Source organism: Mustela erminea, chromosome 5, assembly GCF_009829155.1.
Source record: "Mustela erminea isolate mMusErm1 chromosome 5, mMusErm1.Pri, whole genome shotgun sequence".
Lineage (NCBI taxonomy): Eukaryota > Metazoa > Chordata > Mammalia > Carnivora > Mustelidae > Mustela > Mustela erminea.
The window spans coordinates 24839608-25127965 of record NC_045618.1 but is presented as its reverse complement, the minus strand read 5'-3'; the positions used below and the strand labels follow the sequence as shown (position 1 = coordinate 25127965).

The 288358-nt window shown below is 41.5% G+C and overlaps 1 protein-coding gene and 1 non-coding gene across 6 annotated transcripts; one reads left to right on the top strand and one right to left on the bottom strand.

Annotated features, from left to right (window-relative positions):
• Positions 1–75382: 75382 nt before the first annotated feature.
• On the top strand, positions 75383–269400 carry ATP10A (ATPase phospholipid transporting 10A (putative)). Of its 5 annotated transcripts, none has more exons than XM_032342292.1 (21): positions 75384–76072; positions 161665–161917; positions 211638–211723; positions 221206–221312; positions 221715–221846; positions 222332–222462; positions 224037–224289; positions 227450–227667; positions 231594–231788; positions 234282–234870; positions 242439–242542; positions 242638–242764; positions 248348–248532; positions 254313–254640; positions 257215–257291; positions 260641–260766; positions 265123–265209; positions 267039–267119; positions 267198–267302; positions 267772–267959; positions 268099–269400. In XM_032342292.1, exons 1-21 carry the CDS (start codon positions 75612–75614, stop codon positions 268715–268717), a joined length of 4452 nt encoding a protein of 1483 aa, XP_032198183.1. In that variant the 5' UTR covers positions 75384–75611; the 3' UTR covers positions 268718–269400. The 5 variants fall into 5 exon arrangements, with proteins under 5 accessions (XP_032198185.1, XP_032198183.1, XP_032198184.1 ...); XM_032342290.1 differs by having other exon boundaries at positions 75385–76072; positions 265009–265209; XM_032342291.1 differs by having other exon boundaries at positions 75387–76072; positions 161665–161869; positions 265009–265209.
• On the bottom strand, positions 188431–188552 carry LOC116592254. Its single transcript, XR_004286417.1, has one exon. It is a non-coding gene; the product is annotated as a small nucleolar RNA SNORA28 (small nucleolar RNA).
• Positions 269401–288358: the final 18958 nt, after the last annotated feature.

Here is a 288358-nt window from a genome sequence, read left to right as displayed (position 1 = left end):
AGAAAGAGTAGTACATCTAGAACTTAGAGAACGCACTTCCCTACCAAACAGACAACAAATAATACCAAAACAGAGCCAGAGTTTATAGCATTTCCAAGAGTAGGGCGGTACCCAAAACCACAAAGTATTGCTCTTCAGAGAGCTGAAAAATTTAAAGTTTGAAGTAAATATCACCACCACCACCACCATCATCATCACCATCACCACCACCACCACCATCATGATCAACATCGCCATTGTGACCATCATCACACCATCATCACCATCACCACCATCACCACCATCATCACCACCATCACCATTATGACCATCATCACATCATCATCATCACCATCACCGTTACCACCACCACCACCACCACCACCATTATCACCATCACCATTATGACCATCATCACACCATCATTATCATCACCATCACCATTATGACCATCATCACAACATCATCATCACCATAACCATTATGACCATCATCACCATCATCACCATCACCATTATGACCATCATCACACCATCATCATCATCACCATCACCATTGTGACCATCATGACATCATCATCACCATCACCACCACCACCACCATCATCATCATCACCATCACCATTATGACCATCATCATACCATCATCATCACCACCATCATCTTTATTATTATCATTATTATATACTGGCAAGAACTACAATGGTAAAAGTCCATGTATAAGTCATCACACCAGTCCTTAAAATGCTATTTATAGGAATTGTTTAGCTTAGTAAACTAAACAAATTCTAAACTAAACAATTCCTATAAATAAACAGCTTACTATACTAAACAATTTTTATAAATAGCATTTTAAGGACTATCGAATCTTTCATGAATCAGGTGTTGATGCACAAAGGGTCCAGGTCAGAGTATGGGATGAAGGTCCATGCTCTAGAGGCAGGTGGGAGTGCAGCCAGGCCATATGGTATTCCTCATGTGTCCCTGCTTCTCAAGATTTCATTTATTCCCCATCCGGATATAGTGAGGAGTAAGCATGTTGATCCCACAAAGCCCTTAGAGTAGTGCTTGCTGTACTACCTCTGCTCCAGAGATGTTGGTCCTTAATTGAACACAAAACACTTGGAGGTTTTCTGAAAATGCAGATTCTGACTCAAAGCCTGGGGCAGGGCCTGAGGTTCTATTTTCTTACAAGTTCCCAGGTTATACTGATGATGCTGTCCGCTGGCCCCCTTTTGTGTAGAAAGGATCAAAAACATGCAAAGAAATGGCTTATCAGAGATGAGAAGAGGTTGATATGGTTAATCTTTTTTAAATATCTCTGTATGTATATATTATATATATAATTAGTAGTATGTAATTATTTTAAAATTAATAACCAAAACCTAATCAATACATAATTATTTTAAAAATATATAAATAAATGTGTGTGTGTGTGTGTGTGTGTGTGTGTGTGTGTACATATAAAACTCAAGCTATAATGCCACAGTCAGTAACAGGAAGGACAAACCAAGGACTGGGTCACACTCTCTGGCCAGGCAGCTGGAAGAAATGCAATGCAAAGCATCTGGTGTTTAAAGCAACTATTCAACACTGTAATTAAAGGGGAATCACCAAATCTGTAAACACCAGGGCCTGCCAGCCCACACAATGGCCCAATCACAGCTTCTGCCCAGCTGGAGAAGCTCAGAGATCCTTCGAAAGTTAATTAAATGGTTTCTGCTCCATTGGTGGACCCTGGTGAACCCTGCTTAGGCCATCCCATGGCCACTGCACCTGGACCCTCCATCCATGTCTTTCCCAAAAAAAGCAGCTGAGATTTCAGAAAGTTTCACAACTATTCACCTCTAGTTCTGTTATCCTCACTAGCCAGAATGTCTTCCTCCCCAGCTCCTTGACCTTACCCCACCCCCAGAACTTAGGGTGGGATATTCTTCAAGGAGTGTAAAACTCTCCAATGGCACCATTTTTCCACATTATACTACTGGTGCTCTCACTCTGGGAGCCAGAAAAGGGATGTCAAAACAGGATTTGGGTTCCTGTCCTCTACCTAATACACAGCGTGTGGCTTTAGATGCCTCACAGCTCTTCCGGATTCCTTATCTCTAAGATGACCAGAGAAACAATTCTTGCTCATCTGAACTCACTGATCCAGCCTTCTCATCATGTCACTGGGAGCGGGTTCCCTAAGCATCCAGCCCCTTGCCCCTTCTGTTCTTCCCTCCAGCCCTCTTAGCCCAGCCCTCAGGAGCCTCTCCCAGGAGACTGCAGTACAACTGGGCTCCTAGGGAAAATGAAAAACAGAGAAAGCTGCCGGATCTCACTCATTAACTGAGAACTGGGAGTTCAGCAAGAGAACTCAGAAGTGTCATAAACAGAGAAGGATGTGGTCATAACATTTTCTAAATGGGTGGACCTCTGTTCAGTGTAAAATTCTAATGGGGTTTGTAAACATAAAATGTTTCAGCGTCAATGGAAAAGGCAGTTTTACACCAACAAAAATAGCTTAAGTATTTTAAAGTAGCACACCCCTATCCCCCCTCCCCAAAATTGGCCCAACTGAAATAACTTGATACTCAAATGAAAGTGGACAGAAAGTTGGTCAGGGTGTCTGCAGAAGACTGCTTCTCTGGTGGAAAGCTGTGGAGGGCCAGGCAGGAGGTGGAGGAAAGGGCCCCACACTCCCCTAACCCCTCCCACCTAGCCAGGACACCCACAGGAAGCCTCCCTACTGACTTTCCTTTCTTGCATTCTTTCTTTGATACATTGGTTGCAGCTTGGATTCAGGTTTCTTCAGACAGGGACATCCCTGTTTCCAACACCCTCCTGGTGTTTTATGGAGATTTCATCTATATTAGTGTTTTCTGGAGAAACAGAGCTAATAGGATTTATATACATACAGAAAGAGATGTAGTATGAGGAGATGACTCATATGATTATGGAGGCAAAGAAGTCCCACAGTGCTGTCTGCAAGCTGGACACCAGTAAATCTGGTGGTGTGGTTCTGAGTGAAAATGAAGACCAAGAATCAGGAGCACTAATCCCTGAGAGCGGGAGAAAACCACATCCCAGCTTTAGGCAGGCAGAATACATTCTTCCTTCCTCTGCCTTTTCGTTCCATCCAGATCCCCAAAGGATTGAGTTATACCTACTCTGCATTCGTGAGGGAAATCTCCTTTACTCAGTAAATTCAATGCCAATTCAAATGTTAATCTCTTCAGGAGATACCCTCACAAACAAACCCAGAAATAACATTTTGCCAGCTATCTGGACACACCTTAACCCAGTCAAATTGTGTAAAATTAACCATTATACCAGGCAAGTCACATCTCAGGGAGGAACTCCCATTCTGAGAAGGTTCTCCTACTAAAACAAGTCAGGCCTTTGGAAAAGTAATTTGTTGTAAAAGTACCCCAAATTTTAAGAGTGATATTAAAAAAGAAGAAGAAGGGGCGCCTGGGTGGCTCAGTGGGTTAAGCCGCTGCCTTCGGCTCAGGTCATGATCTCAGGGTCCTGGGATCGAGTTCCGCATCGGGCTCTCTGCTCAGCAGGGAGCCTGCTTCCTTCTCTCTCTCTCTGCCTGCCTCTCAGTGTACTTGTAATTTCTCTCTGCCAAATAAATAAATAAAATCTTAAAAAAAAATAATAACAAAAATAATAAAAAAATAAAAAATAAAAAATAAAATAAATAAATAAAAAATAATAATAAGAAGAAAAACATGTCAGACTTGATGGTGTAACCATTACTGTCAACCAGGGATTGTAAAATTCTAAAACTCTAATAAAACCAAATTTCTAGCCAAATATTTCAGATATTAGAGCAAGTATCAACATTGTGTTTTAGTGACTTGAATTTGAAAGATTGCATATTAAAAAAATACCATAACTCAGTGAAATTTTAAAATTATTTTATATTTTATTAGTCTTGATCAAATCGGTAGTGACCTAATGAAATGGTACATGTCAATGGAAGACAGACGTTTATGTTGTCTATGAGCCTTGCTGAGGCAGCCCCGGGACCTCTGCCCAAGACTGGAAAGGTGATGCAGGACTGATAGAAGCACTGGGGTGAATCTGTCTGATCTCTCTGGATCCAAGCCACTTCAAATAGGATTTTATTTCCAAAATAAAAATGGAAGATGAGATACTGAGTCTCCTGAGGGAATTAAAACTCTAAAAGACAAACTATGGACATTTATATTGTTGAGTTGCTAAACTATATTAATCTCCAGGCCAATGTGACATATTAGTCTCAATTGCTATTAAAGTCTGCATTTATCATTAAACACATTTCCCAACAAATTCTCTGGACTAAATACACATATCTGGGTATCATGATGCTATCATACCTCAAATATAAACAAAACTGGGGAAAACTAGGAGATGTTCTTTTTCTTTTTGCATGAGTGATCAAGACTCAACCTTGTATAACATTACATTTCATTCATAAATGTCCAAATGACAAGTCTTCCTTGTTTTCATGACAGCTCCTCAAACTGGCACAGAGCATGGTGTTGTTCTCATTCGGAGGATGTCAAGTTAAATTAATTTTTATGAAGAGAAATGTTCATGGGACAGTCACAGGTTTTCAGGGAAATGGTATCATGACTCACACGAGTTGCTCATTTAGAACATCAGTGAACATTCTTCAGGATCTTTAACAAATGGTCAAGTCGTCAGGATATCAGACCCTCCAGCTGTTTTCCTGGACTCTTACAGAATTCCCAGAGCCAGAATAGATTTCGTCCTCACTTTAGAAATCCTTCCATTATAAATGCTGGCTTTGGATAAGAATATTTCTTTGACTGAGGGTGTAATGTTATTAGAAATAAATTTAATTAGAATATCTTTGTGTCTAACCTACCAAATACACTGTGTGAAATTTAATTCATTTCCACATCGATGTTAGAATTTTCTTTACCACTTAAGAAGCTGAAGAATGTAGGGGTAAAGGTGAGCTCATGGTGGACTGGCTGTACATTTTGCTTCCTAAATAAAATTCAAAGAAGAACACCCATGTTTTAAATGTCTAGGCTTTGTTCTCTGCCTTGCTTGCTGCTGGCCCCATCTCTCCCTCCCTATGTGACACCTGGATTTTGAGGGCCTTTTCATCCTCAGGCCTTTCCATATCCACAGTGCTCCTTCATTTGTGGGGAGCCCATCTCCTTCTATGACAGCCAATCAGCCTAAACTTCAGCCTTCCTCTTCCTAAATGCCTCAAGTGTTTGATGATTGACTGTTAGGTTTGGACAGAGAGCATGCTCGCCTTCCTATCAAAAACAAATCTGGAAGAAGAGATTTTTCATTATGAGATTTTCCAATAAAAGCAGAAAGATGGATTTGGTAAAGGCTACCATCCAAGCCATCAGTGAGTGGAGGGTGATTTTATTTTAGCAACATTAACTGCTGTGGAAAATACCTAAAGTAGGGCCAGAAATATGATAAAAATCACACGTTCCTTTCCTTCCAGGAAAGGAAGACAAGTGGAAAGCAAAGGAATGTTTGGGGGTTAAACCAAATGCTTTTTAGTGAGCGTTTGCCCCAGAAGAGTTCCAGGTCTAGCTGAAGTCAAGATGTGGCGGCAGTCTGTCAGTTTGAAGTTTCCAAAAACCTTCCAGTCAGGTTAATTGTCGCTGCAGGCTGTGTATTACACCACTAGATGGCACTGTTGTCTATGGCACACTCCCTACGTCTGCTTGTTTTGCCTTCCTGGGGAGGAAGACAAAGAAAAATCCCAGTTTACACACACACACACACACACACGCGCGCGCGCGCGCGCGCGCGCGCGCGCGCTGTCCCGCACTCAACACTGAAGACAGCACAATGCCTCTTCGCCTTCAAATCATGCCCCACCTGTTAGATGCCTTCAGCAGAGCTCAGTACCCTCTGCAGCCCTTCCCAGGGCTGGATAGACAGCAGACACCAGTTCAGGCTGATGAGCACAATGTCCAAAAAGCATTGAGTGTGCAAGCTGGATCAACCAGAATATCAAAGAGAGGATCCAGTTCAAAAGAGGGACATTGCAAGTTGCTCCAGAGAGAAGCAGGGCAAGCGACAATGCCAAGTCTGTGAGCGGTAGGTGGCTCGTGAGGGGTGCATTTAGTTGAAGGGGAAAAGGTCTAGGGGAGCACAGTCTCAGAGTCTAGGGCCCGAGACAGGGTGAACAGAGGTGACAGCATGCAGGGATGCTAGCTGGCTGCGTGGGCAGTGAGGGCGTGGAACAGTTACGTTACACTCTTGTGCGGCCACAGGTAAAACACGGTACATGAACACAGAGTTGAGGCCAGATTCTCTTCCTAATTATGACCCCAGCTGTGAACACTGTGCCTCACCCTCTGTGGCATTTGTTCTTTGCAAAGTGGAGAGGAGATGCAGGGGAGACAGGGTCATGCGCCCTGAGGTGCTGTGAGTGGGGAGTGAACGAGGAGACAGACACCAAATGGATAAGATGTGTAGACAGGGTGTGCAATCACCTCAGCTGCTTTCTTGAGTGGATATATTGCCATGAAATATGAATCACTTTTCCAGGAATTTTAACATCAGTAGCTTATAATGGCACCACAGGAGCTGCCCAAACATCTGAACCACAGTCCTGGCTCCTAAATCAGGTGGGATTTAATTATTCCTGAAAGGTGTGCCAAAGGGTGAGAGTTGAAGGCGAAAGCAGGAGGATGATGTTACCCTCCGAGAGACCTCCCCCTAGGTCAGTTCTGGGGTTTATTACCTGCAGTGACAGTCCACCACAGGGGCCAGGGAGCCTGTCTGCTACATTGCTGTGTGGCCCACATGGATCCTATAGTTCTGGGCTCGGCTGCTGTTTGGGAACAGGACAGCTAGTACATCACGCCTGTGACAACCTGCCGAGCACCAGGACAATCCCCCTTTCAGACAGGGAAACAAGAGTGTTCTGTGAAGGACTTCCAACACATTCCTCTGGAGTGGAGCAAAGCACGTTTCCGTTTTGGCAGCCTGTCTACCACAAAGCACAACCCTAGCCTTCAGCGGAGTTCAGTGCGGACATGGTGACTTCAGGCATTCACTCTCCACCCTGCCAGTCTCTACAAACATGCAGGTACTGAAGGCCAAGTGAGCAACTGCAGTATTATTTTAAGAACTAAAATTTCCCAAAGCCCCAAACACTCTGAGAACTTTCAAAGAAAGCTATTTTTGTCCTTTAAAGTTTTGGCCAATATTTCACCTTCTCCATGAATCGCCCATTCTTACACAGGGTAGTACCTCACAGGTAACCAAGAGAAAGCCACATTCATAGTGCAAAGGACGTGGGCTGACTGTGCTGGGGGTGAATAGAGCCCCTGAGAGACTCTCGGGGATCACATGCTTCCACAGGAGCCCTAAAGAGATGCAGGTGTGGGACCAGACCTCATTTCATGGTGTTTTCCCTCTACTCCCACATTCAGAGCCTCTTGTTGAAAACTGAACTCTGTGCTTCAGAACCAAATGGTAACTGAAAGACAATTTGGGAGTTTTACTGCTCTGCAAGTAAAGGAAGCTGCAGCAGGGCCACAGACCTCGAAAAACTACAAGCCTGCCTGGAGGAAGAGACTGGGAGTGGGGAGTAGTTATAGATAAATACAGGATCTAGCTGGTTTTGACAGGAATTGTATACTTGCTGCCAGCCTCCTTTGTCCTGTCTTTAGCGTGGTCCCTGGTCCCTGAAACAAAAGGCTGAGAAGAAGGGAGGGGAGGTTTGCAGAAGAGAAGGAAAAGCGTTATTTAAAAATGAAGCTTCACTGAAGTGTTAGTGCAACCATTTTGAATTTGTTCAGCTATACACTTTTTTTTTTTTTTGATAGATAGAGATCACAGAGAAGCAGGCAGAGAGAGAGAGAGGAAGGGAAACAGGCTCCCCGCTGAGCAGAGAGCCCGATGCGGGGCTCGATCCCAGGACCCTGAGACCATTACCTGAGCCGAAGGCAGAGGCTTAACCCACTGAGCCACCCAGGCGCCCCCAACTATACACTTTTCAGTAGTCTTAAGCTCACTGAGAAGGTCTGCAGTTGGTGTGGAAATGGTATGTCTTTACCTCTGTAGATTACAGCCAACTTTATACATGAAAAAGACAATGTGGGGCACCTGGTGGCTCAGTCAATTAAGGTCTGCTTTCAGCTCAAGTCTGATCCTGGGGGTCCTGAGCCCCACCTCGGGCTCCCTGCTAAGGAGAGACACTGCTTCTGCCTCTCCCTCTGTCCCTCCTTCCCTCCCCATTCCTGCTCTCTCTCTCACTCTCTCAAATAAATAAAATCTTAAAATAAAAAAAAGACAATCTGTGCTTCCTTTATAGAATAAGGTAATTGCCTTCTTTTTCTATTGCCTAATTCAAATTCATGTCTACAGAAAATTTAAATTTGTGAGATTAATCATAAGTACTCTCTAACAACCTCTTTTGTTCCAGCTTAGCCTTAGAATTCAAGAACTGAGGGGTGTTAGTCCCCCAGTGAAAGGTCATCACTGTGTTCTTTCCACTGCTCCATCCTCACATGTGAGTGCTTCCTGGGCACAAGGGAGGACCATGCCCACATTGGGTTTGCATGCTCCGCGGTGTGTGTTAGATGTGAAATTGAATATCTAGAGCAATTTGGAATAATGGAATGAGTACTCTGAGAAGGACCCCATTATTCAGACCATACCCATAATTGCTAGAAGTTACTGAGGGTTCGTTGATAACTCAGAGATGTCTTGAGCTATTATTATTTTTTTTCTATTACATTTATTGATTTTTTTACTTCTCATTCCCTTAGGGCAAGTTTTTTTAGTTCCAACAGAATCAACACTTTATTCTGGGTAATCCATTTGTTTGTGTGTGTGTGTGTGTTTGTTTGTTTGTTTGTTTGTTTGTTTGTTTGTTTTGGGGGGTTGAAGAGGAGCAGAGGGACAGGGAAAGAAAAAATCTTAAGCCAGCTTAAGTTTCACGGCTTGATCTCAAGACCCTGAGATCATGACCTGAACTGAAATCAAGAGTAGAATGCTTAACCAACTGAGCCACCCAGGCACCCCTAGCCTGGATAATTCTTTGTTGCAGGATATTTAACTGCATCTGACAACTCACTAGTTGTCAAAAGTCATGACAACTGTGGCTTCCTCCGTACATCGCCAAATGTCATCTGGGGGTAAAACTACTACCAACCCACCTGCACTGAGAACTGCTGCCCTATGGCTGTGCCATGAAGCAGGAAATAGTGGGCAAGAAAGTGAGGCAGGGAGGTCTGTTGGGGCTAAGCCATGAACTAGGAAGAATGTCCCCAGTGGCAAAGTCTCCAAAGAACACAACAGTCAAAGCTGGGAGACCCTTGGAGAGCACAGGGGAGAAACTTTGGAGGTGTTTGAGAAAAAGAATTCTGATAACCACCCCTGAATGTGTGAAAGGGGAAGACTGGAGGTAGAGGGAAAGACTGAAGTGTTTTCTGTCTGCAGATGACCAGCTCAGATCTCATCTGTGGGCTGAGCACATCCCTCAGCAAACTCATTCTAAGTAGCATTCTGCACAGATAGAGTTCACAACAGAGTCATGGCAGCCGTGTCAACTATAGGGATGAAATAGGGTCCCCAATCCCTTTGAACTCTGCATGGTAAGGCTACTTCCATGTCCATTTTGCTCATCACATGTCAAAGGGCATCAACAAATCACAACATAGAGACGAAAGAATGCCCAAGATCTTGACAGCACCCAGCACTAAATCGTAAAGGGAATGACTGAAGGAAGAGTCTGCATCCTGAAAAAGAAAAAAAAAATGTATATATATATTTTTTTCTTTTTTATTATTTATATATAAATATATATAAATAATATATATATAAGTATATATTAGATAGATAGATAGCTATCTCATTAAATAATGTGAAAGAGCCTCCTGTACATCAGAATGGCTGGTGCATTATAAGTATCAGTAAATTTTAAGAAAAAATAAAGATGGGAGGCAGGATAGCTGTCTTCATACAACTGAAGCTCTCTCAGAGCAGAGGAGCTGTCAGTCTAGATGATTCTGAAATTCTCTGATTCCATCCAATCTCATCATATCCTCCAGGGGATCAGTCACACCAGGAGTTACGTTAGGCTCCAAAGGCCACATTTCAGAAGGAATTTTGACAAGCTGGGACAGCCTCAGAAAAGAGCAGCCTTAGTGTATTAAGTCATATGTACGAAGTTAACAGGGTGAGTTTTCTTCTTTCCCCCTTAAGAATAACACCAATAGTATTCATATTCTTCAAAGGACATTTAGAAAATACAGCTGAGCATAGCCCCACCATCTAGAAATAACCATTTTTAATATTTTAATATTCAGCCATATTGTTTTCCAAGATTTTGTTTTCTATGCATACAGATTCCTACTTTCAAACACAATACAGGAACATTACAAATTCCTAATCAAAAATTTTCATCCAGGCACAATCATCAAAGTCTATTTTTGGCATTATGAACACCATTATTAATTTTGAATTTTTTCTAATGAATTGGCCATAAACTCTAAGTCAAAGCAGGTATGATTATGCTGATGGCTCCTTCAGATTTCCAACTTCATGTTGATTTCATTATGTTTGTGAGAACATCTCTTGCCACAGTTCTTTGACAGAGAGAGATCACAAGCAAGCAGAGAGGCAGGCAGAGAGAGAGGAGGAAGCAGGCTCCCTGCTGAGCAGAGAGCCTGACAAGGGGCTCGATCCCAGGACCCTGAGACCATGACCTGAGCCAAAGGCAGCAGCTTAACCCACTGAGCCACCCAGGCGCCCCTCTTGCCACAGTTCTTTATTGGTTCCATTTCCCTCTCTATTTTATAAAATAATAAGGACAAAATGTATACAATATATTCAAATAATTATCCAAACATTGCCAGAATTAACTGTTTGGTGTGTAAGCAGTGTCCCCACGAGATAGCTCAAAATGCTGGTCTGTTGGTATGCAAAGTGCTCTATCACCATGTAGTAAGAGGATTGGGGGAAAGCACAAGTCAAACAAACAAACAAACAAACAAAACCTCAAGGTCTTGATTCTTCTCTTCATGAAGTATATGTTGTATATAAGGTTTTTGCACATAACATATTATCAGCATTTCTGCCATGTTATTAGATTTTCTTTCAAAGTGAACCCTCATGCACTGTTGGTGGGAATGTATATTGGTACAGCCATCATGGAAAATAATATGGAGGTTCCCCAGAAAATTAAAAATAGAAATACTATGCAATCTGATAATTCCACTACTGGGCATTTACCCAAAGAATAAAAAAACACTAATTCATAAAGATATATGGCACCCCTATATTTTTTACAGCATTATTTACAATAGCCAAAATATGGAAGGAATTTAAGTGTCCATTGATAGAGGAATGGATAAAGGAGATGTGGTATATACACGTATACATACAATGGAATATTATTCAACCATAAAAAAGAATGAGATCTTAAAACAACTAGGATGGATCTAGAGGGAATTACATTATGTGAAATAAACCAGACAGAGAAAGACGAATATAATATGATTTCACTTAAATGTGGAATCAAAAAAATTAAACAAACAAATAGAAAACCAGAAACAAACTCATAAATACACAGAAAAAACTGATGGTTGCCAGAAGGGAGAGGGGTGGTGAGGGTATGGACAGAATATATAGAGAGGATCAATTTCAAACTTCTAGTTACAAATTAGGTAACAGGGATATAAAGTACAGCTTAGAGTATAGTCAATGATATTGCAATAACTTTGTATAGTGACAGATGGCAACTACTTAATCATGGTGAGCATTGCATAATGTATAGAATTGTCAAATCATCATGTCATACATCTGAAACTAATGTAACACATCAACTACACTTAAATTTAAAAGAATTTTCTTTGAGAGGGAGGAGTCAAGATGGCGGAGAAGTAGCAGGCTGAGACTGCTTCAGCTAGCCGGAGATCAGCTAGATAGCTTATCTAAAGATTGCAAACACCTGAAAATCCATCGGCAGATCGAAGAGAAGAAGAACAGCAATTCTGGAAACAGAAAAACAACCACTTTCTGAAAGGTAGGACCGGCGGAGAAGTGAATCCAAAGCGACGGGAAGATAGACCCCGGGGGGAGGGGCCGGCTCCCGGCAAGCGGCGGAGCAACGGTGCACAAAATCAGGACTTTTAAAAGTCTGTTCCGCTGAGGGACATCGCTCCAGAGGCTAAACCGGGGCGAAGCCCACGCGGGTTCAGCGTGGCCTCAGGTCCCGCAGGGTCACAGAAGTATCGGGGGTGTCTGAGTGTCGCAGAGCTTGCGGGTATTGGAACGGGAAAGCCGGCTACAGAGACAGAGCCAACAGTAAGCTCACAGCTCGGTGTTACCTTGAACCGGTCGCAGGCTGGGTGAGCTTGGAGCATGGCCGGAGGTCAGGCAGACGGGAGTAACTGGGCGCTGTTCTCGGAGGGCGCACTGAGGAGTGCGGCCCTGGGCTCTCGGCTCCTCCGGGCCGGAGACCAGGAGGCTGCCATTTGTATTCCCGTCCTCCGGAACTCTACGGAAAGCGCTCAGGGAACAAAAGCTCCTGAAAGCAAACCCGAGCGGATTACTCACCCCGGCCCCGGGTAAGGGCGGTGTAATTCCGCCTGGGGCAAAGACACTTGAGAATCACTACAACAGGCCCCTCCCCCAGAAGATCAACAAGAAATCAAGCCGAGACCAAGTTCACCTACCAAGGAGTGCGGTTTCAATACCAAGGAGAGCAGCAGAATTCGGAGGAGGAGAAAGCCAAGCACGGAACTCATGGCTTTTTCCCTGTGATTTTTTTTTAGTCTTGCAGTTAATTTAATTTTTTTCTTTTTCATTTTTTTTTTTTTTCTCGCCTTCGGGTAAAATTTTTTTTTTTTAACTGTTACCTTTTTCTTTTTTAACGATTTTTTACTAGTTTATCTAATATATATATTTTTTCTTTTTTACATTTTTCTTAGGTGTTTTCCTTTTATTTTATTTTTTAATTCTTTTCTTTTCATTTTCTTTTTTTTTTTTTTCTTTCTTCCTTTTTGAACCTCTTTTTATCCCCTTTCTCCCCCCTCACGATTTTGGATCTCTTCTAATTTGGTTAAAGCATTTTTTCCTGGGGTTGTTGCCACCTTTTAGTATTTTACTTGCCCCTTCATATACTCTTATCTGGACAAAATGACAAGACGGAAAAATTCAACACAAAAAAAAGAACAAGAGGCAGTACCGAAGGCTAGGGACCTAATCAATACAGACATTGGTAATATGTCAGATCTAGAGTTCAGAATGACAATTCTCAAGGTTCTAGCCGGGCTCGAAAAAGGCATGGAAGATATTAGAGAAACCCTCTCGAGAGATATAAAAGCCCTTTCTGGAGAAATAAAAGAACTAAAATCTAACCAAGTTGAAATAAAAAAAGCTATTAATGAAGTGCAATCAAAAATGGAGGCTCTCACTGCTAGGATAAATGAGGCAGAAGAAAGAATTAGTGATATAGAAGACCAAATGACAGAGAATAAAGAAGCTGAGCAAAAGAGGGACAAACAGCTACTGGACCACGAGGGGAGAATTCGAGAGATAAGTGACACCATAAAACGAAACAACATTAGAATAATTGGGATTCCAGAAGAAGAAGAAAGAGAGAGGGGAGCAGTAGGTATACTGGAGAGAATTATTGGGGAGAATTTCCCCAATATGGCAAAGGGAACGAGCATCAAAATTCAGGAGGTTCAGAGAACGCCCCTCAAAATCAATAGGAATAGGCCCACACCCCATCACCTAATAGTAAAATTTACAAGTCTCAGTGACAAAGAGAAAATCCTGAAAGCAGCCCGGGAAAAGAAGTCTGTAACATACAATGGTAAAAATATTAGATTGGCAGCTGACTTATCCACAGAGACCTGGCAGGCCAGAAAGAGCTGGCATGATATTTTCAGAGCACTAAACGAGAAAAACATGCAGCCAAGAATACTATATCCAGCTAGGCTATCATTGAAAATAGAAGGAGAGATTAAAAGCTTCCAGGACAAACAAAAACTGAAAGAATTTGCAAATACCAAACCAGCTCTACAGGAAATATTGAAAGGGGTCCTCTAAGCAAAGAGAGAGCCTACAAGTGGTAGATCAGAAAGGAACAGAGACCATATACAGTAACAGTCAACTTACAGGCAATACAATGGCACTAAATTCATATCTCTCAATAGTTACCCTGAATGTTAATGGGCTAAATGCCCCTGTCAAAAGACACAGGGTATCAGAATGGATAAAAAAACAAAACCCATCTATATGTTGCCTCCAAGAAACTCATTTTAAGCCCGAAGACACCTCCAGATTTAAAGTGAGGGGGTGGAAAAGAATTTACCATGCTAATGGACATCAGAAGAAAGCAGGAGTGGCAATCCTTATATCAGATCAATTAGATTTTAAGCCAAAGACTATAATAAGAGATGAGGATGGACACTATATCATACTCAAAGGGTCTGTCCAACAAGAAGATCTAACAATTTTAAATATCTATGCCCCCAACGTGGGAGCAGCCAACTATATAAACCAATTAATAACAAAATCAAAGAAACACATCAACAATAATACAATAATAGTAGGGGACTTTAACACTCCCCTCACTGAAATGGACAGATCATCCAAGCAAAAGATCAGCAAGGAAATAAAGGCCTTAAACGACACACTGGACCAGATGGACATCACAGATATATTCAGAATATTTCATCCCAAAGCAACAGAATACACATTCTTCTCTAGTGCACATGGAACATTCTCCAGAATAGATCACATCCTCGGTCCTAAATCAGGACTCAACCGGTATCAAAAGATTGGGATCATTCCCTGCATATTTTCAGACCACAATGCTCTAAAGCTAGAACTCAACCACAAAAGGAAGTTTGGAAAGAACCCAAATACATGGAGACTAAACAGCATCCTTCTAAAGAATGAATGGGTCAACCGGGAAATTAAAGAAGAATTGAAAAAAATCATGGAAACAAATGATAATGAAAATACAACGGTTCAAAATCTGTGGGACACAACAAAGGCAGTCCTGAGAGGAAAATATATAGCGGTACAAGCCTTTCTCAAGAAACAAGAAAGGTCTCAGGTACACAACCTAACCCTACACCTAAAGGAGCTGGAGAAAGAACAAGAAAGAAACCCTAAGCCCAGCAGGAGAAGAGAAATCATAAAGATCAGAGCAGAAATCAATGAAATAGAAACCAAAAAAACAATAGAACAAATCAACGAAACTAGGAGCTGGTTCTTTGAAAGAATTAATAAAATTGATAAACCCCTGGCCCGACTTATCAAAAAGAAAAGAGAAAGGACCCAAATAAATAAAATCATGAATGAAAGAGGAGAGATCACAACTAACACCAAAGAAATACAAACTATCATAAGAACATACTATGAGCAACTCTACGCCAATAAATTTGACAATCTGGAAGAAATGGATGCATTCCTAGAAACATATAAACTACCACAACTGAACCAGGAAGAAATAGAAAGCCTGAACAGACCCATAACCAGTAAGGAGATTGAAACAGTCATTAAAAATCTCCAAACAAACAAAAGCCCAGGGCCAGACGGCTTCCCGGGGGAATTCTACCAAACATTTAAAGAAGAACTAATTCCTATTCTCCTGAAACTGTTCCAAAAAATAGAAATGGAAGGAAAACTTCCAAACTCATTTTATGAGGCCAGCATCACCTTGATCCCAAAACCAGACAAGGATCCCACCAAAAAAGAGAGCTATAGACCGATATCCTTGATGAACACAGATGCGAAAATACTCAACAAAATACTAGCCAATAGGATTCAACAGTACATTAAAAAGATTATTCACCACGACCAAGTGGGATTTATTCCAGGGCTGCAAGGTTGGTTCAACATCCGCAAATCAGTCAATGTGATACAACACATCAATAAAAGAAAGAACAAGAACCATATGATACTCTCAATAGATGCTGAAAAAGCATTTGACAAAGTACAGCATCCCTTCCTGATCAAAACTCTTCAAAGTGTAGGGATAGAGGGCACATACCTCAATATCATCAAAGCCATCTATGAAAAACCCACCGCAAATATCATTCTCAATGGAGAAAAACTGAAAGCTTTTCCGCTAAGGTCAGGAACACGGCAGGGATGTCCATTATCACCACTACTATTCAACATAGTACTAGAAGTCCTAGCCTCAGCAATCAGACAACAAAAGGAAATTAAAGGCATCCAAATCGGCAAAGAAGAAGTCAAATTATCACTCTTCGCAGATGATATGATACTATATGTGGAAAACCCAAAAGACTCCACTCCAAAACTGCTAGAACTTATACAGGAATTCAGTAAAGTGTCAGGATATAAAATCAATGCACAGAAATCAGTTGCATTTCTCTACACCAACAGCAAGACAGAAGGAAGAGAAATTAAGGAGTCAATCCCATTTACAATTGCACCCCAAACCATAAGATACCTAGGAATAAACCTAACCAAAGAGACACAGAATCTATACTCAGAAAACTATAAAGTACTCATGAAAGAAATTGAGGAAGACACAAAGAAATGGAAAAATGTTCCATGCTCCTGGATTGGAAGAATAAATATTGTGAAAATGTCTATGCTACCTAAAGCAATCTACACATTTAATGCAATTCCTATCAAAGTACCATCCATCTTTTTCAAAGAAATGGAACAAATAATGCTAAAATTTATATGGAACCAGAAAAGACCTCGAATAGCCAAAGGGATATTGAAAAAGAAAGCCAACGTTGGTGGCATCACAATTCCGGACTTCAAGCTCTATTACAAAGCTGTCGTCATCAAGACAGCATGGTACTGGCACAAAAACAGACACATAGATCAATGGAACAGAATAGAGAGCCCAGAAATAGACCCTCAACGCTATGGTCAACTAATCTTTGACAAAGCAGGAAAGAATGTCCAATGGCAAAAAGACAGCCTCTTCAATAAATGGTGCTGGGAAAATTGGACAGCCACATGCAGAAAAATGAAATTGGACCATTTCCTTACACCACACACAAAAATAGACTCAAAATGGATGAAGGACCTCAATGTGCGAAAGGAATCCATCAAAATCCTTGAGGAGAACACAGGCAGCAACCTCTTTGACCTCAACCGCAGCAACATCTTCCTAGGAACAATGCAAAAGGCAAGGGAAGCAAGGGCAAAAATGAACTATTGGGATTTCATCAAGATCAAAAGCTTTTGCACAGCAAAGGAAACAGTTAACAAAATCAAAAGACAACTGACAGAATGGGAGAAGATATTTGCAAATGACATATCAGATAAAGGACTAGTGTCCAGAATCTATAAAGAACTTAGCAAACTCAACACCCAAAGAACAAATAATCCAATCAAGAAATAGGCAGAGGACATGAACAGACATTTCTGCAAAGAAGACATCCAGATGGCCAACAGACACATGAAAAAGTGCTCCATATCACTCGGCATCAGGGAAATACAAATCAAAACCACAATGAGATATCACCTCACACCAGTCAGAATGGCTAAAATAAACAAGTCAGGAAATGACAGATGCTGGCGAGGATGCGGAGAAAGGGGAACCCTCCTACACTGTTGGTGGGAATGCAAGCTGGTGCAGCCACTCTGGAAAACAGCATGGAGGTTCCTCAAAATGTTGAAAATAGAACTGCCCTATGACCCAGCAATTGCACTATTGGGTATTTACCCTAAGGATACAAACGTAGTGATCCGAAGGGGCACGTGCACCCGAATGTTTATAGCAGCAATGTCCACAATAGCCAAACTATGGAAAGAACCTAGATGTCCATCAACAGATGAATGGATCAAGAAGATGTGGTATATATACACAATGGAATACTATGCAGCCATCAAAAGAAATGAAATCTTGCCATTTGCGACAACATGGATGGAACTAGAGCGTATCATGCTTAGCGAAATAAGTCAAGCAGAGAAAGACAACTATCATATGATCTCCTTGATATGAGGAAGTGGTGATGCAACATGGGGGCTTAAGTGGGTAGGAGAAGAATAAAGGAAACAAGATGGGATTGGGAGGGAGACAAACCATAAGTGACTTTTAATCTCACAAAACAAACTGAGGGTTGCTGGGGGGAGGGGGTTTGGGAGAAGGGGGTGGGATTATGGACATTGGGGAGGGTATGTGCTTTGGTGAGTGCTATGAAGTGTGTAAACCTGGTGATTCACAGACCTGTACCCCTGGGGATAGAGTATTATGCCTCCATCAGAAAGGATGAATACCCAACTTTTGTAGCAACATGGACGGGACTGGAAGAGATTATGCTGAGTGAAATAAGTCAAGCAGAGAGAGTCAATTATCATATGGTTTCACTTATTTGTGGAGCATAACAAATAGCATGGAGGACATGGGGACTTAGAGTGGAGAAGGGAGTTGGGGGAAATTGGAAGGGGAGGTGAACCATGAGAGACTATGGACTCTGAAAAACAATCTGAGGGTTTTGAAGGGACGGGGGGTGGGAGGTTGGGGTACCAGGTGGTGGGTATTATAGAGGGCACGGATTGCATGGAGCACGGGGTGTGGTGCAAAAATTAATGAATACTGTTATGCTGGAAATAAAAAAAAAATAAAAAATAAATTAAATATTAAAAAAAAAAAAAAGAATTTTCTTTGAAAATAGATGGAAAATTGATACATAGTATCCATCTGGTGAATTCCTTAGGAAATTAAAGTATTTCCCTTTAATTAATAGTTATGGTATGAGCAATTTTAGCATAAATAATCCTAAAATTAATATCCTTACAGAGAAAACTTAGATGTGCATACTTTTGTAGGAGAAATGTTTAGAAATAAAATATGACTTGAAAGGGTAAGCATTTGAATAACTCTGGATCCATTTTTCAAAATTGCTCTCCAGAAATACAATCCTTTAATGACATAGAGTCAAAAAATTGGTGGGATATAAAGCTACTGTTTCATCTTTCCTACAACCTTTACTAATAATGGCAATTATCTCATTGTTTTCTTTCAATCTTTGACAATAGGCAAATGCCATTTTTCTCCTTTGCACTTTTATATTTGAAAAGGAGAAATTTCTTCATATTTATTAGGAGACTGTATTTCATTTTTTGTGTGTGTGTTTTGCTCAATTTCTATTCCATACTAAGTATATTCAGTATTTACCTTGTTTTTTGTTAAATTTTCCTGGATGAAACTTAACACTCACCCCACAACCCCTAAAATTCTCCACCAGTTGAGAAATCTGCTCATCAGCCAGCAAAGGACCTGACTCCTCACTGACTCCTACTGAACCAGTAGGTTTAGGGTGGGTTCTAAGAATTTCAAATGAGGGCCTAGGTGATCCTGATGTACAAGGTCTAGGAGGCTGTGGCCACATGGGTTATAACCACATGTCTATGCTGCTAGAAGTCTTTGCTCCCTCTTCTCAGAGGCCTTTAAACTAATCTTGGGTTAAGCATTGCTTTCTCAGGGAGGACATGGGTGCAGAAAGTTATAAGGTAACAATTCTGTAAATTCAATAAATTTAGTAAGTTCTTTCTCAAGTCTCAGAGCCAGAGCCTCTGGCTCTGGTTCATACAGGATCTCTGTGGCTGGTTCATACAGAATCTCCTACAATACCTCCCGCAATAACAAACGCAGGGTCTCTACCTCACCCAGTGGCATAAGAGTGTAAAATACCGCCAAACCAAGAGACCCATCTAAATATCATCCTTCAGTAGCTGATAAAACACCATAAGCCTACCTAAGGCTCTGCTTTCCTGCTCTTATGCAGAGCTGTCCCTGGTGACACTGTCGCTACAAGCTGAGACTGTGGTCTTTGTTGGGAGGTTCTGAATTTTCTGTAGTGCAGTAGTGGAAGTGCCCCCCCATTATTGTGAAAGGATGCATAGCCCCTGAGCAAGGGCCCTGTGAGAGCAAAGAGAATGACAGATTCTAAAAATAGCTTTTGTTCTTTCTTCCAGATGCATTAGTAGGAATATCATCAACAAGAAATGAAAGTCTCTCCAAACGGTAGGATCAATGCATGTTAATGATGCTGATTTGTTTTGCTGTAAATAGAATTTTTTTTTGAGACTATCAAATTTTTCAAGATATCCAAGATAGGCAAATAAATATTTTATATGCTTTCTTTCAGAGTTGATGCATCATTCAATAAAGAAATCAAAACTATGTGGTCAAACAAGATCATGAATTATGTATTCCAATCATAACATCTCACTTGCATATGATTAGATAGAATGTTCAATATGTTCTGCCTTTTATCAACAAAGAAACAAAAATTATATGCTAGCGGTAAGACTGAGTAAAAGCTTGTCACATTGTCCAAAAAATTTAATAAATTTATTGTCTAACATTTTAAATAGTAATCCTTGTTTAGTTAAAAAAAAAAACTTGTTTAATTACTATTTAAGCTGAACACTGGAGTTCAATGCATGCTTGCCTACATTTATGGGAGGGATATCAAGGCTTCTCTTACGCTCATCATATATATATGTAAGTCTAACCACGTATAACATTTCACTATTACAAATTAAATGATACTAAACAACATTGTTACTTCTCTTTATAACCTAATAGAATGGATAATTGATTAATATTTAATCAGCATTGTTTTAAACTTGACTGCTATTGGTAATCTATCTTTAAAAACAGGTTCCATATTTATTTCTCAAGGGTTTTGGTAATATTCTTCAACATGCATTTTTTTAAAAGATTTTATTTTATTTATTTGTCAGAGAGAGCATGCACAAGTAGGGGGAGCAGCAGGCAGAGGTGGAAGTAGGCTCCCTTCCCACTGAGCAATGAGCCCCATATGGGACTTGATCCTAGGACTCTGGGATCATGATCTGAGCCAAACACAGACACTGAACTGACAGACTGAGCCACCCAGATGCCCTCAACATGCATGTTAACTCGTTTATTTGCATATAAAAACAAATTTTCTAACAAATTGACTATTACGTGACAGGTGGGTTAATGTGGCAGTCATTTCCACAGATTGAGTAATTGACAACTACAGCTTCAAAGTTTTGTCAAAAATATATGTAGGAGCACCTGGGGGGGTTCAGCTGGTTAAGCATCTGACTCTTAATTCAGTCCAGGCCTTGATCTCAGGGTCATGAGTTCAAGCCTTGCATTGGGCTCCAAGCTAGGCATGTAGCCTACTTTAAAAAAAATATGTATATGGATACATATAAAAGTGTTTCATCAAAAAATATTGTATTAGCAAGGGTGTTTTAGGACACCCTTGAAGATTAATGCTTCAACTTTCCCAACCCTTTATTAGGAGCTTAAAAGTGAAAAAGAGATAAGGTTAGTCATCACAGAAAATTTCTGCTTCAGTGGAGAAGTATGCATTGTCTAGATTCTAGGGCACACATTTTCAGTGTGCCAAATTCTTGGTTTTCTCTGCCATGGGTTATCTTACATCCCAGCTGGTTGAAGATAAGTGATTGCAAGGCAAAATCCTTCGTGTCTATAATGCTGTAAACTCCACCTTCCTGTGGAAATGCAACTTTCTCCTCCAAATGGAAGAGGCCAAACTCTTTGCCTTCATTTGCACTTTCCTGTCAACATTCTTGATCTATAAAAGTGTCTGTTCTTGTAGTTTCCTTTGAATTTGTTATAACATCTTACTAGTTTTCTCACTGATAAGGATAAATAAAAATATATATATATTCATTTTATAAATGTATGAGAATCATGATTTCATTTTTTTAAACTACCTTTTCACATTGTTAATCCTAATAAGGCCTTTTTTCTTATATATCTCCCAGAAATTCAGAGAGTAAATGACTTGACTGACTTGGTAACAAATACCATGGCAAGGATGTTTCCAATTTTTGCTTTTAACAAAATTGAATCAAGCAGTCAGCAAATAGATCCTTGAAAATAATTTGTAATTATGGATTATTATGTGATTTGAAGCATAAAACTCAAGATACCCAAAAAACTTAGTATCATTGCTTTAACAAAAATCAACCCATATGCACAAGCCTTTTCAGTGTTACAGCTATAAAAAGCCAAAATAGGAATTCAATGCTAAACATTCTAACACAAAGCAATGTTCATTTGTGGATGCATAGACTAATTGGAAAAGAATCCTCATCCATGTATAAGGACGCATTTCCAATACAATTATCATAATTATTTAATAACAGTTTTGATGCATTTGTTGTTTTGATCGATTTGCCTGCATATTTTATGACAGAGAAGTATGAAAGAATAATCAGTAAAAGACATTTAACCAAAAAATAAATTATGTTAAATTTTATGTATGGGGAAGTGAAAAAGATATAAAAACAGAAGAAAAGAAAAACTTATAATGTCCAGCTGTCAGTAGTTTTGTTTATGTATTTTTTAAAAGATTTTATTTATTTGAGAGAGAAAGAGCACAACTGGCAGGGGGGCAGGAGGTGGGAAGCAGGGGCACAGGGAGAGGGAGAAGCAGATTCTCTGCTGAGCAGAGAGTCTGACTGGGAGCTCAATCCCAGGACCCCGAGATCATGACCTGAGCCAAAGGCAGATGCTTGACCAACTGAGCCACCCAGGGGCCCCACTTGTGTACTTTTTTAAGGATGATAGTGTATTTCATATTACTAGAGGATTTAGATTTCATTGTGTACACTTGAAAAAATGACATAATATGCATATATTTAAATGTCAATATTTTCATACCAGAAATTACATTCTTTCTAAATATTTGAACTTAAGATGAAACATATCAAAAGCCATTTTACAATGTGTAAAAGCTATAAAGTTTTTCAGGGTACTTTTAGGAATTTGTAAGAAAAAGTTTGAAAACCATTCCTTTAACTACTAATGTTTCAATTTAGTTGAGAGGCTTTTTTTAACACACAGAAGTTTAAATTTGCTATACAGTCAAATCCTGTGATTTCCTCCAGACGATTACCTTTACTGTCTTGATGCTTAGAGACTCTTCCCTTGTTCATTTATATCTTCCAGGCTTTTTAGTAGCTCCCCAGGAGTGGATTTCAGCAGAACACCCTAATGCCTTGGTAATCACTATTTTTAGTAACACTAGCACTGCTTTTTTTTTTTTTTTTTAAGATTTTATTTATTTGACAGAGAGAGCAGGACCAAGGGGAGACGGGCAGAGGGAGAAGCAGATTTTCCATGGAGCAGGAAACCCTACCAGGGGCTCAATCCCAGGACCCTGAGGTCATGACCTGAGCGGTCATGTTTGAGCCACCCAGGTGCCCCTAGCACTGCCTCTTCATTGACCTTGGGGATGCACACTCCAATCGTGGTTCTCTCCACCAGGATCTGCAAACCATTGGACTCTCACTCCCTAAAAGAACCTGGAGTTATAACATACCTCCTTGCATATTTTTGAGTTGGCATTTAACACTTTAATCACACATTTAAAATTTAAAAGATTTAACTTTCAGCATATGGCATAGAATAACATTACAAAAAGTACATACTTCTTAAATGTGTTCCATGGAATCTAAACAGCCTAAAAATTTGATACCTGCAATCATCCATTTTAAAAATGCAAGAAAAAGCCCTTTCTTGAATAAAAAAAAATGCTTAATTTTATATTATTCATTTTTCTCCTCTTTTTTTCTCCATTCATTTTTTTTTTCCAATTATTTTTCTCCCTTTTTATTCCCCTTCCCTCACAGGGGAATAGAAATTAAATTGAAATGAAATTATTTTTTATGATTTTAAAGTAATTTTTAGCGTTCCTGGGTGGCTCAGTCAGTTAAGCATCTGCCTTCAGCGGAGGCCTGCTTCTTCCTCCCTCCACCTACCACTCCCCCTGCTCTAGTAAATAATACTCTCCCCCTCTCTCTAATAAATAAATAAAATCTGCAAAAGGATTTGTTATGCAACCAGTAGTCATTTACTTTCTCAACATTTTCCCAACAGTGTGAACACCCTCCTGTCTGTTGGGGCCAAAAGGCCTTTACCCTCCCTGAGCCTGTGCTTCCTTGCCCCATCCTTGCGTTAGGAAGGGGGATGGGGACTCCTGAGGGAGCAGAGATGCTGCAAGTCCACAAAGGGATGCTCTGGCAGGCAGTTTCAGGAAGCAAAGATCTAAAACACTGTTCCCTCAAAATGGCCTGTACCCTGGGAAGTCTCTGTCTTGCTGGGATTTATAGATCCTAGTTTGGCAAGGGTTGCACTGCATGAATCTCAAGTGAGAACAGAGTACATTGCCCCCAGACTTCCTTTTTTTTTCTTTTCTTTTTTTTTTTTTTTTTTTTGGTCATTTCTGCTGAAGACTTATTATTTCACCATTTACATAGTTAGCACACTGCTAGGGAGAACTCTCTACCACATAATCAGTTCTTTTGTTGAGGACCCCTCCCCACGCAGGGCTCTGGGGATACCATGTCCTGGCCTCAAAGCTTGGTGGCTGAGCAGTGCAGGGCAGGAAAAGGAGAACTGTGAGAGTAAGGGGGTCTGGAAGGTCAAACAAGGGCATGGGATGAGCCGAATGCTGCTGGGGAGAAACAGCCCACTGTCCTTGGAGCCCACATCTCACGGAGTTTCCATTCAAACACAGCCCACGAGAATTGGAAGACCCTGGGAGGCCCCACCTACACACCAATAAATGTTGTGGTCTTTGTAAATCTGATTCTCTTAACAATTAAAACCAGGTTATTATGAAGGGCACATATTGCATGGAGCACTGGGTGTGGTGCATAAACGATGAATGCTGGAACACTGAAAAGAAATAAAATAAAATAACAGGTTACATTAGGGGCTTCTGGGTGGCTCAGTCAAGCTCTTGATTTTGGCTCAGGTGTAAATCTGATTCTCTTAACAATTAAAACCAGGTTATTATGAAGGGCACATATTGCATGGAGCACTGGGTGTGGTGCATAAACGATGAATGCTGGAACACTGAAAAGAAATAAAATAAAATAACAGGTTACATTAGGGGCTTCTGGGTGGCTCAGTCAAGCTCTTGATTTTGGCTCAGGTCATGATCTCATGCTCCCGGCTCAGTGGGGAATCTGCTTTTCTCCCTCTCTCCCCCCGCCACCCCTACTCACCCACCCTGTCTCCCTCTCTCTCAAATAAATAAATGTTAAAAAAAAAAACAGATTATATTACAACCAGATTGTGTTTTAGCAACGCTATACAATGTCTGATTTTAAATACAACATACTCTTAGTAGTCATGCTGGAGTTATTGAGAGATGTTTTAAAAATTATATATACATAGATGGTTTGTATGTATATGTCAGGCATACACATAAACATAATCACCTAATTTTTTTCTTTTTTTTAAAGATTTCATTTTTAGGGTGCTTGACTAGCTCAGTCAGTGGAGCATGAAACTCTTGATCTTGGGGTTGTGATTTTGAGCCCCACATTGAGTGTAGAGATAATTTAAAAATAAAGTCTTTTTTAAAAAGTTGTAAGGATTTTATTTTTAGCCATCTCTATACCCAGTGTGGGCTCAAACCTACAACCCTGAGACCAAGAGTTGTAAGCTCTACTGACCTAAGCCAGCCAGGCATCCCGTGCCCACCTTTTTCTTTAAAAGGGTTGATTTTTGAAATGTTTTTGGCCTAGGGGTGCCTGAGTGGCTCAGTTAAATGTCCGACTCCTGATTTCAGCTCAGGTCAGGATGTCGGGTTGGAAGATACAGCTCCGTGTTGTGCTCCATGCATGGAGCCTGTTTAAGATTCTCTTTCTGCCCATCCCCACCCTCTCCTCTAAAAAAGAAAACATGAAAGAAAAAAAAGAAAAAAAGAAATGTTTTTGGCCTAAGGAGCTATTGATTTTTCTGCCAGGAATATCTCAGTGTTATAACGGAGTGAATGAATGAATAAAATACACTTGGGTAAAGTCACTTTATATCCACACTAGCATGCCAGCATGTCAGTCTTGGTCCCTGGGGAGAGCTGTGGCCTGCAGCCCAGAGGGTGAGGGCAAGGCTGAGCACAGCAGAGCCCTGCATGAATACTTCCAGTGGGACAGCATTGCACTGAAGAACAGTCAGTGGGGTGAGATTCTTTGTGGTTATAAGGAAGACAGTTGAGGCCAAAAGCTCGAATGGCTTAAAGAAGGGCTTGATGCCATGCCGACATTAAAGAGCCGGTCTAATCATTGTGGTGTCACAAAGCTGTTCCTCAGGACAAGCAATATGACACCCTCACTCTTAGAGGCTGGCAGCTTGGGCACTTTGCTGGGAAGCAGAGGCCCACTGGATCAAGTCAGTGCAGGGAGTCCATGGCCTATGGGGGCAGGCCCAGGCTGTGTAGGTGGTCTGGACAGAGGCTGTCTTCTTCACCAAATTCTAGCTAGGTTTGCCCCTCTGAGTCCTCTTCTCAACAAGGCCCTCAACCTTGGCCTATAAACGACCTGAACAAACATAGTTTCTAACAGCCTAAGCCCGTATCCCTAGGTTGATCCTGGCTCCTCTAAAGTGTCTACCTGAGAAAGTTCAAGCAAAATAATTTTTTATTTGTTACAGTCAACATCTAAGGATAGGGCTCTCTTTCCCCGTCTCTGTGGGAAGGTAGGAGCCTAATTTTCATAAGTGCTAGTTAACAAACCCAGATGGGTTCCATACAGATCAATTTTCCTTCCCACTTCTTGTCATTTTTTCATTTCCCTGACTCTGCTGAGGCCCTGCTTACCCCCTCCCTCCCTACTCCCTCATTCTCCTTTAAAAAGACCAGTCACCTCTGAGCAAATAGAAGTTGAGTTCAAATCACACTGGACCCTTTTCCCTGTTGCGGTACAATATTTGTGATTAAAATCTGTCCTTGCATGTTAACCTGTGTTGGGCTTTGTTTACCTCTAACACTCTGGATTCAGGGATGACTGTGTGTGCCCTCCGTAGCCCCACCTGGCGACCCTGGGCCTGCTCCTTTCTACCTCTGAGGTCTTAGAGTAATAATTTGTTCCACTTTGTTTTCATGAATTTCTGTCCCTCCTAACACACCGTAGTCACCATAGTCAGTATAGACCAGCAACTGACCCTGTCTTGTCATTGTGGTGTCAAGCCCCACCTCATGTGTATACTTGAGTCCCTGGCCCACCACCGATGGCCAAAGTGTCCTAACCTTTTATTTGGGTCCCACCTTTAACCAACTTAGCTAACCCTCATCATAAACCCCTGTTATTTGTTCCTATTTTCTCTAGTCATATAGAAATGTCCTCAAGTGGGTCTTTACCCTTTCCTTAGCAACTGGGCTTAATGTTATAATCAAGTGTTATTTTGTTTTCCATAGTGACTGTCAGTCCCCATAGGCCCTTCATCAACCCCATGCTAGCTCTGGTATCAGACACCCCTAGGTTTATCACTGTTAAGAACCCAGGTCCCCATGAGACCGATAGTAGGCACATTTAGAGACACCCCCAACCCAGGGTGCTCTAGTGACCCTTTGAGATAAAATAATAATGCACTGGAGTTTACCAAGCCCTTTCTAGGCACCAGCTCTGTGACTAGAACTTTGCAAGAATCATCTCACTCAATCCCTTAACATCCCAGGGTGTGGAGTTATGCTTAATCCCACTTTACAGATAGTGAAAGGATTACAGAGATGAAATATTTCCTCAAGATCCCGGAACTCAGAATCAAGGGAACTCAGAATCAAGGTGGGACACTAGCAGATCTCTGGCTCCAGATCCAGCCACTACCCTATAGTGCATTCCCAAGAAATTCCTCACTGAGGGCCTTCCCTCTTAAACTCACCCCCTGCATATATAACCACTGTAATGAACCAATCTTAGTGCCCAATTCCTCCCACTCTTGAACCTAGCTTGGCATGCTGGAGTATCTCCCCTAAGTTGCTTTCTATTGGAGTGTAACAAATTACAGCCCCTTAAAACAGCACCTATTTATTATCCCATGGTTTTGTTAAGTCAGGATTCTGAACATGAGTTAGCTGGGTTCTCTGTTCAGGGCCTTACCGGCCTGAGATGAAGACGGCAGCATGGACTATTGTCTCATCTGGGGCTGAGGCTTCTTTTCCAAACTCACTAGTTCTTGGCAGAATTCAGCTCCTTGTGGTTGTGAGACAGATCTGCATGTGCTTTCTGCTATCAGCCACAGGTCACTCTCAAGCTATGAGAGGCACCTCTCTGGTCTGGGCCACATAGCCCTCCAGTCAAAACATAGCAGCCTACTTTTTTATGGCCAGCAGAAAGAGGATGTCTACTGGTGCTTCCTGTTTCTTTTATGGACTCCCCTGATTAGGTCATTCTCAAACCCAGTAATCTCCCTTTTGATTAATTCAAAGTGAACTCACTAGGCATTTTGATTGCATTCAAAAATCCCCTTTTTGCAATGTCAGCATAACCTATCTCATTCACAGGTGCAGGGTGAAATCTTATCTCTTTTCCAGGTATGACTACACTCAAAAGGAGGGGATTATGCAGAGCTCCTACAGCAGGAGGAGGGATCCTGGGAACCATTTTAGAACCCTGCCCACCATATACCCCATTATTGGATTCTGCCAGCCTCTTGCTAGGCCAGTGTTGACTCTGCAATCCTTCATCCCCTCTAAGGCCACTGAGAACAGTGAATTCACTCCCATTTGAAAACAGGAATAACCAATTGTGTTGTAGGAACACAGGAGGCTGTGTGGTCATCAAAGACCCACTGGTGATAGAGGAATGAGCAAGGCTTCAAGTCAAAGGGGTACACTCCACTAAGATCATAGAGGACAGATGCCCCTCCTTGTCCTACTTTTCCTCTCCCACCTTTGGTGTATTGAAGGAAACCAGTCGCTGAGGCAGCCACAAGCCTTACCTCCCTCCCATTTAAAGATATATACAGGTTGGGCATAAATCACTTGCCTATGAGGGTTGATGTTTGTCCAGACAGAGGAAGGTTTTGCTCAATATCTTGGCACCAACACATGGGTTCTCCTCCACATTCAACATTAAATATTGGATGAATTCCAAATGCCTATCAAGCCACACACTAATTAGGGCAAAGTAAAGGCAGATTTTCTAAGATAAAAGGGAGAGGAGGCTTACAAGCAACTCATGTCTTAGGTACGGAAATGCTGACCCTAGATGTCAAAAGTAACTATTAAATGAGATTTTACTCCTATCTCTTGTTGTTCAACAAAAATCCAAAAGAACTTGTGCCAAGTTTGATTCATATTCCTAGTCAGAGCCTCCCCGGCTGCCACCAGGACAGCAGGCAAGTTTAATTCATCATTTCTATTGGTGGCTGATATGGTAAAGAAAGATGTTCCTGTGGTTTAGATGGGCCACCAGTGAAAAGTCGGTCTTTTTCTCTCAGGCCACACTCCACCTTGGCAACCTCTGGTCATGGTTTCTGGCTTCAGGTCTTCTGAGGGACTTCCATGTCTTTTTGCTCTAATCCTGGGAAATTTCCTCAATTTCAGCTTCCAGATGTGCAACTTGGTCTTCAGCCATTCCCAACTGATTATCCTACTTTCCCTTTTTACTTAGAGTTCTTTATAATGTTTCAAAACCCCAAGAACACATTCAGGTTGTCCAAGGTTCCTTTTTCATAGCAGTCCATTGTCCTGTTAAAGCTGAGTCTTCCTATAGCACATATGTACACATCCCACATGTGTGTATATGTAACATGTATGTAATGTAATGTAATGCATGTATATGTAATAATGTGTGGTTTGTGTGTTAATGTATATGTTAACATATGCTACCTATGAATCAATATATAACATTTGTGTAATTATGTTATATATATTCACATTATATATACATAATATGTGTACACATAATATTTATACAAGTCCATAAATACAATTAATATTTATATCCAATTAAGTATCCTCCTGCTCTCTGGATTCTCTCTCCCCTGACATCAGTTTGTTCATATTGCTCTTCTGCTATTGGAAGTTTTCCTCACATCTCGAGTTTCCCTTTGAAAGGAGGGCTGCTGCAAGGATTAGTACAGGTGGTGGGAAGAGGGTGGAAATTATGGGCAGTCAGTTTACCGAAATGTCCTGGGGGTACACAGGCTGTTAGAGACTTGCTCCTTCAGGGCAAGCTATGCCCTTCCAGAGAGCTCCCACCCCATCCAATCCAAGGCTTCAGCTGAGGGCGGCTTCAGCAAGGGCTTTGTATATTGTTGTTTTTGGGCAAAGGGTAGAAAGTAGGGACCCACTGCAGCCAGAGTCCCTGTGCAGCCATTACTGGATCTCACCACCACTCCTGTCTAGGTATGGACAGATGCAAGCTTGTTTCTCCAGTCTTCCAGGGAGAACTTCTGCTGACCTTCAGATATTCAGATCACAATCTACCCAAATAATCAGACCTCACATGAATTATATCTCTTAAGATCTCCTCAAATTTCATAGCCCATTGATGGCCCCTTTCTTCTTTTCCTATATCCATGTATTTTCTTGATTTTCAAAAGTATCTTTCCTGCCATTTCACTGGGACATCTAGAGGAAGCAATAGAGCTGCTTGGTCCATATCCACCATCACTATCATCATTGTGTCCATCCTGCCTTGGCCAAAATTATCTCCTGCCATCCACCACCATCTTGTGCCCACTTTACACATGAGATCTGGAGCTTAGGGGTTGGCTGTGGGCTGGACAGCCTCTTGTACTCAGTGTATGGGAAGGCCATTCTTTCCCCAGAAAAGCAGAACCCAGGCCCCACTTTCAGGTATTCTGATATAGTAGGTTAAGAAGGAGCTCAGGACTTTAACAAGGGGACCTGGTAACTCAGTCACAAGACTCTGACCACTCTCTGGGAACAGAGGCATTCTGGAGATAGGAACTGAGCCGTGACCCTCCTGCACCATCTATGGGCTGCATGTCCTTGGGAAATTTAGTCCCACTCTCCCACCTACAACAAGGAGAGGATACTGGTCCCTTCCTCATGGATTTTATGGGATGAATGAATGGTAAGATGCAGCAGAGGGCAGAGGACGGCTTGTAGGAAACACTTGAGGTTCTGGTGGGTGTACCCTAGCTCCTGTTCTATGTATGTATGGTGGGTTTCAGCTGGTTACCCTGAGTTGGGGTCTCTCAAGCCTTGGAATTCAAATTGTATCATTCATGCGTTACCTTCATGAGCCAGTGATATGTGGAGGACAGTCAATGTCATGATAAAGAGACTCCAGCTCAATGCTACTTGAATCTTTCTGAAGGCTTTTTCTGGTTGGTCTGACCCCTTCTTGGACATCAGACTTGTGACCATCAATCTTTTCAGGAGACAGATTATCTGCCTCTAACTCCCTTGGATAATTTGCAATTGCAAATGTACTGTTCTGAGGAAAACCAACCTAGCATGTTAGAACTATGCCCAATTTAAAGTAAAGAGTAGAGTGGCTGTACAGTATTTTACCTCATTGGCTTGAGTGGATGCTACATTTGGTGTGCCTCACCCCTCATTCACATCCATGTATTTCTAAATGTCTCAGCAGGATGGTGTGCTCTGGAGGACACCTAACTTCTACTCAGCATCACATAATTTCTGTTAAATACTTTTCTTGGTAATGAATACCTTCATCTTTTTTAAAGAAAAAATGAAAATCTACAGTTTTCTTAACACTCATCTATAGCTAGAGACATATTATGTATAACATCTTCATCTTGAGGTAGAGTTGGATAATAATTCCAAAGGTTTTGAAGAAATCCCTGAGCTGGATACAAAATTGAGTCCATATCCAGAACAGAAATCTGAGACCAGAGCTGCTGCCAAAATAAATGAGGGGATTTTATTCTACTTTGAAAAGATGAGGAGACATCAACTAGTGATAAATAAAATGATTAAGATGAAATAAAAAAAAAAACCTCCCTCTATGATCTAACTCAAATGTCAGAAGTTGGAAAAGAAAGCTGATTCGGATATCAGAGTAGGTGGGTCAAAGTTCATCTTGATAAATTTCAAAGAAAAAGAATGACCTTGCTTAAATTGTTGATGCCTAGCTCTTCAAAAGAGAATGGAGGCTGTTTCAAAATACACACTTCTTTCTTTGATGTTGCCATGAGCTGAAAGATGAAAACACATCATTACAAAATGGATGTCAATTCAAAGAATATCTACTCTGGAAAACATGATCTTATCAGAGAAAGAAAAGGAGGGAGAGAGGAAGGGAAAAGGAAGCTCATATTAAGGTGATTCTGAAAACCAAGGAAATTTTTCCTTCTGGCACAAAATGCAAAAACATGGGATTATGGGGAGGGGGAAAAAAAAAAACTAGAGTAGTATGGAGTTCTTTGTTTCCACTTTATGTTTCCCTTTTGCATATTTCATACTTCATTGAAATTTCAGGGAAAGTCAAGCTTTGCTTTTTCTCTTTTTCAAATCCTGTGACCTCCCTATGCCCCTGCCGTGAGCAAGTCCATACTGTGAGTGAAGCAATGGTTCCACAGGGAGCAGAAGGGCACCCTCCTCACACCAAAGAGCCCAGGGCAGCCAGCACACCTCAGTCCCCTATGCTATACATGATGGCCACCAGGGGCTGGCTCTAGGTTCCCTGCCAGCTTCTTCAACCTCTGAGCACTCTTGCCCCATCACCCTTAAGGTTGGGAGTGAGACTGGAAGTAGCCTCCATGGGAGAGTTTTGGAATAACTTGAGTTTAGATAACGAAGGTTTTCCAAAACTTTTCCAATAGAAACTATTTTTTTCTGTATTTCTCTTTATCATTCTTACATACACACTTCTTGTTGTCGATTTAGAGTGAAGCTTCCATACTCTGTTATATTTTTTTCTATTCCTTTCTTTTTCCTTTAAGATTTTATTTATTTATTGCAGACAGAGAGAAGGCACAGGTGTGCAAGAGCAGGGGAGGAGGAGCAAAGGGAGAGGCAGGCTCCTCAATGAGCAGGGAGGCCAGTGTGGGACTCCGTCCTAAGATCCTGGGATCATGACTTCACCTGACAGCAGGCATTCAACCGACTGAGACACCCAGGTGCCTCTGTTTTCTACTCTTCACCACAACACATTGGATTCAGTCTCCCAGAGCTACTGGATCTCCTCTCTCACTTGAGCTACTGGTGCAATGTTTATTACATACAATAACAATTACAATAGAGGTGCTTCTGTGGCTCAGTCGATTAAACATCTGACTCTTGATTTTGGCTCAGGTCATGATCTCAGATCATGAGATTGAGCCCTATGTGTTGGACATGGAGCCTGTTTAGGATTCCCTATTTCCCTCTCCCTTTGTCCCTCACTTGCTGCTCACCCTCTCACCCTCAAAATTTTTTAATTAAAAAAATAACAGCTACAATAATAATAATACTCCTTAAAATTCAACAATATAAAAATTAACTAATGTAACACACCACATCAATAGGTAAAAGAAAAATCACATGATCGTTATAATAGTTGCAGAAAAAGCACTAGACAAAGTCTAATATCAATTTATGATTAGTCTCTGTAAACTAGGTATACAGAGAAACTTCCTCAACTGGATAAAGAACATCTATAAGAAACCTACAGAAGATGGCAGAGAAGTAGCAGGCTGAGACTACTTCAGCTAGCAGGAGATCAGCTAGATAGCTTATCTAAAGATTGCAAACACCTACAAATCCATCGGCAGATGGAAGAGAAGAAGAACAGCAATTCTAGAGACAGAAAATCAACCACTTTCTGAAAGGTAGGACTGGTGGAGAAGTGAATCCAAAGTGACGGGAAGACAGACCCCGGGGTGGTGGGGGTGCGGCTCCAGGCAACGGAGAACAAAATCAGGACTTTTAAAAGTCTGTTCCACTAAGGGACATCACTCCAGAGGCTAAACCAGGGTGAAGCCCATGGGGGATCAGCGTGACCTCAGGTCCTGCAGGGTCACAGAAGGATCGGGGGTGTCTGAGTGTCGGAGAGCTTACAGTATTAGAACGGGGAAGCCGGCTACAGAGACAGAGCCAACAGTAAGCTCGCAGCTCGGTGTTACCTTGAACCGGTCACAGGCTCAGTGAGCTCGGAGCTCGGAGCTCGGCCGGAGGTCAGGCAGACGGGAGTAACTGGGCGCTGTTCTCTGAGGGCGCACTGAGGAGTGGGGCCCCGGGCTCTCGGCTCCTCCGGGCTGGAGACCAGGAGGCCGCCATTTGTATTCCCGTCCTCTGGAACTCTACGGAAAGCGCTCAGGGAACAAAAGCTCCTGAAAGCAAACCTGAGCAGATTACTCAGTCGGGGCCCTGGTAAGGGCAGTGCAATTCCACCTGGGGCAAAGACACTTGAGAATCACTACACCAGGTCCCTCCCCCAGAAGATCAACAAGCAATCCAGCCAAGACCAAGTTCACCTACCAAGGAGTGCAGTTTCAATACCAAGGAGAGAAGCAGAATTCCAGAGGAGGAGAAAGCAAAGCACGTAACTCATGGCTTTCTCCCCATGATTCTTTACTCTTGCAATTAATTTAATTTTTTTTCTTTTTAAATTTTTTTTCTCTTCTTTTGCTAAAATTTTTTTAACTTTTACCCTTTTCTTTTTTAATGATTTTTAATTAGTTTATCTAATATATTTTTTTATTTTTTATACTTTTTCTTTATTTGTTTTTTTTAATTGTTTCTTTTCTTTTCTTTTTCTTTCTGAACCTCTTTTTATCCCCTTTCTCCCCTCTCATGATTTGGGATCTCTTCTGATTTGGTTAAAGCATATTTTCCTGGGGTTGTTGCCACCCTTTTAGTATTTTACTTGCTCCTTCATATACTCTTATCTGGACAAAATGACAAGGAAGAAAAACTCACCACAAAAAAAAAGAACAAGAGGCAGTACCAAAGGCTAGGGACCTAATCAATACAGACATTGGTAATATATCAGATCTAGAGTTCAGAATGACAATTCTCAAGGTTCTAGCTGGGCTTGAAAAAGGTATGGAAGATATTAGAGAAACCCTCATGGGATATATAAAAGCCCTTTCTGGAGAAATAAAAGAACTAAAATCTAACCAAGTTGAAATCAAAAAAGCTATTAATGAGGTGCAATCAAAAATGGAGGCTCTCACTGCTAGGATAAATGAGGCAGAAGAAAGAATTAGCGATATAGAAGACCAAATGACAGAGAATAAAGAAGCTGAGCAAAAGAGGGACAAACAGCTACTGGACCACGAGGGGAGAATTCGAGAGATAAGTGACACCATAAGACGAAACAACATTAGAATAATTGGGATTCCAGAAGAAGAAGAAAGAGAGAGGGGAGCAGAAGGTATACTGGAGAGAATTATTGGAGAGTATTTCCCCAATATGGCAAAGGGAACAAGCATCAAAATTCAGGAGGTGCAGAGAATGCCCCTCAGAATCAATAAGAATAGGTCCACACCCCATCACCTAATAGTAAAATTTACAAGTCTTAGTGACAAAGAGAAAATCCTGAAAGCAGCCCAGGAAAAGAAGTCTGTAACATACAATGGTAAAAATGTTAGATTGGCAGCAGACTTATCCACAGAGACCTGGCAGGCCAGAAAGAGCTGGCATGATATATTCAGAGCACTAAACGAGAAAAGCATGCAGCCAAGAATACTATATCCAGCTAGGCTGTCATTGAAAATAGAAGGAGAGATTAAAAGCTTCCAGGACAAACAAAAACTGAAAGAATTTGTAAGCACCAAACCAGCTCTACAGGAAATATTGAAAGGGGTCCTCTAAGCAAAGAGAGAGTCTACAAGTGGTAGATCAGAAAGGAACAGAGACAATATACAGTAACAGTCACCTTACAGACAATACAATGGCACTAAATTCATATCTATTAATAGTTACCCTGCATGTTAATGGGCTAAATGCCCCAATCAAAAGACACAGGGTATCAAAATGGATAAGAAAACAAAACCCATCAATATGTTGCCTACAAGAAACTCATTTTAAGCCTGAATACACCTCCAGATTTAAAGTGAGGGGGTGGAAAAGAATTTATCATGCTAATGGACAACACAAGAAAGCTGGGGTGGCAATCCTTATTTCAGATCAATTATATTTTAAGCCAAAGACTATAATAAGAGATGAGGAAGGACACTATATCATACTCAAAGGGTTTGTCCAACAAGAAGATCTAACAATTTTAAATATCTATGCCCCCAACATGGGAGCAGCCAACTATATAAACCAATTAATAACAAAATCAAAGAAACACATCGACAATAATACAATAATAGTAGGGGACATTAGCACTCTCCTCACTGAAATGTACAGGTCATCCAAGCAAAAGATCAACAAGGAAATAAAGGCCTTAAATGACACACTGGACCAGATGGACATCACAGATATATTCAGAACATTTCATCCCAAAGCAACAGAATACACATTCTTCTCTAGTGCACATGGAACATTCTCCAGAATAGATCACATCCTTGGTCCTAAATGAGCTCTCAACCAGTATCAAAAGATTGGGATCATTCCCTGCATATTTTCAGACCACAATGCTCTGAAGCTAGAACTCAACCACAAGAAGAAATTTGGAAAGAACCCAAGTACGTGGAGACTAAACAGCATCCTTCTAAAGAATGAATGGGTCAACCAGGAAATTAAAGAAGAATTGAAAAAATTCATGGAAACAAATGATAATGAAAACACAACGGTTCAAAATCTGTGGGACACAACAAAGGCAGTCCTGAGAGGAAAATATATAGTGGTACAAGCCTTTCTCAAGAAACAAGAAAGGTCTCAGGTACACAACCTAACCCTACACCTAAAGGAGCTGGAGAAAGAACAATAAAGAAACCCTAAACCCAGCAGGAGAAGAGAAATCATAAAGATCAGAGCAGAAATCAATGAAATAGAAACCAAAAATACAATAGAACAAATCAACAAAAGTAGGAGCTGGTTCTTTGAAAGAATTAATAAAATTGATAAACCCCTCGCCAGACTTATCAAAAAGAAAAGAGAAAGGACCCAAATAAATAAAATCATGAATGAAAGAGGAGAGATCACAACTAACACCAAAGAAATACAAACTATCATAAGAACATACTATGAGCAACTCTACACCAACAAATTTGACAATCTGGAAGAAATGGATGCATTCCTAGAAACATATAAACTACCACAACTGAACCAGGAAGAAATAGAAAGTCTGAAGAGACCCATAACCAGTAAGGAGATTGAAACAGTCATCAAAAATCTCCAAACAAACAAAAGCCCAGGGCCAGACGGCTTCCCAGGGGAATTCTACCAAACATTTAAAGAAGAACTAATTCCCGTTCTCCTGAAACTGTTCCAAAAAAATAGAAATGGAAGGTAAACCTCCAAACTCATTTTATGAGGCCAGAATCACCTTGATCCCAAAACCAGACAAGGATCCCATCAAAAAACAGAGCTATAGACCAATATCCTTGATGAACACAGATGTGAAAATTCTCACCAAAATACTAGCCTATAGGATTCAACAGTACATTAAAAGGATTATTCACCACGACCAAGTGGGATTTATTCCAGGGCTGCAAGGTTGGTTGAACATCTGCAAATCAATCAATGTGATACAACACATCAATAAAAGAAAGAACAAGAACCATATGATACTCCCAATAGATGCTGAAAAAGCATTTGACAAAGTACAGCATCCCTTCCTGATCAAAACTCTTCAAAGTGTAGGGATAGAAGGCACATACCTCAATATTATCAAAGCCATCTATGAAAAACCCACCGCAAATATCATTCTCAATGCAGAAAAACTGAAAGCTTTTCTGCTAAGGTCAGGAACACGGCAGGGATGTCCATTATCACCACTGCTATTCAACATAGTACTAGAAGTCCTAGCCTCAGCAATCAGACAACAAAAGGAAATGAAAGGCATCCAAATCGGCAAAGAAGAAGTCCAACTATCACTCTTCGCAGATGATATGATACTATATGTGGAAAACCCAAAAGACTCCACTCCAAAACTGCTAGAACTTATACAGGAATTTAGTAAAGTGTCAGGATATAAAATCAATGCACAGAAATCAGTTGCATTTCTCTATACCAACCACAAACAGAAGAAAGAGAAATTAAGGAGTCAATCCCATTTACAATTGCACCCAAAACCATAAGATACCTAGGAATAAACCTAACCAAAGAGGCAAAGAATCTATACCCAGAAAACTATAAAGTACTCATGAAAGAAATTGAGGAAGACACAAAGAAATGGAAAAATGTTCCATGTGCCTGGATTGGAAGAATAAACATTGTGAAAATGTCTATGCTACCTAAAGCAATCTATACATTTAATGCAATTCCTATCAAAGTACCATCCATCTTTTTCAAAGAAATGGAACAAATAATCCTAAAATTTATATGGAACCAGAAAAGACCTCGAATAGCCAAAGGAATATTGAAAAAGAAAGCCAAAGTTGGCGACATCACAATTCCGGACTTCAAGCTCTATTACAAAGATATCATCATCAAGACAACATGGCTGGGACAAATACAGACACATAGATCAATGGAACAGAATAGAAAGCCCAGAAATAGACCCTCAACTCTATGGTCAACTAATCTTCGACAAAGCAGGAAAGAATGTCCAATGGAAAAAAGACAGCCTCTTCAATAAATGGTGTTGGGAGAATTGGAAAGCCACATGCAGAAAAATGAAATTGGACTATTTCCTTACACCACACACGAAAATAGACTCAAAATGGATGAAGGACCTCAATGTGAGAAAGGAATCCATCAAAATCCTTGAGGAGAACATAGGCAGAAACCTCTTTGACCTCAACTGCAGCAACATCTTCCTAGGAACATCGCCAAAGGCAAGGGAAACAAGGGCAAAAATGAACTATTGGGATTTTATCAAAATCAAAAGCTTTTGCACAGCAAAGAAAACAGTTAACAAAACCAGAAGACAACTGACAGAATGGGAGAAGATATTTGCAAATGACATATCAGATAAAGGATTAGTGTCCAAAATCTATAAAGAACTGAGCAAACTCAACACCCAAAGAACAAATAATCCAATCAAGAAATGGGAAGAAGACATGAACAGACATTTCTGCAGAGAAGACATCCAGATGGCCAACAGACACATGAAAAAGTGCTCCATATCACTCGGCATCAGGGAAATACAAATCAAAACCACAATGAGTTATCACCTCACACCAGTCAGAATGGCTAAAATTAACAAGTCAGGGAATGATAGATGCTGGCGAGGATGCGGAGAAAGGGGAACCTACACTGTTGGTGGGAATGCAAGCTGGCACAACCACTCTGGAAAACAGCATGGAGGTTCCTCAAAATATTGAAAATAGAACTGCCCTATGACCCAGCAATTGCACTACTGGGTATTTACCCTAAAGATACAAGCGTAGTGGGAACCTGGGTGGCTCAGTGGGTTAAGCCGCTGCCTTCGGCTCAGGTCATGATCTCAGGGTCCTGGGATCGAGTCCCGCATCAGGCTCTCTGCTCAGCAGGGAGCCTGCTTCCCCCTCTCACTCTGCCTGCCTCTCTGCTTACTTGTGATCTCTCTCTGTCAAATAAATAAATAAAATCTTTAAAAAAAAAAAAAAAGATACAAGCGTAGTGATCCGAAGGGGCACGTGCACCCGAATGTTTATAGCAGCAATGTCCACAATAGCCAAACTATGGAAAGAACCTAAATGTCCATCAACAGATAAATGGATCAAGAAGATGTGGTATATATACACAATGGAATACTATGCAGCTATCAAAATAAATGAAATCTTGCCATTTGTGACAACGTGGATGGAACTAGAGCATATCATGCTTAGCGAAATAATTCAAGCAGAGAAAGACAACTATCATATGATCTCCCTGATATGAGTAAGTGGTGATGCAACATGGGGGGTTAAGGGGATAGGAGAAGAATAAATGAAACAAGATGGGATTGGGAGGGAGACAAACCATAAGTGACTCTTAATCTCACAAAACAAACTGAGGGTTGCTGGGGGGAGGGGGGCAGGGAGAACGGGGGTGGGATTATGGACATTGGGGAGGGTATGTGCTATGGTGAGTGCTATGAAGTGTGTAAACCTGGTGATTCACAGACCTGTACCCCGGGGGATAAAAATATATTATATGTTTATTTAAAAATTAAAAATTAAAAATTAAAAAAAAAAAGTAGCCTACAGCCAACATCATACTTAATGGTAAGAAACTAGAAACCTTCTCACAAAGATCAGGAATAAGCCAAATTTTTCCAAATTTTCATCATGTTTCTCAACATTGTACTAGAAGTCCTAATTAATGCAACAATACAATAAAAGGATATAAAAGATTAGGAAAGAATGAAGAAAACTCTTTTTTTGTAGATGCCATGATTATTTACATGGAAATTCTGATAAAAGTTACAAACAAAAACAAATTTATGAAAAAAGTTCTGGAAATAATCAATGATCACAGCAAGATTCTAGAACATAATTTCAAATTTCACTTGGTCATTGCTAGTACAAATTTCAATTGCTTTTCTGTGTACTAGCATCAAATTCCACTTGGTCATTGCTAGTACAAAATTCAATTGCTTTTCTGTGTACTAGCAATGACCAAGTGGAATTCGAAATAATGATATTGCTTTGTGATCCTTTTGATTTGAATTCCTAATGCTTAAATCAAATTAAACTTTTCTTCCTGTTTTTCCCCCTTTTAATTGTGGAGTTTCATCTTTTTTTATTTTCTTTAGGTCTTCTCTGCCCCTATCCTCTCTTCCGTTGAAGCTCAGGAGCAAGAAGGCACAGTGAATAAATAGGTCTCTCCTCCATCCCCCATCCCACTCCCAGGGAGAACAGCACATTAGTCAGTAGCAAACATACACAGTGCTCATTCAGTCATAGCTGTCCTGGGAAAGAGTTACAAGTAAGGCAATAATTTACCTACAGTTTTTAATGTATGGTTTTATGATCAATAAATATAAAATTTGAAGGTTAAATGCAATAAACACTTAGAGTTTGGAACACCATATTTTCTCCTAGGAGAACAAGGGACTAAAAAGAACTTTTGTTCCTTTAACTATATGGGAGGAGAAAAAAAAAAATTCTTTCAGAAAAAAGACCTTGAGACTTTTAAAGAATAAATGATGACATTTCTTTTTTGTTGAGATTTATTTATTTATTTATGGGGGAGGGGCACAGGGAGAGGGAGAAAGAATCTCAAGCAGGGGTTCAGTTCCATAACCCTGAGATCACCACCTGAGCTGAAAACAAGAGCCAGATGCTTAACCAACTGCGTCACTCAGGGACCCCTAAAAGATGAAGTTTCCATAAAAGAATGCCACCATTTATCATACTATTATAGAGAATTGGGACTTAATGTGGTAACAAAACTACTTTCTTTGCACCTGGATCAGCTCACAAATTCTGATAATATGAGGGCCCAATTCTCTAGAATCGCTACATTATTGTAAAGAACCCAAGTCAGATACAGATTCACTCAACCAACTTTCTTTTAAAGAGGCCCAGATTAAGGTTTTCTACTTTGAGTATACCTTGTCAACTTTGGTTATGAGGCTCCGAGGATCCTGAGTTGATGATATTTTTAATACTGTATTTAACTGAAGTATTACTTACTGTATCTGAAATTAACTACAACCAAACCTTAACTTTCCCCATGACATTAACCATGTGTTGATGTCTCCTCCCTGCCCCCAAATTTCAAAGGTTCATAATGACCATAGGTGGGAATATCCAACATCTCATATTCGCCCATCTTCTGAGTCTCTCCTGCATTTCCAAAGTCACTTGTTGCTATAGCATGATACCCCTGCTCCCCACTCTTCTATCTAAACCCCCGCATCATTTGTTCCAACACCAAGGATTCATTACCATTTCCCAAACACACCACAAACCCCTTGCCTTCTGGCCTTTACATACTTCGTTCCCCATCTAGGCATCTGTCCTCTTACCCAGCCATTTAGAGCTACTAAACGAATAATTCTTCAAGTCATGAATGCAAGACAAATTCAAAGGTCATCTTATCAAAGTTTTCCAATTCCAAAAGACTATCTTTTTCTGTTCCCTCTTAGAACTTGGGATTTAATCTAGTTTTCATCACATCCATTCATTCAATTTAATTGAGCACTTCATTAAGCTTTGGCAATTTATCAGGCTCCAGCATATATGTTTGGCAACTTTCTATTAAGTGGTCCCAACGATCTAGTAGCTTAGGCTTTTCTTGATATTGTAGTACTTGTGTTTATTCTTCTTCATTAGATTGTAAGCTCATCAAGGACAGAAAGTCTATTACTTAGTTTTGTGGTAAGCTATAGATGAGCATCAAAGGAAGCCAGTGCCACTATAAATTAGCTCATGACCAGAAGACTACTCTTGGCATCCGTGGGGTCACAAACACCCTGCCTTCAGATAACAATCCAGTGAAAGCAGCAATAAAAGACCTAAATGTACAAGCTGATTACAATGTTCATATGGAAAGATAAACAAAAGTAGTCAGGCAAACTTGGAAGAGGGACACTTGGGTGGCTCAGCTGGCTAAGAGTCCAATTCTTGATTTCAGCTCAGGTCATGATCTTGAGGTTGTGAGATCAAGTTCTGCTTTCCATTCCATGCTGGGTATGGAGGTTGCTTAAGATTTTCTCTGTCCCTCCCACTCTGTGCTTCCCCTTTTCCCTTTCTAAAAGAATTAAAAATAAAAATAAATAAAACAAAAGCTTAAATACATCTTAGATAAATTAAATCAATCAATCAGTCAACCAATTAATCAAACCTTAGCAGAAAATAACTGGGGAGGGAACTATCCCTACCAGATATTAAAACATAAACTTTCATTCATTAAAATAGTGTGGTGTTGGCAAATGAAAGAACAACAGGTCAATGAAACAGAATATGAAGTCCTCAAAAAGAACAAGTACATATGGAAACATATCATAAAGATGGCTTCTTAAATCAGCCAGTAAAGGGTGCTTGGGTGGCTCAATCAGTTAAGTGTCTGCCTTTAGCTCAGGAAAATGATCCCAGGGTCCTGGGATCGAGCCCACATTCATCTCCCTGCTCAGAGGGGAGTCTGCTTCTCCCTCTCCCTCTGCTACTCTCTTGGTCTCTGACTCTCTTAAATAAATAAATTAAATAAATAAATAAAATCTTTTTAAAAAAATCAGCCAGTAAAAACCAAAATTCTGAAATAAATGTTGGTATGACTGGATAGTTACCTAGGAAAAGTAAAATTGTATCTATAACTTCACTCCACAGCAGAATATGATACAAACATAAGAGAAGTATAAATCTAGAATTTTGAAATTATCTAAATTCGAGAGGAAAATAAGAGTAAACATATCACCAGGGATAAGAAAGCCTCCCTAATTATGATTCAAAATTCAAAATTTAGAATTGATGAAAGAAACAACGCTACAGAAAACTAGGCAAAATATATTGAGAGTGAGTTTACAGGAAGAAAAAAAGTGTAAATAGACTTTAACCATATGAAAATGATCTAACATATTCAAAATAAGGGAAACCCTGGGGATGGGGTGGGTAAAATGGGTGAAGGTGGTCAATAGGCATGAACTTCTAGTTATAAAATAAGTAGATCCTAAAGATGTAATGTATAACATATTGACTATAGTTACTACTGCACTGTATATTTGGAAGTTGTTAAGAGAGTAGATCTTAAAAGTCCTCATCATTGGGGTGCCTGGGTGACTCACAGTTCATTGAGGGTCCAATTCTTGATCATGGCTCAGATCTTGATCTCAGAATCTTGATCTCAGGGTTGTGATTTCAGGCCCCACGTTGGGTTCTGTGCTGGGTGTGGAGCCTACTTAAAAAGAAAAACTTTTCATCAAAAGAAAAATAAACCTATAACTACATGTGGTAATGGATATTAACTAGACTTACTGTGGTGATCATTTCACAAGATACACAAATATCAAATCATTATATCATATATCTGAAACTAAAGTAATCTTTTATGTCAATTGTATGTCAATTAAAAAAAAGAATCTGAGAATGATATTTACAAATTATGTATTCTAAGATACATGTTATTAATAGGGTTTGAACTCTAGGTAGTTGAATTAAAATAACTAATAACTAAAATAACTACTCTAGGTAGTTGAATTAAAATAATGTAAATTTTATTTAGATAGAAATAAATGGATATTTTAGTTCAATTTTTCACTTATATAGCAATTTTACTTATAAAGTAATTCCACTTATATAAAAATGTGTAGTCCTCTACAAAAGATATAATGGTATCAGTTTCAACATATAAAAATGATTAATTTCAATGAATTAGAACAATTGAAAAATGAACCCTAAAATTATACTGAATATATAATCTTTCTCCAAAGAGATTCACTTTCAAATGGAGGGTAAAATATTTTTGTAGGCTTTTCTGATTGTTTTGATTCTGAATTAAGTGGGAGTTTGTTCTATCAGGAGTGGCTAAGATTAGGCATGCATACCACAGGTATCTTTATACCACCCAAAGCAGACATCACTAACTGATCATGAAATATTTAATCCTATGAGTCTGGATTCAGCCACAGATATTTTTTAAAACAGCACTAAAATCAGTCACAACAATCAATTTCTTAGTACCTGTTGCTACTCCTTGCCTTTGCAAAAACAATCTTCCTTCTTTTATTATCTTATTTTATTTAAATTTAAATAATTAACATAAAGTGTATCATTAGTTGCAGATACAGAGTTCAGTTATTCATCTGCTGCGTATTACACCCAGACTCATTTCATCACATCCTCCTTTTTAAAATAAATTTATTTTTTATTTTAAGATTTTATTTATTTGTTTGATAGAGAGAGAGGGCACAAATAGGGGGAATGGCAGGCAGAGGAAGAAGAAGACTCCCCACTGAGCAGGGAGCCCAATGCAGAGCTCAATCCCAGGATCCTGGGATCATAATCTGAGCCGAAGGCAGATGCTTAACCAAATGAGCCACCCAGGCGCCCCATCTCATAGGCCCTCCTTAATGCCCATCATCTAGTTACCCCATCCCTCCACCCTCAAAAACAATTTTTATTATTTTATTTTATTTTATTTTTTTGGTGTTCCAGAATTCATTGTTTATGCACCACACCCAGTGTTCCATATAATACATGTCCTCCTTAATATCCACCACTGGGCTCACCTAACCCCCCACCTTCCTCCCCTCCAAAACCCTCAGTTTGTTTCCAGAGTCCACAGTCTCTCATCGTTCCTCTTCCCCCAATTCCCTCCAATTTCCCCCAATTCATTTTTCCTTTCCTCCTCCTAATGTCCTCAATGTTATTCCTTATGCTCCACAAATCAGTTAAACCATATGATAATTGACTCTCTCTGCTTGACTTATTTCACTCAGCATAATCTCTTCCAGTCCCGTCCATGTTGCTACAAAAGTTGGGTATTCATCGTTTCTGATGGAGGCATAATACTCCATAGTGTATATGGACCACATCTTCCTTATCCATCTGTCCATTGAAGGGCATCTTGGTTCTTTCCACAGTTTGGCGATTGTGGCCATTGCTTCTATGAATATTGGGATACAGATGGCCTTTCTTTTCACTACATCTATATCTTTGGGGTAAATACCCAGTAGTACAATTGCAGGGTCATAGGGTAGTTTATTTTTAATTTCTTAAGGAATCTCCACACTGTTTTCCAAAGTGGCTGCACCAACGTGCACTCCCACCAACAGTATAAGAAGGTTCCCCTTTCTCCACATCCTCTACAACACTTGTTGTTTACTGTCTTGTTAATTTTGGCCATTCTAACTGGTGGCATCTCATTGTGGTTTTGATTTGAATCTCCCTGACGGCTCATGATGATGAACATTTTTTCATGTGTCTGTAAGCCATTTGTATGTCACCCTTGGAGAAGTGTCTGTTCATGTCTTTTTTTTTTTTTATTTGACAGACAGAGATTACAAGTAGACAGAGCAGCAGGCAGAGAGAGAGGGAGAAGCAGGCTCCCTGCCGAGCAGAGAGCCCGATGCGGGGCTCGATCCGAGGACCCTGGGATCATGACCTGAGCAGAAGGCAGAGGCTTAACCCACTGAGCCACCCAGGCACCACTGTTCATGTCTTCTGCCCATTTTTTGATGTGATTATCTATTTTTTGAGTTTTGAGCAAAGACAATTTTTAGATAGGAGGGGAGGAAAACATAAATGGTCACTCTAACAGTGTGTAAGTCTTCATAATTCTGAACAATGGGAAAAATAGAAGAAATACAAATTAAAATTAAACTAGGATACCATTTCTCACCTCCTGGGTTGACATAAATACAAAAGGTTGACAGCAAACTGCTGGCAATACCATGAGGAAGGAGACAATCTCAAGCGCTGGGGATGCTAATGTAATAGAGGGAAACTTGACAATATGGAAAAAACTTCATATGTATTCACTCTTTGGCCCTACAAGCACACTTCTAGGAATCTAGGTTAAAGATACCCTTGCAAAAAAGTAAAAAGATGTAAGACAAAGGGCATTCATTGCAGCAAAAGACCAGAAACAGCACACATGTCAAAATAGCGGGAAACTGACAGAATGTGTGAAGTGTGCCATGAAATGGTAAATATGAAGGAGAATTCTGGGTAGAGATTATGTTAAGGTTGCTGTGTTATTCCCTTCACTTTTGTATTTGCTTAAACATATTCTTATCATAAAACGTCTACTACTACACCTCCCGGCCTCCCCCTGCAAGACTGGCCCTGAAGGAATGTTGGTAATTTTTTATTTTTAATTCACCCCAAGGGTATCTCATTAAAGCAAAAATCTAATCTGACTGATGCCTCCTTTTTTTTTTTTCAAAGATTTTATTTATTCAGTTGACAGAGATCACAAGTAGGCAGAGAGGCACTCAGAGAGAGAGAGAGAGAGGAAAGCAGGCTCCCCACTGAGCAGAGAGTCCCATGTGGGGCTCGACCCCAGAACCCTGAGATCACGACCTGAGCTGAAGGCAGAGGCTTAACCCACTGAGCCACCCAGGTTCCCCTGGTTGATGCCTCTTCAGGAGCTTGCAACAGTCTTCTGTTCAGGGAATACTGAGTGTTTCTAAAGTTTGAAAGCCATTACTGTATCAGACCTATGCCTGCCTACTTTACAGAGAAATATTTGTTGCCTTCACGATTCTTTCCACTCTTCAAATTTATGAGTCTGGCTGCACTCCAGGCTTCCACTGGCTGCATCAGTTTCAGTTGGTACTGTCCCTGGCTGCTGGCGTAGAACTGCAGTGAAATGTTGTTGCTATAATTTGAGGTACCTCTTGCCTTTTCAGTACTTCAGAGCCCCCAAAGTCTGTTTCTGGTCCCTAGGTAGCACTGTTCATGGAGTGAGGACATTACAAGGTTCAACAAGATGTTAAATACATTTTTGCAGCCAAAACACACCCTCCACCCCACTCCCTACCTCCTCCCCACAACCTGAAGCTGGAAAGCAATCTTGAAAATAAGTTTTAAAATGAAATGAGATTGTGCTGATAAATAGAAAGTGCGAGGGAAATTAAGTGCTAATCAAACAGGAGGTAGATTATATAAAAATGCCAGCCACATGCTTTCACCATCCCAAGGTTTTAATTCCTATAAAGGCTGGCTTGGCTCACAACTTCCCCCACCCAACTTGAACTAGTATTTATAAATGTTCCCGCTCTCATCTAAACATCTTCCATTTATATTTCCTAATCCTTTATTTCCTTCCCCGACTCAAGAGAAATAAATCAAAAGTAGCAATTTTAACATCCTATAGGAATTTCCCATCTAACTCAGTTTTTTTCTTTTTTAAAAATTTTATTTTATTTTTTCAGTTCCAAGATTCATGTTTATGCACCACACCCAGTGCTCCGTGTAATACGTGCCCTCCTTAATACCCACTACCAGGCCCTCCGTAACTCCCACCCTCTTCCCCTCCAAAACCCTCAGTTTGTTTCTCAGAGTCCACGGTCTCTCATGGTTCTTCTCCTCCGATTTCCCCCAACTCAATTTTCCTTTCCTTCTCCTAATGTCCTCCATGGGGCAATTTATGAATCTGCACACACTTCTCTGTACTGAATATATAAGAAAAATTCTGGAGACATAATAAAACCTGATTTCTTCCACCCATGATCAAAACTCTTCCAATCAGTGTCCAGGACTGATTGCAAATAACCTGGTCCAACCTCCTGGCTGATTCGAACATTTTGGAGACTGGCTGCCTGAGCTTCTCTCCACTTCTGCAGCTGTCTCTCAGGACAGATTGTGTCTTCATATATGAAAGGGTCATGATAGGCATGGAGAGAGAGAAGGGCATGGGCAAAGAAGTGCTTTGGAATGTCTGACAAATACCTTTCTAATCTTTCCTACTGCAAGTTTCTCATACCTGCCCCATTTTTCCAGGCCCATTGCTAACCTCTATATCTTACCTTTCTTTCCTTTCACCTGGATAATTGTTTTCTGCCTTCATCCTCTCTGATGTATATTTGACCTTCAATATACCCTCCTTTTAATCTACGCTCCACCAGAAGAAGTCTTTAAAATTCAGCTTCAGAGTCAAAATTCCTTGGCTTTCAAAATTCTTTAGGATTCATGAAATATCCATTTCCTCCATCAGCTGAGCAAAAGTAGATAGGTGGATAGCATCTCATCTGTTTAGATGTGATAAAATCAGCTCACTCATTCCATGCAATAGTACAGCATTTTGGAAACACTGTGTCTATCTAAATCCAGATACACTTTTCCTTTGAAGAATCCAGTTCTAGGAATCCAACCTGTATTAATTTTTTACCCAGCATATCAAGGTGCATGTGTGATATGTTTATTTTCTCACTGTTTGCAATAGGAAATTGTTAAAGATATCCAAATGCTTATCAATATGTAAATGATCAATCATATTTGGGAAACACTTTGCAGAGTACACAGCAGACCTACCACAAAAGTTAAGATAGATTTGTATGGCCGGCAGGGAAAGACAGCCCATATCACCCTCCCAGTATCACATGTTAAGCAAAGATCCAGGATAAATCACAAGACCACCACTTCTATAAGAAAAAAAAAAAACAACTATATATTTATGGGGAAGGCCAGACTATGTAGTCCTTTCTCATTGGCACCAAGCACCAAACCATTAAGGTATCTTCTCCCTTTAAACAGTAATGCTTTTTCAAAACTATAAAATAAGTGTAAGACCAAGAAAGATCTGACTTTTCGTCTCACCCCAAAAGTCCCATTTCCAGCTAGTGCACTGAGCACAACCTTAGCCTTTTCATTGTTAACTCACTGTTCAGAGACACAGTGTCATTTCAGCAGAGAATGGGTAAAAGACTTATAACCATGCTTCTTTTGCAGTTTAGCTATAGATTTTTTTTCCAAGAGTCCTGTGCCAGGTCTTACTTATATCTCAACCCTCCGCTCAAGTCCCCATCTTGGTATCAGATTTCTCACCAGACTCAGAAATAGTCTTCAGAGCACTGACTGGGCTCTGTCTCTACCCCCTCTCCCCTCCCACCCTCCTCCTTGCAGGCTTGTACCCTGGCTCAACTGACTCTTGGCTGCTTCCCATTCCGAAAGACCAGGAAGTGTCGTGACTCTATCTTAGAAAATGAAAGTTACACACTTAGGCCAAAAAAGAGAACAGATAGATACCTATGTCGGTATATCTATCTATATAGATCTCTTATCTATGTTTATATCTATATCTATACCTATATCTATATAGAGAGATAGATTGCCATTGCAATTCTAGATAGATATATATAGCTATATAGATATTATATATTAAAGATTTTATTTATTTGAGAGAGAGAGAGCACATGTGCAAGTATGAGCCATGGGAGGGTATGGGGGGATAGGGAGAGGGAGAGGGACAGGTGGGCTCGACCCCAGGACCTGGAGATCATGACATGAGTTGAAATCAGATGCTTAACTGTGCCACCCAGGCATTCCCAGATATATATATATTTTTAATAAAACTATAGTGGACTAAGGTTCAAAATGACCAGGCTGGAATTACCAAACAGGCACAATGGATAGGTGGGTGAATTCAGAGGAGAATTCAGGTTTCTAAAACCAGAAATAATAACTATTAGGAAATGTCAGGTGCAAGCTAGGAATTAAGTATTTAAGAGAATCTGAGTAATGCATTAAAAAATGTACAAATCCAATTTTAAATCATCAAAATAAAGAAGTCCACTGAGAAGTTAGTAGTGGGCAAAGCATGAGAATAGCCAGTACATTCAAGAACATTCAAGCTATTAGGCGGGCACCTGACTAGCTCCGTTGGTGAAGCGTGTGACTCTTGATCTCGGGATTGTGTGTTTGAGCCTCATGTTGTGTGTACAGATTACTTAAAAAAATAAAAATCTTAAAAAAAAAAGGCAACAGTCATTTGAAAAACTGGCTGCAAGTGGTAAAAAATGCATATTAAGGCAACAAAACGCAATTTTGTGACTAGTAAGTTAACTAGTATATAATGAAAGTCCTGGGTTGGCAAGGTCTAGGCAAATTGGTGCCCTGGCATGTAAACTTATGAACTCCATACCCTTTCCCCTATAACAGAAGCACTTCCCCAGGCAAGGCATAAGCTCCAAAACGGCTGGCATGGAAGAGGGTAATTGGGCAAGACTTTGAGTGGGAAAACAACAGAGACAGGGCCAGGGAGAAGAGGTGTGGGTGAATGTGACTGAAGGCTTTGAACTCCCCATCTCACTGGGGTTTTTCTTTGACACCAACCTCATTCCCTATGTCTCTCTTTTCACCCATTTTCTCTGCCTTTCCTGTGGCATGAAGAAGGGCAACCGTGGATATCCTAACAGACCCCTGCATTTAGAGATCATATGCTGATATTAACCAAGGTATCTTTCCCTGTGTCCCTCCTCCCATTTCAGCAGCAACCTGGAAATTCTTGTCTTACCAGCTAGGGAATGGCCAGAAGGGCTGCAGAAATCTAGCACGTGGGTTCTCAAAACAGACTTTTGAAACTTTGTGGCAGAGAAAAACTGCTGAGAAAGACCTCAGGGAAGCACATGATGAGAATCATTCCTCTCCCTCACTCCCACCCAACTTGACAACGATGCAGGAGTCCAGTGTGAGAGAAAGAGAAGGACCCACTGGCACAGGGGCAGAGAGGACCCTTTGCAGCCTTTCTGTCACTGCATTCTTCCTACCATGGACTTTTTCTTTTTTATCCAGTCTTTTGTCATATCTGTGTTTGCTCTGCTTTTTGGTTCTATTTATTATGCCGCAAGATCTCCGTTGCTCTTTTTCTCAAATTCCTGTATTACCATTGTTATTATTATTATTATTAGGTATTAATATTTTATGTGAGTTTGTGCACACATATTTATGTATATTTATCAGCTTCTCACCTTCTTATTCCCTGTTCCCAACTGTCTCACTTTTTCCTTCTTCAAATATTTATTGACATCAAACTATGTGCCAGACATTGTTCTGGGCACTAGAGGTGCAGGAGCAGTGCAAACATTTCTATCCTCCTGTTTTCACAGACTTTGTATCCACATAGGTGAGGGGCAGCATACAAAAAGCACACAATAAACAAAACCAGCATGTAGAGCATAATATCTGGTAGTGATGAGGGCTTTGAAGAAAGTCAGGGAGAGGGACCAAAGAGGCAGAGGAAGATGGGATTTCACATGTGAACAGGCGGACAAAGATCCAGAAGAAGGGACGTCCGGGCTAAGGGACCAGCATACCTGGGGCCTGAGGTGGGAGCAGGCTCCGCATGTTCAGGGAGGAGCCAGGAGGTCAGTGTTGGCTATACAGGTGTGAGCAAGGGAGAGCAACAACATGGGGCCATGGAGACAACTGAAGGCAAGCATGCTGGGCTTTCCTATAGAAGGGACTTTGTAAAGTCAACAGAGGGCTTTGAACAGAGGAGCAACCTCATCTGATACTCATTTTTAAAAAGATCACCCAGACTGCTGTGTAAGAGATACACCACAGGGGGTGGAGTTGAAGTTGGAGGCTGGAGGCAGGAGTCTCTACTATAGTACTTTCAGGGAAAGATTGCAGCTTGGGCTTGGACAGTAGCACTCAAAATGGCTACAGTGAATAGAAATGAGTTAAGGTAAGCTTTGAGTATAGGACACATAGAATTTGTTTATATAGTGGGTGTGGGACATAAAAGAAAGTGAGCAGTCTCTTCCTCTCTCCAAGATCTTACTTTTTCTTTTCTTTTCTTTCTTTCTTTTTTTTTTTAATGTAAGCTCCACACCCAACATGGGGCTTGAACACACCGCCTCAAGATAAAGGGTCACTTGCTCCACCAAGTGAGCCAGCCAGGCACTCCTTTTCCTTTTCACTTTTTCCTACTGAAGATCTGAACTAAATATTATATGTTTATTAGTCTTTCTGGGGAAGGCTTTATGTCTTAATTTAAATATGTCTTTTGAACATTTTATCATTTATTTAAAATAAAAAATAATAGGGGCCTCTAGCTGGCTCACTTGGTGGAGCATATGGCTCTTGATCTCAGGATTGTGGATTCAAGCCCACAATGGGTATCGATACTACTTTTAAAGGAAAATCTTTGGGGTGCCTGTGTGGCTCAGTCAGGTGAGTGCCTGACTCTTGATTTTGAGATCTAGCCCTTTATCAGGCTCTGCACCAGACATGGAGCCTATTTAGGATTCTCTCTCTCTGTGCAACCCCCCACTCTCACTCTCTCTCAAAAATTAAAAAAATACAAATAATAAAATAAAATCTTTAATAAATGACAAAAATTAAAATAAAAAATAATAAATTGCTGATGCTTGTGATAGGATTGCTTTTTCATTTATATGTGTTGCTCGGTTCCTTTTATCAGAGTGCCAGGAACCATTTTTCCTCTTATTTTTCATTCCAAATAAAAACATCTTTTTTTCTATGAGACATATTTGTAATTGTGTTTTAATACAGTGACCGCTGCAGTAGCAAAAATAGGGCAATGCAGTGCCCTATCACCCAGACTACAGTTTCTAAATATCATTTCCCACAGAAAGCCACCAGGGCTCTTTGAAAAACTGGTTTATTCCAGAGCTAATGTAGGAAATGTGGAAGATGAACCTGGAACGTAGTGCTGCCTGAGAGATGAGGGAAGCTGTCCAGTACAACTGGAGTTGTATCAAAGAGACCCAGAAACCAACCTGAACAGACCTCACTGACCAACCCCAGAACAAGAGGAGCTCCAAAATGCTATCTGCAGTGACTAAAAGACATCAATATGCTAAAATCCACGAGTTCATTTTGATACAAAACAAAATCCCCTGGGACGCCTGGGTGGCTCAGTTGGTTAAGCAGCTGCCTTCGGCTCAGGTCATGATCCCAGCGTCCTGGGATCGAGTCCCACATTGGGCTCCTTGCTCAGCAGGGAGCCTGCTTCTCCCTCTGCCTCTGCCTGCCATTCTGTCTGCCTGTGCTCGCTCTCTCCCCTCTCTCTCTCAGATAAATAAATAAAATCTTAAAAAAAAAAAAAAAACTTAAAAAAAAAATCCCCAAATTGATCACCATTGGAGGATCCTAGGGGCCAATTCATTATTTCATTATTCTGCAAACTGTTAATACAGAGAAATAATATTGTATTTCTTAAAAAGAGTGACTGGAATCTCAGTGTTGAGAGGTCCTTGGGGAAGTTGACTTAGCTGAGTGCACTGACGACAGTGGCAGTTCAACAGAACTTGATTGCTAGGAAGACTCATGGGACCCAAGGGCAATGCTTACAATTCCATAGGTTATTAGAGAAGAATCCAATGTACTGTGTACAGCATCAGCCCTAAAGTAAGGACATGCATCCCTGCCAAAGACTGTCTCCCAGGAAGGTATCCAGAAAGGTCAGCAGTCCAATCCCTGGTGCCACCCTGACAGGGCTGTGGCCAGGCACATGTTCTCTCTCTGATCAGGAGCCATGTGGCTGGAGAGGCAAGTGCTAAGCAGGCTCATAAAGCAAAATCAAGATGTAAAGCCAAATTGGGGAGGCAATGTACAAAGATCCCCAGAGACTGAAAGTCCAGAAAGCTGTGTCTGGACAGCTTTTCACTGTATTAATACATACTGAGGTGGATTCCAGGTTTTAGCTAATTTGAATTAAGTTGCAATGAATAAGCCTTTTTTGGTGACTTTGGTCTAAGTGGCTCCATTTTGGGCCTGTGATTTTCTTTCTAACATAGCTGACTTCTGTGAGCCACACTAGCAAATTAATAGAATCTGAGGAAGGGGTTGTGAGAACTTCCAATTTGTAGCCAGTTGGTCAGAAGCATAGTTGACATTTAGCAACGGGAGGCTGGACTTGCAAGTGGCTTCTGAAATGGTGGGCAGTCATATAACCAAAGTCAAGGGGTTGAGGGAAAAATCAACAGTCCCCAGTTGAATTATATGCATTATTGTTTGTTCAGTCTTAGCACCTAGGCAAATTTAGATTCCTGAGATACCTGGAAAAGGCCTCCTCTACATCTATTAAAATGGGCCTAGTGCAAGCTTTTTCTTCAGGTCTGCCCCAACTCTAGTTAAATCTACCGGTAGCAACCTCCACCAGTTTTCCTCAGTTTCTTGACAAAGCTTAGCTAGAGTTGTCTTTAAAGTTCTGTTACATCTTTCAAACTTTCTGGATGGCTGTGTTCTCAGGCAGCATGTAACTTCGTTTTATCTCTAGAACATGGGCCACCGCTATGGTTATTTTAGAGGCAAAAACCTTAAGTTATCTACTTTCAGATTTCAGGTCTTCAGGAAAAAAAGCAGGTCTAGTCCCAAAGAATGGGAGAAAATTGGAAACCTTAGTTCAGAGAGTCATAGCCAGATACTCAGTGAAACCAGGATCCAGCACAGTTTTATAGGCAAACAACAAACACCCAAATAACAATTAATCAGAACTAGAATCTAACATCCACAGAGGGTTGTTACTAAAATGTAATTTTTGTCTCTAAAACCACCCCAATTTCCACCAGAGATAGCCAATTTGAGACTAATTTGTTTGTGAAACAAATACAGTTTTAATGAACCTGGCCTAAATACATACTTAAGTGCATCAAGAATAGTGATTAGTAATATAGGTTCTTTCAAATCTGTTTTGCTGGATCTTCCCATAAGGAGTTTCAGATTGAACACTTAACAGCTTTTCAAGGCTGAGAAGCCAAGCCAGATACTTACCATCTGATTTGCCTGCAATACTATAGATTTTGGTTACTTCCTCTCTTCTTGAGGTCCCCAAAGTATCATGATGTTCTTGACTATGTCAGGAAATGGCTTTCCTTTCTTACTTGGTAAGGCTTCCAGGAACCTTGTAAGCAAGGCCCCAGGTCAATTTTTCCAAAGGGCTCATTGCCTCTATTAAGTCAACCTTAGTTCCTTAAAACTGTCTGGTCATACCTGAGTCTAAGCATGTCTTTCTCAAATATGATATTCCAGTCAAGCCCTTAGCAGTATGATCAATGTCCTAATGGTATTCTGTTACAAGGACAACAGATTTCTATTGAACTTATGCAAATAACTATAATTGCCATGAAAGTATGAATACTCACTGAGTTTCCAAATTATGGAATGATCAGGTAGGGAGAAAAAGACAAATGTTTTATGTTTATTTACAAAGGAATATTTTACCACATTTTTGTAAGTCATAGATAACTTAAGAGAAAACGTTTCCTTAAATCTGGAAGAGCAAACATTAAAGAGCCAGCAGGGTTTCAAACAAGAGTCATAAAAATTATGATCATTCTCAATTCATGCAGCCTCAAGTTATTCTTACTCTGTTTGAATGCAGTTTTTTTTTTTTTTCTGTTTGTTCCAGAAATTCTTACTTGGTTTCATTTTATGATCTTAAGGGTATCAGAAACCTGTATTTGTCAAAAGTCCTTCCCATGAATCTCCTTGAAAACCAAATACATTTGCAAGAGCCTCAGCACAATGACTGTAGATGACAAAACACTCAAAGATAGTCATGTTTGAAGATCTGAGGAAAGTACATTACAATGCAGTTGACAAGGAAATTTGATTGTTTTTGTGACACAAGATTTCAACAACTAGAATTATAAGTGATGACATTATACTAGGACATATTAAAATTTGAGAAATTTCATGTAATTTCTAAAACAATTAGAGCATTTATCCATACAACATGCTGCCCATGTAACTTAATACATAAAATAAACAAGCCTAATTAGTCAAAAAGACCTTTTAGAATTTGAATTTTGGAGAAGTTTATTAAAAACCTCAGAAAGTTTTAAAGGACATGCCTAAATAGGATTACAGATATTACAAAGCGTAATTTTTAATTACTTAACAAGGTGGCAATAAGATTCTACAGAAGGTTACCTAGATGTTAGCAAAACAAGGTTTTTTTCCTCTCTCTGTTTTTTAAGTTTTTATTTCAATTCCAGTTAACACACACTGTTACATTACTTTCAGGAGTACAATATAATAATTCAACACAAAACTTAACTCTTTTAATTTAATTTTTTAAGTAGGCTCCACACCTAATGTGGACTCACAACCCTGAGATCAAGAGGTGCAAGCTCTTCCGACGGAGCCAGCCAGGAACCTGAAAACTTAACTCTTTTTTAATACTGAGAGGATTCAAAAAAAAAAAAAATACTGAGAAGATTTGGTTTTCTTAAAGATTTTATTTATTTATTTATCTTTTTATTTGAGAGAGTGTGTGTACATAAGCCAGGGGGTGGAGCAGAGGGAGATGGAGAGGGAACAGCAGACTCCCTGCTGAGCAGGGACAGCTACACAGGGCTTGATCCCAGAACCCCCAAATGGAAAACCTGAGCCGAAGGCAGATGTTTAACTGACTGAGCCATCCGGGTGCCCCAAGAGTTGTATTATCTTTGATAAGTAACCTTATGGAATCTGTTGGCTATATTTTTTTGAGCATGGTGATTTTCTAGTCTGTATTTTAAAAAGGCCTCTTTTTCCCTTCAGTCTTAGGAATGGGGAATAATTTAGATAAAATTTCCCAGAGATGTTGAAAGACTTTGAATTGTTTCTGAGACCATATTCCTAGTTTTTGCAATGATTTGTAAAATAAGCACGGTTGCTTTCAACCCCTCAAGGAATTAGGCTGCAATTGAAATGACATCATAAGTTGACCTACACATCTGATTACATTTTCCTCAATTTACTTCAACCCCTCTCAGTATATGGTCCTAATTTGGATTTCAGAAAGAAGGCCTTAAAGGAAATTCCTATTGGATTCTGACTATCTGCTTCCAATTTGGCCAGCTTATAACTACATTATCATTGCCTTAACATGGTGAGAATGATTTTGATTTTAACACCTGGTTACCCGTATTTCATTCCACGGATATAAAGAAGGTAGAGTAGTAAGAAGTACTTCTTCAAGAGTTGATATTTTTGAGCCCAGTTTTGTCATTATTTCTGAAAGTTTCTTATTAGTCTCTTGCGTGGAAAGTATCCCGTCAATTTTTTTTTTTAAGATTTTATTTATTTATTTGACAGAGAGAAATCACAAGTAGTCGGAGAGGCAGGCAGAGAGAGAGAGAGGGAAGCAGGCTCCCCACTGAGCAGAGAGCCCAACGCGGGACTCGATCCCAGGACCCCGAGATCATGACCTGAGCCAAAGGCAGCGGCTTAACCCACAGAGCCACCCAGGCGCCCCCCGTCAATGTTTTTTTACAAGCTTCCAAATACCAATCAAAATATGTATCCCGCTCAAATTGTTTAGCTAATTGTTTAGCTAATTGCTTAGCTAATTGTTTCTTGAGTTGAGTGCACAAATACACTTGCATAATATACAGTAATTAGGTATTCGAAAGGACCCTCATTTAGGACATTTGAGTGTTAAAATCATCCTTAGTATAATCATAATTTTTTTTTTTAATCCCAGTAACCTGTACGCAGTGCGTGCTTCTCGTGACCCAGGATGCTCTCGCTTCTTTCACTTGGGGATTTCTAAACTCCCCTTGAATGAGCATTTAATCCCCAGAGCATTTACCTAAGGGGGCCTTTAAACACAACAAACAAATTAAAAAATAACTTTCCTTCTGTTGGGGCGCCTGGGTGGCTCAGTGGGTTGAGCCACTGCCTTCGGCTCGGGTCATGATCTCAGGTCCTGGGATCGAGTCCCATATCGGGCTCTCTGCTCAGCGGGGAGCCTGCTTCTCCCTCTCTCTGTCTGCCTCTGCTGCCTACTTGTGATATCTCTCTATCAAATGAATAAATAAAAATCAAAAAAAAATAGTTGTCTTTCTCTGCTTGACTTATGGAGAAGGGAGTTGGGGGAAATTGGAAGGGGAGGTGAACCATGAGAGACTATGGACTCTGAAAAACAATCTGAGGGTTTTGAAGGGACGGGGGGTGGGAGGTTGGGGTACCAGGTGGTGGGTATTATAGAGGGCACGGATTGCATGGAGCACAGGGTGTGGTGCAAAAATAATGAATACTGTTATGCTGGAAATAAAAAAAAAATTAAAAAAAAAAATTAAAAAAAAAAAAAATAAAATAAAAGATAACTTTCCTTCTGTACTTGGATCTCTCTGTTAAGGATTTCTCCCCAACTGCCAAGGTCTGTAATAAGGGTTAATGGAGACACAGATTCAGCTGTTCTTAGCCTACTGAAAATTACCTTCTCTAGAGAGTTGATAAATAAGATCTTAATAGCTCTAAAAACCTTATACTTAGGTTGGTCAGGTCTACCAAACTGACCTCCCTTACAGATAATTTTCAGAACATGAGATTTATATTATTTGGGCCTTCAATGGCATCTCCAATCAGGCATCTCCAGTCAGCCTCCAGGATTTGCAATTCCTCAGATTCCTTAATAGGACCAGACCAGATAGCTATGCAGACACTGAGCTCTCTACCTCCCACCCATAGCAGCAGACCCCAAAGAAGATCGGTGCCAATTAATCGACACTCAGTTCTCCAAACGGCTCTCCCGTTAAAATGTCCTCAGCAGCTACTGAACCCATTCAGCAGGTCAAGGTGCATGAACCTGAAAGATCAGGCACCAAGAAGAATTCTCCTATGCCTTTCCCCAAAGGTTCCCCAGCAACATAGATGAGATTCCTCCCCACCACCAGTCCCATCTCAGGTGAGCTGCCACAGGTTAGTATGTAGCCATTCGGGAGCTGGGGGAACTCAAAGAGGTTAGGCAAGAGGTCCCATCTGGGTCACCAAAGTTTGTAATCTAAGTCAAGAGGTTTGCTGCTTGGGTACATTAAATTGAACACAACCCAACAAAATGTTGAAAGCAAAAACTTTTTATTACTTGTTACAAGTAAGAAGACAGAGAAATAGCTCTCAAAGCACAGTGTCATCCTCCTTCCCCTACCCCCCACACCCCCCCCCCCCCGCCACCATGGGGCTAGTACAGGTAGCTTTTTTCAGTATATTAGGGGACGGGGTGGGAGCTTGCATATACCTTAAGGAACATATGCATATTCTATTACTCAGGCTCTTTGGTTCAATTGTGCATGCCTAGCCTGTCAACATGCCAGTGCATACATTGTATGTTTTAAAAAAATGGCTGAAAACCCTGCCCATAGGAGGAGACCTTAGTATTATTAGGAGCTGTAAAGAAATTTCAGGACAGCTCAGGGAGCTTCTGCGCAGATCCTCAGCTCCAAATGAGCTAGAACTGACTCTCGTAAGGGGCTATCATGTAAAACACCTAGTTGGGCATCTCCTTGCAGGAACTGCTGGTTCTACAATATAAAACACAGTCTTTTCCTGCTTTTGTCACCATCTTCCTCCACTCCCCACCGCAAGCTCTACTGATAGCTTTCAGCCCTCAGATTTTACTACTTCTTTGTTGCATCCTAGCTAACAGCCACATGGGACTAAGCCCTTAACCTGTGGGATCTGGCACTATCTCCAGATACATAGTGTCAGGATTGAGTTAATTGCTTGATGGTATTGGAAAACACACATCAGAGTAGTATTAATGAAACGAGCCACCCAGTGTAATGTCAGAAATGGTTTAAAAGCAGCACATGCTTTTCTCCATTCTATACATACATTTTTGGTTCCTTCAACCCCCTCACCCCAATTCCATTTCCTTTGAAATTATAAACTATAGCATTTCCCATAGCTATGATTCTGATACTAAAAATACCAGTGAGATCATCTAGAAACATGACTTGAATTGTATTTCTTTCTTCTTCTTTTTTTTTTTTTCCTTGAGAGAGAGAGAGAGAGAAAGAGAGCGTGTGCGGTGCACAAAAGTAGAGAGAGAGGCAGAACGGGAGTGAGTGAGAGAGAATCTCCAGCAGACTCCCCGCTGAGCACAGATTCCCAACTCAGCGTCAATCTCAGGACCCTGAGATCATGACCCCTGACACAAAATCAAGAGTCAGATGCTAAACTGACTGACCCACCTAGGAGTCCCATCCTGTATTTTATTTTATTTTTTTAAAAGTGACATTTCAACCAAGCCAGAAGACAATGATCACAGACAAAAGGAAAAGAAGATGAAATATTCATCTTTCCAGACACATACCTGAATTATACACATGAGGATATGTGTGTGTTATTTTTAGTCAAAGTTGTTTCTGTTGTATGGAAACCATTTCCGTTTATTTAACTATCCTTAAAGAGGCAAGTTTTTGTTATATCTGGATTGTCTGCAGCAAGATGGAGAGAGCATTTAGGATTCAAATATAGTCATAGAGAAAAAGTATAAATTTATGATTGGTAGCTGAAATACAGAGGAGGTTGATGGAATCATGCTGCTGATCAAAATGTACAAGATACAGAATGACCATGCTGACATAGCTTGAAGGACACCCTCTTTTACCTGCCCCAACACCTTTGTTCCTTCCTCATCTCACACCCTACACCCCACATGTTAAAGAACAAAAATCCAACTGTGGACATTTGAAAATCTAATTAGCGCTATTAAGTGATTAATTAATGGGATGCTTCCCTTGAATAGGGAAGTAGAAGAAAGTTCTGAGGAGTTGTATAAAAAGGAAGATTTTTATAGGAACAAGGGTGAGTCAAGGAAGTTATTTAAAAAAAGAAGGGATTGTCTCGGGCATGGTCACCTTCCCTTAAAGGGAAAAGTAGGGACCTTATCATGCAGATTATCTCATTTTCTTTTGGGGGATGGAGAGGGCCCAATGACAGATTACCTCATTGGTGCCATCTGAAAATTTCCTGACCAAAAAAAAGAAGAAAGAAAAGAACAGAAAATAAATTTCCTGCCTGATTGGGTAAGACTACATTTCTGGGGGAGGTTGAAACTGCAATTAGGCTAGATATGAAGACCAGGTTTGGTGACTTGGCCTAAGTGATGCCGTTTTTGGCCTGTGGTTTTCTTTGTAACACAGACATACCTAAGTTCTTCCAGAAGGCCTCTAAATACTTGGCTGTTTCACCCATTGCTTATAATTCCATGATCTCTACTGTGTCCCATTTTTCCTCTTGTTGGCAAACTTCTAGTCTCCTTTCAAGACCCAGTTCAAGGATGATGTCTGGTTTGAAGCCTTTCTCAACTATCTCTGTCCAGACAGCATTAACTTTTTTTGGACAGAACTCTGCAGAAGTTTCTCTCAACAGCAGTGGAATCATGTTGGGGCACTTAGGTGTTTATGAGTGGAAGGAGACAGGATCCAGAGATGTTGACCTTGGAAATTTGTTTTACCTGCTCTTCCAAGTTTGGAAATTCCTCTCAATCACTTGGGAGTAGAACAGATATAGGAGACATTAAATGAGGAAGAGTAAATTTTTAGAGATTTTGGGTTTTGTTTTTACTTCCAAAATATGCTTTTGAGAATCAGAAAGGAAGGTCTGAAGTGGTATATTATAGCAGAAATGGAAAGAGTGAAGGAAGAGCAAGACAACTCCATGGCTGGGGACTAAAGGAGGTTGCTATAGGAGGTTGCTTGGATAGGGCCTCAAGGGGCAAGATCTGACCTGGTAGGCCATTGTGGAGACACTGGCACACTGCCTGGCTTCCCCGTCCATAGGTCTGGAAGCCAGTAGAAGTAGAGCATCTACTTAGTGCATGCAGACAGGTGACATTTGTGAGGAGCCTCAAATGCTGTCCTGGTGCTTTTCTCGTCTCTTGAATATATAGGCTGATCATCCACAATTGCCATCAGGAATTTTCCAGCAGCGTTTTCTCCCTGTGTCTTGGTACCATTTTGAGCCTGCTCAGAACTGTCCTGGTAGAATCCTTTTCTGTTTAATAGCACAGGGCACATCTGTGTTCTTCCAAAACAGAGGTGGAGTCCTTGACACCTAGAGGACAATGGTGGTGTGGAAGAGAAAACTTCAGCCTTGGCATGTGAATATAGCTGGATAGAGATAATAAACTGTGCTAGTATGTTTGTACCCTCTGAACATGGGCTTCCGAGGGCAGAGACCAAGCCCTATGCTAGCGCTGTTCTAGTGATACTAGATTAGCGTATCCACCACTGTTGTTTTTCTGCGACAAGAGTAGGAACTTGCATAAGAATGTAATGTCAATGGGGGCACCTGGATGGCTCAGTGGGTTAAAGCCTCTGCTTTCAGCTCAGGTCATGGTCCCAGGGTCCTGGGATCAAGCCCCGCATCGGGCTCTCTGCTCAGCAGGGAGCCTGCTTCCCTTCCTCTCTCTGCCTGCCTCTCTGCCTACTTGTGATCTGTCAAATAAATAAAATCTTTAAAAAAAAAAAAAAAAGAATGTAATGTCAATGGACTGCTTCCTTCAATGAGAATGTTTTCTCTAACAAGCAGTGCACCAGCTGTCCATAGGCCATACTTTCAGAAACACTAACTATGCATCTTTATAATTTTGGTGGTTATTACCACCAAAGTATGCAATATATAGTAGGTGTTTGATCATTATTTATTCACTTTGTGAAATAGTTTTCTGCATGGATTGACTGATCTTTAGATTAATCATAAGAGGACCTTGGCCTTCTTGAAAAAGCAGTACTTCTTTCACCAGATAATCACTTTTCTATCTTAACCATTCCTTCATCAGTAAAGTGGTACATAATATATCTATTACATATTATCAATGTATCTTTTCCCGTCGATTGATCAGTCTTTTATTTATCATAAAAGATAATATATATTATTGGCTCAAAGATGAATTTGGTTATTCTATAAGATAAAATTCGATGTTCTTTCCTTCCTTGCTCACCCATTTTCCTATAGCCTGATCACAGCAAGTATTTACTCAATAAATCATTAACCAATTAACTCTCATCTTAGGGATTGCTATGGGTTGAATTGTGTTCCTCCAAAATCCATATTGAAGTCCTAACCCTCAGTCTGTGACCTTATTTGGAAATAGAGTTATTTCATATCTAACTCCTAAAAGGGAAGTTGAGGTCATACAGAAGCAGGGTGGACCCTAATCCAGTATAACACATGTCCTTATAAAAAGGGGAAATTTGGAGACAGAGACACACAAGAATGCCCTGTGAACTTGAGTACAGAGTTCTACAAGTCAAAGAGTGCCAAACATTGCCAGCAAACCACCAGAAGCTGAGGGAAAGACCAGGAACATATTCTCCCTCAGGGCCCCCAAATGCAATCAACTTTGCTGACATCTTGATGTTGAATTCCAGCCTTTGAAATTTTGAGACAATACATTCCATTGTTTAGGGCACTCATTTTGTGGTATTTTGGGATAGCAACCCTAGGAAAATCAATTCAGTGATATATAGCCATATAGTTTGTTCATATCCCATAAATGAAATATTATACATATTATTACTACACATAGAATTTCTAACTTCACTTTTTCACTCAGCGTATGGATGTCCTTCTGTCCTTCACATCTGGTTCTACTTCATTTTTTAAAAACTGGCTGTTTAGTGCACATCGTGTGGATTTACCTTTTCTCTGTTAAAATGTTGCTTACGTTTCATATGTTAATATTCTAGACCTTAATAGTAAAGAGGGATTAAATTATGCAGCTGATCTTGTCTTCTATGGCTTCTGGTTTTTGTTCTTTAGAAAGATCTTTCCACTCCAACATTGTAAAGATAGTTTATATTTCTATAATACTTTTTTCTTTTAAAAAATAATTAATCCACCTAGAATTTATTTTATTTTATATATTTTTTGACAGAAGAGTAATGGTCTTTACTAGCTTTACAAACACTTGTGAAAAGGGTGCCTGACTGGTTCAGAAGGTGGGGCATAGGCTCTTGATCTCCATGTATGAAGTTTGAGCCCCACATTGGGTATAGAGACTACTTTGAAATAATAAGAAATGTCAAAGGCTTGGAGACTGGAAATTAGGAAAGCCTCCCCTGCAAGCCTGGGTGGCTCAGTGGGTTAAGCATCTGCCTTCGCTCAGTTCACGGTCCTGGGCTCCCTGCTCAGCAAGGAGTCTGCTCTTCCTCTCCCTCTGCCCCTCCCCACTGCTCAAGCTCTCTCTTTCTTTCTTCCTCTCTCTCTCTCAAATAAATAAGTAAAATCTTTAAAAAAAAAAAAAAAAAAGAAAGAAAGAAAGGAAAAAAAAAAAAAAAAAAAAGGAAAGGCCACCCTAATGAGGCCCCATATAAACTAAATCCTGAAAGATGAATCATCTTGCCAAGGCAGCTGTCAGGGATGCCAGTCCACCCAGCGCAGGTCAGTCTACCTAGAATTTATTTTAGTTTATGGTGTGAGATTAGGATTTGACTTCTTTCCCTAAATAGTCATTTTTTCAATATGCTATATTGAAAATTTCTTCCTCTCCTCTATTGATTTAAAACTCCACATTTACCACAGACCAAACTTGCGTAAATACAGAAATTTGACTTCTGTCCTAGTTATACATTCCTTCATAAAAACCATCAGGAATAATAGCTTTAATTGACATACAGTAGGATATAGCCTTCTTTTTTTTTTTTTTTTGTAAGTGGAAATTATAACGTTTCTTTTTCTTTTCTTTCTCACCTTTTAAATTAATCATTTAATATTCAAACATTCTACATTATATATATATTAGTTATAAAGCATAATAATACACTTGAAAATAGTTATCTATTACTAAAAAACAAATTACTCAAACAACAGTCACTCAAAACAACAACAGTTACCTATTATCACTCAGTTTCTGTGGTTTGGGAATACATGAGCAGCTTAATTGGGAGAGGGTCTTCACAACCCCAGATGCATTAAGATGTTGGTCAAGGTTTAAAACATCTACATGCGTGATTAGAGCTGGAGGATTCACTTCCAGGTTGGCTGGTAGGTGGCAGGAGATCCCAGCTCCTTGTCACATGGGTCTCACATAGGGCTGTTTGGGTGCCCTCCACCATGGTAGCTGACTTTCCCTGGGACAAGTGATTTAAGAAGGGAGGCAGAAACTACAATATCTTATGACCAAGCCTTGGAGGTCACACACTGTCATTTCCTCAGTATCCCATTGTTTATATGTATTATCTCTGTTCAGTATAGGAAGGGACTACACAAGGACTTCGGTACCAGGAGATGGGGATCATTGAGGGCCACAAAACAGAACACCCATGAACTTACCACCAAGACCAAGAAATTGTATACTTCCGATAACTTGCAACTACCCATGTGTCCTTTCCTTACAGTCCTCCCCCTTTGGTATTTATAATTCCACCCTGTTTTTTCCTATTTTTTAAAATGTCTGCATTTTCTTCTTTTTTTAAAAAAAAAGATTATTTATTTATTTGACAAACAGAAATCACAAGTAGGCAGAGAAGCAGGCAGAGAGAGAGAGGAGGAAGCAGGCTCCCTGCTGAGCAGAGAGCTGGATGTGGACCTCGATCCCAGGATGCCGGGATCATGACCTGAGCTGAAGGCAGAGGCTTTAACCCACTGAGCCACTCAGGAGCCCCTAAATGTCTGCATTTTCAAAAAAAATCTTTATTTTGAAATAACTGTTGATTCATGTGCAGTTGTGAGACGTAACACAGGGATATTCAGTATACTCTTCAAGTTTTCTTCAATGTTAGTGCCTTACAGAACTATAACACAGCTTTACAACCAGAAAATTAACATTAATATGATTTATTGACTTGATTCGAAAGTCACCATGCACTCATGTTTTACCTGCAGTCATGTGTGTGTATTTGTGTGTGAGTTTAGTTCTTTTTTAAAAAATATATTTTTTAAGTATTCTCTACCCTTAGTGTGGGACTTGAACTCACTATCCTGAGATCAAGAGTTGTATGCTCCACTGACTGAGCCAGCCAGGTGCCCTACTGTGTCTGAATTTCATTCTATACAATTTTGTTGCATGTGTAGTTTATATGATCATGACTATAGTCAAGATACCGAATGTTTCCATTACAAGGAACCCTAACAATACTCCTGTATCTCCCTCCCAAACCACATTTGTTCTCCATCTCTATTACTTTGACACATCAAAACTGGAATGGAATCATACAGTATGTAACCTTTTGGCTTTTTTCCTGAGCATTATTCTCTCGAGATCCATCCAAGCTGTTGTGTCCATTAATAGCTCATTTCTTTCATTGCTGAGTAGTTAATTCCTTGGTAGGGATGTACCACAATCTGTTATCTGCTCATCTGTTCTAGACATTGATTTCTTCCCAGTTTCTAGCTATTACAAATAACACTGCTGCTATAAACATTTGTGTACAAGTTTTGTGTGAATGTAAGTTTTAATTTACCCAGGATAAACATCTAATAGTGTAATCACTGAATTGCATGGTAAGGACATGTTTGGTTTTGTAAAAAACTGCTTTATCACAAACAAAAGTAGCTGACAATATTTTGCTGAATATTGCTAGCATTTATGCTCTGTTAAAAACAGTATTGTCATGTATGGAGTCTTCTGGGACTTGCTGTTTCACCCAGCATTAGGTTTCCACGATTCCTTGACATTGCTGCATGTAACTGTAGTTTGTTTTCACAAATTTTTCATTTTGTGATTTACTATACACAAAGTTGGAAGAAGTTGCCCCCTTTATGAACAAGCACATCATTTACACATATTCTTGTGTAAGATTCCTTTGGCATATTTTTAGGGATGTATTTGACTTCTTAATTTTTGTTGTCAGTGTAGTGGGTTATTAATTTCCTATATCCAAAATGGTTTTTTAACTTACTTGTCTTCATTTATTCTTCAGTTACCTATATTCAAGTTGTCAAGTTGAAAAAAAAAATCCAGTTGGAATTAGTTTAGAAAATACACAAAATCCACAGGTTGGTTTAAAAAGCAAGCACACTCAAAGGAATGGCATATTTCTATGTTTTTTTTTTTTTCAGGGATACCTTCCTTTATCACCTTCAGCAAAATATTAAGTTGTGATCACATATTCCTCATCTGTGATATTGGGATAAAAATTTTCCTACCTCATGGAATGGCAGAGAATGAAGATAGTCAGTGTAAAACAAGTAAGCACGTGCCTGGCAGGCATTATATTCTCTACAAAGGTTAAATATTATTGCTTCTGTTGTTGGTTTTTGTAACGATTATTTACATATACCTTGAACTGATATTTCTTGCTTTTCTTTAGGTATTTTATTAACCCTAAAAATGAGATCCTTCTGTTATTGATCAGTTACATTTTCTAATTGGTACTTGCTTATACATGAGAAACTTAAGACTGTATATCCTTTATCTTATACTTAGCTATATTACTAGCCACTTTCCTATATAAAAGCCATGATGTTGTGGGGCACCTGGATGGCTCAGTTGGCTAAGTGTCCGACTCTTGGTTTTGGCTCAGGTCATGACCTCATGGTCATGGAATTGAGTCCAGTGTTGAGTTTTATGCCCAGAGTCTGCTTAGGATTCTTTTCTTCTTCCTCTCCCTTTCCTCCTGACCTCCTTGCCTCCTCTCCCGCCACCACTTGTACATGCTCAGGCATACTCCCTCTCTCTCAAATAAATACATAAAATCTTAAAAAAAAAAACAAAAAACAAAAACTAAAGTGTTGCAAATAGTGATATATTGTCCTTTTTTCTTTTCTGGTATTTAAACCTATAAATATTACAATATGGTGATAAACTATAAATAAACTATATGTGGCTCCTTTGCAATTCCAATTTTTAATAAGAGGTTTTGCTACCCTTTTGGAAGAAATTGGGAAGGTCTCAGTCTCCTCCTAAACTATATTATAAATGAAATAAATTAACTGTTTTGAAGTTTCAACAGAATTTACCTGCCAAATGGTCTCCATAGGGTGCTTTTGAAGAATGGATTTCTGAGGACCTTTTCAAGACCTCCTGGGGTTTAATATATTAATCTATTCAAAATTTTTTTCTTTTTTTTTGAGTCACTTATATTAATATGTTAACTTATATTTTGCTAACTGTAGAAAGTATATTACCATGGGTAGTTATCTCTAGAGGCTTGCTTGTCTATAAATTCATTAAATTACAAGATAGCCGGATATCAAGTTGACTAATATTGGAACCTATATTCAAAATATGCTTCCCACAATGGTGCTGATGTCTTTCCATCACTTAATGAAAGTAAATATTTATTTGTTGAGTACTTGCAAGAGGCAGTCTTGTGTGACTCTGGGAGCTCATGGCCTCTGTGAGTGGCTATACACTGAGCCCTGTCCAGTGGAGCTGAGGTCTCCCAGTGTGGGAGAATGTACAGCTCACAAAAAAGCACATGGCACATCAGACATGGGAAATCAGACAGAGCTAGTTGGGGACAGGATGGGCTGCATGAGAAGAGGGGCCTTGAGGATTCTTGTTCCAAGTGCTAGACTTTGCTCTCTGGTGTCCTCCTCCTCCTGGGTCTTGGCCTCATTACCTTTGTTCTCTGTTAGCTCTCTGATGCTCCCAAATAGATTTTCTGTTAATGTTCTGCCCATCTTTTCTAGAAGTCCTCTGAAGCCTTGGTACTATTTACCTTATCTGCCAGTAGCATGGGCAGACAGGAAGGGCATTATCTGGATCCATGCCCCAGATTAGTAGCCTCTTCTCTATTTTCATTTCTTTGTCTTTATTCCCTGCATGCTGAGAGAATTCCTCAATCTGATCATCCAGACCACTAGTTTTGCCCCTCCATTATGTGTTTTAAATTAAATACACACAATGTAAAATTTATCATCTGAATCATTTTTGGGGTGTATGGTTCAGCAATAGCAAGTACATTCATCCTGTTGTGGACTGTGTTTTTTAAAAAAAGTACGTAATCTGTGCTGTCTTTACTCCCAAGAAGTCTTTACTGTTCCTCATTTGCTTCTTTTCCATGGTAATTTTATGGATGGGCTGCCTTCTAGCATTTTTTTAAGGATAATAATAATTGGGTTTAATATTATTTTCTATGTTCTGTTAGGTCTGTATTCTGAAAGGAGAAATTCACTTCTGTAGAGCTTGCTTTCTTTCATGCTAGTAGTTCTTCTCAAATATAGCAATGAGAGCAACTTGTCAAAATAGCCAGCATGGGGCCTGGAATGGTACACTTACACCAGATGCAGTGGATTTTTTACCTTTTTATCTCCCCAGATGTCCCACAATGGCTATTGCTCCCAGGCCTGCCTTACTCATATTTTGGACTTTCTAAGATCTGTTTGGAAACCCCATCCCCGCTTTTTTTTTTAAACAGCATTGTCTACTTGATTACATAATGTATTGTCTTTTATTTATTACGCTTCCTCACCGATTCACTTTTATCTCCTTTTTATCTCTCAGATAGCCCTCATTATTATCTTCTGAAGAATCTTCTTTTGTATTCCAAGGTACTTTTCGCTGTTTCCCAGCACAACTATACATTTCTCCTTTCAAGTATATCATCTGTCCTTTTAATAGGAATTTCCTTTGAAGAAAAGGAGATCATTGTGCTTAGGCAGGTATCCTAAAATAGAAATTTTTACTTAAGTCTCTGGAATTTGGCATTTCTGGGATTTGAAACATTATCATAGATTTAGCTTGTTGGATCATAACAATTAATATAACCCAATTTTTCACAGCTCTGTACTCTGATAATTTAATTTAAATGAATGTTAAGCCCTTGTTAATTAATGGGCAACATATCTGTGCCAAACTTTACACATTACAAATTTGGGAATCTCTTATAACTTTTTCTCTTAAATTAGGGACACTCACAAGAATAAATATTAAACAAATGTTATCAAGGTTAAAATTTTGTAGACTGTGATTTTTACTTATTCCACAAGCATTTATTGTACAAGTATCACACCACCAAAGTAGTACTTGAAAGCTGGAAGCAATCTTCGTGACTGTTTCATCCAACGTCCTACATTTTCCAGTGAGAAAGTCTCATCCAGTCTCTTCTATTTATATTCCATCTGTAGGTACAATCTTCTCATCACACAGCTCTAAATCACAGGCATCTTCTGACATGGCCCAGATCTGTACTTTTTTTTTTTAAAGATTTTATTTATTTATTTGTCAGAGAGAGAGCGAGCGAGAGCGAGCACAGGCAGACAGAGTGGCAGGCAGAGTCAGAGGGAGAAGCAGGCTCCCTGCGGAGCAAGGAGCCCAATGTGGGACTTGATCCCATGCTGGGATGATAACCTGAGCTGAAGGCAGCTGCTTAACCAACTGAGCCACCCAGGCGTCCCCCAGATCTGTACTTCTAGTGCTGGCTTTTCCTGTCACTGTGAGACTTCACTATCCAGCTTCCTACTTCACATCCGTTAGATGTCAAACAGGCACCTCAAGCTTAACGTGCCATATGTTAGCTTTGTATTTTCTTCCCCCCGGCCTGTCCTTTTTTGTGGGGGTAGGAAATATTTTCCTTCTTACATCCTAGGTTCTTGGCTGGCCTAATAATTAAATTCACTGGAGAAAAAGAAATTTAATTTTGTACTTACAAGGACCCCATAAAAATATGAGACTTAAAGAAGTGACCAAAGCAGGAAGCTTTTGTACCTTTTAGATGAAGAAATGGTAAGAAATTGGTGTCATGACAAGGACAATTTATATAGTCTTCTTGGTCTTAAATTTTCTATCTCTGGGGATAAAGTTGCCTTCTACCCTCCTGGTACAGTGAGGATACCTTTCACATAGGAGATTTGTTTCCTGCTTTCAGAGGGACAAAGGAGGGTCAGTGTGTTTCCCTCTTGCACTCACTGTCTCTCGTCACTTTATTTAGTTATTTTTAAAAGATTTTATTCATTTATTTGACAGAGAGACAGTACATGAGAGAGCAAAAGTAGGGGTATGGGTCGAGGGAGAGGGAGAAGGAGACTCCCCTACTGAGAAGGGAGCCCAGTGTGGGGCTTGATCCCAGGATCCTCGGATCATGACCTGAGCCGAAGGCAGACGCTTAACTGACTAAGCCACCCAGAGTCTCAAGTCATTTTAATTCAAAATAATCAACATGCTAAAGTGGCATATTTGGGGTCTGGAATATTCTACAATCCTTCATCCTCAAGTCATTAACCAAACTGTTGAGTGTTACTCTTGATTCACTTCTTTTCCTCATCTAAATATCCAACATGTTGGCTTATCATGTTGACTCTACCTGGAGTCAACTCTGTCTATCCACTTCTTGGAGCCCAAGCCACCTCCTCCTCCATTGCCTGCTCCCACTGGCTCCAAGTCCATCTTCTAACTTTTAAAAGGGAAAATGAGAACCTCTCACCTCATGCTTCTGTTGGGGGTAGTCCACAGCTTCCTGTTGCACTTGGAGCAAATCCGGAGGCCTCTCCCATCCAAAGGCAGGCTGGCCCTGCATGCTGGCCCCTCTGCCTTCCTCCTACTTCTGGCCACATTTTTCTCCACCCAGACTCACTCTTTGATCCCCAACTGACATCTCTGCCTGGGCCTCCCAGATGACCTTCGTTGTGTGTACCCCAGCCAGATCTTTGCTTCTGTGGCATCATGACCATGCCAGGCCTGACCCTCCCATTGTCTTCAGACCTTAGTGACTCAAGTTATCCATTGCTAGAGCATTTCTCAACTTCGTTCCTTCTTTCATACCCACACCCAGTTCAACAGCATATCATGCATGCTTTAATACGGCCATATCCCACCCTGCACCATGACCACTCCCACAGGAACTACCAAATCTTTCTCTCCAGGATTATTGCAGTGGCTTCTTACTGTCTCCTTCCTACTGACCCAGCCCCTCTGCATTCTGTTCACACAGTAACTGATGATGTTTGAAAACTTGAGTTCAGTCACATGACTCCTGTGCTCAAAGCCCTCCAAGGCTTCCTTTCTCACTCAGCTAAAAACCAAGATCCTTACTGTGATTCTTCAGGCCCTACATGAACCTACTCTGGGCTACATCTCTGTTTGCCAACTCAGCTCAAGATACCTGGACCATCTCTTTGGAATTGGAACCCCATGTTCTCCTACACTTGCTTGTTCTTCCTGAAGACATTTCTGCAGTTTGTTTCCCTTGCCTTTGGTGAGGGTTGCCCCGCAAGGTCCTCTCTAAAAGCCCTTGCTGGTTCCCTGTGCCCCTCCATTTCCTATGTCCTTCTAATTGGAATAATCTTCAGAGAACATAGCATTTTTGAGATCAGGAATTTAGAGGTGTTCCAGGGGTGTCTTGCTTAGTCATTGCTAATGTCAAGGGGTACTGATTCCAATGTGGGTCTGTAGGGTATCCCCCCCACACTACTAATCAATTTTTTGACACCAACTAGGTGTCCTATAATGCAATCCAGTCCTGACACTACTTGGACAGAGCATCAGATCTCACAGGTTAAGGGCTCAGTCCTGCAAGACTGCACCTCAACACACACACACACACACACACACACACACACACACACACACACACTTCAGATGCTAGTCACAAGTTAAGGTTATCACCTGTGCTTCTGACCAGCTGGCTATGGATTAGATGTTCCAATAATACTCTCCTTGGGTTTAATTAATTTGTTAGAGAAGCTCACAGAACTCAGAGAAACATTTTACTTACCATATTACCAGTTTATTATAAAACAGTATAACTCAGGAATGGTCAGATGGAAGAGATACATAGGGTAAATATGGGGAAAGGGCATGGACCTTCCATACCCTGTCTGTGAGCACCACTCTTTCTGAATCTCCAGTGTTCACAATGTGGAAACTCTCCAAGCCCTACCTTTTGGTTTTTTTGGAGGCTTCATTACATAGACGCATTAAAACATTGGCCATTGGCAAGTGATTCGACCTCCAGCTCCTCTCCCCTCCCTGGAGGTCAGTGGAGTGGGGCTGAAAGTTCTAACTCTCTAATTACATGTTTGGTTTCCCTGGCAACCAGCCCCCATGTAAAGTGCTTTCTAAAAGTCACCTCATAAACTCAGGTGTGGCTGAAAATGGTTTGTTATGAATATCAGGACAACTTTAGCACTCAACACTTATGAAATTCCAAGGGTTTAGGAGCTCTGTGCCAGAAATGGGGATGGAGAACAAATATATATTTATTATTATAAATCGCAATATCACAGTCTCTTCCTACTAGAATGTTAGATCCATGAGAATTATCTGTTGTCATCAACAATTCTTCTGAGTCAGTCCCCAGTGCCTAGAACAGTGCCCGGCACAGTGGTTGAAGAATAAGTATTTACTGAAGGAGGACAATTACAGTGACTTGCCCAGGCCCAGCAGCAGGGCATGGTCAGAGCTCAGTGGTCCAGATGACCTACCCAGAGCTCATCTAAGCCTGGCCCAGGCAGTCAAGTCTGAGAGTTTACCTGGCAGAAGACATCCAAGCTCAAAACCCCAGCAGAGCAATCTCAGGCAGGTTTACATACCACTGCATATACATCAGAATAGAAGTAATTTCTCCGGGGTTCAAAGGATCACACAGTGTGGGAAACCTGGGAGGCCGGGCGAGTGAGGCCTCAGTGGAAATACTGAATTTGGATTGGTGAGGAGCAGGTGGGGAAAGATTCCAGACTTAAGGAGCAGTGTGACTCATGGAGTCTTGGAACCTTAGAGTGGAATGTGGATGGGAATGAATAAGGCCTGTTCTGAGAAGGGTAAGGAGACCTCTTGCCCTGGGGCTGGGCCAGGAGTAGGGAGGGGTGGAGTTAAATCAGTAAGTTGGTGCCAGTTCCCCTGAGGGCCTCAAGGGACCTCTGCCTGAGGAGTCAGCATTTGACCCTGTAAAGCAACAGGGGACTCCGGTAAGCTCGAGGGTAAACAAACAAAGTGAAAGGGTCCAGTAGGTCAAGGAACCATTTTGGCAACATGTGGACTGTTGAAGCAAGGAGACTGGGAGGCAGGGAGACCCACCCAGAAGCTCTGGGGCCACACTGGGGATACCTATAGGGATGGAGGCATATGGAAACGGAGGGAGGGAGTAGGCCCTTGGGCCTCACTGGGTTAGATGATGGAGGAAAAGAAGGGTCCTTGAGGTCCTAGTCATTGGAAACCAGGGAAGTTGTATTACTTCCTTTGCTGTTAATACTCAATTTGGGATGCCACTGGTTCATCATGAGATCTGATTTCTTTCCCTGAAAATGCAGGTACTTTAGCCAAATCTTTCTCTGACCCAGGCCCCTCTACACATTAATATTCTACCCTTAGGAATGCTATGGGGGAGAGTCTTGATATATGGCATACAATATTTTCTTAGTATCAGTCACTTTACCCTCCTTATGCTGGATTCCAGCAAATTTGTGGTCTGTGGCTCCCTGTAAAGACATGAGACCCTGGCCTGGCTGGATGGCATATGAGTGAGCCCCAGAATATAGGAGATGAGAGGGTGTCATGGGTAAGATTTGATTTGAGCAAAGCTAGGGAGGTGACTAGTAGCAGACACAGAAGGGACAACCCAGTGCCAGCAATGGCTGTTACGGTGGTCTTTTGGGAGAATGTCAGAGTATTCCAGTGCAAGAGGAGAAAGGAGGGGCTGGCCTCTAGAAGCCAGCAGCTCCCAGAATCCAGTACCCCCTAAGGGCTCTTCTCACCCAAGTTCTCAGTCAGATTCTCCTTGCCAAGAAATCTCTGCTGCTTATCCCTGTACTTCCAAAGCAGAAGGCCGAACTGTCACAGCTATGGTCTATCTGGAGGGGAGTGCTGCCACTGAAGTGGGGACTCCCCAATACCTTCTGCCATACCCAGCATAGTCTCCCACCCCCATCGTTCACATACGCCCCTCTCTGATTCCCCACAAATACTGAGGGGAGCCCTTTGCCCCCAAAACTCTTCTAAAATTCTGGTCCTCTCCTCCCCTCCCAACAACCACTTTCAATTTCCTGTCATAGCTTTTCTGAGGCCGCTTCAGAACTGCAGCACACAGGGATATTTTGCTCTGGGGGTTTACCAGAGAGGAAAAGAAAAATACCTCAAACCAAAGCCTACCTTTGCCACTGAGAAATATTCTTATTAAAAAAAAAAAAAGTCTATTTAGGGAAGTAAGAAGTAAGAAAATGCAGCGATGGTCAGGGAAAGGGAAAAGTCTAGTTACCCAAGAAGTAAATCTGAAAGTAGGTGGAAGTTGAGCAGGCGTAGGGAAGGGTGTAGAGCCAACAGAATCCCAACTTCTTGGGCTCTCCCCAAAAGCAGATATCTTCGGTAAATGAGATTTAAAAATCGTAGCATTGGTATGGCATGGCTCATTTGGATTTTGATTCTAGCTGATTCCAAGAGGAGGCTCCTAATCCGGGCTCCCAAACCGTTTCCCTGTCCAGGGCCTGGGAAACAGAGCTGGCCCAGGAAGAGCCTGACGGTTGCCAGGGGACTGCGCTGCCTTTGCTCTCAGACTCTGCAGCTTCCTCTCTCCTACCGGAGTCAGGGCGCCTTTGCACTGTTCTGGGACTGACTGATGCTTCTGGAAACGAAACTAAACCGCTCTAAAGTTTGCAGCTCGGGTCTTTCTGTTTCCCGCTATCCGCGGTATCCCAGCCTGGGCGCGGCGCGGGGCGGGGCCAGGAGCTGCCTCGGCGGAAGCGGCCAGGCAAGCGCGAGTACAAGGGAGTTCTGTGCCGCGCGCGCCCCGCCCCGCCCCCCCTGCGCCCTGCCCCGACAGCGGACTAGCCGGCTGGGCGGGGCGGGCGCTGACCGCCGTCTCCTTGCGTCCCTCAGGCGGGGAGCCCGCGCCACCGCGCCCGGGCCGCCGGCGATGATCACCTAGGAGGCTGGCGCGGGCGGGCGCGAGCGGCGGAGGAGCCGGGCGCGGCGACACGCGGCCATGGAGCGGGATCCGGCGGCGGCCGAGGAGCCCGGGTCCCCGGGTCGTCGTCGGCGGCGGCGGCGGCGCGGAGACGGCAGGACGCGCGTGGTGCGCTCCAACCTGCTGCCGCCCCCGGGCGTCGAGGATCCAGCGGCTGGCGCGACCAAGGGTGCGCGGCGACGGCGGCGCGGGGGCGCCCAGCACCTGGCGGACAACCGGCTCAAGACCACCAAGTACACTCTACTGTCCTTCCTGCCCAAGAACCTGTTCGAGCAGTTCCACCGCCTGGCCAACGTGTACTTTGTCTTCATCGCGCTGCTCAACTTCGTGCCGGCGGTGAACGCCTTCCAGCCCGGCCTGGCGCTGGCTCCCGTGCTTTTCATCCTGGCCGTCACGGCCTTCAAGGACCTGTGGGAGGACTACAGCCGCCACCGCTCAGACCACGAGATCAACCACCTGGGCTGCCTCGTCTTCAGCAGGTGAGCCGGGCGCTCCGTGCTGTGGAGCGCGGGGTCAGCTCAGGGCCGCGGCGCTTTGGGGAACTTGGTGTGGGGCGCGGCGTGAATGGCACCGGGCGGGGTGGCCCAGAAGCGGCTCGACAAGGGGCGAAGGGCCCGGCTTCTTTTGCGCCCGGGGACGCAGAAAGCAGGAAACCTAAATGCTGGGCGCGGGAGTACCCTGATCCTGATTGGCACTCAGACGCCTCGTCCAAACCGGAATGATCCCAGGGCTGGAATCCGGCAGCCTCTGAGCGTCCTCATCCTCACCACTCCCGCCTTTTAAGAGTAAAAAGGAGGGAAATCCAGGCTCTGCGCTCTGGTTTGAAGTCCTAGCTTCAGTTTTTGGTCAGACTCTCTAGGTAGTTTAACACGTTTAACACGTTTAACAATCAATACAGGTACGTAAAGCTCAAGCTTAGATAACCTCTCCTCTTGGGACAACAGTGAAACTGCCACCAAGTTTTGGTGTGACCAGCACAGACATATAAAAAAGCAGGAGTAATAATAACAGTGTCCACCCATTAATGTGAGCTGTGATCAGGCCACCCAACTGGGTACCATCCCATAGTTGACTGTTTAATGTTAGTTTTCTACAAGACCAGTGCTCTAACCCCTGAGCTATGGAGCCTAATGTTAGTTTTCTAAAACTTAACTCCAGTTTCCAAATGGAAAGACTGAAGCTCTGAGGGGTTTTTGAGTCCTGCGCATAGTTGGTACTAGGGTATGTCATTACATAGTACTAGGGTATGTCATTACACTTTCTCTCTCCCTTGCATCTTCCCAGAGTTTTGGACTCTCAGGTTGGGGGTGACTGCTGTCTCTTCTCCCTTTAGACTCCCCACCCCAAAATAGCCACTAGGCTGCAGAGTCATCTTGGAGCTGCATCAGTAGCTGAACCCACCTCAAGGTGGAACCCTTCAGGAAGGCTAATGGGCTTGGCTTCCACATACAAAGCTTGGCCCATCTTTCTCTCCTGTTCGCTCTGTTTGACTCCTGATGTAAATGACTGATGTAGGCCTTTGAGTTAAGGACATCAGTCTTGTCTGGCTTCCATCACTTGTGAGAGGCTTCTAGGAAACCCCTTGTGCTCACAGTGGCAGATTGTTCCCCTGAAAGGTGAGGGTCATTGTTATTCCTACCTCTTAGGATAACATAGGTGCAGAGTATTATTTCTGACTCTTCCAGCAACATTGGTTGTGTTTCATACTTATTTTACAAATGCGTAAACTGATGTTCAGAGAGGTTAAGTAACTTGCCCATGGCCACACAGCTGCTATGTAGTGGTATTGGAATTTGACTTGGTCTTTTCAGTTCCACAGCTTTTCCAACATTCTGTTACTTGAGCTTCTTAAATTTATATAAAACTTACTTCAGGAGCTTGTTATAAATAACAACTCTCAGGCTCCATTGCCAGTGTTTCTGACCAAGCTCATCTGGGATTGGGCCCAGGAATCTGAGTATTTAATTAGCACAGAGGTGATGCTTATATAATGGCTCATACTTTGAGTAATGCTGCCCTCTTGCTCTCAAGGGGTGCCCACTGTCCAGTCAGCAAGCATGATGTCGGTGGCCAGAGCTATGGGATTTCCTGGCTCCGCTTTGCAAGAAGCCTGAGTCCAAGAAGGGAGGACTCAGCAATTTCACAAAGGTCCTCTGTCCCTAGTGTGAGGACTCTGGGAAGCCGTACCTCTGGCTTCTGTATGACATCACTCTGGTGAGACTCTGGAAGGTTTAAGTCTTTACACACATACCACTTCTTGTTATTATTGAGCCTGAAGCCTCCTTTGCAGAAATACTTGGGCTTCAGGAAGTATAGTGTATTTTTAATTACAAAGTGTTTTTAACCCTTTAAGTCAATTGACTCTTAAAGCAACCACCACCCCCAACATGCAGATGAGAAAATAGAGGGGGACCCAGAAGCAGTTCTCTTCACTTGACCTCAAAGACTTCATGGGATTCTGAAACATTCATCTTCCCCTTGGACCACACCTGTCCATGTTCTCACCTTCTATCTTGACCTGACTGGTATTCTTAAATAATCAGTACAGCCCTAGGAGGCAGGTCCTCAGGGATAATGGTGCTTTCAGGAGAAGTTCCTAAATATCTCCTAGCTCCCAAGTTGAATTTCTTGAAAGCTTTCCTGGGGTGAGAAGGGGCCTTCTCCTTAGGAAGGTCCCAGGTGCTTATATGTAGGTGTGAGAGGGGTGGTAGCTGTTTTTTGAGAAGACTGGTCAGTTATCCTGCTCAGAAGCCAGGTCAAACTCTTCAAGTCCCAGAAAGTCTAAGATTGATGGTTTCAGGATTGAGCTTTAAGTGATGTGGTTTTCTGAGTCCTCCCCTGTCCTCTGAGAATGGTGAGTGACTTATACACCCACTGCATTCCAGGCTGTGTGTAGCTGCCTTGAAACTCCTGTCCATCAACTCAAACCAATGCCCTGATTTACTCCTCACTGTGCGAGGCCCTAGCCAGACCCTGTGATACAAAAGGGAGGAGGGTGGGGCCCACCCGCAGCTTACTGTGGGGGCTGACTGCACTGCAGGATGTGTCCAGGGACGGGTGACCTGGGCAGGGCACCTAGGTTAGGCATGCAGGATGCAGCTCAGGAGAGGCCTCCCAGAGGAGAACATGAGTGAGGACAAGGGAGGATGTGGCCAGATGGGGCGGATGCTACTGTTGAGGGAACATGTGGTGGGGATAGGGCACGACAGGGTCACAGGGCAGCCTGAGACTGCAACCAGGCCATAACCTGTTTGTAGGCACAAGGTGTGTGCTCGAAGGCCAGATCTCAGGGCGCTGGCATGGGGATGGACCAGAGAAGCCCAGGAGAGAATGTATTTTATGTCTGGCCAGTTTGTTGAGTGCCTTTAGTTACTACAGAGACAATGGGAGGCACAGTTGTGAATAGTTGAGGTCTGTGCTGTGTTGTGTCACAGCTCTGGTTGATGTGCAGAGGGGTGTAAATGCAGGCAAAGCAACTGTAAATGCAGGGTGAGAGCAGATTTTTTTTTTTTTTTTTTTTTTTTTTGAGGGAGGCTTACCTGCTGACACTGTCTCTGTTCTCTTGGACATCTCTGTGTTCTGACTGCAGCGAGAAGTGTGTCAGTCATTCACACCATTGTGTGAATCAGTAACCTAGTCCTTGGGTCCCTTCTTTGTGAGATCTCCATTAGACTTGTTAGAAATGCAGCTTCCCGGGCCCCCACCCCTGGACTATTGAGCCTGTGGTGGTGGGAGTGCTGGCATCTACATCATGGCTTTGTTTACATGTGGAAGTTTGAAAAGCCGTCCTTTGCTTCCATGTCCTGAGCCTGTTGCATCCTCTCACGGATTTCAGACTGTTGGTATTGAGGAAAATCCTCCTGAGCCATTCTCAGTGGGATGAGAGAGAGGGAGGTCGGTGATCCCAGGGGGTCAGGTCCAGCCCGTGGCCGCCCAGCTGGTGGGAATGGTCAGTTTGAGCAACACTGGCTCTGGACGAGTGAGTTGGGCTGAGTGTGGGAAGCCCTTTCAGACCTTCTTGGTGCTGGCAAAACGTGGCCAGAGAAGTCCTCTCCCTCGGGGCCACAGGAGAAAAGAAAGAGGGCTTGCTGAGCAGTCCGCTGAGACAAGACCAGTTGTCACCAGGGGCTTGGGCTGAGAGGGGAGAAATGATTGGAGGGTGCCAGGCTGGTGGAGCTGGAAGAGGAGAGCGATAGGAATACGGAGTCAGCCTGGAGACTCGGGTGATTCTGGCAGCAGGAAAGCAGAGTAGTTAGCAAAGGTGGGCGGCGATGAGGAAGCTGAAGAAGGAATAGTCCTAGAAAAGGGTGTTGCCCAGGAGAGGCAAAGGGAAGGAGCAGGGACCACGCGTGGAAGAAAGCACTCTCATCCTCCTCCTCAACCATTGGGGCAGTGATAACACTTGTTAAAGCAAGCCATCCTCGCCCCGACCCTGCTCCCAGAGCAGGTCTTACAAAGGCACAGTTTGAAGGACGGGAGCGCATAAGGCCCTTGCCTGCACCCTCTTTCCTAACTTGTCAAGTGGGGTGCTCGCCCCAGGTCCACATACCTCTTCTGGTGCTCTTGTCCTGTGGCCCTCCCTCCCTCTGCCCCATACCCTGCCCTGGTCAATGTGTAATTTTGTTTCCCTTTTGCCTCAATTCCCTTTGTAATGACCCTAATGTAGTCTTACTGATACCTTCTTATGTCCCTCTCCTGGATGGCGGAAACAGTAACATTTCTGCATGAAATCACCCGAGGGGACTTCTTCCAGAATCATTTGGGCTCTATACTTGGATCTGATTTCCATGCTCTTTTGGGAAAACAGGTAGTGGGGGGTGCTCTAACGCTTATCTTGGAATTGCTCTAATCTTGCCTGTTGCCTTTCCTTTGATTCTCACTTCGTTTCCCCAGCTCACAGGCGTTATCTGTCCCACCGGGCTTCATGATTTGTTTTTTCAGAAGAGCCTGAAATGATACCCAGCAAAGCTCTCCTTTTGTTTTTTGTTCATTTATCTTGCCTCTCCTCTTCTTCCTTCCCTTTCCTGGAGAGCTGCACTCTTCCTTGTCAGCAGCAGAAATATCTTTTCCCTGGAAGCCTAGCAACTTTGTCTTATTTGGGGTAAAAGATTTGCAAAAGCAGAGGCACCAGGACGAGATCCAGGAGACAGGAGCATGCCCAGATAATGCATGTCCTCTTTATGCAGAGATATCTCTCGGGGATGCTAGGCAGGGGGGCACTTGAGGAATAGTATTTGGACATTGCATTCACATGATTTTTAAGTTATTTTTCTTTTGATATCTGTCATGTGTCATGGCTGACTGGGCTCATGGTTGTCAAGTTATAGAAAAAGAACCTTTCTTTTCCTACAGACTTAGTTGCCCTCAGAAGGTAGGCATAGGGTAGTTCTTTTTTACTTGTTGATAGGAAGCAAGTGCTTTATATGTGTAATTCCATCTTAACCTAATGTCAGTCATATTTTCATATCCCCACTATTCACAGATGGGGAAACTGAGGCCATAGTTCCATCTTGTCCTCCAGCAGTCTCATTACTTTTTACATCCCCAACTTTCAGATGGGGGGAAACTGAGGTGGGGAGACTTGATAGCTTGCCTAAGGTCTCACTGTCAGGAGGCAACAGTACTGTGGCTTGAGCCCATAATCCCTCTGCTCTGACTCTACTTTTGTAGTTATTTTTGTACTTTGAGACCCTCCCCTCCAGGAAACGTAGACCTTATTTAAAAAAAAAAAAGTTGAAAATTTTATTCATCTCAAAGTACTTCCTTTGTGTTACAGATTTCTAATTTAATTCTATTCACACATGTAGAGAAGTGCATGTATAACATATCATCGTGCAGTTTCAACAGTTAGCAGCTCATGGCCACCACTGTTTTATCCTACCCCCTCCCTCTCCCTTTTATTTTGAAGCACAGCCCAGGTATTTCTTCTTCCGTTATTTATCTTTAGAAAAACAATGACTCCTTTTAAGATTAAACAACACATCTGAAACTAATGATATATTATATTTGGCTAACTGAATTTAGATAAAAACATAAATAAAACTGCCATCATCATGCGTAAATTTATACTAATGCCTTGATATTATTAAATACCCAATCTGTGTTCAGATTTTCACTTGTCTTATAAATACCATTATATTTTTTTTTCCATCTATGTGTTTGAATCAGACCCAAATAAAGTCTCACTGTGATCAGCTGATAAGTCTTTTAGGTCTCCTTTAATCTGTGGACATCCCTCTCCAAAGCTCCATTTCTCTTTCTCATGTTCTCCTTGAAATTTATTTTGAAGAAACGGAGTTATTTATACTGTAGGGTTTCCCATGGCCTGAATACTGCTGATCGTTTTCCTGTGGTATCTTCCTTTTTGTGGTAATTCCTGTTAGTGGTAGATTGGTCTGGATATTTTATCAGAACTTCCTCAGGTACAGATTTGACTTTTCTTTTCTTTTTTTTTAATCAAAGCCACATTCATAGATGGTGTTCTGTACTTCCATCAAGAAGAACATAGTGTTTCTTTGTCCCTCTTTTCTTGATGGATGTTAGCAGCCATGGGTGATCACTGCCTTCATCCATTAGTTTGTTAGTGGAAGCCAAATTTGGATGGTCTGATTCTTTATTACTGGGAATACTTTTATAAAAAGATCTTTCCCCTCATTTACTAAGTTCCTAGTGGTACAACTCATAGGGAAAGAGAGGTAAGTGTTTGATCTAGATCCCTAGCATCTTCTGATGGGAACCAGTTGGCTTTCTAAAGTTTTAACCTCTTTATTTTGAAATAATTTGTAGAAAATTTGTAAAAATAATGCAGAATTCCTGTATATCCCTCCCCTACCTTCTTCTAATTTTAACATTTTAATTAACTGTACTACAGTGGTCAAAACTAAGAAATTAACATTAACACAAAGCTATTAATTACTTTTTATTTTAGAGCTAAACAGTTTTTCCTTTAATGCATTTTTTTGTAGGTAGTTATTTTGCATATTGATCCTGTATCCTGCCATCTTGCTTACTCGTTTATTATGGCTCATATTTGCTTTGTGGATTCCTGAGGATTTTCTCTATACTGTTGCCCTTTGTTCCTACTTTGCTGAACATTTTTTTTTTTTGATCAAGAAAGAATATTAAATTTTGTTAGGTGCTTTTTCTTCATCTATTGACATGATCATGTGGCTTTTGTCCTTTAGTAAATTAGTACACTGTATTACATTGCTTTGCATATGTTAAACCATCTTTGCCTTCCTGAAATCAATCCTGTGTGGTCATGGCATATAATCCTTTTTATAATTTGCTGGTTTCAGTTTAGTAGAATTTGTTGATGCTTTTTGCATCTGTATTTATTTGGGATATTGTGGGTGTGGGTTTTGCTCTAAAAAAAAACATTATACTGGCGTCATAGAATGAGTTGTGGGGGAATACTTCTACTATTCTCAGTTTTGGAAGAGTTTGTGAAGAATTGGTGTTAATTCTTCACTAAATGGAAAACTTCAACATTGAGGAGAACTTTAGTCTTTTCTTTGTGGGGAGTTTCAAAATCACTAGTTCAATCTCAGTACTTGTTATAGGTCTGTTCAGATATTCTGTTTCTTTTTGAGTTGTAGTTGTGGTTGTGGTACCTTTTTATCTTCCTAGGACAGTGTTCATCTCATCTAAATGACCCTGTTGGCATACAGGTGTCCATAAAAATCCTTTGTAATTCTTTTTATTTTTGTAAGTTTTGTAGTGATATATCATCTATTATGACTAATTTTTAAAAATGTGAGCTTTCTTATTTGCTTGCACCTTCTAGCTAAAGATTTTCCAGTTCTGTTGATCTTGTCAAAGAACCAAGTTTTTTGTATTGCTGATTTTTCTCTATTGTTTTTCTGTTCTCTGTTTCATTTATTTCTGCTCTAATCTTTATTATTTCCCTCCTTCTGTTTGGCTTAGGTTTTAGTTTGATCTTCTTCTTGTAGTTAGAGTAGAAGATTAGGTTATTTTTTGGGATATTTTTTCTTTGTTAGTAAAGGTACTGACAGCTATAAGTTTCTCTATAAAAACTGCTTTAGTTGCATCTTATAATATTGGATGTGTTGTATTTTCATATTGTCTCAAAATATTTTCCAGTCTCCCTGGTGATTTCTTCCTTGACCTTGGTTGTTTAGTAATGTCTTATTAATTTTCATATGTTTGTGAATTTTTCAAATTTCTGTTATTGATTTCTAATTTCATTCAATTGAAATACTTGGTATGATATCAATCCTTTAGATTTGTTGAGTCTTGTTTTATGATCTATCCTGGAAAATGTCCCGTATGTGTTTGAGCATAATATATATTCTGTTGTATAAAGTGTTCTATAGATATCTTTTAGCTCTGTTATTTGGTTTAAAATGTTGTTTACATTTTCTATTTCCTTGTTGATCTTCTGCCTGTTGTTTTAGTCATCACTGAAAGTGCGGTGTTTGTAGTCTCCCAGTTCTTACAGAATCCTTTATTTCTCTTAGTGTTTGCTTCATATGTTTTGGGACTTTGTTAGATACGTAGTTATTTAAAATTTTTATGACTTTCTGATGAATTGATCTTTTTATCATTATAAAATACATTTCTTTCTCTACCAATTCTTGTCTTAAAAATCTATTTTGTCTAAAATTAATAATATGTCTACTTCAGCTCTCTTGGTTATGGTTTCCATGGTATATCTTTTCTTATCCTTTTACTTTCAACCTATTTATGTCTTTGAATCTAAAGTGTATGTCTTATAGATGATATATGGTTGAATTATATATTTTGAAAAATTTATTTTGCCAGTTTTTGCCTTTTGATTGTAGTATTTTATTAACATCTAATGTAATTACTGATAAGGTAGAAATTCTGTCTGCCGATTTGCTGTGTGTTTTCTGTGTGTCTTAACATGTTTCTGCCCCATAGACTTCTATTATTGCCTTCTTTGAATAAATATTTTTCTAGCGTACCATTTTAATTCCATGTTGTTTCTTTTACTATGCTGATGTTCTTATTTTTGTAATGGTGCTATAGAGATCATAAATAGTATCTTAATTTAAAATAATGTAGTTAGCATTAATACTAACAATTTCCATAGTGTGTAGAAAAATTTGCTCAGTATAATTCTATTTTCTCCCCCTCCTTTGTGGTACTACTAGCCTATAAATTTGCATCTTTACACAGTATATGTCCATCAACACAGATTTATAATTATTGGTGTGTGGAATTGTCTTTTAAATCCACATAGGAGAAGAAACAGTTATGAAAAAATACACTTTTTTTGCCTCAACTGGTACAACACCTTCAGGTAGCTGCAATGTTGAACAATTTCTGCTGATTTTTTAAAAAATTTATTTATTTTAGAGAGAGAACCTGCTCCCCCACAGTAGTGGGGGAAGGAACAGAGAGAGAATCTCAAGCAGATGCCCTGCTGAGCACAGAGCTTGAGGGGAGGACTGAATCTTACAACCCCGAGATCATGACCTGAGCCAAAACCAAGAGTTGGACACTGACAGATCCACCCATGTCCCTGCTGCTGATTATTTTCAATGCATGCCCTGGGTACAGGGCTTTACCCATAGAGCGAGGTCCAAATCAGCTCCTCTTTAACAACATTGTTCTGGGAATCAAGTTTTTGAGGAACTCTGAACTCAGCCTACCCATTCTGATGGCATCAAGTCAAGTTGATTTTTATAGGTACTGCAGAGCTAGGGAGGGGGGAGTGGGAATAGGCCAAGTTAAAATTCCACAAATCCAACTATTGTTATTGAGGTTCTGCAGTTTTTCTTGAATAAACTCCCCTCAGCTTATGGCAGGGCTTACTTGTTAACACTCAGGCTTCTGAAAAAGTTGGTTTAGAAATTTTGCCAGTGTTGCTTTTATGGAGGAGCAAATTTATCTGGAGGTCCTTATTTCACCATTCTGGCAGCCCCAGTTATTTTGTACAATTCCCCTCATTTTGAGTTGGTGTGTTGTTTCTCACGATTAGGTTGAGACTGGGTTTTTGGCAAGAACCATCGAAGTGATGTCCTTCACACTATATCATATCAGGGTGTATATGATGCCTATATATCTTACTATTGAACACACTAATTTTACTCTCTTGGTTAGGATATTGTAAATTTTTTATTTTCCTGCTGTGAAAAATTAATATCTTGAGACTATGAAGGTATCATATTTCTCCTCAAACTTTTGCCCTCCAACATTAACACCCATAAGTGGATCTTGGTGGTATTCTAATGGATTGTTTTTTACCTTCATTCCTTCTGTTTTCATGGAGTAGAATTCTTAGAAGAGCATTTTTTCTCTTCTTCATCGGTAGTTTGCTCAATCATTTATTCCTATCAGTGGAGACTAGTGGGTATTTGTTTTATTCTGTAGGTTGTAATTGAATGCTCTTATAATTTATCTTGTTGCTCACATTGTTCCAGCTCTGGTGACTGGGAGCTTTCTCAGCGAAACCCTGTGTCCCTTTGACATTTTCCCAGAGTTTCCTGAGTTCTTCCCTACTTTCTGGCTCTAAGATGGTCCAGGCTTATCTTTTATTTTCTTTGCTGCTGTTCTGGAATTAACTACTTTTCCTAAGGGTTATTTAGCTTTTTAAAAATTATTATTATGGATTTTGTGGATTTATTTACTATGGATTTTATATATTTGAATATAATCCATTGGTTTGGGGCCTTTTGTGGTTATTATTATAGTTGCTATCCTCTGGTCAATAGAAGCCAATTCATTTGGCTCTTGAGTCTTTTGACATAACCTGCAATCATTATTATTATTTTTTTTCTTTTTTGGTCTGTATCCCCAGCTCATCTTAAATATTTCTTACCATACTTCTGGAACCAGAAGAGGACTTTTTATTTTTTTTCCCCTAGTTTTATTGAAATATAATTAATATATAGCACTGTTTCCATTTAAGGTATACAGCACAATGACTTGACTTAAATATTTTATGAAATGATTACCATGGTAAGGTTAGTTAACTACTTTTCCTAAGGGTTATTTAGCTTTTTAAAAATTATCATTATGGATTTATGTATCTGTATTTATGTATATGTGTATATATGTAGTTGTATATGCGTCAGTCATATAGGTACAAAAAAAAAAAAAGAAAAGAAAAGAGGGGTGCCTGGGTGGCTCAGTGGGTTAAAGCCTCTGCCTTTGGCTCAGGTCATGATCCCAAGGTCCTGGGATCGAGCCCTGCATCAGGCTCTCTGCTCAGCAGGGAGCCTGATTCCTCTTCTCTGCCTGCCTCTTTGCCTACTTGTGATCTCTCTCTGTCAAATAAATAAATAAAATCTTTAAAAGGAAAAAAAAAGAAAAGAAAAAGTTTTTTCTTTGTAGTGAGAACTCTTAATAATTTTCCATATATACTACAGTATTGTTAAGTACAGTCACAGTGTTGTACATTACATCCCTATAATTTGTTTATAGCTGGAACTTTGTAGCTTTGGGCCACCTTTACCTATTTCCCTATTCCTCCAACCCCTGCCTCTGGCAACCACCAGTCTGCTCTCTTTATTTAGTTTTGCTTTGTTTTGTTTAGATTCTGCATATAAATGAGATCACAGAGTATTTCAGTTTTCCTGTCTGACCTATTTCACTTAGCATGACGCCCTCTAGGTTTATATATGCTGTCACACGGCAGAATTTCCTTTTTTTTCTCATGGCTGAATAATATTCCGCTATATATATACACCACCCGTTTTTTATCCATGGCTTGGCTACTGTAAATAATGCTGCACTGAACATGGGGACACACATGTCTCTTTGACATAGTATGTTTGTTTTCTTTGGGTATATTCCCATAAGTGGAATTGCTAGACCATATGGTAATTCCATTTTTTTGAGGAATCTCCATACTATTTTTAGTAGTGGCTGTAGCAGTTTTAAATCCCAACAGTGATATCCAAGGATTCCCCTTTCCTCACATCCTCACCAACACTTGTTGTTTCTTCTCTTTTGGTACTAACCATCCTGATTGGTGTGAGGTGATATCGCATTGTAGTTTTTTATTTCCATTGTAGTTTTGATTTGTGTTTCCTTAATCATTCATGTTGTTAAACCACATCTACATGTACCTCTTGATCATTTGTATGTCTTCTTTTAAAAATGTGTGTTAAGATCCTTTGTCCGTTTTTAACTGGATTAGAAGTCCTGTTGTTTTTTTTTAAGATTTTTTTATTTTAGAGAGATAAAGAGAGTGCAGGTGTGGTGGGAGGGCAGGGCTGGGTAGAGGGAGAAGAGGAAGGAGGGACTGTCCAGCAGACTCCCTGCTGCGCATGAAACCTGATGTGCGGCTTGATCTCAGGACCGTGAGATAATGACCTGAGCTGAAACCAAGAGGCAGATGCTGAACCAGCTGAGGCACCCAGGCACCCTGGCACCCTGAAGCCTTTTTCAATTCTTCTGTAGCTTTTTGTGCCCCCTAAAGCTCAGTGTCCTGGTTTGCCTTGCCATGGTATGGCTAGATCCTATCTGAGGGTCATTCTTTACGGTGGTCATGAACCCAGCAAGTTCCATCTTTCCTGAAAGGGGTCAGGCTGTTCCAGGACAGTAGTGCCTGTAGGTGTGCTTGCAAATACTTAGTCACCATAATGACTGCTGATCTTCCTGGCACCTGGTGTTCATGGGCTAGGCTGCTGAATGGTATGTGATGTACTTGCTTTGCTCTGGACAGTCCCACCCCATAAGAAACAGCCTTGCCATCACTGAAAAGCATTTTTGGAAGACTTTGAAAGTAAGCACTTGATTACTTGACTTGAGAAGATGGAGAAGCGCCTGTGTGACATTAGGGTCCTGCCCTTCACAAAAATGGATGGTCCAGCTACTTGTTGAGTTCCTGAATCAGGGGAGCCCGGTGTACTTATCTGTACAAGTCTTAAGCTTGCTATATTTAGTATGTTGAAAGAACTAACAGGAAAAAATGGAAAGGCTGTTTTGATGTTGCTTTTTTAGAGTACTCTTAGCTGGGCTTGTTTTGCATTTTCCCAGAGTGCAGTTTGTATGCATTGCCCTGGGTATTTTTCCCCTGGGCATACTGTAGTTTGAAATACTTTGCCTACCAAACTATTTTCATTAGGTAATAACAAATTCTTTTGCCCATTTTAAGCCAATCAGGGACAATTAAAACCCCTTCAGTGAGGTTGAACCCTTGCCAACAGTTAGATGCTGGGCAGGCTGCATCTCTCTTCAGCCCAGTGCCCTCATTTAAATAGGAGGGAGGATAAAGTGAGATGATGCATGAAAAGGCTGGAGCAGTGCCAGGCAGGCAGGTAAGTGTTTGAAGAGGTTATCTGTAGCTCGTTATTATGAGTATTGCTACTGCTCTTATTTCTATTATTGTTCAGATCTTTTGGTCCAGATGTTTCTTAACCTTGTTAATTACCCCGAAGCAGATGTTCTTCTAGCCAAAACAAAGAACTTTAAGTGTCATTAAGCATGTGTGGTTTTGCCATGAGTAAATGGACAGTTTCTGAAAAACATTTTGAAATATTGGAATAATGGGAGCAGAGGATTCCCATTGTTGACTTCCTGGACCCTGATAATCCAGGGGGTACTCTTGGTTGGCCCCAGAATCTTAGAAATGCAGTTCACTGGAAAAGCCCTGTGGAGAATAGCAAAATTGAGGCATTATTTGCTTATCAGAGAGCGGTGAGTGATGTATTTTTGGTAATTATTTGGTAATAACTCTTTTAAAAAAAATACATCAAGTAAGTTTAATTCATTGATTCATTTAATGGTGTCTTTGAAATTCTCATTTTTTGTTTGTCAACTGTTACAAAATTAAAAAAAAAAAACAAACCCTAAAGTAAATCTTTGATTTTCAAAAGGAAAACAAACCTAGAGCTGCCAAGAATCGCTTCCTCCAGAGATGGGCCCTGCAGGACTCCTCAAAAGAGTGCTTCCCAGGCTTTAGGACCCATGATCCTTGATCTTAGAACAGTCCAGACATTAGCTCCTGGCGTGGGAATCTGCCTTGGTTCTTCCCCCCCCCTCAGGTCTGCCTCTTCCAGGAACTGTAGGTCTTTCCTAGAAAGGCCCCAGGGTGTGAATCAGACATGGGCATATTCTGGGTCTTAAAATACTGTCCCTTCCAAAGCTCTGGAACGCCCCACCCCCACCCCCGGAATCCCACTTCTCCCACCTTTCTTCCTGTTCATCTTCTTCTCCCACCAGTGCTTTTCTGAATGGAACCTTCTGTCCAGGAAGGAATCCAGTAACAGAGGGGTTAATGAAATGGAAGGAAACCCAGCTGTCATCAGACAATTGAACTGAGCCCTTTGTTCTCACTTCCTACTACTCTTCTATCTACCCTTTGTTTTGGGTACTTTCAATAGCAGTTTCTTAAACAAATCAAGTTGTCAGGGTCTGATTTTGGTTCCTATTTCCATACTTTTTCAAAATGTGACCTTGGGACTCTTGGTGGTATGTGTAGTGTGTCAGCTGTGGATGGGGAGACCATCCCCATCTCCGCTGATGATCAGGGCTTCCCATCTGTGCAGCCTCATTTGTGGCATTTCCAGTACTCTAAAGGGGTGGGTGGGTGGAGGAGGGGGCCCTGGGGCTTACTCTGAGGGTGTGGCCGCATCCTTTTCTGTGCTTGGGCAGAGACACAGATGGGGCCTCTCCCCCAGCTCTCTGCCAAGTTGGACACCATTCTCATTTCAGTTGCAGAATTCTCCAGTCTGTCTCAGTCATCTTCAGTGCACAGTGGTTCAGGAAATCTATTGACTCTGAAAACTCAGAACAATCTGAGGGAAAAAGGCAGCACAGCAAGTGACAGTGAGTGTGTTATCAGGAGGGAGGTCGTGGTTCCTCTTGGGATGCTTTCAGCTTTTGTCTCTCTCAGAAAAAAAGAAGCAAAGCATTTTTAAACATAAATCCAAGTGATATGTTTCAGAATGTCTCCTATAGATGACAAATAAGGGCCACAAATGTTCCCCACAAATGTTCAGGAGTCTCAAGATACACATGGCATGCATTTATTTTCTGAAAAAAAGAGCATTTTTGTTAAATTGCATGATATTAGCGATGTCTTGCTCCTCCTGGCTCATTGGTAGAAGCCTAGCAGTGCCATTCCATATTGTAATTGTTATCACCCTCATTCTTTTCTTTGTTCATTTTGCCAGGGCAGACTTTAGTCAAATCAGATGTGTGCGACTTTTCTTGGCACTTAGCTGGCATTGTGACTTGCATTGTAACATTTTCCATTTAGGATTTTTCTTTTTTTGGAAAGAAAAGCGTTGCCTTTAAGTGGGATGGAAAGTTTGATTCATTACATTGAAATCTGGTTGCTGCACTGCCTTCTGTAATACCAAGGAGCCCCGTGGCTGGGATGCCATGCTTAGAGAGGCCCGAGGTGAGAACCAGAGTTGGGTCTGAGTGCTATGGCAACAGCCTTATGCATGGATAGAAACATCTTACTGATCATCATAAACCTCCTTGCTTATGGTCTTTGTTTCTTTTTCCCCTTTTGGTTTCATATCCTATTAATTCCTCTGTGAAGTATGTGGGGGATATAATGGGAATTCCTTCCTAGTAAGCCTAGGGAGAGGGATGTGTGGGGCTGGGAGAAGGGTGTGTGGATGGGTGGAGGGAGCAGCGTGTCTGTAATTCTTGGTTCTGTTCCCAACAAGTGCCTAGGGCAACATCTTAAATCGGTCCCTGTGTTTTCAGTCCTGTGTTAACTTTGTCTTTTTATTGTCTATATTTGAGATTTTGATACCTGGGGCATTGTTGACCCTGGAAGCTCTAGCCCATCCCAGGACCAACCAGTTCCCAGAGGCAGCAAAAGGACTGATCTGTGAGTGCCCCTTTCATATGCAAAGCAAACAATCCAGAGACCACACTCCAGACACTTCTTTATCAGGCTCTAACACTCATGGCCACCATCCCGCTGCCCTAATCAGCTCAGGGCCAGTTGCCAGACCAGGGTCAGCCCCTAAGCCCTAGAGCTCACTGAAGTTATTCCTAAGCCTGCTTTCCCCTACTCTGCCCCGTTCCTTCCAATGGAAAGCACAATTAAGGGTCTTGCCTACATTTTCCCCTTGTTCTGAATAGACCTTAGTCCTTCTCTGTGTGACTCCCTGTGGTGTTGTGTGCCCCCTCCTCTTGGGATTGTGAATGACGGACTGCATTCTCAATGGCAGTCATCTCCTGATCTGTTGGCCTCACCACAGCTGAATAATAATAAACCCTTCAGTTTAAGACACCTCCCAAGGAGCTACTCCCCTCAGGCTGTCTTCACCCTCCCTGTGAGTATCATTTCACCTGTCTTATCTACTCCTGCCTTTGCTGGTGCCTCACTTCTCTTCTTTCCTCATCATTACCAGAGCTGCATTTTTCAGTTTATACGTACATCTTTTTCTTTGAATCTAGGATCGTATCAGTGAATCTGGAAGTCATCCCACTACGTGCAGAGCAGCAGCCCTGAACCTCCATGCATGGGATCTCTGGAACCCATGCTCTCAACTGCTCTGACCACACCTGTAACCCCCCTAAATCCTGCCACTCTCACCCCATCTTAGCCTTTCTCTCTGACACCTGGTAACTGCTCTCTCCTGCTGCCATCTCTTCTGGGAGAAGAGAAGTCCCTTCTCTGTACCCTGGGTATTACCGCCCTTCCTCTGCTCCAGCTGTTTCTGCAGACATACTGCTCTGTCCTCCTCCCTGGGCCTCTCTGGGACCAGTCAGTCTTCACTGTCCCTGTAGTTCTTGTTCGGGAGCAGGGTCTCAGCATCTTTGATTGAATATATGGATGAGTGAGTGAACAAATCCTCATGATATATGGGTCATGGCACGATGAATGCCCATTGGTAGAACAGTAGTACCCTAGAGATGCTAATCACCAGAACCTGTGATTATTAACTTCCATGGTGTGGGGGAATGAACTGACCTTGGGATAGGGACATTATCTTGGTTCTTTTTTTTTTTTTTTTTTTTTAAATATTTTACTTATTTTCTTGAGAGAGAGAGAGAGAGGGAGAAAGAAGCAGACTCCCTACTGAGCTGAGAGCCCAATGTGGGGCTCGATCCCAGGACCCTGAGATCATGACCTGAGCTGAAGGCAGATGCTTAACCAATGCTTAGCCACCCAGACGCCCTTATTATCTTGGTTCTTAATCCAAACACAAGTCCTTAATGTAATAGAGAGGGCAGGAAGAAGTGAGAAGGGCTCAAGAGATTTCATTGGCTTCTAAGATGGAAGAGGAGCCACAACCTGAGGAACATGGATGGCCTGGAGAAGCTGGAAAGTCAAAGCAGAAAACCTTGGCTCTATCCTGGTGAGATCCATGTCTGACTCCTCACCTCCAGAACTGTATGATAACACATTTATGTTGTTTTAAGCCTCTGAGTTGTAATTTGTAGCATCAGCCATAGGAAAAGAATACATTTGTGTTCTTGGGAGGACATAACAAATACCAAGTACTTAAACTACAGTTTTTGATGTGTTACTATTGATTTATATAATTTCCATTAAAAACATCTGTAGCCATTTGAATTAGCTGAGAATACATGAGGATCCTACCTTGCTTCATGGGATCATGAAGACATGATATGGTGGAAAATGTTTTTTTTTCAGTTGAAATATTTAATGATAAAACATTACATTTCTCTAGCACTGTGTGCTTTTGGAATTTTTATGAACTTGTGTGGTAAAGTTCCTGGCTAGCCCTGCAAGATACTTGTAAATTCTTTGTTGACCCTTTAAGGAAATGGTGACCCAGAGAGAGGTCTCAGCTCAGAAGGCACAGAGCTGGGGGGTGGACAGGTAGCCGTTGGGCTCTGGGATCCCAGGTGATGTTAACCAGGACAACTGGCTACCTGCTCATCATATGCTACCTTCTGTGAGCATCCTGGGCCATTTTCAACTTGTTTTGTGTGTAGATGGGATCCAGTTCAGGCTTTTGAGAAAGTGTCTAAAAACCAGATAATTATCCTGATAACATGGCAGAACCCAGAATTTACCAAGGGTAAGTGACAAAGAGGCTGCATATATCATTTTTAGAAAAATTCAAATGTTATAGACATTCTTTATAGTGTGGCTTGATTATATGAGTAATCTCCAAACTTTTTTGATCTCACACCCCTGTCCGTAAAAAACACTTGTGCTTGTGCAATTAGTGTGTATTTAGTTTAATGTATAAATCATAGACTTTCAGTGCATGGTTGAATGAATAAATAAATAAGAGAAATAACAATTATAATTAGAAGTTGTGATTTTTTTTGCATCCCAGCGATGGTGTGTTTTTTGTGTATGTGCTTTCCTTCAGAGATCTAGAACACCTTCAAGTAGCTTTGTGGTTGTGAAATCATCTCAGACCACTGAAAGAATGTTGCATACTTTCATTTGTGTAACAGTGAAGTGCATTGGCTTGATTTCCTTTTTATCTGGGGTGACTTACAAAGTTTTAAGAACTGTAGACACCACTGATGCCCACCACATGCACATAGGGACAGGTCTTACTTGGGTTCAGTGGGGTTGGTTCTGGTGGTCAAGTTGTCAGGTGCTGGTGTGTGACTGTGTCCGCTTCCCAACCTGCATGAGTCACTGCTGGTACAGGTGGCGAGCTGGTACATGGGGCAGCAAGCTGTGCTGCACGGGCCCACTGGCCACCTGCCTTTGAGTGTGCTTTTTCATGTGCCTTAAAATTGAAAAGAAAAAGAAAATTACTGTAGTGAAATATACATGACCTTTGCCATTTTAACTGTTTTTAAGTGCACAACTCTATCGCATTAATTACATTCACAGTGCTATGCAACCATCACCACCATCTAGCTCTAGAACTTTTTCATCTTCCCAAAGTGAAACTCTGTGCCCATTGAACACTAATTCCTAACTTCCCTTCCCTAGCCCTTGACAACCACAATTCTACCTTCTGTCTCCATGATTTTGACTATAGCTACCTCATATGAGTGGAGTTATTCATGCCTTATATATCCTTTGTTGACTGGCTTACACACTTAGCATAATGACCTCAGGTTTCATCCATGTTGTAGCATGGGTCAGAATCTCCTTCCTTTTTGAGGCTGAATAATATTTGGGATATGCACATACCCCATTTTATTTAATCATTCATGTGGTGATGGATTGTTGGGTTGCTTCCTTCTTTTGATGTTGTGAAAAATGCTGATGTGAACATGTATATGCAAATACGTGCTTGAGTATCTTGTGGTTTTCATTATTTAATGTTTTGCATGGATTTCATTTGGACTCCTTTTCCAGGGGCTATATCTGGGATGGCACAGTGAGGGATGGTTATTAGGGCAGGGATCATTTTCCTACTGTTAGCTTTTGTGTTGCTCTCATGGACTCTAAGAAGGTTGCTTTGGCGCTTTAACTGGGGGTGACACTGTCAATGGACAGGCCTCCAGGGGCTCAGGCCAGGGCCAGCTGTGTACCTATCACACTTGTCCCTCCTATGGACAAGTACACACAGGCAGCTTGGAGGAGTTGCTATCAACAGACATGGTGTCAAGTGCTCCTCTGTGGTGTGTTGCCTAGATATTATCCCAATCTATATCTTTGAGTTGGAGATTCCTTTTGAATCCAGAGGCAGCCCTGCTTGTTGGCTGCTTGGGCACTGCTGTGGGGAGTGGGGAGCATAGTGTAGGGAGCAGTGCTGGGGGCTCAGGGCACACTGCTGGAGGAGGCCAGGCCTGGGTACTTCAGCTTCATCACCAAGGTGGCCGCTGATGCATGCTCAGAGAAGGGGCCATGCTGACGTATTGATTTTGAAGCTTTGACTTGGTCTTTGTTGCTGTTCTGTGAACTATTTTGCCTCCAACTTCCTTTACGGTTGTTCATAGCATGTGTCCTTTGTTCACACTCATCTTTGGCAGTCAGATTGAAAAGCTGCCTACTAGGTTATCTTAGGGCTCAGGAGAACTGCTGGTGGGGGGATGTGGGAGCTGAGGTTTTACTTGGTGAGTGTCCACCATGGCACACAAAGGTGCCATGTTCTCCCTGTGTTTGGGGAATTTCTCCTGGTCAGTTCAACCCACCAAAAAGGCCCTTGCTCAGTGATGTGCCCCTTGTGGTCAAATCAGAGACACGCAGTGACCGATTATGGGAGGAACAGGGAAGTCAGCCTTATCGAAAATACGTCCCTGAAACCAGGGAAGAGTTGAGATCATCTCATGTGGCCTACAGTGATCCCGCCAAGGCTTCCAGCCTTCCTGGCCCTAACCCCATTCCATGTCTCATTTTACAGGTGGGGCTAAGCATGTCCCCAATGGGCAAGTCTGCAGGGCCGCAGTGCTGGCTGCTTTGAAGCTGGGAGCTGAGCCAGGGTGTGTGGGGCAGAGCAGGGCCTCACGGTGAGGGGGCGGGTGGGGCTGCAACCTGACAGCCATTTGTCTGTTTCACCCAGTTTTCACTGTGTGATCATAAAACCCCCCTCTGAAAGAGGCTGGTTTAAATCCTCTTTTACTAATAAGTGAGGGCTTGCTCTACCTCCATTTTAAAAGCTTTCAGGAACACAGAAGTTGCTTTTAAAGGAAACAGCTTCACCTATTTATTTCCCTTTTGATTATCTGAGAACTTAATATAACTCTTTAAAAATAGGGCATCATAAAAATGAATATGTTAGGAACATGGTGATAGGTAGAAAAATACCTCTTAAACTTCATTACTCTGGACAGGGTCCTTAGTTCAGAAAAACTTGTAAACTTTCCTTTTATTTGCATCATAATTCACCTTGAGGTTTCAGTTAGTTAACCCACCCTTTTATGGAAGGTCCAGCTGGCTTAGGGATGGGATGCTGAAAGTAACCAAAGACTTGTTTTCCAAAGGTCATTTCTGTGGAATGGTGAATTCTATCTTCTCTTTTTGAAAATATTTGAATTGCAGTGATATGACATACAACCAACTGCAAATAATAGATGTTATCAAAGTATATGACAAAGACTTTTTTAATAAGATATGTGCTTTGTGGTCTTGCATCATTTGTTTTTAGCTCCTTCATATTATTTGGTGTGATAGTAAAGTAAGGTGTTGTTTCCACTTGACCTGTCTTGAACAAAAGTTTCTACTGTGGTGGGCTTTGTCACAGTTTTGTCAAGGATGATACTATTATCATAGACAGATACTCCAAAACTGCACTTTGAGATCCTGGAAAGAGGAATTAGGTGCAAAGGAGCCCTTTCTGGTGGTTGCCTGCTGAGTGTTCTTGAATTTAGAGTTTTATACATCAACTGGAAAGAACATCCGGAATAGTTTCTAGAGTTAGTGGGATCTGTGGCAGTAGCTGTGGGCATGGTGTGATTTACCCAGGTAACTCAAATGTTGTGAGTTTCATATTAGTGGTTCTGCATTTGTCTTTTATATTGGAAATGAATTCTCCTTGAATATCCTCAAAGGACCTTTTCTGTTTTTGATTCTTGGATGAACTCTGAATATGTGGGAATCAGGGAGGTTACAGCTGAGGGAAGGATGTTGAAAGAAGCTGCATTCATTTACAGATGTCTTAAAGACCTGATGTGTGTGTGTGTGCGCGCGCGAACATGAAAAGCTGTGTTTGCTATAATATAATGTAGGATGCTAGTGAGAAAGCACTGTACAGAGAAGAGTATCTCTTTTCTGCAGCAAATCTGAACATTGAGTTGAGGAAATTTATCATTATGTCTGTATAGAGGCAAAGTTCAATCAGTTTCTTTTTTTTAATTAAAAAGATAATTTATTCTCTCTGTCATTTAAATCATATATCTCTCCACTTGGACTGAAGAGGGAGAATTTTCTTCCATTTCCAGTTTTCTGCTTTGAAATTTAACTTCTGCAGAGCTGTGCTCCCTAAAAGTCTCTGTACACACTGTCGCGGGTTTGGGTGTTGATAAAAAACTTTGGAATGCCGCAGCCGCATCCCAGACTGATGGCTGTAGGAGTGTGGAGGACGGACATGCTCCCGTATGGTTTATGTCAGCTCTCTGGCACTGGGGAGAAGGCATAGGGAGTGACTGTATGGGACAGGAATTTGCACAACTTAATTTTGTACCCTCCCTGTAATATTAAACTAAGGACATCTCCTACAGCTATTGAGAATACTAGTTTTTTAAATCCTGGATAATGGAGGGAAGTCATCTTAATATTTAATTAAAACTTTTTGATCATAGAGTCAGCTTTTACAGTTCAGAGGGACCTTATAACATTAGGGATGATGTTTAATGACTGTGGCCTAAAATACTGTTGACATCAGTCATGCATGTAGATTATGTAAATTCTGTTCATCATATTCTGTGACAATCATGGGACTCAGAAATATTTTAGAAAATACAAATGAATATAAATTAACATTTTAATTTCTAGCAGTTCCTTTAAATATACTCAGTAGAAAAATAGAAAACAGATTTTGGATTCCAGAAGAGGATGGTGTAGATTCACTTTTCCCAGCCCCTTCACTGTAAGTACAATGAAATCCAGGAAATAATTCAACAGGAAAAGTAGTAGGACTCTGGTTGTTGGAGAAGAAGGCAGACTGGCTGGGTATCTCAGAACCTGAGGAATGATAGCATGGTGAATTCTCCAGACTACCCAGACTAGACATGAAGAGGTCTGTCACCGGAACTGCCAACAACTATGAAACAAAAACAAAACAAAGCAAAATTAAAAAAAAAAAAAATATGCTATGGCCAAAGGAGAAGGACAACAGAGACGTAGTGAGAGCCCAGAGTCCTGCTCTTCACGCTTGTCACCAGGAAGCAACCTGGTCCCCCTGTCAGGGCAGTGTCACAGAACTCTGTGTCTTCCTGCTCTCCATCCAGTGGCAAAAGGATACCTTGTCCAGGGGGCTTCTGCCTACCCATGCATATCACAGCAGAAGGTGGCCCAGGGAGGCGCCTTGCTTTTCCTTACTAAAAACATTTATAGGAAAACCTAGTTAACATCTTACTTCATAGAGGAATGTCTGATGCTTCCCCCTTAGGAATGAGAATAAGACAAGAATGGCTGCTCTTATCACTCTTATGTGATATAATACTAGAAGTTCTCATCACTCAAAAAGATAAGAAGTAAAGTGCATATAGCTAGGACAAAAACAAAAACAAAAACAAAAACAAAAACAAAAACAAAACAAAAAACAAAAACAAACTCAAAGCCTCAATTTGCAGATGACATGATTGCCTATGAAGAAAATTCTTAAAGTATCTACCAGAGGCACCTAAAAACCTTTTCTAGACCAAATACACTTACTCATTAAGATTACAGGATACCTACAGATTCAGTGAAATCCCTATCAGAATTCCAGTGGCATTTTGCAGAGCTAGAATAAACAATTCTAAAATTCTTATGGAACCACAAAAGACCCTGGATAGCTAAAGTAATCTTTAAAATAACAAAGCTGGAGACCTCACACTTCCTGATTTCAAACTGTATTACAAAGCTATAGTAATCAAAACAATATGGTATTGGCATAAAAACAGAAGCCTAGATCAATGAGACAGGCTTGAGAGCCCAGAAATAAACCCATGGATATATGACCAGTTAATTTATGATGAAGGAGAACTCATAAATAAGTCCACACAAATATATCCCAATTAATTTTTGGCAAAGAAAAAATGGAATTCAGTGGAGGAAGTATAGCCTTTAATAACTGTTGCAGAAGTGATTGGGAAAAAAGAAAGGAAGGAAGGAAAGAAGGAAGGGAAAAAACATAAACCCCATACCTCAAACAAAAGTTAGAAGGGATTTAAATGTAAAACTATAAAACTTTTAAAAGAAAACATAAAAAGAATTTGGCACATAGGGCTAGGTAAAAAGTTCTTAGTCTTCTTCCCAAAAACATGATCCATAAAAGGAAAAAAATAAAAAAAAACTGATGAATTCAAACTCATCAACATAAAAATATGTGCTATGAGACAAATCTTATTAAAAAGAAGACAGATTACAGACCAGAAGACAATATTTGCAATTTATGTTTCCAGCAAAGCAGTTGTATTCAGAATATATAAAGAAGTCTAAAAATTGAACATTAACAACAACAGAAATATCCAATTTGAAAATGGACAAGCCCAAAGGAGACATTTCATTGAAGACAATATCCAGAAGACATCAAACACATGAGTAGATGTTCGTCATCCTTAGATAACCGAAATGCAAATTGAAACCACAAGGAGATTTCACCATACATCTACCAAAGCGGCAAAAATAAAAACAGTGATAACACTAAAACATCAGAACATCCCTACCATGGGATAATATTCAGCAATAAAAAAGAATGAGCTATTGATATATACTTGAATCAGCCTCCAGGAATATTTGCTGAGTGCAAAAGTCAATTTCAAAAGGAAAAACACTGCTTGATCCCATTTATATAACATTTGTGAAATAACATAATTATGGAGACAGGGAACAGATTTAGTGGTTGCCAGGAGTTAGGAATAGGGGAGGCTGGTTCTGGCTACAAAGGAGGACTTAAATATGGGGCCTTATATTTGTGGCTATAAGAGGCTTTGCACATGGAAAATTACATAGGCTGGAAACACACAGGAGTGTGCTCAAAGCTGGTAAAAGCTGGTGAAAGAAGCTCTGTGGATTATACCAATATCAGTTTCCTCATTTTGCTACTGTACTCTGGTTATTCAGTATCTTTACATGGGGGACGACAAGTAAGGGTGAACAGGACTTCCATGTACATTTCTTTGCAACTTCCTGGGTATCTATGATTATTTCAAGATAAAACGTTTAATAAGAGTCATTTCATTATCAAGAAATACAATTATGAAATGTGAAAATGAGACAGAGAAACTAATCATACCTAGTTCCCAGATGATGGGAATGGGAAACTGCCAGGACCACAGCCTCAGGGAGTCCTGGTTCTTTGGTATGCTGACACTTCAGAGAAGTGCCTGCTAGTTTTTCTAGGGAGAGGTAGTAGCAGAGACTTACATTCTTTCCAGGAAAGATGAAGTACTTGGGTAACAACATCTCTTGTAGGAGTGGGCATAAGCATGTAAACTTTGTGAATTACTTATAATTAAGGGCAAATAGAAGATTCTTGCTATTATTTCAGACACGACTTTTTTTTTTAAATTTCAGACATGACTTTAAGGAAACTTGATTCTCTGGTTATAAGGAATATAAAAAATGCTCAGTAATATTAGCTTATTAAATTAATGCCTAGAAATATCCACCAGTGTTTTATTTTAATGTACTTTTATCTTATGGTTATGAGCAATTCAGATAATTGCAATTGGAATGGATGCACTAAAGCACACACCCTAATATTTATTATCCCATTCTCAATCCTAGGAGTGTTACAGCCCTTTGCCTTTTAAATCAGAGCTGTAATTGTATGCTCACAGCCAATGTCTTCTAGAAAGAACAGGTACTGAGTGAAAGCACATTATTACATCTTGGTTGATACCTAAGTAAACATGCATTTTTAACACATTTACAAGAAATGGATACTGTGGCATGTTACTACACTGCTGTGGGTTGTTTCTAAAATAAACAAACTTGCAGTCAGAGCCATTCACTCCCATGAGACAAGACATAGTGAAAATGGCGCAGGTGTCTTGCACTCATGGAAAGGTGAGGAAGTTCTCAATGGGAAATGCTTCTGAAAACACACTGACTGTTAACCATAAAAACAAAAACAAAAACAAACAAACAAACAAAACTCCTCCTAGAACTGAAATAGTATCCTGGAGTAATACCCACTCTACCTGTTTGCTCAGAGGAAACAGGTTTTAAGGAAATGCCTCATGTAATATTTTCAAGAACCATAACTCTCAATGAGATGCTTCCTTTAAAAAGCAGCAAGGGACTCTGTTTCAGGGTGAGTTTAAAGATAAAGAAAATCCAAACGATGTATGTTTCAGTAACAACCCCATTGGATTAATGAGAGATTAGCTAGCTGGATCAGAGATTAAAGAGTAACTGAGTATGAGGCCAAGGTCTGAGGCCACAGCTGGGATGCTGTATAATGCAGTCTAAGCTGGCAGAGGCCCTTTGGGCTTTCCCACTAATAGTGTGTCTGGGAAGGTTTTAGCAAGGGGAGGTGCTGCTGAGAATATGCACGTGTCATCATCAGTGGTTGTACAGCCTGTTTCCTTCCAAGCTTGTTTGGAACTGACAGTCCCAGTGCTTTTTCTCTGGTCCCTGAGGGGAACTCAGGGTTGTGCAGGAGCTTAGCTTGCTTGGTGTCCCATACTCTGCAGGTAAATAGCCTGAAATGACATTAAAAGTCTATTTCAGAGTGTTAGTCCTCAGAGTTTCTTATTGCTGATTGTTGGTTTCCTATGGAAAAAGTCAAAAACATCATAGTCTCTGTTAGATCAAATAAGAACCTGCTGAATGTCAGGAAAGCTGTGCCGGGACAGGGTACACTCTTCCTGGTGGGGCCTTCCCATGTGACCAGCCATTTAGTTCTGGGGACATCTGGTGTGGAGCTTCATGGAAACACTGGAACACCTTCTACTAAAGTTACGGTGGGAACCCCAAAGAGCACTGCTTTTCAAAGTGTGTTCCCTGACCAACATCATTGCATTACCTGGGAACTTGTTGGAGGTATACCTTCTGTAACCTTGTGCCTGACCAGCTGAATCAGTCTGTCTGATCTCTCATCATCTGTTTGATGCTGTCACATGCTGAAGTTGGAGCATCCTGTCCCAGAGCACTGTTGCTATCAGCTCTTTCTCTCCTCTTGTCCTCCACCCTGCCGTGGAGCAGTGGCCCCTAGCCAGGGTCTTCCTTCCAAGTGCATGGCCACCTAGTTTAACCATGGTCCATGCCTGCCTTTTATCCAAGTCCACCTGTCTCTTTCCCCTTTAGTTTGCCCAGTCTATCGAGTGTCCTTGTCTGTTTCCTAGGGGCCCCTCTGCTAACTAGAATCAGGCGGGTGAATTTCACTGAATTCACTGTGAATGTGCATGTTTTCTGGTTCATTATCCATTAGTGCCCATTTGTGTTAAATAATAGTTCCTAGCACCTAAAGAATATTGCAGTTTATAACTTCCTGCTTTTTTTTCAAGTCAACATCATTATGTACACACAGAAAGCCCAGTTCCAGATGCTTTGTGGACAGAGGGGAAACATTAGTCTTTGCCTTTAAGGAACTCACACCCTAGTCAAAGAGACAGACACGCACATGAATGATGTCCCTAGATGTGTGGTTCTTTGCATGTGACTTCTGCCCTTGCTCTCCTCCTCTGTGAGTCGAGGATGATGATTTGCCACAGAGAGTAGTGCCCGTAAGTCAACACCTGCAACAGTCTTAGGAGAGTTCTAGCACACTGTTAACATTAAATAGAGGAAAGACTTTCTGGTGAAGGTGGGGCTTCTGGGGGCCTTGGGAATATCTTGGTGTAGGAATAAGTAATTAAATAAATTAAATGAATTAAGGGTGTTTGTACTTGACTGCCTTGCTTCAGTGTTGACTACGGCAATTTAGCTCACACCATGAGTCTTAAATGCTTCTCACTTTGATGTCAGCACTGCCACCTCTGTGGTTAGTGTTTCCTTTGCCATGCCACACGTAGAAGGCAGTCGGTCAGACAACCCTCAGAAAGGCAGTTAGAAAGGGAAGAGAATTAGCAAGGAAAAAAGGGTACAGAGAAGGAAATGAAGCATCTGGGAAAGATGGAGCAGGAAGCGTATAAGGAATGGAAGGGAAGAGAAAGTGGCAACAGATCAGAGGGGAGAGTGGGATGCTTTTGAGCCCAGTGACAGAACTCCTGGGTCATCTTCATGCAGTACAGACTGCCCTGACCCCTGGAACCCAGAACACAGCTGTAGATGTTGTTGAGCGGAAGTCTGCGTCCCTACACTCTGTCACAAGTAAGGAGGCCACTTCTGGGGGATATTGCCCCTGTTGGGAATCAGGAGGGCCGTGGATTGTGATTTTTTTTTTTTTTTTTTTTTTTGTTTAAATCTTTGACTTCAAAGTGAAGAGAAATGTTTGGTAGGAGAACTCTACTGCCAAATGACTCTTTAAAACATAAAGTTGGGTGTTATAGTGAGAAAGCCAGCATGAAATGGCCTCTAGCCAACCCTCTTTGGTGCTATAGAGCTAGGTTTCACTGACTCCAGATTCCATAGAGACATCAGTATTCCATTTCAGTGAGTCTTTTGGGGAGCATGACTCATAGGCATGCGTGCTTTATGCTCTTTTAGTTTCTTTTAATTTTTGTTTTTTAAAATTTCTTTTATTCTTTGCTTTACATGTAGAATATCAATGCAGAGTGACTGATGCATAGGAAAAGTGAAAAAAACCTGGAACCCATTCTAAATAGGACCCATGATCATTAAACAAAAAATGGAATCTCCTCATCTGCAACTGGGGATATAAAGATGCCAGTTTGGAATTCCAGTGAGAGATTCAGAAGATCTCCAGTCTGCGTGATGTCTTTGGCTTGTGCAGCACACTCCGTGACATCGCCCTCCCAGAAAGGAGGCCTTGTGTCAGCACAGGAAATATCGTTCAGTTCTCCACCATTACCATAGTAGTCTCCTGGGGATGTTGTAACAAATCACCACAAACTGGGTGGCTGAAGACAGCAAAAATTTATTCTCTCTCAGTTCTAGGAGTTAGACATCTGAAATCAAGCTGTTGGCAGGACCATGCTCCCTCTGACAGCTCAAGGGAGGACCCTTCCTTCCCTATTTCAGCCTCTGGTGGTGACTGGCCATCCTTACAGTTCCTTGGCTTGTAGGGTCCAGTTCTTGTCTGCATCACAACATGGCCATCTTGGCTCTATGACTCTCTTTCTTTGTTTTCTTATAGGAACACCCGGTGTTGGATTAGGGCCCACCCTACTCCAGCATGGAGAATTACATCTGCAAAGACTCTATTTCCAAATAAGATCATGTTGTTTGGTCCTGGGTGGATATGACTTTTGGGGCGATGCTATACATCATAGTATAACTCCCATACTTACTTACTGACACTTGCAAGTCTCTATAGAGAGTTTTTTGTTTGTTTTTGTTTTTGTTTTAAGGTTTCAGTTTTGGTGGAGCAGAATGTTGTCTGGCTTTTTGGAAATCCCTGACAATGTTTGTCTTCTGAATATCTGGATCAGGCAGTGAGGTAGTACACACAGGAGCCTCTGTGAGTTCAAGGAGAGTGTCACAGTACCCCATGCCCAGCACAGTGCTTTGCACATTATATGAGCTCATTTAGAGTTTGTGGATAAATAGAAACTCAGAAAACATGGCACAGCAATCCATATAGTTTTTAGAAAAGAATTCTTGAAGGCAGTCTGATTGCCTCATATTTCAAGGATATTGCTAGGTCAGCTTTATTTTCACATCTCTACACACTGTGTATTTTTGGACAACTCCAAATATGGTTCCATCCCCTATTAGGAATTGCCCACCCACAGCATTCCCCAGGAAAATGTTATCAGGGAGATTAACTGTGTCCATGAATAAATCTGGCATTTTTTTCTGAGGGAGCCTAAACATGCAGAATGCATTACAGTTATGGTAATTGCTCAACAACATGTAATTGCAGCATGGGTACCTTGTACGGGAGGAATTCATGGAGGCCCCGAGCCACATATGGCTTTGGAGTGAGCTGGGCTTCCTTAGAAGGGAGAGGGTGTGGGCAGCAATTCCAGACATCCAGACAAACTAGAGGGGTTCTGGGTCAGGCCCAGGGTCTAGCCCGTCTGATGAGGGTAGGACAGGGTGTGGTGGGGAAGGTGGGTGGGTGGCGGGGAGTTTTGTTAGTTTTGTTTGCGTTCATTGCAGATTCGTCATTCACTCCAAAGATAATTTTGGCTTTGAATGATGTGGATGGGCAGTCAGCTGAAGGAAAGTCTGGCAGGACCTGAAGCTGTGAAGCCAGAGAAGGATTGATGTCTCCTTCCGAGAGTACTGCTAGCTCAGCTCATTGGGTTTTGGTGCCTTTTTTAAGTCTGAGGAAATGAGTTCCTTGAATTTGAAATACTGATTCCCATAAACTATTAGATATTAAAGTTCTCATTAGGTGACAAGTTTCCCAAAGCTGATTTTTTTTTTTTTTAACGGTCTAGTAGTTAACATGAAAAGAGATAGTCTTAGAGTGTCATGTCTTCCTGGGATAGCTTGGGTGTGGGAAAATGAGTCACAGTCTTAGAGTGCTGAACTAAAGAGGAGGAGAGAGCAAACAGTGCTTTAGTAAGTGTGGTGTCTGGGGACACCTTATGAGAAGGTGAAAGTGAGGATATAGGCTCAGGACCAGGAGTGCAATTTCTTTCCTGCTGTTAACCCCCTGCTATGCCTGTGTGCTGGAGTAACCCCTCCATGCCTTGTTCTGTTTGTAGATCAACCCACGGCTCCCACTGGTTATTCTTGAGGACCTAGCTGTCTCCCCTCTATTATGACTGACCTTCGTGGCCTAGCTGGCATTTCTGCCTTTACTCTCTCACCAGCTCATGCCTTTACCCTTGCCTGACCACATACTGTGTACCCTCCACTCAGCTACCACCGTGCTGCCTTAAAATTAAAAGCGGATCGGGGCATCTGGGTGGCTTAGTTGTTAAGGGTCTACCTTTGGCTCAGGTCATGATCTCAGAGTCCTGGATCGAGCCCCACATCAGGCTCCCCGCTCAGCAGGGAGTCTGCTTCTCCCTCTCCCATTCCCCCTGCTTGTGTTCCCTCTCTTACTGTCTTTCTCTGTCAAATTCTCTATCTATCTGTCTATCTATCTATATCAGATCACACACACCTCTGCTCAGAAACCCTCCATTCCCCCACCCTACCCCAAATCCCTTTCCTGGGCCTATAGGTCTTTGTACCAGTTGGCTGCTACCTCCCTCCCTCATGTCCTCACCCTCCTACCTTGGACCTACCTTACACTGCATGGCCTTCTGGCAGTGCCCTGCCTCAGGGGCTTTCTAGAACCTTCCCCCAGTACTCCTTAACTCCAGTATCAACATCCTTAGGGAGTCCCTCCCTGATCACCTTATCTTTGTCTTTATCCTGGTCTGGTTATCTTGACAACACTTAACATCATCTGTCCTTTTACTTGCTTGCCATTTAGCTGTTTTGCAATCCTTTCTCCTCATTCTAATGTCAACTCCAGGGGGACAATATAACTAGATATAACTAGATATAACTAATGTTGTGACTGCACATCTGGATCCTAGAGTAGAATGATGTTTGTCTCCTAAATGATGCTCAAAATATATGTGTATGAGTATATTTTAAAGATTTATTCATTGGGGCTCCTGGGTGGCTCAGTTGTTAAGTGTCTGCCTTTGGCTCAGGTCATGATTCCAGGGTCCTGGGATCAAGTCCCACAGTGGGCTCCCTGCTCTTTGGGCTCCCTGCTCAGTGGGAAACCTGCTTATCCCTCTCCCACTCCCCCTACTTGTGTCCACTTTCTTGCTTTGTTTCTGTCAAATAAAAAAAATCTTTTAAAAAATTAAGATTTATTCTTTTATTTTCAAAGAGAGAATGTACATGCGTATACGTATGAGCGGGGGAGGGGCAGAGGGAGAAAACCTTTCAAGCTGACTCCCCACTGAGTGAGGACCCCCACGGGGGTTCCATCCCACAACCCATGAGATCAGGATCTGAGCAGAAATCAAGGCACTCAACTGACTGAGCCATCCAGCACCCCAGTGTATATGACTGTATTTAAAAGAAAAAATAACACCAAAGCTCAGTATTCATTGACTTGGTTATGAAATACTTTGACTAAAAATTATATTTAAAGAGTACTCTATTTTAGCACAGTTTAATATGGAATTGGTATTACCCCCTTTGTATAAGTGTTGGTGAAATAAATACAAAGCCTAATGATAGTCACTGCTCCCTGGGTGCTCTCAGACGTTATCATGGTCATTGTTAATGTCACTACCATACATAAAGACATGTGAGCCAACACCCTTCCCTTATCCCAGACTTTTGTGAAATTTTTTTTATGAAAAAGCATTCTTTTGATCAGCTTGTGTTATCATGAGAAAAAAATGGGATAGGAAATAATTCAAGTGGCTTTCACTTCCCCCTCTTTACCATGTTGATTCTTTTTTTAAAAAAATATATTCTGTTTATTTGAGAAAGAGAAAGAATGAGAGAAAGCATGAGCTGGGGGGTGGGGATGGGGGAGAAGCAGGCTCCCTGCTGAGCCTGATGTGGTGCTTGAACCCAGGACCCCAGGATCATGACCTGAGCTGAAGGCAGATGCTTAACCTACTGAGCCACCCAGGCTACCCTACCATGTTGATTCTTATAAATATATTGGAAGAATGATATTTGCCACCCATCTTTTATCCCAAACATTTATGTCACTACATATGATACTGAATATAGCTTTACAAATAAAGTTACCAGATATAAATAGCCATACACCTGTATTTAGTGCACATTCCATTTCTACAAATATAATCTGGGGAAAATAATCTTTAATGCAAAGATTAAAGTGTTGAAAGACGGCCAGTTTTTACGATAGCAAAAAAGGAACACAACTTAATGCTGCCAAATTAACATAATAGTTAGATATTATGGTGAACTCATTTGTTGGAATACTGTGTATTTATTCAATTGCATTTAAAAATAGTTTAATTAAATGGAAATGCTTACATTTGAAAAGAAATATAAAAATTATATTAAATATGGAATAAATTTCCCTTTAGGCACTGTCTTAGCTGCATACCATACATGTTGGTGAGTTGTGTTTTTGTTTGCATTTATCTCAGAGTGTTTTCTAATTTCCTTTGTGATTTCCTCTTTGACCTATTGGTAAGGTCCACATGTTTATATATTTTCCAACTTTGCTTCTGTTACTGAATTCTAAGTTCCATTTCACTGTGGTTGGAGAACACACTTGGTATGATATCAATCCTTTAAGCTTATTGAGACTTGTTTTATGGCCTAGGGTATGGTTTGAGCTACAGCATTCCATGTGCACTTGGGAAGAATGTTGTATTCTACTGTTTTTGGACGACATGTTCTAAAGTTGTCTGATAGATCTAGTTCATTTTAGTTGTTCAGATTTTCTATTTCCTTGTTGTTTTTCTGATAGTTGTATTTATTATCATAAGTAGATTATTGGAATCTTCAAATATTATTGTTGAATTGTCTATTTCATCTTTCAGTTCTGTCAATTTTTTCTTTATGTGTTTTGCAACTCTTGTTAGGTGCATTTATGTTTCATGGATTGACCCATTTATCATTATAAAACATTCTTTGTTATCTCTCTAGTACCAATTTTTATTTTTTTTAATTTTACTTTATTTTATTAAGATTTTATTTATTTATTTATTTGAGAGAGATGGAGAGAGAGCACAGCAGGGTAGAGGGTAGAGGGCAGAGGGAGAGGGAGAAACAGACTCCCACTGAGCAGGGAGACTGATGTGGGACTAGATCTCAGACTCCAGGGTCATGACCTGAGCCAAAGGCAGATGCTTAACCAGCGCTGCCACGCAGGTGCTCTCCAATTTTTATTTTAAATCTGTTTTTTTTTTTCTGATATTAGTATAGCCATTTTTTCCCCCTGATATTAGTATAACCTCTTTTGGTTACCATTTGCTTATTATATCTTTTTCCATCCTTTTACTTTCCACTTTTTGTGTTTTTGAATCTAAAATGTGTGTTTTTTTTTAAAGATTTTATTTATTTGACAGACAGAGATCACAAGTAGGCAGAGAGGCAGGCAGAGAGAGAGGGGGGAGCAGGCTTCCCCGCTGAGCAGAGAGCCTGATGTGGGACTCGATCCCAGGACCCTGGGATCACGACCTGAGCCGAAGGCAGAGGCTTAACCACTGAGCCACCCAGGCGCCCCTAAAATGTGTTTTATAGGTAGCATATAGATGGGTCATGTTTTTTAATAAGACTCCATTTTGTTGGGGCACAATGGCTCAGTTGGTCAAGTATCCGCCTTTGGTTTAGGTCATGGTCTCAGTATCCTGGGATCAAGCCCTGAATCTGGCTTCTTGCCCACCAGGGAGTCTGCTTCTCTCTCCCCTCTGTGCACTTTCTCTCTCACTCAAATAAATAAATAAATCTGTTAAAAAAAAAAAAAAGACTATTTTGTCAATCTCTGCTTTTTAGGGAGTTTGATCCATTTACATTTAATGTGTTTACTGAGGAGACCGAATTTAAGTATGTCATTTTGCTATATTTTTTCATTGTGTCTTATATATTTTTTCCTCTGTTCTTCCGTCACTTCCTTATTTTTTGTTAAATAGATATTTCCTAGTGTACCATTTTAATCTCCTTATCATTTATTTTATATATTTGTTTTTGGATTTAATCTCTTAGTGGTTGGCCTGGGTATTAAAATTAACATCCTAATTTATTGCAATTTAGTTCAGATTAATACTACCTTAATTACAGTATTATAAAAATTTTGCCCTTAATATCTTCATTTTCTCTCCCCTCCATTGTGATATTGTTATGCCTTAAATGTCCATCAACATAGATTTGTGTGTTATTTTTAAAAGATTTTATTTAATCTTTTAATAAGAGAGAGAGAGCATGAGTGGGGAGTGTAGAGGGAGGAGCAGGCTCCCTACTGAGCAGGGAGCCTAACAGGGATCGATCCCAGGACTCTGGGATCGTGACCTGAGCTAAAGACAGATGCTTAATGACTGACCTCCCTGTTCCCCAGGCACCTCCCATCAACATAGATTTATAAGAATTGCTTTATAAGGTGTCTTTTAAATCAAGGGGAAAAAGAAAACCACATGTATTTTGTCTTATGTTTACTTAGTAACTATTTTACTGGTACTCTATTTCTTCATGTGGATTCAAGTTACTGTCTAGTGTGCTTTTCTTTCAGCCTGAAGGATATTGTTTAGTAGTTCTTGAAGGGATGTCTGCTAGTGATGAATTTCCCAGTTTTTGTTTACTTATGAATTTCTCCTTCCTTTTTGAAGGATAGTTTCTGCAGATATAGACTTAGTGGATGGCAGCCTTTCTTTCAGCCCTTTGAATATGTTATTCAACTTCCTTTATGATTTCTGATGAGAAATCAGCTATTACCACTTATTTAAAATAGCATATCTGAGATGAGTTGCTTCTATCTTGCTGCTTTCAAAATTCTATTTGTTACTAAAATTGGAGCATTGGGCTTTTGACTATTTATTTATAATGTATGTTAAGTTTAGACCTCTTGACTTTATCTTACTTATAGTTCATTGAGTTTATTATGTGTATATTAATGTTTTCTCACATTTAGTAAGTTTTACGCTATTATTTATTCAAATATACTTTCTTCTCCTTTTCCTCTCTCTCCCAGTGAGATTTCCATTTTGTATGTTTCTATACATCTGGTGTCCTACAGGTTTCTAAGGCTTTGTTGATATTTATTCCTTTTTTTTTCCCTGTTCCTTATACTGAATGATCTCAATTGACCTATTTTCAAGTTTTTTGATACTTTTATCTGTTCAGAAATATTTTGAGCCCCTCAGGTTTTCATTTCAGGTATAATACTTTTCAATTCCAGAATTTCTACTTGGTTCTTTTTAATAATTTCCATCTCCTTACCCTCATTTTGTGGGATTTCATGTTCATATTTTCTTTTCATTCTTTAGACATGGCCTCCTTGAGTTCATTGAACATATTTAAAATAGCTGATTTAAAGTCTTTGTCTTGTAAATCCAATATCTGAGCTTCCTTGGTGACAGTTTTGCTTGTATATGGACTATACTTTCTTGTTTCTTTGGACCTCTCATAACCACAGCTTATTGTGGAGTAGTTGCGGTTGTTGAAAATGACATTTAAAGAATATAGCATGGACACTCCAGAAATCCAATTCTCTCTCCTACCCAGAGTTTGTTGTTGTTGCTCTTTGTCGTTTCCTTAGTGGAATTTCTGAACCACTTCTCTAAAATTGGTGTTCCTTGATTTGTATGGCCACTGAAGATTACGTGATTACTAACTTAGTGGTCAGATAATGTTTGAGTAGCCCTGTAGTCTTTGCTGGTGGGTTCTGTATTCATGTTCTGGCATGTCTTTAACGCTTAGCTGGGCAGCTTACTCTATTTTAGCCTTCACTTCCTGCCTGTTCAGAACTTCACAGTCAGAAATTGACAGCTTAAGGTGTTCTTGGGTCTCTTCTGAGAATGTACATAGCTCTGGGCATGCGCACATTCCATGCATGCATGTGGTCTTCAAGATCCCCAGGGGTATGTGGGAGTTTTTCAAAGTCATATATTGTCTTATTCCTCACATTTTCTTTCTCCTTCCCCCCTCCCTCCTCTCCCCTTCTGTCTTCTCCGCACCTCTCCTTTCCTCTCCTCCTCTTTTCTTTTCTTTCCTTTCTTCCCTCCCTCTCTCTCTCCCTTTCTTCCTTTCCTTTCCTTTCATCATCCTGATGTTTGCCCCAACTCTTACAGCCTATACAATTGCCTTTAATTGTTTTTAACAAATACCTCCAGAGAAAAAGTTTTTTACACTGACTGAGATCCAAAACAGGTCAAATGAAGACATCTTTGTTAGTGGGATCTTCCAAGAAACAAATTGGTCAAATAATGATAATTCTGTGAGAATGGGGCTGTGGGAGCACTCGTTCGTTTCCCTACCTCTTGGCTTTCCTTGTGGTCATGGCTACTATGAAGCTAGAGTGAAAGGAATACGAACTAGTAGGGAAAGTTAAAAAGTCAAAAAGCTCACTGCTCTTACTGAGTTTCAGCCATTTTTCTTTAATAAATATTCCCAGATTATTGCTAACTGCTTATTGGTTTTAGAGGTCTGAAAAGGTTGATTTTGGCAATTTTTGCCAGTGTTCTCATTGCTTATCTAGAGGAGAGAATTTTCCTCTAACATGGAGGAGAAAATGAAGCCTTCTCTCTACCATTTGCAGTGACAACCTAAACATAGAATGTTAAAAATATTTTCTTAAAATTTGTTAAAATGTGAAAAATGTAAGAATGTTAAAAATATAAGAAAGAATAATTAATTGAGTTTTTTTTCGATTACTAAGTTTAACAAAATGATCTTTTCTCTCTGAAACTAGGAAGTATTAACTATATATTTTAGGTTTATACAGAAATACTTTGCCTTATAGCAAATTCTTGGCAACTGGTGAGTATGAGCAAACTATGACCCCCCCCCTTTTTTTTTTTTAATACAGTTCTGTTGTAATATAGACATACTCTTTGTTCACATATTCTCTATAGCTGTTTTGTGCTATGGTGGCAGAGTTGAGTTCATGCAAAAGAGTCTTTATGGCCTGCAACATTTACTCACTCTTAAGCCCCTTACAGAAAATGTTTTCCATCCTCAGGGATATAGTAAAGTAATTAGCTATATTAGATTAAAATTCTTCTTTGTTTTTATTATAGTGATCAATTTGGAAAGGTGTTAACTTAAAGTTTACTTATTACCATGTGTATTTTCAAAACCCTAATGTCAAGAATTCATTAGAATGAATTCATTAGAATATTTTGATTGTGAACAGTGTTATGCTATGGAAATGTTTTGCTTACCTTATATAAGTTGAAGATTAATGATGTTGAATTAATGCAACTGATCCTTTTGTGCTCTGAATAAGTTGTATAGTAACTACGTAAATCTTATTCTTAAAATTTGGTGAAGCATTTGAAATACAATATTATGAATTTCTGACTATAAGAAGGGAGTATTCCTGTTAAAGGTGCTAGCCCTACAGAAAGGTATCTGTAGAAAGTCCTCAAGCTTTCAGTAACCAGCTGTGTGAACTTGTGCAGTAACTTTGCCTTGCTGACTTTAGTTTTGCCCTCTATTAAATGAGTAAAATGCAATTCTTCTAAAAACGCTTTGTGAAAATTAGGTTATGTATGTGAAAATTTCACAAAAACTATAAAAGCTAAATAATCATCCATGTCATTATTATTACTAATATAGTTATTACTATATAATGAGATGCAGAAGGGACTTTTTTCTTTGCTAATGCATACCAATAAAGCTAGATTTTTATTTTTAAGTTAGTAAGCTCTCCATTAACTTAAGAATATATGAGGCTTTTCCAAACTTAAATCACAATTTCTCTTTCACTCTTGAGGTTTCTAAATTTGAAAGTCTACTAGAATACTAGAATATTTAAAAAAAATTTTTTTTTTTAGCAGTGCCTGAGTGGTTCAGTTAGTAAATTATCTGCCATTGGCTCAGGTCTTGATCTCAGGATCCTGGGATGGAGCCCCACTTGGTACTCCTTGCTCAGTGGAGAGGAGCCTGCTTGTCCCTCTTCCCCTCCCCTAGCTCCTGTGTGCGCTATCTCCCCCCTCCCCCCCAAAAAAGAGAGATTTTTCTTTAACAAGGTAACTTATGAAAGTTTGCATATTGCAGGGGCATCAGGGGTTCTTTCTTAGATTAAATGGTTCATAACTTAATGAAGGTAGAATTTACAACCTTAGATGGAAATCCAGTGTAAGAAAGACATTATGTAGAAATCCAGATTTGTTTTTATTTTAGGTTAGAATTAGCAATTCAGTATGGCTTAAATTTTGGTTTACCATAGTTAAACATTTAAACATTTATTCTCTGTGAATTGGCAATACAGTGCCTTGTGTAAGGTATAAAAGGGGAGAGGAAATTGTTATGTGTAAGATAATCTTCCCTACAGACATTATTTCTAAGATGTATGTTCTGTGTGTGTGAGAGAGAGTACATAAATTCGTATGTCTTTGGAGTGAAATAGACCTGAAATTTTTTCCAGCTCTCCTTAGAGGCTAATTAATTTGAACATTATACTTAAAGCCCATGTTCTTCTGTAAAATGGGAGTATTACCTACCTTGTAACCTTATTGTGCATGTCAGGTCCTTGTGACATGCCTGGTCAGCACAGAAGGAAAGCGTAAACCAGATACATAAAATTCACATGCTGTTCCCCAAATCATAGCCAGTTTGAAATTATAATACTCAAATAAATGTAAATTACTATGTACCATTGATTGCATTTTGAGAAGTACTACATAACAATTTAGCATCGTGCAATACCTATTTGTAGATACATTTATTATGATTCTAAAATGTATAGGTTAACTATAGATAATTTTGAACCTACAGAAAGAGAAAAATAACAATCACTTGTAACCTTTTCTTCCACTCAGAGATATTTTTAACATCCTGGCATATCTACAGTTTTGTATCCTATGCTGATCTCATCATTATTATGTTTCCTATGTCAGGAAATACTCTGAAAAATATGAGATTTTTAAGACTTACAAGGTTTCTACGCTGAAGTTTGTCACCATTTACTTCATTATTTGTTAACTTTTGAACTGGTTGTATATCCTTGTGCACACTTTTGTTGGTTATTACTTGTGGATATATTGCTCTGGGAATCCTATGACATGTGGGCAGAGCCCTTTCTTCTTTTTAATTTTTTAAAGATTTATTTATTAGAGAAGGGAGAAGCAGAGTGAGAGGGATAAAGAATCTCAAGCAGACTCCCTGCAGACTTGAGGTTCCATCTCACAACCTTGAGATCATGACCTAAGTTGAAAAGAAATCAAGAGTCTGTAGCTTAATGACTGAGCCACCCTGGCACCCCCAAAGTCCTTTTCAGTATCACATGCCACAGCTGACATGCTTGTTCACAGAGGCCTTCTGCTCAGGCTGTGCCTAAAGACAGACAAAAATGGCATCATCTTGCTTTTAATTTGTGTCTCTTTGATGGCTTATAAGATTGCAAATGGTTTCCTTAAGATTAAAAGCTATACATATTTCTTGTTTTTAAATCACCTGTTTCTTTGATAGTTAAAAAAAATAAAAAACAGAAACACATGGTGTTTATTTTTCATTACATTTATAAGTATATAGATACCCCATCATATAAATTAATTTTTGTCTGGTGTGTATGTTACATTATTTTTCCCACTTAATCATTATGTTCCATTTCTCTTAGGGTGAATTTTTTGACACATGAATATTGAAAACCTTCTTGTAGTCAAACCTATCAATAATTAGCTTTTGTTATACCTTTTTATTTTTATTTATTTATTTTTTTATTAACATATAATGTGTTATACCTTTTTAACTTAAAAATTTCCTCCAAACCCTGAAATATGCAAATAATCACCTATATCCATTTCTCTTTTTTTATGATTTCATGTCTTAATTTCTTTCCAAGTTTTACAGTTTGAGAGGGTAGAGGTATATTTTTCCTCTGTATATAATAATTTTTTCCAAGAATATATTGAATCCTTTCTTCCTCAAGTTAAAATCCTACTTTTATTATATTAATTTTCAAAATCATCTTACTTCAGACCACTGATCTTACCTTACACATTATTTGCACATTTATAAATATTTTAATGTGTCATGGTGAAAAATCACTCCAATTCAATCATTTTCTTGGGTATTTGCACATATTTACTTGTCCACAATAAATATTAGAAATATTTTCAAACCACCCTCTCTCCCTTAAAAAAAGTCCTTTTGTAGTTTTGGTTGGGATTGCTGTTATATAAGGAGAATCAACATTGATAAGGTATAGAATGTTTCCATTTAGGGTAGTGGTGGGTGGGTCCTTAAGTCACTCAGAAAGCAGTGTTGTTTTGTCCATATTGCTTCTGCACATTAATTTTTAAAAAAATTATTTATTTTAGAGAGAGGGGAAGGGCAGAAGAGAGAGAATCTTAAGCAGACCCCATGCTGAACACAGAGCCTGAGGCAGGGCTCTCTCCATCTCACCACCCTGAGATCACCACCTGAGTTGAAACAGGGCTTAACCAACTGCTCCACTCAGGTGCCCCTCTGCACATTAATTTGTAAATTTTTTTTTTATATATTTAATTTTTGTGCTCTTGTGAATGGATTGCCTTCCCTGGACAAGCTTCCTACTCCAGATTTTTGAACTAGTGTGTGTCAGTGCATGACTGTTACTTAACAGTTGTATCTGGCTATTTTACTGAAGTTTTTGTTTGTAATCATGGCACTTTTATTCTATATGTTTATCACCATAGTATGACCTATTCATTTAATGTCTTTTGTTTAAAACTATTTGTTTAGCATTAATTTGCGGTCTTGAAAAAATATTTTCTCATATATTTGTCTTATATTTTTCCACATTAAAGAAAAATCTTCCTGGTTTCAATTTGCTTTAAGTGTTATCTCCTATAAAGATCAAATATTTTGAGGTACCTGGCTGACTCAGTTGGTAGAGCATGTGACTCTTGATCTCAAGGTCATGAGTTTGAGCCCCACACTGGGCATGGAGCCCACTTAAAAAGAAATTAAAAAAAGGAATGGGGGGCGCCTGGGTGGCTCAGGGGGTTAAGCCTCTGCCTTTGGCTCAGGTCATGATCTCAGGGTCCTGGGATCGAGCCCCGCATGGGGCTCTCTTCTCAACAGGGAGCCTGCTTTCCCCTCTCTCTCTGCCTGCCTCTCTGCCTACTTGTGATCTCTCTCTCTCTGTCAAATAAATAAAATCTTAAAAAAAAAAAAAAGGAATGGGGTGCCTGGATGGCTCAGAGGTTAAGCGGCTGCCCCTTGGTTTTGGCTCAGGTCGTGATCTCTCTGCTGTGTGATAGAGCCCTGCATCAGGCTCCACACAGCTCAGTCTGCTTCAGATTCTTTCTCCCTCTGACCCTCTCCCACTCTTTCTCTCTCTCTCAGATAAATGAAGTCTTAAAAGAGCAAATACTTTTCTTTTTGTATGTTGTTTGCATAAAAATAAAGTTAAATTGGCAATGTTAAATTATCCTTACAGTTCCTTTTAATGGGATTTAAGATCAAATAAATAATGGTTTAAATTGTATTTTTCTGTGTGGCTTCTTATATTTGTGACTTTATCTCATAGTTATTTCAAGAAAATTGCATGAAAATTCAGTTTACTGGAATACTAAATCTAGTTCCTTATGAAAAGCAAAAATGAGTATCTTTTTTATTCTACCAAAAGGAATGCCTGTTTACAAGACACATTTTGCTTTATCATCATCATAGTATTTCATTACATATTATTCTTCAAAATCTTTAGTACTCTTCATTTTTGAGAGAGCCCTGTGTTGCCTTGTTTCCATTTTGAAGATAAGGAATCTGACCCCGAGAAAGGTTAAAGAATGTGTACCCAGCTGGATCTGCATCTGTTAAGAGTTGAACTGATTGTTGAACCTCACAGTCACTTTTTGTTGACAGCCACCAATGTCCTCCCACCTATAATCCGACTGGACAAGAAAGTTTGGAGAAAGTGAGCAGTGTAGGTTTATGTACATTTGGGCAATTCTCTTCACTAAGGACATTATCTTAATCAATCATTCTTAGATTCTTGTAAGAGGAAGTATGTTACGAGAAATTAAGTTCCTCAAGTGAATTAATAGTATTTTTATTTTAGTCATCTTCATACTATCAAAATTGAAAGTTAATCTATTAAATAGATCTATTTCCCGTGGATACAGACAAAGAGGAAAATTAACATTGTAAATAGTCAATTACATAGATACTAAAGAGGAAGAATTACAATGTAAATAGTTGATTACACAGGCTAATGAAATTGTAAAATTTGGGCAGAATTTTTTTTTCTACATGTTATCAAATTCTAGGATAGGGACCTACCCTTTTGCAGCCCAAAGTATAAGCTATAACAGGAATTCTCACCCATTCTTTCAACAAGCTTTTCTCTGTAAGCCTCTCATCTCCCTAATGAGGAAAGTAATACTTTAAACATGGAGATCTCATGTCTTTTTGCTTCACAGAGAGGTCTTACCTCAGAAATTCATGTGGATAAAACAAACAAAAAACCCCATATTTTTTCTCACTTTTTAATTTCTTGCAATATTATAGTATCTCAAAACAGTAGTACAATCATTGAGAGAGAGAGAGAGAGCTGTCCAAACTCTTAGCATGGTTGATGGTTATCTTCTAAAGTGATATTAAAGGCATGGCAGTGTTTTGGAAATATTAAACAAACTTACACTCTACAAAAAGTACACAGAATTCTATATTTCAAAAAATTTTTACTGTGCCTATCACTTAGCAGATATCTGAATTTTTAACTTATGTAAAACCAGTCAAAATTGGTTGGCACTGTTAGAAAGGAAAATTTTTGAGTTCATTTGGTTTTCCATATTTTTACACTTTTGTTTTAAAAGCAAAGCCAGAAAAGCAATGTAAAATTTGTCATTTTATTCATCATAATTTTCATTGTTCTACAAGTTCTATTTATCAACATCAAACAGTTTAATTTCTAAATTCTAAATGTTACTGACATTAAAAATAACATAATGAAAATATCACACTTTTATAAATAGTTTTAATTTTTTCCTAAGTTAATTATTACAGGTATTCTAGATCCCTACTATGGAAATTTCTGGTTAAAAAAGATTTAGCTATTTTCCTCCTTTTTTAAAAACTCTTTCATAAAACCTAACTGTCAGATTAATTCTCAGATTATCAGCCTGGAATGAGAAAGATAAAATTTCCTTACATTTGCAGGAGTTGGGACTAAAAGGTGCTTGGGTGTATCAGATGGCTAAGCATCTGCCTTCAACTCAAGTCATGATCCTGGGGTCCTGGGACTGAGTCTCACATCAGGCTCCCTGCTCAGCAGGAGCCTGCTTCTCCCTATGCCTCACTCTCGCGCGCTCTCTCTCTCTCTCTCTCTCTCTCTCTGTGTCTTATGACTAAATAGGTAAAATCTTAAAAAAAAAAAAAAAAGAGAGAGGAAGAAAGGAAGGAAGGAAGGAAGAAAGAAAGAAAGAAAATGACCTGGAACTGTGGTGATATTTTGTTGTAGACAAAGATCTGTGCCATATGCCTTTGACTTGAAAAATTACCAATCTCTTACTTTCTAGTATTCTTCAGCAAGTCTAATTCATTCAATCTAAGGTACTATAAATATAGAAAAAAAAATTTAGTTTCTAAACTTTTGATTCCTCAAAAATCAGTCAACTTTTAAAAAATTACATATTTTCTCTAAATGAAACTTATTTTCCATTAAAGAAATATAAAGCAAAATAAAATAAAAATTAAATGATTAAAAAAAAGAGTTGGAACTAAGATAAACCACTTTGAGCCATAAAGTATCACCTTATTAAAGCAAAAATGTATCATTTTAAGCAAGGAAGCTAGTTGCTTGATAAGGTCAACGTGTCCTCTAAAGTTGCTAATAAGTAAAACCAGTCTTGTTTGAACATTTCCAACACAATCGCATTTTCTTGGGTAAAGTTGCTTTTCATATGTGAAGAAAATATGATCATTTAAAAACGCTTAATAAAATGTTTGCAGAATTCATTTCTGAGTTTGGTTTTAGCCCATGTCCTGTAATAAACATTGAGAATTGGAAGAGGTGAGCCCTACGGTTCTTTGCCTTCTAAGATTCTGCAATTTGAAGAACATCTGCTATTAAATGACAAAAGTGATACACTGAAGTTTTCTACCTTCTTGCTGCCTGGCCATTCCTGGTGTTGGAAGTGGGAAGCAGATGGGAACAGGAGAGGAAAGCTCTCAGGGTGTGTGCATCTAGAGGTGCAGGCCAGGGTGAGCAGGCACCGCATGTACAGGGTACTGTGTGGCTGCAGAAGTCAGCTCAGCCCCAAGAGATGCCCCTTGTTCCCATGGAGTCGCAGTGTTGGCTGGGTTTCACAATAAGCTAGACATGGAGACTTTTATAAATGTCTTTTTATAAGCCTCTTTTTTTCAACTGAGGGCAGAGGTTATTGTGGACCACTGGTTTGGGACCTCAGCACTCCCATGGAAAGACTATGTATCCACACTCTAGGTACTATTTTAGAAGAGTTCAAAATAGAACCTTGAGACAGAGAGTCGCAGTTCCTACTTCATGCAATGAGAATGCATTTATAAAATGTACTTATTAAAAAAAAAAAAATCAGAGAACAGGCCCAGAGTGTGTGAGTGGCCAGGATTTTACCACAATATTTTGGCTCTGTTACCTCTCTGTGCCTGCCCCCTCCCTCCCTAGAATGCCACACAGATTTCTCCTGTTTTGGAGTTTGAGGTTATGTTAATCATTTCAAGCACCGATCATCAACTGATCAATAATCTCAGCTAATTAGATTGATTGAGTGGGCATGTGTTTTGATTTTCGTTTTTGCTTTGATGGAGAATACCAGCATGGGTTTTATGGACTTTAACTCAAGTGCATGGTAGTTTTGATGTAAGCTTGGTAGAGGATGCAGGGGTGGAGGGGGTTCAGTTTAATCAAGCTGATTTTAACAAACAGCAGGAAATTCAATTGTAGTCTTTTTTTTTTTTTTCTTTAAAAGGACCTTCTAGTCTCTTGAGAGAACCTTTGTCCATACATATTCTTCACAATCCAGATGGACATTTCATGTTTAGAATCTGTGCTCAAATTTGGAAATGTAAAAGGTTTTTCTCTTTTTATATACAGAGTGAGTTCCCAAACCACAAATAGTTCCAAGGGAAATCCAAAGTAGCCTCATTTAAATGTAAAAAGGCTCATTCATTTATCTTTAGAAGTAACTGACTCCCATCTCCCTGGCTTTAGGACTGTGGTAACCTACAGAGATCACAAGGAGACATGTATTTTCCAGAGCAACTTTAAAGAAACACACGAAAACAAGGCCCCAGTCAGCATGGACAGTGCTGAAGAAAAGGGCAAATGAGGATTTGGACTCCAGACCCAAAGGTGTGGCTCTGCAGACATCCATCACTGTTTTTGGTGCTTTTCATGGCTTTCTTACCTATGCAAGCTTTCCATCTGGCCTCCTTCTCCTTCTGCCTGAAGGATTTCCATTTACTTTCCCAGAGTATAGGTCTACCTGGGATGAATTCTGTTCATTTTTCTGAGTCTGAAAAAGTTTTGGTTTCTCCTTTATTTTCAAAATTTATTTTCCCTAGCTGTATACTTACAGATGGACAGTTTTTTCTTTTTGTACTTTAAAGGTGGTGTTCCACTGTCCTTTTGCTTCATTGTTTCCAGGGAGAAGTTCATCCTTCCTTTCTTTGTTTTTCTGTACCTAATCTTTTCTTCTGTTTTTGTGATCTGTCATTGATTTTAAGCAGTTTGAGGAGGATGAGCCTGGGTGTTTTTTTTTTTCTTTTTCTTTTGTGTGTGTGTGTGTGTGTGTGTGTGTGTGTGTGTTCATTTGTTTGTTTTGTGCTTTGGGTTTATTGAGTGTTTTGAATCTGTGGCTATATAGGTTTCATTAAATTTGGAAAATGTTTGATCATTATTTCTTCATCCATTTTTCTCTATTCCTCCCCTCCCCTCCATTCTAATTAGATACGTTAGGTTACTAGAAGTTGTCCTGCAGTTTACTGATGTTCTTCTCATTTTAAACTCCATCTTTTTAAATTTTTTTTTAAAGATTTATTTATTTGAGAGAGAGTGAATCCACTCCTGTGGGAGGAGGAGCAGAGGGAGAGGGAAAGAGAGAATCTCAAGAAAACTCCTGTTGAGCACTGAGCTCAATCCCAGGACCCTGAGATCATGACCTGAGCCAAAAATCAAGATTTGGAAGCTCAACCAACTTAGCCACTCAGGCGACCCCTAGCCCTTCACTTTTTTTTTTTTTTTTTAAGATTTTATTTATTTATTTGACAGAGAGAGAGAGAGAGAGAGAGATCACAAGTAGACAGAGAGGCAGGCAGAGAGGGGAAAGCAAGCTCCCTGTTGAGCAGAGAGCCCAATGCGGGGCTCCATCCTAGAACCCTGAGATCATGATCTCAGCTGAAGGCAGAGGCTTAACCCACTAAGACACACAGGCACCCCCATTTTTTAAAAAATCTGTGTTTCATATTGGATAGTTTCTATTGCTGTGTGTTCAAGTTCCCTATTTTTTTTTTCTTTTATGATGTCTAAACAGCCGTTAATCCCATCCAACGGGTTTTTATCTCAGACTTTGTAGTTTTCAACTCTGGAAGTTTGATTTGGGTCTTTATTTATTTATTTTTTAGTCTTCTGAGTAGCTTCTTGAACACATGAATTACAGTTATCACAACTATCCTAAAGTCTTATTTATTTTATCTGTATCATTTCTGGGTCTGTTTATTTATACTGATTGATTTGTATCCTTATTGTTCTAGTTTCCAGTAATTTTTTATTAGAGGTGGAACATTTTGAATTTCAAGGTGTGGGACATTTTTATGTTCCTATAAGTGTTCTATTTTTTAATAATTGAAGAAAAATTGACATACAATATTGTATTAGTTGTAGGTACACAGCATAGTGAATATTTATGTATGCTATGAGATGGTCACCATAATAAGTCTAATTACCATCTACACCATACAAGATTGTTAGGTGAATATAGTCCCTGTGCTGTACATTACATCCCATCCTATTAACTAACTGGATGATTATATCTCTGAAACCCTTTTATCTATTTTTCCCGTCTCTCTACCCCCTCCTCTCGGGCAACCACTGCTTTGTTCTCAGTATGTTGAGTCTGTTTCTATTTTCTTTTGTGTTTATTTTTTAGATTGCACTTGTAAGTGAAATCTTATGGTATTTATCTTTCTCTGTTCGACTTATTTCACTTAGCATAATGCCTTCCAGTTTCATCCATGTTCTTGCGAATAGCAAGATCTCATATTTTATGGCTAATATTCCATAATGTATATAAAATGGAATAATATTAGAAGAGAATTAATCTGTCAGTGGGCATTTAGGTTGCCTTCATATTGTGGCTTTTATAATTAATATTGCAGTGACCATAGGGGTGCATATATCTTTTGGAATTAGTGTTTCTGTTTACTTTTTTAAAAAATTTATTTATTTATTTATTTATTTTCAGCATAATGGTATTTATTGTTTTTGCACCACAACCAGTGCTCCATGCAATCCGTGCCCTCTCTAATACCCACCACCTGGTTCCCCCAACCTCCCAACCCTCACCGCTTCAAACCCCTCAGATTGTTTTTCAGAGTCCATAGTCTCTCATGGTTCACTTCCCCTTCCAATTTCGCCCAACTCCCTTCTGCTCTCCATCTCCCCATGTCCTCCATGCTATTTGTTATGCTCCACAAATAAGTGAAACCATATGATAATTGACTCTCTCTGCTTGACTTATTTCACTCCGCATAATCTGTTTCAGTCCCATCCATGTTGCTACAAAAGTTGGGTATTCGTCCTTTCTGATGGAGGCATAATACTCCATAGTGTATATGGACCACATCTTCCTTATCCATTCGTCCGTTGAAGGGCATCTTGGTTCTTTGCACAGTTTGGTGACCGTGGCCATTGCTGCTATAAACATTGGGGTACAGATGGCCCTTCTTTTCACGACATCTGTATCTTTGGGGTAAATACCCAGGAGTGCAATGGCAGGGTCATAGGGAAGCTCTATTTTTAATTTCTTAAGGAATCTCCACACTGTTCTCCAAAGTGGCTGCACCAATTTGCATTCCCACCAACAGTGGAAGAGGGTTCCCATTTCTCCACATCCTCTCCAACACATGTTGTTTCCTGTCTTGCTAATTTTGGCCATTCTAACTGGTGTAAAGTGATATCTCAATGTGGTTTTAATTTGAATCTCCCTGAGGGCTAGTGATGAAGAACATTTTTTCAGGTGTCTGATAGCCATTTGTATGTCTTCATTGGAGAAGTGTCTGTTCTTCCTTCTGCCCATTTTTTGATATGATTATCTGTTTTGTGTGTGTTGAGTTTGAGGAGTTCTTTATAGATCCTGGATATCAACCTTTTGTCTGTACTGTCATTTGCAAATATCTTCTCCCATTCCGTGCGTTGCCTCTTTGTTTTCTTGACTGTTTCCTTTGCTGGGCAGAAGCTTTTGATCTTGATGAAGTCCCAAAAGTTTATTTTCGCTCTTGTTTCCTTTGCCTTTGGGGACATATTTTGAAAGAAGTTGCTGTGGCTGATATCGAAGAGATTACTGCCTATGTTCTCCTCTAGGATTCTGATGGATTCCTGTCTCACGTTGAGGTCTTTTATCCATTTTGAGTTTATCTTTGTGTATGGTGTAAGAGAATAGTCGAGTTTCATTCTTCTACATATAGCTGTCCAGTTTTCCCAGCACCATTTATTGAAGAGACTGTCTTTTTTCCACTGTATATTTTTTCCTGTTTTGTCAAAGATTATTTGCCCATAGAGTTGAGGGTCCATATCTGGGCTATCTACTCTGTTCCACTGGTCTATGTGTCTGTTTTTATGCCAGTACCATGCTGTCTTGGTGATCACAGCTTCGTAGTAAAGCTTGAAATCAGGTAACATGATGCCCCCAGTTTTATTTTTGTTTTTCAACATTTCCTTAGTGATTCGGGGTCTTTTCTGATTCCATACAAATTTATAGATTATTTGTTCCAACTCTTTGAAAAATTCTGGTGGAATTTTGATTGGAATGGCATTAAAAGTATAGATTGCTCCAGGCAGTATAGACATTTTAACAATGTCTATTCTTCCAAACGAAGAGCATGGAATGGTCTTCCATCTTTTTGTGTCTTCTTCAATTTCTTTCATGAGTGTTCTGTAGTTGCTCGAGTACAGATTCTTTACCTCTTTGGTTAGGTTTATTCCCAGGTATCTTATGGTTCTTGGTGCTCTAGTAAATGGAATCGATTCTCTAATTTCCCTTTCTGTATTTTCATTGTTAGTGTAAAAGAAATCCTCTGATTTCTGTACATTGACTTGTATCCTGCCACGTTGCTGAATTGCTGTATGAGTTCTAGTAGTTTGGGGGGTGGAGTCTTTTGGGTTTTCCATATAAAGAATCATGTCATCTGTGAAGAGAGAGAGTTGGACTTCTTCATTGCCAATTTGGATACCTTTTATTTCTCTTTGTTGTCTGATTGCTGTTGCTAGGACTTCTAATACTATGTTGAACATGAGTGGTGAGAGTGGGCATCCTTGTCGTGTTCCTGATCTCAATGGGAAGGCTGCAAGCTTTTTCTTATTGAGGATGATATTTGCTGTGGGTCTTTCATAGATAGATTTGATGAAGTTCAGGAATGTTCCCTCTATCCCTATACTTTGAAGCGTTTTAATCAGGAATGGATGCTGGATTTTGTCAAATGCTTTTTCTGCATCAACTGAGAGGACCATGTGGTTCTTCTCTCTTCTCTTATTAATTTGTTCTATCACATTGATTGATTTGCGAACGTTGAACCATCCTTGTAGGCCAGGGATGAATCCCACCTAGTCATGGTGGATAATCTTTTTAATGTGCTGTTGGATCCTGTTTGCTAGGATCTTGTTGAGAATCTTAGCATCCATATTCATCAGTGATATTGGTCTGAAATTCTCCTTTTTGGTAGGGTCTTTGCCCGGTTTGGGAATCAAGGTAATGCTGATTTCATAGAAAGAGTCCGGAAGTTTTCCTTCTGCTTCAATATTTTTGAAATGGCTTCAGGAGAATAGGTGTTATTTCTTATTTGAAAGGTTGGTAGAATTCCCCAGGGAATCCGTCAAGCCCTGGGCTCTTGTTTTTTGGGAGGTTTTTGATCACTGCTTCCATCTCGTTACTAGATATGGGTCTATTCAGGTTGTTAATTTCTTCCTGGTTCAGTTTTGGGAGTTTATAGTTTTCCAGGAATGCATCCATTTCATCTAGGTTGCTTAGCTTATTGGCATATAACTGTTGATAATAACTTCTGATGATTGTTTCTACTTCCTTGGTCTTCGTTGTGATCTCTCTCTTTTCATTCATAATTTTATTAATTTGGGCTTTCTCTCTCTTCTTTTGGATTAGTGTGGTCCATGGCTTCTAGTTTCATTGATACATTCTACTGTATCTCTGGTTCCTACCTCATTGATCTTAGCTTTAATCTTGATTATTTCCCTTCTTATGTGTGGAGTTGGTTTGATTTGTTGTTGATTCTCCAGTTCTTTAAGGTGTAGAGACAGCTGGTGTGTTCTGGATTTTTCAATTTTTTTGAAGGAGGCTTGGATGGCTATGTATTTTCCCCTTAGGACCGCCTTTGCTGTATCCCATAGGTTTTGGACCAAAGTGTCTTCATTCTCATTGGTTTCCATGAATTGTTTAAGTTCTTCTTTGATCTCCTGGTTGATCCAAGCATTCTTAAGCAACGTGGTCTTTAGCTTCCAGGTGTTGAGTTCCTTCTGAACTTTTCCTTGTGATTGAGCTCCAGTTTCAAAACATCATGATCTGAGAATATGCAGGGAATAATCTCAGTCTTTTGATATCGGTTGAGTCCTGATTTGTGACCCAGTATGTGATCTATTCTGGAGAAGGTTCCATGTGCACTTGAGAAGAATGAGTATTCTGTTGTTTTAGAGTGGAATGTTCTGTATATATCTATGAGGTCCATCTGGTCCAATGTGTCATTCAGTGCTCTTGTTTCTCAATTGATTTTCTGCTTCGATGATCTATTTCTGAGAGAGGTGTATTAAGATCTCCTACTATTAATGTATTCATATCAATTTGACTCTTTATCTTGATTAACAGTTTTCTTATGTAATTGGCTGCTCCCATATTGGGGGCATAGATATTTACAATTGTTAGATCATCTTGGTGGATAGTCCCTTTGAGAATTATGTAGTGTTCTTCTGTATCTCTGACTACAGTCTTTAGTTTAAAATCTAATTTATCTGATATGAGAATCGCTACCCCAGCCTTCTTTTGAGACCCATTGCCATGAAAGTTGCTTCCCCATCCCTTCACTCTCAGTCTGGGTGTATCTTTAGGTTCAAAATGGGTCCTGTCGTTTGATCCAATCTGCAACCCTGTTCCGTTTTATGGGCACATTTAGGACATTCACATTGACAGTGATTATTGATAGATACGTTTTTATTGACATCATGTTACCTTTGAAGTCTTTCTCTCTATAGATTGTCTCTATATTTCCGTTCAATGCTATTCTTAGGATTCTTCCTCTTTTATAGAACCCCCTTAATATTTCCTGCAGTGTTGGCTTGGTGGCATAGCCTTTTAAGCCTTGCTGGTCTTGGAAACTCTTTATCTCTCCATCCATTTTGAATGTCCATCTTGCTGGATAAAGTATTCTTGGCTGCATGTTCTTCTTATTTAGTGCCCTGAATATATCTTGCCAGCCCTTTCTGGCTTGCCAGGTCTCTATGGACAGGTCTGACTTTATTCTGATGGGCTTTCCTCTGTAAGTAAGGAGCCTCTTTGTCCTAGCATCTTTCAAGGGATTATATCTACAATTATGGTTCCTCAGTTTGACTATCAGGTACCTTTATGTTTTTTTGGAATCTATAATCTTGGGTGGAGACCGTTCAGTCTCTAGTACATGAACACTGGTTCCATTCACAAAATTGGGAAAATTTTCATGAAGAACTTGTTCCACTATATTTTCTAGACTTCTTTCTTTTTCCTCCCCTTCAGGGATTCCAATAATTCTGACGTTGGAACGTTTCATGGCATCGTTTATTTCCCTGATTCTGTTTTCGTGGCTTCTGAGCTGGTTGTTCTAGGCTTCCTCATGATCCTTTCTCTCTGTTTGTCCTCCAGATCACTAATTCTGTCTTCTGTCTCAGTTACCCTAGCTTTGAGAGAATTTAGAATAGAGTAGAACTCATTGAAAGCATTGTGAACCTCATCCCTGGTAGCTTTTAGCTCTGCCCTAACATTGTGAACATCATCTCTGGTTGCTTTCAGTTCGGCCCTAATCAATTCCGTTTGGTCATCCATGGCTTTCTCCAACCCAGCTATTACCTGGATAATTGTTAGCCTGAATTCTCTTTCCAACATATTGTCTATGTTGATTGCCGTTAGCTCTGTTGCAGAAGGTCCATCCTCTGTATTTTTCTTCTGTTGGGCATTCCTCCTCCTAGTCATTTTGCTGAGAGATGACTGAACAGATGTAGCTGGATGTATCAACCATGGTGTAGTCAAGGTGCACCCTGGAACACTTCTGAGCAATCAGGATTCCCCACCCAAATGAGAGAAAAAAAAAAAAAAAAAGAAAAGGAAAAAAAAGAGCAAGAGAGAGACAGGAAAGAAAGGGAAGGTAAAAGAGAAGGTTCAGCCCAAATGGGCCCCAAGGTAAGATTTATGAAGTACAAACAAAAACAGACGAAAAGACTGATAAAAGTATATGACAAGAGAATATATATATATATATACATATATATATATGTGTATATATATATATATATGCAAATAAAGGAAGAACCTCATCCAAAAGATCCCCAAGTGTAAGATTTATATACTATCAGGACAAATACAAAAGCACAGAAACACTAGTGGAAGAAAAAGATGGGAGAGTGGTTATAAATTCTCAGTGTGGGCAAGGAATGTTGTTTTGATTCTTCCTCGAGGTATCTTGATATCTTTGTTAAAGGACTCAACTTTCCTAAGATAAAGGGGGATTAAAAATTGGTTTACCTATAGGGGTAGTATTGATTGGGGAAAGGGAATTACTTTGAAGTTTAACTCTACATGAATATTAGAAAATAAAAATAAAAAAGGAATAAACTAGACTAAACTAAACTAAAATTTAAAAAAAGAAATTAAAAAAATAGAAATGCAAAAGAAAAACACAGGTGTATGTATCAAAAAGTTCAGGTTAGAAGATTATTATGGAATTTGATGTACTGGACAGCTCACTATGATGGTAAATAGGTTAAAAAATTTATTTAAAAAATGAGCCAGAACAGTGGGAACAAATTAAAAATAAAAGTTGTCCTATGAATTAGTGGTTGCAGTTCTCTTACAGTTTTTTTTTTTTTCTTTCTTGGTTGGTTTTCTGGGGGAGGGGCCTGCCACGTGGGTTTTCAGTAAATGATGTTCCCTGAGTTAAGTCCTCCCGCCCCCCTCAAGGGGGTGGGCTCTGAGGAAACTGGTTTTTTCAGGCTTTTGTTCTCTGGAGGTTTTTATGTTTGTTCACTTTTTTTTTCTCTCGCCTTGACCACTTTTGATGGTTTTTGTAGGTTTAGAGGAAAGCAGACTGCACCCGACCTCCCTCTCAGAGAGAAGCCTCAGTCTGCTCTTCTGTGGGTGCTGCAGAGCCCATCTAAATTCCCCCTTGGCCGCTGGCAGAGCAGGTTCCAAGTCATGGTCCCTTGGGATGCAGGATCTTCTGCTTGTACCCAAAACCAGGGCAGCGGTGGCTGTCTGGGCAGCTCCAGACTGCTAGAGAGGTTCCAAGTAGCGATCGCACACTGAGATTTTCCTGCTTGCCTGGGCTGGGAGTGCCTGGTCTTTCTGGGTCTAAGAGCACCTGACTTGCGCGCACCTCTCTCAGGGGAGGCTGTGGGTCGCATGCACGCATCTCAGGCACTGAGAGCAGGGTATAGGTCCGAAAGCACCAGGCTGGGCCTTTGCGCACCTCTCTCGGGAGAGTTTGGGGCACGTGTCTCAGGCTCTGAAACAATGGCACGGGTCTAAGAGCGCCGGGTGGGCCTTTGCACACCTCTCTCAGGGGAGGGTAAGGGGCGCGCGTGTCTCAGGCTCTGTAGCAGGGCGTTCTGCTGTCTGGTGTGGCTCCCAGCCCCTCACAGGAGACAGACCCCACACAATCTCAGGAGCACTGGTGGCTCAGGGACCACGACCTGGTTTCTCTGCCGCACTCTCTGGCTCAGCGCCAGGGGAGTCTGTCCTGGGTCCGGGGACTTAAGCCCCTATTCCTAGCCACCCCGATTCCCACGATTCCCCCCCCCCCCAACCACCATGATCCTTTGCTCTTTTGGAGTGCTTTCAACCAGTCTCTAAGTTAATGCTGGTCCCCAGATGCAGGGCACTCTCGTGTTGGGGTATTACTTTCCAATTGGTCGCCTCTGGTGGCTCCCTCCCCCTTTTGTTTATCTTCCGATATTAGTCCGACATTCCCACTCCGCTTTACCTGCCCACTGGCGTCTTTTGCCCCTGTAGAGATCCAGATGTGTATAATTCTGATCTCAGGCTGATTTCATGGGTAATCAGAGTTCTTTGGTAGGTAATCAGCTCACTTTAGGGTACAGGTTGAAAAGGCGCCTCCTCCTACTTCCCCGCCATCTTGTCTCCTAACTTTTTTTTTTTTTTTAAGATTTATTTATTTTAGAGGGGGGAGGGGCAGAGGGAGAGAATCTCAAGCAGATTCCAACAGGTTGGGGGAGGTGGGTGGAGACTCCAGGTGCAGAAGCACGGAGCCTGACAGGGGGCGCCATCTCATGTCCCTCAGATCATGACCTGAGCTGAAACCAAGAGTTGGAAACTTATATAAATGAGCCACCCAGGCGCCCCAGTGTTTTTGTTTTCTTCACATAAATACCCAGATCATATGGTAGTTCCATATTTAACTTTTTGAGGAGCCCCCATACTGTTTTCCATAGGGGCTATACCAATTTATATTCTCTTTTCTTTTTCATCCTCGCCAACACTTGTTATTTATTATCTTTTTCATACTGGCCATTCTGACAGGTGTGAAGTAATACCTCATTGTGGGTTTTTCTCTTTTGAGGTTTTTTAAAGTAATCTCTGCAATTAATATGAGACTCCAAACTCACAACCCTGGGATCAAGAGTTACACATTCTTCTGACTGAGGCAGTCGGGTGCACCTCTTTCATTGTTATTTTGATTTCTGTTGACCTGATTATTAGTGATGCTGAGCATCTTTTCATAAGTCTCTTGGTGATTTGTATGTCTTCTTTGGAAAACATCTAGTCAGATCCTCTGACCGTTTTTAAATTGGGTTCTGTGTTTTTTTGATACTGAGTTGTATGAATTCTTTATATATTTTGGATATTAATTCCTATAAATGTTTTCAAGTTTTGTTCTCAGTGTAGTAAATTACTTAGAAACACTTTGGTCTTTTAGAGCCTTACCTGTATGTAGTCCTCATGGGGCAGGATCAGAGCAACCTTCAGCCATGGCTCATGTTCTCTCTACTACTGAGAATAATACCCATCAGATTACTCTACCTTGCGTCTTTTGAATTAAGAGATTTTCTACACTGGCCTATGACAACAAGGACTACTCCTGCAACTCTGTGAGCTCTAGCCATCTTCCCTTTGTTTTTTATTGTTGTTGTTTGTCTGTCTTTTCAGGTAGCTCTTTCCTGGCTCAGGATAAGTTTCCTCACAAGCAGCATGATCAATGAGTCTGAGCTGAGAACTCAAGGTGGACCCTCTGCTGTCCTCCATTGTCCTCTCTCTTAATTTTCTCATCCAGTGGGTTTTGTTTTTTGTTTGTTTTTTTCTTTGTTCTTTTGTTTTTTATTTCAGACTTTGTAGTTTTCAACTCTGGAAGTTCGATTTGGGTCTTTATTTTTTTTAAATCTTTTTGTAGCTTTTTTGAACACATGGATTACAGTTACCACAATTAGGCAGCTCTCTGGGCAGCTGTCCCCTCTCTGGCACTCTGCTCTGAAAACTGTAGCTGCCTTGGCTTCTCTGGACCCTCAGCTCCATCCCCCGTACTTAGAGAGACCTTGTTCCCTGTCCCTTCTGCAACCTGGCAACTTTATTCAGACAGTATAGGGGGGCAGGTGTGAAGCTCACCTTGTTCATTCCCCTCTTTTCTAGTCCCTGTGGTCCTATGTTGGAAAACCATTTTTTTAAAAAATGTATTTTGTTCCAGTTTCTTACTTGTCTCACAGAGGAGGGTAAATCCTATACCTTCATTCCATCTTAGTTAGAAGTGGGAGTTTGTGGTCATTTTTGAAAATGGAATTATAGTTTTTCTAAAAATCTCTAAAAATCCAACTTAGATTAATAATGTGTTTTACTGCCCTTCTCTAGTCAAGAAAGAATAATAGTACAGGTTTCAGAATAGAATATTCCCCTGTGTTCAAAGAAAAATAAAGGCAGACCAGTACCAAAAAAAAAAAAAAAAAAAAAAAAAAAAAAAAAGCTTGTTTTAATTTAAAGTGGAACAAAATGAGTATTTTTTCCCCTGTGTTTAAGGCAGGTTGATCTTAGATAAATTAAAGGGCTTTGATATCATCAGCAAAGCATTCTTGCCAGCCCAGGAACAAATGCAAGTGTTCTTGGAAAAGGTTTGTGGGTGTGCTTCGGGCGTCCTTGTTATTTTCCCTCCCTTTGAATGAAAAAAGAAACTTATTTATTTTTGTAATAATATTTCCTCAAAGTGATTGTGTAGCAACGGGTAGAACATAATACTCTACATTACAAAGCAGAAACAAATAGAGCTTTGTACTCAGTACAGGGCATGATATCCAAACTACAAACGTGTTCTTTAATGCTGTAAGAATCTGAGTGAGGTTCCTGTTTCCTGACTTATTTTTTAAGTGTGATTGATACCATGTTCTTCACCAGAGAGTACTCAGAAACTAAGGAAACTTAAAAAAAAAAAGAAAGAAAGAAAGAAAGAAAGAAAAAAACACAATCCAAAACTAAAACTCAGTTGTTTTGGTTCTAATTCTAACTTCAGTTTCTTAGAATGTCAAGCAGGGACCAGAGCTGTCATCTTTGCTAACAGTGTTCATCTGCTCTGTCTCCTAATTATCTTTGGTCAATTTCAGAGGAGGGGTGTGGGGAGAAAACCTGAAACACACACAGAGTGAAAACCATCCTGGTGTGCAGTTCTGTGTGATGCTATGCACTGCTAAGAGCTGTGGCTCTCTGCCCACTGGCAGCTCCAACCACATGCCTCATTTCCCCCTGGCCTCCTGGACAGGTCTTGTAGAGTGGAGAGGAGTGGGGGCATCCAGGCATGGACAGACACACAGTGGCTGGTGGGGAGTATCTTCAGTCCGAGGAAGCACCTGAAGGCTGGGCTGGGTCTGAGCTCAGTCCCCAAGTGCCAGAGAACCTGTGTGCGCTATCTTTGTACTTCTGATGTGGTAGTGTTTCTGAGCCCCTGAATCTTTTCCTTCCCACAATCTCAGAAGTGCTTATTCATTACCTATCTTGTAATTTTTTGGATTACTTTTCCAATTAGGCATAGTCTTGCCACATATACTTGAAAAGTAGTGGAGATAGCAGTATGTATTTTGTCCATCTGTTTAACGTGGGAGCAGACCCTCAGGGGTGGTTTTGACCTGGGGCTATTGGAGGGTTTCCAGCATGCTCCACACTTTCTTCTCAGTCTTCCCTCCTCATCTCTTGCTGCTTTCTCTTTGTTTCTCCTTTCTTCTCCCAACCCTGCCGTATGTCCTAGTGGAATGCATCACTCACTTGGTGGCCAAGAATAGGCCAGTCACCAAATTTGCTTCTGGCCTTCTTCTTCCTCTTAATCACTCAGCTCCAGTATCTGCGAAGAGGCTGCAAGAACCATGGGCTGTGACATCCTGGCAGCTCCCTTCTGGGTCCATGTACTGTCCTCTGATGTTGACTTTTCCCCAGTCTCCTGTAACCTACCCACACTGACCTATTTAAAACCCATTTTTGAAGGACCCCATTGCCTGCTAGCTGAAGGGTGTTAATGGTTGTAATTAATTCAATAAAGTAAAATTCCTGCTAAGATGCTTGCAAGGTCATCTTTGACCCTTACTGGATAACACAATTCCTCCACCTCATTAAAACACAGCGGTTGTCATATAACTAGAGGACTTTGGCTGACTCTCAGATCAGGACATCATTACTTTTTCTCTGCTTTTGTAAGGTTGTGGTCAAAGGAAGGTCATCATATGTCCTCTACTTAGCTTTTAAATACAATTTATAGTGTTTGGATCTTTGTAACACCTCACCTTCCTGACTTTGAAGGTAATTCACTGACCACCCAGTGGTTGCCTACTGGAATCCCAAGTAATATTTTATGTGGAAGGCTTTAATGTCAGACCCTGGACAGTTCTTGCCCTTGAGTCCTGCTGGGACTGTTTGCTGTTTTCAGATGATGGCAGAAATATATCTTGTTGATCTTGTGCCTATTGCAGGCAGGTATGAAGTAAAGCCTTGTTGGACACATAATCTAAGTTCAGCTTGGCTATTATTTTCTTTGGCTATCTTTCATGGTGTTATTTATTTATTTACTTATTTATTTATTTATTTTTCCAGTAAGCTCTGGGCCCAATGTGGGGCTTGAACTCCTGACCCCAAGATCAAGTGTTGCAAGCTCTCAGTCAGCCAGGCACCCCTCATGGTGTATTTTTAAATTTTGCAAAGCAGTCTGTGTATTCAGAGCCCTGTTTGCATTGCTACACTTTGAAAACAATTAAATACATAGATATGGTTTTCCTGGAACACCTTCAGGTTTAAAGGAACCGTAAGACATGCAGGCAAGAGGATTAGTCGGCACTTGAAGCCTATGAGTGGTGTTGACTTCTAAGAGATGCGAGTGGGCGTGTCGGGCTCTAATTGTCCAGTTGTAACAAGAGGCCTTCTGCCCTCTTGTTTTCCCCACTGTTTCTGTAGCAGCTAACCTGTTGTGACCAAGGAGAGCAAAATTAGGGAAACCCGAACTAGGTTCTGGGGCTTTCTGACAGCAGATCTTATTAGAAGGTTTGTGGGAGATCAGGAGCTTGAGAATAGTTTTCCTGCCCGGGCCCCTTCCGTCTTTACTCTCCATCCCTGCCATGGATCTTTGGGAGTTAGCTCTCAGTGATGGGAGAAACTGCCAGCAAGCCTTAGTCTTTGGTTGATGACCCTGACTTTCAAGACTAGGCTCTAAAATACACTCCCAGTTTTTTCAGAAAAACATTCTTGCAATTAATTTCTTATTTTAGATAGTTTATTGTCCGTATCCTAGATCGACATGAAGTACTCAGAGTCTTTAGCTTAGTGACTCCAGGACAGACCACTTCCCTGTTGGGTGACCAACCCAGATCTAAACTCTCCAGTGGCAGCGCTCCAAAGGTGGAACTAAGAATGAAGGCCGTGGGAAAGAGGGCTAAGTGTCTTTGGTCCCTTTCTTATTCTGTTTCGGAATGTTTAGTAGCAAGACCCATGCTTAAATCATAGTGTGCTGCTGGAGATTAGATCGTGGAAATGTCTTCCTGCCTTCCCAGCATATCTTGGGTGATGGGCACAGTTCTCAGGCATACTGTACATCTGTGGCCCTATGACTGACTTGGAGGTCTTCCCAAAGATAAGAGGGAAATGAATACAAATGAAACATGGAAGGCAGAAATTTAATTATGTGCTACATTGAAGATAGACTTTACAAAAAAACAAAAAACAAAACAAAACAAAAACCACCTTTCTTGTGTCAAGTAAATGTGCCTTTTATTTATTTTAGCTCTAGCAAATTTGTGAAGTGGATGGGTTTCTTAAATTAAGGTTTGATGCTCCATTTGATTTTTTTTTCCCCTTGTCTCTGATTTTGAAAGAAAATCCATTGCTTGGAGAAAATCAGAGTAAAATGCATGTTCTCCATTACTGTCCCAAGCAGTAGTTGTCCCTGACGTTTTGGGAGTGAATATCCTTGGTTCACGACTCACCTCTCCCCCCAGCTGACTGCTAGACTTTCTTTGGGAAATAAGGGAATTACAGGCTTCCTATATCCTAGGAGGAGTTGTCCCCCACCACGACCTCTTTCAGGGTTTGCAACATCCTGCACAGCAGGGCTCTTTCTGGTGGTGCTCCCTCCTTCCACCTTGTGGCTACCGGGGCACTCTTGCTCAGAATGCAATGCTCAGAAAACTGCAGGGCCCAGGCCTCAGAGACTCTCTCATTTAGCCATCCTGTCTCTTCTCCCCACAAAGGGGCCCCTTTTCTGTTAGGACCTTATTGCCTGCATCTGGCCTTCCCACGCATCCCCGTCTCATGGCCAGTCTGTGGGCACATCACATCCTCCTACTTTGGTCTTTCCCCAAATCTAGGAAAGCTTGTTTTAATGTTAGCAATTGTGAATTTCCCCACCCACTAACCCTAAACCCAAACCCTACCTTATCCAAGAAAATCCTCTAGGTTTTTCCAAAGAACAGACAGTATTTGGCATAAAAATACCGTAGATCCAGGCTTATCACCCAGTAGGGGAGCAATATTGGCAAACAAACAAACAAACAAAAACAAACATGAATTGGGAATAAGTAGTTAGTTAGTTACACAAGTGTTTTCCACCTGAGAAACAAGACACAAATGAGAGAATGTTTTAGTGAGAATTGTCTAGCAATTGTGTTGAAATAATCCTTTGTGGTTCATTGAACTGTTAATTTATGGCTAGATACTTGATCCAAATGCCTGGCAAGACAGTAAGGCCATAGTGAAACCTTGACAAAAAGCAAATACAGTCAGAAAACAAACTTGAGAACTAGGAAGGAACCTTGATATCCAAGGGTGACTTATAGCAGTGTTATTTTCAAATTGCAACATGAAGGGCCTATTAACGTAGCACAGCATGGGAACAAAGAGTTAAACTAGGGGGTGTGATCTATCAGCCTGCTGACATATTTGGCACATATAAAAAGTAAATGTATTTAACTTTAAATGTTACTTGATGATGGCTTGCTTATGACTTTTTTTCTTACAAGTATGGTCTGTGGTCTTCCTCAAAGAAGTCAGATTTTACCTTCATCTCCACTATAAAAACAGCTACAAAATCATAAGGAAGTCAGTTCAGAGTCTCAACTGGCACCAATAAGTGCATTTTTTCTTTTAAAAACATTTGGTTAATTAGGATTTCATTTAAAACTATCATCCCACAAAGAATGCTTGACTGTCACAAGAATTGTCAAAGCATTCATTCTTTCAGCCAGAGCATCTCTGGGAGGCCTGCTGGGGCTGGCTGTGGGAATGGGTGGCCTGAAGACCAGCTGGCACCCGGTGCATGTAGCTGCAAGGGAGTGGGTGAAAAGCCACATGGTCAGGTACTCAGAGATTGGGCATGTGGTCACCTCAAGAATTCAGAGGTATTTGGTGGTAGAGAGAAGGCATTGGAGCCCATTCTTGAAAAATGTAAAGATTCTACTAAGTGAAGAAATGAGTGAAGGTTGTTTTGCTGGTCTTACACTCACTGTAGTCACTCTTCAAAAGTCCCGAGAACCTCTCAACTCACCCCTTTTTCTCTTTTGTTGCACTCTGAGCTGTGGTGGAGGCCCATCCGTTTGACGGAAACATGGGTGTGTGGAGGTGTCAGCCGTGGTCAGAACCATAATTTAGATGCAGTTAGAAAAATAACTGCCCTTCAGTTATTCCTGGAGAAAGAATGAGTTATGGCTTGGGGAAAGGAAACATTTATGGTAGGGAGGAGGAAAAAAAATGTGTTAGGGCAGCTGTTTTGTGTAGTCCCAGGAATGAGTGAAAAATCACTTGTTCAATGCATGGCCAAGAGGACGTTTAGTCTTCTGTACAGAGATAACTGTGTTGAGCAGTTTTCATTGCTTCTTCTCAAAGCAATAAGGGCCACTTTTCGTAGGTAAGGTAGACCTATTGGCAAAATTGTTTGAAATAAATAGCAGATGTGCCTTTCGTCTTTTATTCTAAAATACATTTTCCTCTGATATGTTTAGGAAGGTTCTACTTTTTATCTTTTATTTTTAATAAAGATAGAAGCTTATTTTCATGAAGCAAATTATGAAATGTTGGGCAATCCCTAGAGTTAGGTGAGGTTGGGAAAGGAAAATAGCCTAATGTTCATTTTTTAACCTATGGATCTAACATTTCCTTGTCTTCTGCCCCTACAAGAGAAATATAACTTTCAATCTGTGGGCCCATTCCAACATTTGTGGGTCTATAAGGCTTTGACTTTTTTGGGACCTGGCTTGTATGTTAAAGCACTATTTTCCTCACCAAAATCTGTCAATAGCCAACTCATTACTTTTCAACTCAGAGAGAGTACAGAAATGTGAAGCATGCTACAGTGGGTGGGTATGTTTTTTGGTAAATATTACCACTGAAAAATTGATGATGATAAAGGGTTTTTTTTAAATAAAGGTAGTATGTCTTTTCCTGGGTCACGACCCTTAGGCACAATAGAAGGAACTTAAAGCCACGCAGGCCAACAGTATATTTCCAGTCCCTTGTGAGGTCCTAGCTCTGAGGTCAGTGCATGGCTGGGCATGACAGATTGCATCAGCAGAGTGGGTCCAAGGGACTCAAACAGTCATCCAAAAACAAGCTTGGGAAATGGCATTGAGTGGGGACCCCGCAGGCTCATGTGTGGATGTTGGGGCCGGCTCTCCAAGAGTACCCCTGTGAACCACCATTGATGCACTGTTCTGGCAATGCACCTTTTATTTCTTTCTCCTTTTTAAAAAGATTTATTTATTTATTTTGGAGTGGGGGGGAGAGAGAGCAAGTGTGAACTTGGGGAGGGGCAGAGGGAAAAGGAGACAATCTCAAGTTGACCCCCTGCTGAACCTGTGGCAAGTCTTGATCTCATGACCCTGAGATCATGACCTGAGCTGAGATCAAAAGTTGGACGCTTACCTGACGGAGCTACCCTGGTGCTTTTTTTTACTTTTCCTTCAACCTTGCCTTTCTATTTTCTAAACCAAGAGCTACCTACCTGGGATGTGTTATAATTGAAGCAAATCTAAAAAGCTAATACTTAAAATTCCTAATATTTCTGTAATGTTTTATACTTTCAGAAGAAATTTCACATTTATTTATTCAACTATTCAAGAACTATTTATTTGAATATTAAATAGTTGACAATAACCCAATGTGTGCTATGAAAATTCTGATTTGATTCTCAGGGACAGGTCCGACAGGCAATTTGCTTTGCATCATTAGCCTTATTTTACAGATAAGATGACTTGATGCTACGTTCCCAGAAGTTGGATGGTGTATCCAGGCACATGTACACAGTGGATGGCAGAGATGAACTTGAACTTGCTGTTTATTTTAGGTCTCATGCACTTTCTGCTCTATTTTCTTGCCTCTTTGTTAATTATCCTTTATCTGTGTGTAACTGCATGTGCATGTGTTACACACACAGCCCATAATACAGATATACACACACATATACACTCGTGTGTCTTGGGGGCGGAGCATTGTAAAGACAGACCAGCAGCTTGTAGCTGGTGCCCAAGTCTGGGAGGAGAGCTGGTGCTCCCATCCCATATGCCAAGAAGCCAAGGCCTGTGAGGTTTGGGAGCTGCCCTGAGTGGTCAGAGCTGAGTGAGCTTCAGTCCCCGGTTTTCTGAATCCACTATTCTGTTCACCTGCTGGCGTGTCTACTGTGAGCTATCTTGCCAGTACCAACAGGAAGGCAACATGCTTTGGAGTTTTAAGAATGTATATCATTATGGAACAGGTGCTGGTGACAAAGGTGTTTGTGAATGGGGACTGGATTTAGCCTGCCTGAGGATAAAGCCAGCTATACTGGGACTAAACCCTGGTTCATAGGGGCTCACAAAGACAGAGAAATTCAGAATGCTTATTTTGATTCTTGGAAGAACCCTTGATATAGTGGGTGGATTGCTCTAGAGACACAGTCTTTGTGGCCAGGAAGCGGAAGAAATATACAGATGCCCAGACGGAAGGGGACGTGGGCAGGCTCCCTTGCTTAGCACCTCGGGTGTCCTTAGCACCCAGCATGTGCCCTGCAGAGCCAACAGACCCTTACATGAATGGATGAGAGAAAGGAGCCTAGATGGTAAAGTGTAATTCAGGTGTCAGAGGGGGCAACATGGTAGACTGGAAGGGAAGGAAACTAGCGTGGCCTACAGTGTCACTACCTAACTGTGCTCTTATTAACAATTTGCTTCCCTTTAGACTCCTGAGATTGCTGTGTCCAGGAGGTCAGGTGTAGATGTATTCTTGAGACCTGGCTTTGCCTTATCAGGAATTATCCCACCTCACAAAGTTCCCTTGGTCATGTGGGCACCAGGTAGAAACTGAGTTCTGGGTGAAATCCCTAAAATGGCATGCCCTACTGAATATTACCCACACTCTCCGCATATGTACAATGCAGTTGTATGTACCAAATTTTGGTTTATGATTTATTTCAGGCAACATAATGGCCTCCCCAAATATGTCTATTATCTAATCCTTAAAACCTGTGAATATTTTAGGTTATATGGCAAAGTAGAATTGAAGTGGCTAAACTCTCATAGTCTTAAAATAAGGAGATTCTTTCGGATTTTCTAGGTAAGCCCAATATAATCACAGAAGTCCATAAGGTAGAAGAAAGAATGAGAGAGAACCAGAAAGATGGTCACTCAGTAGGAAAGACTTGGCCTCCACTGTTGGCTTTGAAGATGGAAGAAGAGGCCATGAGCCAAGGAATGTGGGCAGCCTCTTAGAAACTGGAGGAGGCAAGGAAACAGATTCTCCCCCGGAATCTCCAGGAAGGGACACAGCCCTGTTAATCCCTTGATATTAGCTCAGTGAGACCTATATTGGGATTCTGACCTCCGGAACTATAATATAGTAAATTTGTATGGTTTTAAGCTACTGAGTTTGTGGCAATCTGTTAGAGTAGCCCTAGGAAACAGGTTCCTAAGATTATTGACATGACTCAGCAGACTGTCCATATAGCCCTAGGTTGCAAGGAGAGAGCTTCTTCTCAGGACTGGGAGAATTTGCCTGCACATTTATCACTGTGTTTGTCTCAGTTTTCAAAGAGGAAAGCCCAATTCTATGTTCACAATGTTAAGACAACACAGTCTGTACTATGGGGATGGGCATACGCCAGTGTTTTCACAGCGCACTTTGCCCAATTTCTGTTCTGTTCTAAGAAGAAAAGCATCCAGACAGAGAGTTCCCAAATAATGTCTTGGCCCAAAAGCAACGTTTTACTGACTTAAAACAGGAAAATAATTTTAAAAGTCTCCCTGGTGAACAAAGATGGCTTTGTATGTGGTATTGAACCTAAGTAGGCCGCGTGGCCTCATCACGTGGTGGGCAAAAACATGTAGATGAGATCCTTCCCTTTGGAATACTGGGAGTCTTTGGCCTAGGGTAGGTGGCTAGCTGCTCAGCAGCCTGGGTCAGTTGTCAGTGTGATGAATTCCTAACATAGGAGATTTGTCACTACAGTGGATTTTGTGTTCTGGCAGACACCTTAGGGAGCAGAGATTAGTGCAGGAGATTCCCCAAAGTGGACGGGGTTGCCCTTCCTGCTAATTGGTGGGAAAGGACAGTTGGACAGATAAGCCTTATTTGCAGTGGTGTCAGGACCAGGTACTTTATAAAGCTGGGCTATGTATTTTTCCTTAAAGCAAGGTATTCAAAGACAGATGGAATGATTTTACCAAAATGAGCAAATTGAAATCCAGATGTCGGCTGCCCAGGACATGAATAAGAAACAGCATTTCAAGGCTGAGAACTTGCACCTTCCGCCAGAAGCTTGCACCTGAGATGCATTCCTGACAGCCCTGAGTACAGAGCCGAGCTCAGTGCTGCTCACATTAGCAAATTATGCTTATGCTGCTCACATTACGCACATTACGCTTACACACATTACACACCCACTCTCCACCACCCACGATGCTGTCACACCTACTCCCCACCACCCACAATGTCCTCACTTGACAGGGTTGCTGAGGCTCAGAGACATGACTGGCTATGCCCTGGACTCCTCAGCTCACTTGCCTTGTGTTGTGTGCCCAGGTGCAGCTGAGGGTCACCCAGACACCCCCATCCACCATGCCTGGACTCCTGCCTTGCGGGCTGGGGAACTGCTGGCTGAGTAGCCTCCTCAAATCCTAGTGTATACATGATAGCACATGGGTGAGCACAGGTAGGATAAATCCCCTATTACAGCCCCATGTCCCTGGGGACACTGTACACTGTCATCCAAAGGGTTTTCTTGTTTTCAAGTTAGTTTCCTAAAAGGAAACATTTTTCCCTTCACCCAGAGTGACTCACCAACCCTTGGCCTGCAGCTGAAGCTCTAATCCAGTACAACATAAGGATAGTGAAGTCAGCTAGTTACTCCAACACCAAGAATATATTAAATGCACAGATTTTACCTCTGTGAAAACACAGTCTCTGGTGTTGTTGAAATACTGGTACTAAAACTGAAGAATAAAACAATAAGAAAGAGATGCCTAACTCCAAGACTCTGGGTATTGGTGTTTGAACTAAAGTGGATTTCATTAGGATGGGTGGGAGGCCCGAGGGCCTGTTCCAGAGTGGGCTGCCGGACAGGTCTTTCCCCACTAAACGAGGCTGAGTTTGCATTATTGGGGACTCCAGGTGGGCTCGCTTTATCTGGCTTGTCCACATGCTGGTGGCACCTTGTGCATTTCTGAGGAGACGGAAGGGGAAGGCTGACTAGAGTGTTCAGGCAGCTCCCACACAATTGGGTTTTGCTCCCATGGTCTGGAGAGAGTTTGGGTTTTTTGCTCATTGTTTGCGTGTCAACCAGTTGACTCCAGCAGTGGAGACCTGGAAGCTATTTCACCTGATTGGAATCTGGTGCTTTGCAGGAAAGAGAAAAGAGCCTGGTTTTTCTCTTGTGGATTTGAATCTTCTTCTTCTGTGGTGCCTTCTGATGTGTCCTTGGTCATTTGCTAATGTGTCTAGAGACAGGTTGTGCTAGGTGCTTATAACCCTTCCCCTACCAGACACATTTCAAGAGTCATTGTGATTTCACTTGTACATTCTGTCATCTGTGTGAAAGTGTGGTGCTTGGCCCCTTTTCTGTGACAAGTGACCTGCACGACAGTGTTTCCTGGACCTTGGGGGGTGTCTGTTGGAGCTGTCCTGGCAGCAGGGGACTGCAGGCAGTGGGGGCTGGATAGGCACCGGTGACTCTTATCCCAGGGCACTGGCCTCAGGGACGGGAGCTGCCCTAGCTTCGAATCCAGGCTCTTGAGTCACAAAACGCAGGCTGCACTTGGCACCTCAAGAACACGTATTTGCCTCCAAGATACTTTGATTTAGTTGGCTGTGGAGTCTGGTTCTCCCAACTAGAATAGGACTGTCATCACCAGAAGAGTGTCAGATGTCAGAGGTGCTAGGAGGTAATAACAACACACTAAAGGGAGAAGGCAGATGGGAGACATATGAGGTTCTTTCTTGGCCATTAACAAAGTCCGTATCCCAGCTTTGTTGCCTTAAGAGTCCATGCAAGGGTTAAGTTTTGAAGAAGCTTAAGACCCCTTTTGTAATCGTCACAGAAGTCTTAAATTTAGCTGTGTTGTCAGAAAAGTTTTTACTATGGTGAGCATGGTCTCTCTGTGTGACTCGTGTTCTGCCTAATTCCATGTACTTTCCTGGAGGATGTGGAACCTTGGACAAGGGTAAAATCAAGGTGGTGCCTCTGGTGTGTGCTGTGGTCTCTGTCCTATCCCTGGCTCAGAGCGGAGAAGAGGCTCAGCCCTGGCCCCAGGGGAGGGGGAGCATCAGCAGCTGTGGGCCGTCCCCACTGGAGGGGGCCTGAAAACTTGCCCACTCTTCGGAAGGCATTCCATCTCCGTCAGGACTGAGTCTGTGATTTAAAAGGAAAAAAAAAAAGTAGCCCAAAATAGAGAAGTCAGAGATAGACTTGAGTTCAAGGGAGCAGAGTCCTGGAAGGCATCCAGGGAAGACAGGGATGAGGGAGCAGCGAGCCACCATGTGCTGTCCTCAGGCAGCCCTCGTTGCCCACAGAGTGGAGGAGGGGAAGGGGGTGATAGGAGAAGGAGTGGAGAGGTCTGGGATCAGAACCTTTTGGCTTGCCACTGAGGAGTCCTGTACACAAAAGTCTGTGGTTTGTGAATTCTTTTTTCGGAAAAATAACATATCCAACCTATTAAAGTTCCTGAAGCTGCCGAAAGAGGGAGAGGGACGTTCAACTTACTGTTACTCCTGTCCTCTGCCCAGGGACTTGTTGTCCTACAGTCCAGTTGGCCCATCCCAGGGGAATACCAGGCAGGTTGCAGACAGAGAACACCTGTCCAGACCATTCCCAGGATGTCTGCTTGGCCATGGGATTACCTGTGGATGGATCTATTACATCCCCCTGTGGAAAGATGCCACATTATGAAAGAGGATGATTGCTCTCTGATGACTCTTGGCACTGATTTTGTGCACCAACAGGGACACCTCTTAAACTCCCTAGCCAGCACCCTGCTGTGGGAGCTTCAGGTATCTGGGCACTGCTGTGTGTGTGCATCCTGGGTCATGACAGAACCATGGCAGTGTACAGGAAGGATGTAGAGGGGTGCTGGGCTCCTATTTGTTGGTATAAAACAAACTTTGCACAGGTCACATTTTTCCCAGTGGATTTCATGACACATGACTCCAGGGTTAAGGAAGAAAATTTCTACAGAAATATTTTTAGGCAATAATTTTAGTTCTAGTACCTAGCTGGTGCAATCAGGAAAATACATGCTACTAATAACAGGAGTGATATGGATAACAGTGCATTGCTGAAGCCAAAATCATAAATCTAATTCAGTGGCATTTGGATTCTTAAAGACATAAGCAGAAGTCCAAAGACATTAAAATGATATTTTGTTCTTGAAAAAAATTATATTTTGTTCTTATTCACAAGTCCTTTCAATCCCAAATCACTAGGATTGGATTCGTCAATATTTCCGTATTTAAAATTTACAATTCCGTGTTCAAATTAGACCAGAGATAAGAGGTTGGCATAGATCTTTCCCAGTTGTGGACCTGTGTGACAGTTATCTGCCTTGTGGGGTGGGCTCAGGTGTACGACTGATTTGGTTCTGATTGGTGGGAAACTCCTGGCTGATGCAGTTCCTCAGAAGGCCATGCTTCTTATCTTTGTGTATTTGTGAAGTGACAGAAGGCACTTTGTATGTAACCATTTGTATCCTGCTCAATTTTCCAAAGAAGAGAAGAGAAATGTTTTGTTTCTTTCTCAATTGAGTTATCTTTTTTGTTTTGTTTTGTTTGTGTGTTTTTGAGAGAGAGAGAGAAAGCATGAGTGAGCTTGCTTAGGGCATGGAGTCAAGGGGAAGGGGCAGAGGGAGAGATAAAATCCCAAGCAGGCTCTATGCCTAGCATGGAGCACAGTGCAGGGCTCAATCTCACAATCCTGAGATCATGACCTGAGCCAAAATAAAGAGTCAGACACTTAACCAACTGAGCCACCCAGGAGCTCCTGTTTTGTTTTTTTCTAAATAAAGACTGGCAAAAACATACAGAGTTTAGCAATTCCCATTTCTCAGCATTTTTCCCCCTAATAATCTAAAATTAGAAAGCGAGGCTTACTTTAGTTTTGGAGTAGGTCTCCTGACTTCTCCTTGTGAGCTTTGGAACACCAACTTCACGCCATCTGGCCCACTCAGTATCTTCATCCTTAAAATGGGAATGTCACCTCCTCAGGGGCACTGCAGAAAAGGGATAGAAATAGTGACTCTGCAGAGGCCTTCATGGGGACTGGCTTGCATGGTGTGCAGGGGACGATCAGCATGGCCAGTCATACCATATTTGTACCCAAGGCAGAAAACAAAGAGTTCACCATTCCTTCTAAATTCCAGCATTATTGATTGTTGTCAGAAAATTATTGGGTGAAATCATTTTCCCCAGGTTACTGCTGCCATTACTGCTTTACTGGGAAGTATTGGGATTTGGCTCTTAAGCTGTGAATCCCAAAGTTGTCTTATGTCACCACACAAACTGCAACCAAAGGAATTATGTCATCGTAGCCTAGTTTGATCTATACTTTAATATTCCTTCTGTTCTAGGAGCTATGTCTCCAAGAAGAGCATTGCTTATTTTGAGGTCTTTCATGGACTATGCTTTGTGGCCTGTCATAATTAAAGGACATTTTTAATATGTTTTGGAGAAATGTTATTGTACTGATTCTCTTAGAAATGCTTAATATAGAGAAAAGTTGCTTGCCTGATTTCTAGTTCTGTGTAGGAGGGAGAAACCCAGGGTTGTGTGGGTCAGGGACTGATCTGGAGGTAAAGGCCATTCAGTAAGCCTCAGGAGACTTCCCAGAGTTGCACTGAGAGACAGTTTGGGCTACACATACCCAGTATGGCCATTGAGTAAGAAAACTCTTCTTCTGCTTCTCTGGGTTTTAGTCCCTTCAGAATATCAAATGAGAGGGAGGGATCAATGAAATAATTGTCATAAATGAAACCTTTTCCCTTTCAAATTTTGATTCAGAGCAAGCAAGGGACTCTGGGGAAATGGTGGCCTGCATACAAACCCTTTTCCCCTACAACCTCACAACCCCCTGGGGCATATGTCTTCTTGCATCTGGATCCGTCTTGAGTCCATCTGGGTCCTGGGGAGCACTGGTGTAGCTTCCCCACTATGGGCTGCGAGCACGGGAGAACACCATGGGAGAGTCCTGAGGTAGGTCCCTACAGGGCAGAGTATCTTGGAAAACACCTGGGCCAACAGAAGTCTTTTCCCTTCAGTGAGGAAGGTGACTGTCAGTGCATGCAAGGGTAACCAGATGCCCTGGTCCCTGGTATCTTTCTTGCTCTTGGGGCTGGAAGAGATTGCCAGGGAAGGCTGGGTGAAGGAACCCCACTGAGCTGGGGAGCCACTTCACCTTCCACAGGAGGGGACCGGCCATCACTTTAGAGAGCAGAGCAGAACCAAGGTGTGCTAACCAAGTATGGTAACCATTCCACCAAAGGGGCCTGGACACCAGGGAGAGGAAGATGGTCTGAACAAGAGAAATCCCGCAGGAGGGTGGGGAGACTTGTAGCCACACAAAGAACTGCTCACTGTAATTGAAGGCACTGAGCATACCACGAAGGGAAGTGGGGACGATCAGCTAGTGAAAATAGGAACAAAAACTGTAAAATACCTCAGAATAAATTGAAAAAGAAAGGCTCAAACCCTTCCTGAAGAAAAGTGTAGTACCTTTCTGAAGGATGTCAGCAAGCACTAGGCAGTGAAAAGCTTCGAGGGTCCCTGGGTGGGAAAGTGAATGCTGTCATAATCCCAGTTCTCCCGAGAGGAATATGCCCGTGTGTGGTACGATTCTGCCTAGAAGGCTCTCTTGGAATTGAATAAAACTGATTAAAAGTGTATAATGCTCCAGGGTAGCCAAGACATGTTTTAAAAGATGAGGAAAGGACTTGGTACCAGTTAGCGGAACCAGGGCTACAGCATTAAAGTGCATGTGGCTCACAGGTGCCCTGCAGAGTAAGGACAGGAGCCCACCCAGCAGTCATGCCGGTTGCTGGGCTGGCTGCCCTGGGGCTTCTTTTCTCCAGAGAGGGGCACCCAGTGCTGGAGCTGATTCGATCTATACTGTGCCATCTAACCAGTGGTACCACAGTGGACACGAAAAATGACAGGCTGATTGCCTGAACGTGGTAGGTAAACCAGTAAATGATATTGTCTGTGAGAATTTTAGAGAAGGTATTTAAGTTCCTTGGAAAAACGATTATTTAATAAATACTGCTTATACAATTGGCTATGTGGTGGAAACAACATGGGACCCTTTGGCTGTGCCTTATAACAATGAGTATCAGTTGGTCTGAACATTGAAATATGAAGAGAACTCTGTACTCTTCCCCATTGCCCCCCCCTCCAAAAAAAAAAGAAAAAAAAAGAAAAAGGAAGCTACAGTTACAGACCAGGGGCACAGGAGACTTCCTTAGCCAGGCCTAGAAAAGCCAGGCATATTTAACTAAATAAAAATTTTAACTGTTCTATGACAAAATATGCCACAAAATAAACATTATAAAACCATAATTCTTGAGAGAAAAAATTTGTTTTCAAGGCAGAAAACAGAAAAGAGATTAATATTTTTAATGTGAAATTTCTCACAATGAAGTTGTCAAGAAGGAAGCCAAAAATACAATAGGAAAAAATGAGGGGAACATAGGCGTCAGTTCCCAGAAGAACAAGTCAGTTGGCCCGAGAGTCAGGGAGATGCGGATAGGAAGCTAAAGTGTCCTGTCCTGCCTATCAAACTGGCAGGGAGATTTTGAAGAGAGAAAGAAGCAGCTATTGCTTACAGAAGTAAGGGGGCTGGTACTCTTAGATACCAGTGGAGAAATATGAATTGTTGCAACCTTTTTGGAAAAATTATTAAAAACACAGGACCTCTCTCAGCTTTAGAGTATTGCCTGCAAGAATGTGTGTCATATTACTTCTGCCCATTTTGTGAAAATACCATACCAACAAGTGAATTAATGTAGAAGAAATTACCTTGACAACTTAACGTGTCCCTGAAGTGTTTATTACATGCTCGAATGGCAGTAATAGTGTTATTATTGAGATGATTAATCTGATCCCCTGATGTCTGTGGAGCTATTTTGGGAATATCCCATGAAATTCAGGAAAGACTGCAGTAGAAATGATTTGTCCAAAAAAAAAAGAAAGAAAAAGAAAAAAAAGTTTTATGTTGAACCTCACCAGGGGTTTCTAAGTGATCTTTTTTTAAGGTATCATTTTGCAGTCACAACCTAGTACATTTCCTAGGAAAAAACTATTTCTTCTGGATAGGCAGTATTGCACTGTAGCAAATAATTGTGTGGTCACAGCATAGTACAGTGTAGGCTGAGAAAATACATCTCTCTCATCTTCATTCTAAAGAAGCCTGAGGTCCTTTTTCTATGGGAGAGTTCTGTGAGGGCAGCCTTCAGCACTTTCTGACTTTATTTCAAAGGCGTCAATATTTTTCTTCATCTTGACTCATTCTCCTCCATACACACATGTGCTTCTACACATATCTGGAGCATTTCTTACTATACATGTAGCTTTTAGGAGATATCTGGAATAAGATAATAAATGTATTTTCAGAAAATACATTTGATGTATATGGGTTAAACTACCATACTTTTGGTAACTTTGCTATCACAAGATTCACTGCAGAAAAATCACTCCCAAGTATCTTCTCTCACTGCCTCTGACTTTCAGAAGCCATTAGTGTGTCTCACCAGAGGAGCAGATGTTTCAATTTAGGGTAGAAAGAAGACACATTCTGGATGTTGCACAACATATTTGGGTCAAGCTCCTGCAGCAGATTTTGCCATTTATGTTTCAGTGCTGAGTTCTCATGTATATAATTTTTAAAATATGTTGGGCCTGTAAATATTGACTTAATAATCCATTTCCAGAATGTTTGTCCCAGGTGCTTTGAAGCAATGCTTCTCAACCTGGGATGATTTCATCCCCCAGGAGGCATTTGGCAACATCTGGAGCCGTATCTGGCTGTGACAGCTTGTGGGGAGAGACACACTGCTGCCATTTCTTGGGTGGAGACCAGGGTTGCTGCAAAGTGAGATGGCCAGCCCTCTATGATAAAGCATTATCTGGCCCAAATACCGTTTGTGCTGAGGTTGAGAACCCCTGCTTTAAAACCATTGTCTCTCATTTTGGACTCTCTACTTCTGCCTGTTGTGTAATGAGGGTTTATTGAATTTGGGGTAATTTTAGAGTCTCAATGGATCTTTTTAAAGTGCTGTGAGAATTTCCCGTCTCTGTCTCTTTCTCTGTGTTCTGCACACATGCCTTCATTTGTTTACAATGTGAAAAATAAATTCCATGAAGGATTTTTTTATCCCCAAGGCATTAGGGCTTGGCACTGATGATTATTCTACGAGGTTCTTGGATCTCTTGCCGTGAACCTCCCATTTAGGGCTTGCCTCGCTGTGTCCTTGTTTCTCCTTCATTCTGTTTGCTTAAAATGTGTTGTGCAGCTCTCTCCCTTTCCTCGGCCCTGGGAGTTCTAAATCCTGCCCCGGCTGGGGAGGCCTCAGTCTAGTTGGTGGACATGTTCAGTTCATTCTCTGGTCTTCCTTCTTTCTTAAAGGTGTGTTCTGTAGACCTTTCTAGATACTTTACCTTTGAACCTAGCTCAACCTTGAACTATTCAAGAGAAGATGATGCATTCACCCCTCTTGTCTGTAAGATACAAAATTTCCAGAAATTTCTTCCAGTTCTAGTTTTTTTGGTTTAGTAAATGAAACACAACTTTAGTTGCCTGTCTCCACCATAGAGTGTTTTACCAACAGGAAATGTGTGTGAAAAGCTGACATGCCAAAATCAATTTGATGTTTAGGAAAGAACTTTCTTTTTACAGGGATTAATTGCTCTGTGCCAATGAAACAGTATAGAATGGTGTTAAGAATGTAATCTAATTTTCAATATGTTTCTACCCATCTGGGTACTCTGTTTCCCTTAACTGCTATTAATAACTATAGCTTCTAAGTTAAGAAAACAAAATAGTAGCTCTCGCTGTAAGTCCAAACCATGAATCAAATGTAAGGTTTAACTTGTTGGTCACTTGCAGTATTTCTGACCTTATTAGTCAAAATCAGACACTTGCTTCAAAAGTAATAGTAGGAAAAAATCATGCAAAAAAAAACAAAAAAGGAAAGTGATGTCAAAATAGAGACTGTGGCCTATTTTGAGAGGTCCCTGGGGATAGTCTGATGCCCACGTGGAGAGCGGGAAGCCTATGGGACCAGAATGAAGGCTGCTGGGTGTTAGGTGTGAACAGTTTCTGTGGGAAGACAGACCCCCATTTATAGACCAGGAACCTGAGGTGCTGAAGTTCAGGCTCTGGAACCCTAAGCCCTCTCTTTCCCCTGCACCTCTTAGTAGAAGGTGAGTCATTAACTTGGCAAGAAAGTCCCTGTGCTGGGGCTTCTAACCCTCAGTGGGAGCACTGGCCAGATGTGAGACATCATCTGTCTTTATTGATCATTCCAGAGCCAGCTGCTTAGATTGTTTATAAATATTCTCTGGGGGAGGGAGTTTTCAGGAAAGGGTGGGGCAGCTTTGCACAGAAGTGACCTGTAAGATGCCTGTGCTAGGGGAGCTGCTATATTTGAAGATGAGCAGTTTGGTCTGAGCCTTGTCTCCCACAGGGCCACATGGGCCCAACCGAAGTTGGGAGCACTTGTCAAAGCTATCAGGTCATCCTGAAGCCGTGTGAAAAAACTGTTCTCCTGCCTCAGTGACAACCCACCAACTGCCCTTCAGTCCCAGAGGGGTCTCCCCAGTCAGAGGCCCAAAGTGGGTGGTGTCCTTTAGGATGCCAAAGCTCAGAGGCTCTTAGCCACAAGTGGTCTCAGTTATTGACGAGCTCATCTCTCAATCTGCCAAGGCCCATTTAGGGCACACTTCCCATCTGTAGCAGAGACCACAATTTTGTGACTTCTAACCATGGCTATTCTGGTTGTTTGCAAATAGGCAGGTGTTTAGGCAATGGGCAGAGATTTGTTATTCTGTGTCTGTGTCAAACACTGCATAGGCCTGGAACTGTCTGCCTTTCCACTCTTATTCAAGCCTAGCTGTATTTTATTTTCAGACCACATTGGTATCTGGGCTACATAATTTAAAAGGAAAAAATACAGGTTTTTGGCTTGGAATTTTGCAAAGTTTTCACCAGTCAACTCCTTTAGGAGTTTTAGTTGTTCCTCTTTTAAGCCACCAGATCAGATATGCTTTCAAAACCAGATGTCTGGGAGGTTTCATGGCCCCTGGTCCTTTGTCTGTTTTCCTGGCTTGTGACTTTGGGTAGGTCATTCCACCTCGGGGTTTCTATATCTGTAAATGGGAATATAATGTTAGGATTGTGTGAGGACTCACTGAGATAAGGGATATAAAGGATATAAAATGCTCTTCACATTTCCTGGTTCATAATGAGTGGTGTTGAGGGAAGTTGTATTTATTGTTCTTTTGTTATTATTAAGATAATGATGGCTCAAAACTGACAGGGTTTGGTGTCTAGACCTCTAGCTGGCATTGGCTGAAAGACTTACACTTTCAGAAACGAGGTCCATTTCTAGACAACATCTCTTAGTCTTTCCAAAGACTGAACTCTCACTTGAGCTTCACATGAAATGTGCTCCAGTGGTGAATAAGTCTGAACGGTGACAAAGTACCAGAACTGTTTGGAAAGGCGACCTTTGATCTTAGTGGTTATGCCATTTCAGGTCTGTGCCAAAATGTTGCCTTTAAAAAAAAAAAGAAAGAAAATATGGCAATGGAAGGCACGGCACTCTGGATTCCTGTCCAGCTACCATTCTGGCTTCCCTACCTCATCACTTACCTACCCTTCATGGTCCCCATTTTCAACTCTCATCACTGTTTCCTTCTATGAAGATAGTAGAAGGTGTAAAAAAAAAAAAAATGATACTAGAAGGTGATATCTCTGGTAATCTCAGTGATGGTATCTACAGTAGGGGACTGATCACCTCTATGCCATGAGCTCCAAGTTCCTATCTTTATTTGCCTTTGTCTTTGAAGCTGTCAAAGAGATCACAATTAGAATCTTTTCCTTCCCACAGTAGACCCACTTCTGGGTAAGGTCAGTAATATCCACATTCTAGCTACACATACCAATTCATTCATTCATTCATTTATATTCAATTAACATATAGCTTATTATTAGTTTCAGAGGCAGAGCTCAGTGATTCATCAGTCTTATATAATACTCAGTGCTCATTATATCACATGCCTTCCTTAATGTCCATTATCAAGTTATTCCGTCCCCTCACCGCCACCTCTCCAGGAACCCTTAATTTGTTTCCTATGATTAAGAGACTTTTATGGTTTATTGTCCTCTTTGATTTTGTCTTACTTTATTTTTCCCTCTTCCCCTATGTTCATCTGTTTTGTTTCTTAAATTCCACATATGAGTGAAATCTTATCATGTTTGTCTTTCTCTGACTTATTTTGCTTAGCATGAGACCCTCTGGTTCCATCCATGTTACAAATGGAAGGTTTCATTTTTTTGATGGCTGAGTAATATACGTATCATTGTATATATATATGCCAGATCTTCTTTATCCCTTTATTTGTTGGAGGGCTGACATCTGGACTCTTTCCATAGTTTGGCTATTGTGGACATTGCTGCTCCTAACATTGGGGTGTTTAGAGCATAGCCATATTTTATGGCTTTGGATCACTACATTTGTATCTTTGGGGTAAATACCCAGTAGTGCAAATTTCTGGTAGTGTATCTATTTTCAACTTTTTGAGGAAACTCATACTGTTTTCCAGAGTGATTGCAACTCCTTTCTCTGCATTCTTGCCAATATTTGTTGTTTTCTGACTTGTTAATTTTAGTAATTCTGACTGATGTGAGGTGGTATCTCATTGTGGTTTTGATTTTTATTTCCCTGATGCTGAGTGATGTTGGACATTTTTTCATGTGTCTGTTGGTCATTTTATGTCTTCTTTGGAGAAATGTCTGTTTATCACATGCCCATTTTCATCTAATCATTCACAGTGGTGTCCAGTCACATTGATTATATAGTCAAACTTCCATGCCCATCTTTTCTTCCTGTTTCTATTTCTGAATCTCATGATCTCTTTCTTTTCTCTGAAGATTTTTATTTATTTATTTGAGAGAGAGATAGAGAGAGAGAGAGCACATAGGGAGAGTGATGGGGAAAAGCAGACTCCTGCTGAGTGGAGAGACCAATGTGGGGCTCGATTCCAGGATCCTGAGATCGTGACCTGAGCCAAAGGCAGATGCTTAGCCCACTGAGCCACCCAGGCTTCCCTCATGATCTCTTTTGATTCATCTTTTGATTCAACTCTGCCTTATCTTTGATTTGGGCACTGCCTTTCTAGTCTCTGCCTAAATTCCACCCTTTTGTGTCAGTACTTCTCTTGAGGTAGCATGGCGTATGGCTTTAGGCTAAGATTCTGTTCATCCCTGGGGTTCCTAAATGGCTCAGTTAAGTATCTGACTTTGGCTCAGGTCATGATCTCAGGATTCTGGGATCCAGCCCAGCCTCCAGTCCCATGTTGGGTTCTACACTCAGCAGGGAGTCTGCTTGTCCCTCTGCCTGGCCCCCCAACTTGTACTCTCTCTCTCTCAAGTTTTAAAAACTTAAAAAAAAAAACAAAAAAAGGAAGAAGATTCTTTTCATCCTCGAGGATCTAAATCCAGATATCCCCTTGTCTAGGAATCAGTCCCCAATTCCCTAACCAAAACAAATGCTCTTCCTTTCGGCATTAAATTGTACTTAAAAACTGTAGTGCTCCGAGGCACCTGAGTGGCTCAGTGGGTTAAAGCCTCTGCCTTGGGCTCAGGTCATGATCCAGGAATGCTGGGTTGGAACCCTGCATGGGGCTCTCTGCTCAGCAGGGAGCCTGCTTTCCTTCCTCTCTCTCTGCCTGCCTCTCTGCCTACTTGTGATCTCTGTCAAATAAATAAATAAATCTTAAAACAACAACAACAGCAAAGCAAAACAAAACAAAAAAAAAACCTGTAGTGCCCAAACCTTAAAAACAAACAAACAAAAACCCCCACAACCTTGCATTTCTTTTCTTTTCTTTTTCCTTCCTTCCTTCCTTCCTTCCTTCCTTCCTTCCTTCCTTTCTTTCTTTCTTCCTTCCTTCCTTCCTTCCTTCCTTCCTTCCTTCCTCATCGCTACCCAAGGTATTCCTTTGTGGATTAGTCTTGTTAGAGGAGAGACACTTTTAAAGGAGAGGAGAAAGCATGGGAGGCAAGTGAGATGTGCCTCTGTTACCCTGTCCACCCCCATTCCAGCAGGCGAACAGGGTGTGAGTGTGGTGAATGGTGGGAGGGCAGGAGTGGGGTTCCCATATGTTGTTGTGAAAATAATTTCCCATTGAATTAAAACTGACATTTTTACAACATGGGAATGTATGCAATAATATATGGCCATAGGAAGTTGTTAGATAATGTAAGGGTAATAAAATCGAATGTTTACACATGTTACAGGCATTTTGAACTTTTCATTCATCTTGTCAAATACCAAAAATAGAAGAGGCAAGCATCTCCAATTGTAAAATGCCCTGGAAGCTGGCAAGTGGCAGCTCCAGGCACGTAGCCCTGTGTTCTGTGGGCAGCGTGGTCCTGCAAACAGCCACTGCTACTCTGTGTTGAGTGTCACAGAACTTGAATGTCACAGAACTACTCAGTGTCACAGAACTTGAACGATCATGTCATATTACATGACATGAGGAGTAACTTGTGTGTGGAACCAGCAGTGAATTTGCCTCTCTGCAGCCTGGGAGAACTCTTAAATAAAACAGAATGAGTTCGTTCATAAATTCAGAGACTGGGTTGGAGATCAGTGATGATCCAATTATTGTTGTGACTGTCCTTGTACAAGGAGTGGCCGTGGGTCACCAAGGATGTTGACTAGTTGTGGCAAATTCAGAATCTGTTGTCACCTTAAAAAAAAAAAATGCTCTGTTACTGTTAGAGAAAATTATAGCCAGTAACCTAAATGAAAATCTCCTGGAAAACAACGTATTAAAGGTGAAAGTATGATTCCTTCATTTTTTGCAAAGCCCCCCCCCCCCTTTTTTTTTAACTTGATCAAAGTTTGTTTGGTTTTATGAAATAGATCCGCCTTTACTACATTGGAGAGATTTATAAATACATCCCTGAAAACCCTGAACCATGGCAGAGACACCTTAAACACTGGAGGGGTCAGGGGTCAGTGAGGCTGCAATGGGTGAAGATTCTGATGCTTTCAAAAAATAAAACCTTAACAAGGTGTTTTAAACAGTATATCCCGAACCTGTATTTGTGAAGAAGAGCTCTGTGAAAGTAATAGAGATCTCCAGGGAAAACATGCTTTCAGCTCCTTAAAGTAATTCCTGTAAATTCTATAAGTTAGCTACCTCCTCTTAAGGAATTATTTACTAAATAACCTTAAAAACCTAACTTGTACAAATAAATAGTTTAACTCAGCCTAAACATTAAATAACCAAAAATGATGAATTAAGGGATCTTAAAATTTTATTCTAATTTTATTAAAACAAAGACTGCTTGTCTTCAAATAAAATTGGTCACTCATCATCCTCATGTTTTCTTATTCTTTCACCCCTCATTGTGTTGTTTTGAACCAAAAAAAGAAAAAGGGTCAGATGAGAACTGCAAAGCTCAGCACGACTAATTATAAAATGTTAGTAATAGATTTTCCCAGAAGAGGAGATCTATTAATCTCAAAGGATCACATTAGCCTCAGAACAGATTTTCAAAATCATCTGTGTAACATCTCACTGTTTAGCTGAGGAAACAGCAGGCCCTAAAGTGAGGTGGTCGGTGCAGAAAACAAAATTTAAAAAAGCCCAGAAAACAAACAAAAACAAAAAACAAAAACAGTGCCAGGACTTTTTAAGAAAAGACTCGCTTTTGTCTATGGCTTCTTATGTGGTTCTTTTAAATATAAGACATCTTTAGCAATCCACCTCCCCCTTTTTGCCCTCATTTCAAAAGAATCATACTTTATTCACTTATGACCTTTGAAATCTTCATTCAGCCATCTGAGTTCAGACCTTTCAGGAATTATGAGCAGGGATTTGCAGCTAATTAGAAGAGCCAGTTGTCATTCCTGTGGTGCAATCATGTGCCATGTTTGTAATTATTTATAGCCACTATTTCAAGACTGCACATCTTCAGGAGTTCCCCATGTTTTAAAGATTTTACTGATTTATTTTAGAGAGAGAGAAAACGGGTGAGTGGGGGAAGGGGCAGAAAAAGAGAGAGAACCTCAGGCTGATTCCCCGCTGAGCACGCAGCCTGATGTGGGCTTGATTCATCTGAGAACAGAGATTCTAGGGGCTTGATCCGTCTGAGAACACAGATTATGACCTGAGCCAAAATCAAGAATCAGATGCTCAAAGAGCTAAGCCACCCAGGCGCCCTAGGGTTTCCCCACATTTTAATATGTTACTCATACCCTCTGATGGGCTTCTACTTTGTGGGCGTTTGGATTTTAACCAGTCTTGCTCTGCATTCCTTTCTTGTGAAGTAGTTTTTTCCTTAAGTATGCCTGTTATAAAACTGCGTAACTGCAGGTAGAATCTTTAGTTTGTTACACTGTAGAAGATTGAGCTGCCAGGAGGAGAAGCATCTAGTGCCTGCTGTGTGGAAGATGGAAATGGGTCATATTAATTCTTTATTGCTATGCAACAAATCCTTGCAATCTCAGCAATTAAAAACAATGTTGCAACAACGTGGATGGACCTAGAGGGTATTATGCTAAGTTAACAAGTCGGAGAAAGACAAATACTGTATGATCTCACTTAAATGAATCTAAAGAACAAAACAAACTAACAAACAAAGCAAAACAGAAACCAGAAACAGATTCATAGTTACAGAGAATAAACATTTGGTTACCAGAGTGGGGCGGGGTTGGGTGGCAGGGGAAATCAGTGAAGAGGATTAAAAGGTACAGACTTCCTGTTATAAAAGAAATAGGTCATGGGTATGTAATGTACAGAATAGGGAATATAGTCAATAATACTGTAATAACTTTCTATGGTGACAGATGGTAATTGCACTTATCATGGGGATCATTTTGTAATGTATAAAAATATCAAATCACCATGATGTACATGTGAAACTAATGGGATTTTGTTTGTCAAAAAGAGGAATGCAGATGTATTAACTTAGTTTCTGGGCATCAGGGGTGCAGGCCTGGGTTGGCTGGGTCCTCTGCCCAAAGTCTCACCAGGCTACAGTTGAGGTGTAGGCTGGGGCTTGGTCTTGTCTGAGACTTGGGTCCTCTTCCAGGCTCTTGTAGGATCTTGGTATAATTCAGCTCCAGTAGGTAGGACTGAGACCATGTGTTCTCATCCTGTCCATATGGCCACTTTCAGCATCTGTCTTCCTGTCTCTGGCCTTAGGGTCAGATTTATGGGACTCCTGTGGCTCTCTCAGAGACCCAGATGGTCTCTCTGTTGACTGGCTCACAGTCTGCTGATTGGTCACCCCAGTTACATCAGCAGGAATGATTTCCACCACATTCACAGTTCCTGTATCACTCAGGGGGACTGGCAGGGGTGTGTACACCAGGACTGAGCTGGGGATCTTGGGGCTATCTTAGTATCCTATTGGCACATGGGATGGCTAGCACCTGTCCTTAGGAGGAATATTCTGTGGAAAAAATTAAATAGTACTACTTCCTAAATGCTGTGAAGGAATCAAGAGTATAGAGGACTTAGAGATATCAAACCTTGCCACTGTAAAAAAAAATACAAGCCATGTATCTCAGGAGAGTACTAGGTTCCTGAAGGAGGCCGGCCTCAGCCTGGTGGGGGTTGGAGTTGGCAGGAAGGCCACAGGGCACTGTGCACTCCTGAGATTTTTGCCATGGAGAGGGAGGGGTCACACATTCTATCCACCCTGAGCTTTGTCCATACTGACCTGAGGAAATAGAAGGCAGTTCTAAATTGTTTACCTGCTGTGTAGAAAAGCCTGAAGAAGAGTGTGATTAGGAGGTGAGTGTTACATAGAATTGTGTCAGAGAGATTTATTTCTGTCTTCTCTGCAGTGTTTTCCTGTGCACAGATGTGTGGGGAAGCGTGGGACACATGCCTATGGATAAATCCCCTGGTGCAATGCCCTCCACTACCTGCTTCCTGTGCTGCCCCTCCTTCTCTGTCACAGTGGCCTCAGAGCCTGTCCTTCCAGCAAGAGTCATGGGAATTGCAGTTACTAGATGTGGGTCTGCTCAGGCAGCCATAACAAAGCACCACAGACCAAGTGGCTTAAACAAGTCGATTGTCTCTCAGTTTTGGAGTCTGCAAGTCCCAGATCACGATGCTGGCAGGATTAGCTTCTCTTGAGGCCTTTCTCTTTGGCTTTCAGATGGTTGTCTTCTCTCTGTGACCACACATAGCCATTCCTCTCTATGCACGCATCCCTGGTGTCTCTCCTTCTTCTAAGGGCATCAGTAGGGATGCCTGGGTGGCTCAGTCTGTTAAGCTGCTCCCTTCAGCTCAGGTCATGAACCAAGTCCAGCATTGGTCTCCTTGCTTGGCAGGGAGACTGCTTCTCCCTCTGCCTGCCGCTCCCCCTGCTTGTTCTCTCTCTCTCTCTGACAAATAAATAAAATCTTAAAAAAAAAAAAAAAAAGGTCATCAGTCACAGTCATACTGGATTAACACCATGCCCTGTGACTTCATTTCAACTTAAGACCCTGTGTCCAAATCATTTGCTGGGAAAAAATAAGTGTTATACCCTCCTCATGAGAAAAAGGGCCTCTCATATATAACATATGTGTCATATATAATATGTATTACATATATATGTGAATATATAATACAGTATATGTACAGTATATATGTTATATTTAACATATAATATTATATGATAAAGATAAGAGAAAAGTAGCAGGGACAGACTCAGCTAGGTGGTTCCAGCTGGAAATTGTCTATGGGACTGTGGGGCTTTGATGGGGAATCTTTGGTCTGTTGATGTGTTGAAGGGGTTCCATCATGTGTCTCTCCTTTCACAGATGACTCCCAGGTTTGGGTTTTCAAGGACCCATCCTGCTGCTGGAATTCCTGTGAGCTGCAGGGCCTTTTCACAGAAGCCAGAACTCAGGCATCCTGGAGCCACTGAGCTCCTGCTTTCCTTTGCTTCCCATGACTCACGTGGGTCCTCTCACCAGGTCTGTCAGCAGGGATCTCCTGACCCAGTGCTTGCAGTCTGCAGGTTCACTGGGGGCTGTAAGGGGTGCTGTGGGACTCAAGACCACCATCAAAGTAAGTTACTTTTTAAAAAGAGTGCTCCGATGGAGCACTAATGTTTTAGTGGGCAAGCTAATGTTTTAAGATTCCAAGGCAGAAGGAAACTGATTTCATGTTTGATGAGTTCTATAAATGGAATGTAGTTAAGATAAACTGAACACAGACAGATATACTCTTCTCCTTGTCCTCACCTTCCTGTGCCTGTCCCAGGGCAAGTCTGGGACCACCTGTCTCCTGGCAACTCCTGTCACAAACGAAGGCTGTCCGCTCACTCTGAGTGCATGCTACTCTCTTTATTGACTATATGGTGACTGAGCTTTTGGAAACTTTCTTCTGGAAGAGGATTGGCTCTTTCAGATTTCTCCATACTTTCTGTGGGACTCAACAAATGGTCATGATAAGGAAGAGGGGCTAAGCAGCTGATGCTTGCAGTGATCATAAAGTCAAGGTTTGACATTTAGAAAAGGGAATGGGAACATTTTAAAATGTTGTTTCATCTGTCACACATCAAGGCTATCTGTCCACAGGGAAGAGGTCAGACTGGTGTTGAGCCAACAGGAGGCTCAGGTGACTGACAGTTCTGTGCCTTATCTCAGGGCCAGCTGGCCTCGAGCTGGAGGCTGATGGGACCTTATCACAACTCTTGAAGAAGTCTTAAAGAACACCCTGGCCTTGTGGGGAGTGTTGTGTTGGCCCAGGAAGAGTATTTTTGCTCACTTTGAGGGCTTGATTCTGCCATCCCCAAAGGTTGCTATCCAGTGTTTTTGGTCTTGCCTTGCATTATTTTTGAGTACAGAGCTATACCTGATTTGTCTTTGTTGGTCTTATTTTATGGTGGCCAAGCTGTGTGTTGCATGTCATTGATTTGGTGGTCTTGAATTAGAACAAGAAAGCAGAGGCTTAAAATGGAAGGGGATACTTGTTTCTTCCCATCTGGGGCAACTGATGGCTAGGAGTTCCTGGACGTTTGCCTTGGGTTTCCTTAAATCCACAGTGTGGGATTAAATAGATGTGTAAAACTCTCAATACTTCTTCCAAAGTTCAGAAGTCATTTATATGTGACTGCCTTGGACTACCTTGAGATCTGGACTTGATGTCTGAATTCACATTCTCTGGGAGCTCAAGCAAAGAGAGGCATTTTATTGGGCAGGAAACAGTAGGTGATGGCTAAAGTGAAATGTGTTTTGGTGTTGTTTTGTTTCCCCCTTAACACTGTAAACCAAAGGATTTCTTCTGAAATTTCTTTATAGCATATCATGTTAAGATAGTCATGTTTCTGTACTTACTTGTAAAAATGGACAAAACTGCCTTGAAGGAACTCTTAAAAATACCCTTTTGTAGGATTAATTGGCCTATATTTTTAGAGTAGAAAAAAATCTAAAGAAGAAATCTACAAATACTGATTTCATCTAAGTATTCATTAGTAGTAACTTGTATGTTAAAAGCCATGTTGGGTATTGTTCTGAGTGATTGGCATGTGCTATCTACTTCTTCTTGAATGAGGTGGAGAGGATGCATCTATTATTATCTTCATTCTGTAGATAGGAGAAGGATAGTGAGATGTAGGCAGGTTCTACTGTTTCTGAATTTGGCCATTGTAGGTACTTCATAACGGTGCATTTATACAATATTCTACTTAGCAAAATGTCTTCAAGATTCATCCATGTTGTAGCATGTGTGAGAATTCCCTCTGTTTTAACAGCTGAATAATATTCCCAGGGTAGCTATATATGACATTTTACTTATTGGCTCATTTGTTGTTGTTTCCCTCATTTGGCTATGATGACTAGTGCTTCTATGAAGACGGATGTACAAAACTCTTTATCAGTCCTTGCTTTTAATTCTTTGGGGTAGATATCTAGGAGTGGACATTTTAACCGTTTCAAAGTGTATAATTCAGAGCCATTTAGTGCTTTTACAATGTCGTGCGGCCACCACCACTACCTAGTCCCAGAACATTTCAATCAAATGGAAACCTGTACCCAATAAACAGTTTCTCCCCATTTCCTTTCCTCCTGGTCACTGACAACCACTGATCTACCTTCTATGTCCATGGATTTACCTATACTGTGTGTTTCATGTAATTGGAGTCATACTATATGGGGTCCTTATGAATACCTTTCTTAAATACTTTTTATTATGGAAATTTTTAACATACTGTAAAAATAGAATTTTTTTTTTAAATGAGCTGCATGTGCCAATCACACAGATTAAGGTATGATCAACCTTCTGCCAGTCTTGTTAATGGCAGTTTCTTTACCAGGGAGGAAAAACAGTATGTGAATCGATTCTGGAAAGAAATCCGAGTGGGAGATTTTGTGCGTCTCCGCTGCAATGAGATCATCCCTGCAGACATTCTGCTGCTCTCCTCCAGTGACCCTGATGGACTGTGCCACATCGAGACTGCCAACCTGGATGGAGAGACCAACCTGAAGCGAAGGCAGGTGGTCCGTGGCTTCTCAGAGCTTGTAAGTGACCTGATACTCCCAGGGTATCCTGGGCACCACGTCCATAGGGTACCTCCCATGCTGGACTTCTGGGCGTCAGAGCACCTGCCCTCTGCCCCCTGTGCCTCGCCGCCTCCATCAGTTCATCAGGCTAGGCCACTTTTCCTGGTAGATAGGTGTGGAACTGAGGGTCTGAGAGGACCCCTGACCCACCTGAGCCCATGACCAGCCTATGACTATGGGGAACAGGACTCAATTTTATAACTCTGATTTCCACTGTACATTTCTGAGTTTCTCAAAACAGTATTTAAAATTACAAAGAATATTTATGACCAGCTGACTCTTGACATTTATCTAGTTGTTCTAGTTTGCTAAATGGCTACACGGCAGAACTAATGCCCTATTCTGAGAGTGTAGCTCTGGAATGTTTTCTCCTCAAGGGTGTTTCTGAGTTGGCATCAGATCTTCTGTATCTGAATTCTGCTTTAGAGAGCTTCAGCCACAGCTCAAAAGAATATACAGTTGATGTGGAGTAAGAAGTAGGAAAGGAAGTGTGGTGTCTGACTGCTGGCACTCACCAACAGCCTTGTGGCTGGAAAATTCCAACCCTGTCAGGGGTTTCCAACCTTCTGTTCACTCTCATTCCTGCAGTTCTGTATAAAGGATGCAGGCGTCCAAATCTAGGTGTAATGAAAGTAGCATGAATTGTCAGAGATCAGGAAGTGTCCGGAGGGGAGCTGGGTTAGCCTGAGCCCTATTCTCCTAACACCACCTCTGTCCTAGGCTGCCTGTTTCAGTCATGCCTGGGAGTCTTGCTGTTGGCCTGTACTGAAGGGGATTTAAGAAGTGCCCAAGGAAATGAGCTCCTGCATTTCAGAAAGGATGCCACTGGGGAGTCTCTTCCTCTGTCACATATGTGTCAGTCAATGTCATACATTGGAGATTTTCTTCCTTTGTCACTGAGATCTCTCCATGAGCTCCCATAGAAGCAGCAGCTCTGGACTCAAGACCGGACAGGCTTCTTTGGAAAGGTTGGCTTGTTTGACGCTTTTGGATCTCATCGTGAGCACTGTCAGTATTTGGGTGAGATATTTATTAGACAGGATCCTTTTGGGGCTGGCATCCTTGCCTCCCACTCATGAGTGAACACGTAATCCCCCTTGGTCACTGTGACAACCAAAGATGCCTCTACACACTTGTAGACAGAATTCCACAGGCCGAAGCTCCTGACCTTGCTTCAGCTGATAGGGACTTCTGAGCCTGACATCCCTCCAACGTACAGTGCGTCATTACCAGCATCTGCTCCCACTTATTTCCACCACAAGTTCCTCTCTCACTCTTTTTAAGAAGTTGAGATATAATGGATATACAGTATTATATTAGTTTCAGGTGTACAACATAAAGATTCAGTATTTGTTTATATTGCAAAATGATCACCACACTAAGTCTAGTTAACATCCAACAGCACACACAGCTATAATTTTCTTTTTTTGTGATGAGAACTCTCAAGATTTACTCACTTAGCAACTTCCAAATATACAGTGCGGTATTGTTAACTGTAGCCACTACTCGTTTACTTTTTTCCTTTTCCAAGCCTTCTTTCGTGCGAAGTGTTTTTTTGTGAGCTGCCTCAAATCTTTCTTGGAATGACACAGAGCTGACATAAATATTAAAAATAGCAATTTTTAAAAATGGGGTGCTGTCATCATCCCAGATCAGGATCGCTGGTGGAATTTAGGGCCCCTTTGAGGCCCAGTGCTGGAGGTTTCTGACTTCTGCATTGATTGTGCTCCAGGGTTTGGCAAGAAATGGGGGCTCACCTTCTACTGCCCAGCCCCTCCCCCCCCCCGTTCTCCTAATGATGGTCTTACTTCGAGGCTTTCTCGACCAGGCCTGCTCAGTCTCCTGGACTAGAGCCCAGAGTTCCAGGTACAGATCAGTGTGTGAATTAAGCCTGAAATCAGTATGGCAGCTGCACTGCGGGCTCATTTCTTGTCATCTGAGCACACACTGGGTTATAAGGAGGCAGTGGCTACCCAGGCTAGAATGTTACCCTCCTGGTAGAGTGGGCAGGGTGCTTGGAAGATGATTGTAACATGCATGAATACTTATGTATCTTTAGTGGGTGAAAATTTGAAAACTGGAGAGCAGAGTGTACATGTTTGGTGTGGTGGAATGGAGAACGCTTAGGTGTAGCACCTAGCTCCTAAGTTACTCAAGAGTTACTTTCATGTTTCACATCATCTAATTTTATTCAGTTGCTAAACCCAGTAATAGCTAAAAACCTCCTCCACCTACTTTTTTCCCAAACAACAACTGGAACTTTTCATAGCTCAGTAGTGCTTTATCTAAGAGAGCTGTTTGTAAGTTGTATGTTTATTTAAGGATGGCTACAGGCAGACACATCCTATATCACCCTCCTTCGTGCCCCATGAATGCCTGAGGAAATAAATGGAGCTGAGCCATAATTTAGTCTAAATAGCCAAAATTAACAACCAAAGGAATTCTGATTTGAAATAAAAGTTTCTTTATCGGCACCCACATTCTTCAGTAAGCATGCATATTGTCTCTATTAGTGGAATTTTTTTTCCACTTTTTTCTTTTCTTTTCCATTTTCTCTAAATGTCTGAAAATATTTTTCTGGTAGCTGAACTCCCATTCAGACGTTATTATTCTGAAATGTAAGAACCACCCCACACAGAATAAAGATAGGAAATTTCTGGCGTTTAAAAGCCTGACATTTGGAGAACTAGTATTGCACACTATGTTAATTGTGGTAGAATTAAAATTAATTAGTTAATATAAAATAAAAATTTAAAATGTTTAAAAATTAAAAAAAAATTAAAAGCCTGACAGCTGGAAAACCAGAGTTCTGACTACAGCATTACAATGCCAAGAACATTCTAGTTCTTGGTATTTAAGTGGGTTTTCATTGAATGGAGTCAGCTAGTGTATCTCAGACACGTGAGGAACTGGGTCCTGTCAAATACAAAGCGCTATGCTGCCATTTTGATGAGTAGTCAGTTGTAAGTGGTGGTCCCTAGGAAAACCTAAATTAGAAGCAATTTGCAAAACCGGGGTGAAGAAATGTGACAGGGACTCTGTACACATGAAGGTCTGGTGAGGAAGCAGAAATTGCACAGGATTCAGTCAGGGCAAGTTTGATGGAAAGAATTCCAGTGGGGGTTATGAAGTGAGAACAAAGACTTGCAGGAAAGCAGACCTCGCTGATAGAGCAGTCACTGGCCCTGGGGCCTACCTAGATACTACCCAGGGAAGAGACACCCCAGGTTGAGTCTTGTTTTCATGGCTGGGAGCACAGCCATTACTCACATGATGGTAGAAAAGCTTCTGAGGGGCTGTGCCAGCCAGAAGTCAGCCATCCACAGAAAAGTGCTGAGCCAGGAAACTTGGAAAGTGCCAGGGGCAGCTGCTGGCCACTAGGCACTAGCGGGGCAGAATGCTGCCTTCTTCTTGTGGTTCCAGCTGCTACAGTGGACAAAGGCTGAGTGGTGGCTCTTTAGACAACCAGCCTGTAGAGCTCAGATCTGTACATGCAAAGGGACCAGGAGAGGGTGCAAGGAGATGTAGCCCCCCTTGGGGTCAGGGTCCATACCCTTGGGGTCTCTGGTTACCTTGAGCTGAAAGCTGAAAAAGGATTTGGCAGATCTAGTCCTGGACATATAAACATACCACAAGTTCCTTGCCTTGGAGACCCCTGGAGGGGGTGCTGGGAAGTGAAGAACAAATCCACATACCCTTCCACCTGAAGGCCAGCCCTTTCTCCTGCAGCATCCCTCCAGCGCCCTCTACTGACAAGGCAAAAAAAGTATCTCTGTTTCTGAAAGCCTTTACTGAAGGGCTTGTTTGCTTAGGGAAGGATGCTAAGAAAGGGGAAAGTGGGCGGCACTGAGGCTGTTCAGGTCCAAAGTGGCAGTAGGGGCTCAGTCCCAGGCTTCCCAGTCCAGGGCACAGCTGGGGAAGTCCATGTGGCACCCAGGGTGCAGATGGCTCAGCTGGCACGTGGAAGACCTTCACCTACTTTGTAGTACTCCCTGACAAGGGTGTGAGCATGCTGTCTTCCTGAAGTCAAATCACAGAAAGCACAAGAGACCTCAGTGTGTCACCTACTCCATCTCCACATCAGGTCCAAGCCCATGGGGTCCAAGCCCGTTCCCTGGGGAGACGATGATCATACTTTGTTTCATAACTCTCAGGCGAGTCTGCTTCTCATTGGCTATGAAGATGAATAAGGAGAACCTGGAATACTAACTACCCAATGGGGACCACAGAACTGGGTTGGACCATGACTCTGCACATAGACCAGAAAAGTATACCCTTTGCTTATGGAAGGAGATGGTTTAAATAAGTAACTTAGATTGGTCCATGAGCAAAAAAACCAAAAAAACAAAAAAACAAAAAAGAAAAGAGGGACTCAGTTCATGTGCTGCAGGGTCTAACGATTTAAGGCAATGGGGCTAATACCTAAAGGACTCAGGCTTGTTTACCAGCAGACTCCCAGTGCAGAAATTGCCCAGGATTCATGGACTAGAAGCAGGAAGGCAGCATGCACAGCTGGCCCAGACCCTTGAATCTGAGGATACAGCCCTCAGACACTGGACAATGACCTCAGGACCTTGAACCACCTAGCAATCTGGCTGCGGGCAAAAGAAACAAGAGATCATGGGACTGCAAAATAAACATACAGTTTTCAAGTGGGAGCCAAATTGGCATTATCCCAGAAGTCATAGAGAACCCCAGTGTTTCACACGAAGCTCTTGGGATAACAACGCAAATTTGTTCAGGCTCCCTTGGTGTCAGACCTCATCATGCTTCTCACATTTGTAGTAGCACAGACATTTTAAAAACAACTTCACATATTTTAAAATATAAATCTCATGAGGTAATGATTATCACACCCTTTTATAGACCAAAAACAGAAAATGTGAAGACAGGAGGTTCTCGCAAGGCACCGCCTGCTGTGGCTTCCTGAATCAGGGTAGAGCTGGAGGCAGTCCTGGGTTCTGTCACCTTCTGAGTTGGCATGGATGGGGGGATTCTCCAGCATCCATTCCTTCCCTTTTGCACTGGGCATTTGCTGTTGCTTCTCTATTTCTCTCTCTCACACTCACACACATATACAGACACTCATTCTGACCCACAGCCCTGCCCATGAGTCTGCATGCAATTAGCCTCTACACAGATAGAAGCATCTAGTTTGTCTGTAACATCTGCACAGTAATTTCTGCAAAAATGGGAGTTCCTTAGGCTGATAATTTTATATAAAAATATTCTTAGAGACTCGTTTTTGTGATTTTTCATTATTAAGCACATACTGTGCTTCAAATGCTTCAAATGGATGCTTCTAGGCAATCTGTTGATCAAAAGAGGCAAGCATCTTTCCTGTCAATGTTTATGTGATCTTTGCAAATAATGATATGCGCTGAGGAGTAAATGATAAAGCAGGAAGAGGGATGTGAAATGTCAGGTGGGTGTTGGAATTTCAGATGGGAACTGGGCAGAGCAGGACAGGCCTCCCTGAAGACAGTGGGAGAGTCCAGACATGAGATCTTGCTGCTGAACAAGCTATGTTAGTATCAGGGAGGAACCTTCAGGGACTGATTTCTATGTTGGTTGATTTACTGAGAAAAAAATGTTCTTCCAGTTTATCTCTTGGGTAGACCTGTGGGATTATTACCCACAACCCTGGCTACACCCACAGGGCCATCTGCTTCAGGCTGTTTAGAGCAGCGATGATGAGGTTTTCAGGAAGAGCTGAAATCACAAGCCTGGAGTAGCTAGCTCTTCTCAGGTGTGTGGGGGTGTGTGCACAGGCGTGTACATGTGTAGCCTGCTGCGTGCTCCCCATGAGCAAAACGGATGAAACTAGTATGGAAACTTTCCTAGGCTGGGGGAGTCTGTGAAGCACGAGTCTAAAAGATGTACCTAATGGTCTAGACTTGCACAGATTCTAAGACAGTGATGTGGCTTTACCTCCATTTTGCACATAAATTTTTACTAAATTCCCAGGAACATTCTTGGGTGCCAGGCACTCTTAGGCAGTGACAAAGCACAGTTTCCTTTATAAGGGAGAGTTAGGCCACCCCTGAATTACCTGACAGAATTCAGGGAGCTTTATCACCTTACATTCTATTTATGTAGGAAACAAAATTTTTATGTTGTTTGTTGTTTGTACCTACACATGCTCTCAAAATTTTCTCTACCACAGGAAGACTAGAGGTTTAGAAAAAGGACTGTTTGCAAAATCTCGCACCAAAGCTGTTTTTTTCCTTGAGATTTTCAGGTTGTTAGTCTTTAACTAAATTAGTTACATGCTCTGCTGTGGAATGCAAGAGGAAACAGTCTATCATCTAAGTGGAAGACAAAGCTAGCTGGACTTGTTAATTGGAAAGGTCAATATCAAGCCTTTATGAAAAGATTCATGGTTTTCTTTTACATACACTAAGCTCATAGCTTATAATGTGGGACATTTTCATTCATGAACTTAACAGTCAGATACTTCAGTTGAAGGATATGCAATATGTAACAGGAAAGCTTTTAAGGAAGAAAATTACTTTGAAAACACAATTGTATTTAGACTAAAGTTTCAATTCTGTGGATATTCAAAGCCATTTGGTTAGGTAGGTAATATAATTATCTGAGATATACCATGTTTTATAATATCAACTGTTTTCTTAATGGGAAATATAAATTTGGTTATATAAGATTTTTATTTGTTTCTAATCTTCATGACTTTGCTGCAGATTCTTTGCCTTGAACCTGTGGTCTAGCATATCAGTGCATGTAGAGAGTAAAGCACTGTGATCTTAATGAGGACAGTTAAATGCCATGAAGTTGATAATACTAGGCTAACCTGATATATTAATCCAAAAATATCTTACTACATATGGAAACTTGAACATTCTCTGTATATGTTTAATTTCATGTTTTCGTGTCATAGGAAGTGGGCATTTTTTTTTAAAAGATTTTATTTATTTATTTAACACAGAGATCACAATTAGGCAGAGAGGCAGGCAGAGAGAGAGGGGGAAGCAGGCTCCCTGCCGAGCAGAGAGCCCGATGCAGGGCTCAATCCCAGGACCCTGAGATCATGACCTGAGCTGAAGGCAGAGGCTTAACCCACTGAGCCACCCAGACACCCCACATTTTTTATTCCAGGAAAAAGACAACCAAAGCATTAATAGGTTTTGTTCTATTTATGTGGTATGTGGTTTGAAATGCTGTCTTTCTCTTTGATTATATTTTCACTGTAAAAAAAGAAGGAATTTAATCAAATTCCAACCTTCCTACATGTAGCTGAATTGCAAAGAGTTTGAGTTGTGTGTGTGTGTTTCTGAGCTAGAAATTCCTTTACCAGTGGAAAGGGCTGACAACGTGAGATCTGCCCAACTGATACTCTGTAAGTGGGTATGGATATATATGTTTAAATGCGAGTGTGTGAGCATGTGTGTGTGCACATGTGAGTGTGTTTGTACACATATGTGTACACACGTGAGCATACAAATGGATGAGTGTGTTCGTGCACGCACATTTATGAGTGTGTGCAAGTGTGCAAGACGTGTATGTGTGTGCAGGTATGGCCGTGTATGTTCCAAAGAAGAAAGCAAAATGAAATAAAAGGCCTTGACTTATCACTTCCTGTTATCTTCTAGGAGAGGATACATGTTCTTTCCTGGGCTAACACATTGATGTTCTAGAAGCACATTGACCGGTAAAAGCAACATTCCTGGAGAATCTGGAATTGTCAGCCTGGAACTGTTAGAGCACCTAGAGAGCACTGTGTGTATTAGGTGTGGGAGGGGTGGTGTTGGGACAGTCCAGTCTTCACTTGTGGACTGGGAAACACTTTGCCCCTTGAGGAGGTCCCTATACTTGGTGTCGTATCTCTTCCACTTGTTTTGTGAGTAGAGCCTCCAGTGAGAGGAGAATCTCTGTTTCCACAACATGAAACCAGTCATCACACCCTGACTGCCACAGCATTTTATTTCTTTGAGTTATTCTAATTATGTTTCTGAATTTGTCAGAGTCTATTTTCCCATTTCACCAAGAATTACTGGGGAAGTTATGTAATGCTTTCAATTTGCATGTGTTCCTCCAGTGAAAGGCAGCACTTTGGTTCTCATTTTGATATTAGTGCTTCTTAGGATTTCTCCTCTTCATAGTGAGACATACCATATATGCATATGTATACACAGAAATATCAGTACACACATTTGTACCCTCATGATGATATTAACATAAACCACAGCTTATAAGAATCCTGTTTTAAGCAAGAACTTTACTTCAGAAGATATAATTACCTACTTGTGTGTAGATGAAACTGTATTTTCTAACATCTAAATTGGGTTTCAACTATAATGAAATAAACTCAGGGCTTTTTTAAAGTTGCTAATGAATATCCATGTTGTGAAAGGTACCCAATGATGTGACCTAACAGACCCCAATGAGAATTTTAACCAAGCTGAGATCAGACCTAAAGCAAACTTTTTTAGTTTGTTGGTTTTCCCTGAGGTTGTTTTTCAGTAGTGTATCTGTCAGAAGGCCGTATGCTCACCTCCCATTATAAAAAGCATGTCATTGCCAGTGACAAAAGTCTTCCCCTCCAGTTCCAGAGAGCAAGCATTTAGGTATATCTGGATGGGGTTTTATAAGTTAAGAATTGCGCCAAAGCTTAAAATCATTTTTTTTTCCATAAAACACACAAGTGCGCACACGCACACACACACACGTGCACACAACTTACCCAAACAAAAATGTCTACATGTGGTTCTTCTGTCTTTGAGTGAGAGGGAAAAAACATAGTTCTCACTCACCTGTAATGGCTCACTTTTTGCAGTAATACCTGCTGTAGTCCAAAAATGAGCCGTTTTGTTTGGTTGGTTAAAAAAGACCAACTTCAAAGCATATGGATTTGGGTTTGTTTTGGATGTGACTTCAAATAGTTGGTTTGCTTATCCGCCCTTTATCAGGAGTTCTGGAGCCTTGACCATCAGGCAGGAAATTTTGTTCAGGACAGACTTGTAAGGTTGACGTCTCCACCTTGGCCCAGCAGAGCTGGGGTTGGCCATGGAAATACATCTCTGGTATTCTGAGTGTTGGCCTTTTGAAGCTAACAGTGGGCAGAGAAAGATGGTGCATGTAAGGCCGGATTCAGTTGCTGGGACTGGACTGTTCATCTCAAACATTAAAGTCCAAAGGCTTGGGGACACTTGGATAGTAGCTTGCTCCTGCCTGTTTGGAGTGTTTCTGCACCTCATGCATCCTTGAGAGACTGGGGTCTTTCTGACAAACTGCTTGTAAATCTCTTGTTGACAAAAGATCCAGGAACTAGTGCCACCTAGAACCTGAAATTGGTGGGAGCTCTGTGTCAGTGTTCAGAAAGCTTGTAACCCTTGTGGTAAGAATAATGAGACTTTCCGCCCCCACTCCTATCCTGAATAATGGTCCCAGTTCATACTCATTCAGTACCCACTGTGTGTCAGGCCCTCTTCTGAGTCTTCCTATGACACTGCTTCTTCTAATTTTCTTGGAACGCATCCATGGGGAATGCATTCCAAAACCCCCAGTAGAAATTTTGATTTCTGCAAATCAAAATTTTAATAATGCTTGCAGTTAACAGTAGCTTTGGATGCTCCCAAAACTAGGACTTGGACACTTGTGACACTGGAGGAGCTGCATGGGTAGGTCAGTTTGAAAAGCTACTTCCTAAAGGCAGTGGTTGGTCACCACCATGTGCTCACTGACTGCCCATGCTGGGGGCATGGGATGGGATTACTAAGTTCCTGTTGTACTTAGATCACAGGAAAGATCTGCCTCTCCTCCAGTAAGGACACACACACCTGTGGTGACAGCATGTTGGTGGCACTTACCCGGTACCCCCTTGCTGCTGTGGTTAAGCCTGGGTGTACCAGTTCTCTGAAACCACAGGCCCTGAGGACCCTTCCCCCACCCCCTACAGCACGGGCCAGGTGCTGGCCATGCTGCCCCAGAGTGAGTGCTCATTGTGCTCTCCCTAGCCTCCATGAGGAGTCCTCCTGAAGAAAGGGGAAGAAATGCAGGTTATATCAGGGCTGGAAGCAGGAAGAGAGGAGGGCCTGGCATCAGCTTTGTGATGCTCCAGCTCTCAAACCCGAGCTCTGAGGTCTTAGGGCCCAGTGCTGCTTGGTGGTTCTCACTCTTTCAGCGTTTGTCTGCAGAAGTCAGTGAGTGTACACACCAGCCCACCTGTCAATATCAAGCTCTGGGATGGGGAGGTCTCCTGAAATCTCAGGCAGCGATGACTCAAGGCTTCAATGGGGATAATTCTCTGTTTCTGTGCAGATTGTGTTTTAAATGTGTGTGTATTCATTTGCTAAAGGTGCCACAACAAAGTCCCACAGACCGAGTAGCTTAAATAACCAAAATTTCTTGTCTCATAGTTCTGGAGGCTGGATGTCCCAGATCAAGGTGTCACAGGGCTTCTCTCTTCAGAGGCTTCTCTGTTTGGTTTGTCTACAAATAGATGGCCATCTTCTCCCTGTGTTCTCTCATGGTCTTCCTTCTGTGCCTGTGTCCTCATCTCTTCTTTTCAGGACACCAGTGAGATTGGATTAGGACCCACCCTAATGTTTTACTTCAGTTACCTCAATTACCTCAAGACCCCGTCTCTACTACGTTCTGAGGTGCTGGCAGTTAGCACTCTAACATAGGAATCTGGGGAGAGGACACAACTCCATCCATAAGAGTGGCATGTCGGGGGAAAGCTGTGCTATTTTTGCAGGTACCATTAGCATGCTGATTACCTCAGATCAACCCACTGTTGCATTCCACATCCCTTGTCTTCCACTGCCAGGAGGAAATTGCCTTCTTTTGATGAATTTCTTGCTGGAAACTTGAGCCCTAGTTTATCCATGGGGGATGCATTCCAAGGCCCCCAGTAGATGCCTGAAACCACAGATAGTACTGAATGCTAGGTATACGATGTTTTTTTCCTATACATACATACCTGTGATAAAGTTTGATTTACATAGTAGGCACAGTAATAGATTTATAATAACTAATAGTAAGATAAAACAATTATAACAGTATGCTGTAATAAAAGTTATGTGAATGTGGTTTCTCTCTCAACATATCTTACTGTAGTCACACTTCTTGTGATGATGTGAGATGATCAAAGGCCTGTGAGACGAATGAGACAAAGTGAAGTGAATGAGGTAGGCATTGTGATGCAGTGTTAGGCTGCTATTGATCTTCCAGACTACGGTTTTCTGTGGGTTACTGGAACTGGAAAGAGACCAGAGGGACTGTGGTACAGTTGCCCAAGACTGAGGCAGAATGGCTTTCTCTGGCTGGCTGCCGCCTGCCAAGAGACTGAACATTAATATATATATGTTAGATATTAAAAACTCCATGAATGACAGTGGAACAAAAAGAATAAGAACTGTACTATTAGGAAGATTTCAAAAATTTGGTTAGAGTTCTTTTAAGTATTTGTGTGTGTGTGTGTGTGTGTGTGTGTGCATGTATGCGTTTATGTATGTGTGTGTGTAGTTCATACCATATCAAGACACAAACCCTCCCTCCTCTAAGTAATTTGTCTTAGAAATAGGGAGGGACAAACTTTTCAACTCTTGACTAAAGTCTTTTTTTTTCTCTTTTAAAGATTTTTTTTATTTATTTGAGAGAGAGAGAGAGAGAGAGAGATCACATGAGTAGGGGGAGGGGCAGAGGAAGAGGGAGATAAAGAATCCCAAGTAGACTCTGTGCTGAAGGCTTGATCCCATGACCCTGAGATCATGCCCCGAGGCAAAACCAGGGGTCCGATGTTTAACCAACTCTTTGACTAGGATCTTGATTTTAGAGTTTCCTTCAAGAAAGATGTCTTTTCCATTGACAGTGCATCTTGTGTGTTTCCTATTCACCTATTCATTTGACATTATAAAAGGAGTCTCAGGACTTATTAAACACCAGTACAGAAAGAGCACTGTTCTGAGAGTCAGTTTGGGAAAACAAGGCCTGGACCAGGGGGCAGACAAGGTGAATGTCCAAGTCTCTGTGGCTGGCACCACCACACCTGGCCCTGGTGGGTTTCCTGGCCAGCTCAGAATTTGTGCTTCTCTTTCCACAGCCATGATATGATGGGAGTAGGAAACATTTGCTTTTCTTCTAAGCAGGTGAAGCCTTTTCCCCCTCGTTATACTTTTCACTAAAAAGTCCGCAGTTAATGGTATTGGGTTGTTGTGGAGCAGGTGGTCTGGGCTCTCCTGTTTACCACCCACCCCATAGTTCAGGAGGTCCCACAGACCTGACCATTCCTTTTATTATGGCTGCTCTTTTCACATCATCCTGTAATGGTCTGGTTGTTTCCCAGCCACCCCAGCCCAGCAGCTGGAGTTACCACTATCCTGACCCTGCCTCACTGAGTACAGGCACCCAGTTCCCAGCCCTCTAGATGCTATCAGGGCAATGCCTAGGAATCAGACTCAAGGGATGAGGGGCGTTGGGAAGACAGCCCTCCTTGGCCCTGCCCTCATAGGTGTCACCTCAGTCAGACACATGCAGGCCTGTTCCCTTTGTCCAGGTGAGCCCTTCAGATTTGCCTCAAATATAGAACTTTAAAAGGATCCCCCATTAGGACCACATGGAGGACATATAATTTCCTCTACACAGGAGAGTTCTTCAGATCTTTGAAAGCTGCCTGGTAGCTCGCCTGTGGTCTATCCATAGTTAACATTTGCCAATACTTACCACTTTGCATGTTATTAGTATGTTTGATCTAAACCCACCGTGGTAGGTGCATCGGACCCTCTTGGAGGCTTTAAACATCCCTGAGGGCCTGGCCCACCAGCACTCTGGCTCCCTTGGTGTGGGATGGGTCGACACTGGGGTGTTCCAGGCTCCCGGGGCTGTGTACCACTATCCCAAGACAAGTATAGTCACTTCCCTAATTTATAAATAAAGTAGCCCAGGTCCAAGATGGTAGGTAGACCCCTTGCCTAAAATCCTGCAGCTACTCAAGGGAGAGGCCACTGCCAGGTATCCTGGCTGCAGAGCCCATTCTCATGGTGCCCCACCTCCTGCCCCCTGGCTTGCTCCACCTCATAGAAGGCACCCTTCAGAGGTGCTCGCATCTGTCCTTCACTACCCCCACCAGCAGCCTGACCTGGGTCCTCCTCACACCTTCTCTGGGGTGCCATGTAGTGTCCATGTGGTGTTTCTCGCCACAGTCTGCCCTCCACTCTCTGCAGCAACTGCGAGAGTCATCCACACAGATCCAAGAGCTCTTCTGGGCACTCTCCTGCTTAGAAGCCTGCAGGGGCTGTTGGCACTGTGTTAAAGCTGAAGAGAAGCTCTCTAGTCCAGAACAGACAGAAAGCAAATGGATTACTGTCTAAAAATATGACTGCAATGGGCTATGTTGCAGAACTGCTTCGTCTAGAGAAACTGCTGATGCCAAGAAACAGGTCAGGGTAAAATGCATGTGTACATGTGTGTTTCTATAGGTCTCTATAATATATGCATACACACATATATACGTACATATATTGATGTGTTTTCTGCTGCCAGACATGCATGTGTATGGGTTTCACTTAAGATTTTGTTCGATAAGAGAGTTCCAGCCATTTGAAGTGTTGACAGAACCCTGACTAGATGATTTCTAGGGTGCATTCTGACTGTGCCTTTCCAGACTTTGGGTTTGGTCCATGGCTTCCGTCCAAGAGACTTTGCTGAGGCATGATGGGTGCTCTTGGCATTGAGCACAGACACTGAGCTCTGGGGTTCTGCGATAGAAAGACCTGGCTTGGGCCCCAAGGAGCAGCCAGAGTAGAGGCAGGGAGACAGCATTGCGGTGGGACCTTGTCCTTCAGAGGATGGTTGTATCCAGGTTGTGCAGATGAGGACAGAGGAGGTTCTGAAAGACTCATTCACAGAGTCTTTCTGTGAGACATTGCTCACAGATGTATTAAGCACATGTGTGCCAAGCACCGTAATTAAAACAAAAAAAATCCCTTCTCTCAAGGAGGCACTGGTGAAGTAATTTGATTGGTTGAGTGGAACATAGCTGGATTCACACTGAAGGCCGCCTGCAGCAGCCAGGAAGGGTTGGACCAAGCCTACGCTGCCCGTTGCTTGCTAAGGGAGGAGAAGATGCCTGGCCATGTGGCTCCTCGGTGTTTGTGGATGCCGTGCAGCCCATTCCCTCCAAGAATTTCTAGAAGAAAAACCCATTAATAGTATAGGTGAGCAGAAATGGGAAATTCTAAATGTTAAAAAACTAAATGCTGTGCCCACCAGTTAATGCGAAGAAGAAATAAAGTTGTGCCTTCTTGGCCCGTGAAGTGATCTGCAACTTTCTGCTTTCTCACCTTCCCAACCTGCTGTGGTGGCTGCCAGCTCTTCTCACCCCTCATTGCTGGATCAGAGGAAATCCCCATTTTCTGAGGGCACAATGCACTGCAAGGGCCTGACAAGAAAGATGCTAGGGTTGGCGGTCTGAGAAGGAGTTTGGGCAGGCTTGGTCCCCCTTGAAGTTGGGGGCTAGTGATAGAACTGCATGGAGAGCAGGCTTTGGTCCTGCAGCTGCTAGCTTGTGACCTGGAAATCATATGACTTATTTGGACCTCAGTCTCAACAACTGCAAAATGGGAACAGTGTCAGATATCTTTCTTTCCTGGCAGGTGCATGACCAGTGGGGGTGGCCATTCTTATCACCAGCTCTTCTCCTGCTCCTGCTGCTGTCCTCAAGGGCTTCTAGAGTGAGAGTGGGAGCAGTCTGTTTGGGCCTAGTTTTAGGGAAAAGGGTTCATCTCACTGTGCAAAGGAGCATAATCATAAACACAGCAGATCTGTCTCAAGTGGGAGGCCTGCCTTGATCTCCATAAGTCCACAGAAATAATGGAGAAGCTGGGAGCTTATAAAGGGTTGAGTTGAGAATTGTCTAGAGTTCTGGGAAGGAGGAGGCTGCATCATTGACCCCCGGCACAGGGCTGTGGGAGTCCTTGCCTGCCTGTGCCCGAGAGCAGGGCAGCTTTAATACTGCAGTAAGACCAAGCTCTCCATGGCAGAGTGCCAGCCACTGGGCTGTGGGATGCCAGGTCTGCAGCTGTAACCTGAGCTTCCCTGATGTAAGAACATGGGAACAGCATGGCAGAACCAGCACTCTGGGGGCTTCTAACAGACTCAGCTTCAGGGGCAGGGGCAGTGCTTCTAAAGGAAAGTCCTGATTTTTAGAGGGAATTCTTTTGTCGCATCCTGCAGTTCTTGGCAGGTATTCACAGAGAAAGGGAGGATATTGGCTTGATGTGCCAGCGGCTGTTAGACAGATTTACCCTGGCAGTCCAGCAACTTGGACTGCAGTGCTGAGCTCAGCAGACACAGTGCCTCCCAGCCCAGTGCCAACTTCATTAGAGGGTCCATGTGGCCACCAGGGCTCAGAGATGCTCCACCTCAAGCTGGAGGACTGTTGGCTTTTACAACAGTTGTAAAAGCCAAGCTTACAAAGAGAAAATAATCCAGAAGCAAGACTTAATTTGTGTCCATTGTTTCTCCTGACTCCTCATAAGTGTTTACCAGGCACACTGCAGAATTACCCTCTGCAACTGGAGGAGATGTTGGCTCTTACCACCTTAAAACTGAGTGTAGAGCCTGTATGATTTGTAGTACCACAGGTGGACTGGCTGTGGTGATAATCCTCATGTTTCATGGAGATAAGGTAAAGGAGGCTGAACTCACCAGTAAGGGAACATGCTTGGTCCTGGAAACCCATACGGCATCATGATTAACTGTTTGCACATGATCCCTTGTGTTCCTACATCCTTGCTCCAGAGGTTGGTGGGTGTAGCCTCAGCAGTGCCCTCACCTAGGGCTGGTGAGAGATGCAGAGGTCCCAGGTACCACCCAGACCCACAGAGACAGGATCTTGCGTTTTGATAAGATCTGTGGGAAATTGATATTTGAGTCCCTTCGAATTTGAGAAGCCATGCAGTGCAGGATTTACACCTGGATGTAAATACATATTTTTCTTTAATTACTTCCTATTTTCTAAACATGAATGGGACAATAATCAGTCTTTATGTTCTCTTGCCCTCTTGACAGAAGCTGTTATTTCTGTAATTCCCTAATTAAGACATTTCTTTTTTTAAAAAAAAGTGGCAAACATCAATCACCTACAAATGATGCACTTTTGAAAACGTCTGGATAAAATATAATTGAGTGATATTCTTTCATAGATGTAATTTTAGGCATACTTTGTATTACTGGTAGATTGGCCCACGTGGGAGCAACTTGTATTGGCTGGCTCTAATCTGTGTAGTAGTTAATTAGGAACAGTTTTTCCTGGGGTGAATCCTTTTATAGCTGGTGCTGTGTCCCCGACTTTGTTGAACTAGCAGCCTCTGTTCCCAACAGCTTTTCTTAATGAGAGTCACTGGCAACTGGACTCCTAATGAAGCCCCCCTGCCCCCCTACTACAAAATGCCATTCCACATCTGAACTGTTCTGTTTCATACTGTTGGCTGGTCTTTCATAGTCTGCACCCACCCTGCCTTTCTGAAATTCTCAATCCACACCTCCCAGAGTGGACACACTTTAGGAAACACTAGCAGTTTGGAATATCATCCACAGCATGCCTCAGACCTCCTTCGCTTGATATCCCAGGTTTCCATCCAGGTGTGAACTTGGGCAACCTTGGGGATTTCCTCTGTTCCTGGAGCCTGGCTTCTTTTTAGGTCACTGCCTGTTTTTTTAAATTCCAGATACCACTTCCTGTCCTCCAAGGCCTCTAGAAATCTTGCAACAGAAGATTAAACTATATAAAAATATTCTTTGTTTTTAAAGTTTAAAAAGTAAGGGTAACACTCATTGACTGACGTGAGTGCTCGTGCACACACGCGCCTGTGGGGGTGTGTGTGTGTGTAGATTGGTACATAGAGGTACATGTGCAGTTTCCACATGGGGAGCTCTCTGCCCCAAGAGCCATGTTTTTTACCACGCTGGTCAGATGAGATTCAGGAGGCAGTCTTTGGCAGAAATCACCAAGGATGGAACCATTTACAGAAACTGTTCTTCCAACCTCTGCCTGTTTCATATCAACTGATCTTAGGGCCTTCAGGCTATTTTGGGAAGAGGCCTTGCTTAGTTAGGTCTCTTGGAGTATTCAGAAAAGGTAACAGACTCTAAAAGGTTATTGGGTATTAGAGTTCTCCATAAAAACAACCAATAGGAGAGAAAGAGTTCTCTCTGTGTGTCAGTATCTGTATGCCAATGTCTACAATAAATCTATCTGTAGATGTCTATTTCTAGAGAGATATAGACCTATAGATGTGTGTGTGTGTGTGTGTGTGGATCTGTATGTCTAGAGAGATTTGTCACAGAAATTGGCTCATGGGTTTATGGGAGGTGAGAAGCCTCATGTTCTGCCGCCTGCAAGCCGGAGACTAGCAAAGCTGGTGGTGTAATTCAGTCTCAGACTGAAAGCCAGAGAATCAGAGGAGCCAATGATGTAAATCTCAGACTGAGGGCAGAAGACAAGATAAGATATCCCAGCTTAGTCAATGAGGCAGGAAAAAAGAACAGATTTCTCTTTCCTCCATCTCCTGTTCTCTTCAGGTCCCTGGTGGCTCGGATGATGCCCACCCGTGTTGGGGAGGACCATGTATTTTACTGAGTCCACGGATTCAAGTGCCAGTGTCATCTGGAAACACCCTCATACACACACACCCCCAGAAACAGTGTTTAATCTGGGCAAGTCCTTGGCCAGTCAAAGTGACACATAAAATTAACCATCACATATGTTTACTTGGCATCTTGTGGGGTTTTCCCTGGAGAGAGTTTGAGAAGTAAAAAGTAGGGGAGGCAGATCTAGCACTTTGGCTTAGACCCTGACCATCGTTTGAGCATGAACTATTCTGCTTCTGGTCCTGATGAATGGCTTCAGAGGGACAACGTGATCCTGGGGGCTGCTGAAGAAGCAGAGGGGAATTGAATGGAGCTGTGGTGAGCAGTTTTAGGCTGGGCAGGGAGATGAGAGACCGGCCCTGACATGGCCATGGGACCTTGACCACGTCACTCCTCCCATAGCCCAGGATTGTTCCCTATCTGGAAACGGATGTTGTTGGATCTTAAGGTCTCCCGTCTCTGCTCTGTGACTGCCTTTTATGGAAAAGGGCAAGGACATGGCAGAGGGGTCGTGAGATGGCAGAGCTAAACAGCTGTGCCCGTGATGTCACAGCATCCGGCCACAGTGCCCACTGTGGGCGCTGCATGCCAGGGCCCATGTGGCAGCTGGGACACAGGGATGTGAAATCTGCTTCCCGAATGAGTAGCGTGGCAAGCAGTGCTGGACCCAGGCTTTCAGTGGAGGCCTGCTCTCATCTGCCTTGTTATGCTGCAGGAGTGGTTCCCCTTTGTCAAGAATAGAAGAGAGGAAGACAGACTTGGGCAGCAAAGATTTAAATTAGATGTGGAGCCAGACTCTCCTGTTAAGAAAATTACGTGTACTAACCTGTGTGGGAGAGGGCAGGGGGACAGAATTCCCTGCAGTGCAGCCTCGGTTTGGGGAGGACACTCCAGGCTCTGCTGCACCGTTGTCAGCAAGTGGCTATAACATGAGAGATATATTCATTAGCAGAAGGAGGAGGGGTTTGGATAATATTTAACAGAGAGGGCCCTGGTGGCCAGAGGGTCTGTGCTCCAGAGAACGACTGGACATCACCGGTTTGGGCACCTGTGTGGGCTGAACCCTCCAAAGGGGCTAATCTTCACTAGCACCCTTTCCGGGGTCTTGTTAATCCTCACCCCATTGAACAGGATCATTGTCATCCCTATTTTATGTGTGGCAATCAGAATCCCAGCAAGATGCTTCAGTTTTTTGGATTTGCCTGACTTTGCCCGTGCCTTTTGTTCTCCCAGTGAGGTTTCCAGTTCCCAAACTCATTCATGCACCCTAACTGATAACGAGTGCCCAAGCACATGTATCTTCCCTGTCATGTATGCTTATTTATTATAAATTAAATTCTGTGCATTAGGTTGAACCATGACTACTGTCGTGGGTCAGGTTACTACTAAACTAATACTTTCAGTACCTTATAAAATATTTTATAGGGAAGAAACATATCAGGATGAGATTAAAAATGAGTATCACTAGAAGTCCTGAAGTAACTTGCTTCTGTGTGGTTGATCTTGTCGGAGGCCAGCACGGGTAGAGTGGCTGTGTGGGCATTTGTGTCCTCTTGTCACAAGTGGATTATATGTGTGTGTAACAAGGGGAGTGATCAAAAATGCTTTTCCTCCCTGGAAGAGATGGATATTTGTCACAGTGCAGTGGGAGCCTTAGAGACAAAGAGCCAGAGTACCCCTCTCTGTGTTCCTTTTATTCCTTACTTTTCCACTGTTTTCTTCTGGATGAACCAGGACAGTTCCCAAAGAGCATGTTAGAGTGACCCTGGCAGGGATTAGGTAAACTGCACCACCATTAACTCTCTGTCTAGCAGGAGCACGTCCAGGGAGGAGAGAACCACAGCTGCCCCAGCTGCCTCCAAAGGGAAGTGCACCAAAGTGTAGAGAGGGAGCAGGGAGGCAGGGTTGTTTGGCCAGGAGGAGAACTGCTGTCTGACTTTGTATCATTGGGTAACAAAGGGGATCCTTTTATTTGTTTAGACTTTTAATCCTCATAAGGATTAGGGATTGGGTCAGGAGAATAAGTATTGTTAGTCATTTATGCATGGGATTTGGAGCATAATTCTGAGTCACTTTAAGCAACAGGGGCCCCTACTGTTGATCAGCTTGGCAGTGCAAAGTGGGCAGGTGTTGACATAGCAGTGCTAATGGCAGAGAAGCAAATATGCATGAGAGCAGCACACAGCACAGTGGCTCTCCCTGAGCAGAAGCCCCCTTCTTCCATCCCCACCAAGCTGGACAGTGACCCTGGGGGCACAAAGGAATGTCAGGAAGAGGATGGATGTCTCAAAGGGCTTAGGCTTCTTGCTTAACTCTGTCTGGAACCAGTTTTGTGCCCTCTGGATTCCAGTTTCTTTACTTGTGCCCAGTGTATAAGAAAATACTTTCCTTGAAGTGCTGGTATAAGGTTTGGACACAAATTAAGACATGGTTCCTGGCACATGGCATGCCCCCAGTCACAGATAGTGCTGTATTTTGTTCCTATGTGGGTCTGTGTAGGATCAGGTATACTGTAGATGTTCTCAGGGCTGGGTGTCAGAGGGTTTGTGAGTGGGAGCCAAGTGGAGCCTAGGGTGATCAGAAGGTTTAGAAAAGAGGGGGACCTAATGCAAATGAGTTGCCACAAGCAGAAGCCTGACCATCTGCTGTCATTTGGGATGAGTGGGACTTACTACTTGCTAATAGTCAAGAGACAAACAAATAAGCAGATGTTAAATTAATGATCTAAAATTAAACATGCCAAGTCCCAATGAAAATAATTTATTTCAAGAATTCCATGTGCAAGCAACTTAGACTTCTAAAAGTAAAGCCCTTGCTCTGGGCAGGTTACTTTTGCTGGAGGAGGAACTAAGCACAGGTGGAAAAGCAATTCTTTTCTTACAGAAATTAAATTTCTCAGCAGGAAGGCAGTCTAAGACAGTGGTGTAGGAAGACCCTAAACTCACTCCCTCCCAGGACACACAGAACCTGGATTTCTCCTGAAGATGAACTGAAGGGTGGTTGAATAGTTTCTGCACAACAAGGAGAGATGGAACGTATAGAGCAAAGCCAGAGACATGGAGACACAGTGATACTAGGACCCCACTCCCAAGGCACTACCTGCAATAGGGAGGGATGTTACGAGGATGCCCATATACAGAATTGGCTGCCCTGAAACACAGTGAAAAAACAGCGGTTTAAAGGGCAACTAGGGAGGTAGATGGGAGATGGGCTAGATGAGTGGTGGGTATTCAGGAGGGCACTTGTTATGATGATCACTGGGTGTTGTATGTCACTGAATTCTACTCCAGAAACTGATATTGCCCTGTATGTTAACTAATTAGAATTTACATTTAAATATAAATAAATAAATAAGGGCGGGTGCCTGGGTGGCTAAGTTGGTTAGGCATCTGCCTTCAACTCAGGTCATGATCCGAGGGTCCTGGGATGGAGTCCCTCATCAGGCTTCCTGTTCAGCAGGAAGTCTGCTCCTCCCTCTCCCTCTGCCCGTCCCCTGGCTTGAGCTCTCTCTCGCTTACTCTCTCCCGCAAATAAATAAATAAATGGCAACTAGACTGTCAGTAAAGGGAATCTACTTATTAACCCTAGAGCCTCTACCAGATGGGCAGGAAACTGCTTGAATTCTTCCTGGGTTGAAGGTGCCAGTGAGAAACAGTTCTTTTATGTTTACACTCAATCTTGATAAACCCAGTGGCTGCAGGTTCCAGGGATTGTAGCCAGAGTGGTAGGGCCACCTCAGCATGCCCAGACCCCTAGGTTATACCAATTCCAGCTTTCCCCCTCTGCACACCCTGGGCATCCCTAGCCAGCACCCACCCCAGCTCCAGCCATTGGGTCAAGGGGGCCATGGTACACTGATGAACTCAGGGACCCCTGTGACCTGTGCCCAGCGCAGTGATCCTGCTAAGAGGCAGTCCCAATATGGTATGCCCCAGAAATGCTCCTCCTTCCACAGTTGCTCCAGCTCCAACCTGCCAGAACAGCCCAGTGTGGTGTGCTCCAGGACACTCCTGGCTTGTGCCCACTCTAGCCACCGTCTTGCCATGCTGGCTCCTATGTCGCATGTACTGAGACTGGACCTTGACCTGCATCTGATCCAGCCATCTCACCAAAGCAAACCTGGTATGGCCTGGGACCCTCCTGCCCTGTGCCTGCCCCAGCTGGCCTGACAAAGTTGCCAGACGCTCAGTTTACACAGGGACTTTTGGTTACAGTGTGGGGAGGAGTTGGGAGCAGGTGGAATAGGTAAGGGGGCTTGAGAGGTACACGTACAGTTATAAAGAAAGGTGCCATATACAGCACTAGAAATACAGTCAATAATATTGTAATAACTTCAGTAACAGACTAAAAATGATCATTTCAGAATATATAAAAATATCAGATCACTAAGATATTGTCAGTTATACTTCAATAAAAAATAAATAGGAACATAGGAGCAGAGATGGTCTTTTGCCATCAGCAAAGTGTTAACATTCAGCATATAGAAGAATCACGTGAGCCTAGGTTTTAAAAATAAACATAATTACAAAAGAGAAATAGGTAGGATTTTGGATAGCTTCACTGGGACCAAGAAAACAAAGCGATGCATTTTATTATTCTAGGTTAGAGACTGCCACCAATCCAAATGCAAATCAAAGAAAAAAGATGGGCTTCCCAGGTTCCAAATTATTGTTGATCTCACTTACATTTCACATGCTTCAACAGGTGGTTTATCCTTTCCCTTTCTTGCTTCTTCCCAATATTGACAAACCGTATTTAAAAAGACAAGTATCATATTCTAGATCCCGCCTTAGTTAATCTGCATGGCAAAAAGAACTTATATTTTTTATTTGTGAATTTTAAGGACTTCAATATTTTAAAATCATTTTTTTACCCAAGTTGGGATCTTCATGGTAATAGCGTCTGATTATCTCAGAGCTTAAAAATGAGCCAGGAATCTAGCAAGAATTTGATGAACTCTAAGTCACTCATAGCCTGTTGCCTCTTTGATTTTCTCTCTAGAGGGACAAAACTAATACTTTGTTTTTAAGTTGTGAAAGAAAACGTGATAATTAAAGCATAGTAAAGAGAAAGAAAAAAAACAAAAGATAGTCACCAGAAATTCTACCATCCAGAGATAACCACTCTAAATATTTGGTAGTATCTCCTTCCTGATATTTCTGATGCCCTAATATGTACATACACACATACATGCATGAATGTAATAATTTCTAAATGCTGCCCTTTCTATTTAGGTGTTCTAGCATTACTAAACATGCCATTAGAAATACTGCACCACGTGTCTAGATTTGAAAGAAATACTCATTAGAATGATCAAGAATTAATTGCATTTCCTATTTTTGCTTTTTGTATAAATCTGGCTCTGTAACTATTTCTGAGTTTTACCTTAGTATTTTATCCTAGATTTGTTTGCTCATAGTATTGTTAATTTTTACCTCCTAAATGTATCTAAACCTACCGGCCCTTCTTCATCTTTGTAACCACAGGCCTCCATTGAGCTAGAATGCTCTTGTGGAGCTCCGTGTGTCTTGGTGCCTTTTGTTGGCCTCTCTGTATGAGTGACCTAAGGACTTCACCTGCACGGTCTTCTTTCTGGATCACCTAATCCTAGTCATTTTCTCTTTTAACAGTGATCACTCTTGATCTCATTTCACTTTCAGATGAGTCCCCTCTCTATTAAAGGACTTATTTTACTGGTACCTCAAACACAATCCATGTAAAATCGAACTTGATCTTTCCCCTCAAAAGTATTTCATCACAGTTTTCCACATTTCAGTTAATGGCCACTTCATCCTTCAGGTTATTCCTGCCAAAAGTCCTGACTCTCCTCTTCTTCCTATTTGATACATGACTGTAAGCTAGTCTTTTCCTACCCCCCTGGACCAAGCCATTATCTTTTGCTTGGGTTACTGTACTACGCTCCACACTACCTACACTCCTTGCTTCAGCCCTCCCCCCTCCTTCTCTGCCCCTTACCCACCCAGTCTCCTCTTCAGTCCCCCGATGGCTTCCTGTCTCACTCAGTCAAAATTGAAAATGGCTCACCAGCTCCCTTGCTCTTTCCCCAGAAGCTGGCATGGTTCTGCCTCAGAGGCTTTGTACTTGCTAGTTCTGTCTACAGTGTTCATTCCCCAGCTATCTGCATGGCTGACCCCTCACCCCCTGGAGGTCTTTGCTTAAGTCTTGTCTTCTCCATGATTATTTCTGTGACTTCCTCATGAAAAGCAGCCTTTACTCACACCTGTTCATTGGCTAGGCTTTGCCTTATTGGCCATTTTCTGCCTTATTTATTCCCCATAATAATTCTTCTCGAGCAACATACCACATATTGTACTTAATTTTTTTCATTGTCTGTCTTCTCCCCTTCAAATATAAGCTCTATTTGAGCAAGAACTTTTTATATTGTCTATGTCTTTATTCCCAATGTCTAGAATAATGCCTGATAATTACTAGGTGCTCAATAAATATTTGTTGAATGAGGAAAGAAGGAATGAATGAAGGAAGGAGAGAAGGAACTGGGAAAGTGCCTCTTTTCCTGAGGTGAAAATAGCCTTGGAGAAGCCAGGTGACAATGTAGTTCCTAAAGGATAGGCAATTTATTAAGCAGTTTTTTGTTTTTATTTTTGTTTTTTTTTTTTAGCTTCTCTGTAAGACCCACTCAGAAAATCAAAAGTTAGGGAAAATTAGCGTGCCACTGGGAGGGGGAAGACTTTTGCTAGTTATTATCAGTTGTAAACTTCATCTGTCCTTTCATTTATAATACTGCCCCATTGAGGTACAACTGACATAGAGTAAGCTGCATATATTTAAAATGGACAATTTGATGAGTTTTAACGTAAGTATACACTAGGGTAACTGTCACTGCAACCAAGTTAGTTAACATGTCTCTCACCCCAAAAAGTTTGTAAAGCCTCTCTCACACTTTCCCTGAGCCCGTGGGCAACCATTGATCTTTTAGTCCCCGTAGATTATTTTGGGTTTTCCAGAGATTTATAGTATGTACTTTTGTCATCTGCTCTTTTCCTCTTGGTACACTTTGAGATTCATCTAAGGTGTTGTGTGTTAGTAATTTATTTCTTTTCATTGCTAGTGATGTCCCTTTATGTAACTATATCTCAATCGTATATCTCAATACATTAACCTATTGGTAGGCATTTGGATTACCTATAGTTTTTGGCTGTTACAAATAAGAGTGCTGTGAAAATTCATATGTAGGTCTTTGTATGGAAATAGACTTTAATTTCTCTTAGATAAATAAAATACCCAGGAGTGGAATAGCTGGATTGTATGGTAGGTTAGCTTTCTGAGAACTACCAACTGCTTTCCAAATTGGCGGCATAATTTTGCATTCCCACTAGCATGTACGAAAGTTCTAATTTTTCCACACCCTCAACAATATTTTGTGTGGTGGGTGGTCAACCAGTATTTTTCTTTTAGTTGTGGTAAAATATGTTTAATGTAAAATTAGCACTTTTTTAACCATTTTAAATGTATAATTTGACAGCATGAATTTCATTCACATTATTGTACAACCATTGCCACTATTTTCAAAAATTTTCATTAACCTACACAGAACTCTCTAACCATTAAGCTATACCTATAGCTCCAGCCCTTGGCAACCTTTTATCTACTTCCTGTCTCTGTGAATTTGCCTTTTCTAGAAATTTCATGTAAATGGAATAATTTGATATTTGTCCTTTTGTGTCATTTAATTCACTTACCATTATGTTTCAGGCTTCATCCATGTTGTAGCATGAATCAGAACTTTATTACTTTTCTGGCCTAATAATATTCCATTGAGGGAATGCAAGTTGGTGCAGCCAATTTGGAGAACAGTGTGGAGATTCCTTAATAAATTAAAAATAGAGATTTCCTATGACCCTGCAATTGCACTACTGGGTATTTACCCCAAAGATACAGATGTAGTGAAAAGAAGGGCCATCTGGACCCCAGTGTTCATAGCAGCAATGACCACGGTTGCCAAACTGTGGAAAGAACCAAGATGCCCTTCAACGGACGAATGGATAAGGAAGATGTGGTCCATATACACTATGGAGTATTATGCCTCCATCAGAAAGGACGAATACCCAAATTTTGTATTGACATGGACGGGACTGGAAATGCTGAGTGAAATAAGTGAAGCAGAGACAGTCCATTATCATATGGTTTCACTTATTTGTGGAGCATAAAAAATAACATGAAGGTCATGGGGAGATGGAGAGGAGAAGGGAGTTGAGGAAAATTGGAGGGGGAGGTGAACCATGAGAGACTATGGACTCTGAAAAACAATCTAAGTGTTTTGAAGGGGCGGGGGATGAGAGGTTGGGAGATCCTGGTGGTGGGTATTATGGAGGGCATGTATTGCATGGAGCACTGGGTGTGGTGCATAAACAATGAATTCTGTTACACTGAAAAGAAATTAAATTTTAAAAATGAGAAAAAAATATTCCATTGAATTTATATACCATATTTTATCCATTCATCTCTGTCTCTCTCCTTTTTTGGGGAGGGGACAGAACAAAAAAAAGGAGTAAACTCTTAATACTCCAGTTTATATTATACCTCACTGACTCTCATGCACATTTAAAACCCTTGCCCCCATTTGCTTTAGAACCTTCCCTCAGATCATCATACACAAACACAATGCTACTTGTAATTCTAAGAGGATTCACAGACCAAATTTATCCACTGTCATTTCCTATGAAAAAAAAAAAAAAAACTCCTATGTAAACATTTGGAAGTGTTCCAGAATAAGTAGAGGCATTAACTGTTCCGTACGATGAAGATGAAGTGGTGATGTCTCAGAAGACCAGGTGGTTAGTGAAGGTTGGCTCTCCCCACCCTTTCGTCCCCCATGCACCTGAACAAGAACACATCTCAACTGCACTTAAGCCCAGAGCAGAAACATTGTTGAAGTCTATGTAACAGTTGGTCTCATGGAGGAGAACACTAAGACAGGTCAGACTTTCTTGTGAGAGCAAGTTCAATTTGTGTCAGACAGTGTCCATCATCTGCCACAGTGTGGCTTGCAATATCCATTCATCTCTTGACAGACACTTGGATTACTTCCATTTTGGGCTATTCTGAATGATTCTACAGTGCACATTGGTGTACAAGTATCTCTTTGAGCCTCTGTTTTCAGTTCTTTTGGGTTTATACTTAGAGGTGAAATGGCTGGGTCATAAGGTTTGAGGAACCACCAAAGTGGTCTTTTCCACAGTGGCTGCACATTTTACATTCCCACCATCTATGTATGAGTCTTGCAGTTTCTCCAGGTCCTTATCAATGTTTGTTATTTTCCTTTTTTTTTTTTTGGTTGGTTTTTTAAAGAAAACCATCCTAGTAGGTATGAAGTAGTATTTCATTGTGATTTTTGCTTCCATTTGCTTTTCTTTTTTAAAGATTTTATTTATTTATTTGACAGAGAGAGAGAGAGGAGATCACAAGTAGGCAGAGAGGCAGGCGGAGAGAGAGGGGGAAGTAGGCTCCCTGCTGAGCAGAGAGCCTGATGTGGGGCTTGATCCCAGGACCCTGAGATCATGACCTGAGCTGAAGGCAGAGGCTTAACCCACTGAGTAACCCAGGTGCCCTGGTTCCCATTTTCTTAATGACTGGTGATATTAGGCATCTTTTTATATACATTTGTATATATTCCTTGGATAGATTTCTCTGTTCAAGTTCTTCACTCATTTTTTAAATAGGTGATTGTCTTTTGGTTTTGACTTGTAAGAATTCTTTATATATTCTGGATATTAAACCTTTATTAGACATACAATTGCAGATGCTTTCTTTCATTCCCTAGGTTATCTTTTCACTTTAATCATGATGTCCTTTCATTTGCAAAAAATTTTAATTTTCATGAAGTTCATTTTAACAGTTTTGTTCTTTTATTGCTTGTGCTTTTATCATATCTAAGACTCTTGCCTAATCCAAGGTCAGAAAGATTTACCCTCATGTTTTCTTTTAAGAATTTTATGGCTGGGTCACCTGGGTGACTCAGTTGGTTATGCATCTGCCTTTGGCTCAGGTCATGATCCCAGGTGCCTGCTCAGTGGGGAGCCTGGTTCTTCCTCTCTTCCCAGCTCCTGCTGTCTCTTGCTGTCTCTGTCTCTCTCTCTCTCAAATAAATAAATAAAAATGTTATGGCTGAGTCCTTATATTTAGATCATTTTGAGTTAATTTTTATACCCGATATGAGGTAGGGCTCCAACTTTGTTCTTTGGCATGGGAATATCCAGTTGTCTCAGCACATCTATTGAAAAGACTATTTTTTTTTTCCGCATTGAGTGGTCTTCAAAAAACATTTGACTTTATGTGAGAGAGTTTATTTCTGGGCTTTCTATTCTGTTGTTCTATATGTCTGTCTTTATGTGAGCTCTACACTCTTTTGATTGCTGAACCTTTGTGGTAAGTTTTGAAATTAGGACATATGAGTCTTCCAACTTCTATTTCATGAATTTGAGGATTGTCTTCCGTTTCTGCAAAAAAAGGCTGTTGTGATTTTGACAGAGATTGAATTGTAGCTGTAGATCACTTTGGGTGGTTCTGATGTCTTAACAATATTAAGTATGCCAATTCATGAACAGAGGTTGTCTTTTCTTTTATTTATTAATTTTCAGTTTTTATAGTTTTCAGATATAAGTCTTCCACCTTCTAAAATTATTACCAGATATTTTCTCTTTCTAGATACTATTGTAAACAGAATAGCTTTATTAATTTCCTTTCCAGAATGTTTGGTTTTAATAGATTGAAACATCTCATTTGTGTGTTACTCTTGTACCTTGAAACTTTGCTGAAATTATTAGCTATAGTACCTTTCTTCAGGATTCCTTGAGACTTTCTAAATATAGGATTATATCAAATTGCAATTTCAAATGTCAATTTCTTAGTAAATATAGGGTTGGTCATGTTTTCTCTTTTTTCTTTGGTAAGCATTGGTAGTTGTGTCTTTTAAAGAGTTTTTCCTTTTTCATCCAATTCACTGAATTTATTGGCAATGTTTATTCATACTCAGTCCTAATATCAGTAATTAGAGCCTTTTCTCCCTTTTCTTTTTCTTTATCTGTCTGGTTAGAGGTTTATCAGTTTTACTGATGTTCTCAAAGAAAAATCTTTTGATTTCAATGACTATTACTTTTCTGTTTTCTGTGTCATTGATTTCCAATTTGATCTTCATCACGTTGTTTTGCTCACTTTGAATTTAGTTTACTCTTATTTTCTAATTAAGGTTAAAGCTGAGGTCATTGACTTGGGACCATTCTTCATTTCTAATGCATGAATTTAGTGCTATAAATGTCCCCGTATGTTAATGGAATCCTACATATCTGTGTTCTCATTTTCATTCAGTGCAAAACACTTACTGATTTCCTTTTTTAGTTCTTTTTGACCCATAGGTTATTTAGAAATGTGGTATTTTGTTTCCAAATATTTGGGCATTTTCCCAGAGTTCTTTGTTACTGATTTCTAACTTAATTCCATAGTGGTGAGAGAGAACTATGTTAAATTTATTCATACTTATTTTATTACCTAGAATATGGTCTCTTTTTATGTGCTCTTTTAAGAATAGTGTGAATTTTGCTTTTGTTGAGTGGAATGTTCTATAAATGTCAAGTAGGTCATTCTGGTTGGTGATATTGTTCAATTCTTCTGTGTCCTTGCTAACTTTATGCCTGTTTGTTCTATGAATTATTGAAAAGGGCTATTGAAACCTCTGAGTATAATTGTGGATTTGTCTATTTCTCTTTGAAGATCTACAAATTTTGTCTCATTTATTTTGAAGCTTCGTTGTTTGGGGCATTTTGACTCTTTTATCGCTATGAAGTGACCTTCCTCATCCCTGGCAATATCCTTTGAGCTGGAATTTACTCTGTCTGCTCTAGGTTTCTTTTGAGTAGCTTTAACATGCCCACATTTTATTTTTAACCTGTGTGACTTTGTTTTTGAAGTCCATTTTTTATAAGCAACATACAGTTGGGTTTTGCCCTTTTTAAAATCCTTTTTTATAATCTCTGCCTTATAATTGGGATGTTTAAAGGTTTTGTGATTTAATGTGATTTAATGTGATTACTGACATAGTTAAGTTTAATACTATAATATTGATATTTGCTTTCTCATCTTTGTTCTCTTTTTCTATTTCTTTTTTTCCTCTCTGTCTAATTAGCTATAACTCTTTGTTTTACTGTTTCTGTAGTTGCTTCAGAGTTTATAGGATACATCTTTAGTCTATTTCAAGTGATGTTATTCCACTTCACAAATAATAAAAGGACTTTGCAGTGGTATACTTCTGTTTCTTTTCTGGCAGCCTTGCAGCCTTTGTACTATTTTACCTTACACAATACCTTGTTATTTTTTGTACTTATACATATATTAAAGAGAGTCATAAAATTTAAAAGAAACTTATATTCTTATCCATGTAGTTAACATTTTCTGTGCACCTCTGTATTTTGTCTAGATTTCCAAATGATGCCATTTTCCTTCTGCCCAAAAGACTTTAACATTTCCTGGTAGTGTGGTTCTGTCAGTGATTATTTTTTTTTCAGCTTTTGTCTCTACAAAAACACCTTTGTTTTTCTTTTTGAACTATATCTATATTGGTTATAGATTCTAGGTTGACAGTATCTTGTCTTTCAGTGCTTCGAAGATGTTGCTTACCTTTTTGCTTTTATTATTTCCAATGAGAAATCTGCCATTATTCTTATTTTTGTATCTTTGTATATAACACAACTGCTCTTTTTTTAAAAGAGATTTATTTCTTTTAAAGAGAGAGAAAGAAAGAGTGAGGGAAAGGGGCAGAGGGAGAGAATCTGAAGCAGACTCCATGCTGAGCACAGAGCCTGACACAGGGCTCAATCCCGGGACCCCAAGATCATGACCTGAGCTGAAATCAAGAGTCAGAGACTTAACGGACTGAGTCACTCAGGTGCTCTTAAGATTTTTTTTTAAATTGTGGGTTTTGGATAAATTGACTAAGGTGTAACATTGTAATTTTCTTTGTCATTTTGGGCCTTGAAATTCTTGAGTCTGCAGGTTTATGGTTTTCATCAAGTTTGGAACTTTTCAGCCATTACCATCAAAGTTGTTTTTTTTTTTTTTTTAATATCTTCTTGTTCCTCTGAGGACTCCAAATACTTAAGTATTAAGATGCCTTTTGAAGTCATCCCATAAATCATTGACGTTCTTTTCTCTTTGGTTCTTAATTCTCTCTTTTTTTTTTAAAGGAATTTTTTAAAAAATATTTTATTTATTTATTTGACAGAGAGAGACCACAAGTAGGCAGAGCAACAGACAGAGAGAGAGGGGGAAGCAGGCTCCCTGCTGAGCAGAGAGTCCGATGTGGGGCTCGATCCCAGGACCCTGGGATCATGACCTGAGCTGAAGGCAGAGGCTTAACCCATTGAGCCACGCAGGAGCCTGGTTCTTTGTTCTTTTTGATTTCACTTTGAATCATTTCTGTTGCTATCTTTCAAGTTCACTATCTTTTTGGGACACCTACATGGTCAGTTAAATGTCTGCCTCTTGGTTTTAGCTCAGGTCATGATCTCATAGGCTGTGAGATTGAGGCCTTCCCTGGCTTTACCCTCTGTGGGGAGTCCACTTGAAGATGCTTTCCCTCTGCCCCTCCCTGCAACTTGTGTGTGCACATGTGTGAGCTCTCTCTCTAAAATAAAAAATAAAAAAATAAAAAACTTTAAGCTCTCTGTCTTTTCTTTTACAATTTCTAATCTTATTTATTTTTCATCTCCAACATTGTAGTTTTTATATCTAGAAATTCAGTTTGGGCCTTTTTTTTAACTTCAATGTCCCTATTTATATTTTGATCGTAGGAATTCTAGTTACAATTACTGTTTTAGTGTCCTTTCCTGCTAATTCTAACATCTGTGTCTCTTGTGAATTTTAGTCTATCTTGTCTTATTTATTGAATATAGTAAGTAAATAAATAACTATAAGTAAATATATTAATAAATAAATAACTGTCTCTATTATTGAAATAAGACGGTTTCAACTGATGTGTTCATTTTTCTCATGATAGGTCTTATTTTCCTGCCAGATATTTGGAGTTCACTTTACTGGGTGCTATCTCTTTTCATGTTTCTATAAATATTCTTAAGCTTGAGCTTCAGTTACGTCGCTAAAAATAGTTTGGTTTGTTGGGTGTAATTGAAGCAGTAGGCCTCTAGAGCTAATTTTTCTCCACTTTTGAGTCTTCTATCAGTGCCCATGGATTTTTACTTTTTCTAGTCTGTGTGCTGGGAACAGGCACTGTTGTGGGATGTGCGTGAGCCCAGAACACCGCTCCCTCCAAACCTTAGATTGTTCTTTCCCATCTGCAGTGGCTCTTTTACATGCGTGTGTCTGTCATCTTTGATGGATTCCCGAGGGGGACTGTCCTCAGGTTCCCAGGGTTCTCTGTGCACTTCTGTCTTCCCTGGTACTCTACACTGAGAGCTCTAGCTCTTGGTCTCTACTATTGGATCTAGCTCCTCCATGGAATACATCAACCAGCTGGGTTCCCATGCCCTCTGTCATGGCCTGTACAGCCTTTCAAAAGCAGTAATCTGGAGTGCATGGGTGAATGTAGGAGCTCACATCCTTTGTTTTCCCTCTCAGGTATTACTGTCCAAATGTTCAGTGTCTTGAATATGTTTGTTCTATATATATTGTCTGTTTTTTTTTGTTTTTGTTGTTATTTCTGACTGTAGATTAAGCCAATCTCTGCTGCTAAGTCTTTACCAGTAGCTATAGTCGTGAACTTTATGTTTTAAAATCTCCCTCCTTATTGAGGGTGCTTTTCCCATAAATATTGTGCTTGTCTTTCAATTCACTTTCAATTCAGTTATGGATGCTCAATCTCTTCTCCTGAATAAGACACTTAGTTCTGCAAGGAGAGTGCCCATGGCAAGGATCGCCCTGCCTTCACAAGGGTTAGTCACAGGGGAGTGCTAAGACAAGTACGTGGACTGCTTTCATCTAAGCAGGAGTCAGTAAGACTCTTAGCAACTTGATGGAAGGGAACTCAGAAGTTAAGGATAGAAGAAAATCATTTCTACAGAAGAGGACATTTAAGAGTCTTGAAGGATGACTCTTTGGTTGACTCTATACTTTCACTAGTGTAGGAAAACTTCCCATTTGAGTAACACTTTACAATTGGCAGAGTTTCATACTCACTATTTCTTTTAAGGAGATATATGGACTTTGGAATGCTTGAAAGAACCTCCCCTGGCATAGGATACAGCTTGAATAAGGGTAAGGTATCAAGAAAGCTTTGGCTGTGTTTAGAAAAGAGTGAGTTCTCCATGTGGATTAGCATATAGATGGATGATGGCAGCAGGCACAAATTCTGGAGAAAAGGTCAGTAGGGGACCATTTTGTCAAAGCAATGAACGACAGGTAGAGACATTTATACCTCATTTCTTAAGAAGCAGGAGCCATTGAAGGAAGCATGGGACCAAATGATAGAAGCCCTGTGTTCTGAAATTAACTTAGAAATAGGGTATGACAAGAATGAGGAATGCAAAGAGAATAAAAGTAAGGAAACAGAAGTCTATTTCAGATGCTATCTCTTCTTCCCTCTTACTGAGCTTTCTTTTTGAACCTCTGTCATTCATCTTGTTGTCTTGAAATGCACACTAAGGAAAGGATTTGACTGTATGCAGTCAGTAGTTCTGAGTGGCTGCCATTACAATTTCTTTTTAAAAATTAAATTAAGACAATTGTTTGTCCTGGGGTCATAATTAATACACATGATCACTCTCCTCTGCCACCTATTTCATATTCCCTTTACCTTAGCCAGCTCATCTGCTGGTCTAGGTCTGCTTGGTAGGGTGACCTTTGTTCCCAGTGAGCTCTTGGTCACTGTGCTGTTGTTGGCAATGGTTGCCATAATTGAGCATTCATTGTCACCCATTATGGAAGCACCAGGGATGGCCTAGCACATTCTCTAAATTTCAAATATGCTTGTCCCTGCCCCAGTGATGTAGCAGCAGCCCTCTCTACTCATGATCTTTAGGAACATTCTTTTGCTGTTGGTGTTCTGGCGTGAGGAGCCTGTGACTGTTACCTGTCACAGTATTCCTGGTGGAAAATTATTTCACTCTAACTCCATTTTCCTCCTCCAGGAACCAGGACTTCTAGTCCACCATAACCTAAACGTGAAGGGACCAGAAACACTAATTCCCCATGATGGCCCCTGGGATTGATAAGGAGAGGGGCCATTCTACTTCCACACCTTTTTAATTTCAATAGATGGTCCCAGTCATCGAAAGCAGTTGAACTCAATAGCAGTGTGTGAGAGTTCACTTTGCACCAGTTCCTCATTAGTACTCAGTACTTTTTATTGCAGTCATCTGATGGGTATTTAGAGGTATCTCCTTGTAGTTTAATTTGTATTTTTCTATTTACCAAGGATATTGAACACCTTTTGATTTTATCTCACATAGATGCTGACTTTGTAACATCCCTATTAAAGTCCTCTAATTTTCAACTAGGTTAGCTGTCTTTTTGTAATTATTTTCTAGGGGTTAATTATATACTCTCTTATCAAAGTCCTGTGAAGATATTTCTTCCAGGGGCGCCTGGGTGGCTCAGTGTGTTAAGCCGCTGCCTTCGGCTCAGGTCATGATCTTAGCGTCCTGGGATTGAGTCCCGCACTGGGCTCTCTGCTCAGCAGGGAGCCTGCTTCCCTTCCTCTCTCTCTGCCTGCCTCTCTGCCTACTTGTGATCTCTCTCTGTCAAATAAATAAATAAAATCTTTAAAAAAGAAAAAAAAGATATTTCTTCCATTCTATGGCTTGTCTCTCCACCCTTTTTATGGTGTCTTTTGATTAAGGTAAGTTATTAGTATTTCTATAAAACAATTTATTGGTCTTTTTCTTTATGACTAATTCCTCTGGAGGTCTGTTTAATAAATTTTCCCTTATTCTGATATCATGAAGATATTCTGTAATTTTCTAAGAGCTTTGTTGTTTTACCTTTCACAGTTAGGACCACAATCCACCTAGATTTGATTTTTGCAGATGAGAGGTTGGATCAAGTTTCACTTCCTTTTCCCATATGGATGCTCAATTATCCCAAAATCATTTACTGAAAAGATATCCTTTACCTAGAGTAATGCCACCTTATCATAAATCAGATAACCATATATATTCATGGCTTGTTTGGAGAACTCCTGTTCTGCCCTGTTTATTTCTCTAACCTTACACAAGTACTACAGTTTTAACTACTGTGGCTTTCTGATTAAGGCCTAATACCTGGTAGAGATCTTCCTCTCACTTTGTTCTTTTTTTTAAGAGTATCTGCTCTTCATGGCCATTTACCTTTCCTTTTTTTTTTTTAAACTAAACTTGTTCCCAACTCTAGTTCCCAAAGATGTTGGGTATTTTATTGTGATTTCATTGAATATATTGATAAGTTTGGAGACAAAGTAGTTGATAGTTATAGTTTTGAGTCCTCTAATTCATATATATATAGATATCCCCTTATTATATTATACTATATTATATATAAATTAATTATATATAAATTATATATATTATATATATAATTAATTATATATAAATTAATTATATTAATTCATATATATATAGATATCCCCTTATTATATCTCCTTTAATCTTTCTCAATAATGCTCTGTAATTTCAACATGAAGAACTTGCACATTCCTGTTAGATTTATTCCTACAAAATGATTTTGTAAGCTTGTTATAATGTGTGTATAAATGCAATATGTATGTTCATTTTCAAAGTAGTAAATGCAATACACAATACACACAGGTATGTATATATGTATGTATGTTTGCGTATGCAGTCTGTAGAAATATGATGGATGATCTTATTTCCAGAAATCTAAACCCACATATTAATTCTAATGAGTTTTCTGAAGATTATTTTAGATTTTCTATACATATAATCATTTTGTTTGCAAATGATGATGGCATTATTCCTACATTTTTAGTTATTCATACTTTTGGTTCTTTTTCTTACCCAGTTGTAACGGCAAGGACCTCCAATTCAATGTTAATAGAAATGGTGATATCAGATATTCTGTCCCTGATACCAGTCTTTTTTTTTTTTTTTCCAGTGGAGCAAGGGACAGAGGGAGAGAGAGAATCTTAAACAGGCTCCACATCCAGCACAGAGCCTGCGGTGGGGCTTAGTCTCATGACCCTGAGATCATGACCTGAACCCAAATCAAGTTGGATTCTTAACTAATTAAGCCACCTAAGCACCCCCTGATACTAGTCTTAAAGAGTAAAATTTGAGCTTTTTACCATTATATGAAATATTTCTTTAGGCTCTAGCTGAATACATTTTATAGATTAAGGGATTAAGGATGATCCTTTTGGTTTTTTCTTTTTTCTTCTCCTCTAGGAAGCATTATCATGAACTGATGGTGAATTGTATCAGATGGGTTTTCTGCTTCAGTTGAGGTGGTCAAATTGTTTGCTTTTTTCCCTTTTGGGCTAATGTGGCTGATTACACTGATTTTTTAAATGCTATTACCAACTTCAAATTCTTGAACTCTATCCACTTTCCTAATATACTGTCTTTAAAAAAAAAATTATTTATTTATTTGACAGATATATCACAAGTAGGCCAAGAGGCAGGCAGAGAGAGGAGGAGAAGCAAACAGGCTCCCTGCTGAGCAGAGAGCCTGATGCGGGGCTCGATCCCAGGACCCTGGGATCATGACCTGAGCCAAAGGCAGAGGCTTTAGCCCACTGAGCCACCCAGGTGCCCCTGTACTATCTTTTAATATGTATTTAGGCTTAGTTTGCCAGTGTTTTATTAAGAATACTTTCATAAATAAGATAGGCTTATAATTCTCTATTTTTATAATGTGTTTTGGATTTTGGTATCAAGCTCATAGTGGCTTCATAAAATAGGTTGGGAAGCATTCTTATCACTAGAAAAGTTTTATGAGTGTTATTTCTTCCTGACATATTTAGTAAAATTCATTGGTAAAACCATCTGAATTCAAATTTTTTTTTGTGGAAAGATTTAAATGATCTCTCAATTTATTTAATGCTAAATAACTATAATGTATTTTTTCTACTATAAATTGTAGTAATTTGCATTTTTCTAGTAATCTGTCCTTTTCATTTAAATTTTCAAACTTATTACCCAATTTCTCTTGTCACTTTTCTCTTTGACCATTTAGAACTGTATTCCATAATTTCAGAGCAAATTTTTTGAATAATTTTCTTCTTATTTTTGATTTTGCTTTAATTAAATTCTATACTAAATATATTTTTGAAATTTATTACTTGCTTTAATGGCTCAGAATACGATCAATATTTTTAAATGTTGTGACTGCCCTTGAAAAGACTATGCATCCTATAGTTGTTGAGTGCAGTTTTTATTTATGTCCATTAGAGTAAATTTGTTAATAATGATGTTCCAATTTTTTGTACCTTCCTGGTTTTCTTGACTGTTTGTTCTATCAAATACCAAGAAAGGGTATTTGACCCCTGATCAAGATTGTGGATTTCTTTATGTCACCTATGTTTCTATTAATTTCTGTAAGCTACAATTTTGACTTATTTTAATTAGAAAGATGTAAACTTATAATTATTTTTATTTTCCTTTATTTTTAATTTAAATTTTACTTAGTTAACATATAGTGCAATATTGGTTTCTGGAGTAGAATTCATTGATTCATCAATTATGCATGACACCCAGTGCTCATCAAAAAATTGCCCTTCTTGGGGCACCTGGGTGGCTCAGTGGGTTAAGCCTCTGCCTTCAGCTCGGGTCATGATCTCAGAGTCCTGGGATTGAGTCCCACATCGGGCTCTCTGCTTGGCAGGAAGCCTGCTTCCCCCCTTCTCTCTGCCTGCCTCTCTGCCTACTTGTGATCTTTCTCTCTGTCAAATAGATAAATAAAATCTTTTTTAAAAATTGCCCTTCTTAATAACCTTCACCCATCTATCCCATCCCCTGCCCACCTCCCTCCATCAAACCTTAGTTTGTTCTCTATCGTTAAGAGTCTCTTATGGTTTATTTCCCTTGCTCTGTTTCCTCCCCTTCCCATACATACATCTGTTTTGTTTCTTAAACTCCATATGTGAGGGAGATCATGTGGTGTTTGTCTTTCTCTGACTGACTTATTTCACTTAGCATAAAACTCTCTAGATCTCTCCATGTTGTTGCAGATAGCAAGGTTTCACTCTTTTTGATGGCTGAGTAATATTGCCGTGTGTGTGTGTGTGTGTGTGTGTGTGTGTGTGTGTGTGTGTGTGTGTGTTGTATGTGTTCTTATTTATCCATTCATCAGTTGATGGAAATTTGGACTCTCTTCATGGTTTGGCTATTTTTGATAATGTTGCCATAAAGATAAAGGTTCACGTACCCCTTCAAATTTGTATGTTTGTGTCCTGTGGGGAGATACCTAGTAGTGCAATGGCTGGGTCATAGGGTAGTTCTATTTTTAATATTTTGAAGAACCTCCATACTTTTTTCCAAAGTGGCTACACTAGTTTACATTCCCATTAACAGTGTAAGAGAGTTCCTTTTTCTCCACATTCTCACCAACACTGTTGTTTCTTGTGTTAATTTTAGCTATTCTGGCAGGTGTGAAGTGGTATGTCATCGTATTTGTATTACCCTGTTGAGGAACATTGTTGAACACCTTTCCTGTGTCTGTTAGCCATCTGGGTGTCTTCTTGGGAAAAGTATCTATTCATGTCTTCTGCCCATTTCTTAACTGGACTATTTGTTTTTTGGAGGTGTTAAGTTTCCCAAGTTCTTTATATTTTGGATACTAACCCTTTAACTGATATGTTGTTTGCACATATCTTCTCCCATTCTGTAGGCTGCCTTTTAGTTTTGTTGACTAACAAAACTAAAACTTTAGTTTTGTTTCCTTTGCTGTGCAGAAGCTTTTCATCTTGATGAAGTCCCAATAGATTCCTTTGCCTTTGGCAGTGTATCTAGTAAGTTGCTATGGCTGAGGTCAAAGAGGTTGCTGCCTGTGTTCTTTCTCCTGTAGGGTTTTGATAGTTTCCTGTCTCAGATTTAGGTCTTTCATGCATTTTGAGTTTATTTTTACCTGTGATGTAAGAAAGTGGTCCAGTTTCATTCTTCCGGATGTGGCTGTCCAATTTTCCCAGCACATTTGTTGAAGAGTGGATAGTCTTTTTTCCATTGGATAGTCTTTCCTGTTTTGTCAAAGATTAGTTGACTGAGTTGTGGATCTAATTCTGGGTTTTCTATTCTATTCCATTGATCTCTGGGTCTATTTTTGTGCTAGTACCATACTGTCTTAATGATTACAGCTTTGTAATAGAGCTTGAAGCCAGAATTGTGATGCCTCCAGCGTTGTTTTTCTTTTTCAGGATCACTTTGACTATTCAGGTTTTTTTGTGATTCCATACAAATATTAGGATTATTTTTTCCAGCTCTTTGAAACATGTTGGTGGTGTTTTGATAGGGATTGCATTAAATGTGTAGATTGATTTGGGTAATATATACATTTAAATAATGTTTATGCTTCCAACCTATGAACTTGAAATGCTTTTCCATCTCTTTGTGTCCACTTCAATTTCTTTCATGAGTGTTCTATAGTTTTCAGAGTAGAGATCTTTTACCTCTTTATTGAGGTTTATTCCTAGGTATCTTACTGTTTTTGATATAAATGCAAATGGGATCAATTCCTTGATTTCTTTTTCTGCTGTTTCATTATTGGAGTACAGAAATGCAACAGATTTCTGTACATTTATTTTATATCGTGTGACTTTGCTGAATTCATGAATTAGTTCTGGTAATTTTTTGGTGGAATCTTTCAGGTTTTCTATATAGAGTGTATTGTCATCTGCAAATAGTGAAAGATTGACTTCTTCTTTGCCAATTTGTGTGCCTTTTATTTCTTTTTATTTTCTGATTGCTATGGCTAGGTCTTCCAGTACTGTGTTGAACGACAGTGGTGAGAGTGGACATCCCTGTTGTGTTGCTGACTGCAGGGGAAAGGCTCTCTGTTTTTCCCCATTGAGGATGATAGTAGCTGTGGGTCTTTTATAGATTGCCTTTATGATGTTGATTTATTTTCCTAATGAATCAAACCTGTTGTCATTTCATATTGACCTTTTATATACAGATATGCTTTTTTATTTAAAAGTACTTTGGCTAATATTAATACAGGTATACTAGCTTTCTTTTTGTTAATCTTTATCAGGTAAGCTCTTTTTGTCTTTTCACATTGTTCTCTGGTATTTGTATGTTTTTAGATGTATTTATTATAAACATCATATTGTTGAAGTTTATTTTTAATTCTGACAATTTGTTTATTTTTGATAAATGATTTTACTTGATTTATCTTTAATGTTAATATTGGTATATTTGAGTATGAAAGTTTTCTTCTTTCATTTTTGTTTGTTCTGCCTGTTTGTTTTCCTTTTTCTCTCCACATCTGCCTTTTTTTTCTTTTTTCTTTTTTTTTTTTTGGCCCTTTTTTCTTTTATATTTTTTGCTTTCTTTTAGATCAAGAGATTTACTATTCTTTTATCACTTGGTTTGGCAGTTACACCAGTTACACACTCCTTTACTCTCACTGTAGTTGTAACATTAGAGATTATGAGATGCATCTTTGACTTACTAGTATCTAATATGCATTGATTTTTTTTTTTTTGCATTTTGATTTTTAATTATTTTCCTGGACAATTTCCGAGAACTTCTTTTTTAAGCTTCTTTTCATTCCCTCCTAACCTAATATGCTTTTGTAGTCATGTGCTATAATTAAAGCTGTTTATGAACCCCTTAAGACATCATCATTATTTAATACAGTTAGCACACATTCATTTTTTTTTTTAAGATTTTATTTTTTTAATTAATTATTTCGTCAGATTTTATTTTATTTTTTTTTATTTCCAGCATAACAGTATTCATTATTTTTGCACCACACCCCGTGCTCCATGCAATCCGTGCCCTCTATAATACCCACCACCTGGTACCCCAACCTCCCACCCCCCGTCCCTTCAAAACCCTCAGATTGTTTTTCAGAGTCCATAGTCTCTCATGGTTCACCTCCCCTTCCAATTTCCCCCAACTCCCTTCTCCACTCTAAGTCCCCATGTCCTCCATGCTATTTGTTATGCTCCACAAATAAGTGAAACCATATGATAATTGACTCTCTCTGCTTGACTTATTTCACTCAGCATACATTCATTTTTACCCTCATATTGGCCATTTTTGTTGCACTTTATTTTTTTCTGCTTCTTATCCTTTCATCAGGGCCATTTTCTCTTCTCTTTGGAGAAGTATTTTGTTTTTATTTTTTTTTAAGTCTTTGTTTTTAGTATTTAGTTCTGTTCTGCCAGTATCGAGTGCTCTCAATTTCCTTTTAAGACTTAATTTTCTTTGGTGCTGAGCATTTTCATACCATGTGCTCAGGTATAACTTCCCTCTATTTATCCTATTTCAAGTTTTTGGATGTGTGGGTAGGTGCTTTTTAGTCAGATTTACTAAGTTCTCAGCTATGACTTCTTCAAATATTGCTCCTGTGTAATTCTTTCTCTTCTTCATCTTGGGCTCCAGAAATATATATGCCAGGCTTTCCTTTCTGTCTTCTCTGTCTCTTCTCCCTCTGCTGTGTTTCCTGCCTTTTGGTCTCTGTGTTTTATTTTAAAAACTTTTTCTGACCTTTCTTCTAGGTTACTATTTTTTTTCTTCAGGTTACCAAATCTGCTGTTAAACCATTCATTGAGCTTTCAGTGTGTTTTTTTTTTCCAGGTTTGATTTTTTTTTTTTTTTTTTGTCTGTGTTCTTTTGTTTTTGTTGTTTTCAAATTCCTTAGGTTGCATTTTAAGGTTTCTAGCTCTTCCAAAATGTCTTTAACTTCCTGATCAAGGCAAGCTTGGGAACTTAAAGTCCCTGTGAGCCTATTCCTACTCTTGTTTCTGTTGGTTCTTTTTGGATGATGTCTAATCTCCTCTTGTGCCTGCTTATCTTTGAGTATGTGTATGAAATTATACTTGGAAATTTTTTTTTTAAGATTTCTTTATTTATTTGAGAGAGAGCATGGGAGAGAACAAGTCAGGGGAGGGGGCTAATGGAGAGAATAATCTTCAAGCAGACTCCGCACTGAGCATAGAGCTCATGCAGGGCTTGAGCCCATGACCCATGAGGCCATGACTTGAGCCAAAACCAAGAGTTGGAGGCTTGCCATCCAGGCACTCCAGAATTTCATTTTTTATAAAAATTTGAAGGTTAGAATTATGACTCTTTTTTAATTTTTTTTGAAGATTTTATTTATTTATTTCTGAGAGAGAAAGAGAGAGCACACACAAGCAGGGGCAGTGCAGTCAGGGTGAAGGAGTGGCAGGCAGAGGTGGGGAGCAGCAGGCAGAAGGGGAAGCAGGCTCCCCAATGAGCAAGGGGCCGGATGTGGGACTTGATCCCAGAAACCTGGGATCATGACCTGAGCTGAAAGCAGATAATTAATATGCTGACTGAGCCACAAGCAACCCACTTTTTTTTTCCCCCATTAAGAAAGGACTTTAGTGGGGCTTCTGGGTGGGTCAGTTGTTAAGGATTTGCCTTCCTCTCAAGTCATGATGCCAGATCCTAGGGTCCTGGGATCAAGCCCTGCATCAGGCTCCCTGATAGGCAGGAAGCCTGCTTCTTCCTCTCCCGCTCCCCCTGCTTTGTTCACTCTCTTGCTGTCTCTCTCTCTCTGTCAAATAAATAAATAAAATCTTTTAAAGAATAAATAAAAGAAAAGACCTTAGTTTGTCTTGTTCAGTATCTGGAGGTTCTATCAATCAAATCCCAAATTTTAGGAGTTGAGATAGTCTGGGTTTAAGCTGGGTGCCACTTTTCACGAAGGCTCACTCTTCCAGTTCATTCTTTCTTTGTGGTTCAGTTGTTCATGGTCCCCTAAAAAGACATAGCTGTTTATCAGGCCCTTCTGTTGGTGAGTTCAGTGGGAGGCAGAATAATAACCCTTCAAAGATGGCTGTGTCTTAATTCCCTGAATCTGAAAATAGGTAATGTTATATGACAAAGGGAAATATAATTTAAGTGGTTAATTAGCTGTCCTTGAGATAGATTATTCTTAATTATCCTGAATTATTGAAGCTTTATAACTGAAAGAGGAAGCAGGAGAAAGAGTACACAGCGATGCAGTGGGAGAAAGACTTGGTTTCCCTGATGTTAACTTTAGAAACAGATGAAAGCCATAAGGCAGGAATAAGGGGAGTCTCCAGAAGCTAGAAAAAGCAAGGCAATGGATTCTTTCCTGGAACCTTCAGGAGGAATGCAGACCTGCTACACTTTGTTTTAGGCCAAGTGAGACCTATTTCCAATCTTTGACCTCCAGAACTATAATAAAACACATTTATGTCATTTTAAGCCACCAAATTTATGGTCTGTTATGGCAACAATAGGAATCAAATTCAGGTTCTAAACTCCAGCATTGGTTTGTCTAATTTTGCTCAATTTCCCAACTACCTCCTTCAGAAACTGTAGGTTCCTGTGAGAGGAAAGAGGCCCCCAAGACCAGTCTCAGCTCTCTGGACTTTTTGTCCTTATTAGATGGTGGTTTGACTATTCTTTATCTTCTGGTTAAATCTCTGGTATCTTTGTTCAAGTGTTTCTAATATTTCCCCTGTGTTTCTTTTTGCCCTAAATATGACGTTTGGTCCCAGTTGTCAGTCCTTAATGCTGGATGATCTTCCTTTTGAATCTGAGGACTGAGCTCACCTGGTTGAGCATTAGCATTCACAGTCTTGCACCATTTTGGTCTCAGGGTCACTTCCTTGGGTGATGCAAGACTTTCTTCACTGACCTCTTCTTTTTAAGTCCCCCATCCTGATTTTATTCTAACATGAGCAGTATGACTTTTTTCCTACATGGTTACCACTGGGACCTGCCCTCAGAGGTCACTTCATTATAGATGTCTCTAATTCTTTCTGTGCTGCCTGGTGAGAGGAGAGCATCTTATCTCCAGTTGGGATATCTGTCTCGTGATCCCCAGAACTTGATGGGTCTATACCTACAGCCCTGTCTTTGCTCACTCCACCATGCCCACAGATAATGATGGAAGAGGGGCAAAGAGGTTCGTGGCTGTGAGACAGGCAGGTTGACTCATAACCTGGCAGTGCACATTAGCTCAGCAGCATTGCTGTAGACGTGTTTCATATGGTGGCACCTTGTTGGATTAAGTACAGATTGTTTTAAGAAGGCAATTTTAATATACAATTCTCCTTTAGGTTTTGAAGTTGGTTTTCTATAAAGCAACTCCTGTTGCTTGCTGCCTGTTCTTAGATACTCTTAACATATTTATAAAAGAAAAAGTGGAGGAGCTCTGCTGTCAGTCACAGTCCATGAAGGCAGTACGAAGCAGTCATAGCTATGAGGGAAAGAAAGGCTTTTGATTTTGAGAATTTAGGCTCAAACCTGGCATTCTGGGCCTTTGAATTTTCCTACCATCTAAACTACCGCTTTGAGGTTTTTGAGTATAAGACAGCAAGGAGGCTAGAGAAGAAAGGATAAAAAGGCAGGGAAAGGAAGGGAGAGGTTGCCCCTCCTGTTTCAATGAGGGCAAGGCTGGCTTTCTACTTTCAAAGAGAGGTCCACATGATCCTTGTACTCGGGACAGGAAAATTTGCAATTAGAAAAAGAAAGCAGCAAATTGATACCCCTTGATCAGTGTTTCTGTGAGCTGTCAAAGGCTTTGAGGTTCCCGAAGCCTCTTTGAAGGCTTGCTGAGGCCCTTATGCTCCTCCCATGGTGCTGGCCAGCTTTGTTTCCCTGGAGATGACAATGGCATCAGGAGGGAGTGTGACACTCACAGAAACCATCATGAGCTGTACTACATGCCTCCCACTGCTTCTTCGTGGGCCGCATAACCAAACTACATAAACACTAACATACTTAGGACACATTGGATAATATAGTCGCATCTATTGCAACTATAGAGTAAATGGTTATTTAAATGTGTTTCGTGATCATTTGTATCAGGGCATAAACTCCTAGTGTTAGAACACTGAATCTATGAAAGTGATTAGAAAAAGATTACTTTGAATTAAGGTTCTTTTATGGTAGACATTTCCTGCTACCAGTACCAGAATGCCTACAGTTTCATTCAGGTTTTTATTTTTTGATGGATTGAGTACTGACTATGTGCCAAGGGACACATTGGTGAACATGACAGACTATTTCTTTCCCATTTCAGGTTAACTACTTGAAAATATTTATTTGGCAATGCAATCTTTGCAGTAAATAAGTAAATTTATTCATTCATTTGTTCATGCAGTATTGGGCTTTCTGCCTTCCTTTAATTCCCAAGGTACTAAAAAGTCATGTGGTAAACATAAATTGGATTAAAAATACAGAACGAAAGGGTTGCAGTAATTTTTCCATTAATTTAGGTTAAAATGCTTTGCCTAAGTTAATTCAGATATTGAACACCCTTTGTTAATAAATAAACAGCTAGATTAGAAGCTGTGAAGAAATTCTTTTACATTGCTACTAAATGAAATGCACTTGTACCAAAGAGGGACTGAGTTTCTGAAACACAGAGAAGCCCTACCAGCCCCCTTGACAGTCCTATTTGTCTCAGCATCAGGTGAGGGAACACCTGGCAGGCAGAGGTTCTAGGCCTCAGGAGCCCAGCACAGAACTCTAGGTCTGTTTGGAAGCTCGTGATATATGAGATTCTTGCAAAATAAGCACCCGTCACCCTGGTCCATGTGTGCATAAGGCTCTGTGCTGGTCTCAGGGGCATAGAGCTCTTGCCTCAGGGAACCTAAAGTCTGTGAAGCATGAATGAAGCCAGCAAGCTCACAGCAGTGGCACCTGTCTGTCCTGCCTAGGGCAAGGAGCTGTCACTTCTTGAAATACAAGAGGCAGTTAGCCAGGTGGAGTACTGTGGGAGGGCAAAGGAATCCATGCAAAAAGGTCTGAGCCTAATATCTCAAGTGGCAGGAATAGGAAGTGGGAGGGGTGGCATCCAACCCCGGGCAGAGCCTGGCTGCTACACTGGGATGTGAATCTCATCCTCTATGGCAGCAGCTAATACAGGGTAATCAGCTTTTGTAAAATTTTTTTTTAAAATTCATTTATTTTATATATATAGAGAGAGTGTGTGAGTGTATGCTAGCTGTGGGGAGGGGCAGAAGGAAAAGGAAAGCAGCAGACTACCCCTGAGCATGGAGCCCAAATTGGGGCCCCATCTCACAATTCTGAGATCCTGACCTGAGCTGAAATTAAGAGTTGGATGCTCAATCAACTGAGCCACCCCAGGTGCCTGCAGGCATCCCTATGTGGGGTGGTGATGTTGAGGCTGGAAGTGGAGGGGAAACCATCAGTCCCTTGTGACCAGTTGCATCATGATGAGTGACACGAAGGACAGTTTCTGGACAGGGTCCCAGGTGCAGAGGACAGAAGGAGCATGTGTATTTTCTGTGTCTTGTCGCTGGTTGCTGGGCTTGGTACATTCTCTCACCAGGCTTCTCTGGACCATGTCATCCAGAAACCAGGACAGACAGCCTCACTCTGAAATCTTTACATGGAGAGCTGGTGGGGTCTCCGGAAGCATGTGCTTATTACATTTTCAAAGCAGTTTAAACTGGTTCACTTCATTCTTCTCATGATAAAAAATAGTGGTGTCTTCTTTGATGGACTGAAAATGTCCTTTTAGGTATCACTGTTTTGTTTTAGGTTGAAGGAAGTGCACTTTCACTTTTCCTAAACAGTTATTAGTAATTCAATTAACACAAAATGTGAAATATAAGACTGGTAACAGACTCTTCCCTGTAAATCAAGCCTTCATTCAGTGAACAGTCTGGGTACTGCTCAGTTAGATATCATGCCTCCCCCATGTGATTGAACAGGGGACGTGCACCTGCATAGACACCTGGAAGTATCTGCATCAGCACCTGGAAGAGGTACTGAGCATGAGGGGTGATCAGCATTGGGCCTCTGAAGAAAGGACCATCTGCTGGAGTGACTTGGCTCATTAGGCCCTTGGCTGCTGCAGTTTCTAACAAAAATTCAAGTTCAAGGGCAGAGCTCTCTCCTGTGTCCCTGCCCTGCCTCTTACTTTTCATGCAGTAAGATTGAATCACTTTGTCCAAAGAAGCTGGAGAAATACTCAGAGTATAGCAGCAGAAAATATGGCCAGTAAGGTATTCATTTGGACATGCCTGCCCTGCACTGAGTGATGTCATCAGCTACGCTAGGCCCAAGGTTCTTGGCATGCTGAGTGGTGCTGCAGAGGGCCAGTAGCTTCAGTCAGAGGGCCTGCATGTACGAGAATGCTCTCATAGGCAATGATGCTTCTGCAGCAACTCCCAGTACTGACGTTGTCACAGCATGGGTGTGAATTAAAATCACCTCTGCATTCTGCGGATTGGTGGATTTATAGAGCTCTGGAGACCTCAGAAATCCAAGTCTAAAAGGTCTCTCTTGACTTGCTAACAGTCTCACATTTATTAAACTGAAGAACTAGGACTAAATCTCAAATCTCCTGATTTTTTTTTTTTAACTCCATTTTTGGGTGAACTCTGCTAACTGTACATGCACAGGCATTGCTGAAGATGGGAAGGAGGTGGATATCAACAATCAGACCAGGATATATTTAATAGGAAGCATCTTTTTTAAAATATTAAAACTTAAATATCTTGTTTAAATATCTTTTAAAAAAAAAAGCATATGTATGTATTCCTTTCTTCACAATCGATTTTTTTTTTTTTTTTAAGATTTTATTTATTTATGTGACAGAGAGAAATCACAAGTAGTCGGAGAGGCAGGCAGAGAGAGAGAGAGGGAAGCAGGCTCCCTGCTGAGCAGAGAGCCCGATGCGGGACTCGATCCCAGGTTGTTATGGTAAAAATATACATATAACACACAATTTACCATTTTGACCATTTTTAAGTGCGCAGTTCTGTGATATTAATTTTATTCACATTGTTGTGTAACCATTATTACCATCAACCTCCAGAATTTTTTCATCTTCCCCAAGAGGAAGTGTTTTCTGTTTGTTTTTTTTTAATGGATTTAACAAGCTAGAATGGAAGGATGGGTTGCGATCCTCTAATCCTCTAATTCTGTCCATGCTCCAGGGGGCAGTGTTGAAAAAGTTTGGCAGATGATAGTGACTAAAGCATGACCTTGAAGCCAGTTTGGAATGAAACAGATGGGTAGGTAGATGAGTGAGAAATAAATAAATATATTTCTTAAATGGGGTACTATATTGTTTACTTAGAAACAATCAATATAAGTAGAATTTTCCTACCCAAAAAATGTGCTCTGCATGTGAAACTTTTGTAAATGAGAAACTAAGAGATGGTCTCTGAATTGGTTTGCTAAGGCTGCTATAACAAAATACCACAGTCTAGCTACTTAAACAACAGAAATTCACTTTCTCACAGTTCTGGAAGCTGGAATTCCAGACCAGTTTGTCCACAGGATTGGTTTCTTCCGAAAACCCTTCTTTGGGAAGTCATCTCTTCCCTTTTTCTTCAGTATGTGTCTGTATCCAAATTTCCTCTTAGAAGGATACCAGTCACATCGTATTAGGCCTCACCTTAATGACTTATTTTAACTTATCTCTTTAAAGGTCCTGTGTGGGCACATCATGAGGTCCTGGGGTTTAGGACTTCAACATATAAATTCTGGGATGTGGGGTGAGGATGGTAGTGGTTACACAGTTGAATTATAACAGTCTCTGAAGATCCCTTCAATTCTAAAAATCCTCAAAATTCTCCCCAACTCCAGATGAAGCAGATGAAACCAGGCGACCTGAGCCTTGGACGTGCACATTCCTCAAGGCACATGGTTATTGATAGAACGTTCCGAATGCAGCACTGGAGTCCAGAGACGGAATGTCCTACCATTTCTGAGCCATTCACATTACATTTTTCTTAGAGATAAAGAATAACAAACAGAGTATTTTAAGTGCACCCGTCTTGTCTGCCAAGAATAATCCTGGTGTGCTGTGGAACTCAGTCCCTTCATGGCTATCCTGGATGCTGCATCTGCAAATGTCTGCCTTGGAAAAGGCAACCAACTGGCTTCAAGATACTTCAGATGGCTTTAAATGAACTCAAGGCAGCCTGACACATAGCCTCACTCTAGAAATAGAGCCAGAGGCCATTTCAGTCCAAGGGGAGCAAGGCTGATGGCTAATTAAACCTCAAGAAGAGTTTTTTAAAATGGCATTTTAATTTCAGCTATTGAATTGAGCTACTATTATCCAGTGAGTTCTCTTTTTAATATACAGGATGCACTGAGAAACAGTAAGAACTGATGTTTGAGTAATTACCTTTATGGCTGTATTCTGTGCAGGGAACTATGTTGTTGTGGTAGAGTCATAATCACCTGGGGTGGTGTTAACAATATTTATGCCATTGCTATGATTTTTAACCACTTGCACTTTTTATGTGATGATTTACTTGTGTGAGCAAAGACAATTCAACTTTTCATCATGTTGTGACACTTGGTAGATAAAAGGGAATGACAAGTCTGAGCAATGAGAGCTAATTTCTTAAAAAATCCACTAATGATAGTTATATATATTAAAGGCCTATTCCCTGCATTTCCCTCCCATTTTTCTTCTTCCCATTCTCCTTCCTTCTCTCTTCCTTCTCTCCACTCCTAATCTGGTCATATGGTTTATGGCAGTGTTATATCTCTCAGTGGCAAAATTCTCAATGAGAGACTTTGTGGTGAGTTGCCATTTTTCATCAAGTAAAATAATACAGAAATTGTTATTAAGTGTATGTCATTAAATATCTGTGCAAAAATTTTAGTGCACATTGAGGAAATGTCATTTTATTATAAGTTCCTATTTTCCAGATGGAATTCGCTTCTCTAATCTGTATAGGAAATTGGAAGGTGCTGGTCTGTTTCAAAAAATTCATTTGTCCCTTTCAATCATTAGTGGCTTCCTTTGCCATTATCTCTTAGTCTTTTATTTTCATTAGAGCTATAATCCTTTCCAGCTCACTTACTCACCAGTACTGTTCTATTAATTGCTATTCATTCTACAATGATCAGTTATCATTCAGTATTAAGATGCGAAAGCATGAGCTAAGTGCTGTGTGACCATTGGCATTCTGCAGAGGTTTCCGGATGGTCTGAGCCCAGATTTCTCTAATGTATGCATGCTGTTGTTTTAGGTCTCCGAATTCAATCCACTGACGTTCACCAGCGTAATCGAGTGTGAGAAGCCAAACAACGACCTGACTAGGTTTCGTGGTTGCATGTGAGTATTGTACATATGTTTGAGCTTGATCTTCTGTTTGATACACACACACACACACACACACACACACACTTCAAAAATAAGCATTTAGTATTCTTTGCCACATGTGTAGCCTTTTAGGAATGTTGCCCATTGCTGAGCCTTCTTGGTTGCTTATGGGACTGGTTTGTAAGATCCTATCTGCAGTAGAAACTTGCCCACACTGCCTATGATGAATAAATACAGCTTGTCCTTCCTCTAGCTGGCCCAGGTTGGATGAGGGGAACAAGAGAAGTATGGTTGACTGACTACACACAGCCCCATTAAATGGAAGCATGGGGGCTACCCAGGAGGAGTCTGGGTAGAATCTCATTCATTCATTCACTTAGGTACTCAGTCACTGAGTATTTGTTGAGCCTCTGCTGCATGATAGGCCCTGTTGAGGGCTCTGAGAGTAATGCAGTGAACTGAATAGTTAAAAAAAAAAAATTATTGCCTTCATGTTTATTTCATTCTAGTTAGGGGAAAAAAGAGACAATAAACAAACAAACAAAATAAGTACAGTCTATAATGTGTCAAGTAGTTCAGTCCCTTGCTCCAAAATGGGAAGACAAAAAAGGTGGATAAATGACACAGGCTTGGCATGTGGTGTACTTACAGAAGCTGGGCTATGTGTACGGGGGACATATATGCTAGTCTCTCTACTTTCATATTCATTCAGAAATAACAGTCATACTGAGTGTGTGTGTGTGTGTGTGTGTGTGTGTGTGTGTGTGTGTGTGTTTAGTCCTTTGACTTGGGGAAAACAATGGGACAGAAGAGGGAGCATCAGCATGGAGTTGCTGAGTTGGATGCCAAAGCTTTTAGGGGCAGCCTCACAGGGAATGAATGAGATGTGTGTGCAAGAACCTGAAGGACTGTAGGTCTGACCTGCCTTGACTCACTGCTTGACGTCTTGGAGCCTTAGTCTGCTCTCTTAGGCTTAGTTCTCCTGTGTGGAGAATTTGGGGCCTTCTCTCTGCCAGCTTTCTTGCTTGAGGTACAAACTGACTGGTCTAACTGCTTTGTGGTCCAGGCACACAGTAGCCCCCACAGACATGTGGGGGTGAGGCAGGATACTCTGCTTCTGGAAGTAGGCTCCATTTCCAAGACCTCTCAGTATATGTTTGAGTCTTCAGGCTCACTGGCATACCCAGCACTGTTGCATGTGCCCCCCACACTGTAGACTTCTTATCCTGCTACGGGGTGAGCAGTGAATGAAAAGCATTAATAGTAAATGGTGAAATGTGTGTGCTGCCAAGAGGGGACCCAGTTACCCACCAAATTTGCTGGTCCATGCTTGAAGGTCAGAATTTGGAAAGTGTTAGGTCATCCCTTAAAGAGCCAATTAAAAGAGGATAAAACTCATTAAGAAAAATGTTAAAATGTAGTATGTAGAATGTAGAGGGAGAATACTCAACTACTCATAGTTAACTTGTCTGCCATAGATCTTTCACCCTCCCATGACCCCCTGGACCATCTTCTGTAGGCCCACTGACCCATTTTCTCCCAGACTTCACCCATGGCACCATTCTCAGCACCACTGTGAAGCTCCAGGGACACATCATCTAAAATGAAACAGCTGCTGGGTTTCCAAAGACCCTAAAATAACCATCTTGAAGGTTGGTGAAGGCATCTTCTAGGGGGAATATTCTATGCACATTCTTGCTGTTAGGGTAATTTTGTGAGGCCAACTCTACCAAAGAAAAAGGGTAGACATCCTTCACCAAAGACTGTACTCCTCTCTTATGGTCTGTCTTCTCTTCTATAGGGGTTCCTCCAAACTTCTGAAAGATGCAGTGCTCCTGTGCTCTGATGACTATTCTCACACTTTTGTTGCCTGCTCTTGAGTTGGATTAACACTGAAAGGGATTCAACCCTAAGTCAGCAGCTCTCGGTCGTGCCCTCCAGGAACTACGCTTGTCATAGGGATATTAAACAAATCCAGCTTAGTACTGAGGCTGGCAGGCTCTGGAGCCCATACTTTTAGCTAGATGACCTTAGACAATCTAACTTTATTCATCTGTATAATGGGGAGAATCATGGGAGCCCCCTCAAGTCCTTGGAGCAAAGTTTAATCAGTTTAATACCAGAAAGCTTTCAGAAGGCTGCTTAATAAATATTTACCACTATTACAGTTATTGCTACTATTGTTAATATTATTACTGTTACAGATAATACCATAGAGCAGAGAGATAAAAGGATCAGGAGAGAGGTATAAGAGAACATGAATGTGTCCAGGGAAAGAATTGCTGTTGGAAAGGGAGGGTGATTTGTCTTCAGTGTATTAGGAGAAGCCATAGAAGGAAGGTAGTGGGGTTTTGAGATTTCCTGAATTTGAGGAGCTGGCAAGTGCCTCAGATGGAGTCAATGTGGACAGAACTTCAGGGGAGTAGGACCTAAAGATAAATATTTGAGGACCCTCTGCCCCAGAGGTCATCTATGAAGTCAGGGAACAGGCCTGGGAACATGGGACAAAGGGCTAGGGAAGAAAGGAAAGGAATAAAGACAGAATAACCCCACAGTCAGGAGCAAGCCTCCTTAGGTGTGATAAGGGTGTGGTTCCAAGGGCAATGTCCAATGATGGATGCAGAGCAGGGACATTCAGGAGAAAATCTGCCTGCCACACTCCAGGGGCAGCTTAAGGAACAGGAAGGCCACACCATCAGAGTGTAGACCGAGACGGTCAGAGTCCAGATTGCAGGAGGTAAAAGAGGAATTATATTTTTCCTCTGTTCTTTCTAGAAATGTGGCCTAAAAAGGAGAAACAGGGCCAGAGACGAAAGCCTCGAAGAAAAGGGGAAGGACTTTTACTAGGAAAAGAGAAGATAACAAAAAGCCAGACTGGTGGAGATCTCCATGTGGGCAATGCTGACTTTCAGGTGTGGGGAGGTGGTGATCAATGAGAGGTAGCGTCCCCTGGTTCCTTGCTTACCCCCAGTGCCTGCACCACCTCCACACCAAGCCCTTAGCTGACTTGGCACCTCCAGCCTCTGCATTCTCTGGCAGATGGCTGCTTGAGTGGATGTCATTTTGCCCCCCCAGCCAGCAAGGCTTACTCAGCTTCTGCAGCAGATGCCTCCAACAAACGTTTTTAACATGAGTGACCTCACTGGTCCGTCTCCTGAGAAAGAAAGGCAAGAAGGACAATTGCCTGCTGCATGAATCTTTCCCCACTCTGCTCCCTAGTTTTGCCATACTTTCTCCACCCTGTCATCTGCACTGAGACTCACCTCCAAGCCTGGTCCCAAATCCTGCTAGTCTAGATGCTGCCAGGCTGCCAGTTCAGGTCTTGCATACTTGGACTCTGGTTTAATTGTGATTTACCATTTCCACCAAGCCAGTTGTTTTGGATTGGCCGCTGGAAGGTCATGATGCCGATGGGCCTCTCTCCTAGCAGGCCAACTGAGGCAGGGTCTCAGGAGGTGGGACATAGGTGACTGTGTGTTAAAGTTTCTCTGTTTGGTGCTGTGCTGCAACCAGCATGAGCAGCTCTACTCCCTAGCCAGGCTGAAGTGCTCCAGAAAGAGTGAGGGGAGTGGGGGCAGGTAAGTGGAGTGTCTGGGGGGGGGGGTACCTGTTCCTCCCCTGAGAGAAGGGAGGCCACGTTCCCATACTGGTCCTTATGCTCCGGGTGGGGCTAACTTGGGAGGTAGATCTGCAGTTTAGACCCAGGGAGCAGATCAGCAGCCAGTTCCCTCGTAGGCTGGTTTGCTGGATTTCATTATCTGCTGAGGATGGCCTCCCTTCAGCCTTAACTCAGCTGCTGTCCTGTGACCTCACTCCAGCCAGGGAGCCCAGGCCAAGCCCAGCTGCCCTTTATACCAGCAATACCAGTTTCACTCATATTTGGACCAGCCAATCTGAACTCAAAACTTTAGCCATTTGCACTTAGACCCAAGCTTGGGTTTATAGCAAGAAGACCCAAGTCTGAATTCTAGCTTTGCCCACTCACTAGGCAAATTATTCTACATTTCCTAACATGACTTCCTCCTAATATTGGAAGTAACAGTGGCTAACATGAGAATGAAGGAAAAGAATATGGTGACGAATGAGGTGAATTATTTCTTTCCCTTTTTTTTATTGTTTTAGTATATGGGTAAGAAAATACAGAATTTCTAAGATAGGCTTGAAATATTCCAAGAAAAAGTAAGATCATGTATTTAGAAATTAAGAAAGAAAGAAATTCATGTGCACGGCAACAACAGAAATAATCCTTTAACTGTCTGTGGAGGAAGCATGAGGTGTATTATAACATGTCAGACAAGAGAGTGGTATTAGCCATGGTATGTGATTCCATTGGGATGAAGTGTCTTCATAAGAATGTCTTTATAGATAGAAAGCAGGTTAGTAATTTTCAGGGTTTGGAGGGGTGGAAGGGGAATGGGGAGTGACTGCCAGTGGTTATGGGGATTCCTTTTGGGGTGGTAAATGTGCTCTAAAATTACCTGGTAGTGATAGCTGTGTGAATAAAAAAAAATAAAAAGAACAAAATGCTCAACTGTACACTTTAAACAGGTAAATTTTATGGTATGTGAAATGTATCTCAAGCTGTTAAAATTTTTTTAAAAAGTGTTAGGACCTTCATTATTCAAGGGCACCTTAATGCTCACCATTGTTTAATACAATCCCACAGTTAAGCACTAATGAAATCCTGTTCTCCACCCCTGTGGGCTACTTCTCCCTGAACCAAGGCATTGCAGCCTCTTTGGGCTGTGAATGGTCTCCTGTGAATGGTCTCCTGTGAATGGTCTCCTGTGAATGGAGACCAGCTCGGTGACTGTGCGCCCCAGCAGCTCAGAGCACCCAGCTCAGCTGTGCTCAGCCAACCTCATGGCATATGGTGGGTGATTTCTGAAGCCACCAGTCAATCAAACATTTTTGTTTACCTTTAGGAATAAAGCAGAGAGGTTGGTTGGTTTAGTCTGAAATAAAATTCCATTTCAAAATGTACATACAGGTTCTATTTCTGATCCCAAAGTCTTCTACAGAGTAAGTCCTGAGCTCCCTCCCTGCATGCTTCAGAGCCTTATAGGACCACCTAGGGCTGGGAACGGCCATTGCAAACTTGTTCATGGTTGTTGGGGTAGTCTCCCTGCCCTGCAGATGACACACTCCAGCACCACTGTCACCTGTAAGAGACAGCAGCACGAGAGCCCTCATGGGTCCTTACCACCCCCCAGCCCAGTGTCTGGATGGAACTATGGGTTTATGTCCGAAATGTACTCATTACCAATCACCAGGCATTAAGATGAACTGTACCAATTGGACTCGTTAAAACTAGAAAAATTTATTTTACCTTGACACCTTTAATTGACATTTATATCTCAAGAAAATCTACCATTGACATAAAACACACAACTGAGTTATTTCTGCACTTACATTAGATCAAAACTTGATCAACTATTAACTTAAAGAAAATTCTTCTATGATTTCTTTCTCTCTATGTGTCACTCAGTTCCCTCGGGCAACAGATCTGGCACTCAGATTCACATATGTGGAGAGGGGTCTTTTTGCTAAGGTCCATTGAAACAGGAGTGGATGGAGCCACAAGAGTTAGTAGCAGCGGAGCTGCCACTACTGTGAGGTCCAGTGGCCCCAGGACAGGAATGGCCACTTGGACTCATGTCAAGGGGGCTACCTGGGGAGGCTCATAGCCCTAGTCTAGGGACACACCCAGCCCAATACTCACTCCCCAAAAGGAGCCAGGGAATGAGTTTGTCATCCTCCCTTGCCTGTGTTCACAGCCCTGTCCTTATGACATAACCATTGGATGGACCCAACCTAAAGCTGCGGACAGTGCAACCTTCAGCACTTGCCAGGCTTAGAGATAGATATCAGGGGTGCCAAACAGAATAAGATTTGAGAAGCTCATGTTTAGAAGTGGACACAAACAAAGAGGCATCAAAGAATACTGTAGAGTTTCCTGGCTGCAAGGCCTGGGGAGCTTAACCCAGAGAACCTTCCTGAAGTTTATAAAATGTGACCCCAGGCTAGCAGGCTAGGCTCCTCTAGACTAACTGGCTGCACTGCAGTGAGAGGCAGCATGGGTAGAAGGATGTGCAGTGTGAGGTGGCTGGAGCCCAAAGCCTGCACAGGAAGAGCCCACAAAGATGCTGCAGAATCAGCTGGGCTATGTGTGTGAAGTCTGAAGAAATAAGGAGATCACACAGAATCTCCCAGGAGAATGCAACATTCAGGTGCACACACTGAAAGGTTGCTCTGGTGACTGTGTGAGAAATGGACAGGAGGGACCAAGGCTGGTGGCATCCAGGCCAGCAAAGGGTATGTTGTAGTCTCTGAACAGAGAAATCTTGGAAGCCTGAATTAGGGCAGTGATGTACAGAGGGAGGGAGAAGGAGGTGGATTCAAGAAATAACCAGGGAGGAGGGTAAAATTAAGGACTGACATTTGAGTAGATGTAAAAATGAGGAAGGAGTGGTCAAAAAGGGTACTCTTGGTGTGGTCAGAGTGCTGTTCAGGGTGTGTGAGGGTGGACCACTATCTGGGGTGGAGAAGAGAGGAGGGCCCAGGTGCTGGAGGTGATGTGACCAGGGGAAGGAAAGGGCCCAGGTGCTGGAGGTGATGTGACCAGGGGAAGGAAAGAGCAGCTGGCTGCTCTCCAAGGTCCCTGAACTCTCACCCTATTGCCTCTGGTCCTGGGGACAACTGGGCAGCAACAAGTACACCTCGCACCTCTGTGTTTGAACTGATGGATTGCTGCCTGGTTGCTGGTCCCTGGAGGAACAAGCCTTGATATGGAAAACCCATTACCAACAAGCAAGTGCTGATTAGGGAGATATGACATCTTCTGAGGAAGAATAGCTATGCAGAATACTTATTAGCTGAACTCCACGGTTTCCCAAGGGGCCAGGCTGTGACCCTTCCCAGTGCACAGAACAGTCTTGCCAAACAGCTCTCTTATCACACTTGGACTTTGGGACAGTTTTGATTTAGAAGAGATTAGTTGTGATGAGTCAGGAAGCCAGGAGACTTGAACTAGGGAAGCTCTTCTCAGAGGCTCAGATGAAATGTTAAAGGATGCCTCAGTTTGCTCAGGCTCACTGTAGACCAGGCAACTGGAACAACAGAAATCTATTATCTCACATAATGAGGGTTAGTATCTAAAATCTATGAAGAACTTACCAAATTCAACACCCCAAAAACCAATAATTCAATTTAAAAATAGCCAGAAGACACAAATAGACATTTTTCCAAAGAAGACATGCAATTGGCCAACAGACACATGGAAAGATGCTCAACATCACTCATCATCCAGGAAATACATGTCAAAACTACAGTGTGATATCATTTCACACATGTCAGAATGGCTAAAATCAACACTAGAAACAAGTATTGGAGAGGATGTGGGGAAAGAGGAATATTCCTGTTCTGTTGGTGGGAGTGCAAACTGGTGCAGCCACTCTGGGAAGCAGTATGGAAGTTCTTCAAAGAGTCAAAAATAGCACTACCCTAGGATCCAGCAATTGCACTAGTAGGTACTTACTCAAAGAATGCAAAAGTCCTAATTCAAAGGGATAATGTACCCAGTGTTTACGGCAGCAATATCTACTATAGCCAAATAATGGAAAGAGCCCAAATGTCCATCAGTTGATGGATAAAGAAGAAATACAGACAGACAGACACACACACACACAGGAATATTACTCAACCATAAGAAGAATGAAATCTTGCCAATTTCTAATGATGTGGTTGGAGCTAGAGTGTATTATGCTAAGCAAAATGAGTCAGTCAGAGAAAGACAAATACCGTATGATTTGACTCATGTACGGAATTTAAGAAACAAAACAAGTAAACATAGAGGAGAAAAAGAGGGGCAAACTAAGAAAGAGACTCTTAACTATAGGCAGACTGATGGTTACAAGAGGGGAAGTTGGAGGAGGAATGAGTTAAACTGTCGATGGGGATTAAGGAGGGCACTTGTGATGAGCACCGGGTATTATATTGTAGTATATTGCAGACTCGAAAATGTATTGTAGACTTGAAAATAATATTAAATAATATAATAAATAAATATATAAAATTTATATAAATAAATAAATAATGTATAATAATATTAAATATTAAAGTCCAGTATGTTAACTAACTGGAATTTAAATAAAAGCTTAAAGAAAAAGAAAAATTTGTCTATTAGTGACAATACAAGGTACTGATGAGGAGCAGTGTTCTCCACGATGAGCAGGAAACAGGCATAAGACCACAGAGCAACCTTCCCTGGCCAACTTCTCACTTAGTCTTATGGTTCCCAGGTATGCCCTCTCTAGCTGTGGTCTGTCCCTGTGATGAAAACAAGCCTGTGATGCTGACAGCAATTTGCTCATGTGGGTTTTTCGTACATATCCAGCAATTCTGTCACAGCAGCTGGGTGTCCTATAATTTAACTCAATTCTGAAACTCCCTGCAGACAGTGTCAGATCCTCCAGGTTAAGGCTCAGTCCCACAAGACTTCCTTGTTCCAAATGCCAACCGCAAGTCCACGCTGTCACCTGTCCTTCTGACTGATCTGTTATAAATCCGACATTCCCATAGTCCCGTTCTCAGGTTTGATTAATTTTGTAGAGCATCTCACAGTACTCAGAAAACAATTTGCTTACTGTTTACGTTTATTATAAAAAGATATGATAAAGGATACAGGTGAACAGCCAAATGGAAGAGATGTGTGAGCAAAGAATGTGGGAAGGGGTGCAGAGCTTCTGTGACTTTTCTGGGCATATCACTCTTCCAGCATCTCCATGTGTTCACCAACCCAGAGGTTCTCCGAACCCCTTGGTATTGGGATTTTATGGAGGCTTCATCATATAGGCACAATCTATGATTAATTTAATTTCCAGCTCCTCTGCACTCTCTAGAGAATGGAAGGTGAGGCTGAAAACTCTTAAGTTTCTAGTCCTGCCTTCGTTTTTCTGGTGACTAAACCACAACCAGGAGTCCACCCAGAATGTCTTCATAAGATCAAAACCTACTCTTGTCTCCCAGGAAATTAAAAAGGATGTAATATCCTATGTCAGGAAAAACTGGGTTCAGAGATGTTCCTAGTGCTCTTATCACTGGGAAATTACAAGAGTTTTAGGAGTCCTTTTCTGGGAACTGGAGTCAAAGACTAAGTATTAGAACAAAAGATCCTGGTAGCACCGTATATAGCAGGGTTTTTAGGAGCCCTGTGTCAGGAACAGGGGGAAGAGATATATCTATCTTACTATCTCACAAAGCCCATGGACAAAATAAACAAACAGCCAGCTGTTGAGATACTTCTAGAAGCCCAGTTACTAGTGAGCAAAGCTCCCTCTCAGCTCTTGCAGAGATCCACGGAGACAAGCCACTCACTCCCGGAGTTCCCTGTTTCTCTTCCCAGCATCCAGATCTTCTTTTCCCCAGGTAGTGCTTGTTGAGATGCAAGGTGCTTGAGAACATCCCTGTGATGCATGCCACCTTTTCCTCAACAGGATACATGACAATGGGAAGAAGGCCGGGCTGTATAAAGAAAACCTGCTGCTGCGAGGGTGTACAATCAGAAACACGGAAGCTGTTGTTGGCATCGTCATCTATGCAGGTAGGCATGGCCATGGCCCATGCGGTCTGTGGCGCTGAGGGATTGCCACCTGTGCTGGGTGTCCTTGAACATTGCTCCTTGTCCTTTTTTTTTTTTTTTCTGATTACAAAAGTAGCACATAGACATTGTAAAAAATTAGAAAGCCCAGAAAACAGAAAGAAGAAAAATTTCTAGTAGTATCTCAACGAAAAGTGTTCTCTCCTAGCATTTTAACTTATTTCTTCCCATTATTTCTCCATGGTTGTTACGTTTTGGGATTCATTTCATACCCTGTGTTTTTGACTGAGTCTATCCTGTAAGTATGAATGGACGGCAGCACTATGCTTCAGTCCGTGGGTCGGGGCGTGTGGTCACTTCGCTGCTGGACATCGATTTACCACATCCCTCTTGCTCCCCGCACAGGCCATGAAACCAAGGCTCTGCTGAACAACAGCGGGCCCCGTTACAAACGCAGCCAGCTTGAGAGGCAGATGAACTGCGATGTGCTCTGGTGTGTCCTCCTCCTCATCTGTATGTCTCTATTTTCTGCGGTCGGTAAGTCTCTCTCATGGGTCACAAATAAAAGGGCACTGCCGGACAGCCTCCAGGTGAGCCCAGTGGGCTGCCGGCCACTCATTCTGACCCAGCACTCTAAAGTTAAAACACAGTCAATAACAGGCAGTAGGCCTACTGACAAGACGTGTTTTGTGAGGCACATGCTGGGAAATTCCTTTTCTGGGATTTCCCATTGGTAGCTGCCAGCCCATACCCAGTTTCTGCCTCATGACCAGTGTGCTTTTCAGTGCCAGTCATGGGAAGTGCCTGATGCAAGGGAGAGTCAAGAACCAGTGCCTTCCAGCAATCCAACTGTGGGTGCCAACAGTCCCTGCCGTGCCCTTTTTCTTTCTTACATGGCAGGGCAGGCTAATGAGACCCAGTGTGCCTGTGTCCATAGTCTTAAAATTTTGCTTTAATTTGCACTAGTGGTGTCTTATTTTTCCCATGGGATGAATGATGTTTCTTTTTGAATGTTGCTGTAGGACACGGACTGTGGGTACGGCGGTATCAGGAGAAGAAATCATTATTTGATGTCCCTGAGTCTGACGGCAGCTCTTTATCCCCAGTCACGGCTGCAGTCTACTCGTTTTTGACAATGATAATAGTTCTGCAGGTAACAGTATTAAGTACCATTTGATAATTGCTTCATTTTCTGATAAGAACTTAAAGTTATCATACTCTGCTAAGAATGTCCTATAAATTCTGGTCCTGGGAGGACCACAGATCTACCTAATGTGCTACTTCTTACTTTTCTACCTAATTTATCTATAGGGTCTTCTTTGGGTGCTTTTCAAGTTAACATTTTCCTAGGATTCTTAGGCCTTGCAAGGTTGGTTTCTGGGTAATTGTGTTTTATTTTTCTATTCAATCACTTCTTTAAAAAGACCCTAAATTTTATTTTGGGATAATTTTAAGATTTACAGATAAGTTACAAAAAATAGTGCGGAGAGTACCAATATGTCCCTTATCCAGAGTCCCCTGATGTGAACTTAACTACATTACTATGGTAAATTTTTGAAACCAAGAAACCAACTTTGGTACTTTGCCATAAATTCTAGATGTCATTTGGCTTCTACTAGTCTTTACAGTAATGTACTTTATCTGTTCCAAGATTGAATTCAGGCTATCACATTGCATTTTGCAGCATTGGTTTTTATTTTTATTATTATTACCATTAGTATTATTAGTTCACGTGCCTCATGAGCAATTCCCCATCACTAAGTGAGAATCTATGCCCAAAAGTCTTGTTTAAGAGTAGGGAAGGGACAGTGAGTGTCATCCTAGGAACACAAAGTGCACAGAGGAACTCTGTTTAGCCTTTATCTATGAGGGGAGATCTGTTGTCTTTTATCACATTTGTTTCATACAACAGGAACTTTCCAAATAGTTTTTTTATGAATGCAAATTTCATTCTAGATTTGTAGTAGTAGTAGCACTAGAGTAGTGTGGTAGTATGGTAGATGTTGCATTAACATTAAGTTACCAGGAGAACCCAGTTAGTCTGTCTGGATATGATATTCTGAGCCCATGAACATCAATTCAATACTGTTACTAAAAAGAATTTAAACATTGACTTCATGAAGATTATTCTTAAATTGTCAAAGTATAACTATAAATATTCTTCCCAAAGCCTTCCTCCCTTTGCTTTGTATTGTACAAGATGCCAGAAACTGTCCTTCAACACAACCAGCCTCTGGAAAGACTCTCTCTTCTGAACCGTGGGGTTGTGTCTGCGGGATGGGAAGCTCTTGCTGCCAGGAGCCCTGGGAGAGCCTGGGGGCCAAGTGCCGCTGTGGTGCGAGGTGACTTTGCTTATGAGGACTCTGACTGTGCCTTGTGTTTTTTTTTTCTCTTTCTTTCTCCTCTTTCCTTTCCTAGCTTCTCTCAAGCACAACTTAGTAATACGAAAATGCTTGCTTCTATCCAAGCCATGGTTACCATTCTTCCAGACATGATAGTGGATTTCTGCTCTGCAGTGACACCATAGGCTGTCCTAGTTTAAACTTTTTGCCAATATCCTCATACTTTTCCAATACTGACTCTAAACCAACCTGGTTAAGCTCTTAAAGGTACAGTATAGTCCCTATTTACTTGTGGTTGTAGTCATTTGTCCTTTGAGTAGTTTGGACTACTTCTGCAGCTCCCTAGTCCTCCTAAGTGTTCATGTGTATGCCTTATGTCTTCTAGGTTTTGATCCCAATTTCCTTATATGTTTCCATTGAAATTGTTAAAGTATGCCAAGTGTACTTCATTCATCAGGATACAGAGTTGTATGATGAAGAAACAGACTCACAGCTGCAGTGTCGAGCTCTGAACATCACGGAAGACTTAGGGCAGATACAGTATATCTTCTCAGATAAAACTGGCACTTTAACTGAGAATAAGATGGTTTTCCGAAGATGCACTGTGTCTGGCATAGAATATTCCCATGATGCAAATGGTGAGTCTGGGGGTGGGGACTCCCAGTCTGGGCTGGACAGAGAGCCGCTCTGTCAAAGCTACATGCACGCATGCCTGGGCACACATACATGCGCGCACACACACACACATACAAACTTTAGAGATTGCTGATTTTTGAGCGAGAATAAAACATGGAAAGGCTGTTGGAGCAACTCAGGAGACTGAAGTGTGGCAGCATTTATAGAAACAAATACAGAATTCCATGTTTCTGACAGCGCCCTATTCACTGCAGTATCTCAGTGTGGTGGGCATCTGCTTAAAACACTCATTTTCTGCCAGACAAGAGAACCAAGGAGGGCATTCTTGAGAAACTCATTTCTGAGGCACCCAGTCTCTTTACCACACCAAGACATGAAGAGTTGTTTTTGTTGTCACCTGTCAGTCCTCTTGTTGTTAGCTGAAAGTCTCAGAAAGGCATTGGGCATTTCATGCTGTATTCTTTGCCTTAGAAAATGTTGTTCGTGAAAGCTGGAATGAAATATCACACCCATTTGAATTTTATGGTGGTTGCTCCTCCCAACTCTCCTTTCTTTATCCTTTGCTGCCTCTGTCCTCCCTGAACCCCTACAGGAGCCATCCACTTCATAAGTGGAGGGTATGACTAAACACCCATCAGACCCAGGAGAGGACACCATGATAAGGGTCTTGGTGCCACAGTAGTGTTTGTGGTGCCGTGGTACCTTTGAGAGGTAAACCAGCTCTGCAGCTTGGACTCCCTCTTTTTCCTGCAACAGCATCTGAAAATGTGAAGGAAGTCTTGCCATGGGAACAGAAGCAAATAAAGAACAGGAATTAGTACATGGACATAATTAGGAAGCTGTTCTTTAGGGGGATATGGCGGGAAAGATCTGTAAGAGGCATGGGGTTTTTGTGAGTTTCATGAGACTGAGAATTATGATATCCAGTAAGGCCCTTTATGTAAAATTAAAGTAATCATATTAAACATAAGTCACAGGAACTTATCCACCATGTTTATTGTTTTATTTGCCACCCAAAATACATGGTCAATAGCTGTCCATCTGTCCCCCTCACACTCTCCCTTCCATAACTCCTCAGCCTTGTGCAGAAGAGTCCATTTGCCTAAAAGCAGAGCTTAGCCTAATTGTAAAGGAGCCAGAGACCCAGGTCTGAAGTTGGGTCAGAAGCAGCCTTTGAAAGCTGGACCTGAGGCTCCATGGGTGGAATCCCAACTAAGATTACAGAAAAATTTTGACAGTTGTCAGATGCTTATCATAAAACCAAAGGATTGCATTGCCCCTAGAAGACACAGGAAAGCATTTCTAGTGAATACCAAAACATGCAGGCCTCTCTGCTGCATGTTTGAAAGAAGTGTTGTCATCAGTCATTGACATGCACCTGAGACCAAGAGCAACTTCAGCTGTTACTGCCCATGACCTGACCTCTTAGATCTTATTAGTAAAATGAATTAAGATGACTTTGACTTTGTACAATGAGCCTAGTTCACATTTATCAAGACAGTGGGTTGGGCCATCTCTGATCTCTTGTCTGGTGACATTGTGTGCCCAGAATGAGGCATGACCTGCTTCTTGCCTCCGTCTTCCCCAGCAACACTGAGGGTGTCACTGAGGGGTCACATCGTTGTATCATTGTAGACCACAGACACATCAGCAGTGGTCTGAGGGATTGCTTCTTTTAGACTAATATCCAACTAGTGCTGCAAGAGGGTGGCACGGACTGGTGCATCCTTCGAGGGGTTGATACCAGGCTCCTAATGCACAAGCCCAGAAGCTTGACAGCACTGAATCTGGGTTTTGTTCTTCCTTGTCATTCATTTACCACCGAACTGGGACATCCATCAGCCAGGCGTGGGTGGGATGGGCAGGAGGAGATTTACTTCTGGGGTAAGTGACTCCCTGAGTTGAATCCTGGTGTCGGCAGTTATTTGGCCTTGTGACCATGGATGACTCACCTTTCCTTACCTCTGTTTTTTTTTCTGTTTTTCCCATCCCTAAAGAAAAGTCTTCCTAAAGAAAGATGTTAAATATAAGGCCTGTCTTATAGGACAGATCAACGCCACAGACATGCCCAGATTAGAGGGCCCTTCTTAGCCCCTCAGGCAGACCATGTGCGGAGATACCTTGTGCTCACACCCAGCACTCGACATGCTTTTGGAGTTCCTAGTAATTGGTTGTTTTGAATGAGTAATCTTCATGAATAGTCTCCTTGCTCATCCATAATGAAACAAGTCGAACTAACTGGGCAAAGCCAGAAAAATGTGTTCAGAGCCATCCATTAGCAAGAAGCAGTGCAGAAGGACCTTGTAATTCACTGAGGGGTCACAGGACCACAGGGACTTTTTCTGGGAAGTGCCGCCTTGAGGGCTCAAGCATAATAATTCAGTCAGGGTCGTCTTTAGTGGAGCCTTGCCTGCTGGGTCTCTATCCTGGCAGCATTTGTCCATCCTGTGCAACCCACAAGGACTCTGAGCTTCCCTGTTGGGTAAGGCTTCATCCATACAGGGTAAATGCAGGCAGTACCTACCACCTACCTGGCCTTGAACAAGGATTTCTCATAGGAAAGCACCATCAGCACAGCCTGAGAACCATTACCTCTGTGTGAGTACAGGGTAGAGATTCAACTTGTGACATGTCCTGACAGCCCCAGTGAGCCAGGTGCTTCCACGACCCCAAGTTAAAGGGCAAATCCTGGAGCCAGGCTATTCTGTGGGCTAGGCCTTCATCGTCTTCCCCTCCTTTGTCCCTGTCATCTGCTGCCCAAACCCCATTCATCACACCTGGGGTCCGCCCGAATGGAGGGGCTGTATGTGAACCTATCTCTGTCTACTCCTTACTTGTTTGTGGACTGGTATGGCTACTGTACCAAAAGGCACTGGACCTGAGCTTTGGCATCACCTTGACCTGGATGAGTCCTGTGTGCTTATTAGCAAGTTCCTTATGTTCTCTATGACTCAGTGCGCTTATCTGTGCAGTGGGCTGAGAATGTCAGCCTCACCAGTTTGACTGTAGGTCCAGATAAAATGAAAGCGGCCTCCACCTCTCAGTGGAAATTCTCATTAGATGTGGCCTTACCTTTAAGCAAGCGAGGGTGACGAGTGCTCAGAATCATTTTCATTTTCCTACCTCCTTGTGATGTGTCACCCCATGTCCCTCTGCCCACAGCCCAGCGTCTGGCCAGGTACCAGGAAGCAGACTCAGAAGAGGAAGAGGCAGTGCCCAGAGGGGGCTCACTGCCCCAGCGTGGCAGCGTAGGGAGCCACCAGAGCATCCGAGTCATGCATAGGAGCCAGAGCACCAAGTCCCATCGGCGCACAGGCAGCCGGGCCGAGGCCAAGCGGGCCAGCATGCTGTCCAAGCACACAGCCTTCAGTAGCCCCATGGTGAGTCCCACTTAGAGCATGGCAGCTGCCAATGCTGGGGCAGCGTCCCCTTTCCTGGCCTTGCTACTTCCCTCCATTCCTCCAAAGTGTCTACATGTAACAGTATGCATCAGCTGTTGTTGGGGGGCCTGGCTCTGCTCAGTTAACAGAACTTTTGTGGCCAACACCTTCCCCCTAAAACACTGACATGGCCCCTTGGCATTGGGCCCTAAGGATGGGGGATTGCCAGTGAACTATCCAGATGGGTGCTGGAGAGGAAGTCTGTCCTGCCAAATGGAATGAATAAAACATCAGAGCAAGATGACAACTGTAAAAAAGTAAAGCCAGGCGGGGGGGGGAGTTTTCATTAGAGAAGTCCAAATCCAATAAACTTCTTTCTTTCTCCTTTGCCTTGCCAGCTGCCTAAACATTTATGGACCCTTCTGGTCAGGCAGGGAAATTTCCAGAAGTGAGTGAATGAGGATCTCTAAAAAATCCTTTCACTTCTGAAATGTTTTAAGAGCAGAGAGGGAGAATCCATTTTGATCACTTTGTGGTGGCCTGAGTCTCTTCTGTCCTTAGAAACCCATATAGAGGCTGCCATTACACTGCAGTTGCTGATTGGTGGGTTTACACAGGGGCACCTGGGAGGAGGGCTCTCATGCCTGACAGGAGGAGGACTGTGTTGGAGCAAAGCTTTCCTGACATCGATCTAGCAATATGGTTCCAGGAGTATTTAAAATATTCAAACTTTCTGACCTAGGAATTTACTGATTCAGCCAGTTTTTTGTGCAAAGCAGTTTATCAGTGGGAAAAAAAAATGTATTCAGTGATAAAAGAATGGCCAAATGAATCATTGTATGTCTGTTTTGAAGTTATTCAAAGTTATATTTTCAAATGATCCCTAAAAGACTGAGGGGCCTGGGTGGCTCAGGGTTAAGTGTCTGCCTTCAGTTCAGGTCATGATCTCAGGGTCCTGGGATCAAGCCCTGCTCGGGCTCTCTGCTCAGCAAGGAGCCTGCTTCCCCCCCCCCCCCCCCCCCCCTGCCTCTCTGCCTACTTATGATCTCTCTCTCTGTCAAATAAATAAATAATATCTTAAAAAAAAAAAAAAAGCCTGGGAAAGTTCAGACGGCAGTTGACCCTGGAACAGCACAGGCCTGAACTGTGCAAGGCCATTTACACAGATTTTTATTTTTATTTTTTTCATTGTGTTATGTTAGTCCCCATTCATTACATCATTAGTTTTTGATGTAGTGTTCCATGATTCATTCTTTGCATATAATAACCAGTGCTCCATGTAATCCGTGCCCTTCTTAATACCCGTCACCAGAGTAACCCATCTCCCAACCTCCTCCCTTCTAAAACCCTTAGTTTGTCTCCTGAAGTCCATAGTTTCTCATGGTTTGTCTCCCTCTCTGATTCCTCCCCCCACTTCATTTTCCTAATGTCCTCCATATTATTCCTTATGTTCCACAAATAAGTGAAACCATATGATAATTTATTTTCTCTTCTTGACTTATTTCACTCACTATAATCTCCTCCAGTTCCATTCATGTTGGTACAAAAGTTGGGTATTCATCCTTTCTGATGGCTGAGTAATACTCCATTGTATATATGGACCACATCTTCTTTATCTATTCTTCTGTTGAAGGGCATCTCGGCTCTTTCCACAGTTTGGCTATTGTGGACATTGCTGCTATGAACATTGGGGTGCACATGCCTCTTATTTTCACTACATCTCTATCTTTGTGGTAAATACCCAGTCGTGCAATTGCCAGGTTATAGAGTATTTCTATTTTTAAGTTTTTGTGGAACCTCCCTACTGTTTTCCAGAGTGGCTGTATCAACTTGCCTTCCCACCAACAGTGTAAGAGGATTCCCCTTTCTCCACAACTTCTTCAACATTTTTTCTTTCTTGCCTTGTCAATTTTTGCCATTCAGTCTGGTATAAGGTATTATCTCAATGTGGTTTTGATGTGAATCTCCCTGATGGCTAGTGATGATGAACATTTTTAATGTGTCTGTTAGCCATTTGTATGTCTTCTTTGGAGAAGTGTCGGTTCATGTCTTCTGCCCATTTTTTGACTTGATTATTTGTTTTTTGGGTATTGAATTTGAGAAGTTCTTTATGATCTTGGATATTAGCCATTTATCTGTAGTGTCATTTACAAGTATCTCCCATTCTGTGGGTTGCCTCTGTGTTTTGTTGGCTGTTCCCTTTGCTGTGCAGAAGCTTTTTATCTTAATGAAGTCCCAAAGGTCATTTTCACTTTTGTTTCCCTTGCCTTTGAAGACATGTCTTGAAAGAAATTGCTGTGGCCATTGTCAAAGAGGTTACTGCCTATGTTTTCCTCTAGGATTTTGACAGATCCCTGTCCCACACTGAGGTCTTTCATCCATTCCAAGTTTATCTTTGTGTACGGTATAGGAGAATGGTCAACTTTCATTCTTCTAAATATATCTCTCCAATTTTCCTAGCACCATTTACTGAAGAGACTGTCTTTAAAAATAAATCCAATACTGTACTTTCTTTATGATTTTTTTTAAAGATTTTATTTATTTATTTGATAGGCAGAGATCACAAGTAGGCAGAGAGACAGGCAGAGAGAGAGGAGGAAGCAGGCTCCCTACTGAGCAGAGAGGCCGATGGGGGGCTCTATCCCAGGACCCTTGGATCATGACCTGAGCCTAAGGCAGAGGCTTTAACCCACTGAGCCACCCAGGCGCCCTCTTTATGATTTTTATAATAATATTTACTTTTAAAGAAATTTTTTAGAGACTGTGTTTATTTATTTTGAGAGCAGGAGAGAGAGCATGAATGGGGAGGAGGGGCAGAGGTAGAGGGAAAAACAGGCTCCTTGTTGAGCAGAGAGCCCGACGTGGAGCTCCATTCCAGGAGCCTGGGATCATGACCTGAGCCGAAGGCAGATGCTTAACAAACTGAGCCACCCAGATGCCCCTTCATAATAATATTTTATTTTCTCTAACTTACATAATTATAAGAATATAGTACATAATACACATAACAAACAAATTTATTATTAGTCAACTGTTTGTGTTATCAGTAAGGCCTCCAATTAGTAGTAGGCTAATTTTAGGAATGTCAAAAGTTATATAGACTTTTTGCCTCCACATGGGTCAGTGCCCCAATACCTGCATTGTTCAAGGATCAACTGTATATAGTGTTTTGGCGAAAATGGATACTGCCAATGTATAAATTTTTTATTAAGATATAATTGACATATAACATTGTATAATTTTAAGGTGGGAATGCAAATCAAAAGCATAATGAGGTATCACTTCACACATTTTTAGAATGGCTGTCATCAAAAAGCCAAGAGATAAGAAGTGTTGACAAGGTTATGGGGAAAAGGGACCTCTTACACTGTTAATGGGAATGCAAACTGGTACATCCACTGCAGAAAATAGTATGGAGGTTCCTCAAAAACTAAAAAAGAGAATTACTATATGGTTCAGAAATTCCACTTCTGGGTTTATGTCAAAAGGAAATGTATAAAATATTCGATGAAGTTAAATGTATGAAATATTCGATGAAGAAAAAAGACTAGAAGGAGAAAAAGAAGTATGTGTTTCAAAAAGTATGTATTACTGTGAGGTGGTGTGATACAGATTTGTTAAATTTTCCTCTTTGTCTTTTTCAAGTCTCTCTGAGTCAGATGTTAGAATAATATATTCTTAGCTGTATTACTTTATAATGAGAACACGTGTTATATATAAGAACATATGCTTTTCATTTCATATGTAGGTCATATATTCTTCTACCAATTATACATTATTCATCACTATAAAATGGCATATGTACGTGAGTCAGATGAAGGTGTCTTTACAGCTTATAATAAAATCAGAGTGCCTTAAACAGTCAAGCACTAAGACAAACGTTTTCACTGGGTTATACTCACCTCTCATTCTCTGTCTTCTTCCAGGAGAAAGACATTACACCTGATCCAAAGCTGTTTGATAAGGTGAGTGAATGTGACAGGTGCCTGGCTATCACAAGGCACCAGGAACACCCGCTGGCCCACCTGTCCCCGGAGCTCTCTGACGTGTTTGACTTCTTCATTGCACTCACCATCTGCAATACAGTAGTAGTCACATCCCCGGATCAGCCACGACAAAAGGTAGGTTCTGGGGTATCTCTGTGAAGCCGAGACTTTGACCTTCAGTGTGGGCCCAATGTTGTCAGTCTAACCTTTCCAGCAAGACTGCTCAGCACCTCTCAGGTTTAATGGGAGGTTAGCAGCAGGCTTCATGGAGGGCTGCTCACTGGTTCTGTGGTGCTGTCCCCGGGCTACGGTGGGCAGGTAAGGGAATTGGGGCCAAGTGGAGAGGAAAAACTTCTGAGCCCATGATGGGTGGGACATACAACAACCTATGGAGTGGGGCTGCCCTGCATAATCTACAATAAAGTTCAGGGTTCCTAATTCTCAAAAGAGTGAACAGGACAGGCTCAGGGCCCAGACAAATCTCCTGGACTTGAATCCTGACTTTACCAACTGGCTGAGTGGCTTTGGGCAAGTCATTGCCTTGCCTTAGGCACCTTATCTGTGACATGGGGGCAGTGGTGAGGGTTTAGAGGAAAGGCTCAGAGACAGTCTTAGCATACAATAAATGTATTTGATGTAAAAAGGGGTCGGTCTTAGCATACAATAAATGTATTTGATGTAAAAAGGGTCTTTAACATTGTCTTTCAAGGATAAGTGTCATGAATCAATCAGAAGTTACTTAAGGTGGTAGTAACAGCAATACCCAAGTTGGTTTTTTGGGGGGTTAATTATAAGGTTTTCTGTGAAGAGAGTAAAGTTGCATGTGCAAACATGTCCTCTATAATCCTGGTTGTTCTCAGAAAGTCCTGTACTCACTGGGAGGAGTGGGGGGAGGGGGGGAGGGGGGGAGGGGGTGCACCTAAGGAGGGATGTGCATAATGAAGCTAAGCAACTTTAAATGGGTAAAAATAAAGATACCGTGGGGCTAGATGCATGCCATAGGTCTGCCCCTCAACCCCCCACTCTCCCAGACCCCTTTTCCTCCTCTGAGCCAACCCTTCTAGCAGGTTCCACTGATGGAACCATTGGTGTGGGATGTGGGGTAAACCAATGGTCTCTGCCCTCTTCACTGCAGCAGATCTGTCAGTAACACAGCCCCCTGCCCCCATGCTCCTGCTCCTGCCACACTGACCTGCAAAAGCCCCAGGGGGCCAGGTGAATTCAGAGCAGACAAGGTCCCACCACCTGGAGACCACAGGATTGCGCCATCTGCCTTAGGCGAGGGGATTTCCTGGTGCAGCTCACCTCTTAGCTGCCCAGCATCCCTTATCTGGCCTTTGGGTTCTTCCACCGCCCTTTATTCAGTCCCGCTGGCATGCATCCCTGGAGAAGTGTCTGGTTTCTAGTTAGACCTGTCTGAGACTCCGGCATTGTTGCAACTACTGAATAAGTGAGGGAGACCCTAATGTATCTGAGGCATGTGATGATGGTCACATACGCAGTGCCTTCCACATAGGGAGCAGAATATTTAATCCCCCACTCTCTGACTGAAGACGAGTAGGTCTCTGAATGCACTCCCCTTGCCACATACTCGTCAGTGCTATCTCCCAGGGTATTTGGAGCCAGCAGGAGCTCCAGTGTGACTGCTTGAAACTACCCCTTGAATATATAGCACATTTAAAGTCATAACGGGAACAAAGAAGAAACACCTTTATCAAAATTGGTCCCATGTTCCCTGCTTTACCAAATGCCTGACTTTTCTGCAGGCTATTACATAACTTATAACTTTGGACACATGGGAAAAAGGATGAAAATTAAAAGCTAACTATAATTCAGTGTTTTGCTTGTTGCAACATTTGCTCTATATCCATCTTCTAGTAGAAAGTTTAAAATAGGCATATTATACTAGCATTAGTAAACAGTACTCGTTTAAATAAAGTATTGCTGTTGCTCCATCAGTGAGCTTTTTGGAATGCTGGCAAATGTATATGACTGTCATTTTGTTGTTTTCATTTCTTGTTAGAAGACAAGTGATTTATTGTGGCTTTAAAAAAATGTGCTAAATGATTTGAATCCTGAATTTGTCCAAGCATTTAATTTGTTTATGAAATTTCTTCTGGGTTTGGGAGTGTTATTTAAATTTTATATGGACACAGCTCAAAGGACTGTATAAGCTGGTCTTTTGTCAATGCTTCTTGTGATTGGGTGGGGTGGGGAAGCTGGGTTTTGTGCCAGGCAGTAGTGACAAGTATGCTCTTCTGAACCTTTTCTGCAAGCAGTGGGACACTGCAGTGTGGGGATAGGTAGACAAGGGGATTGTCTCAAAGCCTACAGGTACCACTAGCCACACACTCCCTGAGTCAGTCCCAGGCCTCTATCTGGCTACCCAGGTGATAACATTCTAAAAGAATGTATACTGCTAATTTTTAAATGAAATGGAAGAGGCCAAAGAATGGTCTCAAGGAAGAAATGCTGGCTCTAGTTGCAGTTTCTAGCCTATGCTCCAAAATCTGGGAAATGGGAACTCTGTGCTCTGAGCCCCCACTGGGAAAGTGGGGGAGTGCCTGTGGCAGTTTGGGTGAGGCCTCTGGATATACCTCACGTATCTTCTAACTGCTTCTCTTGCAGGTGAGGGTGAGATTTGAGGTGAAGTCCCCTGTGAAGACGATAGAAGACTTCCTACGGAGGTTCTCACCGAGCCGCCTGACCTCAGGCTGCAGCAGCATTGGGAGCCTGGCCACCAGCAAAGCCGCCCACAAGTCAGGGTCCAACTTTCTGTCCACCCTACCCAATGACAGCACACTGTTCAAGCTGGAGGAGAGGCTAGGCCAGCCAGCTGCGGCCATCGCCAGCAATGGCTATAGCAGCGGGGCTGCAAGCTGGGCCCCAGAGCACACTGCCCAGGAGCAGAAGCTAGAGCTGGAGCAGGAGCAGGAACGGGAGCTGCGCTATGAGGCAGAGAGCCCCGACGAGGCAGCGCTTGTGTATGCTGCCCGGGCCTACAACTGCGCGCTGGTGGACCGGCTGCATGACCAGGTGTCCGTGGAACTGCCCCACCTGGGCAGGCTCACCTTTGAGCTCCTGCACACACTGGGTTTCGACTCCATCCGCAAGAGAATGTCAGTGGTGATCCGGCATCCACTCACCGATGAGATCAATGTCTACACCAAAGGAGCTGACTCAGTGGTCATGGACCTCTTGCTCCCCTGCTCCTCAGGTATCTAGCTCCCCTCCACTGGGCAGTAACCCCCCAGGTCCAGGTTGGAAGTCCCAAGAAATTAGCCCCTTCCCTCAGTCCCTCAGTCCCTTCTCATGGGTAAAGTGATTTCTGTTGAGCTTTTTCTAAAGAAATGTCCATCAGAGATTTGCCTTTCTGGATCACCCTTTCCTCCTTTGAGGAGTTTGGACTAGAATGCACTAGGGGTGGGAGATAGAGGGCTTCAGTGCCTGAACTCACCTTAGAACAGTGGGGTCGGGGGTCACTCAGGGTGAGGCCTAGCATCATTTTAAATCTGGACAATGAAAGTTAAGAACTTTTAGACTAGATGTTCCAGAGTGTTCTTTCCTACTCTGTGATTGCCTGGACCAGGGCGGCTGTGAAGCCAGGTCATGGTTTATAGCCCAGTTGTGGAGCTGCCTCAGGCCACAATGAGAGCCTAGGTGGTGGAGGCTGCTGGCCGCTCAGCCACTGTCATCTGTTCCACCTTTGCACAGAGCAGCTCCCTCTCAGTTTCTTTTGTGTACCAGAGTTCCATATAACTTCTGTATTAAAAAAAGAGGAATTTGAAAACCACTAGTGTTAGTGGAAATTTATCCAGGAGAAGGGTTTGCTTGAACCTCCTTCTAGGCCTTGTCTTCTGGGCCTTACAATGGCCTAGGTTCCCATTTCTAAACCTGGTCACCCTTCCTCTCTACTTGGAAGGTGAAGCCTTACACATCTGACCTCCAGGGGGGAAAGGTGGGATGGCGGTGAGGATGCTGCTGTCAGATGGCTCTGCTGCCTGGCCTCCATAGTCTCCCTGTCTGTTGTATACTGGAGACATCTCTAGGCACGGCCTGCTATGAAACCCTATCCACAGGGTATATAGCCTTTCCAGCGCTCTGGGATGGAGCTAGAGAATACTTTACTTCCATAATCCTTTCACTGTAATCTCAGTGCCTCAGAGCAGGACTCCTGGCTCCCAAGTGCAGCCCCACTTCCTTATGGGAAAGTGTCTTGGAGGATCGCTGCAGATGAAATCCTTTTCCCTTGGCAGAGCTGTTGCCTCCCAGTTTGTAAACATGTCTCTGAAAACAGTTTGGACAGCTTTTCATGGCGATAACCTACCAGAGGGCAGGATTTGCCTTTCCACCCCAGGGGTTCCATGTTGGAGTGGACATAGAATCTGATTCATAGGCTGATTTTGCATTCCAAGAATTTTCTTCATTGTGCGTTTCTGTAGGTTGCCTTTTAATTTCCTTGATCGTTTCCTTTGCTGTGCAGAAAGATTTTATTTTAATGTAATCCCAATAGTTTTTTTGGTTGTTTGTTTGTTTTGGTTTTTTGTTTGTTTTGGGTTCTTGTTTGTTTTCATTTTTTGTTTGTTTGTTTTGGGGTTTTTATTTCGGGAGACCTAGCTAAAAAAATGTTGCTATGGCCAGTGTCAGAGAAATCACTGCCTATGTTCTCTTCTAGGATTTTTATGGTTTCAGATCTCCATTTTAAGTCTTTAATCCATTTTGAGTTTATTTGTGTATATGATGTAAGATAGTCCAGTTTCATTCTTCTGCATGTGGCTGTCCAATTTTCCCACCATTTATTGCGGGGTAAAAAATGACAATGAAGGAAAAGACAAACACGTGGACTCTAAACAATATGATGCTAAGCAACCTAAAAAGAAACCAGAAAGTACATGGAGACAAATGAAAATGAAAATACAAAAAAAAAAAAAGAAAGAAAGAAAGAAAATGAATATACAGTGGTCCAAAACCTATGGGATGCAGCAAAAGGGACCATAAGAGGGAAATACATAGCAATGGAGGCCTACCTCAAAAAAACAAGAAAAAGCTCCAACAACGTAACCTTACACCTAAAGGAATTAGTAAAAGAAGAACAAAGACCAAGAGGAGTAGAAGGAAGGAAATAGTAAAGACCATAGCAAAAATAAATGACATATAGACCAAAACAAAACAAAACAAAACAAAAGTGGAAAAAAATATTTGAAACAAAGAGCTTGTTCTTTTGAAAAAGATAAACAAAATTGATAAAACCCTTAGCCAGGTTCATCAATTTAAAAAAAAGGACCCAAATAAAACCAGAAACAAGAAAGGAGAAGTAAAAACTAACACCACAGAAATACGAAAAAATTATATGCCAACAAATTGGACAACCTAGAAGAAATAGATGAAATTCTAGCAACATACAATATTCTTAAATTGAAGAAGAAATAGAAAGATTTTCTATAGAAAATAGAAATGGAAAATTTTCTATTTCAAGAAGAAATAGAAAATCTGAACAGACTAATAGTAGCAAATTTGAATTGTTAATCAAAAAACCAAATAAAATAAAAGTCCAGGACCAGATGGATTCATAGATGAATTCTGCCTAACCTTTACAAGAGAAGTAATACCTATTCTCAAACTGTTCTAAAAAAGAGAAGAGGAAGGAAAGCTTCCAAATACATTTTACAAGCCTCCTTTATTCTGAAATCTGATTTTGTATCTGCACAAAAGAAAAACAGCTATGGCAATTATCTGTGCAGATTTAATTCTACTGTTAAATAAAAAATCATCTTTGTGCTATTCCACAGCCTTTCATAAAAGATAATTTAATGGGCCACTGTATTTCAGATTTTACCACATACAGCAAGTCATATATAAGGTAAAAGGCCTGGAGTAGCACAAGCAAACAAGGGTAGGATGGTAGGACAGGGTGGAAAGTAGGACCCCCTCCATACAGAGAGGGCCAGAGACTGTTCTGAGCTGTGCAAGGGACAAAAGAGCAACCAAGAAGGCTGCAGCAGTCACCACACTTGTACTTTGCTGGCAGATCACTCTTTTAAATGTGGAAGCAGCTTCAAATTTCTAGACAAAGTGCAAACAAACAACTCCTACCACTTATAGTCAACTTCAAGGTCAGGGTGGGGGGTTTGTTTGCTGGGAGACTCTATGCAGGCTGGGGAGCCTTGTAGCCCCCTCCACCTAATCCTGCAGCCCCAAGGTAGCTTTGCTCTTGTGCTCACCTCCTCTGCTACTGTCCATCTCCTGCAGGTCTCTGGAAGGAAATTATTACCCATATCTAGATAACTATAGCTAAGAAGCAAAGCCTTCTATCTTTTCCACCATGAAAGAGACACTTAAAAGGATGACATTGCTCTAGTTACACATTGCTCAAACCATGGCACTGTGAGGGACAAATTAAAAATAAACCATTTGTATAGCTCTCCACCTTACTCTGGGAATTTCCAAGCAGTGTGCAGGTCAGATAGGTTGGGACAAGGAAGAGCTACATGTAGACATCCAGCAACTTAAGATTCAGGAGGTTCCAAGACCCCGTTGGGTTCTCAAGAGAGGAGCTGTCACCTTGGGAGGTCACTTTGAAGATATCCACTGGTGACACCCTGGTACTATGTATAAATCATTCAACTTCTACTTTGTGGGTTGGTTGGGTGTGGAGAGGAACAGGCTTGCAGAGCACTTCACCACAGCCATTATAGCCAAGCTGCTGTGCCTGTGTGCTGGTGATAAAATGAGGTAGGCACACAGGTATTATCCTCCGGATTCCTTCCGATCTTTAAGACCTTTTTTCAAAGAGATTTAACACTTTTACCAAAAAAAGAGAAGAGGAGACAATGCTGATTTTGGATGTGACTGTGTTAGAGTGTGTTGTGTTCTTAGGACGCGACTGTGTCTTGGACATTGTGTGGGATCAGGTAGAAAGCAAGGACTCCACCCCACCACGGTACCTATAGACATCTGTTCAAATCCCAGGTCTACATTTATGGGCTAAAATGACCCTGAGTAAGTCACTTAACATTGTTTGCCTCTGTTTCCCCTCCACACAAAGGAAATCAGGATGCGGACCTCATAGGAAGCCCCTGTCCAAGCTCCTAGCACAGTGTCTGGTCTGATGTTAAGTACAGAGTACAAGTTTAGGTCCTTTTCCCTTTTCTCTGGTTCCTTCCCCTTAAGATACACTTCTTGAGGTGTGGTCCAGTTGCCATGTGGTGTTCTGTTTAAAACACAAACACCCAGACTGCTCCAGACTGCGGACTCTGGACTCCAGACTACGGAGAGTAGCCCACCACCTAGCATGGGCCTCACACACTCCTGCTATTGAGTAAATCAGTAAATGCATGCATGAAAAAGGAAGGGAATTCACCTTCTTGTTCTACCACCTGGCCAAGATTAATCTCCCTATAAGAGAAATAAATTTGACTCAAGTATAGAAGAAATGGAAATACCACTTTGAGCGTTTTAGACCACATGTCAAAATCATGAGTCAGAGTGGCCATTTTCCTCTGAGAATGTCCTCAGAGCATTGCCAGGCATGCTCTGGTAGGGACTCTGCTGCGGTGTCCAACTGTACTGCTCAGCCAGAGCCGGAGTAGGCTCCTTTCACTCCTCCTGCATTTTGAGGTCAGTGACGTGGGAGTCATCTTTAAAGACGGATGGGAGCTGTTACTGTTTGACACTTTGCATACCCTCCCAATCCTTCCCCAACCAGCACCCAGATGTGGCTACAGGGACCTTCTCTGTGGGCTCCTCAGGCTGCCACCACCCATCAGAAGGCTCTAGGTAGCATTGGTTCCACTTCTGCCCATGATGTTGCTCATGACCCAGGAAGCTGTGTTGCAGACCCAGAATTCTTCCCACTACCTTAAATAGAAAAGCCCATGGGCTCTGCGTTGCTTGTAGAATATCAGAAAGAAGAGGCTGATATTGCGTGAGTATCACTTAAAATACAATGCGACTGTTAGAATGCCTGTAGTCTGAGATGAGTGCAGAAGAGCCAGGCTGACCACCTAACTCTGGGGGTCCATGGGTTTGCTTTCTAGGACATTGCCCAATACACTCTTTGCAGGTGCCCCCAGCTCCTCAGTGCTCATCCACTTTGAGTTTGAGTTCTTTCTACCATCTTGACCCCTCCATCAGAATATAGACATATCCCAGCATTCACAAAGAACGAATCCTACAAACCCTAACATTGGCTCTTCCCAGTGACTGTGCAATCACTGGTGTGGTGGGAAACTACAAGGGAGAGGTCAAGTAAGAATCAGAAACAAGGTCTTACCTCAAGTGGCAGAGCAGGCTGTGTTTGCAAGTCTGGAGGAGTGAGGGGATGAGGCAAGGCAGTCGCTGCTTCTCTCCCTGAAGGTCTGGGTGGGCTCTGTCCCAGGCTCTGCTGTGAGTGGCTCTGTACAGAGCAGTTCTGTATGGCTGCCTTTGGGATCACACAACTCATCCAGGGCACCTAGCGTGCTGAGCTGCCTGGCCTGCTTCCTCTAGCTCATCAGGTCTGTTTTGACCAAGTGTTCAGTCTCAGCCCCTGCACGCTGCTGCTTTCCTAGAGTGCAGTATTCCTCTCCCCTCCCCTCTCTGTTATTATTATATAACAATAATAACCATATTGTTATTATTCTAATTCCAAAGGCCCTCAGATAGATGCGTCTTTGCTCGAGTAATAGTCAACATCTGGAATACTGTTATTATCCCCTTCTGAGAATTGTTACCACAATATCAGGAGTAAAATAGTAGCCAAAATTAAGATGTCATCTTTTCAGTGTCATTTTTTCAGGAAATTTAAATTCCTAAAGCAAAGCAATCAAGGACAGTGTTTCCCCTCTCTCTTTTTTTCATTATTGCTCCCTTAAGGAGCCTTTTTAGACATTTTTAAATTATCTCCCTGTGACATTTTAATGCCACAGATATGCTGTATATTTGTTTATGTACTGTCTATATATCAGTGCCTAAGTATGTTTTAGGTATATAAGTAAAATTATTCCTGGGCCTTTTTTTTTTTTGCCCCAGAACCAATATTCTAGGCCCTTGGGGTGCTATCTTCTCTATGGAGAACACGTGTCTGAGAGGTGAAAGTGTTCCTCCCAGATCCAGTTTGCCCAGGACCTGACTCAGGTTGTAGACAGCCTGTCTTAGACCAGGGTGGAAGTAGAGTTGCCAGATTTAGCAAACAAAATATATTGAATGCCAAGTAAAATTTGAATTTCAGATGAAAAACATAATATTTTTAATAAAAGTATGTCTTATGTGATATTTGCACATCTTATATTCTGTCTGGTAAAATTACTGGTGTTCTGGGGATAGAAACTGCACTTTTTATTAAAGTACAATTTTCCGGGGTGTCTGGGTGGCTCAGTGGGTTAAAGCCTCTGCCTTCAGCTCAAGTCATGATCCCAGGGTCTTGGGATCAGCTCTCTTCTCAGCAGGGAGCCTGCTTCCTCCTCTCTCTGCCTGCCTCTCTGCCTACTTGTAATTTCTGTCAAATAAATAAATAAAATCTTTAAAAAAAATAAAGTACAATTTTTCACAAACTGGAAGAGAATGTACCTTTGTTTATATCTACCTCCTGGGCCAGTGGACACCACTGGATCACTCCTAATAAAGCTTTGTTTAGGGACACCTGGGTGGCTCAGCCAGTTAAGCATTTGCCTTCTGCTCAGGTCATGATGCCAGGGTTTTGGGATTGAGTCCCGTGTCAGGCTCCTTGCTCAGCGGGGAGCCTGCCACTTCCCATGCTTGTGCTCTCTCTCTTTCTCTCTCTGACAAGTAAATAAAATCTCAAATAATTCTTTGTTTATATGAGCGTCTCATTTCAACAAATGTCATTAGTAACAGTCAGAAATATGATGTGGTTCCTTTTAAAATAAACTTTACTTTAAATTTTATGTGAAACGTGTATACTACGTACACGTGATGACATAGACCCGGGGTGAATCTAGTGGTGTGGAGGGCTCCACACGTGTCTCTTACTGTAGGTTGTGGGAGTAAGTCACAGGGGAAGAATGCTTTTGTGACATTCCTGCTTAAGGCACTGCAACAAAATGCAATTCTAAATGCAGCCAGCTAGAGCACTGGTCGTGAGACCCAGGCATCATATACTTTCATCATGCACAAACCAAAGTGCGTTATGCCTTTCCACACATAATTGGCGACCCATGGAAATGGTCGACTTGGGAAAGTGTGTGTCAGCTTGTCGTGGATGCCACAGTCGGGTGAGGCTCTGAGTCAGCACTTCTGAAGTTTGCTAATTAAGCAGTAAGTCTACTCAGCTGTGTCTACAGGAAGCAGAAAGGGGTGTGTGTTTAGAGAACTCTTACTAGTGGACTTAGCTTTTTCTTTGTAATTGCGGAAAAAAAAAAAAAAAAAAAAGAACTCATATGACCTAAAATTTACCATCTCAATACAGTAATGTTAAGTGGATTCACATAGCTGGTCAACAGATCTCCAGAACTTTACCTTGCAAAGCAAACTCTTTACCCACCGGACAGTTCCTCTTGTCTCCCCACACCTCCACCCCTGGCACCACTGTTCTGCTTTCCGTGTCTGTGAGTATAACTACTTTCAGGCCTCCAAAACATGGCTGTTTTCATGGAAAGCTAGCCAGAAGCTGGGGGAGAGAAGCTTCTGGACTGGAGCCTCTGGGGTGGTGCTGGCCTTTCTTGTGGCCTGCACGTGCAAAGTTGTTTCAACACCATGCAAAGCTGCCTGAGGTTTGTGGAGCGGTCCACCAACCGCTGGATTCTGTTGTTTGTACTTACCTGTGTTTCTGCTTCTACCCCAACCTAGATGACGCCAGAGGAAGGCATCAAAAGAAAATCCGAAGCAAGACTCAGAATTACCTCAACCTGTATGCTGTGGAAGGCCTACGCACCTTGTGCATCGCCAAGAGGGTGAGTGGGCGCCACCGCCACAGGAGCACGGGTGCTGACCGCCACCCTCACGGTGCTCGGCGCCTGCGTGGCACTCACCAGTGTGTCTCATGTAGGTTCTGAGTGAAGAAGAGTATGCCTGTTGGTTGCAAAGCCACTTAGAAGCAGAATCTTCCCTGGACAACCGCGAAGAGCTGCTTTTCCAGTCTGCCATTCGCCTGGAAACGAATTTGCATCTGTTGGGTAATTATGCACATGGGCAAGAGTTGCACCAAGCAGTGTGGAATTTGCAGAGACCGTCCTGGATGGGGTCCTGACATGGCTGTAGTCACTGGCAGCTCTGCACCTGCCGGGCATGGTTCAGGAGCTGCCTGGTCTGATGCTAGCACGGCCCCCAGGCCCAGCCACCCCTGACAGAACATTCACAATACAGCCTGTCTCTGTGATATTCCATGTGTCCCACCAGGCACCCAGTGACACCTGACTTGCCTCTCCTTAAACCCTGCTTTTCCACCAAAAATAGAGATGAGGGCTCACTCCACCTCCTACCCCTGACACAAAAAGAAACTGTTGGACTCCAGAAATGGCTGCACTTTACATCTTATGAATGTTTCATAGATTCAATTTGGATGAAAAGAAAACGAGCTCATTTTTGCTAAAATGTGCCCATTTGCTACTGTGGTCACATTAGTATATATAAGAATATTTATTTTAATATTTAAAATATTTAATACTAAGTTTGTATTAAATTAGCTGAGTCTTTATATATGTGCTCTCTGTGACCACAGCAGGAATGGATTGTGATCAGCACACAGCCCATCCCGTGGTTCCAGTAGTCAGATGGTATATCTGGGGCATGGAGAACCTGGAGTTCATCCCTCTTCATTTAATACAGAAAGGCTGTAATTCATTTGGTCTTGCTCCCTGGATGAAGGAGTTGGGCTACCTATGTATCTGTATATGCATATCTAATATAATGATTAATATGTTCCATAGCATAACAGACACAATATAATATTCTTTTTTGCCTGTGCTGTCTTATAGGCAGGCATGCACTGCTCAAAAAAGCCCCAAGATTTAGATGCACAGAGATCTCATGAGCAGTATTCCTGGGAGGGTGATTAAATGAAACTCTTGAAAGACAGCTGTGCTTTTTCTAGCCTGCCAGGTTTTGATTTACTGCACTAGGACTATTCATATCTAGAACATACTTCTCCAGAAGACTCTGTTGATCATACCTGTGGGATAGACAGGGGTTCCTGCTGGTCTTCCTGGCCCATAGACAGGTTGTACCTGTCTTACTTCTCTGTCCCTTCACTGCAGGGCACTCTCCCTGGAGAGCTCTGACACTCGAATGGAGTAAAATTTGCTTCCCCAGTCCTTTCTTCCGGTGGGCACTGGTCCTACTCTGTGGAGCAAGGCAGATGGAATCTCTTCCCTTTTCCACAGGGTGAGACCTTAACTGTTGGAGGACTTGGCTGTGAGTCCCCATGCTGTCCACCTATATTTTTAGGCACCCCTACTTTTCCTTCTTTCAGAGTCTACAAGCCTTGCCTTGGTTGTCCAGTTCTGGCTCTGTCCCCTAGAGACCATAAGACCCTGGGCAAGTGACACTGTCTTTTTGGCATCCCAGTCTCCTTGGCTGCCGGGTGATAATCCTGTGGGGAAGAACAAAGCGGGTGCCAAGTGAAGCACTAATGAGGTCCAAGCACAGGGTCTAGTATTCAGCAGCACATGGTGATGAGTCTGAAGTTACTGCCTTCACATATGGGGAATTGCTTTCTAGCTTGGATTCTGATATTTGCTTGGGCAACTATGTAAGCATCTAAAAGTAAGGTTTTTTACTTATCCCTATTCCAGTTTTTTTTTCTGTTGGGGCTGGGATAGTAGAATTTTTCAGCATCTTGATTCAGCCACATTCTGCTGTCATCCTGAGTGGATGCTTATCTCCAGGGATGTGTCAGATGGCTCTGAGGTGAGTCAGTGAAGGAACTACTGGAGTGCCCATAGTGGGCACCATCAGTGTGCTGGAGTCTGGTCATGCCTGCTGGGGAGAGCCTCTCCATACATTTTCAGTAATTTTGCAGTCACCTATTGTTGTTTCGCATAATTTCCAGGAATTTTTGCATAGCTTTTTAATGCTGTTGGTAGTTTGACATCAGCCAAGGTGGGTGTATTTGTACTACAGAAATGGGAAAATGCAACAAATCAGCTTCCCTCCTCCTAGCTGGTTGTTAAACACTTAGCATCTCCTGCAGCCTGGGCTATTTACAGTTCAGATGATGAGCCAGCCTGAGCTGGAGAATAGGAGAGCCACCGCCTTAGTGTTCACCACAGCTTTATCCACAGACACTGTACTCCAACTCCTCTGATTCATTTTTAAGAAATGTAAAGTAAGCCATTTATATATATATATATATATTTTTTTTTAAGATGTTATTTATTTATTTGACAGAGAGAGAGGGAAGCAAGCTCCCTGCTGAGCAGAGAGCCCGATGCAGGGCTCGATCCCAGGACCCTGAGATCATGACCTGAGCCAAAGGCAGAGGCTTAACCCACTGAGCCACCCAGGTGCCCCAAGCCATTTATATTTTTAATAAGCCCACAGCCAAATACTGTTTCTAAATATTTTCATTTATATTCTTACATTAAATAACATCAGAGAACTACAGAAGAAGGGTCACCACTTACACTGTGTGCTTGAAATTTCCTTTTCCATACTGTTCTGGCCAAGAACCTTAATTCAAAGGACAACATTCTGTTCCCTTTCCCCGGCGTTCCTGTTTGTTTTTCCAGATGTCATCTGGAACTCCCCTCGCATGAAAGGCCACCTGACATTTGTTCACAGTGAAACATGGTGGCACAAGCTTGAACCCTACTACCTACCCTGTTATAACACTCAAAATGCCAGGTCCTCCCGAGGCTCAGGCTGTAGAGAGGTGGCATTTACTCTAAGTCGCATAGATTCTATTGCTAATAAGCTACCTTAAAGAGCTAAAGAAAGACCACTGTGCTTCCAGGTAATTTTTAAAGGACTGTTCCCTGAGATTTATCTTTATCCTCAGCTCAAACACTTTATCCTCAGATACTCTTTATCCCTAGCCATATTTCATGCTGAGATAGACATACTTTACATAATTTTCTTTCTGAGTTCAATAATATTCTGTGTTTGATTCAAAGCTGCACATAGAGGTTAGGATCAGCAACCCAGTCAGAGCCCATTAGTTTGCTTTATTTTCAGGGTGTTAGATTTTCCCCGAAGGACTGAATTTATCTCTGAGTCCATCCCTGCCTTTTTTTTTTTTTTTTCTCTCAGAGGACATTTATCAAGGAGCTCTGGCTAAGCAGCCAGTATACAAAGGTAGGGAGTTACAAGGCCCCTCTAGGAAGTTGCTGTCTAGTGAAGGATGGGTAAATGGCTGAATTACACACAAAGCTGTGTTCCACAGTCGAAGTTCTCCTAGAGCAGCCATACAGGTCAGAGGTTTGAAGCACGAGACATACTGTATATGGAATACTGTAGCCCTTGCATTGCTAACTAATCTTTCACACCTTTGCTTCCCACATCTGTATGGTGGGGATAATTGTAGTACTCCAATGTTAGGGATGTTGCAGAAACTTTTGCCTGGCATTTAATAATTCATCAGGGTGGGGCACCTGGTTGGCTCAGTGGGTTAAGCCTCTGCCTTCAGCTCAGGTCATGATCTCAGGGTCCTGGGATCGAGCCCCAAGTCAGGCTCTCTGCTCAGTGGGGAGCCTGCTTCCCCCTCTCTCTCTGCCTGCCTCTCTGCCTACTTGTGATCTCTCTCTCTCTCTGTCAAATAATAAAAAATTTAAAAAAAAATTCATCAGGGTTAGCCATCATTATGATTATTCCATAATCATTGTTGTTATTAAGTATGAACAAGATTTTTTTTAGAGAGAGAGAGCACACACAGGGGGAGGGACAGATGGAGAGACAAACTCTAACAAGGCTCCGTGCTGAGCACAGGGGCCCAATGATGCAGAGCTTGATCTCACGATCCTGAGTTCATGACCTGAGCCAAAATCAAGAGTTGGATACTTAACCAACTATGCCACCCAGGTGCCCCTGAATAAGACATTTTGAGTACATGGAGGCAGACGTGATCATCCCTCCCCCTTCCCTTGGATATTCAGGAATGTGCCACAACATAAGTGATACTTAGGATCCCTTGGTAGATATCAGCTCTGCTGGATGGTGAAAATAGGGAGCCAGAGACCTAGAGCATACTGTTTCTTCCCGTCCTAGAACCAGGGGTCTGGGGGATGGGAGAAGGTCCAAGACCAGATGGCCTTCCAGTGCCTGGGTTATCAAAAATATGCTCACAATGAACATGGAGCATAACATGGTTTTATTCCTAAGCAGACTTTGAGCTCTACACCCCTGCCTCGTCCTCCTCTTGAGGACTCTGTGATTCAGAGCTGAGGGCAGCTTGGGTGCAATATCTTGTCCTCCTTTTCTGGGCCCTTAGCCTTCTGTTCCCACTTAGGCTTCTGGTGCATTCAAATAAAAGATAGGCCCATGTCCAACACACTGCACAGACTGCATGAGATGTAAGAGAGAAGACTGCCACTTACCCTTGAGGGGCCTTCTGGAGAGCTGGTCCAACAGGCGTGTGACTTGTGAAAGTGCATTATAGTATATACTTAAGAAATGCATGCTTTCTGTACACGTATTATGTTCATGTACATGTACATGACTCCACCCTGCCAACTCATCTGTTCTAGGAGGAGAAAGGAAAGTGGTGTCTATTTTAGTCATTCAGGCTGTCATAGCAAAGTACCACGGACTGGACAGCTTAAACAGCAGACATTGATTTCTCACAGTTATGGAGGCTGGAAGTTCCATATCAAAGTGGCGGCCAGTTCGGTTCATTAAAGGACTCTCTTCCTGGCTTGCAGATGGCAATGGTGAAGGTGAATGGTGGAGGGAGATCATCTCTCTTATGTCCCTTATTTTAAGGGCATTAACCTCATTCATGAGTATTCTACCTTCCCACCTGATGCCATCACAGTGAGGGTTAGGGCTTCAATCTATGAATTATGGGGGTAAGGGGACACATTCAGCCTGTATCAGCCTCTCAGCACAGGGAACAGTGTGACATAAAAGAGAAGGGCAGGGCCAGTGAGGTGTCCTTGGTCAGTGCTATACTTCCAGAGGGAAGATAGAGACCATCTCATTAAGTTGGCAATGGGAAAAAAACTGAGGGTGACCTGTAGAGCACCTTTCTGCACTGGGTATAAAATGTGTCCCAATGTACAGAAGACTGTGTAGGGAGACCCACTGGTTATTAATTATGTTTGTGGGAAAGGTACATTCTGGGTAATGTTGATTTTGAGAAATAATGGGCTTGTGTGGTCTGCTTAGGCAGCTCACAGTAAACACTGCTGAGAGCATAGCTTGTGGATGTCATGGATAATTTAAAAACTTCTTCATCCTTCAGAATATGGTCATTCCTACCATCTCCCCATAAGCTTGGTTTCCAAGTTATCTGTTATGTCAAAAATTAGCCGCCTGTTAGGAAGCATTGGAAGTGCTTTTTTTCGTAAGTACAGAGAATTATGTTCGGTGCCTCACAGCTATTCTGACTCATTCTTGACTGTGTGCGTGTCAATCGAGGGAGATACTGAAAGTGTTCACAAGGGTCTGGAAATGAGTCATCATCCACATGAGAAAGGCACCAAGCAGGTCCCAATCTATGGGGTCATGCTAGCATCGCTGCTATGTTGGAGTGGCATCCCTGCTCCATAAGGGTCTGAGGGCATGTGCGGAGGGGGCTCACCTACACTTGCACGTTTGACCAGGTGCCACTGGGATTGAAGATCGCCTGCAAGATGGAGTCCCAGAAACCATTGCTAAATTGCGTCAAGCAGGCCTGCAGATTTGGGTTCTCACTGGTGACAAACAAGAAACAGCCATTAACATTGCCTATGCCTGCAAACTGCTGGACCATGACGAGGAAGTCATCACCCTGAATGCTGAGTCCCAGGTATGTAGGTTTCCAGGAAGCTGTGCTCTGCCTGGGGCAGCTTCATACCCACCCAGCCTCATGGCAGCAGGAATGCCTTCCGTTTCTATGCCCTCTACCTCTGTGTTTACATCTGTGTTGGGTTCCTTGCATGTTTCTTACCATTGCCTAGAAGGATGTGGGATTTGATGGGATTTCTTAATTTCTAAGGGATGCATCTCTGGTCTTTATTAATGCAAAGTTAAGTCTGATTTTCCCTGACATATTCATGTCAACAATATTGGAGAATTGTTTCATGAGTCACACAAGTCAGCATACCAGTCCGTTCAGCACTGATATACTCAGGATGGGATGGGTCGCCTTGCGGACGCTTCGCTGGGTACCTAGACTTTTCATCCAGTCACATTTATCTATTTAAATCTCCAAGTAAGTAGGGTGTATCTACTTCTCATAAACCTGGTCTGGGCTCCGATTCCTTGAGTGACCTCCCACTTGAAACGTCTTTTTGAACTGTATGATGAGGTCTGATTCTTTTTTTCTTTTTCTTTTTCTTTTTCTTTTACAGATTATCATTTAGCTGTTACATTTAAGATGTGTCTAGCCACAAAGGTTATTCCTATGTATTCTTCGAAAAGCTTTGTAGTTTATTGCTGTACCTTTAGACATATTCCATTTTATGTGGAATTTTGTCTAAGGTTCAGGTCAAACTTCATTCTTCTGCATATAGCTCACTCATCCAGCACCATTTGTTGAAAAGCCTTTTTTTCCCACTAAATCATCTTTACACCCTTGTTGAAAATCAGTTGGTCATGTTTTTTAAGATCTATTTCTGGACATTCTATTCTGTTGCACTGACCTGCATGTCTATCCCTTCACCAGTGTCAGGCTGCCCTGTGGAGTTTAGAAGTCTTAATATTGGTAGTTTTCTTTCTTTTCTTTTTTTTTTTTTTCCTGATTATTCTTTCTGTTTTCAGTCCCTCCATTCCCTTTCCTGCCTTCCTTTGGGTTCCTTAAAACATTTTTTAGTAACATGTTTTAGTATCCTTAAAACATTTTAATATATCTCATTTCTTTGATAACACTTTACTTGGGTTTTTAGCTTCTTTTTTTTTTTTCCTAGAAAATAGAAAATACAATATGCATTCTTAAGTCATCAGTACAATCAGTATTTACTACTTCAAGTAGAATGAAGTCTTGTCACACCATGTGTCCCTTTACCTCTTTACTTTGTAGGCATCTTCTATATGAAAGCTACAGAGATGGAAATCCTTGTCAGATAATCTGTGCATTCAATCAAAAAGCATACTTTAAAGATGTCAAAAGGGAAAGAATAGCCCATTTTATTTATGTGAATATTGAGAATTTCTGTCACACTTCTTTCATCCCCAGTGTTAAAAGCATCCTTGTGGCATTTTTTTTCTTGTCTGAAAAACTTCCTTCAGCAATTCCTTTAAAGTAGGTCTACTGCCAACAGATTCTCTTACTTTCCTTTGTTCAGAGAATGTGTTTATTTCACTATGGTTTCTAGGTGAAATCAAGAGTCATCCAAATCATTGTTACCCTATAGCTAATGCAACATTTTTATCTGGATGTTTTGACTGATTGATTGATTTTGCCTTTAAGCAGTTTGTTTATGGTGTGTTTGGGCACAGAATTTTTCAGATTGATACTCTGGGATTTGCTGAGCTACTTGAATCTGTGGGGTTATGTCTTTCACTAAATTTGGCAGGTTTTTAGCCATTTTTTATTTCTTCAGACATTTTTTTCTACACTGCAATTTCTCCTCTTCTTCTGGAAGACTGATGATATGAATGTCAGGTCTTCTAGTTTGTCTCAAGGCTCCCTGAGGCTGTCTTCATTTTTTTGATTTTTCTTTTTCTCTTGGTAAAATTGGTTAATTTCTATTGATCTTTGAGTTCACTGACTTTTTCTTCTGTTATCTCCTTTCTGCTGTTGGGCTATTTAGTGATGTTTTAAAAAATAAACTTTATATACACAATGGTTTTAAATTTATAGAAAAATTGGAAAGATAGTATTAAAAGTTCCAAAATAATCCACACCAAAATTTTCCTGTTATTAACATCTTTAACAGTAATCAATGAACCAATATTGACATGTTATTACTTACTAAAATCTATACTTGGGGAGTGCCTGGGTGGCTCATTGGGTTAAGCCTTCTGCCTTTGGTTTGGGTCATGATCCCAGGGTCCTGGGATCTAGCCCCACATCAGGCTGCCTGCTCAGCAGGGAGCCTGCTTCCTCCTCTCTCTCTGCCTGCCTCTCTGCCTACTTGTGATCTCTGTGTATCAAGTAAATAAATGAAATCTTTGAAAAAATAAAATAAAATCTATACTTGGGGTGCCTGGGTGGTCCAAGATTAAGCATCCAACTCTTGATTTTGGCTCAGGTCATGATCTCAGGGATGTGGGATCAAGCCCCACATTGGGCTCTGTGCTGGGCATGGAGCCTGCTTGAGATTAATAACAATAATAATAATAATAATAATAATAATAATAATAATAATACTTCCTCCACCTCTAAATAATAATAATAATAAAGAAAATAAAATCTATGCTATATTCACATTGTCTTAATTTTTACCTAATGTCCTTTTTGTGTTCCAGGATCTCATACAGAATATCACATTATATTTAACTGTCATGTTTCCTTGGGCTCTTACTGGCTGTAACAGTTTCTTAAATTTTCTCTTTTTGATGACTTGAGAGTACTAATCAGTTATTTTAAAGAATACCCTTATATGGGGATTGGTCGGGTGTTTTTCTAAAAGTGCCTAAAGTGCCATTTTCATCATTGTATCACATCATATTAAAAAGTACATTCTATTGGGTGCCTGGGTGGCTCAGTGGGTTAAGCCGCTGCCTTCGGCTCAGGTCATGATCTCAGGGTCCTGGGATCGAGTCCCGCATCGGGCTCTCTGCTCAGCAGGGAGCCTGCTTCCCTTCCTCTCTCTCTACCTGCCTCTCCGTCTACTTGTGATTTCTCTCTGTCAAATACATAAATAAAATCTTTAAAAAAAAAAAAGTACATTCTATCAACATGATGTGCCACTGTTGGTTTTATGTTTGTCAGCTTTCTCCACTGTAAGCCAATTATTTTTACTCCTTTCCATATTGTACTCTTTGGAAGGAAGGGACTATGCACAGTTCACACTCAAGAGTGTGGAGTTCTATTTCCCCTCCTTGAGGAGGGAATATCTACATAAATTACTTAGAAACCAATGAGCTGCTTATTTTGGTTTAGACTTTTTGGGGTTTTGTTTTGTTTTGTTTTGTTTGGGGGGGTTCTAAAATCTCTATTGGTTCTTCTTTATATTTTGTCTTTTTTGTGAGACTTTCTTTCTATTCATCTAGAATGTCCACTCTTACTAGATAGAGCATTTTTATAATAGATGTTTCAGAGTCTTTCTCAAATAATTCTGGTATCTGTGACATCTTCACTTTGGCTTTTGTTGACTGTCTTTTTTCACATGCATTGAGAATTTCCTGCTTCTTTGCATGCTGATGAATTTGGGGTTGTATTGTAGGCATTTTGAATGACAATGGTTATTTTAAAATTCTGTGAAGAATTTAGATATATTCAAGGCAGGTAATCAGCCATCTTAGATACAGGCTTCAAGCTCTGAACAGCCTCTGGGTGGCCGTTTTGATGTCAGTTTTGTGTAGCCTTTACCAAGCTGTTAGACTCTGTCTCACATTTTTGCCACCCCTTAATAAAAGTTGGGAACTTGGGTGGCAGTCTATCCCTAGATCAATTCTCAAAAGTCTTTGTTATGCCATTTAGGATTATGTCTATGTGTGCATGGTTTGTGGGTGAGTCCAAGAATTAATAAGCCATGCTGTGGGGTCAGCTGACCAAGCTCTTCCCCCTTCACCATTTTTTTTTTTTTTAAGTACTTTCTGGTTCTCTGGGACTCCCCTTTCCAGTCCTCTGGCCAGAAAGCTGGGTTTGAGTTACCTTGCTCTACTTTGTACTTCTGCCCCACACCTCTATCCAAGACCAAGTGGTGATAGGACAGAGAGAAAAAGGCAGAAGTTATCTTACCACCACAGGACCACGGCTTCTCTAATAGAGTCTTTGGCAACAGATTGTCCTGCTGCCATGATAGCAAAATTACCTGAGGCTGGGATCCAGAGAATAGAGAAAAAGATAAATAAAAGTGGGATTTCCCCTATCTTCTCTGTACATTGGGGGTTCTCTTTTCCACTCCTCCAGCAGGGACAGGAATAGGGGGTAAGGGTTGGATTTCTCCTGGAGCTCTCTCTGTCCCTGCGTTGGCTCCTACTTCTAGGTTTTATGATGCTTGGGTACAGACCAGAGGGAAAATGGAAAACTCACCCACCAGTCCAGTGTACTTAGAACACTAGTCTTCCTCTCCAATGCAACAGCTACTGTTTATTTTCAAAGTCCTCAGACAGTTGCCCTGTGACTTCTCTATTCGACTGCCATAGCTGCTTTCAGTGGGGGAGACAGGGTGGATGTGCTTACTCCAGTTTACCTTAGCAGGGCTTGGTGCTAGCACAAGGGAACTCAGGGTGTTTGTAGAATGAGATTTCACATCCTCTTCCAGCCCCACCTCAGTTACTGCCATTCCCAGCCCCACCCTAGAAGCAAATCTCTCCCTCTTCATAGCCTGTAATGCTTTTGCACATCCTAATCTGTGACTTCCTGTGATTATATGTTCAGCTGCTGCCATTTGTTCAGGAACTAATAACTGTGTTTTCTTAGTCTTCCTTTTTCTTGTCTCACTTTTCTTTTTTTTTTTTAATTTTTTATTTTTTATAAACATATGTTTTTATCCCCAGGGGTACAGGTCTGTGAATTACCAGGTTTACACACTTCACAGCACTCACCAAAGCACATACCCTCCCCAATGTCCATAATCCCACCCCCTTCTCCCAAACCCCCTCCCCCCAGCAACCCTCAGTTTGTTTTGTGAGATTAAGAGTCACTTATGGTTTGTCTCCCTCCCAATCCCATCTTGTTTCATTTATTCTTCTCCTACCCACTTAAGCCCCCATGTTGCATCACCACTTTTCTAAATACAAAAGGCCCTCAATAAGCACTTACTGACACAGCTGGATTTCCAGGGTGCGTTGCAGGAAATTGGTTGCTTACCCAGTGGGCTCACTGTCCACAGAGGTCCAAGAATTACTTGCCTTCCCTGGAGTGTGTTTACTCCTGGAAATTGTCACCTCTCTTATTTCCCCTGACCCCTTGGTCTCTTCTATAAGTTTTCCTATTATTTCTGGAACTCAGGTACAGTTTTGGAACTCAGGTACAGTTTTATTGCCAATAAAAGCCTCAGAAATTATGCTTTTTAAAAACATTATTTCCCTGGCCAACTGGAGAGCTTAGGGAAACCCCGATAATTACACTTCTTTAGAGGATAATCATAATAAAGACTTCTAAAAGGTTTAGAACCTCACAAGCAAGCAAAAATGGCTGAGTAAAGCCCTCAGAGAAGTACGGAGGGGTGCGTGTTAGACTCCCTCAGCCTAACCAGCCAGCAGTTTAGCCATAGTACAGTCGGATTTTGCAAACGGAAGACGTTCTCGTCTAATGTCCACAGAGTGTAATGGGTAGTGAAGTGGAGTCTTATCAAAACCCTAGGCAAGCTCATCCTCTTCATGTGGACAGTTATCATCTTCAGTGAACTTCCCTTCTGGGCAGAGCTTGCAGCCTGGTGCCCTTGAGATGATCAAACTATCAGTGTTGAGGAAGGTAAGAGAATGTGTGGTACAGCTGAGTGAAAACAGCGCTTCCTCTCATGTCCATTTCAGGAGGCCTGTGCGGCCTTGCTAGACCAGTGTCTACACTACGTGCAGTCCAGGATCCCCTGCAACACCCCTGAGAAGACTGCAGGCAACGTGAGCGTGGGGTTCTCCCCTGTCTGCCAACCTTCCACATCCACCACCTCTGGCCCCAGCCTGAGCCTCGTGATCGATGGGAGAAGTCTGGCCTATGCCCTTGAGAAAAACCTAGAAGACAAATTTCTCTTTCTCGCTAAGCAGTGCCGTTCAGTCCTTTGCTGTCGCTCGACACCTCTGCAGAAGAGTATGGTGGTGAAACTAGTCAGAAGCAAGCTCAAGGCCATGACCCTGGCCATAGGCAAGTATCCAAGCCAGCCAGGCTGGACCCTATGTAAATGAGTAGCCTCTGTCTTATGCAGCTGCTTCCTGTGGATGCATCCTGGAGTTTCCACCCTGTCGGTGCTATACTGTAAGATGGGAAAACACTTCCTTTCTCTTTTTTCTGTTTATAAATTCACACCCAGTGCAAGAAAATAAGCAGCCTGTTTGAAATATAAAACATGAACTTGAAAACCACAAAGTGTGGCACAACAGTTATAGCTTGTATATATAGCTGTATATAGTTATACAATGGAGGTTTAAGAAGACAAAGCTGACACTGTTTCTTGGGAGACAGGAGACTAGACATTTGCTGTCCCAGGCAGCCTCTGCCACAGCAGAGCCCTGCATACTAAGTATTGTTTCAGAACACCTTAAAAAGAAGGCCCTCTGCAGGGGCTTCTGGTCACCATGACCCAACTGGAGTGCAAAACTCCATAATACTGCAAGAACCCAGAGATCTGACGGTGATCCGAATCCCTGTTGCCTCTTAACCTTTGAACTTTACTGACTGTTCCAAGACAAGCATGTAATTAAATGAATCCATGTGAGTAGTTGCTAAACCTTACAGTATTTCCTTAAGAACTGTGCATCTAATGGTGGCTTTTCCTTGCAGACTTTTAGCCTGGAGAGCCTTCTAGGGTCCTCTCCAGTGCTACCCAGTCCTCACCTACCTCCTCCCAGGGCATCATCCCCACCCACTCTGGCTGGGGTGCCATCTGTAGCCACGTTCAGGGACTTAGCAGCACCATCTGCTGGTGAGGGCTGGGAAAGACTGCAGGTAGCCCAGGGAAAGGGGTGATCCCCTTATCCCCAGATACCAAAAAAGTTTGGTCTCCCTGAATATAGAATCTATACCTAGGTGAGATTTGGTTCTGAAATAAAAGATCCTCCCCAATCAATAATGATTACAGTGTTTTCTGCAAAGGGTCTTTGACAGTTTCCTGATATGGGGATTGCTACTCTCTCACACAGGACACTTCATCAGGACAGAGTTGAGGCTGGTAGAGCCTGGGTCTGAGGTGGGATAGCCATAGTGTGGTTGTTATGGAGACAGCCCTGTACATCTTCAGGGCTTTGGTAATCACTAAGGGTAGGGAGATGACCATAGATGTGAACACATGTTTACTCTGAGTCTGTGGTCCAGGCTATGGGAAGGCCCCAGCTGTGTCCCTCTTTCAGGGAAGGCTGTTTCAGTCCACCATTGCCCTCATGTATCCGGAGTGGCCTTCAGAGCTCCCTTAGCAAGTGATGTAGGTTGGTGCTGAGGCGTGTGCAGGCTAGGTGCAGGCTTCTCTGAGGTCCTCTCTATGGTGGCATGAGGACCATGCCCCCGGTAAGGCTGGTGTAACACATGTATGAATAAATTACATTTTCATAGCCTCGTCAGTGCCTGGGTCAGCCATGGAATCACTGGTGGATGGTATTCATTTAAAAAAAATGGAAGTAGTTTCTTTCTTAGAAAGAAAGAAAAAACAAAATAGAATTTCAAAAGGGAAAGTAATGGCCCATCAGAACTTTAGCTCATTTCTTTGACCATAAATGAAAGTATTGATGGCACCTAGTCCCAGGTGTCCAGCGGTTAATAATGTAGAGAACATTGTTGCCTGCCATATCTCACTTTGTTTGGAACATTCTGGGAAAAACTGCAGAGATTGTTAATTACTTCACAGAATTTCAGTTTCACGAATATTGACTGATCACTCATGTTAGGCCAGTGCAAAAAGAGTACAGAAAAATCATAGAGCCGAGACATCCTATAACCAGGTTATGAATCACTTTGACTTGTATATCTGCACTTTTTGCATATTTGAAACTTGGGAGATACTCTGTGATTGGGCCCTTCTGCTGCCCTATTCCTGAGTGACAGTGACTTTAAATCTCTGCTTGCTTTTCCCCAAAGGTGATGAGATCTCTGACCTTTGTCCTCTGTTTCTAACCATTTTCTGTCAGCAGCTTGACTGAATAAATAGTTCTTCTTTATCACATCTTTAGAGGGCCCAAAGGTAAGCACCATAGCTAATAAGCTAGCTGGTAATCAGTGTACAGAAAGAGCTGTACAGTTTGCTGGGCAGAACTTAACTTCCTTTTTTCAGTTTAGAAAACCACTCATGTAAGCATGAATTAGAATAGCCTTTACTGATATGCTCTACATGTGATAAAGGCTAGAGCTTAGTAAATAGTAACAATGACGGTGATAGCATCTTTACTGCACAAGACACCGTGTCTCTATCTAGGACTCTATCTACCTAGGACTCTATCTCTAGGTATATGAGCCCATAATGTAGAGTGAATATTAAGCAAAACGGTGACCATGCTAGCCTGCTTTCTGAAACATCTCTTGATGTGACTGGCAATTCCAAACCCCACGCCATGTTTGTTCTGACTGCTTAACTCAATTTTCCCTGGGCAGACTCTGCACTGCTTCTTCCTTACTCATCCCCATGACCCTTTCATAGGACTCAGCCCAGTAGGGACCCCATGAAGATCCGTCAAGTCATTTGATTCTGTGCATCTCAACTCAAACGATTCTTCCTGCCTATGCTGTTTCTAGGAGATGGAGCCAATGATGTCAGCATGATCCAGGTGGCAGATGTGGGTGTGGGAATCTCGGGCCAGGAGGGCATGCAGGTAAAGACCAATCAGGGCTGTCCTATGTGACTAATTGGCCCACTGTCGTACCTTGTCATAGGCTTTGTCCGACAAATCTAAAGGGTTGGCCTTCAGTGCAATGTGATGCTCACTTTCTACTAAGCTGTAGAAGATAAGGTAGAGGTGGCTAATTCTTCATGTTTATGAAGCAGTAAACAGCTTTTCCTAGGTCCCTAAGTATATTTTTGTGAAATAAGTGGAACAGAGTTAGGCAAGGTGAGTCATCACCTTCTCTCTATTTATGGCTCATGCTTGGAAGAAAGCATGTTTTACTGTTCCATTTGAAAAAATGACTCTGCTGTTGGACTGTTGGAACCTGGTATCGCTATAAAAATGGAATGTATCCATCTTGACTCACATGAAAATCTATTTCTTCCTTTTTCATTTGCTACTGTGTTGGTTCTTAACATGTGATTCAGATGCTGAACACGCGAGTTAATTAAAATTAACTTTATTCTGGATGTAAGATCACAACGATTTCCAACATTTGATTAATTTTTAATCATGACATTTTTTTAAGTTGGTGGAGACTTCAGAAAACAACGTTTCCAGTTTCCTTCTAAAAATTCCAGATGCTGGTCACCATTTAGTCATTGGTTGATTTATTCACTGATGCAGTCAGTATTTATTCAGTGAACACTTGTATGTGCCAGGCCTTTGCAGAACTCACTAATTTTCTTACCTGACATTAAAATAACAGTAAGATGGAAAGTCCCGAGCTAGAAACCCAGTAGTTCCTCTGGCCCATCCTTAGCATGTACCTTACTCTCTTCCTGCCTTCATTTGACCTGAGTCACTGTGTTATGTTACTTGCATGGTTTTAATTCTTCCATGAAATGAAAGTGCAGCCCAAGGTTGGACTCAACCCTGCCTTTTTTTTTTTTTAAGATTTTAAGTATTTATTTGACAGAGAGAGAGTAGAGAGAGCACAAGTAGGCAGAGGGGCAGGCAGAGAGAGAGGGAGAAGCAGGCTCCCCACTGAACAAAGAGTTCAACATGGGACTCCATCCCAGGACCCTGGGATCATGACCTGAGCCAAAGGCTGATGCTTAAGTGATTGAGCCACCCAGGGCACCTCATCTCTGCCTTTTAATGCCACTTAGTACATGGGGAGTGAATGGATGAACAAGATGGTTGGTTCATTCTGATGTTTTCATTATCATCTCCATTGCACCTATTTCCTGTAGTGAAAAGCTAACTAGGGAAGTGCCTGTAAATAGCACATGCAGAGAAATGCACCAAGTAAATACATTTTGTATGAAACACTCTCATGTTTGTGGATGGGGAGGAGACTGAGCTACCACCACTGTTCACTTCCTTAAGTCAGGGGCCAGTGCAGATATATACTTCAAGTCATGTGAGGAATGATGGGAACAGCCAAATGACAAGGCACATACCAAGGCAAAGCTTTGAGTGGAAATAACTTCTAGGTAAAATGTTGTTGGATGCTTCTGCATTTATTTGAAGCTACACTTCCTATTGAGGATACGTTATGTAAGATGATGGTAAGGCCTGATACCTTTTCTTACTGTTCCAAGTGCTCAGGTTCCCAGGGAATATTTTCCCTGCTTGCCTTTTAGTCAGTCCAATAAGCAAAGGTGAGCTCTTTGGAAGATGGGCTTTGTGGGACACTTTGGTAACACAGACACTAGGCATCTGAGCAGAGTCATCAAGAATAAGTGAGGGTGTTGGAGCTCTCCTGCTTAGCCAAAGTGAGAAGCTTATCCCAGCTGGGCAAAGGAGATCCTGCATCTCTGAGAAGCTTGGTGTTCATGGGGTCATCTGGTCCACCGTGTTTGTTGAGCACTGGCACTGACTGGGAACTTAAGGTACATGGTGATCACATCTACTCTCCTGGCTCTCATGGAATGTCCAGAAAAGTTGGGGAGACAGATACTTATTTTAAATGTACATAAATAGTCCCAACTCTTATAAAATGATATAAAGAGAAACACTGGTTTTGGTATTAAGTATTTGACAGGAAGATTTAACCTAGCTGGGAGCATTTTGTAAGGCTGCCTTGACAGAGGGACAAATAGACTGCCTTGACAGAGGGACAAGCAGGGCCTAAATTTGGAGGTGGGAAGAAGTGGCAGAAGGCTGGAGATGAGTACACAAAGCCCTCAAACCCCAGTGTTCATAGGAAGAGGAATAGAAACAGTTATTTGCTTTGAAATCCTTAACTTTGGGTTTAGAAAGCAGACATTTGAAGGCTTCACACTTTTTTGTCATGTATAATGACATTATTCTGTTTCAGCTAAGGGACCACATCAACTGTGATCTAACTCTTTTCAAGGAATTATTTGACTAGAGGGAAATGAGTTGAATTTTAAAAGAAGACTTATATTTTTGTGTAGAATAATCCTCCAAAAATAAGCAGAAATCTATCTTTTCCTGACAATTTCTTTGAGTTTTTTTTCAACAGAGAAGTTCATTATATGGTAGATTCTAAGATATTCTGGGTACAAAAGGTGTCATTTTGATGGCATCTGTCTTCCCCACTTAGTTTAATTATATAGAGGATGATACTCAGTGAAGCGAGGGACACTTTCAACCCCAGTTATCTTTCCTTTCCATGGAGGAAACCTGCTGTCCTCACTCCCTTCTGGGTAGAGTGGACACCTGTTGCCTTTTTGCAGCTTCCCGGAACTGGGTGATGTGAAGGCCAGCAGAGCCATGGGCTTGGCCTTACTTGTCACTTGTGACTGCTAAGAAGGGTCCAAAACACACCTCCCAAGAAGGCCAACTGCCTGTCTCTGATTCATAGAAAAGGGGCAGCTTTGGTTCATCTTTGGGTTGAGATCCCAATATGAATAAAATATCAAGGGGTGGAGAAGAGTAGGGAAACTGCCTCTCTGGGTTTTTATTTTTGTTTTTTGCTTGTTAAAGAAGACATGGGAAAACAATGGGGCACCCAGGTGGTTCAGTTGGTTAGGCATCTGCCTTCAGCTCACGTCATGATCCCAGGGTCCTCTGGGATCTCTGTCTCTCGCTATCTCTGTCTCTCTCTCAAATAAATAAATAAAATCTTTTAAAAAGGGGGAAGGGGCATGGGAAAACAAAAACTTTTAAAAATCAGTTACATATATTCAGAATCTTAAATGAGTACTATAAAATGATACCCCTGAACAAGAATGCTTGCTGAGATTGATTCATTTTTTTAATTAAAAGAGATAATAAGGGAAATGGGGATAAAGTAAGCTTTGGCCAATCATGTGCACATTGTGTTTGAAACTGGATTTCTCCATTCCTTGTATTTGGGGGAGATAAGACAGACCTTAGACAGAGTAAGATGTCACCAATAACAAGGACTTTGTTCCCTTTCAAGGCAGTGATGGCCAGTGACTTTGCAGTGCCAAGATTTCGATACCTCGAGAGACTCTTAATTGTTCACGGACATTGGTGCTATTCCCGACTTGCCAACATGGTGCTGTATTTCTTCTACAAAAATACAGTAGGTGTTTGATACTTCTGGTTTCTAGAGGGTTTTTTGTTTGTTTTGTTTTGTTTTTTGGTTTCTAGAGTTTTTACATCAAAAAGCCTGAGCTAAGATTTATTAGACCATCCCCTGAATGTGGCCATCTGCGCATCCCAGAGCTTCCTGTTGGTTCCATCCTCCTTGGCCTCTGTGAACTTACCCCAGGCCGAGCCTGGCCTTTCCCCCTGTGGGCTCAAGAAGTCTAGCTCACAGGGTCATGAAGGTAGCTGCACCTCTAAAGGAGAAAGTTGTAAAAACAGATCAAACAAGAATATCCATTTAGTGCTTTATAATAAGAAGTGGGGGAATCATGAGTTGCAGTGGTCTGTACAAGGTCACACAGGGAGTAGTCAAGGCTGCATTTAACCCAGCTCATTGGACTCCCAACTCTTAGCCACTCTGTTAATGTGTTTCCTGGGAGCAGACTGCTAAGGTATCCATAGACAGGAATCCTCTAATCAGTGCTCTTTCTAGAGCAGACAGGGAAATCCAGGGACAAGCAGGAGTGCAGTGGCAGTGCTGGAGTCTGAATGAGAACACTTAGTCATGCTGTGATCCCAGTACTGAATGGCCTCTGTGGAAACATAACCACACTGGGCCAGGTGTGTGAGTCCCCTGGTCAGGACACAGGTATAGGGCCCCAGGAACAGGGCCACCAGCAGGTCCTTGCCACACTTTCTCCAGTGCTGTCAGGGCAGACGTGCCCCCTTCTGGCAAGCTCTGTCTATAACTGACCATCCAGTTAGGTCATGCCCAGGCCTGGCTGACTGATTATAATTCTGTCTCTCCAGAGACTCTCTTCCAGGGCCATGCTCCATTTCATGTTGATCCTAATGTTTAACGCTTAGGTCCTTTGTTACTAAGCCCTTGGCAGACAGGTGTCCTTTTCCATAGTCCTCTAGCATGGATGCCATGGCCGTTTTAGAATCCTTATCTACTCATAGGTAATGGGTTGACATTCTGCTAAGAAGTTGAGGAGTTGCTGCTTGTTGCTCTTGTCTCTAAAACCTTGTGGCTGAATGTACAAACAAGGAGACAAAATAAATAAATTCTTGGGGTAAGTGATCTTTCAGGGTAGTTCCACAATTCTGCCACATTGGATGCCACAATTCCAGTGTCAGGATCATCCTATACTCTCCTAAAAAAGAACAAAATACAATAAATTAAAAGATATCTATCTGTCTATATATAGATATATATGTGTGTGTGTATATATATATATAGAGAGAGAGAGAGAGGGAGAGAGATATTTTTTTCCTCTTTCCATTAAAAGATCTCCCTGCTAGTTCTAAACTGCCATCGGTGTAACTCTTGTTCGTCTTCCTGTTTGCTCTGGAGATTTAGACCCATCTACTTTTCCCAACACTCTTGCTCCCCTTACTCTCACCCATTTTTCAAAATGTCTTCTAATAAATGAATACAAATACCCAGGGTCAATCACATCATGTCTAATTTGATCAGTTAGGTCCTGGAAATTAATTCGGATTAGGTTCTGCCTGGGATTGTGTCCAAGTAAGTCTGTGCCATGCTTCCCTTGGCCTTGGCCAGTTACTCCCTGCTTTCTCTCAACCACCTGGCATTGCATGCCCAGAGCTGAGACCCCATGCATATACTTACAAGCCTAGAATTTCCCAGTTCCCAAAGAGGTGGAGGGATGCTTGAGTATAGATGAGTGAGGCTGAGAACGTAGAACCCCAGCTCTGTTTCTGTCATTAATTTTTGTGCAATCTTGAGCAAGTTACTTGCTTTCTAGGGATTTTTTTTCCTTTATTTGAAAACAAAGCATGAGAGTTGAGCTCTGATTTTCCATAATTCCTCATGAAAATTTCTCAGACTGAGGGGAGGGAATTCAGCATTTCAGTTTCAAATAAGTGCCAGAGTGGCCACCTGAATGGGCACAGCCTCCTGCCTGGCATGATGAATCTGTCCTCATAAAGGGGATGGGGAGGAGAAGGCATAAATTAGAATCTGCAGATAAAAAGTTCAGAACCGATAGTGCAGCATTTGTGACGGGAGAGCACAAAATGAAACCCGGTTGTCAGGGCTGGGGCTGCTGCCAGAGGGCTGCAGGTGGCCTCGGGCCTCGTCTTCCTTCCAGCTTCCTCCCAGCTTCCTCCCCCAGGAGCCCATCTAGGGCTTAGCCCTGCTCCCAGGGCCCCTGCGTCCATAGCAGCCCCTTGCAGCAGCTGGGTAAGGAGGAGCTGAGTCAGCCCGTGCCCCACACAGCGGGGCTAGGGATCAAGCCCAAAGCTTTTCAGTTAAGATTCAGACCTTGAAGAATATATACATAATACAGCAGAGCCCTCTCTTCCCCCAGCCCACCACCCCTGAATGCCACTGCCCCCGTAGAAAATGAGCTAGAAGGAAACAAACTGAACAAGAGCCGGAAGAGTCCCAAGGGGACAGCTGAGATGCAAGGCCTCTGTTAACAGGTGCTCAATCTAGTTGAGAAGTGCAAGGATAATTACCCTACCTCCAAAAGTGAGAAATTCATTAGTTTTAGGAGTAAGTTAGTCTTCCCTTCCAAAAAAGAACAGAAAAGAAAAGTTTCCATAGCAACAGTAGTTTGGGAAGAAGGCTTTTGGGTACTATAAGGAAAAAATGTCAATTAACTAAGTACCTTTCCTCCTCTTTCTCTTGACTCCAGTTGTTCACTGATGAGTCATTAGGCTGAGCCTGTGGGGGTGGGTGAGAGAAAGTCAGCCGTGGGAGTGAGAAGGGAAGAAAATCAATGAAAAACCCAAGTCTGTCAGTTTTCGGTGTGGAAGGGTAAGTTGCACTAAGTCATAGATTGAAACAAGACTTGGAGGATATGTGTCATTGCTTCCTGATCTTCAGACCAAGCCATTTGCAGGTCCAGAAACCAAAGCTCAGAGAAGGTAAGTGACTGAGTCAAGGTCAGAAAGAAAGATAGTGGCAACTTCAGAACCAAAACCCAGGCCATTACCTGAGGTCCCCTGCAGAGAATGTTCTCCACCTGGGGGTGTCTGCCCTCCAGGCCAAGACCCACAAGTGGTTTGAACAGGTCAGCTTTTATTACTCACACAATGGCCATAGTCAAGTCATTCAACATCTTGGACCTGAGATTCCTTTTCTCTGAATCGAGTAAGCACACTACCCTGCTTGAGCCTCATAGGAAATGGCTGTACTGCTAACTCAAACAACAATAAATCACAGTGTACAAGGAGACTGTGTGAGTACTTTAAATGTATTAGTTCATTAATCCTCACAACAGCCCAAAGCTAAGTACTGTTAGGGGGTGCCCATTTCAAGGACAAGGACACTGAGGCAGAAAAGGGTCAAATGATCTATGCCAAAATATACAGCTAATAGGTTAAATGCTTTTACATTGCTAAATTGCCATGCCCCATGTAAACGCACTCAAGCCACGGATGTTCAGTGATCAAGTAATAAGGGGAAGAGATCCCCTCAACTCCTCCTACTGAGCATGGACTTGAAGAAGCTGCTCATTCTCCCTGACCCTCACTTTCCTGTTCAGCAAGGCAGGGATAACTCTGAGAACCAGTGATTATACCTATACCTCATCTGCCATTAGAGTGCCTGGTGGATATCTGGGCTTGGTCACAGCAGCAACCCTGGTATCATCGTTGACTTTGTTGCTGTGCGTGTGTGTGTTCCCCCTGCCATGGGAATCAATAATTGCCCACTGTTCCTCATCAGAAAGGGTAAGTAACTAAAGAGAGAAGCAAGATCTGAGATGTAGAATAGATAGGTTTGGTTTAGGATCATAGAGGACAGCTACTAGGGAAGGTCCCTGCTGTACCTTTATGGGGAATTTCTATACTCAACTGGACCTTATCTCCTCACCTGGCTGTAGTAACAAGATACAACGAGTTTGTCCTGTTAGTTAAGGGACTGTCAGGAAGGACCTATCCAGCACTTTCATAGATGCTAAATAAATGCTATTCCATTTGATCTGCATTTCCTGTGGGCTGTTATCAGCAGCATCGTCTCTCTGTGGGCTGTCCTTGGGAATTTTCATCTCCAATTGCCAGTCCTTCATGCTGAAAGAAATGAGGAGAGAGAGAGAGCGAGCATGTGTGAGAGCGTGCTATAAGATTAGAGCTTTGAAGGAAATTTCTGCCTCTAAATTCAATCTTTATAGTCAAATTCTACAAAACCCTTAGATACCTTGGATATGAATCTGCAAGGACAGCTAAGAATTGCTTGTCCCCATTCTTCCTTTCTTGATTTCAGATGTTCGTGGGCCTCCTGTTTTGGTTCCAGTTTTACTGTGGCTTCTCTGCATCTGCCATGATTGACCAGTGGTATCTGATCTTCTTTAATCTGCTCTTCTCGTCACTTCCCCAGCTCGTGACTGGGGTGCTGGACAAGGACGTGCCAGCTGAAGTGCTGCTGACTGAACCACAGCTCTACAAGAGTGGCCAGAACATGGAGGTGAGGCTCCTTTCCTGCCCCCATCTCCTATTGCTTGGCCCTCCCACTCTCCACATTCACCTACAGAGAATGAAAGTCTCTACACCTCCCTTTAAATGGACATCCTGGGGGAAATTGTTAAAATTTTGGAAAATAACCAGCAGGAGGTAAAAAATGGATTCTATCTACTTAATTGTGTAGGAGCTGTGTATTAAGTAGAGTGAGGTTAATGGTTGGAGTGATGGTATCCTGGTATGTGCATATGTCCAAACTCATCAAGAAGTATACATTAAATGTGTGCAGTTTTTGTGTACCAATGTACCTCAGTTAAAAAAAAAAAAGAGGAAGGTTAATAGAAAAAAATATATAATGACATGAAAATTCTCTATACCAACAGTCTCCAGGAGCCTAAGGAAAGTCCACTTGGAATCGAAGTCAGGGTCATGTGAATTGCTGCCTCCTGCACAGGGATTTTTCTAAAATAATCCCCTCAAAATGTGATTTATTTTGAATGGGAACTAATCAGCAGATAAACCCATGGAGAATCCATTGAAAGAATAAGTGAATACAAGCAGATATAAGTATATGTTTACATCAACACAACACATAGATTGACACGCTAATTACTAGCTATTCCTACCAGCATTTAAAGTTGGCCCTCTAAGTGCTTCTTTTTGCTAGTTGGAATTATTGTATGTGTGCAAAGGGAATGGAGCTGCCTATGTCTTACAACAGTGTCTGATTTAGAATTTGTTTACTTTTGAGTTGACTTCCCCTGGTCACCTTCACTGACACTGGGTTCCCTCAAGGTAGGCAGCAGGGGTGGGGCTGTGGGGTGGGAACAACTGAGGGTCAAGCAGATGAGGAGGGCCTCTGCATGATACCTTGCACTGGAGGAATGGCTGTACCAAGCTTGTCCTCCTGTCCTTGGCCAGGGGCTGGGGCTGGCCAAGGGAACAAGGCACAAGAAGATTGTCCTGGGGAGATAGAGGACTGAAGGAGGGGCCTAGCCAGCACTTTCTTAAGTGCTCAGTAAGTGCTCATTCAGTCCAATCTACATTTCCTGTAGGCCAGTACCAGCCCCAGCTGCTTAGGAGCTCAGAGTCAAATACAAATGTAGTTGCCCAGGAAATGAAGTCTTGATCAGTCCATATCAAGGTCATTTTGCCCTCAGTGTACAGCTTTTTTATTTTAACATTGAACACTTCCATGATCCATTTTTTTAAAAAGACTCACTCTTAAGAAACATTCTAGGGGACCCAACAACAAAGGGCAGCAACATCATGCAAAGTAGGAGCAGAAGAACTCAGATTAGAGCAGGACATGCAGAATTTGAGGTGCTGTTTCCTATTGTAGAGACATGCTCCCTTGGGGACACCTGAGTGGCTCAGTCAGCTAAGCGTCCAACTTGTGATTTTGGCTTAGGTCATGATACCAGGGTGATGAGATCGAGCCCCATGTTGGGCTCCATCATCACTGGGGAGTCTGCTTGAGATTCTCTCCCTCTGCCCCTCTCCCTGCTCTCTCTCTCTCAAATAAATAAATCTTGCTTTAAAAAAATGCTCCCTCTTAGGATTTAGGCAGTCGTTTTATGTGTCTGCTGTTGACCTAGATCTAGAGAAGCTGGTCTTGTGGACAGATGCTCTGAATGATTGACCCGGCTGCAGATGATGCCTCTGCAGACGTTCTTGTAGTCCCTCTGCGACCCGACCCCAACTCGCCAAAGTCTTGAATTAGCAAGTTCCCCTGGGGTGCTTATCTTGTGCATTAATGGCCCTGTACTACTGGAAGACATCATTTGAAGAGATTCTTACTTTTCTATAATTTCTGTGCTTGTTTTTGTGTCTAAGGAGTATCGGCCACGCACGTTCTGGTTAAACATGGCTGATGCTGCCTTCCAGAGCCTGGTTTGCTTTTTCATTCCTTACCTGGTAAGTTGGCACCTGGAACAGCCTTTCTCACCAGCTTCATCCAGCAACCCACAGACATAGGACACTACTGTCTTTCAGGCCTACTATGACTCAGACACAGATGTATTTACCTGGGGAACCCCCATCACGGCCATCGCGCTGTTCACCTTCCTTCTGCACCTGGGTATTGAAACCAAGACCTGGGTAAGAGCTGTGGGCATGATCCCAGGGAGTGCTGATGCTGCAGGCCCCACACTCCCAGGCAGATTCCATGACATCTAGAAGATTTCTGAGCAGACAGGTGACTTCAAAGCCAGCTTCACTGTGGAGAAGGGAAACAAGTACATGGGCCCGCCACATGTGTATTAGAGCTCCTTGGTGTGGGAACTGCCACATCCTGACTGGTGTCTTCACCTGGGCAGCACTTTGCGCCTTCCTGCCTGCTCTCCTCTTCTCCTCTGCCTCATGCTGGCCTTTCCCTCTGTCTTTCCTTCCTATGCCTGACTCCTTGACTGTGCCCAGGGTGTTTCACTGATGCCAAAGGCTTCATCAGACCCTCCCAGCTGCCTGTGCCACAGACCCGTGTTTTCACCAAGCCCTGAGAACAGCTATGCACTGATGGATAACCAGTGCAACTCTATTTAAATAAATGCCCTTTCTCTTTCCCCCTTAGACCTGGCTCAACTGGATAGCTTGCGGCTTCAGTATCCTTCTGTTTTTCACTGTGGCTTTGATTTACAATGCTTCTTGTGAAACGTGTTATCCTCCGTCCAACCCTTATTGGACTATGCAGACATTACTGGGCGACCCTGTATTCTATTTGACTTGTCTCATAGCACCTGTTGCTGCACTGCTTCCCAGGTGGGTATCAGGGACAGTGTCCCTCAAGTCTTAAACGAGTTCTGAGAGCATTCTCAGACCTCTATTTTTATACAATGAAACTCTCAGAAGATTCAAAGTCACCACCCACAGATGAATGTTTTGTATATGCTCTTTCCAGATTGTTTTTCAAAGCCCTGCAGGGGAGTCTTTTCCCCACCCAACTTCAGCGGGGGCGCCAACTGGCCAAGAGGCGCCCCAAGAAACTCATTGCTCCCAAAGAGAACTTTGCTCAGGGACACCCTTCAGAAGAACCCAGAACTGAGTCATCAGAACAGAAGAGCATCAGTACCTCTGGACCCCTATCCCAGGATTGCACCTCACAGGCGTCATGGCACATACAACAACCAGCCTGCTCCCCAGAGGCTAGTGGAGAGCCCAATGTGGTGGACATGAATGTACCTTTAAGGGAAGACATTCTGCTGGAGGGACTGAGCAGTCAGGCCCCGGGGTCCTCCATGCCAAGGGAGCCTATCCTGGAAGGATGTCCTGGGGACTCCAAGATGAAACCCACCCATACCAGCAGGGCAGCGCCCCTGTCATCCATTTTCAACCTGCCTAACTTCAGCTCCCTCAACTGGATTTCCTCTCTCTCACTGGTCAGTGGGCTGGGAAGTGTCTTACAGTTCTCTCGAAGTAGTTTACAGATGGACAAACAGGACAGCGAGTTCTTGCCCAGCCCACCTCAGCCAGACCAGGATCTGTGTGGCTTAAGCAGGCAGACCACTGACTACTTCTAGGAACATCTTCCAGAGACTGCAGTGGATAGCTGTAGCAGTGAAAACCTTGAAATGGCCTCTTTTTTTTTTTTTTTTATAACTTAGATGTTATATTATTTATGTTTATTATTTGCACAGAAGAGTTCTAGTGAGATGTATTTTATGTTTCCAAGGCTAACACAGGAAATGAAAGGTACCAAAAAAGAAAGTTTATTTTTTAAAAGTTCTAAGTAGAATATATTGAAAAGAAAAATGAGAGCTTTAACATTTATAAAAGTTTAAAGAAGAGTAACACTTGAAAAGTGTGTTTAGATTTATTTTTTCATCTCATTTTATAAGAAAATGCAATATGATTGATATTCTCCAACATGAATGACCTTTGCTTTCCCCATGTGAAAATGTGTGTATGAGCTCAGTGAATCCCAGTGGGTGTGGACAGCAGTGAGGGGAGATGACAGGGCAAGAATGCAACTTCTCGGTCCTTGTCCCCTGTTCTCCCACACTGCCTCCACCAGCCTGGGAGAGCTTGGCTCTGTTTCACCCAGAAAAGGGAAGGAAGGAATGCACGCAAGGAGTTCATCCCAATGTTGAAATCTATGCAGGCATTCTATAAAGATCACCTTGTAGGTATTACGGTCCCTATGTAGGGTCTTGCCTGTCAAAATCATAACAAACAATAAACAACCTTCACTTTGCAAAGAGAATGGGCCCTGTTGCCATTATTGTGTGAAGTTATTAATATGTGACCTAACAGCATGTTCTGAGTACCACAGGGTGCTTCCTCATGGCAAGTCCTTTTAAACACCGTGAAGAATACAGCTGGGTGCCCCACACTGTAATGCTATGACCCCAGGTTACATCATGGCTCCATACATTAGGCTACCAGCCCCACAAGACTCTTTCTGTCAAGAGGCTAGGCTTTTTAAGTATGTATCTTTAGACATTTGTCATATGAGTCATTATTTCTGTTCCTCTAAACAGAGGGAAAGGGGGGAAAATTGAAATATCCAAGGCAATTAATTATATAGCATTCCCTCTACAGAGACCTCTTTTTGCACTTAAAACTGTTTTTTTTAAACTTTTATTTAAACTCAACTTAGTTAACATATAGTGTATTATTAGTTTCAGGGGTAAAAGTTAGTGATTCATCAGCTGCATATAACACCCAGTGCTCATTACACCAAGTGCCCTCTTTAATGCCCATCACCCAGCTACTCCACCCCCTCACCCACTTCCCTCCAGCAACCTTCAGTTTGTTTCCTATAGTTAAGAGTCTCTTACGGTTTGCTTCCCTCTGTTTTTATCTTATTTTTCCTTCTCCTCCCCTATGTTCTTCTGTTTTATTTCTTAAGTTCCACATGAGTAAAATCATATCATATTTGTCTTTCTCTGACTTATTTTACCTAGCATAATACCCTCTAGTTCCATCCACATCATTGCAAATGGCAAGATTTCATTCTTTTTGATGGTTGAGTAATATTCCAGTGTGTGTGTGTGTGTGTGTGTGTGTGTGTGTGTACACACACACACCACATCTTCTTTATCCATTCATCTGTCAGTGGACATCTGGGTTTTTTCCATATTTTGAATATTGTGGACATTGGGGTACATACACACCTTTGAATCATTATTTTTGTACCTTTTGGATAAATACCCAGTAGTGCAATTGCTGGGTCCTAGGGTAGTTCTATTTTCAACTTTTTGAGGAACCTCCATAACATTTTTTCTGAGTAGCTGCAGCAGTTTACTGTCCCACCAACATTATAAGAGGATTTCCCTTTCTCCTCACCCACATCTGAGTTATTAATTTTAGCCATTCTGACTGGTGTAAAGTGGTATCTCATTGTTGTTTTGATTTGTACTTCCCTGATGATAAGTGATGTTGAGCATTTTTCCATGTGTCTATTATCCATTTGTATGTCTTCAATGGAGAAATGTCTGTTCATGTCTTCTGTCCATGGATGGGATTTTTTGTTTTTTGGGTGTTGGAGTTTGATAAATTCTTTATAGATTTTAGATACTGGCTTTTTATCTGATATGTGTGAATATCTTCTCCCATTCCATAGGTTGACGTTTGGTTTCGTTGACTATTCCCTTTGCTATACGGAAGTCTTTTATCCTGATGAAGTCCCAATAGTTCATTTTTGCTTTTGTTTCCCTTGTCTTTGAAGATGGATCTAGCAAGAAGTTGCTGTGGCCAAGGTTGAAGAAGTTGCTGCCTTTGTTTGCCTTTGGAATTTTGATGGATTCCTGTCTCATGTTTAGGTCATTCATCCCTTTTGAGTTTATTTTTGTGTATAATGTAAGAGAATGGTCCAGTTTCATTCTTCTGCTTTTGGCTGTGCAGTTTTCCCAACACCATTTGTTGAAGAGACTTTCTTTTTTCCACTGGCTATCCTTTCCTGCTTTGTCAAAGGTTAATTGATCATAGAGTTGAGGGTCCATTTCTGGGTTCTCTATTCTGTTCCATTAATCTATGTGTCTGTTTTTATGCCAGTACCATACTATCTTTATGATTACAGCATTGTAATAGAGCTTGAAGTCTAGAATTGTGATACCTCCAGCTTTGGTTTTCCTTCTCAACATTACCTTTCCTATTTGGGGTCTTTTGTGGTTCCATACAAATTTTAGGATTGTTCTAGCTCTTTGAAAAAATGCTGGTGGTATTTTGATAGGGATTGCGTTAAATGTGTAGATTCCTTTGCATAGCATGGATATTTTAAAAGTATTAGCTCTTCCAATCCACGGGCATGGGACATAGAATGTTTTACCATTTCTTAGTGTCCTCTTCAATTTCTTTCATAAGTGTTCTATAGTTTTCAGAATACAGATCCTTTTCGGGCGCCTGGGTGGCTCAGTGGGTTAAGCCGCTGCCTTCGGCTCAGGTCATGATCTCAGGGTCCTGGGATCAAGTCCCGCATCGGGCTCTCTGCTCAACCGGGAGCCTGCTTCCCTTCCTCTCTCTCTGCCTTCCTCTCTCTCTGCCTGCCTCTCCATCTGCTTGTGATTTCTCTCTGTCAAATAAATAAATAAAATCTTTAAAAAAAAAAAAAGAATACAGATCCTTTTCCTCTTTGGTTAGGTTTATTCCTAGGCATCCTATGGTTTTTAGTCCAACTACAAATGGGATCAAATCCTTGATTTCTCTTTCTATTGCTTCATTGTCAGTGTACAGAAATGCAACTGACTTCTGTGTGTTGATTTTATATCCTGAAACTTTGCTGAACTCTTGTATCAAATCTAGCAATTTTTTGATGGAGTCTTTTGGGTTTCTACATAACATATCATCATGCCATCTGCAAAGGGTGAAAAGTTGCCTTCTTTGCCAATTTTATTTCTTTTTGTTGTCTCACTGGTGAATCTAGGCCTTCCAGTACTATGTTGAATAACAATGGTAAGAACAGACAACACTGAGAGCAAAAAAGCTCTCAATTTTTCCCCGTTGAGGATGATATTAGCTGAGGATGATATTAGCTAATTAGCTAATTAGATATTAGTCTTCTGTATATGACTTATGATGTTGAGGTATGTTCCCTCTATTCCTATATGGTGGAAGGTTTTTATCAAGAAAGGATGTTGTATTCTGTCAAATGATTTTTCTGCATCTATTGAGAGGATCATATGGTTCTTATCCTTTCTTTTATTAATGTGGTATATCACATTGATTGATTTGTGGATGGTGAACCACCCCCACAGCCCAGGAAAAAATCCCACTTGGTTCTGGTGAATAATCTTTTTAATGTACTGTTGCATCCTGTAGGCTAGTATCTCAGTGAGAATGTTTGCATCCATGGTCATCAGGAATATTGGTCTGTAATTCTCCTTTTTAGTGGGGCCTTTGGTTTCGGAATCAAGGTGATACTGGTCTCATAGAATGACTTTGGAAATGTTCCTTTGATTTCTATTTTTTGGAATATTTTCAGAAAAATGGGTATTAATTCTTCTTTAAATGTTTGGTAGAATTCCCCTGGAAAGCCATCCAACCCTGGACTTTTGTTTATTGGGAGATTCTTGATTACTGATTCAATTTCTTTGCTGGTTATGGCTCTATTCAAGCTTTCAGTTTCTTCCCCTTACAGTTTTGGTAGTTCATATGTTTCTAGGAATTTACCTATTTCAAGATTGACTAATTCGTTGGCATGTAATTTTTCATAATATTCTCTATAACTTTTTACATTTTTGTGGTGTTTGTTTTGATGTCTCCTCTTTCATTCATGATTTTATTTATTTGGGTTCTTTCTCTTCTTTTTGATAAATCTGGTTAGGGGTTTATAAATCTTATTAATTATCTTCAAAGAACCAGCTCCTAGTTTTGTTGATCTGTTCTACTGATTGTTTGTTTTGTTGTTGTTGTGGTTGTTTTTAAATTTCTGTACTATTTATTTCTGCTCTAATCTTTATTATTTCTCTTCTCCTGCTGGACTTAGGCTCTATTTGCTGTTTTTTCCCCAGCTCCTTTAGGTGTAAGTTTAGGTGGTATATTTGAAACTTTTCTTGATTCTTGAGGTAGGCCTGTATTGCAGTATACTACTCTCTTAGGACTGCCTTTTCTACATCCCAAAAGATTTGGACTGTCATGTTATCATTTTCATTTGTCTCCAGTTTTTCTGGAATGGTTTAACTGTTCATTCTCTATGTATTTGTGATCTTTCCAAATATTTTCTTGTGGTCTTCACGTTTCATAGCAGTGTGGTCAGAAAAGATGCATGGTGTGAACTCAGTATTTTTGTACTTCCTGAGGGCTTATCTGTGACCCAGTATGTGATCTATTCTGGAGAATGTCTCCTGTGCACTTGAAAAGAATGTGTATTCTGCTGCTTTAGAATGAAATGCTCTGAATATATCTGTTAAGTCCATCTGGTTCAGTGTGTCATTCAAAGCCATTGTTTCCTTGTTGATTTTCTGCTTAGATGATCTGTCCGTTGCTGTGAGTGGGGTGTTAAAGTCCTCTACTATTATTGCATTATTATCAATGAGATTCCTTATGTTTGCTATTGATTGGTGTATATATTTGTGTGCTCCCAAGCTAGGGGCATAAATATTTACAATTGTTAGATGATCTTGTTGGATAGACCCCTTTATTATGATATAGCACCCTTCTTCATCTCTTATTACAATCTTTGGTTTAAAATCTAGTTTGCCTGTATAAGGATGGCTACTCTGGCTTTCTTTTGATGTCCATTAACATGATAGATTGTTCTCCATCCGCTCAACTGGAGGTGTCTTTAAATCTGCACTGAGTCTCTTGTAAGCAGCATATTGATGGATTTTGTTTTGTTTTGTTTTGTTTTTATCCATTTTGATGCCCTATGTCTTTTGATTGGAGCATTGAGTCTATTGGTGTTCAGAGCAATTGTTGAAAGATACGAATTTAGTGCCATTTTATTCCCTGTAATGTCACTGTTTGTGGAGTTTCTCTGTTCCTTTCTAATCGTTGTTGTTTTGGTCTTTCTTTCCCACTCAAAAGATCCCCTTTAATATTTCTTGTAGCACTAGTTTAGTGTTCACAAATTCCTTTAGTTTTTATTTGTCATGGAAACTCTTTATCTCTCCTGTTCTGATGACATCCTTGGTGGATAAAGTTTTCTTGGCTACATATTTTTCCCATTTAGCTTGTTGAATATATCATGTCAGTCCTTTCTGACCTGCCAGGTCTCTGTGGACAGGTCTGCTGTCAGCCTTATGTTGATACACTTGTAGGTTAAAAACCTCTTGCTCTTTGAGCTGCTTTCAGGATTTTTTATTTATCTTTGAAATTTACAATCTTATAGGTTGAGATGTTTTTATTGATTTTGAAGGGGGTTCTCTGTGCCTTCTGGATTTGAATGCCTTCCTTACCCATGTTAGAGAATAAGCTATAATTTATTCAAATTCTAGCCTAATTTGTTCTCAAAATTAATGAGAGCTGTAATTTGTTCAAATAAACCTTCTGTCCCTCTCTCCTGCTCTTCATCCTCTGGAAACTCTGGTATCTGGATATAATTTTACTTATGGAATCACTGAGTTCCCTTAGTTTACCTTCATGATCGAACAGATTTTTTTTTTCCCCTCTTCTTTTCTGCTCCCTTATTTTCCACCATTTCATCTTCTGTATCACTGATTCACTTTTCTGCTTCATTCATCCTCATTTTTATGGCCTCCAGTTGGGACTGCATCTCAGTAATTTAATTCCCTGGCAGTGAGTACTGCCTCCTGTTCTTTCTTTTGGGGTGAATCATTCCATCTTGTCATTTTGTCCAGAAAAGAATATAAAAAGAAAAAAAAAAAAAACTAAAACAACAGTAATGATAGCAACAAACAGAAAACAAAACAAAACAAAAAACTTGTTCCTGGGTGTGCTTTGTTCTGCTTGTTAAAAGAAACTAGATCCCAAAATAAGAAAGAAAAAAAAAATACACACACACACACACACACACACACACACATAAAATGAAAGGAAATAAAAAATTAAAATATATAAATTATATATAAAAATAAATACTAAAAGAATTTAAAAATTGAAAAAATAAGAAAATAACTGAAAAAATAATACTATAAGTCTAAAGAATAAAAGTATTATGAATAGTATCTACTGTTTTCCCCAAGAGCTGAAGCTTTGTAGCCCTCTATGATCAGTACACTTGGTGTACACCAAGTTTTACTGGTCTTCTAGTGGAGGGGTCTATTGTGATGATTCTCAGGTGGAGTTGCCCTAGTGCAAATGCCCCTCCCTTGCAGTCAGGCTTTGTGTAAGTTGCTCCAGACTCCACTAGGTGGCACTGTTTTGCTCCCTGAAGGTTCTCAGCACTGATGGGCAGGATGAGTATGGCTGTACCCCTCTAGCCCCCAGAGCTGAAAATTCACACACACACACACACACACACACACACACACACACACACCCTACTCTTCAGTGAGCCTTCACAGAAAAAGCAATCAATCTCTCTTATCTGCCAGTTTCTGTGAGTATTCTATGTTCACCCAGACTGTGACCAAGTATTTTAATCTCCATGTTTTATCTCAAAACTCCAAATTTTACAGACTCCTGTGGTGTAGACCCCTGCTGTTCCTCCCAGGTGTTGGGGGGTGGGAAGGAGGTAGGTGGAGGGTCTTGCTACACCTCTGCCTTTTGCTGGACCCCCTCCTGGGAAAGCAGTCAACCATGCAGACATTTTCAGTTTACGGCAACACAGAGCAGAAAGCCAGCACCAAGACTCCCTGTTCTCAGCCAGCTTCCCTGCTCCTGTGCCTGGGAACCCTGCTGCACTCAGGCACAACCCATTCTTCTTATGACCTGGGATCCTGAAACCATCCTGTCACCTGAAATTCCACCCTACTTCACCACCTGAACACATTTAAGCCAGGCACATCCCTCCCCAAGACACTATACCAGACTTCAAAAAGTTCTGATTTTGCACTCCACTGTTTAAAATACTTTGCAGTAACTGCCTTAAGCAGGCTCCCTCCTCTTCACCATATTTTCAGCAATATCACACCAGGATCAATTCTCCCCACCTCCTCCCTTCCAAACTTCTAGACTTGCAGCATTTCTTTTCTCAGATCTCTGGTTTCTCAGGTGTTCCAATGACTTTATAACTATCTAGCTGTACTCCAAGGATGAGCCAAACTTAAGTCGCCATACTCCTTCACCATCTTAACTCCTCCACCCTGTTTTCACACTTTGCTAACAGCTGTGAGTCAATTGCTCTACTCAGCTTTAGAATGTGAAGTGAGTGGCATGTGCTCCCTACTTAGGGGTCTTGTGGCTGTTTGTCCCCAAGAAAAGCAAGGTACCGAGGGTGGAGGACCTCAGGAGAAGCAGCTCCTGAGCACAGCACATAAGGAAGAATGGCTGGTTATCCCGCGTGTGTGGGTCATTGAGCAAGACAAAAGATGCACCCCACCTGGTTAGAAAGAGAAGGCAGGTCTCACCATCTACAAAGCCAGAGATAGGGTGGGCTTTGGGGCCATTGAACTCAGCAGCTCAGAGCTGAGGCTTTACCCTTTTCTCCCTCAGTTCTCTAGGGTCAGTTTTGTCCTAAGACTTGCTTTGTGATTTGTGATACATGGCCAGAGACAGGTCCCACTATCCAGAGGAGAGGGCTTTCCTCTCCATCCAGAAGCAGAGTTCTGGGTTCCTTCACCTCAAGCAGCACAGGTTGCAGTTGCTGGCAAATTGAGGGGAATGTCCTAACTGGAGCTTCTGGCTAGAACTGGAAGAGGGGTCAGCTTGCCTCCAAGTACTTGAGTTGCATGAGTGGACTCTCAGGACTATCTGGGCCCTGTTAAAGCAAGGAAAAAGAAGGAGGAGTGGAAGGGACTTCAGCAGCCAACAGTGACCAGCGGAGATGATGCTGTTCCAACTCTCTCCCTGCAGGCCTTCTCTCCTTGGAGCAACAAGTACAAAAAGAACTTACTTGGGAAGATACACAGCACTGCTTTCCTGAGTTAATATAATGCTTGTTAGCAAAGAGTACCACAAAATCTATATGTGTATTTCCCTGAGTATCAAAGCTCAGCCTGCTCCAGCTTCCAGATTTTCTTGCATTCACAGTTACCCTTCTTTCCCAAAGACTTCTCTCCTCCCTAGATATGTCTTCTTAGAAAAACAGTATTATCCAAGAAATGGCTTCAGGAATATGCATACCAAAGCTATTTCAGAGAAATAAACATCATAAAGGGCATTGTCAACTACTCTGTAAGATGACAATATTCGTAGAAGCCAACAACAGTAATCAATCACAAGCCAGTGAGTGTGATCTCAAATGAATGTGGTTCAGAGATGAACTTGATCATTATCTCAGAAAAGCACTGGGAAGGATTTGAGTTAAGATGGCAGTGCAGGGCATCTGGGTGGTTCAGTCCTTAAGCGTCTGCCTTCGACTCGGATCATGATCTGGGGTTCCTGGGATTGAGGCCCACATTGGACCCCTTGCTCAGCTGGAAGCCTGCTTCTCCCTCTACTTCTGTCCTTGCTTGTGTTGAGGAGGATAGAGGCTCCCTCTGTCCTTGCTTGTGTTGAGGAGGATAGAGGATCTCCCAGCCCCAGCCCCTTCCTGTCTACTGCTCTCCATTGGTCCTGCTGAGGTGGAAGAAAAGACCATATGGCTGCCCTGTTTGGTTAAGAAAAGAAAACAAATTCCACAGGATCCTTTAGCACTCTCTCAAGACACATCTGTTTAGATTATACTTCTGCATAAAGGGGGGCCAGTTGGCTCTGAGAGACCATGAAAAATATCCTGTTACAATCCCCCATCACCCATAACCATAAAAACTCACCCCTAACCCTTCCGGGTGCTCAACCTTTGGGAAATGATCCCACTGAGCCCGCCGTGAAAATAAAGCGTGTTCTCCCAGATTTCCATGTGCCACTTGAGTTTCCTTGGTCGCTTCAGATTTTCCACAACAGTGTTTCCTCTCTCGCTATGTCTCTATCAAATGAATAAAATCTTAAAAAAAAAAAAAAATGGCAGTGCGGTAGAGGAACCCTATACTTGCCTTGTCCCTCAAACACAGCTACATAAATATCTAATCATAACACCACCCCCACCCAAAGAAAAAGCTGAGAGAACAAAATGCAGAACTAGAGGGATAAAAGAGGCCCCATAGTGGAAACTAAGAGGTACAGAGATGTGATTCAGGGGAGAAAGGAATCTCTGGTGCTACAGAGCAGAGGGAACCTTGATATGGTGGGGAGAAGTGTGCAGGGGATTACATAAGAAAAACACATCCTCGAAGTCACTGACTAGCAAAACTATAGCAACTGATAATTTTAAGTTTTTACCAGCAATAGAGTTTAAAGTTGGAAGTTTTTGAAGTCTGCACCATCACCGAGTAAAGCCTGGTGGACATACTGGTGCTTCTGTTTGGAAGGGGAGCAGAGGCCTAGGAGCAGACTGAATGGTACCTGAGGATCCACTGGGTGGCAATGGGAGAGTGCTTCTTAGAGTGTTTGTGGGGGAAGGTGGCACTGCCTCTCAGGGGACAAAAGAGCTGGAAGGTGCCAGTGTGCTGCCCCATTCATTAACATAGGAAGAGAGACATCTGCCAAGGGTAGAAAACCTTGGTGCTGGGTTTTGCTGTCTTTCCACACAAACTCCAAGCCCCTGCACAATGTGCAACTGCTTTTCTGGGACAAACTGACACCAGCGACAACATGGTGATACCCTTCCCAGAAGATCAGAGCAGGACCATACTACACTGGGTCCCTAAAATTTGAAGTTTTGAAACCCAGCTGCATGCCTGAGATAAAATAGAGGAATACTGAACTTCAGGGTGGGCAAACAGCTTGAACACAGACAGGGTGATGGCAGGGATCAGACAGAAACCCAGGACACAAAATGAAATTATTTGCTCTTCTGTGAGGGTTTTCTAAACAGTGGCAGGTGCAAACTCCCCACTCTGGGAACAAGAGAGTGGGGTGAGGCCATTTTCCCTTGCCCATCAGCACTGACTGATTTCAGTGAACAACACAGTACTCCTAGTGGAGGCTGGAGCCACTTAATGGAGCCCTGCCCCCTTGCACCCAGGGGCATCTTTACTAAAGCAAATCTGCCTGAGAACCAGTGCAGCAGGCACCTCCCCCAAAAGACCAGCACACACCCTTCACATGCACCAACTCTACTTGATCATAGAGTGCTGCAAAATTAAAAGTCCTAGCAACAACAATCAGACAACAAAGGGAAATAAAAGGTATCCAAATTGGCAATGAAGAACTCTAACTCTCTCTCTTCGTAGATGACATGATACTTTATATGGAAAACCCAAAAGACTCCACCCCCAAACTACTAGAACTCATACAGTAATTCAGTAATGTAGCAGGTTACAAAGTCAATGTACAGAAATCAGTTGCTTTCTTATTCACTAATGAAAATACAGAAAGGGAAATTAGAGAATCAATTCCATTTACTATAGCACCAAGAACCATAAGATACCTGGGAATAACTAACCAAAGAGGTAAAGGATCTGTACTCGAGGAACTACAGAACACTCATGAAAGAAATTGAGGAAGACACAAGAAGATGGAAGATCATTCCATGCTCTTAGATTGGAAGAATAAGCATTGTTTTAAAATGTCTATACTGCCTAGAGTAATCTATACTTTTAATGACATTCCGATCAAAATTCTACCAGCATTTTTCAAAGAGCTGGAGCAAATAATCCTAAAATTTGTATGGAATCAGAAGAGACCCCGAATTGCTAAGGAAATGTTGAAAAACAAAAACAAAGCTGGGGGCATCACGTTACCTGATTTCAAGCTTTACTACAAAGCTGTCATCACCAAGACAGCATGGTACTGGCATAAAAATAGACACACAAACCAGTGGAACAGAGTAGAGAGCCCAGATATGGACCCTCAACTCTATGGTCAAATAATCTTTGACAAAACGGGAAAAAATATACAGTGGAAAAAAGACAGTCTCTTCAATAAATGGTGCTGGGAAAATTGGACATCTATATGTAGAAGAATGAAACTCGACCATTCTCTTACACCATACACAAAGATAAAAGACCTCAACGTGAGACAGGAATCCATCAGAATCCTAGAGGAGAACATAGGCAGTAATCTCTTCGATATCATCTACAGCAACTTCTTTCAAGATATGTCTCCAAAGGCAAAGGAAACAAAAGCAAAAATCAACTTCTGAGACTTCATCAAAATCAAAACCTTCTGCACAGCAAAGGAAACAGTCATCAAAACAAAGAGGCAACCCATGGAATGGGAGAAGATATTTGCAAATGACAGTACAGACAAAAGGTTGATATTCGGGATCTATAAAGAACTCCTCAAATTCAACACCTAAAAAACAGATAATCATGTCACAAAATGGGCGGAACACATGAACAGACACTTCTCCAATGAAGACATACAAAAGGCTATCAGACACATGAAAAAATGTTCATCATCATTAGCCATCAGGGAGATTCAAATGAAAACCACATTGAGATACCACCTTACACCAGTTAGAATGGCCAAAATTAGCAAGACAGGAAACAACATGTGTTGGAGAGGATGTGGAGAAAGGGGAACCCTCTCACACTGGTGGTGGGAATGCAAGTTGGTGCAGCCACTTTGAGGAAGTGTGGAGTTTCCTCAAAAAATTAAAAATAGAGCTTCCCTGTGACCCTGCAATTGCACCACTGGGTATTTACCCTAAAGATACAGATGGAGTGTAAAGAAGGGCCATCTGTACCCCATGTTTATAGCAGTAATGGCCACGGTCGCCAAACTGTGGAAAGAACCAAGATGCCCTTCAGTGGACGAATGGATAAGGAAGATGTGGTCCATATACACTATGGAGTATTATGCTTCCATCAGAAAGGATGAATACCCAACTGTTGTATCAACATGGACGGGACTGGAAGAGTATATGCTGAGTGAAATAAGTCAAGCAGAGAGAGTCAATTATCATATGGTTTCACTTATTTGTGGAGCATAACAAGTAACATGGAGGACATAGGGAGATGGAGAGGAGAAGGGAGTTGAGGGAAATTGGAAGGGGAGGTGTACCATGAGAGACTATGGACTCTGGAAAACAACCTGAGGGTTTGAAAGGGTGGGGGTGGAAGGTTGGGGGAGCCAGGTAGTGGGTATTATGGAGGGCACATATTGCATGGAGCAGTGGGTGTGGTGCAAAAACAATGAATTTTGTTACACTTAAAATAAATTTAAAAAAAAATTGAGTTCCAGTGGAAATAAGTTCAGGCTTTTTTTTTTTTTTTCTCCTCACCATAGCACAAGAAAGCAAACAAAAGCATACCTAGTAAAAACACCACACACCAGACAGGGTCCAAACACTCCCCACTGCAGGCAAGGAGAAACTGCAGAGGACTGACCTGAGAGAAGAGCAGCCAAAACACAAGAGCAGAGTCCACATTCTGAAATACTTCCTGGAGCACCAGCCCCTGATCAGTATGGGTTCTCTTCTTCATATAGTCATTAATCTCAGGAGCATGAAATATAATAGGCTTTCCTAACACACACACACACACACACACACACACACACACACACACATACACACACACACACACACAGTGATCTAGACAAATTTCCAAGGCAGAGGAATTCACCTCAAAAGAAAGAAAAAGATGAGTTCATAGCTAGGGATCTAATATGCCTAAAGCAGAAAACATACTCTTTTTTAAGTGCACAGGGAACATTTACTTGAATAGATCACATACTGGGTCACAAATCAGCCCTCAGGAAGTACAAAAAGATGCATCTTTTCTGACCACACTGCTATGAAATGTGAAGTCCACCATAAGGAAAAATTTGGAAAGATCACAAATTCGTGGAAGTTAAAGAACATCCTACTAAAGAATGGTTAAACCAGGAAGTTAGTGGTGCCTGGGTCGCTCAGCTGAAGTGTCTGCCTTCAGCTGAAGTCATGATCCTGGGGTTCTGGGATCCAGCCCCACCTTGGGCTCCTTGCTCAGCAGGGAGTCTGCTTCTCTATTCCCTCTGCCCCTCCCTCTGCTCCTGTTCTCTAACAAACCAGGAAATTAAGAATAGTTTTTAAAAAGACATGGAAGCAAATAAAAATGATAACATGACAGTCCAAATCCTTTGGGATGCAGCAAAAACAGTCCTAAGAGGGAAATACACTACAACACAGGCCTACCTCAAGAAGCAAGAGAAGTTTCAAATATACAACCTAACCTTACACTTAAAGGAAAAAGAAAAGGAAATTAAATAAAGTGTAAAGCCAGCAGAAGCTGGGGAATAATAAAGATTAGAGCAGAAATCAATGGCATAGAAACAAACAAAAATCCCCAATAGAACAGATCAAGAAAGCTAGGAGCCGGTTCTTTGAAGGAATTAGTAAAATTGATAAATCACTAGTCAGACTTCTGAAAAAGAAAAGAGAAAGGACCCAAACAAATAAAATCATGAATGAAATAGAAAAGATCATAACAAATACCACAGAAATACAATTGTAAGAAAATATTATGAAAAATTATATGTGAACAAATTAGACAATCTGAAAGAAATGGACAAATTCCTCTAAACATACAAACTACCGGAACTATAACATGAAGAAATCATAACTTAGAGCATACCCATAACCAGCAAAGAAATTGAATCAGTAACAAAAATCTCCCAACAAACAAAAGTCCAGGGCCAGATGACCTCGCAGGGGAATTCTACCAAATATTTAAAGAATAGTAAATATCTATTGTTTTAAAACTATTCTTTAAAAAATGGGAATGGAAGGAATACTTCCAAAGTCATTCTGTGGGACCAGCAACACCTTGATTCCAAAACCAAAGACCTCACTAAAAAGAAGAATTACAGACCAATTTTCCTGATGAACATAGATGCAAAAATTCTCACCAAAATACTAGCTGATAGGATGCAACAGTACTTTAAAAGAAAGATTCACCGTGGTCAAGTGGATTTATTTCTGGGCCATAGGAGTGCTTCAGTGTTTGCAAATCAATTGATGTAATACATCACATCCTCTCAATAGTTGCAGGAAAATGCATTTGACAAATACAGCATCCATTCTTGATAAAAAAAAAAAAAAATCTCAAGAAAGAAGGGACAGAAGGAACATACCTCAACATCATAAAGGCCATATCCTAAACACACATAACTAATATCATCCTTGATGAGAAAAAACAGAACTTTTTCTTATAGTCAGGAACAAGACAGGGATGTCCACTCTCATCATTGTTAGTCAACACAGTACTGGAAGACCTAACCTCTGCAATCAGAAAACAAAGAAATAAAAGGCATCCAAATTGGGAAGAATAAAGTCAAACTTTCATATTTGCAGAAAACATTATACCCTATGTAGAAAACCCAAAAGACCCCATCAAAAATTCCTAGAACTAATACATGAATTCAGCAAAGTCCCAGGATATAAAGTCATTGTATAGAAATCCATGGCAGTTCTATACACCAATAATAAAGCAGCAGAAAAAGGGATCAAGGAATCAATCCCACTTACAATTGCACCAGAAATGATAACCTAGGAATACACCTAACCAAAGAGACAAGTGATCTGTACTCTGAAAGCTATAGAATGCTTATGAAAGAAATTGAAGAGGACACAAAGAAATGGAAAAACATTCCATGCTCATGGATTGGAAGAACAAATACTGTTAAAATCTTTATGCTACTTAATGCAATCTACACATTTAATGCAATCCCTATCAAAATTCCACCAATATTTTTCACAGAGCTAGAACAAACACTCCTAAAATTTGCAGGGAACCACAAAAGACCCCAATAGCCAAAGCAATCTTAAGCAATCTTGAAAAAGAAAAGGAAAGCTGGAGGTGTCACAATTCTGGACTTCAAGCTCTGTTACAAAGCTATAGTCATCTAGACAGTATGTTACCGGCATGAAAACAGATCAGTGAAACAGAACAGAATACTCAGAAATGGCCCCACAACTCGATGGTCAACTAATCTTTGACAAAACAGGAAAGAATATCCTATGGAAAAAAAGACAGTCTCTTCAACAAATTGTCCTGGGAAAAGTGGACAGCCACATGCAGAAGAATGAAACTGGACCACTTTTTTACACCATACACACACAAACGCAAAGTGGATGAAAGACCTAAACTTTTAAAAGGTTTTATTTATTTGAGAGAGAGAGTGAACAAGAGAGAGCACAAGCCAGGGGGAGAAGCAGAGGGAGAAACAGACTTCCCAATGAGCAGGGAGCCCTAGGTGGGTTTGATCCCAGGACCCAAGGATCAAGATCCAAGCCATGGCAGACCCAACCATCTGAGCCACCAAAGCATCCCAAAGGCCTAAATTTAAGGCAAGAAACCATCAAAACCCTAGAGGATATACATGTGTGTGTGTGTGTGTGTGTGTGTGTGTATGTGTGTGTGTGTGTGTGTGTGTGTGTGTGTGTAATCAATATAAAATGCTTCTGTACAGTGAAGAAAACAATCAACAAAACCAAAAGTCAGCCTACAAAATGGGAGAAGATATTTGCAAATGACTTATCTGTTAAAGGGTTAGTATCCAAAATCTATAAAAAAGACTTACCGAACTCAACACCTAAAATATAAATAATCTAGTTAAGAAACGGGCAGAAACAGACATTTTTCCAAAGAAAACATCCAGATGGCTAACATACACATGAAAAGATGCTCAACATCATTCATCATCAGGGAAATACAAATCAAAACCATGAGATACCACCTCACACTAGTCAGAATGGCTAAAATTAGCAACACAGGAAACAACAGATGTTGGTGATGATGCAGAGAAAGGGGAACCCTCTTGCACTGTTGGGGATGCAAACTGGTGCAGACACTCTGGAGAACAGTATGGAGGTTCCTCAGAAAGTAAAAAATAGAACTATGCTAGGACCCAGCAATTGCATTAGTAGGTATTTACCCAAAGGATACAACAATAATAATTTGAAGGGGCATGTGCACTCTGATGTTTATAGCAGCATTATCAACAATAGCCAAATTTTGGAAAGAGCCCAAAAATCCACCATCTGATGAATGCACAAATAAGATGTAGTATATATGTATATTCAACATGGAATATACACATGGAATATTTCAGCCATCAAAAAGAATGAAATCTTGTCATTTGCAACAATGTGAATGGAGCTAGAGTGTCTTATGCTAAGTGAAATGAGTCAGTCCAAGATAGACAAATATCATATAATTTCACTCATACATGGAATTTAAGAAACAAAACAATTGAACATGGGAAAGGGAAAAAAAAAGAGAGGGAAACAAACCACAAGAGACTCTAAGCTAGGAGAGCCTGGGTGGCTCAGTGGGTTAAAGCCTCTGCCTTCAGCTCATATCATGATCTCGGGGTCCTGGGATTGAGCCCTACATTGGGCTCTCTGCTCAGCAGGGAGCCTGCTTCCCCCCCCCTCTCTGCCTGCCTCTCTACCTACTGGTGATCTCTCTCTTTGCCAAATAAATAAATAAAATCTTAAAAGAGATTTTTAAGAGTGTACAAACTGAAGTTTGCTGGAGGGGGAGGAGTGAGCAGGGGCTTAGGCTAAGTAGATGATGGGTATTAAGGTGGGCAGCTTTTATGTTGATCACTGGGTGTTATATGTAAGTGATGAATCACTAAATTCTATTCCTTAAGCCAATATTACACAGTATGTTAAGTAGAATTTAAACAATAACTTGGAAAAAAAAATAGCACTGGTCATATATGTTACCCAATCCTAGTTACAAATGTAAAATAATTAAGAAAGTTGGGTTTCTAAGGCTACCTCTGCTCCTAGTGACAAATAGCAGGATTAATTATTTGACTTCATACAGAATGTTTTATTTCAAACCCCTAATCAGTGTTATGTTTTTGGAGCCTGAATCTTGTTGTCCTCTTTATATCCCCAGCACTTCTTAGAATGTGTTCAGTAAATGATGGATCCAAGAATAAATGTTAATAGTGAAACACTAAAAGCATTCTTGTTAAAATCAGAGATAAAGAAAGTTGCTAGTTATAACCCATTATTATTTAATATTTTCTGGAATTTCTGGTTAATGCAATAAGATGTGAATTTTAGTAAATAATCAATATTGGAATTTGAAACCAAATTATCATTACTTACAAATGCTGTGTTTATATGCCTAAAAAATATGAATGAATTAATTAAAAGGTTCTCAGAGCTAATAAGAGGAAACAGTAAGTTGACTATGAGGAAAACAAACTGTAGCTTTCCTATAAAGCATGATGGCAGAATTACCAATATAACAGCAACACTAAAAAAAATTCAAATACCAAAGAATAATCTCTGGAAGTTATAAAGACAATTTACCAAAGTTTACGAAGACATTAACCAAAGTCTTCACTATGAAGACCTGCCTCATTCCTAGCTTAGAAAACTAAGTATTGTTTTGTCTATGGGAATGCCATCCCTCTGGTTAGATTTTCTAAACAAACAAACAAACAAACAAACAAACAAAAAAAACCCTGCTCTGGGACTGACTATTGAGGTCTCAGCGACTAAGTGGGTTCATAGTCGTGGCTTCTCATACTCCATGGAAGCATTGGTGTGTGAGTAGGATTCTGACACCAATTCTATGTGTGGGTTTTTCCACACCACCAAGCATTTCTCAAGACACCAACTGAGTGTCCTACAATTCAATTCAATTCTGACACCATCTACTGAGAGACTATCTATCTGCAGATTAAGGGCTCAGATTTAAATCCTGTAAGACTGTCCTTCACTTCAGATGCCAATAAAAAGCCCAGGGTATTGCCTGTGCTTCTGACTTACTGGCTATAAATCAGCGGTTTGCAGCTCACAAAATTCAGGAGCTCACTAGATTACCAGTTTGTTATAAAAGTATATAATTCAAGAACAGCTGGAGAGAGTTGTGTAGGGTAAGGTATGGGAAAAAGGATGTAGAGCTTCCCTTGCCTCTCCAGGCACATCACACTCCCAGCACCTCCACAGGTTCACCAATCTGACATCTCTCTAAACCTCATCTTTTTGTGTTTTTATGGAGGCTTCCTTACAGAGGCATAATTGATGAAATCATTGACCTTTAGTGATTGAACTCAATCTCAATCCCATCTGACCTCCTCATAGCTGAGGGGTGGAGAGGGTATGGGAACTAAAAATTCCAACCTTCTCATCATACGGTTAGCTTCACTGGCAACTAGTTCACATTCGTAGGTGCTTTACAAAAGCCACCTCATTAACATAAACTCAGAAGTGGTTTAAAGGGGCTTGCTATGAATATTGAGACAAATTTGTCATTCTTAGTCCAGGAAATTCCAAGGCTTTTAAACCTCTGTACTAGGAATGGGAACAAAGATCAAATATATATTTATTATAAGTCACAATAACAATGGTGAGTCTAAGGGAAGTTTGTAGGAGCAGCATCCTAGAAAGTCCAGGTTGATAGTTTCAGGTAATAATATAGAACAAATCTAAAATGGACAAATGAGAAGCCAAGAGGGTTAGGGAAGGAGCTGTATAGGGCATGACTCACAGGGACAATGGGAAGCAGAGGCAGGGGGAAGACTTCAGGACCTCCCCCAAGTGCCCACAGGCCACCCTCTCCAGTGGTTAAAAACCCTGGCACATATTATACTCTAAATACATATTTGCTGAACCAAAACACAAGCCTGTCACACAGCATACACAGGGCTTTGGAGGTAATGGGTATGTTGTCCTATTAAAACCATACTGAAAGATACTCTAACTTAATTTGACATGTCTATTGGATCCATTGGAACTTTTGGATTCATATGTCCATTTCCTTTTTTTTTTTTCTTATCCTAATCATTGAAAAACAGCATGATGTAGAGTTGGGAACTAGATTGTCACAAAATTGGAATTTTGACCTTAGCTGAGCCATAAAGTAACTGTAAAACCACAAGTGTTATCTCCTCTTTGGAATCCTTTTCCTAGTTGAAACATAGTCCAAATAAATAATTAATGAAGTCTTTTTCATTCTATAATTCCACATTTTTTAGGATAGGTCACCAGGTTAAAAAAAAGGGGGGTAAAACAATTTGAGAGGCTGTCAAGGGTAATGTGCTGCTAGGACCCTCCAGGTTCTCTTGAGATAGCAGTACTTACTCCCCACCTCCTGGCAGGTTGGTTCTGGCCACTCTCTTCTGGAACCTTTCTGGAAATGCCCTCATCTAAAGAGGCTACTTTCCCAGGCTCACATTTTCTCCCTGGTTTTCAACCCACATCTTTGTTTATGTGGATACATGAA

Coding starts and splice junctions, on each gene's coding strand:
- ATP10A (XM_032342290.1), top strand. CDS start 75,612: ATGGAGCGGGATCCGGCGGCGGCCGAGGAGCCCGGGTCCCCGGGTCGT. Junction 224,290..227,449: donor ATATTCCCATGATGCAAATG/GTGAGTCTGGGG, acceptor CTCTGCCCACAG/CCCAGCGTCTGGCCAGGTAC. Junction 248,533..254,312: donor CCCTGAATGCTGAGTCCCAG/GTATGTAGGTTT, acceptor TGTCCATTTCAG/GAGGCCTGTGCGGCCTTGCT.